At 39.6% G+C, this 288,358-nt stretch overlaps 5 protein-coding genes across 7 annotated transcripts; all 5 read right to left on the bottom strand.

Annotated features, from left to right (window-relative positions):
* Nucleotides 1-92,779: 92,779 nt before the first annotated feature.
* On the bottom strand, nt 92,780-153,655 carry uacab (uveal autoantigen with coiled-coil domains and ankyrin repeats b). Its single transcript, XM_037791702.1, has 19 exons — nt 153,439-153,655; nt 123,378-123,508; nt 116,605-116,693; nt 114,084-114,148; nt 110,153-110,210; nt 109,196-109,266; nt 108,718-108,824; nt 107,218-107,399; nt 106,631-106,668; nt 106,142-106,198; nt 105,805-105,912; nt 105,327-105,359; nt 104,277-104,369; nt 103,494-103,524; nt 103,339-103,388; nt 99,848-102,544; nt 98,502-98,654; nt 97,900-97,965; nt 92,780-96,115 (listed from the first exon to the last, which is right to left on the bottom strand). The coding sequence occupies exons 1-19, from the start codon at nt 153,484-153,486 to the stop codon at nt 96,044-96,046; spliced, it is 4,149 nt and encodes a 1,382-aa protein (XP_037647630.1). The 5' UTR covers nt 153,487-153,655; the 3' UTR covers nt 92,780-96,043.
* Nucleotides 153,656-158,922: 5,267 nt separating this feature from the next.
* Nucleotides 158,923-173,100, bottom strand: LOC119501574 (mortality factor 4-like protein 1). The gene is made up of 12 exons (XM_037792028.1): nt 172,908-173,100; nt 171,481-171,527; nt 171,290-171,357; nt 171,061-171,147; nt 170,324-170,404; nt 170,155-170,180; nt 169,361-169,449; nt 166,384-166,485; nt 165,327-165,415; nt 162,997-163,169; nt 160,955-161,039; nt 158,923-159,477 (listed from the first exon to the last, which is right to left on the bottom strand). Exons 1-12 carry the CDS (start codon nt 172,945-172,947, stop codon nt 159,393-159,395), a joined length of 972 nt encoding a protein of 323 aa, XP_037647956.1. The 5' UTR covers nt 172,948-173,100; the 3' UTR covers nt 158,923-159,392.
* A 6,434-nt stretch (nt 173,101-179,534) lies between these two features.
* LOC119501570 (relaxin-3 receptor 1) lies at nt 179,535-181,184 on the bottom strand. Its single transcript, XM_037792014.1, has one exon. It carries the CDS (start codon nt 181,017-181,019, stop codon nt 180,000-180,002), a length of 1,020 nt encoding a protein of 339 aa, XP_037647942.1. The 5' UTR covers nt 181,020-181,184; the 3' UTR covers nt 179,535-179,999.
* Nucleotides 181,185-188,811: 7,627 nt separating this feature from the next.
* Nucleotides 188,812-252,339, bottom strand: LOC119501497 (E3 SUMO-protein ligase PIAS1-like). The gene is made up of 13 exons (XM_037791905.1): nt 252,217-252,339; nt 218,056-218,551; nt 199,861-199,945; nt 199,615-199,753; nt 199,262-199,396; nt 198,397-198,502; nt 196,816-196,889; nt 196,326-196,486; nt 194,782-194,909; nt 194,159-194,390; nt 192,782-192,921; nt 191,514-191,554; nt 188,812-189,913 (listed from the first exon to the last, which is right to left on the bottom strand). The coding sequence occupies exons 1-13, from the start codon at nt 252,238-252,240 to the stop codon at nt 189,545-189,547; spliced, it is 2,130 nt and encodes a 709-aa protein (XP_037647833.1). The 5' UTR covers nt 252,241-252,339; the 3' UTR covers nt 188,812-189,544.
* Nucleotides 252,340-263,006: 10,667 nt separating this feature from the next.
* Nucleotides 263,007-275,280, bottom strand: skor1a (SKI family transcriptional corepressor 1a). Of its 3 annotated transcripts, none has more exons than XM_037791876.1 (8): nt 275,064-275,280; nt 271,977-273,756; nt 270,918-271,002; nt 270,733-270,804; nt 270,499-270,561; nt 269,457-269,531; nt 268,756-268,830; nt 263,007-264,126 (listed from the first exon to the last, which is right to left on the bottom strand). In XM_037791876.1, exons 2-8 carry the CDS (start codon nt 273,744-273,746, stop codon nt 264,029-264,031), a joined length of 2,238 nt encoding a protein of 745 aa, XP_037647804.1. In that variant the 5' UTR covers nt 273,747-273,756; nt 275,064-275,280; the 3' UTR covers nt 263,007-264,028. The 3 variants fall into 3 exon arrangements, with proteins under 3 accessions (XP_037647804.1, XP_037647823.1, XP_037647814.1); XM_037791895.1 differs by having other exon boundaries at nt 263,007-264,123; XM_037791886.1 differs by lacking the exon at nt 275,064-275,280 and having other exon boundaries at nt 271,977-273,791.
* Between the last annotated feature and the right edge of the window lie 13,078 nt (nt 275,281-288,358).

Here is a 288,358-nt window from a genome sequence, read left to right as displayed (position 1 = left end):
AGCACCGTTTGCAAAAAGACGGAAACCAATACATCTAAATCTTGCAGGTGTGTGTGCTTTATGTGTTGCATGCTCGCACATTCACACACACCTCCACTGCTCTATTTTACACATTTTAAAATACAGTGTGTCATCTTGCACGTCGATGCACATTTACACACCCACAGACATGTGTGTGTGCACACATTCACACACACACTCAAACAGTTTCCATCCCACTTTTGTTCTTCGTCTTGGTTGCGGTGTATTATAGGTCACAGTTATGCAATTGTGTAGGGGTAGCCTATTTTCTCCAAACCTCTCTCACTTCTCTTTCTTTCTCACTATCTAGCTGTTTCCCTTTGACTTTGCTAAAATGTTTGAATTTGTGAAGAAAAAAAAGGAAGCTCAGGAACTGACTCTAGAGCAGCAACTATTAGTTGATTAATTAATTGAAAGAAAATGTATTGGGAACTATATTGACCATTTAGATATTTTTTTAAGCAAAAGTTTGAAAAATTCACAGCTTCTCACGTGAACATGTGATAGTTTTCTTAGTCTTCTGAAAATTTAACAACATTTCTTGGGGATTTGGTCTAATGGTTAAACAAAGCAACTCTGAATATGTCAACTTGGGCTTTTGGAAGTTGTTTTTACTATTATCTTACAATTTTTGGACTTAAACTATTAATGGTAAGTGGGTCAGAAATCTTCTTGCCCAAAATAAATTTTTACTTTCCCCTATACAAATAGTTTTATGTATTAGCGGTTATAAAATAACAACAAAGACCGAAGTTAATTGTCATGTTTAATGTATATTTAAGTAAATTAATCCGAACTAAACTCTTGTTTCCAGGATAATTGAAATGCTCGCTTGCGTTTCAGCTCATAAAATTTGTCATTACCCTTCGCCGTTTTGTAACGAGTGTCCGATCAGTACTGCGCATATGCAACTCTCAACAGAGATGAGAAGGAAGCAAGATGGCTCCTTCCATCATAAGTTCCAGAAAAAAACTGTGTTTAATGGGTCAAGTGAGTTGCTAGATTTACTAGCCCTACCTGGCATTTTACTTGCCCCAGGCAAGCAGGTAATCCTATTATTGAGTCCTAAATGGAATGTAAAATAGTTGATAATGAAAATAAACATCCATTGCAGCCCTAACTGACTCTGTTTTGTTTTATAATTCATTGTAAAAATATTCATTCCTTGACCCATTAGATTATTTACATTGTTTTGGTGGATCTCTTGACTTGTCAGCCCAAGTCACAACAATCAAAAAAGATGCATCGGTTGCTATAAATCACATCATCATAACATACGGTTGATGGCTGCCCTTTATATTGCGATTAATGCACGATGTTTTGCAGCTTTTACTTGCAGCTCTGCCGTGTGGTCGATAGCGGCTTCCCACCACGTCAGCCAGAGAAGAAGAGCACGTCTGCTGTATGCACACACACCGGTGACCACGTGCAGACATACTTCCACAAACACATACATATATGATGACATTTCAGATATGAAAGATGCAAGTAGTGTGCAAACCAATTTGTATGTTTGGCTAAGAATGTGTGTAAGTGTGAAAGTGTTCCGACATTTTGAACTGCAGCACTGAGCAGTGGGAAGATAAGACGAAACTCATCTGTATCCATTCTGACTTATCGGTTAGATTACCTTCACAACTCCAACAGCGCTGCACATGAACAGATCAGTGATAACGGATGAGTTCAGTTTAGGTCAAAGGAGGGAGAAAAAACATGTACATGGTTCATGTAGAAAAGACAAATCATGATGAATGAGAACAAGAGAGAAGAAATGCGTTGCTGTTTCTGCTCAGTCTGGTTATTACTAATGAATTCATACAATGTAAATAAAGCAAGTTTGTTCTGGAAGATTAAATATTCATAAAGCTGTATACACTGTACAATTTTAGATATGTTGTTGTGTATTTCCTACTCCTACTGTACGAGTAGATCATTTGCGATGTAAAGCCAAAGGTCACGATATATGTGCCCACACTGTACGGTCCGATCATCAGCCACGACCTGAGTGCTCATTACATACATGCTGCAAATCAAACATTTTTACCGTATTAATTTAAATATTTTCCAAAGTAAAAGTCCCTAGAAGTCAACTTTTTCCCATGGTCTAGTGTTAAAAAAGTTAACAAAAATCACAATAAATCGTAATATCGAATCGCAATACTTAAAAATCACAATACATATCGAATCGGCACACAAATATCATGATAGTATCAAATCGGGAGATAGGTGAATCGTCCCAGCACTACAGCTTAAGGCCAGAGATATATCCAGATATAAATGGAACTGTATTGGCTTACTGTGAAGTAATTTGTGGTTGCTCAGAAGGTTTTTGTGCTTGGTTGTCAAGAGATCCCAACATAATAACAGCACACAAATTAACCGAAAATAGCGTGATGCTTCTGTGCAGGTTTTGCTCATTATGTTTGTGTGGGAGACCTCTGTTTGAGAGGACAAACAAGATACTTTTCTCCCCATTTGCAACTAGTTCCAGTTACGTTCTCCTGATTTACTTCGGCTGGTAGGGGGAGTCAATTTGCATCCCGCTTCTTCTTTCTTTATTGAGAAGAAAGAGGAAAAGAATCATAGTGAACAACCTCTCACCAGTTGCCATGACAACCCACCATACCCAATAACCCATGGAAAAAAAAAAAAATTGTGTGTAGCCGTCATACACACAGGAGCACTCTGTCGGCCATGGTTTGAGGGCAGAAGCAAATCTTGTTTACAGCGCGGAGACTCGTTCACACACACACATGCACAAACAAACTGCACGGAAACAATCTATCCACTTCACTACAAAAAAAAACCTCCGAGCAGCTCTGCCGGCACATCCTGTGTAGATGTGAGCCACCAGAGAATACAGTAACCCACAACTGCATGTGGTGATACAGTTCCTACGTCAGATATCCGGACTGAAATGAGCTCTTTCACAATGACAAACTAAAAGAAAGATTAAAAACGCTTCATTTAACATTTGTTTAAAAGCGGTTATAAACTGCTGAGAAGAGAGTGCAAAGTGCAGATTTCTCTTTAAAACTATTCGGGTAGGTCTGTGTTTGAAGCGTAAATGGTTTTAGTGCAGCAAGAGGAAGAGAGCTCTGGGTTTAGAGAGGCTGCTACTTGTGGCTTTTGGGTTTGCGGGCTTTTGTAGAAGATATAACGGTTCAGTTTCCCTGTCAGCATATTTAGGCTGTGTAAGCCACCACTGGGGTTGTGAGACAAAAGACGTGTTGAGAACAAAAAAAATGGGCCTTAAAAATAGTCATGATGGTGTCTAGCTTTGCGTTTGCATGAGTAAGATAAGATTTGAACTTATCAGTCAACACTGAGTGTGACGTGTAGGAACACAATGAAAAAAAGTTTTAGTATTATATTCAGCATATTCATAAAAAAGACAAAGAAAGAGGAAGACAAGGGTACAAAAGTACAATCAGTTAAAAGTAGGGCAGGGAAAGAAACGCAAATTTGTTTTAACACCCCTAATTTCTTTAACGCATTAACGCAACTTGCGATTTTTAGGTTGTAGCGGGCTTAGATTTAAAGCTAGAGTTAGGATGACTGACATCATAAAAAATAGAAAAAAATAAAAAACTTAAGGAATCCACTGGTACCAACCATGTCATACTAGCTTATCAGTAAGGAAGCTAAATAACGCTCCAAAGTTACACTAAAATTTGGCGAGGAAAAACTCTCATGGCCATTTTCAAATGGGTCCCTTGACCTCTGACCTCAAGATATGTGAATGAAAATGGGTTCTATGGGTACCCACGAGTCTCCCCTTTACAGACATCATGCCCACTTTATGATAATCACATGCAGTTTGGGGCAAGTCATAATCAAGTCAGCACACGGACACACTGACATCTGTTGTTGTCTGTTGGGCTGCAGTTTGCCATGTTATGATTTGAGCATATTTTCTATGCTAAATGCAGTACCTGTGAGGGTTTCTGGACAATATTTGTCATTGTTTTGTGTTAATAATTGATGTCTAATAATAAATATTTACACATATTTGCATAAAGCAAGCATATTTGTCCATGTCGATAACAGTATTAAATACTTGACAAAAACCCTTTAAGGTACATTTTGAACAGATAAAAAAGTGCAATTAATTTGTGATTAATCACGATTAACTACAGACAATCATGCGAATAGTCACGAATAAATATTTTAAACTATTGACAGCCCTAGTTAAAAGCAAAAAGTATTGAGATGTGATATTTAAAAAAAAAGAAAATCACGAATTCATCCAATTAAAGTTCAACAATTCACCCCTTATATAAATAAAAAGCCGTTGGTTTGAAGACACTCAACAATACTCAATTCTAAACTTTATTTGGAGCCAAATCAAAGATTTAAAAAGTTGCACAGTGTAATTTCAGTTTAGTCTTTTGCAACAAACAAACCTGCAGAGTTTTAAACTATTTTGTTTGAATTGGCCAAAGGGACAAATTAAGACAGAATTTTTCTCGTCTGGAAGTCATTGTTTTTTTTAGTTAGACACCTGAAATAAGGTATCTGGTTAACACAAGCTGAAGAGATTTTAAGGTTTTGTTCTACGATACTTGTGAATTTTTAAGCCTTTCTATGTCTTAAAAAAGGCGGTTGCTAACAAGTGGCTAAATGAGACGACTAAACGTCATCACGCCGACTCGTCCTCCTTTACACCCTCGTTGTGTATACTTCGCTCATGCGACTGTGTTGTAGATCGTTTATAGCCTAACATTAGCTTTTTACTTCTGGCAATTGCAGTCACACTTCAAAAATCATAGAAGTGGTGTTCGTTTGTGGAGATTATCTTGCTGAACAAAATGTGTCAGTATCATAAATGTTTGTTTGCCACAGAGCTTATTTCCTGCAATAATCCAAAACCCAATGGAAAAATCCCATTGGCATTTTGTCGAGGGAACCAGGGCGATGCTAACTTGCATTGGAGCACTCTATTGAACTCTTGATAGCATTTCTTGAGCTTTTTATAAACATAATCAAGTCATAAGCAGACTGAACCACAGTGTTGTCACTTGAAAAAAAAAATATATATATATATATATATTATTTAATTTATTTTCAAATTGCTGAACAAATCACAGATGTGGGCGGTGATTCAGATATCTAACAAGTGACCTCAGATTTGTTGTTGTGTTAATGATACTCTGAGGCAGATTTCAAGTGCTTCTACATATTGCTTTTCAGATAGATTGGTGTCATGATTATCCATTCAACGTGGCTCGCTGTAGAGTACAGATGAACTAAAAAAAAATAGAAATTTTAAGGTTTACACACAATAAACTCTATAACTGTTTTCCAAACTAACTATTTCCCAAAGTAAAAGTCCCCAGAAGGGTATGATTCAACTTTTTCCCATGGTCTAGTGTTAAAAAAGTTAAATAAAAATTGCTATAAATTGTAATATCGAATAGAGATAGGTGTATCGTCCCAGCCCTACTGCATCACCCTGCAGGAACTCAACAAGCAACAGTATAACTTAATTTCCTGGGGCTTCACATAACATGAACTTTTAAGACCCTTATGAGGGTTTGCTATGAGCTTATTATTTCTTGCGTTTCAACTTTATACTTTAAACTGGAATATTTTGTCAATAAAAAACCTACAGCGGGACCAAGTATGTCACTTTTATGTGCTGTTTAAGCGAATGAAGAAAGTCTATACTGGTGCTGTAATAAACCGGTGATTACTGTTGTGTTTGTAGTCGTTGAAGCTGAGATGTGATGACACCGGTTTTGATCAATCATGATAAACAGCACTGCTGGCAACCCCTCAAAGTACCTAGAAGTTGTATTTAGTATCACCTCATGAGCAATGATGAACTTTAGTTCCAGGAACTCGTACCCAAAGCAGGGGAGGGACCGTGGAAACGAAAGAACCTGTGACAACGCCTACATGTTATTTTTGGTTAAATTCCTACATTGGAAAAGGGCTAACAGTATGATAAATATCATATCAATGACGCAAATGTGTGTAGAGATGACTTAGAGTGTGTGGTACAATTTGCAACATGTGGTTTCACATGCACTTAATTGCTGCCCCTCTGATTGGTACCAAACTGCAGCTGGCACTCGTTCGTTCCGCTCAGTTCAGCTCAGCTCTTGTGACTGGCGGACCACATATCTTTAACAATGCAATGCTTTCACACTCAACCCACTCCAAATTGGCCAACTCAGAAAATTCCACCGCAGAACACAGCACAAGACAGACACACACCACCATAAGTCAAATATGACAACTCACTCCGCAGATGAAAACAGCTCTTCACAGTCTTCTGTGGTTGTTTCACAGAAACATCCTCCCCAGCGGGTGGATGTTAAAAGATCTGATTCACATCAGAGTTTCATGCTTTATATCATGGTTTATAAATACGTTATGTCCTTGAGACATTACTACATCTGATATGAAGTGAGAATTTAATGAATGTGGACATAAATCTGCGTCTCATGATTATTTTGGTTCACACTGTTTCTGTGCTGAATGCGCACAACATGCAGTTACAGGAGATTAAGTTGCTTTGTACATAAATTTCGCCAAACAATTACTATTTGCGAAACCGTAAACTACTAGAAAAGGCAATTTCTGAAGGAATTGTGTGGCTGCTAAACTGGATTGCTGGCTTTAAAATGAATGTCCACAATGTATGAAAGATGTGGAACATTGTAAGGTTTGAATGGAGTTTCTAGCTGAAAGTATGAATAAGTAGAGATCTCGTGTTGCTTGCTTTAATGTGATGAAGAAGCAGTTAAACGAGTATGGAGAATTGGAAAACGAATTTCCCTTTTTTTCGTGATGCTCAGCACGACTTTCAACAAAGTATTTTTTGTGCTTTTTCCTACAAATGTCCAGTAACAATTTCCGCTCCAATACCCCACTAACTTAGTTAGGTCTAGGAAAAGATGGACTTTGTTAGGTTTAGGCAACAAAACAAAAGCGCTGTAACTTAAGTACGGAAGTTACATGACAAATAAATCAACTTTGAATTCTGGTTTCACACGGGGCACAATCACCGATCTTCTTGGCAAAAGTCCTGTGTGTTTTGACCCACCCATCCTCCCTATGCGGCGTTCGTGGATTACATTCGAACTGATTTTGTGCTGACCATCACGAAAATTTTTTAAATTACACGAATAGTACACGAATCAATATGTTCATGACTATTATACGAACTGGGCTGAAATATCCCACACACAAATGTAAAAATCTGAGGTTATTTTTACTAAACTTCGAAGAAAGTTGAAGATTTTAAAAAGTTTTCATGGGATTTGAAAGTTGAATAAGACCCAGGATTTATGAAAGATTTGGAACATTTTAAAGTTTGAATGGAGTTTGAGGTTGAAAGTATGAAAGAGTTGAAAATGTGTGCAAATGTTTCAGTACTGAAAATTTCGTCCATTCATTTGAATGCAGGATTTTTCCCAGAAAATGTGGAACATTACTGAAAATATTAAAGTTATGAATAAGTAACAGCAATAACGTCCTAATTGAGCTGAACATTTTGATGTTAGAATGAAGTTTCTTCGTTTGCTCTACAAATTATTCCAGTATTCACACCCGATACGTTGACGGTAATACAAAGTGTGGCCCAGAATCCTATTCCTACTGATTAGAAATGCACAAACAGTAGATGTCGTACTGTATACAGCCCCCGGTATGGACTAAAACTGCCAACAAAATCCGCAAATTAAAATGTAAAGCTGGTCTAAGCACCACCTTGATGAAATCCCATATTAAGCCGAGCAGGGAGTCGATGTGCACTGGAGGGAATGAGAGTGAAGCCAAGCCAACAGGGAGTTCTGCCTCCTATCTCATCCCCCTTCCCTCTCTTTCTCCACTATCATTACCTTGTCTGTCACTCCCCACGCAATATCCTCCCATTTCTCCCCCTGATGTCCCCCACCCCCTTTTTACTGGCTATCTTTATAGCCTTTCCCTACTCACTTTCTGTCTCCGTCCTTTCCCCTCACTTAACCTCTCCTTTTCCCCCATTTTTTCTTTCCTCCCCCCAATTTCTCTCCTCCTCTCTCCTTCCCTCAGGTTGTTTCCTCCTCTCTCTCTCTCTCTCTCTCTATCTGTAGGTGCCACATCTGGCAGCTTTCAGCTCCAGACTAGGCCTGACTGGCTGGGAGAGAGAGAGTGAGATAATCGGGCTAATCCCTCCGTCATCCCAGAGGCTATCACGCTACTCTATAACCCCCTAATCCCTCTAATTCCCTCACACTCTGCAGTCATCCTCGCTGTCAGACACATTGGGATCCTTATCGCCAGGCAAGAGCTGCAGGCGCTCCGTGTGTGTGTGTGTGTGTGTGTGTGTGTGTGTGTCAGTTGCTTCCTTTTAATCAGTAAGGGATGTCTGTGGCCTTGCAGCCAGACTGACCTGACCCGGGTTTTGAGGAACTTTGGCAAACAGATAAACAAACCATCTCCATGCAAAATGAGAAATACATCCAGAAGATAAACACTTTCCCTCCCTCTTTGTGCTTTTGATGCTTCCAATTAAAGTGCTGTATGACGATGTTACCACCCCTCCTCCTCCTCCTCCTCCTCCTCCTCCTCTACATCTATCTCTTTTCTTTGAGGGCGGGTGCAGATGCGAAGGAGTGCAGTAACAAAGAGCTGAATATCTGCACGCCGTGATCAATAAACACATTTTACATGCAGATCTGCTGGAGATGGAAGGAGGGATTTGGAAGGCAATAACAGCTCCAGAACTGGATCTCAGATTGCCAACAGTTGATCACATCATCACAGGTGTATTGATCGATGTATCAAAGGAGCCAGGGCAGCAGGGGAGGCAGCACTTCATCTGAGCAGAGCCGGGATAATTCAGCTCTTGTTATCTGGTGTAAGGGAGAAGCTAAACAGGCAGGACAACCACGGATGCTCCGGTTGTGTTTATCAGCCGCATCACTGGCTGTGGCCTTTCAACTCTGTGAAAAGTAGTCCCACAAGGAAGGGCTGCAGGGCGGGCGAGGGGGTTAGTAGGTTATTTTCTCCTGGATGCTCTCACTAGGGGAGTGTGTGTGTGTGTGTGTGTGTGTGTGTGTTATTGATTGGTGCTCCTATTTAACAGCATGTTGTTTATCATGCTCGCTGCTCTGTGGGCGCCAGCAGATTGCATTATTGGAATTTGGCCATGTGCCTATGAATATCAATCTGTCTGTCTATCTATCCATCCATCCATCCATCCATTAGGGCTGGGCCATATGGCCATATAAGACAATGAAACCGAGCCAATTCTCTCAATTTAGAGACCAGAACAGGGGAATGTTTGCATTATTACTTTAAAAAATGACTTAGACGATTGATAATCAAAATAGCTGGATTACTTTTCTCCTGATCAACTAATGATTAATTCACTAATTGTTTCAACTATAAGGGCGCTTTCACAAGCTATAGTCTGTTTGGTTAGTCCGGATCAGAGTGAAATTGATACTTGTTTTTTGTTTTCTATTTAGTCTGGTTCGGTTTCACAGTGCACAAATTAAAGCAGATCAAATAAAAAAATAATATGCTGAGTGGTTTGTACAAAGGAGCGAATTTATCTTTTTATTCTCGAGAGCTGCCACTTCTATGCAGGGAATCACAGACTTTAATAATTTATATACGTTGATAAGTTGAAGTGTTTTCACTTTAACTCAGCACTGATCTATTTTGCGCACGAATCCCTTCTCCAGTTTATCTCAAATGACTTTATAAACGTCACTATTTTTGTGGACTTTATTTAGCATATTCTGTATGTTCTCTTAAGCCTAGATGTCAAGCAAATATTGGACTTCTCCAAGTCAGTCCTCTCCCACTCATGTTGACCTGTCGTTTACCTGTGTCCACCTCAACAAATGCCGACACAGGCAGCCTGTGCTTTGGTTCGCTTTGAGACCACCTCTCAGACCGGTTGTTTTAGTCCGCACCAGAGTACGATTACTGCGTTCACAACCGCCCAAACGAACCACAGCAGAGTTCAATTAAAACGGACTAAATGTTGGCTTTTGAAAGCGCCCTAAAAGTAGAGCCAAACCACCAATGTCTTGTTACCTCATTTATCCACAAAAGCTCTGTGCGTTTAAGGTTTGTTTTGACTGTTGAGTTGTTGCTTTCTGTTCAAATTTTGATGGCAAAACAATAGTACGTTGTAGGACTGTAAGGAAATATCGGATATTATGTTTTGTGATACCGTATCGATTCTCAAAAACACAGTCTTAATTTTTAATTAATAGTTTACATGCAAAGATGAACTCAGTCAATACTTTATTTCATTTGCAAAGAGATTCATCATCTCAGTGTATGTGTCTTCTCAAAATAGTACTATGACGTTGGATGTTACAGGGACTGTGATAAATACAAATGCAGATCTCACTGTTCTGATAGCATTTTAACTCCGATTGTATGCATATGGTGGTGTATTCTTTATACTATGACCATTTTCCTAAAATTAGATAAAAAATTGCAATATATCGCATTACTTTCAGTATCGTAATATGTTGCAATATATTGAATCGTAACCTCTATAATACCATAAAACCAATACGTATTGTATCGCCAGATTCTTGCCAATACACAGCCCTAGTATGTTGTGTGTTCAGCTCACTCAATCAACCCTGCTGTGCCCATTTTTGGCTTTCTGCTCCTAAAGGACTGACGTATAATTACTTAGAAATTGCATTGTTGTGATGTTGTCTGTGATGTGACTGGTTGTTAGTACGTTGTCAAGTAATGTAATGTTTTGACAGTCTACCGGAGGAAATCTTTCTATCGCAATCAGTGTTTATATCGTATATATCCCCATATAAAGCCCTTCCGTCTATGGATCTATTTATCAGTCTATGTATCTATCTATCCATCTGTCTATGCACCCATCTATCCACCCCCTAGTCGTAGAAAAGATGAGAAGACGCAGAGCTCACACGTTGTATCCCTTGCCTCTTACATCCTCCTTTTTATTCAGTGTCACCAGTGAAATGTGGCAACTGATGACACTTCCACCCACTCTCTGACGACTCTGTGGGGCTGTGGCAGTGATGTAAGCGCTGGCATTGTGGCTAATGCTAGAGATTGAGCAGGGCTCCTGCAAGAGAGACAGCTCATCAAGCTGGGGAGCCAGCCAAGTGGAGTGTGACAAATCTCCATTTACCATCGGCGCACGGGGGCAAGGGTAAAATTAGAAACTCCGCCGCTTCTAACTCCCCGCTGCTAATTCCATTTCGTGCAAATTAATAAGTGTTTTTGTCCTCCTCCCCTCGCTCCACCCCCGCCCCTCGTTCTCTCGCACCCTCCCTCATCTGCTCTCCTTGACGAATTGCATTATCTCAAGGAAAAAAAAAAGAAGCTCATACACTAGTAATGAGACATTGTTAGGCAAATCCCAAGTCAGTTCCAGCATTGTTTATGGAATAAATGCCTGATTATCAGCTTGAGAAGTGTGTCTGTGTGCATGAGAGAGAAAAAACACGGCACTGCTGTTGGCTGCAGGGCAAGATACAACTTGTTTTATGCTGTTGTTGTTCTTTTGTCATCATCATTACCGTTTCCTATTTGACAAGAAAACACTCCTGATAATTTGGCAATTCATTATAAGAAATGACCCACTGTGAACTGAAGCAGGCGTGGAATGCAGCAGTATGTTAATGGTCCTCTGGTGAAGTGTTCTCTTGTAAATGGATGCATTTTCCTGTGAAATTTATGCTAATTTAGGTATTTTGTTCACTGAGAATACATTGTTTTGATGGTGATATGTTCTCAAATATGGCAACCTGAAGATAAGCTTTAAAAGTAAAATGAACACTGTCTTTTTTTTCAAATTCTTGGTTAGCCAAGAAATTGACTTAATACTGCAGCTCCCTCCGCCATTTTCTGTACTCCCGATGAACAACAGAGAGCTAAAGTGAAACTGGAACCTCAAAGTTCTCTTCCAGAGGTAAGATTTAAAATCACACTATAGCGTCCTGGTGGCCATAGTGGTAGGGCTTTAACAGAGCACTGATTTCACTTCCATGTTGTGCTACATTCCCGCTAATGTACAAATACCAAATAAGACGGGTCCTTATACAGTACATAGTGCACCTCCTAGAAGCAAAATAAAATGTAACCTTTGCTTTCACTTTCACGTTGTGCTAAAGTACATTCCTGCTTATACACAAATCATTTAATTAACCTCTTAAAAATCCAACAAACAGATATTGAATCATAACCCCTGTATTATGATACGTATCGTATCGCCAGATTCTTACCGATACACAGCCCTAATAGCTGGTTAAACGTCACTGGATCATCAGAAAAGGTCCATGAGCGAGTCAAGTGGCCTCGGCTAATTCAGACGTGACTGTATTGCTGTTATTATAAGGATAGAGAGAGATGAACAGTGTAAAAAAAAGTGAACGAGAGGTTTTCCTGTTGATCCTATTTCACTGCAGGTGCAACAACGTTATTGGGAGCTGTAGTATTGTAGGTGTTTGTATAAGACTTGCCGAGGTATGCGTCGTTACCGCTGTTACCCGGGGTCGGGCATACACCGATTACATTATTTGCCCAACGCTCCCATGTCGTTTTGGTTGTTTTATAGAAATAAAACCCATTTAGTTAATTTTCTTGTACCAGCGGCGCGTTATCAATACTAGTCAGTCGACGGACGCAACAAACTGAAAGTGAAAGTGTCTCCTCCGTACAGAGTCTCAGTACAGAGTAGCAGAAGTCAGATTTCACACACACAGGACGAGAGAGTTGATAGACAAGACGATGGCGGAAGATTTGGTGTCAAAGCGAAAAGCAAAAGCGGCTATTTGGCAATATTTTAGATTTAAACCTAATGCTATAATGAGGCAATCGCCGTGTGGAGGACGGAGCGGTCACAGCCGGTGTGCGCGGAGAGGCCAGACACACAGCCATCCAACGTTAAAGATCAAAGTAAGCGGTCTACAGATATTGTGCGTCATCTTTTCTTTTAAAATGTCCGGTCTAATCGGTAACACCGGTGTTGTCACAAGTTTATTAACCGGTGGGAAAATGTCCTCACTGTCACATCCCTATTTCGTATGTAGAATATATATAGTATACCCCAGGAACATGTTTTCCTTTTTCAGAAAGACTAACTAAAGAAATGCTCAATGAAAGATTGCATTGAGTTACAGAAGCTAGCGCCATTAGCTTCTGTAACTCAACGTGATCTCTCGCTAGTACTTTGTCTCTCTAAATAAGCATTTCAGTGCAAATAACTGTTACAGCAGCACCCTAGAAGTGGACACTACAACAGTTTTTGTGACCGACTTTCTACCTCAGTTCAGTGTTCTGCTGCCCTTCCTTACATGCTAGCTTCCTCGTATTGTACGACAGCTAGGAATAACCAATAAAATCTTCAGAAATAGGTAATGATCAATCATCACGGCCTAAGCACCCACTCATATCTGGGGAGTGCCCAGAGATTTACAGCAGTGCTTGAACCCATCTCCCTAATAAGCCAGCGATTAGCAGGCTGCAGTGGAAAGAAAACACGGCGGATCGATGGAGCACCAGAGAGAATCAATGGGCTGCTCCATAGTGGGTCTCTATGGCTGCTGCCTCCCATCAGGCTCCTTTATAGCTTTGTTACTCTACCATTAAGTAGCATCATAAAACAAGCATTTCTGCGCTGTCACAGAAAGTGATGTGTTAATGCTAGGTTGCTAATGAATTTAAATGCAATGTGGTTCTGTCTCATTACACTGTTTTATACGTCAAGTGAAGAGAAGGTTATTCCTGATGAAATGTAAATCGGCAGGCAGGAAGACTAAACTGGAACTCACTGCTGCCACCGGATAAGACAGGAATGGAGTTACAAATGGAAACAATATGCCGTTTGATTTAATGTTTTTCCACTAGCCTGCCACCGGTCTGTATAATAGGCTAATGTCATGGTGTGTGGCTCTAGAAATGTTGAAACAAGTACGCCATTTGTATTTGAGTGTTTCTATTTTGATTGTCAAACTATTAAATATGCCATGAAGTTTAGCTGCTGCTACCAACTAACTGATTTTTTTATTTCAACAACCACCACACTTTGACAGGAAGTGGAGGAGACAAGGCAAGCGTGAGAGGTCACTGCACTGTTACCATAAGACGAGCAGCCAGCGATGATTTCCATTGATAAAGCAGCACTTCCTGTGAAAAGATGAGCACGCTCTCTCGCATCTAGTATGTGAGATCCCCTTCATATTTCATGCACAGAGAGACTGTACATCCTTTCAATCAGCTCACAGTTTCACTATGAAGTTGCTCAGAGAGGTGTGACAAAAACAAACAACATAAGAAGATGGTAATTCTGAGCTGATCACCGGAATTAAAACAGACGCACGTACTGCATCAGTTTGTTCCTGTAGGAAGCACCACAGGAAATGACTGATTTCTTTATTTCAAGTCCTTCTGTCGAAAACAAAATGTTACCCGTTAAAACTTTACATATGTGCTCATGTTTCTGGGTAATGATCATTCTCGATAATGAATATGCTAAAGATGCAACATTGCATGAAATATGACGTAATCTTAATTTGACTCGTTGCACATCTGTTCTTGGTTGACAAGTAGTTAAATCAAAGTTAAACTAAAATAATGAATTAAAACAGAGCAGTCTTTGGCCAGTAACTGACAGAGGAACTCAAACACAAGCCCATGCAACAATTAATCAATTAATCGACTCGTTGTCAACTATCAATTTAATTGCCAATTATTTTCATAATAGATAAATCGACTTGAGTAATTTTTTAAGAAAAAAGAAAAGTCAAAATTCTCTGATTACAGTTTCTTAAATGTGAATATTTTCTGGTTTCTTTACTCCTCTATGACAATAAACTGAATATCTTTGAGTTGTGGACAAAACAAGACATTTGAGGACGTCATCTTGGGCTTTGGGAAACACTGATTGACAATTTTCACCATTTTCTGACATTTTATAGACCAAACAACTAATCGATTAATCAAGAAAATAATCGGCAGATTAATCAACATGAAAATAATTGTTAGCTGCAGCCCTACACATGTTTAATGAATACATACAATAATATGTTTAATTTGTTAGCAAACAACTGCCAACTTACACATCCAGCAGCCACAGAGCAACTTTATCACCCCACTGAGGCGGCAACATGTTTGTGGCACCCTGAAAAATCAAAGTCTAAGATTCACTCTCCTTTTGGCTCTGATTAGGTCTCCACCAACTCCTAAGAAAAATCTGGATTTTTATAACTGCTTTTAATTTTCTTTAACAACTAGTCGCTAACTTTATCAGCTGTTTCAACTGACGAATAATTTCATGAACAATTAATTTGTCTATTATTGTTTGAGCTGGGATGATATGTCTATCTCCCAATTCAATACTATCACGGTACTTGTGTGGCGATTCGATTTATTGTGATTTTTGTTAACTTTCTTAACACTAGACTATGGGGAAAAGTTGAATCATACACAAAATGAATCGATGGTTGAAAAAAAATATACTTGGGTCAATTTTTTTTCTGGTCTCTTGGCCATCTGGGAATTAGCAAAAAGGGGAGTCATGAAGGAGGATTTTGAACATTTCCTGCGGTCAAGAGAGGTTTCAAAAGAGGACATCATGCACATCCAGTACTGCAGCTGGTTGCTAATGAAAACCAGGACCGCCGGGTCAGAGTACACTTTGCAAGGAGAGTATCCCCTTGTATTTTCTTCAGTTGTCTCTCACTTTATGTGAAAACTATGCCTACTGCCAAGCACTGATTTAAAGGGACTGTATATACCTTTTTACAAGCATAAATATTTTTGAATCGTTTTTTATTACCAATGTGTGAACAGGTTGTAACCTAACCTAAAATAATGAGACCTTCCGCTACTTTCTGGGTTTCTTCTATCAGCCTGTAGACTGCTTTTAATATGAAGAAAGCGGGACATTTTTTCCAGTAAAATCCGACGAGTGCCTTTACTCTCTCAAGCTCCACTACAGGGCTAACAGTGTGCAACGATAGCTAACGTTTGGTTAGAAATGGAGTCCGCTAACGCCAACAAACGACCAGCCCCCACTAAAACTCAGACTCCAACACAAACTCCACTGAAGCACAAAAAAAACAAAGTTATATCTAGTGAAGCCAGTCTGGCAAAACAGGAATGTGACCGACCGACGTCGGGGTGAAAACTAGGATCAACATCGACTGGGCCTTTGATTCATGGAGGGACCTTCATTTGGTTTTGGAAATCAAAACGGACCCCGAGCTGGTCCTATTGAACAGGTAAGCTAATATTACTGCCAAACATGTGCAATATATATAGTGATATTGTGGTTTTAGCTGGCTAATGTTGCTAACGTTGCTAATCAACATGATGCCTGTCAATCACATTCAGTCTCGTGTGTGTCGCCTCACTGTTTTGACCGACGCTCGTTCACGTCTACATAATGCAAGCACAAGCGCGAACAATAAGACGCTGACTGTTGTTGACTTAATGGCCACAGGTGTCACTGTTAACAAGCAATTTATGATTCTTACATACAGTATAGGCCCTCTAATGTCTTTATATTTTAGGCCAATCTCAAAATAAGATTCTCCCACGTATCCTACGGGTGGGTGCGCTCCATTGTTGTTGTTGTTTTCATGGTGCAGAACTGACCCGGGAGTATATTGACCTAAATGAAAAAGTTATGCCAGATCTCGCTAAAGAACATTTTTCTTTTTTTTCAAATTTTGATTTATTTCCCTCCATGTCCCTTCCGTGGCTCTGTAAGAACCATACAATGTTTGACATTTTTACTTGAACAATGTCTTAAAGAAATAATCAAAATGTTGCATTTTCACCTCCATGTCCATTATTCAAATTTAACATACGAGTCAGTGTCATTCTTTTTTCTTGTAACTAAATTTGTTTTAGTTGAACCTTGTGGCTTTTCATTTCCCTGGGGGTGAAAAAAGACATTATGGGATTTAAATTTAACCCCAGGCTCCAGAACAGGTGTCAGTGAACAGCAGAGCTGATCAGCTGACTATAGAGATACCAGTCTGCAGGTGCCTTAATAATTCAATGGGAGTTCTATTTGCAATCACAATATCAGTGCTCGCTGAGCCGTTTGTAGACTATCCCTCAGGCCTCAATAGTTATTAAAGACAGAAATTATATATTCATAACACAGGATATTGCTGCTTGTTTATTTATAGCTTGCTTCCATTTTTCTGCGGTATTTTGTCAGTCGACTTCCAAGCTATCTACCTTGCTTTGCCTGAGGCCATATATACCTCTCCCTCCTCAACCCCCCCAAAAGGGGAAAAAAAAAACCTCAGGAATGGCTAAATTGAAAGTGCGCTTTTTCCATTATTTTCAGGTTCGACCACAGCCAAGCTATTTCCTTGTTTGCTTGTGCCCAGACTTTGCAATGAGGAGGTCTCTTTCTTTCTCTGCCTTACGGACGGCTTGTTTGGTTCAGCTGCTGTCAAGGGACTGCAGAGGATGCTAGAGAGAGCGCGGGACTAACAATGTTCGCTGTAGTCAGGGGCTCCCAAGGACAAGATGATATTATCACACTCAGACAGATGTGTGTCTCTGTGTGTGTGTGTGTGTGTGTGTGTGTGTGTGTGTGTGTGTGTGTGTGTGTGTGAGAGAGGTGTGAATCTTCACTTGCCTCAGGATTCGATGCATCTCAATGTATCACATCCTCAATTTTCTATATTAATGTACACGGCTACTTTATCAATTAATATAAGCAATCAGATAAAACTGAACTTCCCTTTTTATTTAGAAAGTGGTTTCAAAAATCAGACTACAACAGTCTATAATATGAAAAGCTGCATCTTTTCAATATCAGTATGTGTGTGACCCACCTCACTACATAAACATGACAAAAACAAAACATAAATCCTTCTGCTGTGCATTACAAGCTGCATGCTATAATGTACAAAAATAAGGTTTTCACATAGCAGCTCTAAGACAGGGCACTTCCTGAATGCCTATGGCATTTTACACTGCATGAATTAGCCTAGCGGCTAGTGGACTTTAGTTAGTTAGTTACTTTTCCTACTCATAGCTCTTCTACTCTTACTTGGTTTAACTTTAAGTCTCTGCATCTCCAGACAGAACATCACCACGGTTGAATTTCAGCCTACAAGCACGTTTTGTAAGCCCAACATTGTTGAAAAAGAGCAGCTAATACTGACAGCAAGAGCAACACTCCTTTATTAACGTTTACATATTGTTTTTTGTTAGGAAGTTAAACAGGTCATAATTCCATCTCTACTATCTATTTTATATTGCTGTGAAAACATCATCAAACATACGGATTTATTCAAGTTTCTCACCAAAAACTTATCTGAACACATTATGATAATGTTAGAATTTACCTTTGCCCAATTTTACTGAATAGAGCACGAATGTATCATCACACCTCCTGTGTTAAAATTGGCAGGACGAGAGCTAGTTAACGTTAGCTGTTAGCAGCCGGTAAGCAGCACAGTCCTGCACGTAGCTAACAGCTAAAGTAGTTAGCTCTCCTGCCAATTTCATCACAGATTTGTTGTTTGCAATGTAGCATTATCAGGGAAACAATAGTCTCTTGGACGCTTCCACAGTACGTTTACTGCATATACTGTATCGTCCTGCAGGACAACGGGACACCATTAGTTTCAAGCCCTGACGGTATCTACGGTACATGTGGTACTGTAGAAAAACAAGTACCGTCATGTTTTCAGAATTTTGGCATTGACTTGGTACCAGTTCTCATGACATCCCTAGTCACTGCATCGCGATTCATCTTAAAATCAAGAATTTTCCACACCTCTAGTGTATGTGTGTGTGTGTGTGTGTGTGTGTGTGTGTGTGTGTGTGTGTGTTTGTGTGTGTGTGTGTGTGTGTGTGTGTGTGTGTGTGTGTGTGTGTGTGTGTGTGTGTGTGTGTGTGCATACAAGTAACAGCAACTTTATGTTTGCTATTATGCCTTTTTGAATGAAAATATGTAAAATATTTGTTACTGAAGCGGCAAAGATTTGACATTCAATATATGAAAAATGAATACAAATAAAGGAACACAGTCATGTAGTTTCCAAAAACAAGTGCAATTTTCGCTTCATTTGGTGAACAAATTGACTTTGCATCTCTGTACTTTGTCCTTTGCTGTGCCTTTGTTTACCCCACTGCAACGCAGGCGTCCTGCTGGACACGCAGTCAGTCTATCATCCCAAAATGTCGGCGCCAATGAGCTGTGGCAATAAGCTTCATGCAAGCCAACAACCAGAATCCCCAATGAGCCAAAAAGCAACTTTCACACATTTAACAGAAACCCCCCACATCACAGATATTCTAGCCCCTCTCCCTTTCCAAAAAGCTGTTGTCACAGCACATTTGCTCCCACTTAGCACTCAACATTCACATAAAGACAGTGAAATCCTTGTTGTTCAGAGTGATTAACAGGAGGGGAAGAGGAAAAAAAAACCTTTCCTAAAAAAAAAAAACATGGCTGCCTTCCAAAAGACATTTGTCTTCATTTGTCAAAGGTGAGCCACTCTGTTCTGCTGTGCAGGATAGTTTGACTCCGAAAGCAGCAAGTTGGCTCACTATTGACGAGTCAATCAGCAAAGGTCAGCAGGTTTAGGGGAAGTGGGACACCTGAGCGGGACTTAATCTCCTTCGTCCTTTAAGGGAAGGATTTTGGATGAATAAGCAGGTGCTGGAGAGCTATTACCTATCCACCTCCCTGGTTTGTCATCAGCCAAGGGCAGAAGGGCCTGGAGAAAAGCCAACCGCATCTACGAACACACTCACTCAGGGGGAGCCAGAAGTTGGCACCTGCCATTTGGGCTCTCTGATAGGCATCTAATGTAACCTCCCTCTGCTCCTTTACCTCTCCTCTCCCATTCACTCCCTCTCTCCAGAGACATGAACAAATCAAAGTAATGGGTGTACAGCTGCAGCCTGTGTCCTCTGCTGGATAGCTGACATAATTGTCCCCCCCCCTCTGCTGCTTAATGGAGACAGTGTGCACATCTGACATCTGGGTAAGTGCTCCAATTCCCTAAGTGACATGACAGTGTTTACGACTCCACGGGCTTCAAGAGTGTTGGAAGTTTCCAAATTTGTAGTCAATTGAACAGCAGTTTACAGATGATTGCACCGTGTCCAGTGACATCTATGAGATGTTTGAATTTATGAGGTAAGGCAAAGGGTTTGAACGTCTGAAAGAGGGTTACAAGTAAGGCGGAGTCCACATTGTCGAAAGTTGTGATAAATTGGTCAATTACAGAGAATGTGAAATAACATGATTGTCCAAGATCGGGAACATGGAGGAACAGAAAAGGATGACGTGTGTTTGCTTAAAACAAGACGTTCCAAGTGAAATGTGACAGCAGGAGGGATCTCATTAAGTGTCTCCGTCATGGCTGCCAGTGTCAGGAAGTTAATAAAAACATGGGTTCAACTCTGCTCACTTGAACTGCTAGACAAAAAGGTTCCACACACACATTTTCTTGGCTGTCGCAGATGTGGAAGGTCAGGCAAGCCAGGGTCACAATGAGTCTGCAGAGAGGATTTGTTTTCCACTTGTCAGTCTAACCTTGGTGATGTCAGCTCATCCCCAGTGGATACTTAACTATCAAAAGTCCCAAGAATAATAGTAACAGATCGCACCATGGAAGACAAAACATCAGGACAATGAAGCATTTCATAATCCTGGCAATCAACCTATAAAAATCTAGTTTTCTGATTTTGTTGAAGTGTCCAATAAAACCCCAGATCCTCAAAATTTCCAGCAGCTGTTGATGTTTTGAGTTGAATTTAGAAACTTTCTTATGGTACGTTTGCTCTTCAGCACAACAGAAAATCATCCACCTTCCACCGTACACCTCAACTACTAGCACAGTGGTGCTTAAAGCTAAAAAGCTCACAATAATAATGCTAACATTCTGATTAAGACTGCCAATCGATTAAAATATTTAATCGCCATTAATCGCATGATTGTCCACAGTTAATCATGATTAATCACAAATTAATCTCACATTTTTTTATCTGTTCAAAATGTACCTTAAAGGGAGATTTGTCAAGTGTGTAGTACTCTTAACAACATGGGAGTGGGCAAATATGCTGCTTAATGCAAATGTATGTATATATTTAATATTGGAAATCAATTAACAACACAAAACAATGACAAATATTGTCTAGAAACCCTCACAGATACTGCATTCAGCATAAAAACGTAAAAATAAAAAAATGTATAACATAACATGGCAAACTGCAGCCCAACAGGCAACAACAGCTGTCAGTGTGTCAGTGTGCTGACTTGACTATGACTTGCCCTGAACTGCATGTGATTATCATAAAGTGGCTCGGATACGATATCGGGCCGATACTGAGTCAAATAGCTGGAAATTGTCAGCGATCTGATATCGCTGACAATGGGGCCGATCAATTCAATACAATTCTATGTTTAGATACCATATACATTATATATTGACATTTGAATTCCTGTTTAAGTTTTGACCAATTTGATGCCGCAATAAAAAGGGTAACACTTGAATTGTAATTCCTGTTAATTTTGAAGATTTTTTACCAAGTTGCTGGTGTACGATTTATTATTTTAATGATAATAAACAATTCAGTGAATGTACATTTATGTGTCACATTTAGTTTGACAAAGTTAGGAAAGCAATGTTTAAGTCAAGCCTGATGTTGTTTTACACATAAAAGAATAATTCCAGTCACTTCCACACAGTGAGGCATACAGCTTATTAATTAAACACTGGTATCAGATCGGTCCTCGGTGTCGGCCGATACCCAAAACCAAGGTATCGCTATCGCTATCGGAACTGAAAAAGTTGGATCGGTGCATCCATACTTCTAACACTTAATGCCTGAGAGCACACATAACTCTCTCGTTAACTTCCTATGGAACAAGCGCTCATTGGATAAGAGAAAGAAAATGCTGAATGCATTAGCAATGTTGCCAAAGCAATATCTATAATTAGGAAGAGGTGCCAGTGGAGAATGAACCCTGAGCTTGGCTCCTTCTGGCAAGCAATTAAGATTGAGGCAGACAAATTACTGTGTCAGAGGTTTGACTGAAGACGGGGCCAAACGCACAGCTGACGATGTTATGGCTTTCAAGCCGAGCGCGTTTTACTGCGCTGACAAAATAGTTTTGTCAGCCACTTTTGTTTGTTTTACAGATTTAGCCGTTTAGTAGCACTTAGCGTACTCCAATGGCAGATGTTTGCGATTAGAAGGCAAATTTATGTGGAATGTTGTGTTCGGCAAACATCAGCAGTTATGAACCAGGAAATTAGGACGTTAAAAAGAGATGTTCTCTACAAGTTGTAGTTTTCTTTCTGTAAACTGTCCTTCTGGTCACTTCAACAGCCTTTTCTTTGCAACAAAGCAACATCAGCGCAAATAATGAAAGAATGACCAGTGTGATCAAAAGTGCTGCTCTCTCACCATAAAGAATGACAAACAGCACGAATACAAATGCTAAGCATCTTTCACTGCAAGCAGGTAGCTCCTTTCTTTCTTCTTTTTTTTTTTTTTTTTACAACAAATAAACGTATTGGAGGTTTGTTTGGGATGTCTCTGGAAAGGGGATTTAGCTTACCATCTCTGGTGGTCTTCCTTTCTGCTGTTTAATTGACCTTGTCAAAGACTAAAGCAGAAAATACCACAGGTGGTTCTCAGGTCTGGATACACATGAAGGCCAAGAAGACTAATCAGTGCACAAGCCACCTCCTCTGGGTAAAATAAAATGGCCAATACTAACATGCAATAACCACGAGCAGGTTAGTGTCTTTTTTCTTTAAGATGTATTTACAGAAATTAGTAATGTCACGAGAACCAATACTTCGGTAACACGTTGATGCCAAAAATCTAAAAACGTGTCGGCACTTTTTTTTTTTACAATACTGCAGGTACGGCATCCCATCATCCCGGGGACGACAAAAATGTCCCTGATAATGCTACATTACGAACAACAAATCCGTGTTGAAATCGGCAGGAGGAGAGTTAGTAATGTCAGCCTCTAGCAGCTGGTGGGCAGCACAGTCTTGCTTGGCTAAAAAACGGAGCTAACCGTTAACGTACGGAGGTTGCATTGAGTTACATGATGCGTTCAACCTCTATTCAGTAAACATAATTGGGCGAAGTTCAATTATAACGTTATCATGATGCGTTCAAATATAATCTTGAGAAAAAAATTTCACCAAAAACAGTATGCAAACAGTAATAAAGGAGTTTATGTTGAAGAAAATGGGATTCATTGTTTTTAGAGCTGTCAATCGATTAAAACATTTCACTGTGATTAATCACATGATTGTCCATGTTTAATCACGATTAATCGCAAATTAATAACACATTTTTTATCTGTTCAAAATGTACCTTAAAGGGAGATTTGTCAAGTATTTAATACTCTTATCATCATGGGAGTGGACAAATATGTTTGCTTTATGCAAATGTATGTATATATTTATTACTGGAAATCAATTAACAACACAAAACAATGACAAATATTGTCCCGAAACCCTCACAGGTACTGCATTTAGCATAAAAAAAATGCATAACATAACATGGCAAACTGCAGCCCAACAGGTAACAACAGCTGTCAGTGTGTCAGTGTGCTGACTTGACTATGACTTGCCCCAAACTGCATGTGATTATCATAAAGTGGGCGTGTCTATAAAGGGGAGACTCCTGGGTACCCATAGAACCTATTTTCACCCCTTTGAAAATGGCCATGACAGTTTATCCTCGCCAAAATTTAGCGCAAGTTCGGGGTGCTATTTAACCTCCTTTGCAAAAAGCTAGCATGACTTGGATTTCTCAGGTTTTGCAGTTTCATATGATACCAGTATCTTCACTCTAGCTTTAAAACTGAGCCCACTACAATCTCCGAAAGACTGATGCGTTAAAGAAATTAGTGGCAATTAAAACTAATTTGCGTTAACGTGTTATTATTGCGTTAACTTTGATATGACAGCCCTAATTGTTTTGTTTTTGTTTTTTTACCGTGGTATCGAATTGAGTGTCAACAATCGTGGAATTTCGCTAGTATTGATATCAACTTCTAAATTTCTGGTATTATGACATGCCTAACAGAAACCTTACTTTATGCCTTACTTAAACTAGAATAATATGTTGAATCACAGAGTCACCTTATTTTAAACCCTCTCTTCACACACAGCTGCACTTGAATCGCCGTCCTTGAAAACAAACACCAGATAAGATCAAACAGGACCAAATATATCACTAGCATAAGCTATTCATAGTGCACAACACTTACTGTAATCAAGCACCGCTTCCTTTGAAACATGCTTTTAAGAATAGCATTACAAACTTCCTAAATTACATTTAGATATGCTCAGTGAAACTGTAGGCCTACTTGAGTGTTTTTCAAATAACTGCTCACTTCCCTTTAATGGAGAAAAGGAGTGCAGATGAATAAGTAGTTGCTTGAATAAATAGATGAATAATGCACGAGTTAAAAAGCACACAAAGACAAATGCAGTGCGTGCTCATACAGGCGAGGATACACGTCTTAAGATCAGTTCAGTGTGTATGTGTGCGTGTTATTATATGCGTAGCTATTGATATTAAATTTAATAAAGAATTTACATTTCAGATAGAGAGCACGTCCTCAGTAAAATGGGTTGATCCATAAACCACAATTTCCTCTGCAAGTGTTGAACATGTAAGAAAATGTAAACCTGGGTGCAGGCCGTAAAAATTCTTCAGGCACGCTGCCTAATTGGTCCCTCTACAATATTTTCTTACATATCCCTTAAAGATTTGTTGATATTAATATATTATGAGCGAGATTTTTTGCAGACTCTGGCCAACTTTTTGGAAATAAATGAGCTGAGATGAGGTTCCTCAAGATCCCCTGCCAGCATTCGTGGCTAATGTGCTGCGGTATGTATCACTAGTATGACCTATATATTGTGTGAGCATAGTTTGGGTGGATGAGCATGATCTCAGTATGCGTGCGTGTCTATTTTCATTATTTTTCATGTTTTTTTCGAAGCAGTCCTTGAATAAACTCAGATGTACTCTGAACTGCACTTTGCACAGGAAAGGAGGAAAAGATTTAAAGTCAGATAGTTTTACAAGATCAATGAGAGGCAAGTTCATGCTCCCCTGGTGACAGAAATAGGGGATTAATATTATGTATGCACAGCCTGTCCTCTCTCAAAACTCCTGTGGTGGAAAAGACCAGCTTCACTGGCTTGAAGTGGGAAATAGGCAGCTGACAAGAGACTAGAAACCAGTTTAATCTTCACAGAGTAGATCAGTCAAACCATTAAAACAGATTAAGAGAACAATTTTGTCTCCTATTAGTATTTTTCATTGAGGTAGATTATGTCTGTGTATCCGCTAAAACATCAATATGACTTTGGAAGGAAGGTTTTGTCCCGAGTGAGCATGCCAGGATTTTCCGTGATATAAAATTCCAGCCAAAAAAGACAAGTGTCTTCTATTATTACTATTATATTCAGGCTCCGTGGTGATTTATTTTACCACAGTCCTGGGCACCATTCTAGTAGTTTTCACCACTTTACAGTGATCAATAGCAGTTTAGAATTTATTATATATTTCTTCAAAGATGTTCTGCAGACGCACAATGTGAGGCAACCCATTGTTCCAGGTTATTCACCGTCTGCACCGCTGCAATCTGCCATTTCAGCTTTCTTTGGTCAATAATCTTAGAGGATCAAAAGGTGAAGGTGCCTGTCAGCGTACGTAGCTGTCGTCAGACATGTGGTAAACTCAACTCCAGGCACCTCTGGTAACAATAAAGCCATTCAGAGTTGCTTCTAAAATTACCAACATCATGAGCCAATTATCAATTTCCTGACGACCTCAGATGAAACATGCGTCATCCGGAGAGGGTTTATGACTGGTGATAAAAAAAAAAACAGCATCTTAGGTTAGATTACATTCAGTGATTGTTTCTTGACAATCTAAGGGGGGTTCTTTTTCTCTGACACAGATTTGATTTGTCTATTTAATACAGACAAAGTTGAGAAACCAGCATTAAAAAAACCTTCAAGAACAACACTGATATGCAATCTAAATACTAGAGACCACCTTGTGATGGGATCACACCACCCGCGATGCCAAAGGTCCTACACCCCTCAGGGTTCGACATTAATCATGGCCACAAAAAGTTACTCTGTGGCCACCAAATATCCGCTGTAGGTGGCCCCCCTTAGCCCCCAAGTTCAATCAGGTCTCTCTTGAGAATGAGACTGCATGTCTCAATGAGATCATGGTGTCGGTGTCCTAACTGAATGTGACGTGAACGAGCATCAGCGACAGTTTGATTGCATTGTTTCCTATTAGATTGGTCTAACTGGCCGCAGAGCGACGCAGTGTTGCACAGCGCAACTGAACTTTTGTTGGATGCCCTGTTTCTATTTATTCTTGTCGCTCGATTTGAAAACGTCACACTGGACGAGGAACGGCTGATTCGTGAAAGTTGAAATGAGGAGTTACCTTTATGGATACGATCTGGAGATCGGCATTAATGCTTTCTAGTAATGTTAGCTGTTAGCAGCCAGTGGGCAGCGTATGGTGCCTTCAAATGGGGTTGTGTTTACCGTGTTCAGGGCAATAGTCCATATGAACGCCCCCCTCTTGTGGTATTCATGACCTCGTAAGTGGAAAGTTTCTGAAAGCTTTGAGTTTACGAGATGTGATGTGTTTGTTGACATTGTCAGAAAAGGCGGAGGCCATGGAAGTTAATTTTTCAGTGTTCGGTGGTTTAGTCCTATCTTGTTTTTCTTCGCAATTTTATAATATGTCCGAGGAAAATGTTGATATTCCCAACGGCGTCATCTTTTTCCTCATTATGCCTTTGCATTTACTGCATTATGTTACCCACTGGCTAGCTTGCGAAACTGTGTCGCTTGAGCGGAGCGTAGTTGTAGTTTAGTAGCATTTATTCTTCGCCAAATAAACTGTACACACACTGCTACACCTACGTTAACAGCTATAACGTCACCAACAACTTCACACTCACCGCCAACACACATACACACACTCACTATAGTTACGCAGACTACGTGTGCGGCGGTGAGCCTCCGGCAATGCTAGAGCTGCTAACGTAGCACAAATACACACACTGTTTGTTGATTTAAGAGGTGCTGGATTATTTACACAATATTATCATATGTGTATTATTAACATTATATCAATATTTCATTTTTAAATATCACAATTATCGTCAATACCGGTCTATCTACCCAATACCCAACGAACGAATATCGGAATAGTCTGTATTGATAAAGCTCTTCTCGTTTTATGACCTGTCTTATCCTGTTTACTGCTAAAATGTAATTTGATATCAAGATAATAAGATAATGCAGTCATTCTCCTGCAGTTACACCTGATATTTACATGCATTCTTATAGTCTGCAGTTTTCCCTCATCAGGTTTGGGTCTTGTTTTTCACAGGAAGAGTAGATAAGTCTATCTTTTATCAACAAATCAGCATGTACTTGACATTACGAGGTGACGTTCAAAGGTTACAAAGTTCAGAGGTTACTGCACAACATGTACTTTTCCTTTACTGCACAAGCTCTCCAGTGGGAGGTTTGAACTCGCAGAATAACATTTCTACCCCAAGGGCAGGCACCATCTCAAAAATGTAAATAGTGTATGGATTGCAGTTTCATATGGCTAACCTTATTTGAGTCAATCTGATCAATGTGAATTGTGTGGATTTACACCTTTCACTGGCATGTGTAGTGCTTTTTTAACTTTTCTACTTTTTTCCACTAACACTGACAAAAGTTTCTCTGTTTTTATATTATATGACCAACTCAAGAATGTTGTTGGCAAATCGCAAAACATATTTTGGAGAAATATATTCAAATGTTTCAGCAATGATTACGAGTGATCATCGAGGTAAAAAGGAAGACAAATGTGGGAGATGGAGGGGAGAAATCTGCATTAGAAATGGAAGAAAGCCAGGAGGGAAAAATAGCAACTCGGGGGGCAAAGAAAGCATAAACACAGGAAATTATTCATAGACTGAAAGTTGTGTTATTCGCCGGCTTGGCGCAAACGCTGAACGAACCCGACTGAACACTCACACATATACAATACACACTTGCTTGGCTTTGTGCACCGTGTTCGGGAGACACATCTCTAGAGTGCGGTGCAGTCTTCCACTCTGCTCAATATTGCATGAGCCTCCACTAAAGTTGAACCCTGCCTTTTGTTTTAGTTAAGCAGCAAAATAAATAGAGCATAGCCGCGGCATCATAGGGACAATTAAATAAACAGCAGCACGGGGTTTTAGAAGACATTGTCGTGCTAATCACTCGCTGCACTGAGAGCAGTGTGCTGTGGTACAATTAAATCACAGCCATTTATTAAACTGTAAACTAAAGCCTGGGAAAAACGAGATGGGGATTAGGGAAATATTTTCTTTCTAAATGTGTAACATAGGCACTGAGCATGCTTCACTGTGAAATAGCAAAGAGATTGTGTAGGTGTGTGCGTGTGTGTGTGTGTGTGTGTGTGTGTGTGTGTGTGTGTCTGTGTGATGGAGGCACTTTTCAAGACTTTAAAACAGCACAAGGGATATTTGAAATAATAACTGATGCAAAACAGCGGATTTGAAAAGGGATTTATTCGGTTCTGCATCACAACTGGTGTGTCAGCCTTTATTCCATAAACCAAAGCTTATCTGTCTGTTAGGATGGGTACGATAATACTGTACCAAAGAATAGACAGGATTGGAGGGAGGGGGAATTTACGCACACATTTAGCTGGGTGTCATGTTTTAATGTTTCTCTGGAGGCATACAGTATATTGCATGTAGCAAACTAGAAGCTAGCACGATAAAATGGAATACATCTTTTTTTTGTATTGTTTTGCATTTGTGGTATTATTACGGCTAGATTACCTCTTTTGAAAGGAGCATAATGTGCACAGTGCTCCCAAATGACATCAGACTGCAGAGAAAATGGGTGATTAGCTACTAACCGACTCATTTAGCAATCAGCTGTGTACTGTAATGTGACGGAATAACATGTGGTTGTAAAATGTTGAAATGGTTGTCAGTAGGGCTGGGACGATACACCTATCTCCTGATTCAATACTATCACGATACTTGGGTGCCGATTCGATATGTATTGCGATTTTTAAGTATTGCGATTCGATATTGTGATTTATTGCAATTTTTATTAACTTTTTTAACACTAGACCATAAGAAAAAGTTGAATCATACACTTCTAGGGACTTTTACTTAGGACAATATCAAAAGTAATACATTAAAATGTTTGATTTTCAGCATGTATGTAGTCCTGAAGTCAAATATATCAGTCATTGTCAGGCTTTATTTACTATTTTTTTTCCAGCAACGCAAAAATCAAAGTAAAAAGACACCTTATTTTGAAAACCGGACGTAGTCATATGTGTATACTTCCGCTAACTTCATCAAGTCTGTCGCTAACTCTTCCGTCTCGTTTCGGCCTGCTGCGGGCGGCAGTGGTTTGTTTTAGTTTTGGTTATACGGATATGACGTCAGGTTACTACAACGATAAAAGCAGTAACTTCCTTTTACCTCCGCATAGACTCAAATGAAGCAAATATATTGATTATGGCATTAAAAATCTATTTCAAAATCCCCCCAAAAAAATCGCGATACATAGGTGAATCGATTTTTTTTTCCCACCCCTACAAATTAGCATGTATTGTGAATGTGGCTCTCAAATGAATGCATATTGTAGTCCTTTCTGTTTACTTCTCTCTGATATTTCAGAGCAATTATTCCAGAAATCTACCATTATTTCCTTTGGAATATCGCTCACTGATAACGCCATATTGACATGCCGGGTGTGAAAGCTTGACAGGCCTAGCAACAGTAACCAAGGGGGGAGGGGCTTAGCGAAGGGTGAATACTGTCTTAATCTGCATTAATATTCCAGGTCTTCAGAAAGCGGCTTCAATTAAAGTGATGTCAGGGAGTGTGTCTTCGGTTTATTACTCAAACAATTGACAACACTCCACCGCAAATTAGCCATCCATTCACTCAGATATATATCGTTTCCATTATTTGATTGTATTTGCTTCAAAGCAGATGCAACAAGTACATAATTATGGCTGTAATTAAGCTGCAAAAAAACAGAAAAACACAAGCCCTGCCACATGAGCACCTTTGAAACAATGAGTGCTCGATTCATTAGCATCTGCTGTAAGCTTATTAATCATCTAACAGGCAATTAGCAAGCTGTTACCATTGGCGGCTGGTATGTAAATATATTCCTGGGTTAATTTCTTCCTCAGATAATAGAGGAAACATTATGAAAATGAGCTCTGCCACTATGTAAATGATCTATGCCGTTAATTGCACTGCACTGTTTCAACTTGGATCGGCAAATGGCAGTGTGATGGGCTGGCACTGAGGTTATATGCCAGGCTGCCGGGGGAATGAAACTGGTAGGCATCACACTGCAGCCTGCATGACAATTTATGGGGTGTTCAAATGCCTTCCGCCAGCCCTTCTGTCAAATAGATAATAAACCTTGGCTAGCAGAGGTGGGCCCAGAGGGACTGGCCATGTGTGAAAGAGTGGGGGAGTAAAAGCAATATATGGAGGGGGGGAAAAAGAGAGTGTGTGTGTGTGTGTGTGTGTGTGTGTGTGTGTTACTGGTCCTCATACGCACCGAATGAGTCCACTCCACATGCTCACAACACCTGCATATATTACACCCAAGATAGATATTGGGGAAATGACAAAAACAGCTAAAAAAAAATACCTAAAAGTGGTAACTCATACAAATACACCCTGTTTTCCATTAGAAAATTTGTCTTCACTGCACATGTGCCCATGTCCCATGCCATGGTTACACTAACAGGATATCAAGCCATGCTGAGAGGATTTTCTGGCAATCTACTGCTGAATTCACAGCACAACAGCACTAATGACACTCGGGCCCGACATCCATCATGGCAATGTTCATAAAGCCTGTGCCAACATGTAGCTTCCCTTCGGCCCTCGGTGCTAATCTATGCAGTGCAGGCGCGGAGAAGCCATTACAGCTCTGAATACGTGATGAGGCTCACAGCTAATACTCCTCTCCACACCAGGGGGAGGTTGGAGGACGAGAGGCAATATAATTGAGGCCAGGAGGCAGATTGTGATCTATTGACATTAAGCTAGGGCTCTTAATCTGACAGTTGTCCCCTCAGAGATGTTGACAGACAGCTGGGTGGGCTGCCGCAGCCTTTAACATGGATGCACGCCACGTAGCCCCGACTGTAATATTCACAACGCCACCCCCTACCCCCAGAGACAGTCGTCTTTCTGTTTACCTTGACTGCATCAGGAGACCGTTGACTGTTCGGCTATGAACAAAAGACAAACTGATGAGCAAAAACCTTCACATACGTATTAGCTTCCAGTGCTACACAGATGAGTAAAAATTAGGGCTGTCAAAGTTAACGTAATAATAACACGTTAAAGACAATTCGTTTTAACATCACTAATTTATTTAACGCATTAACGCAACTATATACTTGCGTATATAACAAAAGTTATATACGCAAGTATATAACTTGCGATTTTTAGGTTGTAGTGGGCTCAGTATTAAAGCTAGAGTGAAGATACTGGCATCATATGACACTAGAAAACCTAAGGAATCCATTGGTACCAACTATGTCATTCTAAATAATGACGCTCCAAACTTGTGCTAAATTTTGGAGAGGAAAAACTGTCATGGCCATTTTCAAAGGGGTCCCTTGACCTCTGACCTCCAGATATGTGAATGTAAATGGGTTCTCTGGGGACCCACGAGTCTCCCCTTTACAGACATGCCCACTTTATGATAATCACATACAGTTTTGGGGCAAGTCATAATCAAGTCAGCACACTGACACACTGACAGCTGTTGTTGCCTGTTGGACTTCAGTTTGCCATGTTATGATTTGAGTATATTTTTTATGCTAAATGCAGTACCTCTGAGGGTTTCTGGACAATATTTATCATTGTTTTGTGTTGTTAATTGATTTCCAGTAATAAATATATACATACATTTGCATAAAGCAGCATATTTGTCCACTCCCATGTTGAGTATTGACTACTTGACAAATCTCCCTTTAAGGTACATTTTGAGCAGATAAAAAATGTGTGATTAAACGTAATTAACTATTTTAATCGATTGACAGCTCTAGTAAAAATATGCTCTTCTTACTGCAAAATGCTGTCACTTTTTATTCAAAATTCATTCTAACGTGGGGAAAAGGCTGTAGTGACCTGTTCCGATTCAAAATTGACAGTCTCTGAGCGCAACAGACCCTTTAATTAGTTTGTCTTGTGGTCCAGCAGAGGGACCTCTATCAGCTTGACCTATTGACCCATCAGTCAACTAAGCTAATAAATAAAAATGGAGGAGCAACCTAAACTGTGCTGATCAGATAATCATGATCACAATGAGCCCAGAGGCCGCTGGTGTTTCAGTTAGAAAATATGAATAGAGCTTAAAAAATTAGACTATTAATGGATTAACTGAATAGTCTCTCAACAGAAAAATAATCACCAGCTATTTTCATAACTGATGAATTGTTTAAGTCATTTCCTAAATACAGTAAAAAAAAAAAAAAAAAAATTAATTGATTCTAGCTTCTCAAATGTGAATTTTGTTTTCTTAGTCTTCTATTATATTAAACTAAATATGTTTTGGTTTTGGACTGTTGGCTACACAAAAAAATTAATTGATCAACTAAAAAAAAACATCTGCATTAATTAATAACCATAATATGCATAAGATAATCAATTAAATGTTTTAATGACTTTTCAAGTAAATAGTGGCAAACAGTTTGTTTTTCCAGCTTCTGAAAAATTATTATATGCAGTTTTTCTTTGTCTTATATAATAGTAAAATAAAATATCTTTGGGTTTTTAGACTGTTGGTCGGACGAAAGACGACATCTAAATGCGTCACCTGTTCCTCTGGGAAGTTGTGACGGGCATTGTTTACTATTTTCTAACATTCTGAGAATGCAGTTTATCCTTCGGGTCTTTAAGCATTCATTTAAGGATTTTAAGCTACATTTATGACTGTTATTATACAGATTTTTGACTTTTCTCGCTCTGTGTATATTATATAGTTAATTGATGTTTGGTATTTAAGCCTTCCTATTGCATATGGGTTCCAAACAGCCACGCCCCAAACAGGCACTAGCATGAATAAAGGCCATCCTGGCATACATACATACACATACAGATACTATACTGGCATACAGTGGGAAATTCTTTCATTCCTACATTTCACACACACTGCTCTGTAAAAAAAAAAAAAACACACACATACTTTCACCCAAACCGCTGTCCTGTCTGTGCTTTGCAGCCAATTAGATTACGTCTGTGAGTCACACGCTAAATGGCTTCACCACTTAAGTGCTCCCAAAAGGCAGCCATTTTTTTCCACTGTCTTGGGTGTGCCGGGCAGTGATGTGTGGCCCAATCAGCAGCAACACGGAGCCCTTGTATATTTAAATATCCGTGACTACAGGGCATGTTATTCTCCCCACATGTTCCCCGGTCTGCCTGTAGAGCGAACTGATTTATTGACGCTCAGTGACATGGCGAGGAGATAGCAGATAGCGTAGCGGGAATCCAATGCACCACAACTGATGTGAAAAGCAGCCCAGCGTCTGAAATCATTTGCAGTTGCACTCCCAAGGCCCCAGTGATTTAAAGAGACGTACTTCAGAGGGCCTCGGTGCCTGGCAGGGGAATGTAGTCACATCACATTAGAACCAAAGACATGCAAATAAATGCTGGGCCAGTGGAATCAATCCAGGCACATCACTGTTTCAAGGTTTCATTTCGACTCCAAGATACTTCATAGTGGGCTATTGAGTTTCATTCTGCACAGCCCTCGCGTTTACATCACAGCGTGTTCGAACATCACTTAATGGCACGAGTACCTTGAACTGTCAGGCTGAACCGGTCCACAGGAAAAAATTCCCAATGTATCTAAAAACAGGCTCATTTGTGACAGCCACATTGACGGAAACTTCGACCTCTCCTTTTAAAATCCTCTACCGTGCAATCAATGTGGAGTTTGAGTAATGCCAGGCCCATTAGAGCCAACCAAATTGCTGCAGGAGGCAGGGAAAGAGTGTCATCTATTGTGGGAAACGATTGCTTAATATAGCAGCGGGGGCTTGAAGGAGTGCTTACCAGAGCACAATCCACTAAAATCAATAGCAACAGTCAGGCTATATTGTTTCAAACGAGGAAAAAGTGCGGCTACGATAAAAAGCACTCAATATTGGTGTCTGGGCTGGTGAGACGCTGAGTCAGGAGTCAGGAGTAAGTAATGCAGTGCTGGAGGGAACGATGGAGGGAGGGAGGAGGGACGGATGAAGGGATAAAGGAGGAGAAACACTGTGAGCGAGCTCCATCCATCCTGAAGGTCAGTAAACTTTTCAGATGTCATCCATACCACCCATCCATTTCCTATTAGACAATTAATGAGCTCATGTTTTGAATTATTTGGAGTTTGTTTCTATGTTTTCAGATTAAATGGGCAGGTTGACATGAAATACTGTAACGTTACACGTCTTTCTCTCAAAGACAGGAATAGATCATTACTTGTAGCACAGGCAGGCCAGTTTTTCTAATGTCTCGCACAGTGTACATGTCATAGTCTTAAAATAAACATTAGACACTCCACACGGTTTATTCTGTTAACAACTGCAATCCAGTCGTTCTCGACATGAAAATACATCACACGGGCGTGCCTGCAGTCACTCCCGTGTGATGTATTTTTTGGGGTATTTTAAAGAAGTACTTATCCTGTGCCTTAAGGTTGTCTGGGATTTTGGAAGTACAATGTGAGACAGGAGCAATTAGCCTCTACTCATCTCTACGGAAGGCTCAGAAAATATGATTAATTTTTTTTTCTCTCCAGCACTGGTTTAGTCCGTAAGAGCTTCTCTGTATAAACTGATTTCAGTTTCGGAGTCACAGGAAATCTGAACAGTTTTTATATGAAGTTTTGTATGAAGTATTTGAGGGTGCCACTAACAACTTATTTTCTATTGATTATTCTATCTATATAACTATTGTACTGGTTAATCTTAATGATTCATTTTCCTTCCAAAAAAAATTTACCTTTTAATTTAAGTTCATTTTACTTTGACAAACTGTATGTAAAAAAAACCCGATATTCCCTCATTCACGACTGAAAGAGGACAATTATTGCTAGTACGACCACAAGAGGTTGCTTGCTAGAAAAACGTAAACGTAGGTTGTTTACAATCAAACAACTACTACTATACTACTAATACTATATATATATATATACACAGTATATATACACACACACAAACACACACACACACACACACAATCCACACTCAGCCTGGCTTGTGAGTTTTGACTGAAGGAGATTGTCTCTTTGAGCTCCAGCCTGGAGTCCAGCTCACCTCATCAGTATGTATGTGCCGTCTTCATCCCCCCCACAACAACAGAAGCAGTAGGATGAGAGGGCGAACGGGATCCCTCAATAAAACAGAGCTGGATGGAGCCTTGTGAAGCCACATTCCCTTCATTCTGGACCTGATATTTGTTGAGCGCAGACAGCAGACTCTTCAAAGGCAGGGAACATTCCTGCAGGCCTCCTCAGATCTGAGACTAGGCTGCCCTCGCTGCACCCACCATACACATCTATACACACACACACACACACACACACCTTCCATCCCTTATTTCCTCTACGGGTTTGTCAGTTCATTAGGGAGCATCATGTATGTGTGTCTTTGTTTACCAATAGGTTAATCCCTGGATGACTCAGTATTAACATCTAAGAATTTCTGCAATTGTGTAACTGTGCATCTTCACACAACTGTTAATGTACTAGTCATCGACTCTGTTATTTCCTACCATGAAGAAACAAACACGTTGATGTTTTTAATGGCTGCAGTGTTACAGCAACCACAGGGCTATAATTACACATGTAATGTAGAACGATATTTGTTTCGCCACAGAGCATTTACAGCTCAAGACCTGAAAACAGTTCTTTCGTCATTGACACATAATTATACTGTATGTCCACAGTTTATTCAGGTTTGTACCGGATTAGAATCAAGATGAGGTTCAGTCTTTTGTAGCTGTCTGTTATTAAGTTAACGTATTGAACGTTATCAATGAGCATACTATTACGGCTGGGACGATACACCCACATCTCCCGATTCGATACTATCATGATACTTGGGTGCCGATTCGATATGTATTGCGATTTTTAAGTATTGTATATTCTACCAAGTATTGCGATTTTGGTTAACTTTTTTATCACTAGACCATGGGAAAAAGTTGAATCACACACTTCTAGGGACTTTTACTTTGAAAAATATCTAAATTGATTCGGTAAAAATGTTTGATTTTCAGCATGTATGTAGTCAGAGATTTCCTGAAGTCAAATACTGTATATCAATCATTGTCAGGCAGTATTTATAAAATTTTTTCCAGCAACCCAAAAATCAAAGAATAAAGACATTTCCCTCACAATTTAGTGATATTTTCTTCTTAATTTATAAGGGACATGTAATGTTTTATACTTCCAGTGAAGTATATAATCAATCAACCCTATGAAACCACGTAGTCACACGTGTATACTAACTTCGCCAAATCTGTCTCTAGCTCTCCCATCAGCTCCGTTCTCTTTATCCATCCATGGTCAGCTCCATCGGAGCCGTTTGAATGCATTTAACATAAATGTCAGTATACGGTTGCTCTACAGTTGTAGCATCGGCCGATTTGACCACGGAGATGAGAGGGACAGCTGTCTTGACAGCACATTACCACAATACCATAATGTTTCCTGTCCATGACAGAATTAGCATGCAGCTTTAGCCACGATGTCTAGCTCTGCTTTTCCTGTGTGAAACCCAAAGTGTTTCCATACTTGGATTTAAAATGTGAGGGTGCAGGTCGTATCCACGCCGACCCGCCAACGTTTTCTACTTTCTCGTATACAGATATGACGTTACTCAGACTAAAACAGTAAAAGCAGTAACTTCCTTCTGCCTCCACATAGACTCAAATGAAGCAAATATATCAATTCTGGCATTAAAAAAATCTATTTAAAAATCATAATAAATCACAATACATAGGTGAATGGATTTTTTCCCCACCCCTGATAACTTGATAAGGATGAATTTCCATCAGTAGAACAAAGTGATCTGTAAGACAATACTATTTTTTAACCCGGATACCCTTTTTAAGGGTTGATTTCCTTACAGGAGCTGCTGGCAGCCTGCGTCTCCCACAGGTGTTAAACGACATCAGCTTCACAACGAATAAATTCATCCTGCTTGAGTAAGACAACATTCTTGAATGTCATTGGAGTAATTTTCCACTTTTCATCCACTTCAATCATCACAGAGTAATTAATATTTAACCAGATACTGTAGCTGTACAGCAATAGTGACAGATGAACATTCATTTTCTGAGAAAAGAAAATCTGTGCATAGCCTGAAGGTGCGTGACTACGTGCTGCTCACTGGAAGCAGAGTAGCAGTAGTTCTGCCGGCGCACGGACACAGCGCTAACAACATATAAGCCCTGCTGTTTACCTCAGGGCTCAGCTTTCCTGGAGGCTACTAAATTAGCATCAGCCAGTGCAGCAATATGCAATTAAGCCCAGTCTGCACCATGTCACAGGCAGATCAACACCATGCAAAGACATGCTAATTGGCTTAGCACTAAGCCTGTTTGAAGTGTGCTAGGTAGTGGCGCTGGCTTGTGACTGATACACAAATCTGGCCACATCAAAGGGATGCCCGGGCAGACTAACCTTCGCTTTAGTCGTACATCAGTGATTGATTCATTCAGGAGCTACTCTACAGTTGATTACTGAGGTTTCTCAATGAGGCAGCGAGATTGTGGCGGAGGACTGCTGGTTCAAAATCACAGCTGAGGAAATCTGCGTGAGAGAAGTGAATGAGAAAAACTGAACAACAACTGCTAAAGTATCTTTAAGCAGGGCATAAAACCTCTGATAACTGCGGTGGAGCAGTGACAGAAAACAGGTTACACTGAGGTGTGTACTGCACCAATATGAAGCAGTAATTTTATTTTGTTGGCATACATTCCAGCAAACCTCAGGATATAATGCAGCATGAAATAAATGCACCACATTGTTCAAATTCAGGCAGCTTGTGGGGCATTTCTCACTTTCTCCCCCTCATCCTGTTACAATATTTCAGGAATACTTTCAAGGACATGAATTTGGATCTGCTTCTGTATGACTGCCTCTTCACCTGCCAAATTTGGGTATTACATTCAGCCTTTTTTCAGGGACGGCAATAAATCTGAATTTAGTTGAAAGGGATGATGTGTACAGGTGTGAATATGGAGGGAAGAAACTCTTGCTTGATCTCCTCATGTCTGCCAACAGGCTGACAGCGTCTCCCTTTCTAGGAACATATTAGCATTCCTGCAGCGCACACCAATCCCAATACTCCTTGTTGGGTCAGAGAAATCAAAGCAGGGCACATCTGAGGAATATCAGAGAGGGGGCGCATAGATTAGTGCCCACGGGTTGTATCGCTAATTAAAGTATAAGAGGGAAAATGGTGCTTGGCTGCTCTCTAAGGATATGCTGCTGTCAAGTGATTGGCTTCAGGTAATCAATAGGCTCCCTGGGTGGGAGAGGCTGCAGGGTGAGACCTTCACTTTTGAATTTTGAATAAAAAATAAATTTGCTTCACAGTGAAGGAAATGAATGACTGATCTGAGTTTTTTTGGGGGGGCGAAATGGAAATATATAAGAAAAATCAGAGCCACATGTTTCCTAAGCAACTTTTTATCTTGGATCACAAAAAAAAGTAATTTAACACTGAACACTGATGAGCAGCAGCCTTCTCAGTCAGATATTTTTACAGACCATTATTATCATGTGTAACACGTAACAGTTTTCATTTATCCAATGTGCAATAAGCACTCAGCAATTCAAAAACTGCCTCTTGGTTCCTCACACGGCTGAGCACTTTATCTTATCCCTATTCTTACTTTTCTTGTTTTTATCACATTTACTATATTCTGTATTGCTGCAAAACGATGTTCCTCTTTGGGGACATAAAGATCCGAACTGAACTGTGATGCTTTATCCAAGCTGTACATCCTCCATTCATTTCTTATCAATTTGAGTATCATTCAGTCACAAAAGCTTTATCACAACTTGCCTATTAGTCTTCATTCCCAATTTACTGAACATGAAGTCAACAAGATAAGTTAATACAAACCATCTATGAGTTTATATTTCATGCCAACAACTAATATGTACCAATATACTTAAAGTTGCACTTATCATTATTTTTGTATTAACAATGTATAAAATGACTATGTGTATTGTGAAAGTTGTTGCTTGTAGTGGAGAAACAACAGATAATCATCGGCCGACTCTATTGAGCCTTTTTGTTTCTTTCAGCTCCTTCTTTTGGTTTGCCGGACTGCAGCTTAACTGTTACCTTAACTGTTAACTCTCACTGCTCTCATCAGCTTTGTTTCCAGATGTAGCAGGCAGTAGGGCTGAAACGATCCCACGAGTAAATTGATTACTAAAAATGATCAATCAAAATCAGCTTTGTTTAATTTTTAAAGTAATTTGACATGTTTATTTATTTATTTATTTGTTTGCATTTCAGATTTTTTAAATTTAAAACCCCAAATGTGATATGGCACTTAAATGCATTAAAGGGACTGTTTGTAACTTTCTTAGCGTATAAATGTAGTGGTTCGGCACACATGCGCGCTCGCATATGCGCGTTCGCGTGTGGCCGCTGCCTCTCCTCCTCTGCCTGCTCGCCTTCACTCAGACAGCGCGCATTCTCGCGTACTCGCTCCACCTCTAGACGTGAACGCGCGCTCACTCCACACTGCAGAAGAGTTAGTTTAGCTCTGAGAATATCTAGTGAATGTTCAGTGGACATTTGTGCAGAAATAAATGCTGCAGCTCCTCCAGACCAACAGAGGTTTCCCGTTTCTTGGGAAGTAACGGGGCTCCGCAGAGAGAAACGTTATCGTCTCGTTACCGACCGGTTGCCGGTGTCTTCCTGCTCTCTCCGGCTGCGGGTGGAGGGAGACGAGTTTCTCGCTGGGGAGCCCCGCTGCTGAAGCGTGCGTTGAGGCAGGAGAAGCAAACACAGTATCAGCATTGATTCATGGAGAGACCTTCGTCTGGTTAGCTAACATTAATGCCAAGCAGCTGAAATATAGAGTGATATTGTGCTTTTAGCTGACGTGTGTCGCCTCACTGTTTTGAGCGATGCTCGTTCATGTCCATTTAGAGCGAGCACGAGCCCGACGCTGACTTTCGTTGATTTCACGGCCACAGGTGTCGCTGTTAAGAAGCATTTCTGAAAGTTACAAATAGTCCCTTTAAATGGGTTTAATTGTGGCAGATAATATTATTGTATGCAATTTAAGCAATACAAATGTTGATTTGTTTAAAAAGGAAACCAATTAGTTGTTCATTTTAAGAGACCTATCTTATTTTCTCTATTATATATTTACTATTGGTCTTTAATAATAAAGCAAAGTTATTTGTTATGCGATTACTTGATTAATCGATGGAATAATTGGTAGAACACTTGATCTAAAATAATAGATAGCTGCTGCCCGAGCAGGAAGCTGTTATCAGCTAAAAAGCGTAGATAAGCCCACTATACACTACCTGCTCAGCACCAAACGAGCAGGATATTTCTCTCAGGAGTTGGTGGAGACCAAAAACAGAGCTAAAAGGAGAGCCTGCTGCTACACATCTGCTGGATGTGTAAATAGGCAACTGTTTGCCATTAACTTTATAATGAGATAAAATGTCAATGTGTTTTCTACCACTGCCCCCAAGTGGCCATACAAATAACTTAATACTGTTTTAAGTTTTGTACTGTAGAAAATATTCAGTCTGAAAGGTAAGTCAATGGTTGCCTTTTACTTTGAGTATCTGACTGACGTCTCCAGCAGGCTGTGTAGTTCACCACAACAAGCTAATCACAGTGGTTATGCTCTTCAAAACAATTCTTCTATTATTTGATGTATTTCCCACAACTATTCATAAACCTAAAAATCCAACATGCAGACAGACTAATAGCTGTGAGATGGAAGTAGACAGTTGTGGCAGCCAAACAGGAATGTTTTGTTTACAGACCACCTACTGCAACCTTCCCATGTCAGAAATGTCTGAATCCTGTCTGCAGGCATAACAAAGCCCCTCAGACACACAAGCCAGTGCCGAGGTAATACGATGGGAGCGGAAAAAAGGACTCCTCATAACCTCTACCCTCTTCTATTTATCCCACAAACCCCTTGCTGTGATCAGGGAACGTGTCCTCGGGGACGCCAGCAACAACAGAGCAGGTAATTCTCCCTCACCCCCTTCCGAGTACACCATGTCCACAGTGCAAAACAAGCCAGCGTCCCAACAGAATTGACCCTGATTTAAACCCAACACTTCAACCTTTTCTATCCTCGGTAGAAAGGCTCTGTTTATTACCTAACATGCACTGATGGGTCTGCATGAAGGAGGAAATGCTATGCAAGGGTAGACAGGAGTCGAAGGGAAAGGATTAGAGCGTGGGCAAGGATCGGATACAGCCTTATTTACAACTGACAATGTTTTTCTGTGGAGAAGCCAGCCTTAATTTGCTGCTTAATAACTGACTTCCACCACCATGTTCAAATCCCCCTGAGAGGCTTTTGTGGTTTGTTCGCAAGATGTCTCTGCTGCCTGCACTGCAAATTAGCCTTTCAGAAAGGCACCTCACCTTCCGGCCACAGCTTGCAACACACAAGGTTGTTTTTTTTTTGTGTGTGTTGTTTGTTTTTTTCATCTCACCCTGTGCCTTTTTATTTCTATCTGCCAGTAATAACCTTCAACTAACCTTTAAACCACTGTGAATAATTTAAATCCTATTTTCATATCAATGGAGGAGTCAAGCCAGGCAATTATCTTTTATATGTGTACTTTGCTGTTGGAACAAAGCATAATAAAGTCTTCCCAAGAGAGAAAGGGAAAGAGAGAGAGAGAAGGAGAAAAAGACAAGGCAGAGATAGTGTAGAAAAGCCATAGGCCATAAGGGCTTACTGGGAGAAAGATGGGGGAGAAGGTTGATGAGAAAGAATAAGAGAATAACATAAAGAATAGAAACAGTGTGTGGACGCTTGTGATGCTATCTGGAAGACACTAATGGAAGAATGAATAATTCACTAATGAGCAACAGATCTGTCATGGAAAGAAACACTGCTTACATCTGCACTGGTTTCCGGGAAGAGGATGTGGCGGGTGCCACATGTGTGGTTTTGGTGGCTGCTGGAAGACAGTAAAGATAAACATGACAAACTGGCAGTTCAATTAGGACTCTCGGGTCGTCGTTTTCTCGGTGTGTAGCCGACGGCTCCATTCTGTGACACGCTGCTGTTCAGGCCAAAGACAGACTGTGTTAAAGCTAGGGATTTTTTTTTTTTTATCTCTAGTTCATTGGCTAATCATTGACCCCCTACAGGGTCTAAGGTCCACCAGCCACAGTCTCACAAAATCCTGTGGGAAACACTGAAGAGTCATGCCTTCATTTCACAAAGAAAGATGCTACTTGTATTGTCTGTAAATTGATTGCAATTTATTTGAACATTTTCAAATGTTATTAGGCAGACATTCTACACTGTTCAGAGATAATAAAACAGCTACGTTGTCCATAGACTGTATATAAGAAGTGGACGTAGTCACTGTGACATCACCCATTCGTTTGTGGACTGCCTTTTTGAAGCATTCTGAAGAGTTCAGAATTATGGCCGTGAACTTATGTCATGAACTGAAAACTCACTGTGAAAGGGTTAAAGTTGTAAGACAAAAAACACGCCGTGGTAGCGACCTGTCAATCACAAGGTAGCCACGCCTTAAAGCATACCCTGCTTTATGGTCTATTTGACTCTAAATGGGACCATAATTTACTAAATGAACATCATGCTGTATTGAAGAAGACTTGAAACTAGCGATTGAGACCATAAACTCATGTTTACAATGTTTACTGAGGTAATAAATCAAGTGAGAAGTAGGGATGGGTCATGATTTAAAAAATGTTGAATAGTCATTAAATTATTAAAAAAAAAATCGACTAATTTATGCGACTATCGTCCTGTCTTAAAAAATATATATTTTCCGGTACGCAGCGATTTTAAAAAAATAAATCGAGTAATTCCTTGTGATTGTCGAATAGTATTTTTGCTTGGAATGCACATCCCTAGTGAGAAGTAGGGTCATTTTCTCATAGACTTCTATACAATCAGACATCTTTTGCAAACAGAGGAGTCACCCCCTGCTGGCTGTTAGAAAGAATGCAAGTTTAGGGCACTTCAGCATTAGCTTCACTTTTCAGACCCTGGGGTTGCCCACTGGTGTCGACGCTGAAAACCTATGTAGGCCTATTTTTTTCAATAAGGGAACCGATAAAGAATCGGACTGATAAGTGGAATCAAGAATGGCATTGGTCTAAATAAAATCTTATTAATTCCCTTTCCTAAAAGCTCATTTGTGTGACAGTGATTTAAAGCCATGTAGAAGATGGGTGCATCCCAGGAAAAAAAATGGAAAGGGAGCATGAAAAAAAAAAAAATGAAGAAGAAATTCCCCCTGGTACTCATTAAAATTCAGCAGTACAGCAACACCCCCCTCGCTTTGCTCTTCTTTCCCCCCCCCCCTCTCTCTTTTTTTTATTCTGTCCTCCGTCTGTTCCAACAGCCATCGTCTCGCCTTGTTGCCTCCCTGCACGCCTCGCTGGACTGTCCATGATCATTCTGATGAATTCATAAAACTTGCTGCATTCTTGATTGAGATGGAGCAGTGGAGAAAACAAGAGTGATGGAGAGAAGAAAAGCAATATCCACAACTGGCGAGGAAGGCAGTGGGGGAGGTGAAGGAGTGAATGTGTTTGGGAGAGATGGGATGCAGAGATAACAAGAGAAAGAGGAGAGAGGATGAGGGTAGCAGCTATAGGCTTTGCAATATTAATCTATGGTGCAGAGATAAAACAGACAGGTGAGCCCTGCAAGTGAAGGCAGGATTTCCTTTAGTTGAGTGAATGCAGGGCACGTTATTGAAAGAGCTGCCATTTTTTTGAACCAAGACCAAACTTTCTTTGACTTGCATCTACCTGCTTCACCAAAATCCCTCAAGAGCAGACCAGAGACAGAGCTCACAACACCCAGGATCAGATCACATCATGATACAAGGGTATTCAGCTCTTCACTGAAGCCACATGGTGGAGAGATCCAATAACAGACTAGTGTCATTTCAACTTATTCTGTGTGTTTACATGCATGCTAACAATTCAGTTATAACCAGATTAAGGCAATAATCCCACTATAAAACAACTTGGTTGGGTTACCTTGGTCAATCCAATATGGACATACTTTAAAGCATAGCACAATTAATCAAACTAAATTTCCTTTAGGGAGACAATGAAACAGAGCTGGCATTAAGCTGCTCTCTGATGTCAACCAATGATTATGAGCGACTAATCAATTAATCACCTAATCGTTGCAGCCAGGGTCTGAAATTAACCTTTTTCAAGTATATTTTTTGTCTACCACTTTTGAAATCAATGCACTAAATGAAGGAATAACATTTTAGATTTGATGTCATTCAATGTTCGATATATTCTACACAAAAAACCTTATCTGCATGATAAATTACAGAATTACATCGTAGCTTCTGGGGAGCCTTATTTTTCAGGGCAGGGAGGGTGCTGTACACAGTACTGTACTGTACTTTGTTATTGTCATCTGTAGTGGTTATTTGCATAAAAACACAATTCAAATGATTAGGAAATAAATGATTACATTTTTATTTAAATATTTGCTTTACTTAAAAAAAATCCTGGTATCTTGGTAGTTTTAATGATGTATTATAAGCTGCTTAGAGCTAATGTTAGTTAGGAAGTTAAACAGGTCATAATTCTCTCTATTATCTATATTATATTGCTGTGAAAACATCTCTTGATGTTGAACGAAACAAAATTGTATGAGATTACATTTGAACATATCATGATAAAGTTAGAATTTACCTTCGCCCAATATTCATTTTTACTGAACAGATCTTAGACACACCATAATGTAAATCAGTGCAACCTCCGTTAACGTTAGTAGCTCCATTATTTAACCAAGCTGTGCTGCCCACCGGCTTCTAACAGGTAACGTTACTAACGCTCCTCCTGTTGATTTCAACATGGATTTGTTGTTCACAGTGTATCATTATCAGGGAAAAATGTGCGTCCCCTCAGGTTTAGTAGTAGTAGCGCCATGCTTTTGAGCGCTTTTTTTTCTCTCCGCCATGGCTTCGGTCCCAAACAAACTGAAACATGATACAGCTTGCGTGTGTCATGGTGCATGCGTAACTGTCAGAAAGCATCAATAAGAGAAATCGATAGTCACAGAGGCATGAGATGTCAAGGAATCGACAACTGGGAACCGGTGGTGGATGACATGACGATTTTACACGCCACTGCCAACAATTAACCCGCATTTGGTGGGTGCTAATTTCAGATCCTGGTTGCAGCTACAGGAAATAAACTGTGATCTGGAAGGGTTGCAAAATGTCTCTGCTAATATCAGAAGAAATTATTACCCTTTCATTAAATTCAAATATAAAGCCTCAGAAGAAATTAGCAGACTGCCACACATCTAATGAGCTGGTGATTGATGAAACTGTCATCTAGTAATTACATTGATAATAGAGACGAGATGTGTCATGGGGCTTATCTATTCAATTCAGTTCTATGTTTATAAACTATGTACATTATATACTGGAATTTTAATTCCTGTTTAAGATTTGACCAATTTGTTGCTGCATTAAAAAGGGTTGTTAAGGTTCTAATTCAGTAAATGTATATCTATCTATTTATTTGTTACATTTAGTTTTACAAAGTTAAGAAAGCAATGTTTAAGTCAAGCCTGATGTTTCCTTACGCATAAAAGAACGATTCCAGTGACTTCCACACAACGAGGCATACAGCTTATTAATTAAACAATGGTATCGGATTGTTTCTCGGTATCGGCCGATACCCAAAGCCCAGGTATCGCTATCAGGACTGAAAAAGTCGGATCGGTGAATCCCTACTTGTGTTTTTGCGTCAATAATTGTGATTAGACATAGAGTTAATTTACAGAGGATCTCTTCCTGTAGCTGAAATCCACTATTTTATACACACACATATACACATATTTTTCAGCTATACATTTGGATTGACAGCTTGATGGATCCACCTACAGGCAGCCAAGTGTCCTGGCAGCTTTGCCGTGTTCTGTGTGTTTATACCCTCATTTTGTGGCACTTATAAGATGCTTCTTGAAACCACACATCCCTCTAGATGTTAAACCACTTATCAAACATATACATTCTACTTACTGTGAAAATCAGGTTCTTACGAACCATGTAAACGCTTTAATCATACTATTACCTCAATCTTGTTATTTACAATAATCTATAGTATTCATATAAACATAGTGAGTGACAGAAGAGCTCAGAGCTCATCTGATCAGTCCAGCCCATTTCCTCTCTGCTACATCAATCAGCTGCTATGAGCCCAGAGCAATGGCAAGCAGTTGCTGTCAAGCTTATTTTGTCAGTGTGTGTGTGTGTGTGTGCATTATATATACAATATTGTGTGTGTGTGTGTGTGTGTGTGTTTGTGCTCAATCCCATCCATCTGTTTGCATGTTCTCTGAGTGTAGGTGCATGTATCAGTTCATGTGTGTTGCATGCTGTGCTGAGTGATATAACTGCATATGTATAATCATGTTCAGAGGTTCTCACATCCATGAATCTTTCTCACATCCATGAGAAGACACAGGAAGTGTAGGGGTAATCATACAACAAGTCAAGGTCAGGTAAGGTCAGGTATGTGAGGTCTGTTCTCTATCCAGCTGTATTTCCAATGTAGAGATCCCATAGGAGATTTATGTCTGACAGCAGTTAGGCCTGCAAAGGTTTACTGTACACCCTTGTTGAATAGAGGTGAGAGAAAAAATCGATTCAACTATGTATGGCAATTTTTTTTTTTTTTTTACAATTTCGAAATAGATTTTTTAATACTAGAATCATTTTTCATTTGAAAATATGAGAGATAGAAGGAAGTTACCGCTTTTATTGTTGTAGTCCGAGTAAAGTGACGTCATATGCGTTCTGTATCCGTGACTCAAAACAAACAGTAGCGAGCCGAAACGACAAAGCACAAAACGGCTGAGGGTTTGCGTGGATATGACCTGCACCCTCACATTTTAAATCCAAAGTGGTAAACACTACACATCCAGTAAAGTATGGAAACACTTTGGGTTTCACACATTGCAGGAAAAGCAGAGCTAGACATCATGGCTAAAGCTGCATGCTAACTCTGTCATGGCAGGAAACGTTATCGTATGTGCGGTCAAGCCAGCCGTCACTCGCATCTCCGTGGTCAAATCGGCCGAAGCTACAACTGTAGAGCACCAATATACTGACATTTATGTTAAATGCATTCAAAAGGCCCCGATGGAACTGACCATGGATGTATAAAGAGAACGGAGCTGACAGGGAGAGCTAGCGATGGACTTGTCGAAGTTAGCAGAAGTATACATGTGTGGCTACGTCCGGTTTTCAAAATAAGATGTTAACAAACAGTACTGAAAATACAAAATACATATATTCTTTGATTTTTGGGTTGCTGGAAAATAATTTATAAATACTGCCTGACAATGACTGATATATTTGACTTCAGGACATCTCTGACTACATACATGCTGAAAATCAAACATTTTTACTGCATCAATTTAGATATTTTCCAAAGTAAAAGTCCCTAGAAGTGTATGATTCAACTTTTTCTCATGGTCTAGTGTTTAAAAAGTTAACAAAAATCACAATAAATTGTAATATAGAATCGCACTAATTAAAAATCGTCCAAGCCCTAGAGGACATGTGAGCTCTGTGTTTACATAGCAAACAGTTAAACATGAAATTCCCTTGAAGCAAAGTTAGTAGTCAAAACTACAAACCCAAAGTCAATGTGATGCTACAAATGGCCACCAACAAGGAATTTGCACTTTTCAATCATACACATTGAATACTTCACCACTTAAAAGTGTGCTTATTTTTTTAAGGTGTGTAAATAATAAATAATACTACTAACTACTAATAAACAGTAGTCGAGAAGCGTTTACTTGTACATGTGTATATGGCGGGAGTCCATCCATCATCAGTGTTTTACCCACGTATAAATTAATTTTCTTCATCATACAAATGTACAGAATGTTCGCTAACCAATACATAGTGGATGGTATTGGTCATGTTCATATTGATATATGACAGATTTTGCATATTTCCAGATGAAAAAGGCCAGATGTATTGCGTCAAGGCCAAGCATCCATAAATCCCAATCTTTTGTTGTTTCTATGTGCTGCCCCTTCACCACCACAACCGCCCTCACTCATACAAACACATACACAGAGCAGAAAACACAAAGTCTCCATTTCCCTCTGGTCGTTTCTCAGCCTTTGAATTACACACACTGACTAATTGACCAACAGCTTGGTGCAGAATCTATCCCCAGAGAGAGAGCAGCGAGAAGGAGAGAGGAGGCTGGTTAGGCACAATCACAATGGGAGCGGACTTAATGATGTGCTGAACATCACAAAAAATCCTTAATAAGCTGAAAAATTCTCTCCCTTGAAAACAACTTGTCTTCTAAAACATACTGTATACGTTTCTTTAGAAAAGCGCAATTAGACAATTACACTAAAAAGTATAAATATCATTAAGACATATTCCGCGCTAATTAATTTAGAGGATGTAGCCTTCTCATGTGGGGAAAGAGATGGAAAATACAGAAACAATAGCGGCAGCAAATGTTGCATTCCATTTTCTTTTTGTTAATTTGCAGACTTCCCGCTGGGAGAGGTAAAATAACCCCCAGCCAGACTTTTGTCTTTTGCTGTTAATAATAATAGAGTTGCTTTTTCAAGCTAGGCAAATAGCGAGCCTGATTTGCATAGCTCAGGATGTGCATCGCTGCAGAAAAAAGGGCCCAAATGTCCTTAAAAGCTGCAGCAGCTTCGGTGTGTTTTTGTTTTGTTGCCCCTTTTTTCACTTTAATGTGCTAATACGTTGTCAGAGGCAGTTCTCTGGATTTTGGCACAGGCACATACACACGCTTTCTCATTATTCCTTTATCAGCACTCCCTTTTCACTACTCCTCTCTCTCCCTCTCACCTGTCTCTAAACCACAGCCCCCTCTCGTCTCCCAGGGGAAAGATGCCCAGGCGTCTCTCATGACAGATCTGCTCCCTGCAGATTTGAACTGCACATCCTGCCTCTCTTCAAGGTGACAGACTGTTGTATACCCAATTCGCCCCTAAAGCACTCCCCGATGTCTTTCTCACACTCTCTTCAGCACAAAGCACACACGATTCCCACAGATCAAACACCATCTTATCCCTATAAACGTTATCAAAGAATAGCTCGGAACAAGTACAAGAGAGAGATAAGTTGACGAGCCGCCACAGGGCGCTGCATAAATTATCATGTAAATATGCAGATGCACCTGTGTACTCTATTTGTATTTGTCAGAAATGAAGAGATTATTTTTTAGAGTTTAGTTAAATGGGAGGATGTGTTAAGGTTAACCATAGATTGACTTCAAAAGTAGGTGGGGTTAAATATTTAGTAGGGCCGTCAAAGTTAATGCAATAATAACGCATTAACACATTCATTTTAACACCACAAATTTTTTTAATGCATTAATGCAACCTGCAATTTTTAGGTTGTACTGGGCTCAGTTTTAAAGCTAGAGTGAAGATACTGGTAACATATGAAACTACAAAACCAGGAATACAACGGTGCCAACCATGTCATACAAGTTTGTCGCAAAACAAGGTTAAATAATGCTCCAAACTTGTGCTAAATTTTGGTGAGGAAAAACTGGCATGGTCATTTTCAAAGGGGTCCCTTGACCTCTGACCTCAAGATCTGTGAATGAAAATGGGTTCTATGGGTACCCACGAGTCTCTCCTTTACAGACATGCCCACTTTATGATAATCAGATGCAGTTTGGGGCAAGTCATAGTCAAGTCAGCACACTGACACACTGACAGCTGTTGTTGCCTGTTGGGCTGCAGTTTGCCATGTTATGATTTGAGCATATTTTTTATGCTAAATGCAGTACTTGTGAGGGTTTCTGGACAATATTTGGCATTGTTTTGAGTTGTTAATTGATTTCCAGTAATAAATATATACATACATTTGCATAAAGCAAGCATTTTTGCCCACTTCCATGTTGATAAGAGTATTAATTACTTGATAAATCTCCCTTTAAGACACATTTTGAACAGATAAAAAGGAATTTAAAAACTATGGATAATCATGCGATTAATCATTATTAAATATTTTAATTAACTGGCAGCCCTAGTATTTAAGGATGGAAGAGACTAGAATAAACACCCACAGTAGCAACTCTGTGAAGCTGTACTTAGGCACAGAAGTGCTTTGAGCTAAATGCTAACATCAACCTGCTCACAGTGACAATGCTAACATTCTGATCATCATCTTATAACTAAACACAAAGTACTAGCTTAGGCTGATAGCATTGACACTGCGATGTGCGCATGCGCAATAGTCACATTGCAGGATGTGCGATGTCGGCATAATAACTCAAACATGTCATGCTACAACTGATAAAAAGAAACCTCGCCCAGTTTTCATTTTCCATGATTAATCCAGTGTTTCACCTCAGTTATCTACAGTCTAGGTAGGCCCGCAACAGTTTCATAATGATCCGTATATATTTTTACACTTCTCAACAGGTGGGGTCTGCGTCAGACAGCCGCTCGGTGTGGGATGATCCTCTCCCCGGTGCTGGCTGGCCCTCACTGGCGTCCCTCCATGTGCGCTGTGACCGGTTATATTAGGTCGGATTGGAAAGGCCCAAGGTGAAGGTGGCTCATGGCTCCGACTGTGAATTTTACAGCACCCCTCGCTTTCGCGGGGAAGGCGGCTCCGACTGTGCAACTGTCAATCAAGGCGGACTGTCCTCTGTGTGTCAGGGATCTGCAGCAACGTCGGCTACCCACCCGACCTGTCTTGAAACACGGGGCCCGTCTCGTTTATATGCTTCGTGGGTGTGATTTTTTGCCTTGCCATCACCATTCAAATCTATACAACAAATGTATTTAGGATTAAATTGTTTACTAGAGCACAAAAGGATTTACAACGATACATTTAACTTTAAATGTAACCTACAAAGTTTAGGATGAATATACCTGTATTTCTTCATATCGCAATATGTATCGCAGAAAATAACAATATTGCAGTTTTTTCCAATATGGTGCAGCCCTACAAGGCACTAATCTGGTCGGTTAACGGTTAATGATCGGTTAAGAAGGGTCGACTATCGGTCAGAAAAAAAATTCTAAATTAGCATCCCTAACAGAATGTATTTGTATTTTGTAAAGTGTATTTTGAAAAGTTGCGTCTAATGTTGTATATTGTGTATTCACGGTCATTTACATTTGTCTTGTACATCCGTAGATTTCTTTACTCCATTAAGAGTAAATATTGACAACGGAATTTCTGGTATGGTGACATCCCTATTAGTATCTGTGGTGATTTATAAGTCACATGAGCTGTACTGTATGACAGAAAATACCTCAGACAAGAAAGACAAAAAAAAAAAGTTTTAAGAATTATGCTCTGAGTCATTAACTTTGAAGATTTTTGTTAGAGTAGGGGTTTATAATTAATGATGACAAAGCAGTACAAGACTCCAAAATAAATAAATCATCTTAGAATAATAGTAATGGCGGAAGAGGAAGGGCCACAGAGAGAGAAGAGAGAGATTCCTGATGTTCATCATTTGCACTTGCGTGCATGGACAAGTACACACTTCCAGCAGAATGTCAGAGGAGAAAAAGTCCAATTCACCTGCAAATCAGACATATTTATGTGCTAAATGAGGCACACTGACAGCAGCACAATTCTCAGGCTGCGCTACCACCCTTCAGGTTTCAGAGGGTTTTAACAAGACATATGAAAGTAGCCAAGAAGTCCACTCTTCCTCTCATCCATCGCATCCAATAAAAGGTGAAGCAGCAGAAGCTCAGAATGAGACTTACTTTCTGCCTTTTTCTCTCTTTTCACCTCAAGCTAGTCAGAGTGAGTTAGCGTCTCACCCGATGTGTTCATAATTCAAATGGCAATGCGTCTGTCTGTCGCACTGACGTGTCATGCATTATTCAGCACAATGCTTTTCTCCCGCAAATAGACAAACAGAGCACTATCATGGCGGCACTAAGGCAAAAAGCAAACAATCAAAATGGCAGACATTAATTGCTTAATTAGGAGACAAAACAAACAGAGGTTGACAATGAGGAAGCAGTCGCTTTATACTGGCAGCTGTGCATAATTTGAAACTGGCTCAGGTTATCTTACAGGTACTACGGGTAAGGTGCATGTCAAGGTTAAACAAATACTGGCATGTTTCTGCTGTATATGGATGTGTATGATGATCATTCTGGTCAAATTAGAGAAAAATCCAGTGCAAGACTTGGTTCTTTAGTGTAAACTCAATTCATTGATTAAATCTGACTTATGCCTTAGAGGTCAGCAAAGATCAAATAATGTAATGGCCTGGGTGTGTGCAGAGACCTTTTGTTTGATAATCTGAGTCAATACTGCCGATACAATCACGGGTCGAGGTCTGAGGAGAGGCAGCAGGACGTGGCCTCTGCTCCAGGTTGATTAAAGGCTGACTATAATCCCAGACAGACTCTGAGAGTCTCAACGGACAAACACAAGAGAATCATCACTTCTTTTATCAGGTGGCCACTTTACTCCACAAAGATCAGTCACATAACGATCAAAGAGAGAGGTAGGGGGCATTATTCTGCTCACAGAAAACAGGAAGCTCCCATGATTCTCAGTGTAATTACCAAACTATTGATCAGCCACATCCTATTAAAGTTAGGGTACTATGATTCCACGATGCAGAAATCACGGACCGAATCGTGGAATCTGATGATAAAAATGGAATCAGCTGTAAAACGCGGAACAGCGTGGAATTTGCCAAAATAAGGATGCAATTTATGAAAATCTGCGGTTTTCTCTGCCGTTATAAGCCTTTCTTCACAGCTCCTAAGCCGACTGAAAATAAAAATCTATGCCCCTATGTTTTGGTTTCATTTACAGGCACACTGCTTCTCTGCTGTGTCTGTGTTTCACCGACTATGTTTCAGATGACAGATGAGAGCGCAAGACACGGGTTGAGGGGAAACCTGTGGGAGGGGCCACCTAATAGTCATCCAAAAAGGAAGGAATTCGACACTAACAGCTTTATTCAGAGCACTTTATTTTACAAAAGGATGGAAAGTTTTGTTTTATAGAGTAGCTGTATTGAAGCACTTTCATTGATAAAAGAAATAGTGCAATGTTGATTCATTTCAATTCATTGATATTCATTAAATTTTTAATATTTTCTCATGAATTGTTGAAATTTTATTAATCCACTACATTATAAGACACTTTTTCTGATGACAAAACATGCTTAAATCCTAAAACAGAATTCAGAAAAATTAAAACGGAAATCAGAGATTTCGGGAAAAAATCAAATGGAATCTGAGCCAATGAAATTACGACACGTTTCTTTTAAATCTCACACTGCACAAATCAAAGCAGATTGAGTGAGAGCTTCCTGTCTGATAAACTGGTGAGCATGTCAGTTCGTACCCAGTGGTGTGTGTGTGTGTGTGTGAAAGCCAGTAGAAGAGAGGGGATGTTGTTACACCTGACACCGCTCCTCCGCCCACCTGACAAACCGCTAATTTGGGGAGTGGTTGTTCCTTTGTTTCTCAGACAAACAGAGCCACCAGGTGGCTGCTGAATCTTTCTGCTCATGCCTCGCCACACAAAACACAACACAGCACCGACGCATTAGAGCATCAGCACAAACATACACACCCACCAATGCACTTAATGCTTTCCCCATCACAGATACGTTGTTGAACATGCATGCACGCCACACATGGAGTGAAAACAGCCCAAAAATAGAGGAGACACTTGTTCTAAATAGACACTGATTTATATTCCAAAGTGCTCGTGTCAGATCCCGCCATGTAAAAAGGGCTCTATTACTAATAAATGAACATACGATAAAAAAGAAAAGATTCCCTTCAAATCTGCCTGTGTAACGTGAATCTTTCATGCAAATGGAATTTCAAATGAGGTGGAGCTATCTTCAGAGACCTTGACTGTTTTTCCACAGCCCTCTATTAAAATTTATGCCACCGCTGATTTATAAATTTTATTAATAGCTCGCTGCTGAGGAAAGAGAAGCAAAAGTGATGAAACAGCTTCAGTTCTGTCTTTCTTCTACGCGGTCCCTCTCTCCCATCGCTGGTCCGGCAGGTCCCTCGTCACTCTCTCACTCTTTTATGCTCCCTCTGTTTCTCACTCCCTCTCTCTCTCTTACTCCTCTGTGGTGTCTCATAGTGATTTTATAATTGGGCTGTGCTCATTGTTATTCAAAACCCTGTAGAACCAATTAGTGGCAGACCTCCCGACCTTCAGTTGCTATGTAATGGTGGTAACTAAAGACTCTAAGTGAGGCAGCTGAGAGCAAAGGTCTGAATTTTCTTTAGTTCCTGATTAATAATTCTGTCAACCCTATCACATGCAGACATTAAACAGAATCGCTACTTTAAGGCCCCCTTCTTTTTTTAGGGCTTTCTTTTCTCTTTTTTACTGCCTTTTATTAATCTTTAAAGATGCCCTGGATGCTCCCTCCCTGCTCTCTTGTCAGATAAATGTTGAGATAAAAGGATAATGAGACTTTGCAGGGAACCTGGTGCAGCCGGGGAGGGGTTGGCGAGTGACCTCTGCCAACAAGTGTGGACCGTCAGAAAGTTGATTTCTAGTGAGAAATTATTATTGCTAGTACTGTTAAAAAGCCTGCACTGGGCGCCTGGGTTAGCTCAGTTGGTAGAGCAGGCGTCCATGTATCAAGGCTTGGTCCTGACCGCGGCGGCCCGGGTTCGAATCCGGCCTGTGGCCCTTTCCGCATCCACTCGCTCTCTCCCCCCTTTCAAGACTCTATCCACTGTCCTCAATAAAAATGGAAAAATGCCCCCAAAAAAATAACTTTAAAAAAAAAAAAAAAAAGCCTGCACTTTCCATCGCATCTCAGACTGACTTTTGTTAAAACCTATAACACACAACTATTGGCAGTGACAGAGCTTTCTGCTGTCAGACAGCTGCATAACTATGAAGATGTGACTGGATTCAGGGTCACAGATTGCTGCCAGACCGGGAATTATGATGCAATGTTGTGACAAAAAGGATATGTGAAGCTGTGACATTTTGTGTTATTACAACATATTCTGGAAAAAAAAATGCCAATTGCTGTGTACTACGGAGACCACTGGAGATCAAGTTAGTAATGTGTACCCTAAAATTTCTGTAGGATTTACAAGCACAAAATTGCCTGGAATTCTGTCAAATTAGGCTTATGAATTATTATAGGAACTGAACTACAGTAGGTAGTGATGGCTGGTTAGTCTGGCTAATTATGGAGGAGAGTCTTAGCAACGGCTAGCAGGTATGTCTGAGGTTTTAGTGTAAAGGTGCCATCAAAATACTGAATTCATTCAGCCAAGTCCATAATGATATCACATTTATTCCATTTGTCTTTGATGAGCTTTGATGCATTATTGGAAGTTTTTAAAGTGTTGTTTGATCACTATGTTGTCCAGATTTAGCTGCTAGGTGTGCACTTGCCGATGTGTAATAAAGTACAAAATAAAAGGTGGATATACTTCAGGTTTGGGCTGTTAAGACTGTGCCCATCCACAGCTGTTTTCAGAAAAACACTCCAATAAACCCACTTTACACAACTGTTTGCTAACATTTTCACCACAACAACTTAATAAGATAATAAGATAGACTGTATATAAGAGGTGGACATAGTCACCTTGACGTCACCTGTTGGTTTGTGGACCACTGTTTTGAAGCCTCCAGTACGGCATTTTGGCTGTCGCCATCTTAGTTTTTTCCAACCAGAAGTGACAGGAGAGGGTGGAGCTAAGTGCAACCGAATGCTGAATAAGACATTTTTAGGCGACCAAAATGTTACAATTAACTTTGATGAACTGAAAACGCTCTGTGAAAGGGTTAAAGTTGTAAGACGAGAACACGGACAACCCCCAGACCGGACGACGCCGTGGTAGCAACCTGTCAATCACAAGTTAACCACGCCATAAAGCATCCCCTGCTTTATGGTCTATTTGACTCTAAATGGGACCATAATTTACTAAATGAACATCAAGCTGTATGGAAGAAGACTTGAATCTAGCGATTGAGACCATAAACTCATGTTTACAATGTTTACTGAGGTAATAAATCAAGTGAGAAGTAGGCTCATTTTCTCATAGACTTCTACAATCAGACTTCTTTTTGCAACCAGAGGAGTCGCCCCCTGCTGGCTATCAGAAAGAATGCAAGATTAAGGTACTTCTGCATTGGTTTCACTTCTCAGACCCGGAGGTAGTCCACTGGATAATAATATGTCAGTGTTGTCTTTGCAGCTTGTTGTACTGCGCCCAAGTGTCAGAAAAAAATCAATGAATCCAGGTTTAACATATTTGAAGTAATCTGTACCCTCAGCATAGTTTCCACGATGAGAAAGACACAACAGAAATGTCCTGAATGGAGTCTGTCATTACTTAGATACACTCTTTGTATGTGTTGACGCAACAAGCTGTGTTAAGGCTGACCTGTGATGAATCTGAGCCGTATTACAGAAACTTCATATATTAAGCTTAACTTGAAATCTCCTGGGCCAACAGAAACTTTTAAATTCTTCTTCTTTCACATTATATAACTTGCTAAATCAGACCACAACTTGAACTTCCACAGTAACTTAACAGATAAGAAAGCAGTGTTAGAGGTATTGGTTCCCTGATTCTTATCTCTGTAAGGAACTTCAAGTCAAATCCACTAAGCTGTTATTAAATGTTAGATAGTGTAGCAGCAAAGGAAAGCAGGGATATGAAAGAGGAGGAAATGAGAAAGACAAGGGAGGGAGAACATAACAATTTAACTTCACCTGAACACGTCTGGCAAGTTGTCCTATGACATCCACAGGGAAATGTCTGTATGAGCCCAGCCTAAACAAAGACAACCTGCCACAGTCTATAAATGTCTGGCTGGCCGTGGTCATGCTCCCAACAAACACAAGATGAACTTTCCGCAACCTTGTCAACACTGAGTCACAGTCGTGAAGAGAAGAGAAGTCTTTGTTCACCTACAACTGTAAATACTGACAAATGTCATCCGACAGTCCACAGTCACAACAGATAACTCAGATGTAACATAATGCTCAGCCAGATGTCAACCAGTAACACTTAGGCTGCACCTGACAGTAAGGAAACATCCAACATGCAGAAAGAAAGCCTCAGGAAATCCCTATAAATATATCAGCAGAGAGACAGACTAACAGATGTAATGTTGATTTATTGATGGACATGCAGAGAGATAGAGGCCGACAGACTGGGAGGTATTACACAGACAGAAGGTGTACACATAGGCCGTCTTTTTCTGTTTTTACAAATTTAAAAGACTTGTCATTATTTTTCATTGGATAAATAAGGACTGATATTTAACATATGGACTTGTGTATTCTTTAAAGACATATATGCGGCTTTTCAATATGGAAAAGAGTCCATAATTGTAGCGCAGAACCGAGTTTTAGCCAAGCAGCGACCTTCAGTCCTGACCAGTGAGGCCAATGCGGAAGTGCCAAAAACTGCAGTTCTTCAAATCGCCACTTGAGGCCGGCTCCAAAAGCGAGTCAATCCCCACAGACCCCCATGTTAAAATGCCCAACTTTACAGCAGAAAAAAACATGTTTACAGCCTGGTACAAAAACAGCTAAACTAATTGCCTCTCATGACAACTGTACAGGGGGTGAATTTTTATACAACTCCCCCATTTAATATATATTAAGGTTTAAAGTTATGCATAATTAAGGGCGTGGTCGTTTTGCGTGACAGGTGGGTGCCATCACAGCCGCTGGCTGTCTGCTAGGTGTCACCTCAGCTAAATCGAGCCACTGAACTTACCCTCTTGGCCGTGTTTGTGATGTTGGTGCATTTTTGAGACATTTTCATGCACATATTGGACAACTAATATGGCTTGCTGTGCGGTTAATTGTACAACGGGCATCCTGCTGGCCAATGTGCAGGCGTTGGATGATTTGCGCCCAGCTTGAGGACCTACATTTCCAATGGGATATCGGGAACTGTAATGTCCGCGAAACTTGGCTAAATCCTGGAATACCCGACAGCGGCATTGAACATTTTTCTATCTACCGATCTGACAGAAGAGAGGACAAAAAAAGAAAAGAAAAAAGGAGGACGCGAGTGCTTTATGGTGAATAACATTATAACGTTAATATGGTAATAACATCGCCGGAAGCGACCCACTTTGAGCCTCATTTTTGCTCTTCAGAAACCTATGGGTGATGGTGACTACATACATATTTTATACAGTCTATGGTTTTAGCCTATTTACTGTGAAGTAACTGTGTCTATCAGTACTTTTGGAACATTTTCGGCACATTTTAACAATACCATGATAACACTGATAACCGTGATAATTTTGGTCACTGTAATCGTGATATGAAATTTTCATAAAGTTTCATCTCTACCAGCAGTGATATCCATGCCAGGAGCTACAGCATCAATATAGGCCTACATTAGCAGCCTGTTCACCGTCAGACACATTTTCAGTGCTGTTCCTCACTTTTCAACATGTCTACCTGCAAATAAACGCCACAATATCAACAAAATTACAAAACAGAAAATAATCAACTCAAATTTTTAGAAACCCGAAAAATATGTTTTTGACATTTTCTGGGGGTCCTAGGTGTTAATTAGGGTATTCCAGGTGGACATACAAATATAGACAGGAAAAAGTGAGTGCATCTTTGGAGAATGTATATCCTGTCAGGAGCACAGGGTATCCGAAAGTAGCAGCCTTATCAGTCTGAGATACCTGTCAAACTCAAGCAAGTCCCAATTAACACCTCATATTAAATCCTAATAGACAGGATGCTATCAACATGTTGTTGACCAGATTGGTCTGAGAACCTGAATTTCACCACCATGTGCGCAGTAAACTGCAGGAGTAGGACCTTGAGCCAGATGGAAAATAAATGCTTTTATCGTCACTGGCATAATGTGCGATGATTGACATCGGAAAGCAAGCCCTGCCATTTCAACAATCTCACTTTAATAAGAATTCATGAGGGTGTTTTGCCTGATTTTCCCCTCTATGGTTGTGTATGTGTGCCTGTGTGAGAAAGAGTGTGTGGGTGCACATTTGTATACGTGCATGATTGAGATACCGCAGAGTGTGAAAAAAGTGACGGAGGAGTGGGTGCAGAAAAGACAGACAGCAAAACAACATCAAATATCTTATTTTCACTCGTGGGCTGCCAGACGAAAAAAATAGAAAAACTAATGAAAAGCAGAAAAGGCCTACTTTCAGTACTCCTGCGTACAGACACCAAGGGCTGGTGTAAGAGGAACTAATGACACAGATGAGTAAACAGCCCTCTAGTTAGTCCCATTAGCTTTACTAATAATGAACTTTGAGACCTTTCACACAGCAGTCTAAAATCTCTTTAGCTCAGGGTGCTAAGGGCCATTTTGCTGTGCATACTGCTAACCCATTACGAGTCTACAGTTACCCTTAATCAGTACTGGTTCCCTCTCTTGTGTAATAAATACTGGATTTGCTAAAAACCGGTGCTCCCTTTAACCAATCAAACCACACACTCAAGTGGATTAATTGATTCAACGCATGAATGCATGCTTGCACAGGCACAAACACTAACAAACATGCTCCCACACAAAAACACTTCCCCAGCATAATATCAAGACTGGAACTAATGAGTGCCAGATGAACTTGTCTTAAGAGCTTCAACAGGAAAGGATGTAATGATAATTGGTGGAGGATCATATTGAAATGGTCATCTCCATCTCCCTCCATATAGACCCCTTTTCTGTTCGTAAACATGACGACGTATTTTGTGGACGGAGCGTTAAGTGGAGGCAGAAAAATTCTCTGAACACATTAGTTAACGCTGGCTAGCAAGTATTGTTGGCTTGGTTCTTTAACAACGGCTCAAGAAAATATGTAGCCTGCTGTCACTCACTCTCCAGGATCACGAGTGTTAGTTGAGAAAGTTAACATTAACCAATGGGACCAGATTAGCCGACCCCTACGCAGCTGGCAGACTACTTCTGGAGGAGTAAAACGGCTGGCTAACGTTAGTTAGCTAACTAGATTGTCTGTCTCCGGAACTGGCTAGTTAGCTAGCTAGTTTGTCCGGAGACTGACAACCTAGCTAGCTAACGCCTGCTCTCCTCCCAGCAAAGTAGTCTCCTTGAGGCGAGGAGTGAGACAGAGGGACTGTGACCCAGCGCTGTCCTCTGTCGGGCTCATTTTCTGTAGCATGGTGGAATTAGCATGGTAGCTAACTAACTAGCCAGTCGCTAAATGAGTCAAACTTAATGCTTCATTCACACACTCTTGTCACAACGTAGGAAAGCACAGTGCTATAGTCAGATGAGAGACAACTTTGTTTGGCTCATTTTCTCTGTTGCATGACAGCAGGGCGGAATTAGCAAGCTAAGCTAGCTAAGTAGCCAGCCGTCCGACCAGCGGGCTGGTGTCCAACGGCAGCGCTGTAAAGATAAATTAAGGGCGTAAAATCTTTGGATGCCTATAGTTATCTATGGTTCAGTAAAGTCAGTCAAAAAGAGAGTCGTACAATATCAGCAAAGCGTTTCAGAGATGGAGAGAAAATGTTGCTAATAGTTTAGCCTTCAGCTAACTGCAGCCAATGGCTCACGGCTGCGGTTAGCAGAAGGCTAAACAGTAGCAACATTTTTTCTCCATCTCTGAAACGTTTCACCGATATTGTAGCTCGCTAGAGCCTCGAATCACGGTTTGTCATCTAAAATGTATGTGATTAATTACTATTCGAAAAATCGAAAATCATGACCGATCCCTTCACAAAAAGGGTCCATATGTCGAGGCATCCACACTTAAAATGCCAATAATTTTCTTTCTACGAGCAATGTCTGAAGCAGCTCATGCCTGTCGCATTCTCAAATAGTTTACTCATATCTTCGCTGATATCAAACCACCCCATCTACTTTGGCCTTGCTTTTATTGTAACCCCATCTGTCACAGAGATAGACATCAACAATTCCCCTTTTATATATTGCAAAAATGCAGCTGGATTCTTCACATGGCAGCCTTGTTTACTCTCTTGTAACACTCTCGGCCTTGTTTCAGTGTCTTCTTTTATCTAAATCTGAGTGCTTGTGTAGATAGGGGAGGACGGATGAGCAATTTGTTGGCAGGAGAGGAAATGAAGCTTCCTGCTTTTTACTGGGATGCTGGTGGGATCACATGACACTGCGAGGGATGTGTGGTTTGTGGGAAGAAGTAGTAAACCCTGCTCTCTCGCAGACATGCATGTTTACCGTATGTGCACATGTAGGGCTGTCACTTCTTCTGAAGTCTGAACAAATAAGAACAAACATGTAATTCATTCAAATTAATTGGAACGCAACCTGTGCAGCCTTTCCTAAAATACTTTGCAGAATCAACATGGTTTTGTTCATTTGCGATGCCTCCTCTGGCTCAGTGACATGCTAATGTTACTGTAAGGCAGTTGCATTTCACAAAGTCAGCAAACAAAAATATGCCTTTGCATTGCCCGGTTGTCTGCGTTTCTACCACGGTCTAATTAGTTTAATCTTTAGTCTAATTACTCCGGTGACGACAGGGGGCGAGGGATGCTGGTGGTCACAGGGGTAAACAAACTGCAGCCCGCAGTTCAGTGTGCCCGCCCGTTTCATCTAAAAAAACATGTTGGAAAAAAACTGTTTTGTTTCACTGCAACGACATTTACTGCTGCATTTATTTACTGATGCACGCTGGATGTAATGAATGAAATGCAGTGGAGGGAAATAAAACTAAGAGCATCCGTCTCCACAGTAAACCATCTGTTGAGTGTTTGATGGTTATTTATTTATCCTTTAGAAAGTAACCGCTCTGAAACAATCAGAAAATAACTTTTATTTCTCTGATTCACAGCACTACTGTGCTGTTTCCTTCTTCTAACGTTACTGCACACCTTCACGATCTCTCTCTCTCTCTCTCTCTCTCTCTCTCTCTCTCTCTTTTTGTCTCAGTATTTTTTTAACGAGTCGGGACAAAGCCTAGCAAAGCTTAACTTTACTTTTAATGTTATCAAACACAGAAACATTTCCTAAAATTGTCCTAAATCAATTCTAGAGTACTTGTTTATGAGTGAGGCAGTACACGAGTTGAAGCCCTTGAAGCAGCAGCGCTATGTGTGTGTTTTACCAATAAGCGACAGTCATCCCTGCAAACTCCACCCCGAAAGTTCCTATACCATGAGCGAGTACTAACCTCCAACCAGGGCCTTTTTGGGGGGTAAAAAGGCCCCGGAAAATGTCCCCAGGAACTTAATTTAGAGCCTGGTCCCTGTGGTCGAAACAAAAAGGTTCTTAGTTTCGGAGGAAAGTTCCTGCGGTGGAAACAGGGGCTTGGTTTACCTATAGGACAACAGGGTACGTGTGAAGGGTTGGACGGAGAGTGCATTTTACTAACACGCCATGCTGGATTATAAATCACAGCCTGTTGTGCTTATACACTGTGAATTTTCAATTTGAAAGTTTATCGTTATAGTCATTTTTAAAGCAAAAATGCAGAACATTTACTTGCTCTAGCTCATTGAAGGTGTAGATTTGCTCCTTTCTTTGTCTTATAAGATATTAAACTGAATATCTTTAGGTTTTGGACAAAACAAGCGATTAAAAGAGACCACCTTGGGCTCTTGGAAATTGTGATGGCCATTTCTCATTTTTTTACAAAGCCAGTGATGAGTTAATCGATTTTGCACATGCATACATATAATTAGCAACACATCTATACACACACAAACAGAATATGGTACATACTTGCAGTCATTACAGCCTCAGGGAAGTGGCCCAGATCAGGCTGATCTTTTCAGCCTAGAGGCAGGCTGACAAGCCAGGTCATTAAAAGCTACCTTCAGGGTCTTGAGAGTTAATTTTCTAAATTGCCTGCCATTCACTGAGATGGTATCACCACTCATATTGCACATTGTGACACCAGAATTGCCAGGCAGCACTCTGCATTCAGACGCTGTGAAAGGGTTTCCTGAAAGCCTTCAGACCTATGAGAATAGAGAAAATGTTTTTGGAGGGTACAGCGTCACAGTGACCTTTACTTTGAAATTGCTATTATCTTGGTGTGGTGTGGAGACACCAATGACACATGGTTTTTCAAGGGAAATGGTGCTGTCGCAACAAAGCTTGGTTATGTGGCCCAGAGTTGTACTAAAATGATACAGCAGCAGGCCAGTGGGGAAAAACAAAAAAAGAGGGAAGCTGAGGTTGCACAGAGACCTCGAGAAACAACTGAAAGTTTAGCGTGAATAAAAGAGAAATGATACAGAGTAGGGGGTGGGGGATGAACTAAATGAAGAGGGAAAAGTTCAAGGATGCTAAAACAGAAACAAGAAAGGGGAAGTAGAAAGAGGATAAAAAAGTAGGTGTGAAATGCAACATGAAGTAGTCATTATGTTGGGTATTGGTTTAAGCATCATGTGGTTGTGGTGAGCACAGACGGGCATCCGTCCAGCTGTATGGAAAGCAGGTTGTGAAAGACAAATATGCTGACCCAAACCCATGATGTTCCGCAAAAGTTAAGAGCGGTTTCATGTTCACACAAAAAAACATACAAAAGCAAGAGCTGAAATTCAAGTTGGCTAACTCATGTTCCTTTTTTTAACATCATGAAATGTGCCATGTTTCTTGAAGCGTCTATATTCCTCTTAAATTTAACTTAGCTAAAGAGCACTAACTCAAGTCAATGAATATAATAATAATACTAATACATCAGACCGGCAAAACGTTATCCAGAGTGGGCTCGCATGACCACGCACCCTTTTGAGGGTAAAAAATCCTGTGTCCCTCATTGATGTTAACAGAGTAAACAGAAGAAGTTGAAACATGAGTTGCTGTGTAGTTGGTTGAGAGGAAGTGAGGAAAAGCTGTTGTGTAGCGGGTTAACCGAGGCTTTCACACTGAGATCTGAGGCACATGTGATACGTGAATATTCACTGTCAGTGTGGTAAATGGCTAAATGATGCTGGTGACAGTGACTAGCATGGCTAGCTAACGTTAGCTTGAGTGTCAAGCTGCTGCAGTAATACAGTCATACATTAACGTTATAGCAGCATCAGACTGTCGTCTCCAACTAAATCTCGGCCTATAGATCAAACAGTTGGCAGTTTACAGAAAACATTTAGACTAACATGATTCAATCACATATGTATAGATGTCTGGATAAACAATATCCGGCCACTGTGTTGGACGGGGGAAGATAAAGAGACATGGCGGCAATCAACCTAAATTTATTATGGAAACACGAATGCTCAGGTTCAGACAAGATCGCAAAATAATTATTAGACACGTGTATAAAACAAAAGTTTGCATAAAAAGAGATGAATGCATACGAATTTGCATTGAAGTCTGTGGGATCTTTGGTTTTCTATTACCCCAAAAGGGGGCGCGGCCTTGACATTTTGCGAAGTACCCGTATGTGCCGGTCTGATGTATGTTTGTGGTGTTGCATAATTTAAAGTGAGCATATGTTAAATCCTGAAACCCAAATGCATCAATATAATGATGACTGGATAGACATGACAGCCCATTGTCCTGGGGTTTTCTTCCAAACCCCTTAAACCACTAAACAGATGGCAATCCACAAAATTGTTTTGCTCACAAGAGAGAAGGCAATGTAGCACAGTGAAATTGGCCAACACCATGATGCAACAACTCAACAGGAATATTAAACCCTCCAAACACCAAACTTAATTACTTTCACACTGGTGGGGTGTGATGTTTGCATCAGTGAATCTTAACACTTATTTCCGTTTCTCAACACCAGCGCTGGCCCTCTGAGGAGTCTAGAGTGTCTGACACACGGTTCATAAGCCTCCCCCCCCCCCCTCCCCTCCCTCTATGACCACTTCTGCAGCCCACCATAAATCCTTAACGACAAACTCTATAAACTTCTCTGGGCCTGAATATTTATGGATGCCTGTGGTTCCCCAGAGTGCCGTTTTCTGTCTGGGGCTCAACACACGACAGAAACTTCTCTGGCCTGCTACAGCTCTCATGGTGAAAAGAGCTTGCAAATACAGACGTGGTGGTCTGCTCGGCTTGGGTCATAAACAAAACGGCCCCCTGCGGTAAAAGAGGAGTAACATATCAGAGTTTATACAAATCCATAACACGAGCATAAACCAACCTCTCCAGCTGCCTGCGGCTCAGTCTCCCATGGCTCCTGCTGCTCAGGCTTCCTGACTTAATCAAGCTTAAGTCTTTTAATCAAACAAAGAGTCGACAGGTAGTAAAAATCACTTGAGGCTGTATCAACTCATCATCACATCTTATTCGGAAGTCCAACTTCCCACATGGTTCAGTGCCAAAACAGCCATTTAAGTCAAATTACTAAGATGAAAACCTGCCAGTATCTGTCTACGTAGACACGATTAAAATGTAGACACTGCTCAGCATTACCTTTAATATGCTTTTAATCTTTTAAACGCTGTTCAGTTTGAGCCTCTCAGCACTGCATGACCTTAAAGTTTAAAGGGCTGAATGGTGAAATGTAAAGTTGCACATACCGTTGCCAATGCTAAATGCGAATTTTCGTAATTATTGCTGTAACATTAGCCATGATGAAAGAAATAACCCTGCAAACATCCGCCTCTTTTTGTTAATGTTATTTCTTGAGAAACTAAACATTTCGCACACTGGGAATTCATGACTTCTGACTTCAAATGTCATGCAAGGAGTATGCATAAAAATATATTTTCTTTGGTAACATCTAGCTGGATTTTTGTTTAATTAGGGAAAATGTTTAACACAAAGATCAAGCCAAAACTACAGGTAAATAGTCGAGTTGATTAGAAAATGCTTACTTACTGAGCATTATTGTTCCTTGATGATATGTTTACAGGCAATAAATCACTTACTACAGTACTTTCCCTCATAACTGAGAGGATGTGTCGAGAGAGTCACTATTCCACGTCCTGTTTTTTCCAGTTTCTTTTGCCAGAAATAGTTTTGCATCTGTAATTTACTCATGGGTCACAACAGGGGTCAGGTCAAGTTTAGTCAGGGGCTTCCCCTGGCTATACTTGGCATGCAAATTCACTACAGACACAAACAGAGAGACAGGGAGCGAGATTAAGTAGCACAGTAAAAAATATGTCATATACTGTAGACAGTTGCAGACAAGTAAGAGAGGATGTTATATAGCATACTGTTTTTCAGGACCTTGCTGTAGAGCCTGAATGAACACCAAGAATGCACAACATCAGCTGTGTGCAAACATCAGACGACCGCCTGTTATCACTTGTCCGAAATCCTAAACCTAATGGTGCCTTCAAATGAAACTCGTGAGCTCATCTTTACAACATGACACGATATGCTTGGCGTTCAAGTGGTTAAGTTGTGAGAACACTGCTGCTAAGCAACGGCAATATTAACGTTACTGTTGGCATCTAGAAGTCACAGAGGCTAACAATTTAGCAAGCTAGCAAGCGTGTAACATAACACAAGGACACGAGGACAAGGATTAGGCAGTTGGGAATATCAACATTTTCCTCAGAGATATCATACAATATAGGACTAAAATTACAAAATATTCACTTATTACATACTGAAAAACGAACTTCCATGGCCTTAGCCATTTCTGACATCAACAAACACGTTACAACTCGTGAACTCTGAGCTTTCAGAAACTTTCCACTTACGAGGTTGTGTATACCACAAGAGGGGGGCGTTCATATGGACTCTTCTTGTGAACATGGTAAGCACGACAAGTCACGACATAAGTCACGTGATAACAACTATACCATCTTAAGAAAGAAAAAGTAAGTTGGACCATATGTTGAGAATTTTTTGTAAATCAATTGAGAAATTGCTAAAGGATAAAGTAACCTGACATGAATGTCTTTTTGGCTAACCCGGTAAATGAAATACCTGCGAAATCAAAGTACTTTATCACATCAATACAAAAATCATGTAAAAATCCAATGTTGCCATGAAACAGCCTTAAGTGATTTCCAACATTTTTACAAGTATAACAGCATAAACAGTCTACAAAAATTTCTGAAAGTAGACAAATGTATTATAGAGTGCTCCTGGGATGACGTATTTTTGTAGGCCAACCAGGAAGTTAGCATCGCCCTGGTTCCCCCGACATAAAGCCAATGGGATTTTTCCATTGGCTTTTGCATTATTACAGAAAATAAGCTCTGTGGCAAACACACTTTTATGATACTTACACGATTTGTTCCATAACATAATCTCCACAAATTAACACAACTTTTATGATTTTTGAAGTGTGAATGCAATCCCCAGAAGTAGAAAGCTAATGTTAGGCTATAAATGAACTACACAACGGTCGCATGAGCGCGAGTTTACACAACGAGGCTGTAAAGGAGGACGAGTCGGCGTGATGACGTTTAGTAGTCTCATTTAGCCACTTGTTAGCAACTGCCTCTTTTAAGACACATAAAGGCTTTAAAATTCACGTGTTTGATATTTATTGATGTATTTTATATCGTAGAACAAAATGTTAAAAATCTCTACAGCTTGTGTTAACCACAGACCTTATTTCAGGTTTCTAACCAAAAACCAATTAAAAAAACCCATTGACTTTGAAACGAGGGAACCGGAAGTGCTAAAATGCTAACTCATTTCCTTGTTTTAGGACTCATTCCTGCATCACCCTCTTGTCTCAAAATATATATTGTCCCACCCGTAGTTAACCATACCCTGGGGAGGTACATTTTGTAGCTTTAATTGTTACATTTTAATTTATGTAACGTGGTTTATATATGGAAGGAAAAATAAGTGATGACAATCATGAGAAAAGTTCATAAATATAATTCAGGGGTATTTTCTTATACCATTGTTCATCTATTTCTCAGGAAGTATTGCTACTAGCCTACTACTTTACCACTACCTGTAATAATGTTCTCGGGCGCCTCAGAGGCCTTCAGTGCCTTTGGATCATTTTCAGCGCAGGAAGCAGAAAGCGTTGCCACACCTAATGAAACTCTGACACAACACAGAACCTACACAGAAATGGCATTGTGTTAGGTCATGTGTTTGCAGAGGTGTTAACATGTAGTATAGCGGAGGTGGCACAGCCTGCGCTACTGTCCATATTCTGCTGTTAAAAACCTCTGACCTTGGTGGGAAAGCTCAATAGTTTTTATAAGTCTCTTAGCGCCCCTTCACAGTGGTAATGTTTCACTTTTACTTTTTCTAATAACTTTTACTCTTTCTAATAACAGTAATTCCCCCCTTTTCTCCCTCTGATTCATAAGTAATAAGTCTTTAAGGGGAAAACACTATTCATGGAGGTCTGCCAATACCCCGCTGAAGAAAAATAACTCGCAAGTAATTTCCCCTCGGAGTTGGTGGATGTATTAAGCCAATCTGACTGGGCTGGGAGTGAATGTTTGCTAGATTTTGAGAGGAGGGTGGAGGATGCAGGTGGTGGGAGTGTAGGCGGGTGTTAATGTGTTGACATGATTACAATAACAATCAACTAGATGCTGACAATACTTAGCATTCCCTCCCTATATAATGCTGTTTTTTTTTTCTCCTAATACGTGATTGAGTGTTGAGTGACTGAGCTAAACTCTGTTCATTTCCATTTCATTTCTATTTCCCATTTAAAATCTTGTGGTAAGCGCAAAGAGTTCATCAACAGGCAGTGTGTCAGTGTCAGTGGGCAATTATAAAGACCTGCTTCACTAAGCAGGTGGTTTCCACTGACGAATATATCCACAGCCCGCCTGCAGCAACCTGCTATTTATGAATACTGGCCCACAGTGACATTAACCTTAACATTAAAGTGTGAAAGGTTTGATTGTCCTATTACAAGCTCTGGACGTCTAGGCTCTGACCTCAACACTCACCGCTACCTAATGCTCAGCACAACAGGGATTGAGTGGCAATAACTATAAAACTTTCCCCCAGAAAACTTATTAGATACATTCACTACAATGTAAGACAAGGAAAGGGAGCAAATTCTGACATTTGGGAAACTGTAAACATCAAATTAGGGCTGGGCAATGTGATGATAGATATAGTCAAAACAATATAAAAATGTCTATTGTATATATTTTTCTATATCGTTTCTATCATGATATAGGGTAGGCCTATATTTATTATTTTTTCTCTATAATTTAACTTAAAACTGTTATGTTCATTTTGCACTCAAGTTCTAAAAATGAGAGAATACTCGGTACTTTTCATTTGTCAAATATTTCATTCACACAGGAGTATACAAAAATAGGCTTTACCATGTGGTTATTTCATATTGACTCATTATTTATTGAATTACCAGAAAACATGCTATATCATGACATATATTGTTATCAAAATATATGAAACTACCTATATCGTGAGAGAAGATTTTGGCCATATCGCCCAGCCCTACATAAAACGTTTTGCTGTTTTGCGTGAAAAATAGCATTAATGACTAATAGATGATCAAAATAATTGCCAATTATTTTTCTGTTTGTCGACTTCTTGTTGCAGCTCTAACATTTATTCACTTACACATAATGAAAATCTCAAACTCATGAAATGTTATGGTGCGGTACATCAGCAGTACATGCCTACAAGTTTAAGGTTGAGTGTGCCGCAACATAAAGCGTGGAACAAGAGCTCATTGATTAAATGTGAAAAAAGTAACCGCATGCTGACACAAAACCCAATACCGCTTATCCAAATATGCAGCAAGTTGTGAAAATGTGAATTTGACTACCTATCCAATGAATTATGTGCAAGATAACGTTTACATTCCTAATGCTAAAATATTCTATACAAATCCCAACACTACAGCAACAACTGAGGGTGAATACTTAAACATGAGTATTCATATTTCACCAATATATAAATCAACAGCATGAAAGCATCATAATGCACACACCAAATAACAACCACAGAGGTGTCGCTAGTCTACCCTCAAGATATAAGTGTGGTAGACAAAATATCAGAAACACCTCTATAAAAATGTTTCAACAATAAACAAAAATCATAACCTTCATGTTGTTTTACTAGAAGGCACTAGTTTTAGCTGGGTGAACCAAAGTACTGTAAGTACATGTTTGGATACTAAGTTCAGAATAAAACAAACAACCTGTTCATATCACAACATACCATTGCATAGCAGTGGAGTCAGGCATTCAGAATTGTGCTTAAGTAAAAGTATAACGGTATACTACAGTATTAAAAGTAAAAGTATGCATTTTGCAGAATGGCCCATTTCAGAATAATGTATGTTATTGTTGAATTAGATAGATAGATAGTAACTTTATTGATCCCGAGGGAAATTCAAGTTTCCAGCATCACAGTTCCATAGTGCAAAACATGTTAGTAAAAAGGCAGTAAAAAAAGTACAAACAAATATACCAGTTATAAAAATACAAGGAGATGAAGAAAAACTGTTAAAACTGAATATAGCGCAGGGTAACAGCTGAGATACAGGACTATTAAAAAAGTGAATGTAGTGCAGAAGAGACTGTTATAAATGAGTATAGTGCAGGGTAACTCCAGTAGCTTAGTCTATGAAAGTGCACTGTGTGCATTATTATCTGTCCTGCAGACCGTTATTGTTATTGATGCAGTCATGTGTACATCACTTTAATGTTGCAGCTGGTAACTAGTAACTAAAGTTATCAAATAAATGTAATGGAGTTAAAAGTAGACGATTTGCCTCTGAAGTGTAGGGGAAAATACTCAAGTAAAGTGCAAAGTACCTCCACATTGTACTTTAGTGCAGTACTTGAGTAAATCCCATTATCAAATACATGACTTACACATGTCTCTTTAGCTATTGCATACAACATGTCCTGTATTCAACACCACCAGACAAGGCTGACTAGCTAATACTCATTATGCACAGCAGCTTAACAGCAAGACAAGAATGAAAACATCCAACAAGTACCACAGAGCCATACAGTAAATACAGATAGAAACAGAGCCATACAGTAAATACAGATAGAAACAGAGCCATACAGTAAATACAGATAGAAACAGAGCCATACAGTAAATACAGATAGAAACAGAGCCATACAGTAAATACAGATAGAAACAGAGCCATACAGTAAATACAGATAGAAACAGAGCCATACAGTAAATACAGATAGAAACAGAGCCATACAGTAAATACAGATAGAAACAGAGCAAGCAGAGAGAGAGAAGAGAGGAGCATTATAGACAACACCTACCGACATGTGAAGGTCATGTCTGTCTGTCGTCCTCCTGGTAGAGTGGACTGTAATGTCCCGCTGGACTTCATGTCCTCCACCGGCCAGCTAGCTTCGTTAGCTTCACATCTTGGCTAGCTAGCTAACTTCAACGTTTCGCGGTTGCTTCATTTAATGGCGTACTTTCTGTGAAGCCTCGGTGCAGCTGTCTTCTCAGTCTGTCTACAGTTTTTTAAATAAAGGAAGACAACTTACTCGCCTTCCACTCAGTAGACTAAACCGAAACGTTATCTTCCTCTACCGTTAGTAGTGCAGTGCTCTCTTTCACCACACAAACTGACCTGGAGCGACCGTTACTATCCAGGGCCGCTGTCAAAGAGTCTGGAAGCAGAGAGACGAAACAACAGCCGCTGCCGCCATTGTGGACTGAAAACGCTTTTTTAATTTATTTATTTATTTATTTATTTGCACATATATAAAACTGCACAAAATCCAGTCAATAAAAAAAAGAAAAAAGAAATGTGTCAGGAGAGGTAAAGAAGCCACAGGCTTATACAAAGGACCTCCCCCCAAACCCCAGGAGAAAAAAAAAACAATAACAAAAAAGGAAGAAAGATCTAAACTAACATAATTAGTTTAAGCTTAAGCAGTTTAATAGGGGTAGCCTGGTTTCTGAGAGAAAATGCCACTGCAGATGAACTCACATGTGACAGACCAAGATGGCGAGCGATTGAGTTTGATTATGATTTATTTCATTTCTAATAATTAAAAAAGAAAACTTAAAATATTAAGATGCAAAAAGGATTAGAGCATGCATAGGACAACATGCATGCACAAAGATGCAATAAAAGAAGAGGGGATTAAACAATCATGCATTTTTGTTTTGTTGTTATTGGACAAATGATAAATACACAACTACATATATGATATAGATACAACTAAGTTACGCTCACCAGCTTCGACTGATAAATGTGTGTACACAAGGCCAACTTTAATGACTTTCCTGATATAAACTCTTAATGGGATTTTACATTGAAGAAGTACTTGTCTATATTACTTTCTAGTAGTGCAATAAAGTTATTTTATATTCTGGTTCCTCTGCTGTCATCCTGATAGAACTGGTAGTCTACAGTAAGTAGGAGGATCTAATGCATACATGGCATTGTCAATAATGTAATACACACCAGATATTTATGCAGCATTAAGATAATGCTTCTGTGACAGTACTAACAGTTTAAACCCCATTCCCCTCTTTAAAAACATCAATAAACATTCCCAGACATGAGCAACATTATGTGAGAATAAAATAGCATCTGCAGGAGCAAACAACATGCAGCTCAGAACACATTTCAATGAATAACATCGCCTCTCTCCCTCTTTTTATCCATGATTGGTTTGATAATGAGTAAATCTGTTAACTACTACATAGAAATCAGTATTCACAAACACACACATCAAGCCCATGAACCTATAATATCACAAAGCTTTACTCATTCATCACATATATCTGAAGGTTTTATTAACTTTCCAACAGACCAAACATGCACTAGTTGCCGACACATCAATAGACAGACAGAAAATAAAGGAGCTCTTTGAAATGCAGCGGCAGTACAGTACAGTCACAATCAACTATTTTCAGCACGAAGGTACTGAGGCGATCAAACATCGCAGGAGTTTATTAGCATCCAGAGTATCTCTGCTAACAACCAATGGATAAATAATTTATAGCTTTTACCCAACTGCTGCCAAGAGCAAGAATGCAAAACAACTTGGCGAGTCTCTGCGAGGCTCTGGAACGGAGAGCTGTTTACAGACTACAAGAGCGAGAAAACAAATTTGTACTGAGACCATTTTAACCATCTAATAATCTGCCACAGTAAGGGAAAGACTGCATCATTATCACATTTTTTTTTTAATCTTGAGCTGGAAGGACTTCCCGATGGCCATCTCAGGAAGGGCAGCATCATTTCACAAACAGTGTTTACTTCCACATATGGATGCTCTAATCCACGAGGCACCATGCTGAGTATTCCTCACAATCATTTGAGCAGATGTTGTGGGACAGGAAGCTGTGGTCTGATTTTATGAACATGATTCCCTCCTTTCTTCGCCAGGACTGATGCAACACTGTGCTGGTGAATCATCAGCCACCTAAAATCCCAAACAATGATTAGTATGTGGCACTAAATTGTGCAAATATTTGAAACAGCCACATGGAGATAAGCAGTAGGCAGTTGGAGAAACAGAGCTGATTAAATGTTCTAGAAACAACGCGTGGATGTTTGACAAAAGAAAAAAGAACTCTTGTGATAACAGGTGGTCGTATATATAAATTATCTGTTGTCCATTCAAAGATAGTCTCTGGTCTTCTGGTGACTCCAGGTTGATGACCTTTGACCCCTTCTCTGTCCTGTAACCTGTTTTGGATCGGTGTTTCAAGTGTTGATTCCGTCTCTTGTCCAGGGTCCCTGCTTATTCACAGATGTTCAAACTATGGTTTCCGAGGTCAAGAACAAACTTTCGTACTCAACTCTTTCATGAGTTCACTTTTAAAGATAATCAATTAAAGGCCCTGACATATCAAGCCGACGGTCGGCCGTCAGACAGTTTGGGATCGTCGGTGAGCGTCTGTCAGCCTAGTTTTTGCGGTGTGTGCCGCACAGTCGGCTCTTGTCTAAGAAACGGACGTGAGGAAAGCAAGCCAACAAGTAGAGGAAAAACACAGAAGGCTCTGCTCATTTTTCATCTTCATCTCATCTGATCGTTCCAACACATGGATATTTTCACCACAACATGGCCATCTGGAATGAAGCTAAGTGGTGAGTGAGAGTAGAGTGAAAATGGTCGGCAAACGCTGCTTTATTTCATGTACGTATCATAACAACGGCTTTTATATCCGCCGTCCTCGATCTTACGGTTTCCCTTTTTGAATGATGAATACAGACTATCCCGACCTGCTAGTGTGGAGAGTTATTTCCTCTCACCCAGGCACAGAACGTACGTGCTAACTGACCGTCGGCTGTAGTCTTTGCAGCGTGAACAAATGCAACTTGTCGGCCAAGACACAGGCGATGTGAGGCAACACAACAGTCGGCCTTCATCGCCGCTAGTTCTTTGATGTCGGCTCGGTGTGTCTGGGCCTTTAGGGAAAGGTAGCGGACATCAATTCCAAGATAGCAAATTCATCAGGATTTTATGCATTATCTTAAATTTTCATCACAATATAACATTTTACTGTCACAGATGGAGATTGTCACTTTCTAATTGAAAATCATTGTGTTCTTATGTACATATCATTCCATTACTGCAAGTGTCTCAATAAATTAAGGAGTATAATTTCCTTTTTAATCACTGGTACTTTACATGACGCAAAATATATAAGTAACTTACTTAGTTCTTACTGTATTTAAACTTGCAAATAACAGATTTTTTTGCCACCTGGGGGCAGTGCAAACACAACACTGATATGTATATCACCCTTTAAAGGTACAGTACAGTGTGTAGGATTTGGCAGCATCTAGTGGTGTGGTTGCAGATTGCAACCAACTGAGTTCCCCTCTGCTCACACCTTCCTTTGCAAGACTACAGTAACGTGAGCCACCGATTGCAAAACCGTGGTAATGCCGTTCGCCTCGCTCAGAGGCCATCCATACCATAATAACTCTACTTTAGGAGCAACGGAAGTCAGATGGCGGCTGGCGGTACCACGGAGTGCACTCTGTGGCTCACGTTACCGTGGTTTCACCAGTGTGTCGGAGAACTACAGTGGCCTTCAGGTAATGTAAAAACGTGAAAGTCTCTCTCTAGAGCCAGTGTTTGGTTTGTCCGTTCAGGGCTACTGTAGAAACATGGTGGAGCAACATGGCAGACTCAGTGAAGAGGACCCGCTTCCTATAGATATGAAGGGCTCATTCTAAGGTAACAAAAACACAACAATTCTTAGTTTTAGGTGAATATACACTAATGAATACATAGTTATGAATATTATATTCCATTTCTGCCAATAGATCTCCTAAAATATTACACACGGTTCCTTTACGTTGATATGGCAAGCATCATTAGCATACATTGGAAGTCTCCACAAACTCCTGAGACAAATATCTAAACGCCCTGCTTGTTGTCCCCCAGGTAATCGCTAGTTATGTCTGCTTGTCATTTTCTGCTGGGCGGATACCAGACAGTGAGTTTATCAGCATGTGAGAAAGGGTTAAGAGCAGTGAAACTGATCTAAGACAGTGAAGTCGCATGCCAGAAAACCGAAACAATGAGGTGAAAGATGGTGAGGTGCCCCATAGAGCTGAGAGGAACTGAGAGTCTGGAGATAATTCTCTGTAGGTTTGTCACCACCAGTTACCCCTTTCACACACAGTCATGTGATCCCATTGTTAATGTAAAAATATTGATTGTAGCTGCTTTAATAAGAATTCAAAAAGCATGTTGGGTGGCTCTACAGGTACATTTTACAAGACATGGCAGCCATTTCTGACACATATGAAAACCCTAACACTGTGTACTCTTTTGTAACTGATTCTCATTCGAGCCAAATTGCAATATAGATTAGCTATAGACAACTGTTACTGATACAGTATGTACCTCTACTTGTCTGTGTGACTATGTGTATTTATGTTTACATTATAATCTTTTTTGCTGACTATGTAGGTTTGAAAATATATGTATATATTTATTATTATTTGTATATATTTTGGTTTTATATGATAATTCTGCTCTTTATTTGACTTTTTATTTATTATTTTTATTTATTTATGTTTTAATTTAATTCTTTATGTCTTTTGAAAAAAGGTCTTTGTTTTTCTGGGGGTTGTAATTTGGTATTTCACACTGAATGGATTGCAAAGTTATGTTGTGGATGAAAAAGGAAAACAAAGTTTAAAAAATAATTCAAAAAGCAAAATATGCAAAGTGCAGAGGGTAAAAGTACAGAGTAACATTTAAAGATACAAGAAAAAGCATCGCTTGTCTCAAAACTTAGTCCAGTAACTGCAGTGGTTTTCTCAGTAATTAGCTGCTTTCCGGCTCTGCACAGAAGCCTTTAAACACAGAGGTATAACTTCAACAGTTAAGAGTTAAAATACAAATGAGGGATTAAAGAGGCTGCGAGACAATGGAGGTGGAAAAAGAGAGCCAATCTAATTAAGATCTCAATCACTCAATTAGACTTGAGCAGGAGAAACAAATGGCAAATAGATTCTTTCATCATAACAACCGGTTTAATTGCTCCAAGACGAAGCACTGACATCTGGCATGCCCCCTCCAGACTGCTGAGTGTGTGTGTTTGAATGAAACACGCACACACACACACACACACACACACGCACACACACACAGAGCAAGAGAGAAAATTTGGTACAACAACATGAAGGGATTGGAAGGGCGGGAGTTCAACGATGAGTGTGCTTTCACTGAGCCCTGACTGCGTTTATGAGCGTGAAACTGCCCGAGTGCAATGGAGCAGCGGCCTGGTTTATCCATCCGCACTTCACCCACATGGTCAGCTGAGAGCGGTTGAATTAATGGGATTGAGGGCCGTTTTGTCTCGTGAGAGCACGTTTTTCAGACACGGAATGAGGCCACTCGCTCTTTGAGAAAGACGAGACGCGGTTTAGGTTGACACAAAAACATGATACGACAATCTGAGAGAGTTTGTGAGACACAAGGGCTGCGGTGGTGGCGGCCGGAGGTGCCGTGCAAAAAAAAAACAAACTCAAAAGGGAACATGCACTTCTCTCTCCCCTCAGCCCTCGGCTTCTCAGTACTCAGCTGCACCACGTCTTGTTATGAGTCTGTCTAACCACTTCCTCATGCTGCTGGCAGAGAGGTCAGGGTTCAGTCAGGCCCTCTGACAGGCTGCAATAACAAGAGCGCTGCAAACGAGAGCTCTCTTTTCATTTTCTCTTCTCGGCTACTACCTCTTTACTTCTATCCACAACCCCTCTCCTTTCCTTTCCCGTATCCAGAAATCATATTTTTTTAGTGAGTTTTGTCACAGAGGTGGCCTTGTTATGTATACCCTCCATTCATGTCAGTGTCATCCTGACGCTGACTGAAGCGAATAAAGGTCAAAAACAACTGTCATCGGAAAGAAATTAACTAAACAGTCACTCATGTAAGAAGCAGGGTATATTGCACAAAAATGAAACTATAATAAATAAATGAAAGGAGTTACAGCAGCACTGATAGGTGGTGGTTCCCCTGATCGTGACTCAACTCACATTAAAACAGGATCTCCTCTGAGGGGAGCGGCCCTGTTACTGAAGTCAGTCCACTCATTGTGTTGCTTTAAAAAGAGGATCTCACCCACATCAAGCTCTGAACAGGTGGGGATCTGCTGCCCTCTGCTGGTTAAATCTGATGCTGCAGCTGTAATGCAATATCCACTGAAAACTCCAATATGCATGTGTACATAAACTGATCAAAACATAACAATAAACACACATATGTAGAGTAAAACCACTTAAATGTGCTAACGTTTAGCTTTAAAGGCATTCAGGAGTGCTTGGATCTACTTTGGGTGTCGTGAATTGTAGCCCTTTTTACCCTATAATCATCAAAACATATAATATTACAACCATCTTTTCAGAATATTCTTCAGTAAGGATATGGTGTTTACATGCTCAAACTCATAAACGCTATACTTCAAAAACCTGATTATAGACGGGATACTCAAGCTAACTGGCGGCTGGCCATAGTTTCATATTTATCCAGCAAACATAAGAGTGGAAACAATCTTTGCATCCAACTCTCTGCAAGAAAGCGAATGAGCGTATTTCCCAAAATTGTTGAAGTACTCATGAAGCACCTAGCTCTGTGTGACATGCCACTAGTAACTGTGCTCTTTTTGCTAATTATAAAGTAATTGAGAAATATGCTCGTATGCTTTCTTCCCATACACTGTATATAAGAAGTGGACGTAGTCACCGTGGCGTCACCCATTGGTCTGAGGTCGATTTAAAGCCTTGAGTTCGGCATTTTGGCTGTCGCCATCTTGTTTTTTTGCAACCAGAAATGACACAAGAGGGTGGAGCTAAGTACAACCGAATGCTACATAAGACATTTTTAGGCGACCAAAAATGTTACAATTAACTTTCATGAACTGAAAACGCACTGTGAAAGGGTTAAAGTTGTTAATACGAAAACACAGCAAACAAACCACTCCCAGACTGGACAACTCCGTGGTAGCGACCTGTCAATCACAAGGTATCCATGCCCTAAAACATCCCCTGCTTTATGGTCTATTTGACTCTAAATGGGACCATAATTTACTAAATGAACATCATGCTGTATTGAAGAAGACTTGAAACTAGCGATTGAGACCATAAACTCATGTTTACAATGTTTACTGAGGTAATAATTCAAATGAGAAGTAAGCTCATTTTCTCATAGACTTCTATATAATCAGACTTCTTGTTGCAACCAGAGGAGTCGCCCCCTGCTGGCTGTTAGAAAGAATGACAGTTTAAGGCACTTCAGCATTGGCTTCATGTTTCAGACCCATATGTTGCCCACTGGCCATAACATAACATATTTAGGGGGATATACAGAGTAATTACTGGCACGTTAGTGTTAAATTTAACTTACGTGAAGCGTACAGTGACAATCAAATCAAATGGGTCAGAAAGCAACAACAAAGAAGCAGATGCAGCATGGTGAACGAAGACCGCTGGAAGTAGTTGTATCGCTCAAGTACCAGATGTTTACATTTGATCTTCCGGCAAGCAGCAGTTCACAGTCCCAGAGGGAGCGTGTTGATATTAATAGGTCCGAATGGTGTGTGTGTGATATATAAGTGGGTCAGAGATGTGGTTCCAGGGACGCTCTGGTGGATCAGCGGCTGACTTGGAGGTGTGTTTGCACATTTCTGGCGAGGGTGTCCACCTGAATGGCTTTGACCTCTCAGGTCGAGCTCAATATTTGTTGTGCGGATGATTTATAAATATTTCCCTTTGGTCTCGCCAGGGGCAAGATATCTTGCCAAGGGAAAGCTCTCTCTGAAGTGAAGCCATAAAAGTCAGGTCTGTGAGATGCCTGCATGCTTACACACACCTCACATGAATGTATTCACACACACACACACATCCCTGCCTCACACACACACACCTCTCTGCAGCTCGTCAAAGCCAAACAACCCCGATCAGGTGAACAGGAGCGCCTCCCACGAGATTAAAAACTGGAATGCCGGAAACCTCCAATCATTGTGAATTTGCATCAAAGACACAAAGAGGCAGTCATCGCCCAGCGAGGCCGAGATCACAGAGAGGCAAACGCTTTGACACACCGACAGTCTGAAGACAACACTCTGTATTTAAACCTGTGTTTAATGAGGAGAAGGAAAAAAAAGGGCAGCAATTAAATTAAGTTACTGCACAACGGGGGAGGACATTATGAGGGGGGAAGAGACGAGGCTCGTCTTTTTCTGCCTGGATATCAAAAGGTTAGAGTCGGTGATTAAAAGAGGATGCCATTCACTGTGTAGAGAACATCACAACAACCAATTAGGAGTTCATCATTTATTTATTTTTGCATTTTCTTTTTTTCAGGTAGAAAAGTAGAAGAGCTAATTCTCCTCTACTATATTTGGTGCATAATCACCAAGAAAAACATTTTGTTTTTCACTTATTATATGTAAACAAAGACGATGATGGGGATGCATATTACAGAAAATATATTTCACTGTTTCAGACTGATCTAGCCATTTTGATCATTATACCAACATCGTATTGACGTCCAGCTGCATTAGGAACAATTCAAATGTAAAGACATGTTGTGAAGTGACTTTTGTTTTCAGTGTCTGTCAACAGGATTTTAAAGAAGTAGACACTTGAATCAACTATATGATTCAAAATATTAAGGGGGGAATAGGCACACAGATCTTTTACTAAATTACAAGTAGAAATACCACAGTGTAAAAACACTTACTTACAAGTAAAATGTTGTTAAAGTAAAAGTACGCAAGTACTAACTGCAAAATGTCCTTAAAGGTGCTAAAGGTGCATATTGTGCTTATTCAATCTTGTGAAGGGCTCATTGCATCATATTCCACCCATAATCATATTCATATTCATTATATTCTACCCATGCAATGAGCCCTTCACAATATTGAATAAGCACAATACACCTGAAGGGTCCAAAGAGCACCTGTATGTGATTACCACAAAGACCCAGCAGCGCTTCTACTCAGTTGTCTTCATGCTAAATACCGGATTGGGAGCATTTCTATTGTCTCTCAACGGCTCTCAACATGGCAACGGTGAGCCGGTGGCTCGCAGCTAATGGTGCTAACAACGCTAAACAGTGCACACAACGGTGAAAGTGCTGACAGAGATAACAGCAGCGAACCAAAGGGTGTGTGCACGCTTCCGAGATGCACTGTCGATCGGGACAGCGTTATCAGCAGTAACCTCCGTATGACAGCAGTGCAGAGCGGCGGCCGTGAGCTATCTAGTGGGGCACGGTCACATGCACTAACATGCACTAAAAGGCACGCACAGCCTATGTCAACAAAGCACAGAGGAGCTCTGATTACAACACACACAGAGGGAGAGTGACTTCATTCTCTGCTCAGGTTGACATTACTCCTCTATATCTTTACATAGCAAATGTAATGTTGTTTGCTGCTATATTAATACTCTGGATATTGAATTTAGCACCTTTTAAGTATCAAAAGTACTCATTGATTCAACCTGACAACCGTAACTAATAATGGCATAAATCATGAATGAATCATTTAATTTAATGGATATGTATAAAGCAGGAGTCTCCAACCTTCTTCCCTCTGAGAGCTAATTTGACAAAATGAAAGTGCCTGAGAGCTACTCAAAGCACCAAGTTGTACATCGCCAATAGGAAACATAATTTCTGTCTTACTTTTATGGCCCTTTAATAACGTTTCAGCTACCACAGTCATCACCTCTATTACAATTCTTCCATAGGCGAAGGGCTTTTTGTGTTTCGTTAGGATGTGTGCCACTAAACGAAGGCTCTTTGCTTCATTGGTCTTCTTCGTCAGTTTGGTAAACAGAGACTGTCGTCTTTTAAGCGTTGTTTTTGGCTTCTTTACCTTCTTTGTTCGTAGACTGCTACCAGCCGGAAAGTCCCATGAAAAGTTGCTGTGGACTTGGCGCTCGATGTTAAATCTTTTACTGACTGACACGCTCACACCGCAAATGTGACACATACCGATTCCTCATGAAAATAGTATATTTTTTTGCCTTTTTTCGGCCTGGCTATTTTCTGCAGCCATCGTCAAATCTGGTGCGCACTTGCTAGTCTGCTAACATCATTGTATGTTATGGTGTTACAAACCTGACAGCAGCCTAACTAGATTCATTGACAGCCGATAGGCATATAATCGTTTGGTCTCAGAAGGGGGCGGGATGTCTGAGAATTTGATTTGGGTAGTAATTTAAACAGTTTTACAAAGTGACTTTGTGTTATCAAATTTATGTACATATTCTTTGAACCATTAGCGAGCCACTTAGAAACGGGTGGCGAGCTATCAGTAGCTCGCCACCCGTTTGCGAGCTACTTGTTGGAGACCCCTGGTATAAAGCAATCAGTTACAGCTTTTAAACTTGTACTTATAAAGCATGTAGTAAGTGCCCTTGTTAGAAAGTGGCACACAGAATGTTGATGTGGTAAGTGGAGTTAACTTGAACTACTTTATATACTGATGGACAGTTTATTCTATAACACTGCATCATATTTTATGAGATTGTTACAAGGTTTGTTTGTAAAATCTTAATCTGCAAAGTACTACAGCTGTCCAATAAATGCAGTGAAGTAAAAATGTAGTGGAGAACAAGTATGAAGTAACCTATCATGGAAATATTAAGGTGAAGGACAAGTACCTGAAGTAAATGTATTTAATTGTATACTTTCCACTAGGGCTGTCACAATATCGGATTTTTACTACACGATTATCGTGGCCAAAAGAATTCACAATATTATCGTGATAGAAATAGAATTTTTTTAAATGAAAGTAATACTAATAATGCTATCAGTCAAATTCATCTATAACTTTGTTTATTGTGCACTTGTCTCTATTTTGGCAAATAAATTACACTCAAAATACGAGTGTAGGGAGGTGGATAGAGAGTAATCTGTAACCACAACTGTACAAAGTGTGATTTAAGAGGGTCTGGACGGTGACCCACAGTTTGCAAAACTCTCGCAAGATGGTTCAGGTCAGGCATTAACCTCAAATGGTTAAGGTTAGGAAAGGTTGTCTAGCAGCGAGTATTGTAAAAGTTTTTGCAAGTTTTTGCAACTTCTGGGTTACCATCTAGATACGTCCATTTAAAAAGCACTGGATTATTTACACAATATTATGATGTGTATTATTAACATGATATCAGTATTTTATTTTTAAATATTACCATTATCGCCATTACCAGTATATCGGGACACCCTACTTTCCACCACGGAAAATGTCAAAGCACTTTGACACAGGACATATACTAATGTAGCACAAATGTAGGCTCATCATTTTTAAGCACATGCTTCCAACTTGATCAAATCCAATCAAAACTTGGCATCATTTGAACCTTTACAGCAGAAGATTTAAATATTTACCCTGAGGAGTTCTTGACTCTGAGCCATGTTGACTAAAGATTACCAAATGTGGAAGAAAGGAGAAACCGAATACAGATGTCTTCGTTTTAACAGCCTGTTTACATCTTGTGAACTCCTGCCCAAAGAAAAGAGTTTCCTTTTATGTGTCTAATGAGCTGGTGTGACAATATGGCCTCGTGTAACTGGTACAGCTCTTAACCACCACCTCCGTCCTATGAAGTCAGACTGAGTTAATATCTACGATCCGCGATAACTCAGCAACTGAACCCATGGCTGAGACGGCAGAGAGGCTTTGAGCGTTTGACCTTTTGACCTCCTCGCTACTGAAATCCCAGCTCTGTTGAGGAAATGAACCCCCTGAACCACTTTATCATCATCAAGGCACTACAAAGCAAAGCTAAAAGCTAATTCATGTTGAGCAAGAGGCTGCAAATTAGGCAAAGAGTTGGACGCTCTAACTCAGTTCAAGAACACTGAACTTCTATACTGTTGGTGCCTTCTTCAAACACAAATCATCTATCTAATAATCCAGTGATACATGACTGTGAATTACAAAGTCATAAATTAACACTGAGAAATATGCTCTCATGCTTTCTTCCCATAGACTGTATATAAGAAATTGACGTAGTCACCGTGACGTCACCTTTTGGTTTGTGGACTGCCGTTTTGAAGCCTCGAGTTCGGCATTTTAGCCGTCGCCATCTTGTTTTTTTTGCAACCAGAAGTGACACGAGAGGGTGGAGCTAAGTACAACCAAATGCTGAATAAGACATTTTTAGGCGACCAAAATCATCTCCTGCTTTATGGTCTATTTGACTGTAAATGGGACCATAATTTACTAAATGAACATCATGCTGTATTGAAGAAGACTTGAAACTATCGATTGAGACCATAAACTCATGTTTACAATGTTTACTGAGGTAATAAATCAAGTGAGAAGTAGGCTCATTTTCTCATAGACTTCTACACAATCAGACTTCTTTTTGCAACCAGAGGAGTCGCCCCCTGCTGGCTGTTAGAACGAATGACAGTTTAAGGCACTTCAGCATTGGCTTCACTTTTAAGACCCCGGTGGCTACCAGCTGTTTCTTTATGAGAGTTAGATAAGAAAATTGATACCACTCTCGTGTCTGTGCGTTTAGTACGAAGCTGGAGCCAGGAGGTGATTAGCTTAGCTTAGCATCACTGCTCCCAGCTGCTGGTTGCCAAGAAACAGTCCATCACATAACCCCCCATAACACCACAACATGATATCTTTACCTTTCTGTTTAACTAGTGTGACGTAGAGGTGCTGGTTAGTGGATTTTGCTACCTTTGGACGGAGCCAGTTTCTTCCTGTTTCCAGTCTTTATGCTAAGCTAAGCTAAACGGCTGCTGGCGATAGCTTCATATTTATCCTTCAGTTTGTGCGTTTAATACAGAGCTGGAGGCCAGAGGTGATTAGCTTAGCTTAGCATACAGACTAGAAACAGGGGGAGACTGCTAGCCTACATACACCTACTAGCAAGTTTTCTGGTAATTCAATAAATTAATAGTCTATATGAAATAACCACCTGGTAAAGCCTATTTTTGTATACTATTGTGTGAATTAAATACTTGACAAATGAACAGTACAGAGTATTTTTTCATGTAATTAAGAACTCTAGAGCAAAAAGATTAGTATGTACTTGTTATTATCAATTTAGATGAAGTTATTGTGTATCACGATATCTCGATGTATGATTTCATCACGATACGATTCCATTGAAAGGCGATAAATTGTGGTATTTTATTATTGCACAGCCCTAGATTTACAGGGAGTTACATTTCCAAATATTCAGCTGCCACAAATGGGTCCTATCGGTTAAACTGCCAAATGGTTTATTGAAGTGATACATTCAAATACTGCGGGAGCTCTTTCCAAATAAAGCACAGCAGCAGAAAGTCTAATATCCAGCCCACTCAGTTCTCCATCTCTGTCTTTAAGCCTGAGTAATATGTAACAGTTAGTCTTCACTGTATCACTGAGCCACCCTCCGTGTCAGCGGTCTGCTTCGGCTGAACTGGCTACCCAGCCAGCATGCCATCCCCAAGATACCACAACTGAAAATGGAGCGGCTCCCAAACGCCAACTTCAAATCAGCGTCAGTCCTCCAGACTCACAGCTTTTCATCCAGTCCTCATCATGGAATCAAACACAGCCTTTTCCAACCGCACTAACAAGCTCAAGCTAACACCCTCAGGCCTAACCCAATGTCTTTAAGATGATTGAAGCAGCCAGAGGTGGCCTCAGCCATGTTTCCAAGCACCGAGCAACCCCAAAAGCCTTATCCTATTAAACCACATACAACGTCTCATGTGTTGCGCCACGAGCAGACATGCAAAACTGGGGCGATTTTCCGTTTGAGAGCGAGAGATTATTGTGAAAGAAGTGGTGGGAAGGATGGCAGTCAGAGGGGAGAGGGAGATGTGGCGGTTTGGGGCCCCATCTGGTTCTTGCTAAGTCAATGAAGGGAAGAAGAAAAGCTGAGCAGATACACTAAGCATTAGTGGTTAACCAACTACTAATGAGGGGAAAAAGAAAAACATTGAACTCAGATGAAACCATTTAGCACACAGTGGTGTACAATGTCCTTACTGGGTTTCAGGGAAAGATGGCCAACACTCACGTAAGCCTCACGTGCGATAACCAAAGGGAAGTAAAGAAGGGCCTGTTTCTAATCTATCTGTGCATCCTCCGCGTATAGGGATCTGTTAACGCATGTATCCCATAAATGTACCTCCACACCTTTGATACAGCTTTTGTCCGGGGCACTCGGCTCTGCTGTAGTCTTGGCATGTAAAGCTTGATCCTCCTGCCAGGGTTTGAGGCTTGAGGGTTTTCATTCCTCTGATCGCCTCTCTTCCCTCATCTACCCCCACTGCCTTCCCCCCTCCGAGCTCTGGAATAAATCCTGGGAAATGAGAGGGCCTCCTGCCCCCTCGCTGCTACTCATTCCCAGGTGTGCAAATCCCAGGTCAACCCAGGATCAGACAGTTACACTGCCAAAATGTTAGAAAGAGGAATAATAAATGACGGCGGATAAAGAGCACAGGGGGGATGTGAGGTGAGGAGCGAGCGAGAGGTGAGAAGTGGAGAAAGAAAAAGAAACAAGATGAAATAAAAGACAGAGATGGAAGAGACAGTGCTCGCTTTTGGGAATGTGAGCCATGCTGAAACCATTCAACTCAAATCAGCACCATGTGTCCTCCAGAGCCTTATTATCCCATAAATGAACTTTATTGAGGCAACAAAGTGCTTTGGAGCTCTGCAAAAACATTAAAGGGGCCTCGCCTGTCTCGGCCCGGAGCCAAGAGTAGTCCGATTCCTCGGGGGACTAATGAAAAAAAGACGGGCCCCTGGCCTCGTGTTCGCTGCCCCCAGTGTAGCCTCACGAGCTGGCTGGCCAGCACTGCCTGAGTAATGGCCTATTAGTGACAGAGAAATAGTTAGCAATTACACCAGGGAGACAAATATGGCACAGACCTCTTGACTGACCTGACCTGTGGAATTAACCAGGAAGGAAGGATGACAGACGAAAGGTAAAACAGCAGGAAGGAAGGAAGCAGCGGGGAGAAGGAGGAAAAGATGACAGGACAGCGAGGACGGATAACTGGGCGAAGCTGCCTCTGTTTACTTTTTGGTTATTTGATTACTTGCATATTTTGGGGGGAACAATATGAACTTTCAGTTTATATTGTGTTCACATGGGGAATTTTCCTAAATAAAGTTGTGCAAATAACCGCAAACTAACCGACATACAGAAACTCTGAGTCAGGTAGTACTCCAGTATAAGAGCACTGGTTGGTTTCTGGGTACAAAATATAACAAAACTGCCACCTGCAGTATGCTGGGTGCGATGTACTTAAAGGGGAACTCCGCTGATTTTACACATCAGAGTCAAGAGTTTGGGAGTACTACTGCATTTGTGAAAAAAGTTGTATGAAGTCTTTTGTGGGTCCAGAGAATACACTGTATATACAGTAAGAAGTGGACATAGTCACTGTGACGTCACCCATTAGCTTATGGACTGCCATTTTCTCGTGTTTTCTCGAGTTCGGCATTTTGGTTGTCGGCATGTTGCTTTTTTGCAACCAGAAGTGACACGAGAGGGTGGAGCTAAGTACAACCGAAAGCTGAATAAAATTCACTGAACTACTAAATGAACATCATGCTGTATTGAAGAAGACTTGAAACTAGAGATTGAGACCATAAACTCATGTTTACAATGTTTACTGAGGTAATAAATCAAGTGAGAAGTAGGGTCATTTTCTCATAGACTTCTATACAATCAGACTTCTTTTTGCAACCAGAGGAGTCGCCCCCTGCTGGCTGTTAGAACGAATACAAGTTTAAGGCACTTCAGCATTGGATTCACCTCTCAGACCTGAAGGTAGCCCGCTCGTACAAAGGGAGCTGCAAAGTCAAATAAATAGTTTCAAGAGATGACACTTGTGGCAACGTCAGCTGACAGAAGACTACAAGTTTAAAAATGAAAAAAGTTGTGGAGTTAAAGACAGGCAATGTATCCTCATACAATGGTTCATTTGATATCTTACGAAAAGTTTTTCCTCATTTTTCGTGCATTTTCCTACGAATGTCCAGCAACATGTGTCAATTTCCGCTCCAGTCTAAACTTCCGTCTTCACAGGAAACAACTTGGTTACGTTCAGGCAACAAAACTACTTAGGTTTAGGAAAAGATCGTGGTTTGGCTTAAAATAACTCCGGAAGCGGTGTAACTTCAGTAGTAGGAAGTTACGTGACAAATAAATCAATGTTGACTTCTGAGTACGAACAGCGGTCTCCTGGGTGAAAGTCTGGTATTTTTTGACCCACCCTTCCACTCTGACCTCCTCCCTACGCAGCGTTTATTGCTCTTCCTGGTTCACAATTATGTGGATTACATACTAATTGATTTTGTGGGATACATACGAATTACAGTGCATTACAGAGGAGAAAAAGAGTTTGAGAACGCTATCTCATGTGTCAGGTAGTCAAAACAAAAAGTTGTCACAATTCCTGTAAAACACAAGAAGGCCTCTCAGTTTCAGTATGGAAAAATCAATGCGGGGGAACTCCTCCAGGGGATGAGTGATACAGAGGTGGCAGACTGCTGTGTGAGATAACAAACGTTCGTGACAGCTCAGAGGACTGGAAGCTAAGATGTGGGCGTGTATCTGATGTGTATATAACCACCCGCTTGCCTCCTCAGCCAGTTCACCACTCATGAGGCATGCGGTGGACGGCCGGGGCTTATTCCAACATAAATAAAGTCTCTGATCCTTCTCGGGATGACGAATTTTTATAAAGATGGGATTCTTTGCGGCCGGGAACGGGGTTGCGATGGTAAACCAAATGGCCGCAAGTGGATGTATGGGACTGATTAGGAGCCTGGAAATGAGATTAAAGAGAGATCTACCAACAGATTGAATTGTATTTGCCATAATTGCTGAGAACAGCTTATTCAGTGCAGACCGCAAAAAAGAGAATCATAAAACCAAGGAAGGAGGCGGAGTGGGGAGGAGGGAGGGCTGCCACTTGAAACCAGCAAGCTTTCCTCAAAGAAATCAAACCCAGGAAAAGTCTTGTATCAATTAGAGGGTGTGCGCATGTTGTGTGTTTGTGTGAACAGAGGATGGGATGAGGGATAGATTAGCTCTTACTCATAGAGGTCAGCTTGAAGCTTGTATGAATGATTTTTTGGGGGGACGTATTAGTAATCTTGCTTATTTTCAGGCCAATTCAAGCACACTGTACTTATTTAAATGGAAAATTCCCCTGTGCTCAGTGACTGTGCATGTCTTGAATTTATCTGAAATGAGATAACTGAAATAGCCCTGACCTCTGTTCTCAGCATCCCGACGAAAAGAGCTTTAATGAAAAATAAATCTTGTGAAGAGGAAAAAAGACCAACGGACAAATCAATAGAGGCACGGGCTCAAAGATAAAAGAGAGCGCCGTGTGCCAGAGAGCTACTCGCTCTCATTCCTGGGTTGATTGTACTTAAAGTGAAACCACATGAACGGAGCTGTTTCCACAAGGGAAGCTAAAAGCACACATTTACTGTACGCCGCAAAGCCCCTGAACACTTGGTGTTTCTCTGTAACATTAAATATTCATGACTAAATGAGCATCAATCAACATCAAAGTTCAGGAAAACAAACTCAGCTAATTTGCTTCATCAGACTGAGTGGGTGTCGTTTGATCAGATCTGACTGACAGTCGTCTGGCAACATAAGAAATTAAACCGCACAACTGGTGAACAGGAGTTCCTGTTATCACATTTTTCCAATGGAGCCACAATCATACAACAAATCCAACAAAAACAAAACACAAAATACAGAAATATCTCATGTAAAATAAACAAAACTGTTCTGACTTTGGCAGAAAATTCTGTGTTTGTGTAGGACCCCATTCTACGAGGCAGTATTAGGTATGATAGAGTATTAGGGCCACATTGAGGGGAAGAAAATCTGAGATTTAGAGAATTGCAGGTTCACATCTCACACGATGTTTATTTTTTAAATAGTCTTTATTTCAAACTGTCAGCATACAAAGTAACAGAAGGAAACATTGGAGTCACTGACAAACAGATAATGCATTACAAAAACATAAACAAAAAGCAGCGCCAAACATAAAGACAACAGAAATGAAACAAATCCAACATAAAATGAATAAAGTAGAAATAAACACGCGAGAGAATGACAATAAAACTTAAAAACGTTGAAGATATTGCATACAGTCATTGTTTTTATAGCTTTTTTGTTTTGTGAGGAAGAAATCGTTGACAGTGAAACCATTTCCTTCATAAATAAAAATAATTGAGGCTTTTTTGGGGGTAAATTTACATTTGTGAACATCTCAAAATCCATTTTATCAGGCTTCACTTGGGATTACCTTAAAGACACGACCCAGGACCTGGAGGCAAATGTTTGTTTTATGGCGGCTCCTGAAGAGGTTAGCATCGGTTAGCAATAGCATAGATAGCAACAGCAAGTCGGCCATTTTTGGGGTAGTAACGGGTAGGAGTGTCATCCGCTGGCTGTTTAAAGTGACAAAAGCTAACACAAAACACTACACAGTGAATGAGATTCAAAAGCCGAATTGTAGTATATATAGTATACAGTCAGACACAAAAGTAGGCTAACGTTATGGGTTTCATTTTGCAAGCTAGTGTTAGATTAAATATGCAGAATTAGCCCTCGTTTTTTAGTTTTCAGTTAGTATAACAGTAGCTAGCTTATCCATGTCCGGATGGTTGTGTAGTTGGTATTTGGCTTGTAGATCTTAATGTCATATACGTACCTGTTTGTAAACTGGACATCGGCCTCCAAAGATTTATATATTTTGAACTGCTGACAGGTGTTCACTAACGCCAAAACACATCTGTGACGTATTGGATGCAAACTGTCATGATGCTCCTAATTTGTAAGGATCAATATCATAAACTAACTTCTGTTTTGTAAAATATCGCTCCTTTGCCTCTGGCAGCTTCTCTTTTTATGGTCATTTGTCTTTCACACATACTTTATACATTTCTGATGATGACGATTGACAGATGACAGATGAATAGACTGGTGACAGATAATGACAGTCTACCGTAGATAACGCCAGTCTTCTCTCAATGGAAAAGATGTTTTTCGCTCTTCTCCCGTCTGGCTTCGGCATCAGTTTGATTGACAGGTGGTTCATCCAATCACATGCCAAGTATTGTTTGAAAGTGCCTTCCCTTTTCCAATGACGGCTTCTTAGATGGTTCTGTGTAACAAACAATCTGGTGGGTCAAGGTAGGTGCTACATGAAAAGTCATTGGATCACCAAAGTCACTAAACTACATCGTCTGGGGATCGCAAAACGTTGTCCTGCTGGTGGCGCTAGATGAAAGTCAGGAGCTCACCAAATTCAGTGGGATTCATCCTCTGGGGACCATGAAGGTCTGTACAAAATGTCATAGCAATCCATCCAAAAGTTGTTGAGGTATTTCAGTCTGAACTAAAAATCACAGAAGTAATGACAAAACACAATGAACAAAAACTTAGTTTTCTATGTTAGGCACTTTTATTGATTTTGTATTACTGATTCACAAACACAAATATTACTGTCAATGACATCAACCAATTTAAACAGATTGGTATACAGTATAGTTATTTAGAGATTTACTGAAACAATTTAGAGTCTATGTTAACGGTAGAGGGAAGACTGTTAATTCCTAACATCTGCATAACAAAATGCAAGAGGTGTTTTCTAAACTATCTGTTGGAGTAAACAGAGTTTTTTGGCCAAAATATAAAAACAGAGAGCGAGAAATTTCACTTGGTAAAGTGTGTTAGCTGAAAGGTAAAGACAGGAGTGCTTCAAATAACTAATCGTTATGGGGGGTTTGTTTGTCTATCCACATAAATAAAGGGATCTGTTCTATTCGTATCACATGGCGTCCTACAGTAAATGTTACCCTGAACATGTTTTGTGCCGTTCTACTTCCAGACCTGCTGAATATCAGAATTGTCACACTGTAGTACAGTAATTAAAGTAGTACAAAGCTATGAAAAATATATCAGTGTAAAGGCATAAGAGACTCGCTCAACAATCACAACACCACTACACGACACCATCAAGAGTCACAAAGAGCTGGCTCAGGGGTACACAGCCGTCGCTCTAGGAGAGGTCACTGCTGCAGGTTTTATATCAACTCAAGCTTCAGCTGGGATGTTTCACGTCTTTAACAAATGGGTTTGGTTCAACTTTAGGTAACACTTTATAATAACCATCAACAATAAATGGTATTTAATTAAAATGTAGTTAATAATTATTTTACTGTTAAACAATGAAATGATAGATAATCATGTTTACTAATTATTAGTAATGCTATAATTTGTTATTTTATCATTAGTTTGTATAATATGCGATAATAAGTTTAGAAATTATATATTGCATTTTTACATTCTATCTAAATAATGTTTATAGATGCTTTAAAAAGTATTTATTACCCATTAACAAAGCGTTACAAATATCTATTTATGTAATGTATATAGATGGTTTACAATCCGTTTCTTTAAGGTTTACAAATAATTTGGTAATCATGGACAAATACTTAATATGGTATATAAAATGTTTTAATATGTGCAACAATAAACTGTTAAAATATGAAATTATAGCATTACTAATTATTAGGAAACATTCAAATAAAATAAAATAAATTAACAGTAAAATAACTATTAACTATTAATTGACCATTTATTAAGATAGTAGATAAAGCTTTGTCAATTTAGTGTTATATCCACATTTCATATTCTTTCAGCTATATGTGAGATTTAAGTGTTGCAGATAATACAGCTTCCTAGAACAGCAGCTGCCTACCCCTGGGCCACACTGATTATTACAATTTCTATCAACTTGGCCTGCCAAGTCTCTCCACTAGAGGACACTCTGGTTTCAACAAAAGGACGACGTGCCACCGCAAACTGTAGGACACAGCAAGAGATCTCCACTCCCCTCCCTCCATGACTCAAATCCAGCACAAACCATGTCCAGACTTGTGTAACCAGACAAATCTGTCACATTACTATCTACCATGTACCGAAATGGCGATTAGTTTTGGATTATTTTTACCCTCTTCATCAGGTCTTTGGATTCCTCTGAAAACACGTGTGCTAGTTTGGACCTCCAGGAGACGATAACTGCGCCACAAAATGAGTAAAGAGATTCAAAAAAGTAACTGACATGAACAAAGTTGAAGGATAAGTTCACATTCTTTCAAGCCTGTCTTAAAACAACATTGCCCACATGTGCATTAAGAGAGTTATGGGATGCTCTAATCATTCTTTCTGTGTATACCGGACATAAAGGGATCCCCTAATAATGATGTTCCAATGTAAGATATGGAGGACCACACAGTCCTCTTTCTGTGAGACTGAGTTAGTGAATCACTTCCAAAATTACAGAGATTTTAGTGAAAAACACTGTCCCTGTGGCTCAGCAAGGAAACACAAAGAGGGAATTTCATACTAAAAAGACGGTAACCAGCTTGCTATGACTAATTCATACTGCTGAAGCCTCAGATGGTTAAACTTTTAAAAGTGTTTTTGCACAGAGCCACCATGTCTTACATTATAATCATGTTAGGAAGAGATCTCACATTACAGCAAACAAGAACTCCTTCAATATACATATGTGCATGTGAGTATTGAATTAAAGGATAGGTTCACAATTTTTTAAAAGGATCTTTTAGTGTCCAATATGAACAGCAAGCAAAACCTATTTTAGAGTTCAGACTTGTAACATTGTGAACTGATCCTTTAAAGGCACAATGAGTAGAGGTTGTCGGTTGCTGTTTGTAAACACAAAATTCAAAGTTGGATGGTTAGGCTGCATTCACACCAGATCTCGCAGTGTGGCGAAAAACGCAAGTCCTCCTATTCATTTTGAATGGGGGGTAGCGCATTTGGGCTGCAGTGGCCGCAGGGGGTGCCGGAAAAAAAGTAGAAAGTAGTTGAAGCAAAATCAACTTTTTGAGGAACGCACCCCGACGTAACGCTGAGGTAACCGGCGATCCAGAGCTCTACAACCCAGCCATGAACAATATACGTTAATCATTGCGGTTAATGGTCCATTAAAGTGACTTTCCCACATCACCACACAACCCCGCGGCAAATCGCCGCAACGCCTGATCTGGTGTGAATGCAGCCTTAGGGTGCTCACCAGCAAGTGAAAGCCAACCCCAGATCCGGTCTTGTTTTCAAACAAGCTTTGTCTGCTCGGCGTTTCGCCTCGCTTTTTTTTGGCGTTGTGTCCACCATTTTCTTAGCTCCCTCTTGGCTGTCTGCTTACAATCCGGCACCTGGTCGATACGTTTTTAATAGTGGTTGATGACCAGACACATCCTGAGCACAGCAAAATGAAAAGAAAAGAAAAGAGAAGGCAGAGGGCAGCGTCTCAAATCCTACTCATTGTGCCTTTAAGATCCACTTGAAAAAACGTGATCCCTCAAATTCTATTCTGTTAAACATTAAACACATACTGCATGAGAGCTGACTATCAGGTGGGAATGTGAAAAGTGGTCTTTGAGTTTATGTCCATTTTACATTTCAGCTGAGCGTTTCAAGAGTGAGTAAGCTATGAAAGAAGGGATCTACAGGTCAAATAGCTCACTATAGCACTGAATATACTGAGTTAAAGCTGCATAACAATGCACAGATTTGAATCATGTGTAATAGATTTGACAGAAATGTATACATTAAGTCACATCTTCACATACCGTACTGTAAGATAAAGTGAAAAATGTTCCTGCATATATGTAGTTCATTAAGGCAAAAGGATTTCACAGTAGGGGTGTCATGATCTCCACTTGTGAGCTTTTGAAATCAAAAGCAGGATCGGCGATTCTCACAGTATTTCTTTCTTTTTCAAAAACACTTCAAAGACGACACAGCTGCACTTTGAGACGCCGAGGCCTCTGCCGAAGTCGGAGATGACGGAGAAACGACAGAACTGGAAAATCCTGGTTCCCTGAAGTCACCGGTGTGGCGACATTTTGTCTTACCCGTGATTTATGTAGATAACGAACGCATCGTTGACAGAAAAACTACGTCGTCTCAGGTAACACGACAAATACGGCAGGATATGTTCGGCAGGAATAGGTGGCTTTTAGCAAGTGAGGAGACTCGACCTGTTTTAGAGTTCCCTTCTGACATCTAGTGGCTCTTCTTTTTGTGTTTTATCAGTTTGTTCCCAAAAGACTGGTGAAATAATTCATTGCTATGACATTTCAGATAAATTATTTAAATTTGACCATGTGGTCTTCGTGTGGTGCATTCCAAAAAAAACACGGTGGTTACTGTATATTACGCTTGATACCATGTAGCCTATCTTTTAAAGAAGAATTTGAAAAGGTAAATATCAGTGCATAAAACCAATGATCTGTTGATCTTTATAAATCAGTACTTGATAGTTTAACAATGGCATAGCTGTCAGTGCTGAAAGAAAAGAAGTTTAAATCAAAAATTGAATGTTGGATTTGGAGAATCGTGACACCCCTATAGAGTGCTGCAGGAATGAGTCCTAAAACCCAGAAATGAGTTAGCATCTTAGCACTTCCTGTTCCCTCATCTAGAAGTCAATGGGTATTTGAATTGGTTTTTAGTTTGATGTCTGAAATAAGGTCTGTGGTTAACACAAGCTGAAGAGACTTTAATGTTTTGTTGTAAGTCATAAAATACATCAATAAATACCCCAATTTTGAAGCTTTTATGTGTGTTTGAAAAGGCGGTTGCTAACAAGTGGCTGAATGAGACTACTAAACGTCATCACGCCGCCTTTACGGCCTCGTTGTGTATACTCGCGTTCATGCAACCGTGGTGTAGTTCGTTCATAGCCTAACGTTAGCGTTCTACTTCTACCGACTGTATTCACACTGCAAAAATAATAAAAGTGGGGTTCATATGTGGAGATTATCTTGCTGAACAAAACGTGTCAGTATCATAAACGTTTGTTTGCCACAGAGATTATTTTCTGCAATGATCCAAAACCCAATAGAAAAATCCCATTGGCTTTCCGTCGAGGGAACCCAGTGCGATGCTACAGTAACTTCAAGGTTGGCCTACAAAGATACGTCATCCCTGCACCACTCTATTTCACAGGTCAGTTTGATACAGAAATGGATACAACAGCCTTTTTAAGAGTTTTCATTCGCTGAGTTTCTACTGAAGTTGAAATAACACATTTGTATCTAAAATCTACAGTTATTCACTTTCACCCACAACATTGATATTTGGGAACCAAAGTTCAGCCATACTACAAAAAAATAGCTTGTTGTTAAAATTTTGCCGAATGACAAACAAACAAACACGCACACGCACACACACACACACACACACACAAACACACAAACACACCGGGCACCCACAGGGGCCACAGCAGGGGAACTCAGCAGTGGGAGATGTGAGAATGGTGAATTTGAGTCATCAGGTAGCATTTTGTTTCGTTGGAGGAACCTTTAACACACAAACTCCTGTCTCATGCGGATGATCTGTAGTAAGGCGGCCTGGACGTCCTCATCCATGTGGCCCTACGACAGAAACACAGTCACATATGAGCTTCAGTTAATCCATTATATCCTATTTCTCACTGTAAACTCTGTTGTACCCACATAACAGATAATTCTGTGCTTCAGCTCCTGACGGCTACGGTGCGTGTCGTATTTTCAAATAATTTGGGCTGAGTCGTATTTTCTTGCACCATTTTCCCTGCCTGCAGCCTGCTCCCACAGGATATCCAACCATTAAGAGTAACCAATCCATCTGCTATGGCTGCCTAAAATAATCAGCAGGCTTTCACACATTTTACCGCAGAGTAAACATACAGTATGAAGTAGCTCTTTTGCTTTAGGAGGGTGACAAAGTGCTGACAGTTGGTTGATCTTGGTTTGACAGAAGCACAACCATGATTCAATAAAACAGACGCGTTTTTATAAAACATCTTTTCCATGCTTTCCACATATGCAATGTTTGCAGCGATCGTTTATTGTTTTAATGTGCACTGCCAGTGTGTCATATGGCCTTTCAGTGATCCGTTCCGCCTCTCAATACTGTCGACTGCATGCTAACTAGAGCCACGCTGCAGCTGTTGTGACAGCTCCCAATTTCTCTCAGTTACTTTCTGTTGCCATATGGATGGGGGGAAGTTTAGAGTACCCAGTAACATCTGTGACGGGAGGTTTTTTAGAACAAGTTCAGTTGTTAAAATCAGAAAAGTGTTACAAGGAATGGCCAGGAGTCGAAACAGAGCATGTTAAAAGCTCAATGCAGGGTCTGCCTTTTATGCAATCAAGTGTTTTAATTAAAATCCTTCATCTCTTCTGCAAAACAAGTTACAGTTATCAGTTCAATTATTCTTTCATGAACTGCCTCCATAGTGGTGTTGTTCTTAAAGATTAACTTTGGTATTTTTCAACCTGAACCCTGTTTTCCCATGTTTTTGTGTCTAAGTGAGTAATGGGAACACCACTTTTTGAAATTGGTCCAGTACTGGGGGAGAACGCTGCAGCCGCGAGCCACTAAACGAGCTGTAATGTAATAATTTGGGGCAACCTGGTCAGTTAACGTACACTGAAAGTGCTTATTTTTGCCACTAACAGGCTCAGATTGTTATTATAAGTGTCTGTCTGCATTATGGAAAGGGCTCCACAGAGAAATAAAACATTTTTCTTACCTTTCGCTTTCTATTTGTCATTGTGTCATGTGACTAGTTTCCCGAAGAGACAACGTTGGAAACATGAGTGACAGTTGGAGAGATGAGTGCCGGTTTTGTCAGAGTTTGTTGTGTTGGAGTACAGAAAGCGTAGCATAGTGTTATCTAAAAGATTTTCAATGTCAAGGCTGAATATTTAGATGATTTCGACAATGTGGATGCGACGCGAGGTTTCAGAGCGAGACACACAATAACAAACAGACCGGATCAAGCAAAAGGTAAGAAAAATGTTTTATTTCTCTGTAGCGTCCTTTCCATAATGTTGCCAGACGCTTATGATAACAATCAGAGCCTGTCGGTGGCAAAAACAAGTAGAAACTGACGGTACCAGTTTGACCAAAATTATTACATTACAGCTTGTCTAGCGGCTGCAGCGCTCTCCCTCAATACTGGACCAATTTCAAAAAGTGTTGTCTCCATTAGTCACTTAGACAGAAAAACATGGGAAAATAGGGTCCAAGTTGAAAAATACCAAAGTTATTCTTTAACATACTACTCAGATGTCTGAACACAGAACCTCAACTATTTTAATTAAAGGACCATTCATGGGAATACAAATCAGACAACTCTCACCTTCAGTAGAGATTAATGAGAGGAACTTACCTGTGCTGCACTGAGAAGATGAGTTCGATAAATGGAAACCACCTCCCTGTGTTGCCTCTCAGCATCCTTATGGAGCAGAAGAGAAAGACACAAAGTGGTTATTGTACACCTAAATGTTGGATGACAACAGCATCCATTTTTTTTCTACAGTTAGTTTGTTTTTTTGTCACAGTTTGAATTCTTATTTTCAACTCTATTAATCAAGTAAAGGAGGTATGTATACGTGGTGTGATTACAACCAACTGAGTGCCCCTCCGCTCACTCCTCCCTTTCCAAGACTGTGGTAATGTGAGCCGCTGAGTGCAAAACCGTGGTAACGCCGTTCGTCTTGCTCAGAGGCCATCTATACCATAATAGCACTACTTTAGGGGCAACGGTAGTCAGACGGCGGCTGGCGGTACCACGGTTCAACACTCATGATATCGCAAGCGTGTCGGAGAACTACGGTGGCCTTCAGGTAACGTAAAAATGTGAAAGTCTCTCTCTAGATCCAGTGTTGCGTTTGTCTGTCAGTCTCTAACAAAAGGACAGTTATTGTGCAGTAAATGAAACATAAAGCAGAATATGCACATGTTTACACAATGTTGTGTACGTCCACTCACAGCCAGCTGTTGCTGTAGGTTCTTGATCTGGGCATGGAGTGTGTCGATGTGCTGCGTCTGTCTCTTATTGGGCGCATTGCTCGTGTATGCCAGCTGGGACAGACCATTCAGAGCCTGCTTCAATCGCTCAACATCTGTCAGCAACTCCGTGATCTGAAACACACACACACACACACACACAAACACACAAAGGTTAATGATCATCATCATGATAATTTTTCATAACTTTATCAACCGCGTGACAAAACTGAAAGAATAATTTTATCCCCAGAAATAGAAACAAATCTGATTGTCTTTAAAAATCTACATGTACATAATGCAGATGTTCTTTCCTTAAAGTCAAAACAGACACATCAATACTTTTCAATGGAGGATTATCACATTTTTAATCTATAGTAGTTACACTTATCTATATCATATCAAACACACGTACCGCCTGTACAAAAAGTAGTTAAAGAGACCCACTCAGACCTGTTTTTGTCTTTTTTAGGGGGGTACAGGAGGTCTTTAGGGGGATGTACAGTAGCAGATCAACAGTAGATGTCACATAGAAGTGGTGTACATCATCTGAAAGCTGGGAACCTGAAGATTAATCTGAGATGCAGCTCAACACTGTTTGTCAAGTTGTTCTAGTCATAAATCTGAAGTAAACATGAATGAATGAATGAATTAAAATAAATTATAAAAGTGTATAAGGTCTTAGAACATTATGATAGAAGTATATGATGGCCATTCCCATGCTCTATTATGTCTCATAAGCTGTTGCATCAGTTTTTGGGTTGATATCATTTGTTACACAGATTTGGTGTTAAATGTAACCATTTTTTACCACTCGAGAATTTATAAAATGATCAATAATCCCTCCAAAACACCACAATAAGACACCAAAACCTTGAGGAACACCATAGAAAAAGCCATGCTGTGATTTGGCATCAAAAACTTTTGACATTTGGAGATTTCTGCAAGAATTGCATTTTTCTACAATTGGATGGCGAGCACTTCTGTTCTGGACACTGCTCAGAAAGGAAGCCTAGGAAAACCAGCCATCCTCTGAATGCTCTAGGTCTTTAGTTTGTGACTGTAAAGTTTCATGAGGCTGTGATTGTCCTAGAGATCACTACAGGTCATTTTATACAGTGAGGTCAAGTTTCCCAAAATTGTCTCACTATGTGAAATGGCTACTATGGGGGACTAACACAAAAAATGTTGCCCAACTTTGGAGCGTTAATTAGCCTCCTCCCAGACAAGCTAACATGACTTGGTTTTCTAATTTAACATGATACCAGTACTTTTACTAAAACTGAGGCCGCTACAGCCTCTGAAAGACAATGAAGTTGTTTTACTACCTTCTTGTCTTTGGTTTCAGTCTGCTGAGCTGATGTCTGAATCTTCCTCTGAAGATCACCGATGGTGCTGAGCGACTCATCGTATCTCTCCTTCAGCTCCCTAACTTCTCTCTCGATGGTGCGCCCCTTCTCCTGGACGGCCTCCATCTCCATCCGCGCCCTGCTCTCGCCCTCCCTCGCTTGCGTCTTCTCCCGACGGGCCTCCTCCCTCTCCTCTGCTAAGCTCAGCAGCTTGTTGCTCAGGTTGGCTTCCTCCTCCTCCAAATGCTGCTTCTCCTTCTTCAGCTCGTTCATTTGGTCTTCCTTGTAGCGGATTTCCTCGAGAGCGTGCGTGGCCTGGAGGAGCTCAGATTGCAGTGCGGATACGTCTTCGGCCCTCTGGGCGCCGTTCTCCTCCTCTTCGCGGAGAGCCAATCGGAGTTTAGCGACCTCGGCCTCCAGGGCGTCCTGGGCTTTGGTCTGCTGTTGCAGCAGAGATGCCTGATCCCCGCGGCGTTCCTGAACCTCTTTCTGCAAGGCACAAACCCTCTGGGCCTCCTGCTGCTTAGCCTCTTTCGCTTTCTTGCAGTCGACCTGGGCTTGCTGCATGGCGTCATTGAGGGCTTTAAGCTCCGTGTCGTACGTTGCTATCCGAGTCAACTCTGATTTCAGACGATCCTGCAGATTCTGGATCTGAGCGCTGCTGAGGGCGTTCTGGTCTTGTAGATCCGCTTTCTGAAGCGTGACCTCCTTGTGCTGCTGCTCTAACTTCACCAACTTCTGAGTTAACTCCTCAAATTTACCTTTGAACTCTTCCTCCACATTCTTGTGCTTCTCACTGGTAACTACAGCAGAGTCAAGTCTCTGTTGAACCGATTCAATCTCAACTTTTAGTTTCTGTTTCTCCTGTTTGTTGCTCTCTCCGGCAGACCTTTCTCTGTTATACTTCTCTTCCATTTCCAGCAGCTTGACTGTCAACTCCTTCACCTGGGCGCTGTGAGAGTGCTCTTTCTCCTCAGCTGCTGTCAGCGGGATAAACTTGGACTGAATAGCTTCTCGTATGGTGTCAAGTTCTCTGTTCTGCGCCTCCAGTTCTTCGGTAAGCTTGATGGCTTCCTCCTGAGCCGACGCATACATCCCCGACGCTTCGTTTGCTCTATTCTCCGCCTCGACCACAGCGGCGTTCAACTTGTCTGCGACAGCTTTGTGCTCTTTTACGCTCATATAGTCCGTTTTCATCTCCAACAGGACTTTTTCCATCTTTTCTTTCAACTTGTCATTACTTTCTTTCACGTTCTTCAATTCTTCCCCACTTTCTTTCCCCTTGGTCTCCAGCTTCAACCTCTCAGCTTTAACGTTCTCTAACGTGGAGCTTAACTCCATCTTCACTTGCTCGTGCTGCTGCCTGGGAATGTACTCTCCCTCCAGGCTCTGCTTCAGAGTCTGGCTCTGTGTGGTCAGCTGCACACACTCTTTATCCCGGTCGTTACATCTCCTCTGCAGAAACTCAAGTTTCTTCGTCAGGTCGGCGTTCTGCGATCTCAGAGCATCCATTTCACTCCGGTGTCTCTCGCTGGCGCTTTGGAGGCTGCTGATGTTCTCCTGTAGCGCGGGCCTCTCTGTTTGAAGCTGCTGGACTTGTGCCTCTGCTTTTCCATAGCGTTCGCTGGCTTCCACCAGTTTGTCCTCCAGCTCCTCCAAAGCCGTCACCATGTTCCTCCGGGCTTCATCGTGCGCCGTCATTGGTATGAAGTCGTTCTCGATCCTGCTGTTGAGCTCCTCCAGCTGCTCCCGTAGTATATCTCTCTCCTCCTCGCTCTCCTCGACCTCCTGAATTAGAGCCTGGCTTCTGGTAGTCACATCCACCAGTTTCCTTTTCAACGAAGCGTTGTGCTCTTCGAGATCTTCCCGTATCCTCTGCTGCTCCTCAGCAGCCCCCGATCCTGACTGGGATGACGGACTGTCCAGCTTTCGATGGAGCTCCGCCACATCCTCCAGCACACGATCGTAGTCCTCCCTCAGCTCAGCGATCTGCCGCTCCTTCTCGTCAACCGCGTTGGACAGCAGGTTTTTCATGTTGTCAAACTTCTCCGCTGGTACTGTGTTGCCATGTTTCGTCTGGGTCTCCTTCAGCTGGGTTTCCATTTCTAAAAGGGTCTCTGCTAGTTCGTCTCTCTCTGCGGTCAGCGCTCCCACCTCTTGGTTCAACTTTTCTGCCTCTGTCGCCAGCTGGTTCTCGCAGCTCTTGTACTCCTCCAAGGCCTTCTCGCTCTGCTTGAGGCGGTTACGAACACGACACACTTCGGCTGAAGCGCCTTCGTACTTGGCCTTGATGTCCTGGAGCTGGGCGCGCTGTTCTTCCGTCGCCTGGCCTCCTAAGTGTTCCTTAACAGCGACTACGTGGGCCTGCAGTTGCTTGACCTTACACTCAGAGTCCAGCATCCTCTTCTGGACGTCGCCCAAGGCGTCCTCCAGTTCTTGAACCTGCTGGTCGGCCTGTTTCTGGATGGTGTCTCGGCTAACAGCCAGCTCTTGGCACTCTCGGTTTTTACGGTTCAGGGCAGATTGAAGCCGTGCTGTCTCTTCATCAGCCGCCTGTTGTCTTCTCTTGACTGCCTCAAGTTCACGTCGGTGTGCATCCAGTTCAGTGACTACCGCGGGCGGACTCCTCTCTGGAGGTCTGGACAACGAACGCGACACGGCAGCATTCTGGTGCATCTGCAGAGAAAGAGGAACATATTAAATTATCATTATTAGTCATATTTATGGAAAGCCAGCTACTTTATCTGAGAGTACAGAATCAACACATTCTCACTCCAAACTCTTTAAATACCGCCTCTTAGTCAGTGCCCCTCGGCATCGGAGACTGATAAACAGGGTACCCCTCTTGCGTTACTTTTGGACATGTCAGGGACGGCAGGTCAATTAAGCATTGTGTTTGTTTGACCCATCCACCACACCTCACGCCCGCCCTTAGCGGACTCTCACGCTATTCATACTGCGTCACTTGCTCCGTTCGTCAAATAACACCGCGGGTGGGTTTACATGGGAGTTAGTTGAAAGCCTGGTTCGCCACATGCTATCGCTAAAGGGTGCCTCTTTGTGCTGCTTTGCGATACCGAGGGGCGCTGCCCAATCGGCGCTGCCCAATAGACGCTGCCCAATAGACGCTGCCCTCGGCGGTATTTGACGAGTTGGGAGTGAGACCAGGTTGACAGAATAGTTGTCGATTGCTTTGTAATACATTTACAAAAATGTTCCTCAGCTTTCTTTCCTTTGACTTGTAATCTTTCAGTACAGACTGATTAGTTCTTAGTTATAATTCTCTTTTACGGAGGACAAGAAGGAAAAACAATCAGCATCTGAATACTGTGCAGTATAAGCAGTTTAATTTGTATCCTGCTGTAAACCCTCCATTGTTGACACAGACTGCTTTGATGCAAACTACTAACACTGTATTTTTTTTAAACATCTGCAAGTCATGTGAAACTCTTCCACAGATAAAAACTTACATGATCAGAATCCACACTGTGAGCTTGTTTGACCAAGATGTTTTCTTTACCTGCGAGACAAACAAACAACATTCAAACCTCCTCATGCTCTGCAGGTGAAGGTTGAAATTAAGGTATCAAAGGTTTCTTTGTGATTCAAGAAATGTAAAGCTTACCTTTGATAACAGACTGTCCAGAGTAATCCCCCTGTGAATACATATGGACACACATACTCATTACGATAGGTTGACTTTTTAGACTATTAAAAAAATCTATTTTTAACACTATCTAGATTGTTTTAGCAGCACTGATTTATTTAAAAACATACTATAATGCCACTACCTTTAATATGTAGAAAATCTCTAAGCAGATACACAGTTGACAGTTTATTAGGTACACTTAGCTAAAACTAATGCAGTCTATAATACGACAGACCTGCAATAAATCCTACCAGTTTTGGTCAAAACTGTTTTAGTCAAAACTGTTTTAGAGAGGTGTTGATTCAACTGTGTGATCATTTTGAGAGAGAGGTGCTTCTGTTATTTAGTCTACCCTCATTGATATAAACGGGGTGGACAAAATAATACAAAAACATGTCAGTATAACGGTATACAGTTCAACAGCAACACAAACTACAGCCTCCAAATGAACCATTAAGTTGAATCAACACCTCTCTAAACAAAAACTGAACATTATAACCTTCATCTTCTTTTTGTTTATGCAGGACTGTTTTATTAGATTGCATTGATTTGGCTGGGTGTACCTAATAAACTGGCAACTGAGTGTTCGTTTACTAAGAACTTCACTTCAAGACTTTTAGATATGAAACCTGAATTCTCAGGACAACAAAATGTGAATCACAGCTTAATACCAAATACACATGTATTAAGTCTGATTACAAATAAAAAAGAAATATTCACTGCATTAAGTAGGATTCAGATGTGCATAAAATCACTGACCAAAGTACTCCGGAGCTGAACTTTAACCGTCTCCAGGCCTCGAGCTCCTTCCTCTCTGTCTTTGGCGCTGAGTAACACCTTCAACTGCTCCTTCTGATTGATGAAAAACAAAGATCAATAAATGATTGAATGATGGCAAATACAATTTATTTATATAATTTATCAAAAAGATATGCGTACGACGGTACATACACTTTAATTGAACTGATACTTGCTATTCAAAAATATATTTAGATCAATATTTTTACATGTTTGAGAAACACGCAGTAACTATCTGCCACACAGCATTTGTGAAGGGCTTCCAAAACTCTTATCACAACCTATATTTCACTCATAAATTACACATAGTATGAACTGTTTTGGTCTTTTAAAACAACAGTTACCTACTAAATGTGTTTCAGTGCTCTCAGTGGTTCTCAAGTGTTTTTCAATAATGTACCCCCTTTGAAATCTTTTTTTGTTGTTGTGGCAGTTAACGATTGCATTGAAAATAGGAATATTTAATATAAAATGAGGTTCATCAAACTTCCATTTACATTTTTTATTGAACTTGTTAAGAGTATAATTATTTTAGGAATTGACAATATTTTTTAAATTAACATTTTCACTCACCCCCTGCACTACTCCAAAGTAACCATAGGGGTACTAGTACTAGTGTATTTGAGAAAAACTACTCTACAGTATGTGTTTTTGTCACTACTGCGAGTTAAAAATCAGTATCAAGGGGGCTTAGTGAAGACTTCTCGAGCAAAATTGTCCTCCAATGTGCTGCAAATGTAGCAAGCAGCAATTTTTACTTTACATTTTTTTACTTGATACACCAACATCCTCCACCTCTTTCATTTGCTCTTACTTTTAGGTTTCAGAGGTCATACAGTAACTAAAGTCCATCTCAACACTGCACTCATGACTGCTACTGCTGTATACTGTAATAATGGCATTTTGATTGTAATGTGCATCCAGTGGAAGATTCTTTTTCAAACCAGCGTAACTAAGAAAACAACTGTGAATGAGACCCACAATGCCCAATAAATACATTTTGTTTCCTACCTCTTTTTGAGTGTCTTCCACAGTGATCTTTTCCTGCAGATGAATAAAAAAGATCATACATTTACAGTCAGTTGAGGGATTAATAACCATATCACTATACGCCACTAAAATTCCTTTGATTGAATTTCCTTTATTAGATATTATTCTGGCAGCTAATATTTAAGAATCTATTACGCTCCTTGAATGTAGCATTTCAAAGTAAGTCTTAATGATTACAATATTCAACATCACCAAACAGAATTAAAAGCTTGCTCTGCCTCCCTGATATTAAGATGATGCCATTAAGCCAAGAGAGCTCGACTCAACTCAGCTTGTATTATTATATTTGCTTATATTCGTCATCCAAACCTCTAGTTTAGGACCCTCAGATTTACACACCCACAGAAAAGACCAGCCGGTAGTAAAGGACAAGCATGCTTGGAGGGTTTTACTGTACTTTCTTGCTAAGTAGCTCTTACTGTGTTGTTGTATTGTTTACCTGTGTGAGCTGTTGCTGCAGCATGTTGACCTTATCCAACAGGGCTCTCTGATCCTGGTGGTACTTCCTGAGATTTTCCTGGAGGCTCTCGTTCTGCCTCTCCAAGTCCTGAAACAAACACCCACACGTAAAACCACAAAGCTTACACAAACTTAAACCAATCAAAATACAATTACTGAATGCTAAAAAACTTATAATTAATCAGTGTTTATGAATACAAATGCCTAATGACTTATTGATTTTGACTTTGGATGCAGTGAATTCAACTCTTTAAATGTGATGAAAGTTGCTTGTGTGTTTGTGTGGAATAGGGAGGCTGAAGTTATCCAGCACTTACGTGTATGATCTGATCCCTTCTGTTAACCTCAGCTGCCTCTGATCTCTCCACTGAATGCTGAGGACGAGACAGGATCGTTTTTACAACCATGTTTTGAAGATATAACATTACCGTAGTAGGCTATGAAAGCGTACGGAACAACTCTCTCTTATAATCACTAGATGGCAGTCATGCACGTCTGAGCAAGTAAAAAAAAATTATACAACTGGAAGAAATGCAGAATAGTGAGGCTTCAAAGTGTCTTAACATTTGAACGACCCTGATTCATTAATGTATTTATGTAAGCAACCTCGACCATTGTCATCTTTTAACAAAAGGGACTGTGGAAACAAAATGTCAGTTCATTGCTATTCCCATCATGCTACATGAACACATGAAGGTCCTCTGAAATATGTAAAGCAGTGTGGAGAATAACAGCTGCTCCTCACTATACAGTAGGTGGGGTTTAATGGATGGTGTGAGCCAGTAAACTGAATGCTGCAGGATTACCTGTCGCTTCCACTGTTCTATCTTTGCAGCCTCTTTATCTGGAACAAAATGAGAAACGAAACAAGTTCAGACTCCCTCCCATATATTATCAAGATTAGACAAAAACAGGTACGTGTACAGAACAGTCTTTCTTGAAAACATGTTCAAGGAAAGAAATGCACACAAAAAGAACAACAAGTATATCAGAGAAAGATGGAATCAGGAAATAATGGTGAAAGTCAAGACTAATGCTAAAGATATTGTAAGATATTAAAACACTTGGTGACATAAGGTTAGAAAATAAAAAAATCATACTGAATATTTACATTCTGCAGTCACAATAGATTCTACAGAAAACCTAATACTGGAAATTAAAAGTAAACCATCAGGGTATCGGATATATTTGCCTGCATGTATTATGGTTTTGAATTTTTTTTCCAAGTGTATCCGTAAAACAGCAGTTTACATTTCAGAAGTAATCCTTCCTTCTTTATGGATCTGATCATTGTTGCTTTCAATGATCATGATAATAATTATGCTCTTCTCATATTTGTTCCAAACAAACTGTGCTAGGATTCTTTTATGTTCACTCTTTTTTGTCCTCTGACCTCTGGTGGCTTTGTCCAGGTAACTTTTGACCATCGAAACGAGCTCCAGGTTCTTGCTGAGGCGAGCGTAGTGAAATGCATCGTGACCCAGGCTGTCTACTGCCTTGACGTCAGCGCCACTCTTCAGCAACACCTCCACTGCATCCTTACAGCCGTACTCGCAGCCCAGAATCATCGCCGTCCTGAGGGAGTCAACAGAAACCGGTTACGAGCAAGAACATGCAAAAACTAGCTATGAAACTTTTGTGTCACTGAATATGAGGCTGTCAAATCAAACCATGCGGCAAAAACAACAATTTATTCTGCATTTTGTTCAACTGCTGCTGAATAATTCAGAACTGTGGCAGCTGTGCCGAGTTGATTTGTCCTGTTCTTGTCAGCCACCATCAGGCTCCACAACCAAGGCTGACCCCCACATGAAAACTACGAGGACCTTAAACTTAAAAGACGTACTATCTGGACTATCTACATCTATCTGCACTACCTGCAACCACTTCTTCTAACCACTGGTGCACTTTAAACTCTAAACTTACTTTACACTACATCCCATATACCATTTTATAGACTATTTATTGTACACTACATTTTTTTTTTTATTATTGACGGACAGTACACACTATGTTCATTCACTATATATATTCTGTATCTCTATTTATTGTTTTTATAATTTTTTGTACACCTGTACCTTTCCTGCGCTTTGCTGCTTTGACACCTGAATTTCCCACCCTGGGAATTAATAAAGGTTCATCTTATTTTATCTTACATCTAGTTGTTTTTTATGAAATTTTTAAGGACTGTTTTTGCTTTGTGATAGAATTTCTGCAACCACAACAAATGAGTCCGGCAAAACTTGTATCAGAACCTTAAAAGTTATATTAAACTGAAAATAGAAATGTAAGACACTCTCAGGCAATCCTTTATTTTTGCTGTATTTAAAATGTATGAAATTGTATCACTACAGCAATCTATAGAATTAAGCCATGAATTTTATCGTTATACCCCCAACAATCGTATACAGAAAAAAACGGTTTCCATGACTCTCGTATGCCTTGATAGTCAGGCAAATGTACTGTAAAAAAATACAGTGGCAATCCTGTTACTGTAGTGATTTTCAATATCTCCCTTTACAAAAATGATTCTGTTTTCTTTCAAGTTTTACTTTTATTGGTATTCATCACTTGTCTGACCCAGCTTTTGTTGAAAGGTTTCTATAGTCCTCTTTGCAAAGTAAGTAAGGTAAAGGCCCTTTCAGAAATACTTCTTTTTAATTTTCTGATAAATGTTCATAGCTAGCATACAATTTACTGTATTTTCTGGAACTTGATGTTAATGTCAGAAAGACTGTCTGACAGAAATGCAAATTGTGTGATTATTTTAAGTTATTAACCTACGCCATCTCTCAAAAGCTGCCTTTTGTAAGCACCACAGACTTCCAGTTATTAAATTTGACATTTGCCAACCCTACCGAAGAAAAACACAACGAGGGGTGATGTCTCTTACTTATTTTGTTTGTCTCGGGTGGTGATGTCAGCCCCTCGCTCCAGCAGCAGCTGACAGATGCGAGGATGACACATTTGGGTTGCCAGCACCAGAGGTGTCCTGCCATCCTGGAGAAAATCACAAAAATACACACATGTACATCCATCCACAAAAATCACACGGTTATAACACAATACATTTCAATCCAAAGAATCAATTTGTGCGTCACCTCAAAGCAAAAAGAGTAATCCAGAATATAGAGAGCGCTCATTCAAGTGGACTGAATTTAGATTGTGTGAGCCTTTTTATGCTGCTCCAACTGACCGTACATGAAGATAATGACTGTCATTGACAAGGTAACTGCCTTTAAGGAGCAAGCAGATCAATATGCTTTTCTACAATAATAACTGAACACATGGAAAACGAAAAGAAAAAAACTATTTTAGAAGAAAACCATTACAACACACTGTGAAATGAAGTGAAACAAAATTATTCTCACGAAATCAGTGGCATTCACAGACGCCCCGCTGTCAGAGAGAAGTTTCACGCTGGAGGAGCAGCCGGCCATGACTGTGAAGAAAAAGAGTAGAAACGACTGCAATCATTTCATCCCATTCATCACTGGAATACACATGTACATCAATCAGCTCAAGCAGCAGGGTGAACCTGGTTTATACGTTGAAAAGGTAAAAAGCTAAACAAGCACTCTCTTTAATATCATGATGCATCAGAGATGCTATGGAAAATATAGCTAAAGAGCTGTCAGGGATTTCATCCATTTTAAACACAGTAAAGTTGTTACTAAGGTAAAGTAGAATTAAGTAGAGTACAGTCGTTATTTGTTTTTAAAAGTCTGAAAACCTAATAAAACATTTGAATAATACTAAGGTAAAGTAGAATAAAGTAGAGTCAGTTTTAAAATAGACTAAGCACTATACTACAGGACTAGAGTAGAATCAGTACTAGAGTAGAGTATAGTCGGTTCTAGAGTAAAGTAGAGTAGAGTCAGTATTAGAGTAGACCAACCCCTATACTACAGGACTAGAGTAGAGAAGAGTCAGTATCAGAATAGACTAACCCCTATACTACAGTACTAGAGTAGAGTACAATAGAATAGAGTACAGTCAGTTCTAGAGTAAAGTAGAGTAGAGTCAGTATTAGAGTAGACTAAGCCCTATACTACAGGACTAGAGTAGACTAGAGTCAGTTTTAGAATAGACTAAGCCCTATACAACAGGACTAGAGTAGAGTCAGTTTTAGAATAGACTAAGCCCTATACAACAGGACTAGAGTAGAGTCAGGACTAGAGTAGAATAGACTCAGTTTTAGAATAGACTAAGCCCTATACAACAGGACTAGAGTAGAGTCAGGACTAGAGTAGAATAGACTCAGTTTTAGAATAGACTAAGCCCTATACTACAGGACTAGAGTTGAGTAGAGTCGAGTCGAGTCTTACCAGCATCATGTAGAGCTGTTCTTCCTTGTAGGTCCACATTTCCAACTGGACTGTTGTGCTGTAAAATAACAAACATAAGTTTGAACAACAAAATCAAGTGAAGCACAATATTTTACGAGTGCTGAAAAAGTCCAACATTTATAATAAATTATATATATATACGTATATATATATATATATATATATATATATATATACGTATATATATATACGTATATATATAAGAGCCCCACACGAGAAAGTTCACTCTAACACACTCAAACACAGATGTTTCAAAATGATCAACAAGATATAATTCGTGACATCAATTTAATGAAATCGTTCACACATTTTGTTTGTGGCCAGAAATTAAATAATTAAATACATTTTGGCAGTGCACAGGGCCAAGTCATTCATGCCGCCTGCTTACGGCACTGGTCCTTTGTTGTAGATAGCTGTGGTTAGAGACTCTTTAATTCAGCTTTACTTTAGCTTGGGGAAGACATGTTGCTTTGCGAGGGATTATGGTTAGTAAATAACAAGGATATTGAGATGTTGTGGGTTATATCGCCAGCAATATGCTGACATGGCAACAATATAATTAAATTGAGGCCACAAATTACATCTCGTGTGCACAAATTTATTTTCCTCTCTATGGCCACTCCCGGGCTGCGTAAATAATGAAGTTACTGGATATGATGCTGCTGAGTCACGTATAACTAGTGGTTGGCTCTCTTCATTATAGCTTATGTAGCCAACTCAACAAGTCATATGATAAGTTTTATCATAGTGGAAAATGAAGTTAGCTTGATTTGATTGTTGAGTACCCGAGTCTGGATTTTCAGTTATTCAATGCTAGAAGAACTAAAAAGAATCTGAATTAAAAACTCTATCAAGTTGGTGATGGTATATTTCATAAAGACGTTATATTTTGACAATTACTCAAACTGAGGAGAGTAGGGCTGTCAAAGTTAACGCGATAATAATGGGTTAACACAAATTCATTTTAACGCCACTAATTTCTTTAACGCATTAATGCAATCGATATTCCAGAGGTTGTATTTTTTTAAAGCTAGAGTGAAGATACTGGCGTCATATGAAACTAGAAAAACCTAAAGAATCCATTGGTACCAACCATGTCATACTAACTGGTCGCGAAGGAGGTTAAATAACGCTCCAAACTTACACTAAGTTTTGGTGAGGAAAAACTAGTATGGCCATTTTCAAAGGGGTCCCTTGACCTCTGACCTCACGATGTGTGAATTAAAATGGGTTCTATGGGTACCCACAAGTCTCCCCTTTACCGACATGCCCACTTTATGATAATCACAGGCAGTTTGGGGCAAGTCATAGTCAAGTCAGCACACTGACACACTGACAACTGTTGTTGCCTGTTGGGCTGCAGTTTGCCATGTTATGATTTGAGCATATTTTTTATGCTAAATGCAGTACCTGTGAGGGTTTCTGGAAAATATTTGTCATTGTTTTGTGTTGTTACTTGATTTCTAGTAATAAATATATACATACATTTGCATAAATTAAGCATATTTGCCCTCTTCCATGTTGATAAGAGTATTAAATACTCTATTAAATAAATTTCCCTTTAAGGTACATTTTGATCAGATAAAAAAAATGTGATTAATTTGCGATTAATCCCAATTAACTATGGACATTCATGTGATTAATCGTGATTAAATATTTTAGTCGATTGACAGCCCTAGAGGAAAGACCACTAGTTGTTATATCACAAATCTACCTTTGGGTGTTACTACTTATTTTAAATAATGGTTTAAATATGTTTCAATAGAATACAATCATTTATATCCACTGGTTGGCGGTGGAACCTGAGAGGCAACAGCAGGCAGGTCATATTAGGCTAAGTGGCGCTGTGCTGATATGCTTGTGACATCTCTACCCAGTCAGTCAGCTGGTTGGAGTGTACCACTGTGGTGATGAGGGGCTGCTATGAAAGCCTTGAGGACTCAATGCTAACAGGGACCTGATGTTGCTGGGTAAGCTTGCCAGCGAGCCCTGGCCCCCACTAAAAAAACCCAACTCTCTCTAGCAACAAGGGCCAAAAATTAGCAGCATGCTCAAATGACAAAGCGAAGAGGAGGGGGGGAGTAGAGCAGCAATGTGGGGCTGACGGTGGAGCATGGAGGGGGATATCCTATACCTTGAGGGTTTGGGCTGACGGAGGGAGAGAGTGGAGGTGGTGGGGGGTGGTGGGTGTTGGCGTCCAGCTGCTATGTCTGGCGTGATGACGGCACCAAGAATGGACGGCAGGTTTGCAGGAGGGTAGGCTTGTCAACACCGCTGACAACCCCCCTTCCAACAGCCGTGACCTCCGTTAGATCAGCGCCATGAGAGAGGTGGGGGCGGAGGGAAGGGCTACGACGCTGTGAGAGCACAATATTGCAGAGATAGCCCCCTGATTGTAAACACATAAATCCCCCAGTGGGGCACGGTGACTCAACAGGGCCTACTGTTGACCGATACGGAGTGGCCTCAGCTGCCAGAGCTGTTTGGCAATAATTATTTAAAGAGGGGAACTGCTCTGACTGGCCAGTGACTGGGAAGCTGCTCAGTGGGGCATACACACAGTGGAGCAGTGATTCCCAAACTTTTTTTCTGGGGACTCACTTTTTAAAAATGACAAACCATCGCGATCCAATTCACAAGAGGCCTCATCTATAAATCGTGAGAAGAGGATATTTGTGCATGAATGAAAGTTTCTGACCATTTTTACTGCCATTTCCACATCACCTTATATTATCTTGTATCGGTAAACTAGTCATTTTGAAGAGACAGATGTTTGATAAATCCCAATTTTTTTTTTAATGCACATGTTATTGAAAACATACACACATTAAATACTTTATAAATTAGACCAAATAAATGCATCTAGGCCGAGTTAACAGGCTCACATTTCAGTATATCAAACAGAATGTACGCTAGCTTTTCATATTAGATTCAATGTTGTAAGTGGGCTACAATTATCAGAACAATACGAACATTCAGGCTCCCTCATGTGGCTCAAAGGTGTACTGCAGATATAAATGTTAAATAAAAGACAATAGAGTGCTCCAGGGATGACATATTTTTGTAGACCAACCAGGAAGTTAGCATCGCCCTGGTTCCCTCGACAAAAAGCCAATGGGATTTCTCCATTGGGTTTTGTATTATTGCAGAAAATAAACTCTATGGCAAACAAACGTTTATGATACTTACACGTTTTGTTCCATAAGATAATCTTCACAAATGAACACCTCTTTTATGATTTTTTTGAAGGGTGAATGCAATCGCCAGAAGTAAAAAGCTAACGTTAGGCTATAAACGAACTACGCCATGGTCACACAAACGTGGGTACAACAACGAGGCTGTAACGGCGGACGAGTCGGCGTGATGACGTTTAGTAGTCTCTTTTAGCCACTTGTTAGCAACCGCTTTGTTTAAGACACATAACGGCTTCAAAATCCACAAGTGAGGTATTTATCAATGTATTTTATGTTGTAGAATAAAACGGTAAAATCTCTTCAGCTTGTATTAACCACAGATCTTATTTGAGGCATCTAACTGAAAACCCATTCAAAAAACCCATTGACTTCCAGACGAGGGAACCGGGAGTGCTAAAATGCTAACTCATTTCCGGGGTGTTAGGACTCATTCTTGGAGCACTCTATAGAAGAAATTCTGCAAATTTATTTGGCGACCCCAATTAAATCTCCTGTGACCCACCTGTGGGTCCCGACCCAGACTTTGGGAATGACTGCAGTAGAGTGTGTAAATACACAACATGCTAACATGAGGAGCAAAAATCTGAACAAAATAAAACCTAAACGAACTATAAAACATAAATAGATTTGATCTTGTAGTTTGGCACATTTTCTCAAAAGGAGTAAATATCAGACAGATACAAATAGTTAGAGGAACACTAGGAACTGCACATTACCTGCAAGAGTTTCTGCACACACTGTGAATGTCCATTTCTTGAGGCCAGATGAAGAGCATTTTTACCTGAAAGTGATAAACGCAGCAATCAGAAAAAATGCATTCACATCCAGGGTTTGCACTGTATGTATTGCATGTATGTTTAGAGCCAAACACAAAGTGCAATTTTCACTGAACAAGCCTGTAAGATGTTGTAGGTCCATAATCGCACTGTGGGAAACTGCACAAGCGTAAATAAATACACTGTACTCTGCAGTGCCAAACTAAAATATTATTCTGTGACAAGCAGCCAGAATACGTCACTCTGTTGATCGTTCTGCTGATGCTACAAACCTAAAGTACCATGAGATTAATCAGTGCATCATTTTGAGCTTGACTCAGCTGGCAAAGCAGACACCATGAGTTTTAATCCTAATGAGTCAATGAGGAGGCAATTAGTGAGTCACAGCTTCACATAAATTATGTACAATACATTACACAATTCAGAATGTGTTCCTGATTTTACATCAAGCGGATTTCTCTTTATGTGTCAGAGCACTTATTCACCCAATTTTGAATGACAAAATCCCCTCACAGTCCACGTCACTGCAGTGTGACGATAATATTTCTCAGTAGTTCCCCGACCAACCAGTAGGATTTGATAGTTCAGCGACAAGGATTTGCACCCTCACCAGATCCCCATTGGGAAATCCAATTGAGTTTTCTGGGGAGCTGTTACATTTCCAATATCTTATCTTAAAGGGTGGAATCAGTGTCAAATTATTCTACTTTGGTATTGATCCTTTTAATTTGTTGCTGGTATAAAAAATGACTTCTTAAACTACTTCTTTTCTTTGCTGGCTGACTGTTGATTTTGAATAACTTCATTTTTATTGACATATTTTTTACCCAATATATCATCAGTCAGTTAGTCATGCAATTCTTGAAGAGAACCTACAACATTTGCACCCTGAAATGGATGAGATTTAAAATGTGGCAAAGTGCAGAACTTTACTGAAAACATGTTCATGCAAGAATTCTTTTTTTAGGTCAAATTATACTAGAAAGCTGCTTCATCATTGCCACAAGAGCAGCCTAACTGTAATTTGTTGCTTCCATCTTTGCCTCGCTGCCTGAACCTTTTGTCTAAATTGCTTCTGAGAGCAGGGATGAGATTAGTTCATGTCTCTCGGTCATTATTCAGACTAATTTCACATCCCAATTTATAATTTTAATGCTGAGCAGCACTCTGCTTCTATTAAGCTATTACAGACCACTAATAAGAGCAATTTTCTGCCTAACACATCCTCATCTCCTTCCTAAAAGTAGGGAAACGTGGTCTGGCACAAGTGCCTTAATGTATAATGTGCTAATGTGATAATAACGTGGTTTATTTTTTTAAATCATGGCAAAAGCAATATACAAACTCTTGCCAAAGACTTAGTATGTGGTCCATGTTTAAATTAAACACTGACAAAGAAAAAGTGCTTCTCTGGTTGTTTACTAAGTAAAGTGTCAAATGTCTGTGGTGTTGTTGAATTGTATTGTGTTATACTACAAGGTGTTTTTAGTATTAAAGGGATAGTTCGGGTGTTTTAAAGTGGGGTTGTATGGCGTACTTATCCATAGTCAGTGTATTACTTACAGTAGATGGCGGTCTGCTCGCCCCTAGTTTGGAGAAGCAGACAGGAGTTACTGCACGGAACCAAAGCAATATACTGCTGTGGACGGGGACGGCAACAAAACGTATTTTAGCCACCTAAAAGAAAGGCTCACCCAAAAAAATCAATATCAATTAAAGTGTACGCTATATTTAGAATATTTTCACCGGTTTACCTTGCCGTCAGACAGTTCTATGTTTCCGACAGGGAACTGAAGCTGTCATCTATGCTCTCGCCAAAGCAACCAGACTCCCATTGAAGAAAACAGTAATTTTTCGTCACAGAACATGTGAGTTGCTGGTCTACCGCTGTCTCGATTGGTTAGTTTTCTTGTTTTATTGGATAGTTCGGATTCACCAAAGTCACACAATAACACAAAGCAACAAACCGATCGAGGCAGCGGTAGACCAGCAACCCGCATGTTCTGCAAGGTAAAATTACTGTTTTTTTCAAATGAGTCTGGTTGCTTTGGCGAGAGCATAGATAGATACAATGGCTTCAGTTCCTCTTTGGAAAGGGCTGTCTAACGGCAAGGTAAAGAGGAGAAAATATTTTAAATATAACATACAAAAAAATGACATTGATTTTTTTTAGGTGGCTAAAATATGTTTTGCCGTCGGCCCCGTCCACAGCAGTACATTGCTTTGGTTCTGTGCAGTAACTCCTGTCTGCTTGTCCAACCTGGGGGCGTGCTGACCGTCATCTACTGTAGGTAATACACTGACTATGGATAAGTATCTCATACAACCCCACTTCAAAACACCTGAACTATCCCTTTAAGTCTACCCTTATTAATATAATGACAATGGACGCAATATTAGAAACACATAAAAGTATATAACTACAGCTCCAGGGTACTGCTTTCATCCAACCTGAACTCACCAGTGGCGTCAGTCGCAGTGACATCAACACTGTGTCCCAGGATGAGATTGAGACACTCTAGATGTCCTCGTGTTGCAGCCAGATGAAACCTGGAAAACAAGAAGAGAGATGGAGGAAAAATCAAGAGAGGAAAACAGACGGAGGGAGATTTCAGAGAGTAGACAGCACAGAGTAGAGAAGGGCAAGTGAAAAAGTGATAGGGTGTAAAGAGAAGGGGGGTGAGGGTGAAACTTAAGGACAAGAGAGGGACTGCAAACGGACGCCTGGCTCCTTGCTATCAGCAAGATCAGCATTCTTGAAGCAAATAACAAGAAACCTCAGGGTCTGCATGACTCCAAGGCAACCAGGAGCTACACAAACAATGTTTTCCTTCTGTATCAGCTTCACTGCTGTATACGTGAGCACTATCAAAAGAAGATTACCTGCAAAAACAGGTTGCACAAAACTACAGCCTCTCTTTTTGCTTTCTGTGGCACCACCTCTGGCACTATTCAAATTGAAGGAATGTTGATAAAATTTTACAATTGCAGAATGACAATATTCATGAGAGTTTAGCCTCTGTGTTGACTATCTAGCTTGCATAATGTGATAAAACTAAACAGCCTGCATGGTAACAGACAATACGAGTTATCAGTCAGGTGACGCTGCCCTAAATGTTTTTATTCATGTGTTTTTAGAGTTCATTTTTGAACTTGGAAACAGCAGCTGAGACCTTGAAACTCAACTTTTAAGCCAACATGGTTAAAAGTCAGGTTAGGGCTTTTCGTTGTAACAGGGTAACAGATTTATAGTGAAATTTGAAATGATATTGTTATTTAAGTTGTCCTTGTTTTTTGTTTTGGGAGTTATTTTTTTGTTGACATGTTTTTGGATTTCAGGATTGATTTTGTCTAGTTTTCATGTTGACTATCTTGTGCTTCTGTGTGTTTTCTTTGTTTTCTAACATCTTGGGACCATGTTGGAATTAAGTGTTTTCACTTTAACATGATAATCCATAAATAAAATCAATCAATCAATCAATCAATCATGGACGAGAAGTCCATAAAACGATCAAAAAAAAAGGGGAAATTTGAATATCCACACTCCCATGACAAATGGTCAAACTCCATCTGCTAATGAGGATCATGTGAATCAATTGAAAGCCCCAGACCAGCTACTAAATGAACCTTGAAATGCAATTTGTCTCGTCAAATTTGTATTCATATTTAATTGCCACAAAGTTTGCATATTCCCTTGTTAATTGCCTTCTCAATAAGCAGTTTACCAGTGCATGTGTTTGCCAACATGTCTGTAATTGTCACTTTTGCCTGGAAACATTCCTGCTCCTCTTCTCTGCTTTAACCCTCAGCAGCGCTGTCGTCAGCAGCCATGAAGGCCTGGAGAGCACTTGTGTGTAAACCAATCTCAGTCCGTCACCCATCAAGCTGCATGGACCTGTTTATACACTAACCCCGAGGTATCTGCCAAGGAGACAGCTAGGCTGTCACCTCAACACTGCCACGGGTATTAAAAGCCGTGTTGATGGCCAGGAGACGCTGGTTCTCTGGGGAGCAGTGGAGGGTCCTGACCTCTCGGGGCAAACAGACCGGAGCTATCCAAGTTAGGGGGGTATAAGTGATGGGACTCGCCAAGTTCATGAGCCACCGCATTTTTTAGAAGGTAACTGGAGGAATGCTTCTGAACTGAGTCAAAAATACATAATTGACCCTTCCTAAGTCCCACCCCTTTTTGCTCTGTGCTCCAATAACAGTTGAGCGAGCTTAAATAACATTACTATGTAAGTCACATTACATTGTTGTCACAATGTTCACAGACACATTACATTGTATATAGTCACAGTTACTACGAGGAACTTTCATTTTGTATTGATTATGGCGGTCCCTGTGGACAAAAGCGGTAGTGTTTCCGGGCACCAGAGTAGGGATGCACCGATCCGACATTTTCAGTCTCGATACCGATAGCGATACCTGGTCTTTGGGGATTGTCCAATACCGAGTACCGATCTGATACCGATCATTCTTTTATGTGTAAGGCAACATCAGGCTTGACTTAAACATTGCCTTCCTATCTTTGTAAAACAAAATGTAACAAATAAATACATAGATGAAATAACATAAATTTAGTGATTTGTTATTTATTATTATTAATAAATCGTACACCAACAACATGGTAAAAAAAATCTTCAAAATGAACAGGAATTACAATTCAGGTGTAAACCATTTAATGAAGCAACAAATAGGTGCAAATTTAATTCCAGTATATAATGTATATGTTATAAAAACATAGAATTGAATTTTAATAGATTGGCCCCATTGTCACCAATATCCGATCCAGCTATTTGAGTCTGTATCGGCCCGATATCGGTGCATCCATACACCAGATTCCCTTTAGAAAACCTCTGGATTGTGGTGCCAGTGTTGGCTCCCAGCGGGGACCGGTGGAGCAGCGAGGCGAAACTCTGCACCTGGCTGGAGGAGGAGCCGCTGCTGCCGGGCGCAGAGCTCTACACCTACTGCCGGAGCTCCGACTGCAGGTAGCTGCTGGAGATCTGAGCTGAAGGAGTTTTTGGGGAACCTGCATGATTCTGTCTGATTTTGTTATTATGATCTCTGCTTGGTGCTGCTCTGAAGTATGTTTCTTTTTGTCAAGCTTGTCCGACCTAGTAACAGTAACTAAAGGGGGCAGGACTAAGGATCATGAATTGCAAACTTGAACTGGGGGTGATGGATTTCCTCTCAACTTTGTGATGAATAAAGAACGATGAGTCGTGTGACATTGAGTGCCACTAACAGCTACTAAGATGTTTTACACTGAAAATCATTATTTGCAACAACATTATGACTATATGCAAGAAAATCTAACACAGATAGATTTGACTTAAGGAGACTTAAATCCACTAAAATAGTTCTCCATAAAAAGTTAATAACTGTGGTCGGCACAGCTCAGACTGTGAATAAAAACAACAAAACAGCTAAATGTGGGACGAACACAAAGAATTGACTGCATTTAATTGTGGAGATATATACTGCTGACCCAGCTGGAGACCTCAGTAAAATGAATTTTAGAGACTAATGGGTCTGGCTTTAAGAGAGCACATGTTATTTCATCGCCACACCTGCTCCTTGGGCGGTTTTCAGGTTGACACAGTCGACAGGATATGGTTGCTATTTTTAGAGAGTGGAAAGGGAATAGTAAACCAGAGAGTATATGCTGGTAGCTGAACCATATACAGTGTACGATAATGTGTGTCTCTAAAGGCACAGCAGTCAAAACACTGTGGCTGCTGCAGCTTCAAATACTACTGAATTATTTTTGTCAGGCTTGCTCAGTCATTGCTGCACATTGTTTTAAGAAGTCTGCAACTCTTCCGATGCATTTACATGCCAGTGAGAAGAAGCCACAACATTCATAATATCAAAGCTAGACTTCCCTGTTTGGTCGCCAGATTAACTTTTAAAGCTGCATTATTCATTTTTCATGTGTATTATGAAAGTGGTCACTCACGATGAACCCAAACCGACTCATCACCAAATTCTGCTGTACTGTTTTCAGAAAATAAGCTTTGATTGACCCACTGTATGCTACCTCAGCACCAAACAACAAAAGGTCAGCAACTAGGCGGTGAAGAAAACTAAACATTTAGCAAGCTAAAGACCCATATATTTTACTTAGGGGTTAGTGGAAAACACACAAGCACAACTAATAGGACTTAATTCTGTCAGGTGGCCAAAAACAGGATTGTAGGCATGCTGCTTTAAAGTTACAGTGTGTAGGATTTGGCAACATCTGGTGGTGTGGTTGCAGAGTGCAACAAACTGAGTACCCCTCCGCTCACTCCTCCCTTTCCATGACTGCGGTAACGTGAGCTGCCAAGTGAAACACCGTGGTAATGCGTTCACCTCGCTCAGAGGTCATCCTTACCATAATAACACTACTTTTGGAGCAACGGAAGTCAGATGACGGCTGTTGATACCACAGTTTTGCACTCTGCAGCTCACGTTACCACAGTTTCACAATTGTGTCGGAAAACTACGGTGGCCTTCAGGTTACGTAGAAACGTGAAAGGCTCTCTCTAGAGCCAGTGTTTGGTTAGGCCGTTCTGGGCAGCATGGCAACATGGCAGACTCTGTGAAGAGGACCCGACCCCTATGTAGATATGAAGGGCTCATTCTAAGCTAACGGAAACGCAACGATTCTTAGTTTTAGGTGATTATACACTAATGAAAACAAAGTTATGAATATTATATTTCATTTCTGCTAATAGATAGACCCTGAAGTGTTAGACACTGTTCCTTTAAGGAAAAAATAACAGTTTGTAATTAGTTTCCCCACAGAGGTCCATGATTACAAGACATCGCTATTCAACATTCCTTTGCTGGCTTTTGCAGAGGCCAGAGAGCCATGGACACGTGTTGGTCTGTGTGTGGCCCACTGAACTATAAGCAGACTTGCTGAGTTGCGACTGTGGTTCACTTCTGTTGGGTAGATTTAGTTGGGTAGACTTAGCAAACGCGTGACCTCTTTCCATAAATGTTCAATGTGTTGATTTTATAGTTAACTAGCTGTGGTCTGTCCTCCCTGCAGGGGAACACTAAATGATGAGCGTGACTGTGTTTGTGTACAACAATGTCTGCAGTCACTGAATTTAGTTCTGACAAATTCTAGCACCTTATTATGAGACCAGGCATTTATCAGGTTGTGTGTATTATAATTATGTTTATTTACAAGCATTCATGTATACAATCATTGTCTGTGCAATGGTGCCATGGGAGAATTTCACACACTGCTGAAAATACTCAGCACCTTTGCTTCTGGGATCTGTGGCTCCATAGTTTTATGCTTTAACAAAGCCTTTATCAAAATAAACCTGAAGCACGGGCCAGAGACCAGAGACTTCTTCATATATCTAGGATTAAACTGACGGCGCCGGCCGGGCCTCCCAAAATGCTGGTGTTGGAATCTGGTTACATTTAGCAATAAAACAAAGTACTTGCCTTTTTTAAACAGCTCAATGCATTGTTTTCCATTATGCTATTAGGATCATTAATAGGACCAAAACAAAGGTCTGTATGAGATACCTGGAACGTCTGTGGTCTTGGATGATCATGCAGCGTTAGAGAATCCATTGTACATATTTCAGTTGGGTTGACCGTAGGGGTATAAGAAAATATCGATACAAATGAGTATCGCGATATTATGTTTTGCGATACTGTATAGATTCTCTAAAATGCTGTATCGATTTTCAATTAAACTCTTAAAAATAAGACGGCCCGCCGGTGGACCCGGCTGTTATTCTGTCTTTCGGAGGTTGTACTGGGCTCAGTTTTAAAGCTAGAGAGAAGATACTGGTATTAAAAACCTAAGGAATCCATTGGTACCAACTATGTTATACTTGCATGTCATGGAGGAGGTTAAATAACGCTCCAAAGTTATGTTCAATTTTGGAGAGGAAAAACTAGCATGGCCATTTTCAATCGGGTTCCTTGACCTCTGACCTCAATATGTGAATGAAAATGGATTCAATATTGGTACCCACGAGTCTCCCCTTTACAGACATGCCCACTTTATTATAATCACATGCAGTTTCGGGCAAAAAACAAGTAATTTTTGCATGCACTACAAATGTGTTATTTTTATTTATTTTAAAATGGTGTATTATAATATTTCTGCATACTGGGATCCCTAAACAGTCTTGGAATTACATAAATTGGCTATGACTTGTGGATCCAATGAGCCCAATTGTATTCATGTGTAATGATGTTAGTCCCCATAGGAGCCATTTCACATATTATACATATGGAGGTATGTCTTTATACTATGACAGTTTTCCTAAAATTAGATTTGAAAAAAGAAAATCAAAATATATCGCCTTGCTTACAATATCACAATATATCTGAATATACCCCTGTATCATGAAAAGTATCGTATCGCCAGATTCTTGCAAATTCACAGCCCTAGTTGACCTACTTTTCTCCTTACACCTTCCATTTCTTTCTGTCCCATCTTTCTCTTCTTCTAATGAAACTTTGTGAAGGGTGTAAATCCAGCTCAAAACCTGAGGTTCCCACGGAAAAAACCCTACCATACAAAACATGGTCCTTCAAGATGTCAACTGATCCTGATAATAGCCTGCAGCTGGGCCAAAACATATTACTCGGTGTTGCAAGCACCACAGTCGATCGGATCTGTATGTACAGGGAGTCATTTCCTGTGGGGACTACATAAACAGCCCTCCAGCCAATGTGGTCAAGCCTTCAGCGGCCACAAGCATTCTTTATACCAGCTCCCACACTGACCTCCAGTCAGATGGACACCAAGAGAGAAAGTACTGGATATAAAAATGGACACATAATAATATGCAACTGCAAATGCAGGGCAGCTGGGTGAGGTGTTAAGGTTGAAATGTGCACCAGGGTCTCCGTAGCCACGGGATATTTGTGAGGGGACGGGATTGTTTTTAGTTTTTTTTCCTAGGGTCATGCAGGGAGACTTGGAGGCAAGAGGTAGAACTATTTTTGAGTAAGAGTGACCTAATTCTGATGAAATCCCCATCTATGGACGCTTTATCTGGGAAACAGGGCTGGGAATGTGGAGGGGAGACCACAACAATGTTTGGAATTTGTGATGCTCAGCATTTTTAGATTGGGAAATATTTAAAAAGGGCATAGTAGATAGTAACAATCAAGAGAAAACTATGTGTGTCAACATACTGACCATGGATGTGTGTGTGTGTGTGTATGTGTGTGTGTGTTTGTGTGTTCATGTTTACTCACGCTGAGCGTCCTTCCACGTCGAGCTTGGTGGGGATGATGCCCTTCTTGCTGAGAACAGCAGCCACCTTGTCCACCTCGCTCCGTTCCACGGCCTTCATCAGCCGATCATCATACTTGTTCCAGTCTGTGTTCTGACAATAAAGACAGTGAACTATCAGATATACAGTAGGTTTGACAGTATTTCCCAAACCAAATAGCTCAACGAATACCTACTTTAGTTTAAAAGTAGAGTGTACTACCTGTAATTTGACTGATGAATGCAACAGTGACACATGCATATGAAGCAACAAAGAACATTTCGGACACAGAAACAACAACAGACATACTGGTAATGTAATGCGTCCATTTGTAGTACAATAATAGACATGATGCAGAATGTGCCAAGAATGTGCTGTGCTGCAGTTTCACTAACCCGCCCCCCCATGAGTGATAGCTACAAAGCATGGGAATAGAGTACTTTAAGGCTTCCGGGAAGCACACTTTAAGTATACTGGAGGTCAAAAATGAACAGAGAACACAGGCACAAATGAAACCTTAACTGAGTTTCAAACACATGCCATTTGTATGCACACAGCAGCAACGCACTGAAACTAAATAATAAGAGAATAATTAAACCAAACATACAACACTTTGACAACATGTACAATAGTTGTGAAGCAATGAATGAGTCACCAAATTAATCCACCGATGATAATTGTCTCAATTTGCCTCAAGAAGAATTCCTTCACTGCATTAACCTTTGTTAACTTTTAGGTAATTCAATTTGTAAACAAAAGCATGAGAACATAACAACAATCATATGAATAGATTATGGTGACAAACTGTACCCAATGAATACCTACAAAGTGCATGGAGGTGCATTTCAGCCAGCGACTCATCTTGGGTGAGTGGAGCTGGTCCTTGACCCGTGCTACTGAAAAAGATGCCACGGTTCCGGTTTACAAAAGCAAAAACTGAGAAAAAAAAGTGTATAAAAAAATCCCCTCTGTCTCTCAGTGCACTCAACCAGTGAGTGCAACAAAAAAAGGATGAGAAGACAGAAGGGTGACAGTCTCTAACCGCAGCGGAGGTCCTCTAATGGAAGGCTCAACCTCTGGAGTTTCCCTCACTTGAGGCAGAGAAGTTTATTTGGCAGGATTTTCTAAGCATTCCTGCGTTGCTCACGGGCTCTGCCTGTAAGTTCATCACTGCACAGCAGTTTGGTTGATGGTTAAAGGGAGGAGAAGGAGGAGTAAAGAGGAGGAAGGAATGGAGGTGGAGAAGCAGTAGGGCCAGCCCTGCCAGCCCTGGGACCTGCCCTGGCCGGCAACTGCAACTCCTCCTCTGGGGGGAAAGTCAGCTCAGCCTGGCTCCCTCTCGCCTCCCCCAAGTGCCTCCTCCTCTGTTCTCGCCTTTATCCTCAAACCTTCTGTTCAACTCTTCTTCTGTTTTGATATTCTTCCTCTTGTTCTCTGGATTGTTTTCTATCTATAAAAGCTGAAAGCTACTACAAGTAAAGAGCTTCTCTCTTTGCCTCTCGTCTATGAGTGATCTCCAGCGTCTTCACCCCACCAAATGGCAAGTCAGTCAGGCTCAGTGGGGTAAATATGTGAGCTCTCCCAGGTTTAAAATATCACCCCCTCCCTGGTAAACAGCGGTGGTGCAGACAGCCCTGTAGACTGGTTACCTCTTTATTTTTTGACCCTCCAACCTTTCTGTAGTGACTGATAGGAAGACAGGGGCTAAGAATACATTCTGGACATGCCTGCACCGTGAGTAATGGCTTTAGTGTCTATCACCACTGCCAGCATGAAACAAGGCCAGCCAAAAAGACCTTGCTTACATTGCCACCCCCCCACCACCATGCTCCCTGCTTGCCTCCATCTGAAAATATTAATGTCAGAGGGGGATTATGCTTTGCACATTTGAAGTGGTCTTGGCACTGACCCTCACAGGACATTACAGGGCCAAGAGCTGCTGTTAACCCATCCATCTAAAGAGGGTGGTGTGGCTCCAAAGCCCCCTGATCCCGAGCTGCACGGTAGCGAGGTTAGATGTCAGACTTTTTACAACCATCAGTCTGAGACTGCAGCTGCACCAAAAACTACTCTGCCTCTTCACTTACACTAATACCCACAAACACTGCAAAAGCACAACCTTCACTTTTATTAGGTAAAACATCACAAGAAAAAAAAAAAAAAAAAAAAAAAAAAGGTACAGAGACAGCAACCCAAGGACCCGTTTAATTTACACACTGCATCAGCTCCTTGCGGCCTCAAGTTACCGTCCGCTGCCAGACTGGCGTTAACAGAGCGGCACCATATCCACAAACATGCAAAAAGACCTCCTCCGCATGACATGTCATATGAAGAAGTAGGTGTCAACTTACGAAAGCTGCTCAGCCTAGCATAGAGACAAAGGCGCCAAAATGGCACCTAGCCACGCAGCATGCTGGACATCGGTCACGTAAATATCTCACATGGGTGTGCTGGTGCGTGTGTGTGTATTTGTTCGGGAATCTGTTAATGTATTAGTTAATGATAGGGCTACTGGCAAGTAAGTTTCCACTGAAGCACTCACTCACTTACTGACACAATCAAATATCACGATAGGTTTTATTAAAGTATAACTTGATGTTTTAAAGTGATATTGATTATCGATGCCTTCATAAAATGATCATCAAATTATCCAAACTTGAATCACTTGACTGCAGCCTTTAAGACCAGGAAAGACGATGACGAGAACACATGACGATATCCAGTTTCATGTCATGACGTCAATATGATGTCAATGTAATCTCCCTGCTTTACTTTACACGCTGGAATAATGACAGTAAATTCAAGCAGATGAATGTGCGTCGAGTTTATTTTAAATTACTGAGCTCAACGATATTTAATCTGAGGTGTGTGTGTAGGGATAAAAGATATTGTAAAACTAAAATTACTGCCTCTTGGCTGTATGCCTCCGCCAATCAGTCAAGTTGCAGTTTACGTCCATGTCTGTCCAAAATGTCATTACTACATCATTTTATCCTATTAGACATTTTTATGAAATTGTAATAATTGTATTAGTAATTAGCAAAGGAATTCTTGAGTTATGGACAAAAATGTGTTTTGCTGAGGTCACAGTGACCTTGACATTTCACCACCAAAATCTAATCAGTTCAAACTTGAGTACAAGTGGACGTTTGTGCCAAATTTGAAGAAATACCTCCCAGGGAAAATTATGCGTTCACGAGAATGGGTGTGTGTACGTATGTACGTAAGGATGGACGGACAACCCGAAAATATAATGCAGATATTTTCTTTTCTTTTGCAATATATGTACGTTATGATTTTTGTAAGCTTAAAATTTCACCAAATATTTACAGCTTTTAATTTTTGTAGCTTTAAAAAGGTAGCTCTAAAAGATTTACCAATTTTTGCTCCATGTCATGTTTATTTTTATGTTTATGTTTATTAAAACCAAAATATTGCATCATATGTAGCATTTTTATTCAACATTTCTTTGTTTTTGACTGCTACTTTGGTCTTTTTACGCATTTCAAAGTTAGATACAAATATCTACATAAGATGTTTCTTTTAGCATGTTTTTATTTCATTGTGCACTGAACAAATAACGCTGCACAGATAATGATCGCAATTTGTAATTTGACCCTTAAAAGGTCACAGCATCGTTGGCATAGTTATGTTGTTAAATAGCACTGGGAACTGACTAATATCTTTTAGTCAACATAAGAGTCTACAGCCACGCTAGCTGCACTGTGAAGCTGTGCTTTGAGCTAAATGCTAACATCTGCATGCTAACATGGTCACAATGACAATGCTTACGTGTTAAGATGTTTAGCAGGAACAGTACAATGTTTACAATGATCAACACCATAGTTTTGTGTGTTTGCATGAGGGCTGTGTATTGGCAAGAATCTGGCGATATGATACCTATCATGATACAGAGGTTATGATTCAATATATGGGCGATATATTGCGATTTTCTAAATGTAGTTTTAGGAAAACTGTCATAATATAAAGAACACACCACCATATGCATAAAATCTGAGTCAAAAAAAGTTCAGAGCTGAGGCTGATGGGAATGTTATTGATTTTGCAAGTATTTTTATCCATAAACCAATGTATTGATGATGGTGCTGGATGAAAACTTAAGGAATTACCAAAGTATTATAATTCATCCTGAGAGGGACATGAATGTGTGAACAAAATTTCATGGCAATCCATCCAATAGTTGTGCAGATATTTCACTCAACCCCCCCAAAAAAGTCAACCTCATTATGGTCAGGATTCATCCTCTGGGGACCATGACTATCTGGACCAAATTTTGAAATTGTTGAGATATTTCAGTCTCTACCAAAGTCGTTGACTGACCGACCAGCTAACGTTACCATCCCAAGGACCACACCGCTAGAGTGGCTACAAAAAGGAGAGGAGCCGTTCAATGCACAGAAGTAAAATAATATTTGTAATATGCTCAATTTGTGCACAAACGCTGGCGCTATGGAGGAAAAAAGGACACAAACTGACTTGGACTTTTAGAGTCCCCTGATTACATTGCATCGTATACTGTACTGTTGGTGCTGAAACAATGTTCACCCTGGTTGCGTGCAACTGAAACAAACACATTACCTAAAGTTTCTATTTTAACACAGTGACCTTGAGGACAAAACATCACCTGACACTGGATGAGCCAGTTCAGGCTTCTACCTGTCCACACAGATTATTCTGGGTGTCAGTTAGAGGCTGCTGTCATCTTCAGTTCAGGTTTTCCATCACTGTCTCCAGACTGTAATTCTTTCCAACACCTCAGTTTCCTGCCCCTCTCAGCCCCTGGCCAGACTAATGAGTCTCTGATGTCCTCACAGATGAAATCACCAGCAGGAAATATCTAACTGGTCATCTGATAACAGACCGAAGCCAAGACCAAAACATAAAGCTCTATGCCAATGTGTCAAGTGATAGTGGTGTCCAATGCCAAACGGCAGTTACTGAAGTGTTTTATAAGAATGTGATCATGGGGATGCTCATGATTGCAGGAGACATCTGTGGAGAGACATTATGTCATGAAATGTAAAACTTTGACCTTTGAGGGGCAAGGTGGATAGGTATCTGGAAGTACAGACCATTTGCAGTAATTCATCTCTTTCCTATAAGTACTTTAAATTAGGGATGAAACCCAAGTTGACTGAAGTACAAGTTCAGTTGTTGGTTACTGGACTCACTCCTGTTCATACTGGCCGTTAAGGAAGGATCTAAGCGTGGTTGCAATGTAAGAGAGGAAGAAAAAAAGTCCTGGTCCTGTGCAAAAAATGCATTCAAAAATGAATCTGAAGCCAATATGAGGCTTCAGTCAATCGGTCATTATCTTCCAAATTTACTGTGTTTTTAACACAAAATTACCTCCACAGCAGCTCAGCAAGGAAACGCTGTCCGATGAAAAGCAAAGATGGAGTTTCATACTAAAAAGTTTAACTAAAGACTAAAAAAAGTCCTCGACCAAAAAAATTCTTAGTCGACTAACACTCATGTACGATTTAATTTAATTGTCAAATCTGTAAAACTGAGTTCCTCCTCCACAAAGAATCATACAAAAGCACCACTTTAAATCTTGTTTACCAGAGATGTGCTCATAAGTTTAGAAATAAATCATCCACTATGAAAAAGGCATGAAAAATTACTAATCGACTAAAGAAATCTTTAAACCATACAAGCATATGACTGTTGTATTAAGACGGACTTGAAAAATCGCAGGCGAGAAATAGGCATTACAGTAACAGAATATTGATTCATATCTGATCAGAGCTGCCTAGTGTAACTGTTTGATCGGAGTTTGTGAGTGATTGACAGCTGCTCAGAGACGGCAGGCTCCAGCTCAGCTCTGATTGGTTGTTTTCCTCCGGTCTGTGAAATCTTGCAGATGCCATTAGGAGCACACAGAGGCACATGATTTTTTTCAGATTACCTGTCTCATGCACTACTGTCAGGATATAGTGACCAAAACTTTTTTTAAATTATATTTGCTTCAATTCTAACCACTGCAGTTTTAAATGCCTATTTTGGTGAGATGATGCATTGCACACCAAACTACTTAATTTGGATTCTCAGAAATACAAATGACAGAGCATGCTATTATGATCTAAATTAAGTCAAATCTTGTCATTTTTATCCTCCTACTGTAAAACATCAGAGCATTTGTCTGTATGTGTATATCTGTTAGCCTCTGTTAGCACAGCATTATCATCTGTGTTCACAGTGTGAAATAGTGATAGAAGCAATAAATATAATAAGAGTTTTAAGAGGTTAATAAAAAATTGCAAGTTGTGTTAATGCGTTAAAGAAATTAGTGGCGTTAAAACAAATTTGCGTTAATGCGTTATTTGGCGTTAACGTTGACAGCCCTACTAATTAGCATTAAACTCAAAGTACAGCTGAGGATGATGGGAAGGACAGTTTTGTAGGCATTTGGTCATAAACCAAAGTATTGGACAAATAAGAGTTTTAACCTGATGGTGGCGCTAGTTTTATCCTAAGTGGGGCATGAATGTCTGCACCAAATTTTCCCTAATTAGCAGTTTATCTGAATAACTACAACTTATGATGTGCGTTCTGGCTTATTTGATCATTTAAGAGGTAGACATACCAATACCACACAAAAACCAATTAACTGAAACCAGTTCAAACTAACTACAAGTGAGAAAATGAGACGTTCTGACGACCCATATCACTTTTCAATACTAAGCATACAATCTTTACTTGTAGTTCATGAACAGGCCCAAACATGACACCAATCATCTGTTAGTATTTTTATCATGTATCCCCAGAGATACCTGTTTGTGATATTAAAATAGCTGCGTGCTGTCTGAGTATCTCAGTGACAAGCTGATTTATTGGTGCAATATACCCTGGCAGTGAAAAGCCAAAACTCTATCTGCACCAGTGTTAATGAGAAGAGAACTCAAATACCAGAAACTGTGCCACAGAAATCTGTAGAAATTTACATGAGTCTCAGCTGTTACCCAAGAAGAGGATTTAAATAAACAACGCAGGAACAAAATGCTTGCCAGAGCAGCTATCAATTAAAAAACAAGTGTATCCTGTTTGATTGTCTATAAAAACATATTTAATTTTCAGTCAGTCATTCCTAAAATAACCGATGAATAGTAGAGCAGCTATTATTAATTCAGTGGGATGAAGAAGATTTTTAAGGACAATGTTCTCTCTCCACCCAGTCCTACTGTCACCCTCTCACAACAATCAGCAGGGTTTTTCTGGGACTGCTGTTAGCAGTAGCAGTTTTACACCTCCACACACCCTAATACACCCCCCCGTCTAATCTGTGACGATAGACCTGTGCATGAAGTGGTGAGCTGTGCAACTGTCTGGGCATGTAGAGTGTAAGTGAAACCCCTCAGGGGCTGAGACAGAAAGGGTGGAGGAGGAGAGAAAGAGAGAGAGATTAACAAATGTGTAAAAGAACAAGTGGAGAGGTGAGAAAGTGACAAGATATGGCATGCTTGCAGCCAATCTGTCGTTACGGGACAGGTAAATTGATGCTTCAGAGTGAAAGCCCCTCTTGGATTGGGGTCAAACCCCCACTGATGGTTCAGGCCAGGTGTCAAGGGTAAAGAGACGCTCTGTTTTTGGTATGTAAACGAGGCACTCGCTGCATATCTGGGTAGCTGCTAAACACAGGACCACTCTTGCTGGGCAGAGTGTGGGCTGGATGCAAGAGGACACACAGACAGACACGCCCTCTGGTGGTGTACAGAAAAATGACAGGTCCAATTTACTAAAGTCTATTTGTATCACTGAGAGAAAAGGGTGACCACTGGTCGTCTTCACTGTTGATTTGTCTATACAAGATAGTCTCTCATCTCTTTGCATTGTCAATACCTGAATGTCAAAACCACTATATGCCGTCAAGAGGGTTAGAAGCAAATTCATCCGGTCCGGTCCGGTGTTCGAGCTTAAACCAGTTTGATTTTATGAGATACAGTATCACAAAACACAATATATATATATATATATTTTTTCATATATTTTCAATATTTTCTTACACCCCTATCAGCAACCTTTGCTGATGGCGTCACGGTGCTAAATCCGACTGGTATTGCTTTAGAAAGCAATAAAACAATGTGATTAACATAATAATATGTTTGTTTATAAAGGGACTAACGCAGCCACTAGTGTCTGACAGGCCGAGGCAATTTACTGCAGAGCTGAGGCAAGATTAAGGGGCAAAGGTGGGAGGAAGATTGTGTTGTGTTTGTTTACTAAAAAGCTCATGTCTTTTTGGGGTGACGAGACAGAGAGACGGAGTTAGTCTCAAAGAAAACAAAAAACTGCGGCAATATGGCAAAATGTTGGATTTGAAGCCAACGAAAGAGATGAGCCGAAAAACCAAGTGGACTGGAGTCGCTACACTCCCATTCATGGCCTCTCTGTCTCAATATGTTCTACTCGGGAGCGGCTGCCAAGACAACTCGTGACCTTGATACTGACAGGAAAAATAATAACGTTGTTCAATAATGTGACAACATGCTGGGTGACTAAGGGTACTTTGATACAATATTTAATCTAAATATTGGATACTAAGGTACAGTATCTGTGGATTAAAAAAAATATATGTATTACTAATTCACTTTGTGAGAAGAGTCAAATTGTGTTGACAGCAATGCTTTGAGACCAGGGACACACAAATTACAAACTAGTACCCATCGTGTTTGCCTATAAAAGCATTAAAGCCTGCGACCTTTTCAGTAAATGTGCATAAATTGGGCTTCCATTACACAGAATAACGGAAAACTCATCTCAAAATAAAAACAAATCTCTACAAATTGACCTAAATTAAGTGCAAATATAGAACACACATTTACTGATTGAACCAGAAGGCACCCTCTGTACTAGGACACATCTAAATCATCACCAGTGTGGCCAATTGTTTTATGCCGTTGCATAATAAGAATCATACAAGTTTGCTAAAAAGCACCAAGAATACAAGAAGATTTCTAAGGCACTAAATAGCCCTCACCGTACAGTGAGGTCATTTCTAAGAAAAAGAGCTGGCTGCCCTCAAAAGCTGATAAAAACTGATAACATGGTCTGTTTTGTGATACTTGAGTCAAGCCAGAGCCTGTCGAAAACACAATACAACCCATGTGATGAAGTGGATTACTGGGAGCCTCCCGCTGACCCTCTAATGCTATCCTCACTTGTGTTGCCCAGAGACACAAAATGGAGACTAGCTGGTCCAGCTGCTGGGTCACACCATTTTAGATGACTTATGACCCAGAGGGCAAAGCCTTTCCTTGCTATTTTCTTCTACTTCCGACACCCGCTGCCAGGGCAGGAGATCAGCTTTCCAGTTGCCCAAACCCAGTGAACTTTGCCCCTGCCAGCTCCCCAGTAGAGACAGTCTCCACAGGATGATGAAAAACAAAAAGGCCATAATATAGTTTCTGAAAGACAATGGTGGCATTCATGAGAGATATGTCAAACTACTCCATTATCAGTTGTTGATAACTGAACAGTCTATCTGGTCAAAAAAGAACTCTGAAGGTAAAGCTTTCTTATCTCTGCTGCCTTTATCCCAAATGGATTTGGAGGATTATACTTTACCACTAATGTGTTTTTCAGTCCTGACAAGTTCCTAAAAATAATCAGATCAGATATATTTATTTCGAACATGTAACAAGAAAACAAAACAAGTATAGTAGTAGTAGTTTTAGTCCTATTTTTCCAACGTGTGTGTGTGTGTGTATGTTTTTCAAATGTGTTTTCATTTTACACTGTTTGATGTTGAGCCCTGTCAAAGGAACATTTCTGTTACTTTGTGATAGACAAAGTTTGTCTATCTATAAACAATAAAATGAACAGTAAACATATACAGCAAAATAAACTACACAAATAAATAAATATTGGATTTTCGAAAAGGAGTAAGCAGAAGTAAACAATTAAAAGGTCCTACCCCTAGTGAACTTCATTTTTATCACATATACACATATATAATCATCTTTATATATATATATATATATATTCTATTATCAAGGGGGAACACTTAGCTATTATTCTAAAACTATGGTTAGAAAGTGCAGTGCTTCTTTCTAAAGTTAGAATCTTAGAATCATTAGATACAAATGATATTCACTGAGACGACATGAAATTACAATATGTAGAAGAAAGTCATGTGTATTTCATGGCAGGAAGATGTTTGATTCCAATTTCAGAACAGTAACAATTGTCTATTTGAATGAAGCAAGCCTGTAATTTATTGCTCTATGTAAATGTAAGTTACATGACACTGATATAAAGTAAAAGCCAATAAGATGCCACTTAAATTAAATAAACAACATTTCTGCCTAAAATGTAATTCATCCTTCCATATTTAACCATGCTTGCGATATGTCTCTATTTCAGACTGAAATACCTCAACATCTACTTGATTGATCTGCACAAAATTTTATATAGACATTCATAATTGCCAGAGGATGGATCATAATGACTTTGGTGATCCCCTGGCTTTTCCTCCAACACCACAATAAGGTTGACATTTTTGTTTTTTAGTAAAATGTCTTGACAACTAATGGATGGTTTGCCATGAAATTGGGTGCAGATACCTATAGGCCCTGTTCCGACCTGGTATTAACATGTGTCCTGAGTGATCGGATCACAAGTGGATAGTTCTAAGTACAGGTGTGAACACCTCAAGACACATTGAGGACGCATTGAGATCCGATCAATCAGACCACATTCAGAGGTGGTCTGGGCCACATATGGCCACATTCTTTTAGCAGTGTGTATGCAAATGCATCCTGGGCCACATTGAAGGCTCGCCTACTCAACTGACGTCCCGCTTGGATCAGTGGGGTCTCTGTGCTCCTCATGTGAATAGACAGGCAGACACGAGCGCTTGTCTGCCTCGCAACATGGAAATGGCCTCTGTGCTCTACTGTATTCTGTCGGTACAACTGCATTTTATTGAAATATCTCTTATCTATAGGCTACAGACTACAGACTAGGCACGCAAAGTGTATTATTATCATACTGTCGGAGATGTGTCGGTGTTTTTGTTCCATAGTGCCCAGAGGATGAATTCTAACAACTTTGGTGGGCCAATGACTTTTCATCTAACGCCTCCATCAGGTCAAATTTTTAAGGTGTCCAATACTTTCATTTATGACCAAATACATTCAAAACTAATGACATTCCCATCAGCCTCAGTTGTACTTTGTGTTAGCAAATGTTAGCATGCTCGAAGCATTTTAAAAGAAATAAATTAATTCCAAAACAATTTAGAGCAAAAAACATTATGAGGGCACCAGTTCTGTACAAGGTTAAAATACAAATTTCCTGTAAAATGCCAAGAGCTTAGCTGACACATTTTAATAGCCATCACTGAAGCAACAATGTCCGCAGCAGGAGAATTAAAAACAAGCAGGGTTGTGGGCTTTGGCTGTAGATGGGATCGCTGATATTATTGCAGCTGGTCTGACAACATGGAGATAAAAGAAGAAAACAAGGCAGACAGAGAGCCGTGGGGCTGTGAAATTATTTCCAATCAGCTAGTAATGAACTATTTACAGTGGGTCACTAATGCAGAAACATTACAGTAAATTACCAAGGTGGTGAGTGACTATATAAAAAAAAAACACCATTAAAATTAGCATTTTAAGTGCCATGAGAGACAATAAAGGAATGCAAACTATGGAGACACACAGACAGAAAAATCTGGGTGTCTACAATCCGTGTTTATACATGTGACTGTGTGGTACTTTAATGTTAATGTGGCTGAGGGTAGTAATGTGAAGAATGAAAGCTGTTTTTTTTATCTCACCTCAAGAAAAATGATGAGGCAACATCAAGGAAAACACTACAGGAGTGTTTTGTCTTACATGGCCATATTTGGTTAAACGAGGAGCTCTTTGGGCATGCTGGTACTTGGGCACAAATACTAGTGATGATGCTTGTTTGGCCAGAACTTGCAAGTCATCACACACAGGCAGGGCGAGGAATGTGACTGGAGGGTTGGTCAAATGGATTAGGCTTCATAAAAACATGCATACACTAAAAAATATTTCTCCATAGTCTTATGCAGGCTGTTCTCATATATCGTTCATAGCTACTGTATACCTACAAAAAGTAATGCCTTGTAATTTGTATATATCCCATGAAATCAGCCCAGATGTAATCCAGGTAATGGTGAAGCAGGAAGTATAAAGAGTGAAAAACACCCCGTAGGGTGGAGGTCAGGTAGGATGGGAGGGTCAAAAAACACTGGACTTTCGCCCAGAAGACCGGTGTTTGTACCCTATGTGAAACTAGAAGTCAATATTTATTTATTTGTCACGTAATTTCCGCACTTAAGTAACACCACTTCTGGAGTTATTTGAACCCAAACCACAATCACAAGTTTTGTTGCCTTAATCTAACTAAGTTGTTTCCTGAAAAGACTGTATACATGTAACGAGCGGAAATTGAGACATGCGTCACGTGTTGCTTGACACCGTTGTATGAGGATTCCTTGTCTTATGGAATGTATTAAAACAATGGTTGCTCAATGCCATAATGTAACTTTTATTTGCTATGAGGTAAGAATTCACTTTAGTCAGAGGTTATAAAATTTCCACAGCCACTATACATTATGCCTACAGTTGTGCAACAGACTACATCAGTAAACATTTTCCATACAATCACATCTGCCAAATCTCAGACATAAAGACATCTGATGAGAAAACTATGTAAAGAAATACATTTAAGTAATACAAATAATAATTTTTAAAAAATCAATTAAAGTGCCGAAAATGACATTTGAGCTGCTGTATTAAATTCCTGAAAACAACACTCGACTCCCATGGTGTAAGATAACAATCAGGTACAGAGCAGGTATGGACTTGCCCCTTCGACAAGTGAAATGCTCCACCTATTCTGTCCTATGACTAAGCTCTGAGTAAACAGGTCTTCCTGGAAAAGTCTCCTTCCACATCTCAAAATAGAGTGCTGCAGGAATGAGTCCTAAAACCCAATGAGTCAGTATTTTAGCATTTACGGTTCCATGGTCTGGAAGTCAATGGGTTTTTTTAATTGATTTTTAGTTAGAAGCCTGAAATAAGGTCTATGGTTAACACAAGACCTTAATTTTTAACGTTTGGTTCTATGATATAAAATACATCAGTAAATATCCCACTCATGAATTTTGAAGCTTTTATGTGTCTTAAAAGAGGCGGTTGCTAACAAGTGGCTAAATGAGACTACTAAAAGTCATCACACCGACTTGTCCACCTTTACAGCCTCATTGTGTATACTCACGCTCATGCAACCATGGTCTAGTTCATTTATAGCCTAATGGTAGCTTTTTACTTTTGGTGATTGCATTCACACTTCAAAAACATGGCTCACATACCCCCGCTCAATGCTTGACCCCTACTAAAGTAGGGCCAAAGGTTTTGCCCTTTAGGAACTAATGGAATAAGTCTATAAAGCACAATGTAGCTTGTTATTAGCTCACTTTCCTCAAGTCCAGGGTGCCCTGGACGTCTAACCCCTAACTAGACCACACTGTCAACCATCATTCCAAATTTCAAGTTAAATAGTTTCCGGAGTTTTGCTCCAGAAACGAAAGTGTGACACGCGAACGGACAGAAGGACGGATGGAAAGACAGACAATGTATTCATTACAATGGAAGAGGGAACCCATGCGATTTCTGGGTTGGCCTACAAAAATACGTCATCCCTGCAGCACTCTATACTTTCAATATACAGTGTATGGACCTTTAGAAGTCACATCACCCTCTTTCTAATCAGCAACATCACAGTCAAATCTGCTGCACTTTGTGTTTCTCAGCAAAACTCTCTCAACAGTAGAAGCAGGATTGTCAGTCAATGAGAATCGAGATTCGGTTCCCGTGAGAACCAGTTCCCGGTTGTCCGATTCCTTGGAATCACATGCCCCCGTGACTGTGGATTCCTCTTATCGATGCTTTCCGACATTTACACATGTACGGAGTATAACAAAGCTAATAATGTTATCAGAGGTTTCATTGAGTTACATTATGATGTGCTCAAGCTTAGTAAGAATGAGTATTGGGCGAAGGTAAATTATGATGTCATCATGATGTGTTCAAATGTAATGTTGTAAAATTTAGCTTATTGCAAGAAACTTGAATAAATACAGTTGTTTGAAGGCGATAGATTTCAAAAGTGGCAGATAACATTTCTGAGTGGCAGACAAAAAAAAATTAAACAATTTCAGACTCTGAGTAAAAGCCAAGCCAGCAGTGGTAGGTGTGGAAGTGGAAGGCATTAATTAGCTTGCACTAATTAATCACGCTGTCTATTTTACAGAGGACACTGACTTTTGCAAAAAGTTTGAAAAAGTTTTACAAGTTTCTGATAAAGCAGAGACACTTGTCTAATCTGCAGAGAGACAGGAACATAGAAACACACACAGAGCACAGCTTGACGAGGCTTAGTCTGAGCCATGTCACAGCAGTTTGTCCCTCATCAGCACAATCTTTGTGCTCCTGTTGCTCAGCATGCTGGACTACATATGTGTGTGTGTGTGTGTGTGTGTGTGTGTGTGTGTGTGTGTGTGTGTGTGTGTGTGTGTGTGTCTGTGTGTCTGTGTGTGTGTGTGTGTGTCGGCTGATGTCAACTGTAGCCCACCCAAAGTCAGTCAATAAGCTCAGCCCCCTCTCACATGACAACCTCCCCCAACATTGGTAATCTCTCCATCACTAACCCAACACTTTTCATATTACACACACACAGTCCACCAATTGCATGGTGACCTGTAATTTACACATGACAAACAAATAAGATGGAAACAAACACACACATGCACATTGCCACCACACACACAGTTATGGTCTTCCACAGGGTGAGCTCTCTGTGTGGGAACACAGTCGGGTAACGCTGCAGAGATGACCTCATGGCTGCCTGCCCCCATGGAGCCAGACATTAATCCTAAAAACACAGACCGTCACGCTACCACCTACTCTACAGCCAACATAACGTCCAGCCTAAAACAAACATCTGCTGATCCTGTCTGGGAGTTTGCCCCCTACAGAGAATATAAGTAAAATGTCTATGTGAACAAATACAGTGCTATAATCCAGGAAAACCTGCAGTACTAAGAAAGAAAAATACAAACAGAAAGGTTGGAGATTTCAGTTGGTCCTTTGTTCCTAACAAGATATCAATTACTACTACAGACTGCAATGAAATCTGATATAGGTATTCATGAACCCCTAATGGCTTTGCTGACCCCCAGAGTTATCCAAAGAGCCACCATCTGGCCAAAATCTCTACTTGCATCAAAAAAACGATCAAAATTCACTTTAACAGGCAGATTGCCAGGAAATTAAAGCTCTATTTATACTAAGGCGTAGGCTCTCTCTTAACGGTCAGCATGTTTCTGATGCCGGTAGAAAATGTTGAAAGTGAATATAACAAGGGCTGTCAAAGTCTGGTATCTGTTGCTGTCGCAGGACGGTAATAAACCCGTCCAATCATTTCATTGGCCCGAATGAAATAATTGGACGGGCTACCTGCCTGCATGCGTGCGCTCTGCCCGTGCACGCATGCTTTCTCGCTAGATTTAGGGACTGTTGGAGGTAGTGCTGCTAGCTAGTCTCATTGGAAAAGAGTTGGCAACACTGTGTTCCTTTATCGGTTAGATCATTTTTTTAAATCTAGCGTACTCTTACTAGTTTCTCAAGATTACCGACCCTAGCTTTAACACTGCAGTCTCTGTGAGCTACCAGCGGAGCTTTAAACTATTAGTCTTATTCATACTGAGACAACATCATTTACCATCTCAGCCTATTTGTAAGTCAGTAGTTTCTCTTTACTTCAAGTGTTTGGTTCACTAGTTTTGATGAAATGCCTGCTGCTATTTCAGTCAATGCAATTCATAAACTTGTATGAAAGCACAGATTAATCTTCTCTTTATTTAAGTTAAAATGAGTTGGTATACATCTCATAAAATGGTATAAAAAGGACAACTCGACTGGATAAATTATTATAAATAATTCTGAGTAATGTCATTTCTGAAATGAAATCTACTGTGCCATGAAGTAGGAGACAAAGAACAATGTTACAACAGTACAGTTCACTGTTGTGGATGAATAGGAAAATACTTTTGAATGACAAAATTGGGTAAAGTGTGATTGCTTGTATTCATGTACGACAGCCGTCTTTGCTCCATTGTACAGCTTGAACATCTTCCTGACAGGGCAGCAAGCAGACCAGCAATTTAGTCTGACAGGCGCTTGTCAGAGGAAGATCTGAAAGCCTTGTAGTCTGGCCAAGGATTAACTTGAATGAAACATTCAGTCCATACCAACTCAAGCCCAAAAAGCAAACAAAACACATACTTTGAAAATGAGGGAGGAAAAGAGGATTTTTCAAATCCCAAACCTTCTCACCCCAACCAGCAGAGGAGTAAGAACGCCTGCTGGGTGTTCTCACCAAGTTGGAGCCTAAACTGGCTGAGGGAGGCTTCTACTTGATAAAGCTAAGTAGGTACTCAGGGCTTTAAACGCTGCTCAACGGCTTGTGAAGGATTCCTCAGGGGTTAAGGAGGCTGCAAGTTCCCACACCAGGGTAAATGTTTATTATTACAAATCAACAAACTTCTCATCTTTCTATAACATTGCAATTTTGAATTTTGAGAATACAGATTGTGCTTCAGTAGACGTTACATCAGTCAGTACTCACTGCTACGGTTGTCATTGGCTAAGTGACAGACATGTTACGATATCCATGTTTAAAATTAAAGGTGCAGTGTGTAGGATTTAACTCCATCTAATGGTAAGGTTGCAGACTGCAGCCAACTGAAACTTCTCCTGTGTGCCAAGCATGTAGAAAAACTACGGTGGCCGACGCAAAAACGCGAATGGCCCCATCGAGAGCCAGTGTTTGGTTTGTCTTTTCTGGGCTACTGTAGAAACGTGGCAGCCAGCTCCGTGAAGGGGACCCGCTCCGTATGTAGATATAAATGGCTCATTCTAACGTAAACACAACGATCCTTAGTTTCAGGTGATTATACGAGAAAGAAAACATACTTATTAATTAGGGCTGTCAATTGATTAAAATTTTTAATCACGATAAATAGCATGATTGTCCATGATTAATTGTGATTAATCCCAAATTAATCACACATTTTTTATCTGTTCAAAATGTACCTTAAAGGGAGATTTGTCAAGTATTTAATACTCTTTTCAACGTGGGAGTGGGAAAATATGCTTGCTTTATGCAAATGTATGTATATATTTATTATTGGAAATCAATCAACAACACAAAACAATGACAAATATTGTCCAGAAACCCTCACCCTCGCCGAGCTGGAGCCTGCCATCTGCGAGCAGCTGTCAATCACTTGCAAACTCCGACCAAACGGTCAAACTAGGCAGCGCTGATCAAATATGAATCAATATTCTGTTACTGTGATGCCTATTTCTCACCTCAAATGTTTTCAGAAACATGTTGTAGTGTACTGTTTAGCTGTAAAATGAGAAAGTTTGTGGCCCGGAAACCATGTTGAAATTAGTTGAGGAAATACCAAGCACCACCCACCAGCCGGTTATTAGCAGCACTTTGGTCAACTTTTGTTGTTTTTAAATGTGCTTTATAAATAAATTTGGATTGGGATTGGATATTATGGAATTTTTGCCCAATGATGTCAAAAACGTTCTGCCTACTGCAGCTTTAAACATCGCTTTCCTAACTTTGCAAAACAAAATGTAACAAATAAATACATAAATACAATTTTGCTGAATTGTATTAAAATAATAAATCGTATTCCTGCAGCTTGGTAAAAAAAAAAAAAATAATTAACAAGAATTACAATTCAAATGTTTTTTAATGCTGCAACAAAAAGGTTAAAAACTTAAAAATTCCAGTATATAATGTATATTGTATACAAACATAAAATTGAATAGATCGGCTCCATTGTCAGCGATGCCTCATCCAGCTATATGAGTTAGTATCGGCCCGATATCCGATCCAGAATCGGCATCGGTGCATTCCTACTAAAAAAATTTTTAAAATCCACTTTTCACCACGTGATGTTAATGTCATTATTCTACTGCACTTGAGCATTCAAAAACTGAGAGATTGTAAGAACAATCTGTGTTGAGCTCATCTGAGGAATATTTCAGCAACTTCATAATCTCATCACTAAGACACAACTCAAACAGCAGATAGTGATCACTGCCAAAGGCTTGGAGCTGTCATTCTCCCGTCTCCCAGCCCCATCCCCTCCCTCCTTTTGTTACGGCTTCCCAACAATACAGTCCAACTCCATCTGACTCCTCTATACCACTATGCTATCATCAACACCTCCCATAACACTACTTCAAGGGAGAGGGAGGCTCTCACATTTCATCTTTAATGATGACTGCTCGGGGAGGAGACAGAATAAAGACACGGTGTGATCAGGAACACAAAGAAGCAGGAAAATATGCAGACATAGAGAATACTCCCCTTACAAATGAAAAGGGTGTTATAAGCCCAAAATCTTGAGTCCTTAGAAGAGATGATGATACACCTCCTTGAGGCAGAAAAAATGACAAGTCTGACATACATTAAAGGGACTGTTTGTAACTTTTTAAGCGTATAAATGTAGTTGTTTTTTAAGCGTATAAATGCTTGCATATGCACGCTCGCATATGCGCGCTCGCGTGTGGCCTGAGCCTCTCCTCCTCTGCCTGCTTGCCTTCACTGACACAGCGCACGTTCTCGCTCCACCTCTAGACGTGAACGCGCGCTCACTCCACACTGCAGAAGAGTTAGTTTAGCTCTGAGAATATCTAGTGAATGTACAGTGGACGATTGTGCAGAAATAAATGCTGCAGCTCCTCCAGACCAACAGAGGTTTCCCGTGTCTTGTGAAGTGATGGGGCTCCGCAGAGAGAAACTTTATCGCCTCCCTCCTGCGCCCGCAGGGAGACACCAGGTGCCGGTGTCACGGTTCACGTTTCGTAGCTCTGTCAGAGCTACGAACTCTTCTGCAGTGTGGAGTGAGCGCGCGTTCGCGTCTACATGTGGAGCGAGAACGCGTGCGCTGTGTCAGTTAAGGCAAGCAGGCAGCGGAGGAGAGGCTCCAGTTGCCGGTGTCTCCCTGCGGGCGCAGGAGGCTGAGGCAGGAAAAGCCAACACTAGGATCAGATCTAAATCATGTTCATGGAGAGACCTTCGTCTGGTCAGCTAACATTACTGCCAAGCAGAAGAAATATAGGGTGATATTGTGGTTTTAGCTGACGTGTGTCGCCTCACTGTTTTGAGCAATGCTCGTTCAGGTATATTTAGAGCGAGCAAGCGCGAGCCCGACGCTGACTTTCGTTGACTTCACGGCCACAGGTGTCGCTGTTAAGCAGCAATTCTGAAAGTTACAAATAGTCCCTTTAACTGATATTAGTGTGAGCAGCAACAAAATCAATGTTCATTTATGATACAGATTTAATAAATAGCCCTGCTGCCATTAAGACTATAGTCACATATGCTATAACATAGCTTATTGCAATGTATCCTCATACAGCAGTTCGTATAATATCGTACGAAAAGTTTTTCCTCATTTTCGTGCATTTTCCTACAAATGTCCAGCAACACGTGACGCATGTGTCAATTTCCGCTCCAGTCTTTTCAAAATAAACTTCTGTCTTCACAGGAAACAAATTGGTTTGGTTTAGGCAACAAAACTACTTGGTTAGGTTTAGGAAAAGATCATGGTTTGAGTTAAAATAACACCAGAAGTGGTGTAACTTACGAACAGAAGTTATGTGACAAATAAATCAATCTGGTTTCACATGGGGTACGAACACCGGTCTCCTGGGAGAAAGTCTTTTTTTTTTTTACCCCCCCCACATCCACTCGACCTCCTCCCTATGCTGCCTTTATCGATCTTTATATTTCCTGGTTCATAATTACGTGGATTATATACGAATTGATTTCATTGGATATACACGAATTACAGTGCAATACTTTTCGTAGGTATAGCTACGAACGGTGTAAGAGAACAGTCTGCCTAATAACAAAGGTTGAGCACAAAGCTGTCTATACTGGAGAGGCTGCAAATACTTTAATGGATGCTTTATCCTTGATCGAGCCCTTTCATTATACTGTGCTGTGTCTGCCTGAACGAAGCTTCTCATTAGGTGAGTGTTTAAACCCACACTAATGAAGGCTTTTGACTGGCTTTGATGATCAGCCTTGGTCTGCTGTTGAAACGGTGTTCAAACTACAGAGGTTCTGCAGAAGAATACTGACAAGCTCTTTGTCCCTCCATAAATATCTGAAGATATTGTGGGAACACAACACAATGGTTCAAAAAACATAGGTTGGCAGAACAAAACAACAGCAGCAGTAAACAAACACAGAGTTACAGCAACAATACCATAAAGTATAGCAAAAAATTACAACCTTATTACTAATTTACCAAAGGTAGCATGGACGCGGACGCTTTACTGTTACAGGCAGGAGAGGTCAACCCTGCGCTGGCTGTGCCATTGTTGTCCGACTAGGTGGAAGAGCGTCCCTTGGCCTGGCACCCCGCTCGGAAGCGCCACCTAGCGCTGTGCTCAAAGTTAAAAGTATTTCAACTTTGACCTTGGTTGCCGCTGACCTTTCAAAGCACAACCAATAAGATAACAGCTGCAACCATTGTTTTTTCCCTCGAAAAAAGAATGGCATTCCTTGTAGAGCTGCAACGATTAATCGATTAAGTTGTTGACTATTAAATCAATCTCCAACTATTTTGATAAATCGATTAATCTGAGTATTTTTTGAAGGAAAAAAAGTCAAAGCCAGACTAGCATTTCCCTCAGGAATTTGTAGAGCCAGAAAACAGAGCTAAAAGAGGGTGAATATCGGACATTCATTCATCAGGTGACCAGAAACACGACTCCAAATGAATAATAATGTTGCTCTGTAACTGCTAGATCTGTTAATAAGCAGCTGTTTGCTAACATGTTCAACATATAAACTTAAAGGATAATGATATATCAATGTATGAAATTCTACAATTGATTTTATGAGACAAAAAGCAGAATGTTACAATACACAGACGAAATGTAAGAGAGAAGCAGAGGAGAAGGCAATTTATCTCCTTTAACTTATCGCAACACCAAACTGTTCTTCACCTGGAGGATTCAGGTTCAAATAACCACCCTTTTGCAGCACCCCGAGCAAGAAATTAGATCCTTATTTACTTCAGAGGTAGTGTTTTCAATGTTCAGCAGTGCTATAACGCTAATCCTTTACTCTAAACACCATGGAGGTATGCAACAAAAGAAATGGAACAATAAAAACTCAAGTTACGGAAATAATAATTATTTTCCCACAATATCAATGTTATATGCACACTAATGATACAATCATAATGCAGTCAAGGCAGAAATATGAGTAAGCTGGAACCATGGAAACACCATTCTTTTGTTATAAAGTTAACATGATTATGCTAAGAGACTAAGCTAATCACTACCATATATGTGGAATATTAGCTGCCTTATTTGTTTCTTTTTGTAGTTTCCATTTTTGTGCCACAAAGAAATGTAAGCAAGGCAGTACTCTCTATCTCTAACCAACCCTGTCTCCAACAAAATTACATTCCCATACAATTAAAATGCATTCTCCATTACGTTTCGACGGAAACATATTTTGTTGCGGATTGTGGCCACAGATTTAAACAGTTTTAAACAGTTTTAAACAGTTTTAAACAGTTTTAAACATGTGGTTAACGTTGTAAATTGAAACAAAACAAAACAAAAAACGCACCAACCCTTCTTAGTTAGGCTTAGGCAACAAAACTACTGGGTTAGGTTTAGTAAAAAAAGACATCACGTCAAATACAAATGTAATCTGTGACAAAATATGTTTCCGTCCAAACGTGATTGAGAATGCATTTTAGTTGTATGGGAATGTAATTTTTAGCTCTAACATAACAATGCAACATAATATAGTAATAAATCCAGCTGTAGATAATATAATGCCCCACAAACAGAATGGCTCAAACTCAAGTAAAAGTGTAAAACAGTCATAGTTCAACTTGTACATGGCACAATAAAGAATATATTTTTCTTTATTTTGCCACAAAACCACAAAGTATCTTTTCATTTATGTTAAATTACTGTTCATAACAGCCCAAACAGGCTTTGGTTTCTTGGAAGAATTGGAACTAAGGTTTGCTACAAAACAAACTCTCAATAAAAATACGCAAGTGGCATGGTAATTCAACTGCTGTACAAGCCAAAGATATTCTGCTGATCCAGTAAGACTCTTTACTAACTCTTCCATTGTTCTGCCAGGTACAAACATGACCATTAATCAAACTAAACACGGGAATATTAATGGAGCAGTCTATCAAGAAACTGATGAAATCATCTTAATGAGAATAATGTGTTTCTCTGATTGTTGTGAGTATGTGTATGTATGTGTATGTGTATGAAAATGTAGTCAGTGATCAGAGATCTTTATCGTCAAAACGTCAACTGGCATAAATTTGTGTTTTTGCACCACAGGGAGTGCTGCACACACTCCAACATGTCTTAGATGATTAACCCAAATGCCAGCGGTCTATATGAGGCGTGGCATTGAATGACTTTCATTTCAGCTCACTTCAACCGCTTATAATCCCCATGACACACAAACATTACTACTTTCATCACTCCGAGCCCCAACCATAACCGTTCCCATCACATTCCCAACATTTATCCAAACACTAAGCCGTACTGGAGGCCCAATATTGTTGGATGATCACGGATATATCAATATTTCAAACAGTCTGTCTCACTGATTTGCAACATTACCCATAATAATCTTACACAACAAGCTTCCATACACATCATTGTAACTTATATGAAATGGTTCAATGGACTTCACTGTGTTTAAGGAGAAAAACCCATATGTTATTTTTTATTACAAAAACTTTACTGGGTAAATTACCGCAGTGTCCAGTATACTGATATATTACTCTAGTAGCTATAACACTGGATCATCAGAGAAATTCCTCCTGATGTTCCCGATCACCAGAACAGACTGGGTAAATCTGTTTTTTCATTCACGCTCCGCAAACTTAGAATGAGCTGCAAGGCAGACTTAACTTCTTACCCTCTCTTGACATGTTTAAAAATACTTAAAAACAGTTTACAGAACAATGCTGCTGCTTTTAACAAGTGTCATTATTTGCCTTAATTCTTAACCTCTGATTCCTGTATGTTTTGTGTCTGTTGTTGTGTTTTGGGATGATTTTTGGGATGTTATCAGTCCCCGTTTGTACTTGTATATGAAACTTTTTATTTTGCTGCCCATCTTGACCAGGACTCCCTGGCAGAAGAGATATTGTATCTCAATGGGACCTATCTAGTTAAATAAAGGATAAATATATAAATACATTTAAAAAACTGAAATATTTAAAGCGGCAGGAGGCAGAATCTTTTTGGCATCATTGGGCAAAACATCCATAATAACCTTTCAGCATATTGTAATTCAAATGCTCTGTGAGAAAACTAGACTTCTGCTGCTCCTCATGGCTCTGTTTTCAGGCTTTAAATAATCTAGCCCGTGACGGGAGACTTTGGCCAATCACAGATTATTTCAGAGACAGAGCGTTCCTACTGAGCTTTCCTGTAAAATGAGAAAGTGTGCTCTGGCTGGTGGGCGGTGATTGGCATTTCCTCAACTGATCTCAACATGGCTGCCGGGTCACAAACTTTCTCATTTTACAGTTAAACAGTACACTACAAGATGTTTCTGAAAGGAGGTTGAGGAGAGAAATAGGCATTACAGTAACAGAATATTGATTCATATTTGATCAGCGCTGCCTAGTTTGACCGTTTGATCGGAGTTAGTGAGTGATTGACAGCTGCTCAGAATCGGAAAGGCTCCAGCTCGGCTCTGATTGGTTGTTTTCTTCCGGTCTGTGAAATTTGGCAGATTCCATTAGGAGCACCGGAGGACACAGAGCCACATGATTTTTTTCAGATTACCTGTCTCATGCACTACTGTCAGGATAAAGTGACCATTTTATAAAAATAACTTTTTTTCATCATCTTTGCTCCAATTCTATCCACTGCTGCTTTAAAGTATTTTTTTAATCAATAACCAAGTTATAAATGGTATGCAAATTCATATTTTCTCACAGTATATATCATCATATCGCCCACCCCTATTAGTCAAATTGGTCAACACTTTCACTACGTTGGAGGAAAAAGTACTTAAAATGTATCCTGTGTAGTTCTTGTTAACAAAGTTATGTTTACATTTAGTGTTACGCACCAAAATGCATTGCGGGTAGAGTTGCAATGATTAATCGATTAGTTGCCAACAATTAAATTAATCGCTAACTGTTTTGATAAATGATACTCAGTTTGAGTAATTCTTTAAGAAAACCAAAAGTAAAAATTCTCTGATTCAAGCTTCTTAAATGCCAATATTTTCTGGTTTCTTTACTCCTCTATGACAGTAAACTGAATATCTTTGAGTTGCGGACAAAACAAGACATTTGAGGACGTCATCTTGGGCTTTGGGAAACACCGATCGACATTTTTTCACCATTTTCTGACATTTTATAGATCAAACAACTAATCGATTAGTAGGGAAAATAATCAACAGATTAATCGATAATGAAAATAATCATTAGTTGCAGCCCTAATTGCGTGCATCCTTGAGGTCTAACAAACATGTTCAGTGCCTTTCCTTTCTAACAAAACATTTCCAAAAAGCGTGTATTGTATATATTCATGTTTGTCGATCTGCAGACTTCATGACTGCCTTTGCGGGCACATTGCTACACTTCTTTGCACAATACTACTGCCAGCACAGTGGAAAAGTGCGAGAGCAATGGCAAATGTGTCTGGTATGGCCCGTGTGCTTGAGTGCGTCCTTGCGCATCATGTGCAAAATATAAAACATAACCCTTTCATGGTAACTGTTCACTTGCAGCTCTTTATATACATACAGCAAGACTATTTTTTTCTTAATCCTATTAAAAGGAGGACATAAACACAGCAAATCAATACTGCACAGGGAATCGATGCTGAACATTTCATGAAAGAACGGTCTGTTTATGTTCCAGCGAGCAGAATGCAAATAAATCTCGTGAGAGCTGGATGTTGAGAATGAGAAAAATATACTGCAATGCCATTGTACAAGCCTGCTTCTCATTGTGGTCTGGCAAGGCTACGGATGAATCTGCCTCAGAAAGACATCATTTCATGGCAGCTGCAGAATAAATGACAAGTATCTCCTTCGCTGCATGAAGCAGCTCATTTGTCTGATTTTAGTGTCTTTTGGGACACAAAACACAGTCAAAACGAAAGTTCCCCACCTGACAGAACAGATGTTTGCTGTGACAACAAACTGTGTGACAGCTCAGACTAAGCTCAAAACTAACCAGGAAATCCAGTTTCTCTTATTTTCCTCCAGAAACTCTCCTGTCTCTGTAGATACAACTCTGAATAACTGCCAAGTTTTGCTGAAACTGAAACATTTTCATTCAACATATTTGCTTTGGAAAATCTGGGTTTTTGTAGCCAGCTAAGGTGTTTAGAGAATGTTAGTTCAACCACATTCAAACATTTGATCTTAATCTTGCAGAGGACATTCTTATCTTAACATTTTCTTCAGCTTTTTTTCCTGTTTGTTTTTATGTTGATAAGGATATGCTTGTCAATAGAATGATTATATTACTTATATAATTTATTGTCAAAATCTATGACAAAATGTATCAAACACTAATAATGGTTAAACATGAAAGCATTGTTTTAGTCCATTTTATGGCCAAGTGAAGAATAAATAAGGAATCTTCTGCTTAGAGCTGCAGCGGTTAATCAGTTGATCGTCAATAAATTCAATCATTTTTTAAAAGGTACAGTCTGTAGGATTTGGCGTCATGGAGCAACGGAAGTCAGACGGCGGCTGGCTGTACCACATTTTTGCACTCTGTGGCTCACGTTACCACAGTTTCACAAGCGTGCCGGAAAACTACGGTGACCTTCAGGCAATGTAAAAACATTAAAGTCTCTCTCTAGAGCCAGTGTTTGGTTTGTCCGTTCTGGGCTACTGTAGAAACATGGTGGAGCAACATGGTGGACTCTGTGAAGAGGACCCGCTCCCTATGTAGATATGAAGGGCTCATTCTAAGCTAATGAAAATACGATTATTAAATTTCTGGTGACTATAAACAAATGAAAATATAGAAGTGTCACTCACTGCTCCTTTAAGGAATAAAATGCAAAAAATATCTGGTTCAATAATGTGAGGATTTGCTGCTTTTCTCCGTTTGATATAATTGTTATCTTAAACTGAATATCTTTGGGTTTTGAACTGTTGGTCAAACAAACCAAGAGATTTTAAGTAGTCACCTTGGACTATGGGAAACTGGGATTGCCATTTTTAACTATTATATGACGATTAACTGATTGCTCGCAAAAATAAACAGATTTAATAACAGATTAATCGATAAAAAATGTGTCAAACTTAAAAACATCATGAATCCTTGTTCGTTTTACATTTGGAGTGTATGGCAATTATACATGACAATTGTTTGTCATGAGAAGCCTTGTAATTAATCACTCTCTTAACAGAAAACAGTCTCCTACACAAGAGAATAACAGAAACCGGAGCCCTGCCTGCAAACCTGAGCCAAAACTACAGACCTCACCCTGCCTTTAATCTACAGCTGGTATTGAGGGAATGTCTTGGCATTTACTATCCTGGTTACTGAGTTTGTTTTCCAGCTACCTTATCTGGTTTAGTTTGCATTCCTTGGCTGAAATAAATCTTGCCAATATTTGATAGGCAAACCTGATTGATAGAATACATTAAAAAGACAATGTCAAGTCTGAAAAGGCAGTTTATGGCTTCTTCTATGTTTAAGAAAATCAAAGTAAATCCATAAATCCTTACTTGAGGAGATAGAAAATACAATACAAGGAGTGGAAGAGGAAAGAATTCAGTCACAGTTTGTTCAAATACTAAAAGCCTTCCTTTGAATTCCCCCCTCTCCTCTCCCACTCGGAAAACAGAGATTTTTTTTTTTAATTATTAGTCACCCCACCAGGAAGGAGTGAGTGAGTTCGACTCCCGGTCATTGTGTACCAAATAATGAGGGAAGCATCTAAAACATTTACAATAAGGTGTGCTGCTGCCAATCTAATACCTTGTTGACCGATATGATTTATCTGTTTTATGAACACCATAGGTTTCAGGATGGAGCTGTAACAGGTGGTGATGATACAATATGCAATGAATGATAACTATGATGCCTTAACCTTTAGCAGCATGTCTTTAAATACATTTAAAATGAAATTAAATATACGGTATAGTGATGTCTGTAAGGGTACTGCCATCTGTTAAGTTTTTCCTTTGGTATATCTTCCTGCACAGAGGAATGCAATGGAAATGTTATGAAATCATCACTCTCAGACAGACCTTTGTAAATGTCACGTCTGTTTCCTCAACACAGCTTACCTTGTGCTGTCCTAGTTTTAAAACAAATGGTACAGAAAATACTAGGGCTGTCCTCGACCAAAGAAATTCTTAGTCGACTAACACTCATACGATTTTGTCAACTAATCGATCAGTAGGGCTTGGACGTTACACCTTTCTCCCAATACGATACTATCACAATACTTGGGTACCAATTCAATATGTATTGTGATATTTAAGTATTGTATATTCTACCAAGTATTGCAATTCGATATTACAATTTATTGCGATTTTTGTTAACGTTTTTAACACCAGAACATGGGAAAAAGTTGAATCATACACTTCGGGGGACTTTTACTTTGGAAAATATCTAAATTGATATAGTAAAAATGTTTGATTTTTAGCATGTATGTAGTTTGAGATGTCCTGAAGTCAAATATATGAGTCATTGTCAAGCATTATTTATTACATTTTTTCCAGCAACCCAAAAATCAAAGACTAAAAACATTTCCCTCACAAATTGTAATGTTTTGACAGAGTTAGCATGCAGCTTTAGCCATGATGTCTAGCTCTGCTTTTCCTGGTAATGTGTGAAACCCAAAGTGTTTCTATACTTTACTGTATGTGTAGTGTTTACCACTTTGGATTCAAAACGTGAGAGTACAGGTCGTATCCATGTGAACCCTCCGCCGTTTTCTACTTTCTCGTTTCGGCTAGCTGCAGCTTTGTTTTGTTTTTTGACAGATACAGTACGGATATGACGTCAATTACTCAGCCTACAACAATAAAAGCGTTAACTTTCTTTTACCTTCGCAAAGACTCAAATGAAGCAATTATATTGATTCTAGAATAAAATTAATAAATAAATAACGTGAGAGGTGAATTGATTTTTAAAGCATTTTAAAAAATGACTAATTGACTAAAGAAATCTTAGTGGACTAGGACCAAAACGACCGATTAGTCGACTGATCGACTAAGAGGAGGCAAACCTAGAAAATGCTGCAGGGCAAAAAACAGGCTTGAATGTTAAATGGCTGCCCCTGACAGAAGGAGTGAGACAACCAACAATACTATTTCATTGCTGAAGGGCTTTTTTTTCCTCCCTTTTAAAAAGGGCCAGATAGTTTACCACACACAGCTCCTCTGGCTTTGTGCCTTTCTCATGGTAATTGCTGGGAGCTGAAAACAGAGTGCAGTGCCAAACACCCACTGCATGTTGAACTGTGCTGAATTGTAATGACTGTCTATTAAGTTCATAGGCTGTTGCTGGATTATGAAGAATGAATATGACATTATGGCCTATGATGGGGTTACTAGCAGAAAAGCATGGACCTGATGGATATTCTAGCAGTGTTATCCATTCAATACTTTTGTCTGTAACACAAGCAGACTTAACCTGCCAACAAAATCACTGCAACATTCCTGTAGGGACTTATGGTGTATCCACGGTGCCATGGAGCCTCGATGGCTACCCACAACTAATTCTATAGAAATGTGAGGTTTTGATGTAATATTTTATATAAGCCTTCTATATTTTGTGGCAGGATTACTGCATTTCTTTTAGGGAAGTATAGACACTCAGTTGCCAGTTTATTACGCTACCACCCACAATTACTTTCTCGAATAATCGATTAGTTGTTTGTTCTATATAAGATGTCAGATGTCAGATGAGTACTTTTATTTTTGGTACTTTAAGTATATTTTGATGCTAACACTTTTGTACTTTTTGAATGCCTGACTTTACTCATTTTTAACAGTCTCTTCTGCACTATATTCACTTTTTTTTTTAATAGTCCTGTATCACAGCTGTTACCCTGCACTATATACACTTTTAACAGTTTTCTTCATCTCCTTGTATTTTTATATCTGGTATATTTTTTTGTACTTTGCACTACTAACTTCTTTACTGCCTTTTTACTAACATGTTTTTGCACTATGGAACTGTGATGCTGGAAACTTGAATTTCCCTCGCGATCAATAAAGTTACTATCTATCTATCTACTTCTATGGCGTTGATATTTTTTACTAAAGTAAATGATCTGAGTACTTCTTCCACCACTGTTGTATAATTAGACTGTATTAGTTTTAGCTAGGTGTACCTAATAAACAGGCAACTGAATGTATTTGGACTGAGGAGCCTTCATCCAACATCAGACCTCACATCTCACATCTGTTGTTGAGCTGCTGCAGTCAAGATAATCAAAAGTGAGCCCAGCTTCTGTCAGGGGTGGTGACTGGGGTTGTTCCCAGTGTGATAACAACCAGGATAGAAGAGGTGCACTGATTTGAGGAGCTTTGCTGCGCTTTGTGAATAACAACAACTCAGTCAGCTGCTCTAGATTTAGTCCAGATCATAAAGAAGTTGGACCTGGATGCAGCAGTGTAATAAAACAGTGTTAAGGCCACATCCACCACTCTGGCGGAGGTGCAGGTGCCTGTGCTGCTGGTGGTGTATTATCCGACCACACCACCACAGCAGTCCTATAGGGAACAGGACCGCGGTTAACGTGGTGGTTGAAGACGGGAGGTTACACACAATAAACAATAAACTCAGCGCCTAGCATTAGCCTCGTTACTACCCGTATCTAAGAGACCACTGGGGGTGTTAGCAGAACTTAGTCAGTTACAGAAAAACAACAGTTTCAACTCACTGTGATGGTAACTTCGTGCTTTTTCAACCGATACTTGAGGCTCTTCATCTTGTAACTGTGTTGGTTTCCGGTATTAAAAGTTTCCTTTGGTGAAAAAGTTCATAAATAGTATAAAAACTTCCCAGAAAGTTCAGGTGAAGTGAGTTTAATGTGTCCCTCTTTTCCCCCTCACACAACCAGTTTCACCTGACGCCTAACCGCAACGTCTACTCACACTGTGATTGACATCCAGTGGGAGCCAATCACATTGAAGCGTGGTGAGTTTGATCCAATCGGTGACGTCGGAGGGCGGGACTTCCTGGTAAAGAGTCGTTGGGAGAAGTTGGAGACATCCTGGGACAGAGCAGGAAAAACCTGGCATGACGTCATGACGTACCTGAAGACAGAAAACACCTGGAAAAAAAGTACCTATGATCTATTAACATCCTGGGTATCATTATCTATTATTTACAGTCAATACCTCAAGGGAAACTATTTAACTAATAGTTTCCCTTGAGGTGTTAATTTCACCTGTGATGAAAATGATCTCAATAATAATGTCTGTTACCTAGTTACCTGTCTGCTGTGTCACGGATGACCCAGCTTACTGTACTGTGGTATCCTTGTAGATAGATATACTGTATATATATATATAGATAGATAGATAGATAGATAGATAGTAACTTTATTGATCCCGAGTGAAATTCAAGTTTCCAGCATCACAGTTCCATAGTACAAAACATGTTAGTAAAAAAGCAGTAAAAAAGTTAGTAGTACAAAGTACAAAGAAATATACCAGATATAAAAATACAATTTGATGAAGAAAACTGTTAAAACTGAATATAGTGCAGGGTAACAGCTGTGATACAGGACTATTAAAAGGTGAATATAGTGCAGAAGAGACTGTTTAAAATTAATATAGTGCAGGGTAACTAACACTTTCTATGAAAGTGCATTGTATGCATTATTATTATGTAGTTATTAACTTCACACAATACACAATAAGGAAATATTCTGTGGTGGAAGAAGTATTCAGATCTTTTACTTAAGTAAATGTAGTAATACCACAGTGTAGAAATACTCCTGCATTCAAATTTATTTAAAAGTACAAAAATATTAGCATCAAAATATACTTAAAGTACCAAAAGTAAAATGCAGAATGGCCCATTTCAGAATAATATATTACTGGATTATAATAGGCTAATCGATGCATTAATTTGTTTATTTAACGTTGCAGCTGGTAAAGGTGGAGGTTATTTTTAATTACTTTATATACTGTTGCTGGATGGCTTAACTTTTAATAATATATCACATTTTATTGGTTGATTTACATTTTGTATTAATAATCTGAATTTGCAAAGTAATTAAAGCTGTCAAATAAATGTAGTCGAGTAAAGAGTACAATAATTCCCTCTGAATTGTAATGGAGTAGAAGTATAAAGTAACATAAAATGGAAATCAAGTAAAGAACCTAAAAATTGTAGTTAAGTACAGTACTTGAGTAAATGTACTGAAATTGTATTGAACAATATTTCAATAATTGGATTAGAGACAGACCACTTCTTTTAATATTTCTATACTTTTAGTATAACTGAAAATGTTAAATTTAGGATATTTAGTGATGAGTTTTTACACTGACTTCAGTGAAGCAGATAAAATGTTTTATTATTATTTATTCACTCTACTTGTATTAGATAAATTGAATGGGATCTGTCGACAACCTCCAAGAAACCCCAAGAAAAAAAGAATTGTCATTCCTGTCTGCATTTATTACACAATATAAATAGTTATATCTATCTAGCATCTAAATATAAACACCAGTGATTAAACCTATTTACTTAACTATACAAACAGTATTGTAAATTATCTATTATTTGGAATAATATGCCTCATTTGTCTACATTTTCTGCTTTAAGTAAACATCTGAAATATCTTAGCTATCTACTTCCTAGAACAAACATTGTACTATCTATTATCTTCAATAAACATCTAAAAAATCTCTATCTGTGAGAAAATGTCTTCAAGCGTAGGAAGTGTATTTGCTCAAGAACACATGGATAGGACAAATAACAGTCATCTGTCCTTGAAACATCTCATCCTGCCATTTATCATCAGTATAATAATACAGAATAGGATAGGAAGATAATCTGATATTATACATGATAATATAAAACAGCAATTACAACAGAAAATGTAATGTGTAATGTAATGTAACTACATACATTTACTCAATGTGCTGTACTTAAGTACAAATTAAATGTACTTGTACTTACTTACTATTTCCATTGTATACAACTTTGTACTTCTACTTCAATACATCTCAGAGGGAAATAGTGTACTTTTTACTCCACTACATTTATCTGACAACTTTAGTTACTTTTCAGATTACAGTTTTTCATCCCCTTCCTGTCCAGTGAAAACCAGGTATATCCTGATTTGTTGATTTTTAATGTTTGAGATAAATTGAAGGATGAAGTGTTCCTTTATGTGTTGAGAATATTCTCCTACTTCTTAAACTAAATAAACTATTCAAAAAGGCTCTTGGATCAGCTGGAAAATGCATCGTCACAAAGCTGAAAACAGGGCTGTTTTTCCTGACACCATGAAAAGTTGACTTTTTAGAGATATGTGGTTCTCACAGGACAGCGACACTACAAACTAATGGTGATCTTATAGACCATGATGCATTGCTGGAGATTAAACTATCCAACAGCATATGAAGGAGTTAAAATTAGCACAACTGTAAACACCTACAGCAGTAAAATGCAACATACTCATTAGTGCAGCAGTAATATTAATCCAGAAACAACATATATAGGCTACTATAAAACACTGACAGGGGACATTTTACTGCTCAATAAGTAGTCTAGATACTTCTACTTTTGATAAATGTAGCTGATAATATAACCTACTTTTACTTTAGTAAAGTTTTGACTTTTACTTGTAGGAGAAGTGGAGTATGTTCACAGTGTGGTATTAGTAGGCTACAAGGAGTAGGCCTACTGCCTCCAGCAGGTTAAAACATCAGGTGGATATCATAAATCAATAGGAGGAAACGCTGCCCCCTTGTGCTCTCTAATCACACAACACTAAAACAATGAGTCAATCAATCAATAGATAAATAAGTAGCCTACAAGTACAATAGCCTATAAGTGCACTGCAAACTTGCTGGTGAGTGACTGTTTATTAACATTATGCTTAAATCACCATCAAAGGTCTGAATTCATCAATAAAATGCAGCGGATGGTTATTGTCTTTTATTATTATTATTATGTGGAATTCTTCACTTTGAGGAAATACTTAACTAACTAGCTTAAATGTTACCTGCCGTTAAATGAATGGATGTATCCATGCGTTAAATGTGTCTCTCTCTTTGTCAATGTCTCCATGGCAACAGCGGTACCATGGAGACTTCTACTTTATAGGCCTGCTTCTCCTCCACTAGCCAACAGTTCAGAGAGAAATAGCCTACTGTAGCCTACTTTTTACTCCACTGTATTTATTTCCTGTTACTAGACACTTTTCAGATTCAGATTAGGCTGAAACGATAATAACAACACAAAATTTAATCAAATAAATGATGAGGTAATATTATAGATTAAGATACAACTTTATTGAAACTCACAAGCTACCCAGCAGATAAAGTATATGTAGTAGTAGTAGGCCTAAAGATAACAACTAGTCAATATGATTAAGTTAAATATGTAAGTAATTAATTGGTATTGTGATTAAGTTATATTATAAGTAATGAATTGGTAGTCTGGATTGATAACAAATTTATATTTTGATAAGGATAATTATATCAGTAATTCATTTATATTTCTGTATGACACAGATTAAAGGTAATCATTATAGTTAGAATAATTATAAATTATAATAATTATAGTTAGACAAATTTAGGAACATTTAATTAGAGTATATGTATGGCTCAATAAGGAAGCTGGTTAATAATTAATAATTGATTTATGGAGAAGGGGTGGGATTAAATAAGTTTATACTTCTTCTCACTCCTTTTCAAATATGTAAATCAAGGCATCAAGTGTTTGACAATTTCTTTTTCTTATGCTTTTCATTGTATGTAAATACTACTTGTTTCTGACTGTCCACCTGTTCGTATGATCATTCTTTTTTCTTTCTTTTTTTTGTATTCTACATGTTCAAAATAAATTTTGAAATGAAATGAAAAGTAATGAACTCCACCTTTACCAGATGCAGCATTAAAGTGATGGTCACATAATTATAATCCAATAATATAATATGCATTATTAGACCTGTGCACAAAAATATCTGCTAGTTTTAGATAGATAGAAGAAGACACTTTATTCATCCCTTTGGGGAAATTCAGGGTACTCATATAAAATATAAATATAGATTAGATTACTTAAAAGCAAAATCATATTAATAAATAAATACTTTTACTTAAGTACAAGATCGGTGTACTTCCTCCCCTTCCACTAATACCACACTGTAAAAGAATAAAAAAACACAGGACGTGGTGTTAAAATCTGTCCCTTGTGCCAATAGGTGGTGAGCACTTCCACGAAATTTACCTTGTTGTTTGGAGTGGTTGACAATTGACAGGTGGGGGTTCTCAGAGTCTGTGGGAGGGTTGCCTAGGTTGTGACATTTCAGGACAATTGGGCACAGGATGCATCATCAGTAGTGTACCCTTGTATCATCAGATGTTTCAGCCTTTTAACACTATACACCCTCCACAAAGGCGGCCAGCTGCAGGGTGATCAATCAAAGAACTTTGTTTCAAGTAAAATCCTGCACTGAAAATGTAATGTATGTAAGTATAATCAGGAAAATGTGCTTCAAGTATTAAAAGTAAAAGTACTCAACGCAGAAAAAAGCCCTCTGTGACTGTTACTATAATCTAATACTATTATCTCATTAGATTATTATTACTCATACATTAATGTAAAAGCAGGATTTTACTGGTGTAGTCTGTTGAGGTGGACATAATTAACTATTTTATATAGGAGTGCAATAATGAATATTTTCATTATGGGTTATATAGCTTCCTCTACTTGGGAGTCTTCTGCAGAATATTTATTCATAGTGATCTTGGGATATGTGTATGTATTTTGTAGTCGGTCATGTGTTATTAAATCTGTAACTCACTGCCAGTAATTCCTGTCTTGGGCAAGTCTTAAAAAGAACATTTTAAAATCACAATGATTATTTTTTCACCTTGATTAATAAAGGGTCAAACATGTATCGTTGTAGGCATTTTGGATTTTTTTTTTACAATTCCAACATCAGTATTGAAAATTGTCCTGATTACTGCTGCGTCATGTGGCACTTGCACTATTGTATAGTTTTTATGAACTGAACATGTGCATGAGTATGAAGTCTTTGATGCCTGATGCTACTGTGAGACTTTCCTCCATTATTTTTGATACTTTTGTAAAATGCATCTTGAAAGAACAGTGATGTTCTTAATAATACATCAAATAAATTACAAGATATTATCTAAGAAAAAAAACACAGTAAACCATGTAGAGATTGTGTAGAAACATTTTTTTTTTTTTACAAATTGATACAAATGCACAAGTTACAGATACAAAAACATCAACTGCTGAGTGCTGGCCATGTGCATTTAATTGCACCTCGTGTGGCAAAGGGGACACTAATAAATACGTACATGCAACAGCAACAAATATCTATCAGGTGGACTGCACAAAAACACCAAAGAGCTGCTTGTGGAAACAGTAACTTGTCGACAGAAAATACTTTTTTTTTTTCTCGTGTCTTTTCAAAGAAGTGAGAGAAAAGAGGAGATTCAGTTAAAATTATTTTTTTTTTCACTTCTTAAGTGTGACAAGCTCCTGAGAGGAGCTGTGGAGGAAGCGTATCAGTTCAAGGGGAAAATCTCATCCGAGTCTGCACTCTAAAGAGAAGTGATGGTTATTTTACATGTGGTGTGGGAGAGGTGCCTCAATAGGAGGAGCGCTGTGTGCTGAGTGCTCTCACACAGCCTTACGGTGGTACTCTGGGGGCGCGACCTCGTAATCAGTGGCACTCAAGAGGGTGGACGAATTCTTCACCAGGTACCTGAAGGAAATGTCAAATTGATTGTCATTGTGGAGTGGGACAGAAATGGTTATGGCTGAAACAACATTTGTCCCTCAGCGGTCGTCATGCCCAGCTCGCTATTCAATTACCAAGAGATATCTAAAATACACAAAACGATTTTTAGATAGCGAGGCCGTCTGCCTCCAGAGGGGATTTGCACAACAGGCATTAAAAAGAACGGAAAATTATCACTCGACCCTCTGTCCTGTTAAATTAGAGTCCCAACAGGAGTCTTGTCCAGTTGTGCATTAAATACGGTTTGTCTGGATAAACATAAGATGTGAAGAGATAAGCTCTTCACAGGACATTCAGAATCAGTTTGCAGGACTCACACAAAGTAATCCACTTCAGAGTGGACAGATAGAGAGCAGACAGATAATAAGATACACAGCCTGCTTCAAAAGAATATCATTTAATATTTCTTTTAGTTTTATATGGAATAACAAACCTGTAGAAAGGCTAAACTTTGAGTGTTAACTTAATAAATGTACAATTTCTATAGGAACTCAGAAAACGCCAGACAGCTCAATAGAATACATAAAAACCCCCCACAACAATTACCATTTTTTTCCAATGTATTTAGTCACCAGTTTGTCCCTAGACGTTTTAACCAGACAACCTTCACCAGTGTTTTATAAACATGAATAAAGCTAATAGAGTGCTGCAGGAATGAGACTATAACCCACAAATGAGTCAGTATTTTAGCACTTCGGGTTCCTTCGTCTGGAAATCAATGTTTTTTTTTTTAATGGGATTTTTGTTAGATACCTGAAATAAGGTCTGTGTCTAACACAAGCTGAAGAGTTTTTACGTTTTTTTTCTACAATATAAAATACGTCAATAAATATCCCACTCGTAAATTTTGAAGCTTTTACGTGTCTTAATAAAGGTGTTTGCTAACAAGTGGCTAAACGAGACTAAATGTTATCATGCGGATTCGTCCTCTTTTACAGCCTTATGTATTCTCACGTGACCGTGGTGTTTACAGCCTAACGTTAGCTTTTACTTCTGCCGATTTCATTCACACTTCAAAAATCATAAAAGTTGTGTTCATTTGTGGAGATTATCTTGCTGAACAAAACGTGTAAGTATCATAAACGTGTGTTTGCAACAGAGCTTATTTTCTGCAATAATCCAAACGGAATAATCTCATTGGCTATTTGTTGAGGGAACCAGGGCGATGCTAACTTCCTGGTTGGTCTATAAAAATACATCATCCCTGCAGCGCTATATGTCTGTGACATGATAAGTCTAGGGCTGTCCTCAACCAAAGAAATTCTTAGTCGACTAACACTGCTAAATGCTGCTGAGTGTCCTTCAGTCTTCAGCAAAATATTTTCCAGAGCAGAAAATTGATTTCATGTTTTGAGGGTTTGCAACAAGCCTGGCTGCACTAATGTGACATTTCCAAACATGACATGGAGTCTGTGGTTGTGTGGTGGGAGTTAAATCTTACTTGAGGAAATCTTGGAGGTAAGTGAGCAGCAAAGCCAGACTCTTCTCGTCCAGTGGAGTGTAGGCCAGCATGGCTCCGATACGAACTGTCAGGAGACGACAACAACTTATGTGAGGAACAACGCAGGAAGAGACTGCAGGCTGAAGGAGATTCAGAACTGATTTTTTTTTTTTTTTAATACTGTGTGAATGTAAAAATGTTTTATAAAAATGATAGTGAATAACACGTCATACTCGTATGTATAGCTGATATATCCAGAATTGCAGTTTTCCAGATGACACAGCTGATATTACTGCCATCCTAACACTGTAAATCTGCTGTTTTGTGGATAAAAGTGTTTTTGCTTTTGCATCATTATATCATAGATTTTCAACTACATATAGATCTTGGCTAATCCAGTAAATAAAATACCTGACAAATCAAGCTTCTTATTCACACTGGTGCACAAATCTTGTTTATATTACCACAGAGCAGTCCTCAATGATTTAAAACATTGCTGTACGTGCAAAATGCAACCATAGAGTAAAATCTCTACCAGATGAGAAATCACTATTTTCACAGTATAAACTGTAAAATTGCTCAACCCTAGTTAGTGCAATTTGACGTCAGCCACTATGATAGCATTTGTCACTCCATGCACAGAAGTCATAAAGAGCAGTCATTGTAATCAAGCCTATTTGGAAGTTTTGTATATGCAAGTCGAAATTGTTAAATCTAATCAAGTGTCAAAGAACATTAAACACTGAATGAGGAGGATACTCTGTTCCTCATAAGTGTTTCCAAAGTTCAGTCTAATGTCAATATGAGAAATACATTTTTAAATCCAGAGTGCAGGTGGTGATCAGCTCAACTGACCGACACACAAGCATTGTTAGAACGACTCATTTGCTTAATCGTTAGCGTAATCTGGAGAATTCACTGATTGGTCATGTTTTTAATATACTTCATGCTGTATTTGGTGAGAACCCCAGATCAGCTTTATTCTCACATAACTGCTCCACTATTAGGACATAATTGTTAACATTTTTTTTTTAATTTAAGCTCAAATGACCTTTGGCTGGCTGTTATATTATGCTTGACTGTTGTGCATTTGTGAAGTCAGAAGTGTTCATTAACATCAGTAATCAAATGAGATGAGTCACCTAACGAACCCGGCAGAGTCTTATCTTAGTGTGCGATGTTCAATTTCACCTCAGTAAAATGCAATTATCAATAATTTCATCTAAATGTTAATATCAGAAAGAAATGTCACAGACACACTAACTAGCTGACCTGATTATCATTGTGGGGTACTTGTTTCTACACAGAAAATAGCACAAATAACTGTCATTTACGCTGCTTACTGTACAGTGCAGCCATACAACTAAGTTGTTGTAGTGCATAGAGTGCTACAGGAACGAGTCCAAAATCTCAGAAATGAGTTAGCCTTTTAGCACTTTCGGTTCCCTCGTCTGGAAGTCAATGGTTTTTTATTTAGATGCCTAAAATAAGGTCTGTGTTTAACAAATTTAAGAGATTTTAAAGTTTTGTTATGTCCCACTCGTGAATTTTGAAGCATTTATGTGAGAAGAAAGGCAGTTGCTAACAAGTGGGTTTTTTGTAAAGGGAACCAGGATTAATTAGCTACTTAGACAGTGGGACTTATCTTTGACAAAACCCATATTTAGCCTTGGACAAAATATTAGAAAATATGAAGTCAGTTTCCCATAATTTCATAAGCCTTTCTTACTTGCAAAGAAAGCAAGGTGAGTCTTTTAACAAGTGGCTCACGGTGTTCAAGCTTCCGTGGAAAACAATTCACATACAAGAACATTTAATTCACTCCCACGGCCACTTTACCTGTATGAAACTAATGTTCTAAGAAACCAATTAAATCATTTGAAAGCACTTACAATAGCACAGATAGGCACTAAAAAAACCAATCCATTAAGTCACTCAGTTCACAGCGGTGATTCACTGTTCACCTGTGTGTGTGAGCTGCATGTAGCGGTGTCTAATGTACTGTACATATGTGTGTGTTACGGTGTGTCCAGGGTCCCTACCAAATAGGCGCAGCAAGTGCGGAGCTCCGTACACCTGAGACATGGGCATGTCTGGGTGCTCAGCCAGGATCTCGGCATACTGCGGCCTCTCAAACTTGTAAAGCAGCTGAGTGCCCAGCATGACGTTGAAGTACTCCCGAATCCCCGCTACCACTTCGTTTACAGCATACTCCCTAAGAGGAGGGAAGAAAAAAGAAGTCATATATTTTTCTGGAGAGAGTTTCCATGGAGACGACAGAGATTGCAGCTCTAAGGAGCCATAACTTGCACAGTTTTCCAAAACTTTCTTGAAATAGGAAATCAATCAAAGCTAGCATCATGCTTGGGTTTATTTGTGTCAACGTTGGGTTTTAGTTGTGCTGTGATGCAGGTTGAACAGTTGAAAGTCGGCCAGTCACCTGCTACGAAGGAAATTTAGAAATGTGGAACTTGAGTCTCTGTCACAAACTATGATGAACAAGAAAACCAATAAGTAATCAAGGATGCTGTGAAGAAAGAAACAATGTGAATTTCATTGCTTTTACCCCCTTAAAAAGTCTATGAAAATGAGTCAAGACAAGAATGGAAATCATTTTTCTGGTTTGTAAGAGAGCATATGAACGCACAGCCTGTTCTCCTTCCCAGGGCGTCAAATACTGGTGCTTTGTCACAGCTGTCGGCGTTCGATACCGCCGCATAAGGCACCCTTTAGCGTTGATATGAGACGTACAGGCTTATCATGAACTACAATGTAAACCCATCCGCGGCAACAGTTAATGCCCAGAGAAAGTGCGCCGGGAGCAACTGTGGGGACACAGTTTAAAGAGTGAAAGAGACACACAGGGCGAGTGGGTCCAACTGTGGGGCCGCTGTTTGTGTCCCTTGCGTTAAGTTTCATTTTCACTTTACAACCAGCTGTTCGTTCGTGTACTGTGTTTACAACGTCAAGTCACATTTTCACTGTACATACGTAGTAATTTTAAGCTCAACCCTGTTTTTTCCTAAACCTAAGCAAGTATTTTTTTTAATCAAGCATGTGTTTACAAGCGACTGAAAAGTGACACCGAGGGGTTTGACAAAGCGTCAGTATGTGACGAGTTGGGAGGAGAACGGTTGGAACGCACCAGTCTAGCTAACATCTTCAAATCTGTCTCTTTCCGACTGCATTACATTGCATTGCATGCATGCATGCTTACAGTGCATGCTTTTGTATTTAAAGCAAGTTTTCATAACCTACTGAAAAGAATAAAATCAAATGGTGGTCTAGAACACAAGAAAAATACATCTACAAAAATGTCACATATTTAGGAAAATGCCAGCAGCATGTATAATTTGCTGTAAATGGGCTAAAACATGGAAAAGAACTTCCAAATTCAACAAGATGTCCATTCATGGCTGAGGCAGCAGTACATAATGTGCAGAAGTGGCACCATGCTGGGTAAATTGCACAAGATTGTGTCAAAAATGTCATTCCATTAAAGGACGTTAAAGCTGCAGTTGGTAACTTTTATAAAAATAACTTTTTTTTGTCATATTTGCTCAAACTGTCACTTTATCCTGACAGTAGTACATGAGACAGATAATCTGTGAAAAAAAATCAGGTGTCTATGCCTCTCTTTAGTGGAAGTTTGTAACACGACCGCCATGATGAAAACAGTCGAGCCCCCAGCCAGAATTCTCTGCTCTGATTGGTAGTTTTCCTTCGGGCGTGATGGAATCTTGCAAATGCCATTAGGAGCACTAAAATGAGGAAGAGGACCCTGATTTTTTCACAGATTATCTGTCTCATGTACTACTGTCAGGATATTGTGAAATTTTGAGCAAATATGATTAAAGTTATTTCTATACAAGTTACCAACTGCAGCTTTAAAGGGAAACTTCGGTCTTTACAACCTGGACCCATGTTTTTGTGCCTAAGTGACTAATGGGGACAACACTTTTTGACCCTATCGGGCAATTCTGCACCGTCTATGTACATCTGTGTTTGTTTTTGCCACTGACAGGCTCAGTTTGTTATAATATGTGTCTGACAACATTATGAAAAGGACCCTACAGAGAAATTTCCTCTACCTTTAGTTTGATCCGGTCTGTTTGTTATTGTGTCTAACTAAATCTCGCTCAAGGAGAAGTCTCGTTCTGCCGGTTACAGCGCTCTCGCACAATACTGGACCAATTTCAAATGGGAAAACAGGGTCCAGGTTGAAAAATACCAAAGTTTCCCATGCATGAACATTGTGTGACAGGTGGCATGATGAGGTGGACACCTGCAGTGATGATAACAGATTATCACAGGATACTGACATTTCTCTATTCTCACATGATTTGAAGAAAGTCAGGGAGTTTATTCTTACTTATTATCCGAGTTTCCTTTTGATTTCTTATAGTTTGCATAGTCCTCCAACACCGTCTCTACATTCTTCTTAGCAGGCAGATGAAATAACTGTAAGCAACAGAAAACCTTCATTTAGTCAGAAACATTGACACAATATCACTGTCTTCCTCTCTTTGAAGGTTATTTCAAGCATAATTGCCTCCGCATATTATCCTCAAATGAATTGTGACATTTCCTGTCAGTGTTACATTGTACAGATCAGCTTTCATGTACAGCTTGACACTCTACCACCTATTAACGAGTCAATGTCATCTCAACAACAGATCTGAGGAAGGAATAAGGAATCAATCTGCATTTTGAGAAGATTTAAATGTAACACAAATGATTAAACATTGAAATGTGACTCACTATCTTGTTTTGAAAAGGGTTATGATCGTTTGGTTTGATAGATTGTTGATGGATATTTTGCTGAAATATGATTACACTCTTTAATGCATTCATTCCTACCGGCTGTTCCACAATGGTACAATGTTGTCTGAGGGTAACGTTCAGACAAACAGACTTATGAAAAGAGTCAATTTTTTATGTTTTTCAATTTCAAATGGCATGCATTTTAAACTTGTGAGATGATTGAATACTTTCCATGGAGTACTGTAAATGTAAATTTATTAAAGTTGTAAACAATAACTCTTTTTTCCTAACCATTATGGTACTGTGTTGCTTTATGGAAACGCACCCTAAAATGCACCCCAAAAATTATTTCTTGAAAATGTCTTTAAATGATGTTTACTTGGTCTATATTATGACAAAAAACATTACAAAAATGTATTAGTTTTGACACAGTGATTCACTCCCTGGTTCATTCCAAGATCATTAACTATAAAAATTGTTGTTAATTAGGAATTTCCATCATTCAATATATCACAGGTGGAGTTTAAAAGCAGGATGTCTATTTGAATTTATAGACATTTTCTTTACAGTGGAGCAAACCTTCTAACCTCCGCAGCTCATCATAGCTGAAGTAAATCTACAACAAACACATTAACTTTTTTATGGTTTGAGTGTTTTTTCTCCACCTGTTTCTGTCGAGTGATGAGGTCCCAGTCGTCCACCAGCCAGGGTTTCAGCTCTTCGGGGATCTTCACCTTCACCTCCACGCGGTTGGTGAACATCTCCTCCTGGACACACATGGTTGATTATTTCAATGGGTGTTTGGGAGCAGCAACGTTTCTCTTTCTCCTCAACAGTGTTCAAGGTTCAGTACAGAACATTTCTCTCACAAAGACATAAATACAAACATAGAAAACGGAAAAGCTTTAAAACCACAACTATTGTACCTGTTTTCTGTGGGTGAAATTAAAGAGAGGTGAAAGTGCTGGTAATAGTACAGATTGACACTTCACAGTACAATACGGAAAACTGCAGTTCTTATTGCTATTTCTTTTTTTTTTTTTTTAAATGGAGGTATATGTTTAAATTTGTTTCATATTGACATCTCAATATATTTTCTTTATATTTACATTTCGGTAATACTTTATAATAACCATCATTTCTACATTTTTAAAATTATTATTTTACTGTTAACAAACAATGAAATGATAATTAATTTTGTTTACTAATATTTAGTAATATTGTTTTATCATTAGTTTGTGTCATATGAAATAATTAGTGTATACATTATATATTGTATCATAGCTGATAATAACAATTACATTCTGATTACATTAGTAAACAATTTATTAACATTTTATTGTTGCACACAACATTTTTTATACGATATTAAGTATTTGTTAATAATTACCAAATGATTTGTAAACCTTTAAGAAATAATTGTGTTACATAGATGGACAAGAAATATAATATAATACAAAGTATTGACTATCTATCTAAATAATGTTTATAGATGATTTACAACATATTTGTTAACCATTTAACAACGTATTATAATCATCAGGTACAACTTTATAATAGCCATCCAAATAATGTTTATAGCTGGTTTACAAACAATTTCTTAAAGGTTTTTAAATAAAATCTTAATCATTAACAAATGCTTATATATATATAGTATATAAAATGTCATAATGTGTGCAACAATAAACTGCTGAATAACAGAAATTACAGCATTACTAATAATGAATAAACGTTATTATCATTTTATTGTTTGCCAACAGGAAAATAACTATTAACTAAGTTTAATTAACTATCAATTAAAAAAAATTATAAATGATGGTTATAAAGTTTCATTTCAGTTTCAGTTTTCACATTTCTTTTAAAATAATTGAATTATATCAAGACCTTGGATTTTGAAGTAATACAGGTGCATATTAGTGAATGCAAATTAAATCTGTATAAATAAGTTGTTGTGTTTTATTCTCAACGATAATATCCAGGTATGCCGACACTTTTTTCCTGTTGCTGGAAACTGCCAGCGTGTCTAATAGAAGAGGATAAGGCAGTTCTGTGGCCGGAATCAGCCTTGACCCTCAAAAGTTCAGGTCTTTAATGAATGAAAAGTACTGTGTCGTAATCTTTTGTTGACACCCTGGTTGGTATTCAGGCCACGATTACTTCTACTGCTGTCTGCATGGTACCAACGCTTTCTGATATTTATTGCTGTCTGAGGCAAACTTAACCATTTATCTCACCTGTGGGTAAACAATAAAGAAATAAGAGTCCCAGCAATCACCTACTGCGACTCCTCAAGCAACTTTGTGAGCCAGATGAAATGAGAAAGAACGTGGATATCGTTTTAGAGCTCTACACTTCATATTTCAATTTTAAATGGCATTTTTACCTTAACATCTCAATAATTCCCCACTCTACTCACACCTCAAGGGAGCTCAGCCTGCAGTTTCATAAAAGCATCTCGTGGGTCAAATAATCAGTTGTGGTTTCAATCTATGACTGTACAGATAATCTCACACCTCATGTCTATGTTGCAGCATCACGTTTAAAAGACAATCAAGTGCTCTGCAAAGAAGTGTGCTTTGTTTTATGTATCTTTGTCCTTGTTTTAAAGTATTTCATGTGTTTTTATGAAATGTGTACAGTATTGCTGTTCCTGATTTAATGTATTTCATGTGTCTTTTGTAGGGCTGTCAAAGTTAACACGCTAATAACGTCTTAACGCAAATTTGTTTTAACGCCATTAATTTCATGAATGCAATTGATCTTTCGGAGGTTGTAGTGGGCTCAGTTTTAACGCTAGAGTGAAGATACTGGCATCATATGAAACTAGAAAACCTAATGAATCCAGGAGGCTAAATAATGCTCCAAACTTGAGCTAAATTTTGTCAAGGAAAAACTGGCATGGCCATTTTCAAAGGGGTCCCTTGACCTCTGACCTCAAGATATGTGAATGTAAATGAGTTCTATGGGTTCTCCCCTTTACAGACATGCCCACTTTATGATAATCACATGCAGTTTGGGGCAAGTCATAGTCAAGTCAGCACACTGACACACTTACAGCTGTTGTTGCCTGTTGGGGTTGAGTTTTCCATGTTATGATTTTAGCATATCTTTTATGCTAAGTGCAGTACCTGTGAGGGTTTCTGGACAATATTTGTCATTGTTTTGTGTTGTTAATTGATTTCAAATAATAAATATATATATACATTTGCATAAAGCAAGCATATTTGTCCTCTCCCATGTTGATAAGAGTATTAAATACTTGACAAATCTCCCTTTAAGATACATTTTGAACAGATAAAAATGTGTGATTAATTTACGATTAATCACGATTAAATATATTAATCGATTGACAGCCCTAGTCTTTTGCCATGATACCTACTCAGGGACTGAAGTTGAAAATTAGCCAAGAGGCTAAAACTGGCACATTCACAGAAATGTTTATCAATGTGCACGGTCCCTGTAACTTTAAACTGTATAAATAAATACGGAAGCCTCATGATCAAAATGGCTCCCTAAAAGAAAGCTAGTACATTTTCCCAGCTTTGCACATAAACAAAATGCTATGAACTGTTCAAGCTATATAATCAGACAGGTATGTTTTCATGAGTGTCAACAGGGTTCCTAATAACTGATGATACATACACTCTCCACAGTGGGATCAACCCGAGCCCTCTTCTTCCGCGGTCCCTGCGGCGTTTCTCCGCTGCTGGTGCCTTCACCCGGCCCCGGGGCTAAAAACAAGAAGACACCCATTACAGCTTAGAAATGATGTGAAGGTTTTGATAAAAAAAAAAAAAAGCCTGGCAGGTTGTCAAAGTCAAATCCTCTTCTTGTACTGAACAGATCCATAACTAGTTACAAAAAATAGGACAGTGCTTTTAGGCATAATGGATGGGTAAACAACAACTTGTTATGTAGTCTGTAGGACATGTACTGTAATAATGCAGCACTTCAGCCCATTTTATCTACTACGAGGAACTCCTAAGTGTCCTTTTTTCCTGGGGATTTCCACAGATTTCGTGTACCTCCGCACTACGTTACAGTATGTAGCACATGTTAAATAAAACCCTAGATAGGAAAAGTGGTTTCTCTGAAAATACCCTTAACACACTTCAAAGTGATGAATTTATAAATGTAATACCTGATATCACCACATACAAAAAAGCCAATAATTACATGTCTCTCTGATATGGGTAATACCATTATCAGAGAGAAGTTCATAGTCTGCACTGCCAGAAAAAACAAAGTACAAACATCATCTAAATATAAACTGATGGGACATCTTAAAAATGGCGCATGAACATTTCAATGTAATATTTTAATGTTACTGACCCAAACTGTCCTTTGAGGTAATTTTGTGATTTTAGATTAATATAAACAAAATTGACTTGAGTTAAAGCTGCCACTAACATGTGATGCAGAAACATTTTACTTACTCTTCTGCTTTGCCTTTTTCACTTTCCTAGAAAGTAAAAAAAAAAGGTATAAGTGACAATATGATACACATCTACCTGTACGTTACTCCATTCAATATATATTGTCAGGCTGTAAAGTGTTTACAATATTTTGAATTATTAGAGGTGGGAAAACAAGGTGGATACTTACAGATCAACATTTTTCTGCTGCACAGCAGCAATCTTCTTGCTTGGTGCTAAACCCCTCATCTTTCCCTCAACATAATGGTCCCTGGGGAAGAAGACATTAGTGAGGATCACAAAATAGATCCACTTAAAATGTTTTTTTTTACTGATTTAATTGACAAAGCGCAACTTATGTTACACTTTTGTTAATGTTGAAGCTATTTGGCAAAAAATGACAAAGGATTCAATATCAGGAAGTTATTTCTTTTTTACACAGAAACAGATGTCTCACAAAAAATGAGGGGTGCCCCCTCTTAGTCGACTAATCAGCCATTTTGGTCTCAGTCGAATAAGATTTCTTTAGTCGATTAGTCATTTTTTTATGTTTTTTACATGCTGAATGACTTCCAAGAAACCTATGAGCACATCTCTGGTAAAATAAGACATTGTAAGACACGCACATCCAGTGTCCGATAGGATGGGAGAAACCTTACAGCATAATAAGCTATTTGGTGTGCGGATCTGTTTTATTCTGCACATCTCTGGTAAACACAAGATTTCAAGTGGTGCTTTTGTGCGATTCTTTGTGGAGGTTCTCAGTTTTACAGTCGATTAAATCAACGAATCGATTAGTCGACAGAACAACGCGTTCTGAACAAAAAATCATATGAGCATTAGTCAACTAAGAATTTCGAGGACAGCCCTACAAAAAATACTTCTCTATCATCTTTACCTTCTGTGTGCACAGAAAGGGGAACTTACTGATTGGCCTTTTGAAGCTCTTTTTGTTTCGCAAGGTTGCTGTCCACATATTTGAGAACTCTGCTTTCAGGAACCCATTCATCCCAGCTGCAAAAGAAAAAAAACACATACCTCAAACCTTCACCTTCAACACCATCACAGTGAAAATACAAACTGATTTCACTCACAGCATGGGGATCTGAGGTATGCAAGCAAATCAAATTATACATATCCAAACCAAGATGCTCACTTTTTGTTCCATCCGCTGTAATGAATGAAGTATTTAATCAGTTTATCCTTTATGTTGATCTTTACACACTGTTAAAAAACAAGGAAACACACACACACAGGTCTGCGTTAATCGTTGGCTCACATTTGTTTTTGTAGTTAATAATCAACTAATGAAACACATATAGCCTCACAGTTAGTGTTGAAACAAACCTTTGCCTCATAGAGCAATGGCCCATGAAAGCACAGGACTCTTTCACCTGCGAGAAGAGGAGAACACATGAGAGGACAGAGGAGGGAAAAAACATATTACTACAATATATTCAAGTGAAATGACTCATTAGACTACTGTAACGTGAGGGTTCGTTGTGTGGTGGTGGATCACTCTTTAGGAGAATAAACATGCAGGATGGAGACGAATAACTTTTTAAGCAGCCACTTTACTGTTCTTCCAATTTAGTCAGTTTCAAAACAACAACAGCAACTCCTTGTTCCTAACTCACCTGTCATAGAACTAACCAATCTGAGGCCAGAAGCACCTGGACTATAAGGTAAATGTCAGGAAGATACTCACAGGCAGATTCAAGATATTATTATTATAACTATTTCAAAGATGCTGCCTTAAATAGTTGAACATGCCCATATGTAAATAATAATATTGTAAACATAAATATGTAAATAATTAAACTGTGTAAACATTGTAAATATATTTTTAGTAACTTAAAGGTCCCATATTATGCTCATTTTCAGGTTCATACTTGTATTTTGTGTTTCTACTAGAACATGTTTACATGCTGTAATGTTAAAAAAAACCTTTTATTTTCCTCATACTGTCAGCCTGAATATGCCTGTATTTACCCTCTGTCTGAAACGCTCCGTTTTAGCGAATTTTGACGGAATTGCGACGGAATTGCGTTTCTAGGCAACAGCTTGGGTCCATGTGTACCTCCTGTCAGCTGATGACATTCACATACACTGCAACAGGAAATAAACTGGGACACATTTAGAATGTTTGTGTTTAAAACTGAGTAAAGGGGGTTTAAATATTGTATATTTGTGACATCACGAAGGGACAGAAATCCTGACAGCTTGTTTCAAATGCAGAGTTTCTGAATACGGGCTGTGTGTATTTCCCTGTGGATTGAGTGTTTTGATACTTTCACAGTATTTATAGGACTTAAGCCGGCTTTATAATAAAGAAACATGAAAATCTAACTTTTTATAATATTGAACCTTTAACTCAAATATATGAATTAACTTGTAAACCTTACACTACCATGAAGCTCCTCAGATAGATGTTGGGCTGATATAATGTGGACTGACATGGTTTCATTGTGTGTCAGTGGAGGTTTAGCTAGCTCACACATAGCATCAATAACAAGCTAGCTAGCTGTTAGCATGGCGTTAAGCTCTGTTTCACACATTTAGCTTCAGTTTAAGGTGATAAGCTTTAATATGTGTCATTGAGGGTGTTTATTAAATGCTTTCCCCTCATGTATAGACAGTAATAAAGCCTGTGTGTGTCTCCCTGCCTCCCTGGAGAGCAGTATTGTGGAGCTAGAGCAGCAGCAGCATCAACAACAACAAACCCGCCCCCTTCATCATCATCCGTGTTTATGTCTCCATAAAACGGTACAAACCTTCTTGAAATTTAGGTTTAGGGTCCTGTTTTGGCGCCATTCACAGACTCAACTGATCGGATCTCTGAATGATCAAATTCGTGCATCGCCAGAGTCCATTTCTTCCAGGCACAAACACAAACACCTCCGACATTGGTGCTGAAAGCAGAAGGAGAAGCTGAGAATGACCCGCCTGCTGCCGCTGCCGCGTCACATGACCACCATGGAGACCGTGCTGCGTTCAGGCGCTCCTCAGGAAAACTAGGAAAAAACAAATCAAACCAAAGAGCTTACACACTTAGCTTTTTTTTTATCTCCAATATAATTTGAATTTCAAACATAAAATTATAGTTCATTGTTATTTTTATTTTATTTCCATTTACTCAAATTGTATTTCAGAGCAACGATTAATCGCTTAGCTAGTTGGTAACTATTCAATTAATTGCTAACTAGTTTGAAAACATTTTTTTAAAGAAAAAAGTCAGAATTTCAGCTTTTTAAAGGGACTGTTTGTAAGAATCAGAAATGCTTGTTAACAGCGACACCTGTGGCCGTTAAGTCAACGAAAGTCAGCGTCCTGTTACTGGCGCTTGCTCGCTCTACATAGACATGAACGGGCATCACTCAAAACAGTGAGGTGACACACGTCAGCTTAAACCACAATATCACTCTATATTTCACCTGCTTGGCAGTAATGTTAGCTGACCAAACGAAGGTCTCTCCATGAATCAGTGCTGATCCTAGTGTTGGCTTTTCCTGCTTCAGCCTCCCGACCGCGGCCGGAGTGAACAGGGGAGACACCGGCACCCGGTCGGAGACGATAACGTTTCTCGCTGCGGAGCTCCCGTCACTTCACAAGACAAGGAAAACCTCTGTTGGTCTGAAGGAGCTGCAGCATTTATTTCTGCACAAAGTATGCCCAGTATTCATGTTAAATCATTAGAGAGAGAGAGAGAGAGAGAGAGAGAGAGAGAGAGAGAGAAAGAGAGAGTATCAGAGAGTATCAGGATGTTCTGTCATACTGGTCTAAATAATAGCCACTAATTAGAGACCCCTCTGGTAAAATAAACTCTTTCATGCATGAATTATGACCCTTGATTTGTCCTTGCAAAGAAAAACGTGTTTACAGAATGAAATTGTGTGTGAGTGTAAAATCACCTACTTTTCACAATCACGACAGAGTGGGCAACAGACTGAAATGAACATTTTTGTGGAGTCACTACACCAGCGTTTCTCAGCCTTTTCTGGCCCGTGACCATGTTTTTTAGGTCACAAATTTCCCATGAACTCTGAACTTAGTGAGTTCTCTCATTGTCATGTGAATTTGATATTTAGCATACTTTTGTGTCATATTTTTAATAGCACTGACAGATCACCAAATGACTCAAATGATTATGTATTAGAGTAGTAAGTAGACACCATATGTAGTCCTAAACCAGTGTTTGAGAGTCTCTGCACTATTAAAATGGAAAATATTAGAGTTTATGAAATTATCCTGAAGGGATAACTGATGAGGGGCTGCATGAGAAAAACCAGAGTCATTATACAATGTCAAAAAGACTTGAGGGAGGCAGAACAAATGATCTCCAAGGCATTTCAGGAATTGGCACAACTGTCAAATAAAGTTTATGAGAAACTCATGACCCTTTCATTAATTAATGCTCCGAAAGTGTCTTACTGCATCTCCATTAGTGACTCTTTTTCTGCCTCTTTGACAATACTATAAAAAATCCAGATGCATTGCAGAGTGGAAAAAAAGAGAACAATATCAACCAACATTTTAACATTTTTCAGCAGTTAGATACACAGGGAAGAATAGCACAAATAAACATCATATAATCTTTAAGTAATAATAAAAGTAATAAGAATAAACAGACATAAATATAAAGTAATATCTAAAGGTTCAGTGTGTAGGATTTGGTGGCATCTAGTGGTGTGGTTGCAGATTGCAACCAACTGAGTGCCCCTCCGCTCACTCCTCCCTTTACAAGACTGCGGTAACGTGAGTCGCAGAGTGCAAAACCATGGTAACGCCGTTCGACTCGCTCAGAGGTCTTCCCTACCATAATAACACTACTTTAGGAGCAACGGAAGTCAGACGGCAGCTGGCGGTACAACGGTGTTGCACTCTGCGGCTGTTTCACAAGGCAAAGTCGGAGAACTACGGTGGCCTTCGGGTAACATGAAAACGTGAAAGGCTCTCTATAGAGCCAGTGTTTGGTTTGTCCGTTCTGGGCTACTGTAGAAACATGTCGGACTCCGTGAAGAGGACCCGCTCCCTTTGTAGATATGAAGGGATCATTCTAAGCTAACGAAAACACAATGATTCTTAATATAAGGTGATTAAACACTAATGAAAACATAGTTATGAATATTATATTCCATTTCTGCTAATAGATCCCCCGAAATGTCACACACTGGTCCTTTAAGAATTCCTAGTTTTATTGAAAATAAATTCCTCCATATCTGTCCAGAACTTACTTGATGATGAACAATCATAAAACAAGTGGAGAACTGATTCTGGCTCGGTGTTACAGAGTGTACATTTATCATCATTATCTGTATCTGCAATGTTGTACATAGAAAGACGGACTGATCCTTGAGCAGCTTGATGAGCCACACTGACAGGATACACAACGACTGACTCATTCACGGTGACAGAAATGACATAATTTCTACTAAACAGAACAGATGGAAATGTTACAGTTACAGCCAAACAGCATCAAATAGCTAACATAAACACAACAAAAGCATATATAAACTATATTACAGAATGCATTTTGAAAGGGATTGCATTTCTGAGTCTCTGTTGGATGAGTGAAGTGTTGTTAAAAGCAGATGTTTTGTCACTGAGAGCAGGACGCAACCCAGAGATAAAGACAGTCAAACAAAGTGTCACCTGGAAGAAAGTGAAGACAGAACTGAAGCAGCCTGAGAACATCTGCAGTTCATGCAGTCTGCTTTAGTGCAGATAGATTCTGCTCCATAATTCACTCTTTTCTCCCAGCTGCTGTTGATTCAGTCAATGTACAAATACTTTGAGTTTGTAAACAGATAAATAATATAATGTGGTAGTCTGAAATCTATGTAGGACACTTTATAGTAAACACTGAGTCAGGGGTACCAGACAGCAGAAATATGGAATATATCATGTAACCTTAACCCCTGACTATTTTTAACATAGGAATTGCTTTTTAAAAATAATGTTTCTAGGAAAACCTGTCTGCCATGATGACAAGTGACATGACCTGCCACAGCCAACATTTACCCTGTATTTTGCAGGACAGATGCTAATTTCATTCCCTGCTTATAATGTAGTATTTTTAGATTGTTATACAATCTAAAAATAGATTTCAAGGGCTTTGAAATTGTTGTTAATTATCTGCCATTTAGCTACTTTAAATACCAGTGCTTTCCTATCTCAAAAATAAAATGACAGGACAAAGTTGTCATATTTACTGTCATAAAGGAATAAAGGAACAAACAGAAAGTGTTAATTAATCTGCTGGCATGACTAGGAGGCTGTTTCTTGCTTTTTCCTTTGGTCACATTCCTTCTCTTTCTTTTTTTCCTGTTTCAGGTTTGTTGTAGCAATAACAAGCAGCAATTCAATAGGAAGGCATAATGGCAAGGAACATTCACACTGTGCCACGCATGAGCAGTTCTCTTTATGTGTCCATAACTGGTGGGAATGATTGGTGTTGATTAGAACGCTGCTTTTACATTATAGTCTCAGTCCATGGAAGTTTTTTTTTATCTCATTGTGAATTCAGTGTGCTGAGAGGAGGTCTGATTAGTGCATTCACCAACTGTGTTTTCTCCAGCATGTCATCATGGTGATCTATCCTCCAAGTGCCAGGAGGTGACCTTTACAACGCCTGCAGTGTTTCCTCATGATTGAAGCAACAGGAGAGCCCGGAAGCACTGAGGTGACACTACACTACAATACCAAATGTCAAGGCTTGGTGGAAAATTGAAGTATAAGACTACAGACGCAGCTTCTGGTCAGTTCATAGAATCCTATTGAGGTCTTCTGAGAGGTACACAACATTTCTCTGGCGCTTCTCCTGCTTTTTAATCCTGCCGAGACTGAGACTTCCCTACAATATACGCTGTCCAGCGACCAGTGGTGGTTGGAAGAAGTACTAAGATCATTTACTTAAAGGAACAGTGTGTAGGATCTGGTGATTTCTAGAGCCAGGCTGCAGATTACAACTTATCACGTGTGCCAAGCGTGTAGGAAAACTACGGTGACCAATGCGAATGACCCTCTCTAGAGCCAGTTGTTGTTAGAGTAGAGCGCGCAGAGTGTGTGTGTACATGGGAAATGAGTGGCGAAGCAAGAGAGAGAAAGAGCGGTCGCGAAGGAAGTGAGTAACGTTAGCGACTCCGGCAGGAAAAGTTAACAGAGTTTGGTTTGTCCATTCTGGGCTACTGTAGAAACATGGCGGTGCAACATGGCGGACTCCGTGAAGAGGACCCGATCCCTATGTAGATATGAACGGCTCATTTTAAGGTAACAAAAACACAACGATTCAAACTAACTGTTATGCAAATGTGTTACTTGATGACATCACCACGTTACGGAAAAAAAGGCAGGACTTCAATCAAGACAGGCAGTTCAGGAGCAGAGTTTGTGTGGGGCAGAGTAACTCCCTTTGGGGTGGACTTTGGGCTTTGTAACTTTGCAGACCTTTGACATGCACAAAAAAACCTATATAACACACTAAAGGAAAGAGAAAAAGCACAAAAGCATCAAAGGTCCTCTTTAAAAATATAAATTACATCAGTGCAAACTCATAGTTATAACTATCAGTACCTAAACGCAACATGATGCAAATGATTGTTCCTTTTAAAGCTTCTGTAAATAAACTTTAAGTTGATCACCTTCCAATCAATTCAATCCAACGCTTTACATTCAGTTCAATTCAGCGCAATCTACAGCTGCAGCCAGTGCCCATCCTGTGAAATGAACAAAGAGCTTTCTGATATGAATGTGTTCACACGACACCCAGCTGTGTGTGCACGTGCATGCGCTGCAGCTCGCCAACACGTGGCTCATACAGTGCTCCTCATCCATTTTTCTCTTATGAATGATACTAGAGAGCTCTCAGTGTTGAGCATAAAAGTCCATTATGAGGTCTATTCAATCAACGTGTTTTGTATGTTAATGATGGTGAAGTGGGCGTCATAGTGGAGAGAAAAGTGGGACTGACTACTCACGGCTCAGATGGAGTTCGCAACTTTTTATTTCTAAGTAATTAGTGTCATAAGTAAATTGAAATTGGATGAATAAATCAGTTGAGAGACTGAACTTTGTATTAAAAAAAATTTCCCCAAAAGAGAGGGTGGGGGGGCTGCTTATGAATAGGACCCAGAAATTAGTGCTGCACCCCTGCGAGCCCATTAGTTTCAATGTGCAGGTTAGTGAGACACTTTTGCTCTGTGTTATAACCTTCACATTTCAGATCATTCATAACTGCTTATCACCTTCTGATCAAATAAGAAACCCATGTGGCAACTTGAGTATATTTTTATTATCACACATCGTGGATTGAGAATCATATTTCACACATTTTGTTGTCTTTTGTGCCCAAACTATTGATTTTGTCAGGTTGGAGTCAATAACTTAAAAAAACATAACCTGTAACTTTCTCTCCTTTGCTTCCAGGAGGTGATATTCGCATCAATGATTGTCTTATAAACACAACTATCGTACACTGGTTACATTATCTGCAAAGACATTCACATTATGAATGTAAGAAGCGTTTCGCCTGTTCAGTTATAACGCCAGCACACTATAATGCGTTTTTATCATGCGTCATTACGCACGCAGTCACTTAGACTGTAGACCAAAGACACGTCACACTTAATGGTTATCTAACAAGCAATGCCACAGTGGACATAATGTAACACTTCTACACACAACATTTGCCATTCCTATCTGTGCGTAAAGCTCCAAGCGTTCCACAGCGGTTCCTTTAGAGGCATTAGCCACACTGTAAAACAATTGCTGTTAATTTCCAGCAGGATTTCAACAGTATTAACCTGTTATTGCTAAAAACAGTGCTTTACTGTTAATACAAAAGAAAACCTGTTAAATTACGCTCATAGGCTGTTTTTCAACTGAACTATAATGCATTCTTAAAAAACATCACTTTACTGCTGATCAACTGTCTAAAGTATCATCAGTAACAGTTTCATGCAGTATTTCTTTAATTCTGGGACCTGATCTGCTCATGTGAGGCTTGTACATTGTACATGATTGTAAAATCAGTGAATTAGCTTTATTGTTCTTCACTCACATGTTGTTCTGGTTTGCATTCTGTGCTTGTAGCCAGCTATAGACAGACATTTTGGGAAAAAGTGTCAACAAGTCTATTATAGCCTTTTTCCTAACAAGTGCCTTTAATTGTATTTAGTGTGACTATTCCTATATGTCTGTAATCTGCTAAGTCTATTCATGTAGGCAAAAAAATAATGTTTATTTAAATGTATGTAAAAAATAAATAGTTCATTAAAACAAATCAGTACGATAATGTAAAAGAAAGGTGGAAAACAGCTATATAATGTATCTTTAAACAGTAAATTAACTGTAAAATAATGTGAAATTAATAAAGTTCAAACAGTATTTTTCATTAACAGTACAAAGCTGTAAATTTCAGCGACAGTATAATAATGTTAATTTTACAGTAACATAAAGGCAACCCTGCTGCCAGCTCTTTACTGTTATTTTACTGGGAAACTCTTAACAGTGCAGAGACACTTCACACTTAATGGTTATTTAACAAGCAATGCCACAGTGGACATAATGTAACACTTTTACACACAAAATTGGCAATTCCTATCTATGCGTAAAGCTCCAAGCGTTCCACAGCGGTTTCTTTAGAGATGTTAGCCACATTACGCACGCCTTTAAAGACAAGAAGCGCTGAGGAAAGTTACATTTTCAACAAAGCACAATGGAATACATAGTGTTGACATGATGGTGCGTGTTTTCATTGTGCTCTGACACTCTGACAGGTCTCCTCTCTCACCTCCGTGCCTTTTTCTCTCCGTGCGCACTTCTCGGTGCGTCTCCTTTGTCAACATGTTAAATCATTCATAAAAACCTCATCCTCTGTGTATGAGACTGCTCAGTTTGTCCCTGAACTCCTTCCTCATGAGGCAGTAGATGACCGGGTTGAGGCAGCTGTTGGTGTGAGCCAGACACACGGTCAGAGGAAACACATATGTTTGGACTATGTAATAGGCTCTGTCCCAGTTGGCCACGTTCAGTTTGACCAGGACACTCCACAAGGTGATGGCTTGGTTGGGCATCCAGCACAGGAAGAAGGACAACACCACGATGGTGATGGATTTAGTCACTTGTGATCTGCGTTTTGGGTTGCTTGTCTTCATAGTCCGACTGCGGATGAAGCGCAGCAGCATCAGGTAGCTGATGGACACGATGAACATGGGGAAGACAAAACCTACCAGTATTTTGTGTATGTGGTAAACTGCTAACCAGTACTGTCCACCGGGGAACCTGAGCAGACAGAGCTTTTCTCCGGTCACGTTGCTGACGGTGGAGTAGATGGAGGTCGGAGCTGTCGCCAGAGTCGCCAGAGTCCAGATCAGCGCGCAGGTCCATCTGGAGGAGCAGGACTTCCTCCGCGCGGTTCTGTGCTGCTTCAGAGCCGAGGCGACGGACCAGTAGCGGGTGACGCTCATGGCGGTGAGGAAGAACACGCTGGCGTACATGTTCATCACGGTGACCGACAGGATGATCTTACACATGGCGTCTCCAAACGGCCAGCTGAAGTCCAGCGCGGTGTCCACGGCCCAGAAGGGCAGCGTGAGCACGAACTGGAAGTCCGTCACGGCCAGGTTGAGGACGAAGAAGTTCACCGTGGACTTCTTCCTCTCTTGTTTGACCCTGATGAAGAAGAGGACCAGCAGGTTGCCCATCAGACCCGCAGCGCACACGACGGAGTAGACGAGGCAGATGAAGAACCGCAGGATGGGACTCCCGTCGGCTGTCACGTCGATGTCCTCCAGGTTGCTGAAGCAGTCCTCCTCCAGCAAAGAGCTGTTCACACACACAACACTCTCATTGTCTTCATTCATAATGTCAGCAGCTCTCAGGATCATCTAGTCAGTGAGGAGGCGATATTTAAGATAACATTCATGTCCAAAGAGCTGGATCTTGGAGTGGCACATTACATGATGCCATCTCAACTCCTCATCCTGTATCCACCACACCCACCCTCCTCTCCTGTCACGTCCTGTCCTCTCTCCTCCTCTCCTCTCCTCTCCTCTCCTCTCCTCCTCTCCTCTCCTCTCTCCTCCTCTCCTCTCCTCTCCTCTCCTCTCTCAACCTCTCTTCTCCTCTCCTCTCCTCTCCACTCCTCTCCTCCCCTGTCCTCTCCTGTCCTCTCCTCTCCTCTCCTCTCCTCTCCTCTCCTCCACTAACCTCCTCTCCTCTCCTCTCCTCTCCTATCCCCTCCCATCCTCTCCTCTCCTCTCCTCCCCAAGACGCACAATCATCCAACACCAGTGTGCTCTCAGATCTGACAACAAGACAGGAACAGCGGGACTGAGGTGTTTGTTGTTGAACATTAGGTTTGATGCGTCCATCAGTCTCGTGCGTAAAGCAGTCTCCTCGGAGCGCGAGGCTTCCCCATCAATTTTATTAAAATAAATAAAACATCTAATTAATGATATCTGATGTTCATGTTAAAAATAGCTCGTGTCACAGCCAGGAAGGCATTGGCTGGAGCTGACAAAGCGTGCGTAATTTGGTTTTGTAGCATCACAGAGAGGGACATGTGAATGAAAACGACTCTCTGCTGCCACCCAGTGTTCACTTCTAAGTATAACAGGGTGTTAGAAATGGCATGACACAGTTGGAGATGAACCCCATCGCAGGGCCGGCTCCAGCCCTTTCGGTGCCTGAGGCCAAATTAGGATTTGGAGCCCAGCCCTATCCCCCAGGCGCCGCTCCAGGGTTAGGATTAAGGAAGTAATTAGGTAAAATGTATTTATATAGTGCTTTTCACAGTCATACACCACAAAGTGCTTTACAAGATCATTATGCAAATCACACAATAAATAACTCAAATGAAAATGTGGTGACCACACGAGCCACATGGTTAATAAATTAATAAATAAAACACATTACATATAGAATACAATAAATACATAAAGTGCAAGCCTGGTACATACAGGTTACGCCTCTCTAAACAGGTGAGTCTTTAACTGACCTTTAAAAGAATCCACTGAGTCAGCGGACCGTAAAGGTGCGGGTAGAACATTCCAGAGTTTAGGTGCTACGGCCTCGAAAGCACGACCACCACGGGTCTTCAGGAGAGTGCGTGGGACAGACAAGTTTGACCTAAGAGAGCGAGCTGATGAGTAAAGGCGAAAGTAGTTCAGCCACATACGCAGGAGTCTGACCGTGCAGTGCTCTGTAGGTGAGAGTAAGAATTTTAAAGTGGATCCTAAAGGCTACCGGGAGCCAACGCAGAGATCTGAGTATCGGGGTGATGTGAGACTGTTTATTTGACCTGGTGAGTCGTCTAGCAGCAGCATTCTGAATTGACCGCAGACAATCAAGATCAGACACACTGAGTGATGAGAAGAGTGCGTCACAGTCGTCAATGCGAGAGGATTGATCAATTATTATCCTCAAATTACGCAGGTTGGAGTGGGCAGCAGAGGAAAGTGGCTCAATACTTTGCATAATCATGGGGGCAACCTTTTCTGGAGCAACAACCACAACCGCAACACTCATCAGACATCACAATGGTTTTAAGACAAAAGTTTTTATTTTCATAAATAACTGTATTTATTATAGTATAAATATACAACTGGTCCCTGATATTAATTGGCTTAAAAGTGTTTAGTTAGTTTTGCTACAATTTACACTTCTATTAACAAATAAGTGCGGCCGGGCAGATGAAAAAGTGTGAGAAAGTTACAGAGGTGAAGTGTCTTTCTTTCTTTTTGTTACGTCAATGCAGAAAAAATGAAGAAGGGCACCTACCGGCATTTTTTTTAAAAATTATTATTTTCTATTTTTAAATTTCTTTTAGTGGACGACCTGCGCCCCCCCCCCCCAGAAGGTGTTGCCCTAGGCAACCGCCTATATGGCCTATGCCTTAAACCTGCAGTAGGCAGAATGTTTTTGGCATCATTGGGCAAAAATTCCATAATAACCTTTCAGCATATTGTAATTCAAGTGTTCTGAGAGAAAACTAGACTTCTGCACCTCATCATGGCTCTGTTTTCAGGCTTTAGAAAATCTACTAGTAACAGAATATTATTCATATTTGATCAGTGCTGCCTTCGATTTGTGAAATCTTGCAGATGCCATTAGGAGCACCGGAGGACACAGAGGCACATGATTGTTTTTCAGATTACCTGTGTCATGCACTACTGTATACTACTATAGGGACCGTTTTATAAAAATAACTTCTTTTAATCATATTTGCTCCAATTCTACCCACTGATGCTTTAAGCTGCCCCTGCTGCCCCATTGTTTAAAATAAGAGAAAACACACAAAGAAATAACAGAATGCATTTTATTACATCTAAACTTTTCTACATAAACAGGTAACATTCAATAAGTAAACAATTTCTTCCAATGCAGGTAATAAATATTTTTTTTTCACTTGGTATATTTGTACAAACTGACAAGGGTCTACTGTACACTGTCTTCTCCTCGCCCTCCTCGAAAAGCCTTTTTATGATTTTTCTCGGGTTGGAGCCGTGAAACAGAACCTGTGAATGTTTTAAGGCAGTGAGTGCAGACGTCGACTTGAGTCAGATTATTTCTGCTGTGTAAGACTCTTTATTGGCCACAGTCCTCTTTTTTTAATAATAGTACAGCTTTCATTTTCTAAAAAATATATAAATTAATTTATTCTCTCGCTCTGAACTGACACACAAAAAGCATACAAACGGACATCAAACACCCACGTTTGGATCTGAACGTTTCCATACAGACATAATATACACATTGTTGACTTTTCCCTTTAATCTAAGGTGAGACATCATGACAAAGCTGCTCGTCACGGCTGCCTGTGGAGATTCTGATAACACCTTTAATAAGAGTAACTACTGATAATAGTGGCCTTATTCCCAGTGTCCTCACACCAGCAAACTAACAAGCTGCTGCTGCAAAATGCTCTATATATACTGCGCACATGTTCACACCTGTGTGAGAATCCAGTCTGAGAGGGATTGAGATGGCTACAGCCCTGTGCTTATCCATCCCTGCATGCAATCTGAAATTTTATCAACAAAAACAACTCCCCCAGCTCAGTAATGACACGGCTTCTCCCTCAGAAAACTAACAACTGTGCACCACAGGATGGAGCTGTGGACACTTGACATTATGAAACAACTCGGTAATCCCACACAGACCACAGTGTGTGTGGAGCACTTCAACAGAAACACATTCAACACGGTCTGATCTCTCACTTCATCTGCTGCACCGTCTCACGACAAGAAGAAGTTTCAATAAATTAAATTGTGATCGAGGAAAGCTGTGACCACCTTGTCAAGCATCCAAATACTGGTGATTCATATTCAACATGATGGAAACTAAAGGATCAACGTCTTCATCAGTGTAGAAAGTCAGAGTAACACGTTATGATAAAGCTAAAGATAAACACACAGGCGTAACTAATGCGTGAGTCATGATGATTTGATGCTTGAATGAACGCAGGATGAGTCATGAACTCCTTTCTGCTCAATATGATCAAGTCACTGCAAGTTTATGTGATGAGTTAATGAACTTTAACTTTAGTTAATGAGCTCAAAGTAGTTAATAGAGCTGGGCGATAATTCAATATGATGATTTATCGCCTTTAATCAGAATCGTATCGCGATGAAATCACGTATCGTGATATCAGGATACACAATTACATCGTCTAAATTGATAATAAGCACATGCTAACTAAAATTTGTCAGAAAATGCACTTAAGTTGTTAATTATATGAGAAAACACTGTGTACTACTCATTTGTCAAGTATTTAATTCACACAGGAGTATGTGATTACTTTATATAGACTATTTATATATTGAATTAGCAGAAAAGATGCTATATCGTGATATATATTGTAATCGAGATATGAAATGACCTATATCGTGATACAAGGTTTTGGTCATATCGCCCAGCTCTAGTAAATACATTAATCCATATTCCACATTCCACCGAATTGCGTGCATCTCCAAAACGTCTGCTTTTAGAAAAACATGTTTCCCGCTCTGTGAACATGCATTTTTCATGAGGTAAATAGATTTTTTAAGTGGTTTATTTAGCATAATAAAGAGGAAATTTCTCTCAAACCAGAAGGGTATCAGGGAAATTAAAAATCTCCAAATTTGGATACATGGTTTTCTTTGGACGGGGATAGTAGAAAAGGACATTTCAGACCTGTGTATTTGATCAGCCTCTCTGAAAGCAGATCAGTAGCTGTTCTAATAGAAATATGAAGTCAATTTGATCAAACTCAAAAATCTGCATGTTGCCGCATGACCCCGTGGTCTTTGTTTATGTAAAAGCTTAAGTGAATCTTTTTAAATTTTGTTCACATATTTTTGTTGTTGTTGAAAGAACATGCTGATGTTTATCAGGTATAATGTTGACCATGTTAACATGTGCTAATCAGCACTAAACACTAAGTACAGCTGAGGCTGATGGGAATGTGATTAGTTTTGCAGTCGGGCTGCGTGGTTTTGAAAAAATATCTAATTGCAATTATTTTGACTGATATTGCGATATGATTTGTGATATTAGAGGGAATGATAATTTTAAATAATTATTCTCATTTTCATTGAAAACATATTGAAATGATTATAGTGGGATTTTTGCAGGGATCTGTACCAAACAAATATGTTTTCTTAAGTCTGTAGAATATGATTTGTAGGCCAGGACATCTCTGCAGCACAACAATATTGAATTAAAAATGGTATTTTGACACACATTTCACCTTAAAATATATTGCACCACGTGCGATTTGAAAATTACAGGAGGCCATATTGTGATTTCGATAAAATTGGGATTAATTGTATATATTAGAATATTTATATAATAATTAATACTGCCTTTTTTCTATGTAACTGGATTCCAGCTAATTTGCTGGCATATAAATGCATGTATGAATTAACTGTGAGTTAATCATTAATTGATAATCCATTAACTATTCACATAAACTCAGTGACACGGTGAGCAACAGGAATTAATAATGAAATAATCATGAGTCATGCACGCATTAATTAAGCATGTGCTTTGTGTCCTTATCATAAAGTGTTACTCGTGTCAACTCCCAAGAAAATACGCAGAGGCATTTCCATGATGAACAACCAAACGGTACCTTTTTGAGAAATCGCTCTGCTGTCAAAGAATAATAATAATAATAAAATGCATATTAAATAAAATCGTATCACAACAGCTCCCGAGTGACTCACACGCTCACCCCTGGAAATCAAACAATTTGTAAAAATTATAATATATAGAAATAAGAATACAAAATAAATAAAATACTGCACAACACAGGAAATACACAAGAGACTTGTTCCGGTTCAGTGTGAGAGCCGGGGGGGGTTGGTTTCCACGAGAAGAATAAAGTTAAAGATGTCGAGAGAGAGAGAGAGAGAGAGAGAGAGAGAGAGAGAGAGAGAGAGAGAGAGAGAGAGAGAGAGAGAGAGAGAGAAAGACAGAGAGAGAGAGAGAGAGAGGGCAGGAGGGGTTAGTTGCTGAAGGATGGGACAGGATGTCAGGTGATGGGGGTTGCTGTCAGAAGTGATTATCTCATGGTGGTGGGGATAATTAGGCTTTGAAGTGAGCTGCCTGTCTCGGACGTCTGGAAGTGGAACACCGAGGAGAGGCTGAGAAGAGGGGAACGTTTCAAGGACACGCAGGCTGGAGGAGGGGAGGGCCGACTGGGCAGGAGGGGAACCAGGTCTACTGGTGCACCCGATTCCACTGTTATCAGGTCATTAAATGGTCGTTATCAGTCCATAGATGTGGGTCAGTAGGGGCCTACTACGTTGTAAAAGTGAAAGTGAAACTTATGGTGCCTTCAAATGCCTCCTCTTGTGGTATTCACAACCTCATTATTGGAAAGTTTCCGAAAGCTCAGAGTTTACGAGTTGTGACGTGTTTGTTGACAGAAATGGTGGAGGCCATGGAAGTTAATTTTTCGGTACATAATAAGTTATTATATTGTAATTCTTCATAATTCAATAATATCTCCGAGGAAAATGTTGATATTCCCAACGGCCTCATCTTTTTCCTCTGTCATTATGCCTTTGCATTTCCTGCATTATGTTACCCGCTTGCTAGCTTGCTAAACTGTTAGCCTCTGTGGCTTCTAGACGCCGACAGTAACGTTAATATTGTCGTTGCTTAGCAGCGGTGTTCTCACGACTTAACCACTTGAATGGCAATCATATCGTGTACACGACTCCCCAAGTTGTAAACACAAGCTCACGAGTTTCATTTGAAGGCACCATTAAAAGCAACACGTTGATAAAATGAAAGAAATGTTACGTCTTGAAGACAAACAAAATTGCTTCTTTAGGTTTAGGCAACAAAACCTCTTAGTTAAGTTCCGGGGAAAACATTGTGTTTTGGCGTAAAATAACTATGTTTCAAAAGTGAAAGTTAAACTTAAGGTTGTGAACACAAAGACAACTTCACGTTGTTGGTTTCACACGGGATGTGAACACAGGCCTCCTGGGTGAAAATCCTGTGTTTTGTGTCCCATCTCCCCCGACCTCCACCCCTTAAGGAGTTTCTTGCTGTCTATACTACAGCGCCTGACTACCACGTCTGCTCCTGTCATAAATACTGCGGTCGCTTAAGGTCACCGTCATGTTCTTTTATACCTTCTTTCGGTGATCTAGATGATAAAACCTACTAGTGGGTGTAGTAGGCCCCTATTGACCCACATCTATGGTGCTGATGGCGACTGATATCGCCTATTTAATGGCCTTATCCATGACACTGGTAATGTGACCTCAACAACCGCTCAATAACTGAAATGGAAGCAAAAACCAAAAAGTGTGTCCACTCTTAAAATTGTACAATACATTCATGAGCAGACTCTGCGTTTTCAGCTGAATCGAGGTGCTCCACCTCGCTTTGACACTTCCACATCGTACACCGATGACCTCGTAGGGTTTTTAAATTACAGACAGGTCATGTATTTTTAAACCGGCCGGCTTTGTGCCCAGTCTAAAGTTGGCATGCTGAGATCTCCCTCTTTCACTGTGGCACTCTTCACAAGCAGCTTCCCAAAGATAACTCTCTAGATAACGCCTACGCCGCCAAAGATAGCAGTCACAAGTCAAAAAGCTTCGACAGATGGGACAGAGGTTGCTGGGTGACCATTTAAGACATTCTTCTGAGTTTCAAACATCCCAAACACGCTGTGAAGCATGCACACAAACAGGCACTAGTTTAAACTTGGTCACATGCCACGGACGCCCGGCGTTGCTACAACAGCCTGACCTTCATCGAGATTCCTTTTTAACAGTCAAGCAAAAAAAAAACAAACAATGAAACTGAAAGACAAAAAGACAAAAAGACACAGTTTACATGTCTGAAGAAGTCTGAAGAAGTGGACTGAAAACACTGTGGCACACAGATTCAACTGCACTCTGATTATTGTGATAATTTTCATAGGTACCGTATCTTATTTTTGGCATTGTGCAAAAAAGAAAAGAAAAAAGAAACTCTTCCCGCTCAAAACTCTAAATTGGCAAATATAAATAGTTTAAAAGTCTCCGTCTCTAAAAGCTGTAGAGTCTTTGTGAGGAGTTGGAAATCAAGGAGTGAAAATGAAAAACCAGAAATGGCTAATTTCCACCTACACCCCCCCCCCCACAGCATTAACCTGAAGGTCAACGGGAATGCATATATATTTATATATATATAATTGTTTAAATATACATAACTTAAAAGCATAATAAAATTATTAGTACATGAATAAATTCAGTGTTCTTGTCAATGGACAGAGAAATAATACACCATGAATTTAAAAATAGGCTCGCGCAAAGAGAGAAAGAGAAAGTTTATATTGTAGAAATGCAAATAAAACAAAATGTAAGCAGGAGAAAAGAGGAGAAAAAGATAACCACATGGCGACAGGCATATGTATAAGCGTTTGTGAGAGAAAAATGAACCTCAGTCCTCCACTTAGAAACAGCGATCGAAGCAGCTCACTAGACTGAAAATGTCCCGATTCAACATACAAAAGTAAAAGAGGAAAATATATTTTGTTCTCTGTACACGGTGCCGCTCCTCGTTTTTTTGTAAAAAAGCGCCGTCCTCCTTTGTGTTTTTGCTCAGGTAGCGTCTTTGCTGTTTGTGCCGGGTTGGTACCAACGTGGGTTCACATGCTGGACAGGTTTCTGATCTGGAGTCAGTCTACAAACAGCTGACCCCTCTAAGTGATGACTGTTCTCAGGTCAGTCTGGTGAAGGGAACCCCGCTCATTATATTAGTGCTCTTCTTGAGGCAGTCTCGTTTTCATCACGACTCCATAAACGCTCTGATGACTTGGGGCCCAGTCTAGTTTCTGGATCAAAACTTTACCCTGCAGTCAAAAAGTTTGTGACTGGATCGCAGCTGGACCCAGAGTGTAGTCTTGACCCTTCTCGAGTCAGTCCAACGATATAACGTCAGGTATCCCGCCGTAAATAGCCGCCACCGCTGCCTCGGCGCTGCTCCGGCTGGCCACCACCCCGGGGTGTGTGTGTGAGGAGTGCGAGCCCGAGTGCGAGGACGAGTGCGTGGAGTGGGTGTCTCGGAGGCTGCTGGACGACACCAGGCTGCTGCTGCTGCCCGAGTTGCTCGCCCCGTTGGTCGGCGCGGTCAGCGAAGGGGCAGAGGAGGCTCCCGATTGGTCGAGGAACAGCTGGGAGGAAGAGGAGGACGAGGAGGTGCTGTAGGGCAGGAAGCGGTTGAGAAGCAGCTCGTGGTCGTCCGAGGCCGACGCGGCGGCCGCTGCTGCCATCACCATGTTGTAATGCTGAACCGCGGCGGACACACAAGAGAGGAGGAAGTGTTGAGTTCACATTTAGAGGCTGCTGAAGTTACCGGGGGCGTATTCACAAAACACCCTAACACTAACAGTAGCTCCTCACCAGCTGAGTGTGAAGAAACTCCTGAAATCAAGTGCATGTTTTCAGTCTAAGAGGAGTTCAGGAAGCATTTCAGCACTAAAAGTCTGGGAGTTTTGAAAAAATATAACATTCAACGAGCCGCTGCAGCGGGGCGAAATACAGACAGCGGGGGAAAATGGCCTGTAGAGCCGCCATATTTTCACACCTCACTCTGTGAATTAAGGATTTATTTCGACGAAACAGTGGAAAGGCTAACGGACTAATGATTTTTGGTGAATTTTTTTTTGTTTCTGTCCAGTTTGAATGACGTGTGTTTTACGATGAGTTAACAAGGCAATTAAACCTGTGTAAGAGAGAAACTTGAATTTTTTTAACGAGAAGTGACACGAGAGGGTGGAGCTAAGTACAACCGAAGGCTGAATAAGACATTTTTAAGCGACCAAAAAGGTTATAATTTATTTTCATGAACTCCCAGACCGGACGATGGGTGGTAGCGACCTGTCAATCACTAGGTAGCCACGCCCAAAAGCATACCCTGCTTTATGGTCTATTTGACTCTAAATGGGACCATAATTTACTAAATGAACATCATGCTGTATTGAAGAAGACTTGAAACTAGCGATTAAGACCATAAACTCATGTTTACAATGTTTACTGAGGTAATAAATCAAGTGAGAAGTAGGCTCATTTTCTCATAGACTTCTATATAATCAGACTTCTTTTTGCAACCAGAGGAGTCGCCCCCTGCTGGCTGTTAGAAAGAATGCAAGTTTAAGGCACTTCAGCATTGGCTTCACTTTTCAGAAGAGGAGGTTGCCGCCTGGTTTATCTACAACGCTGCCGACAGTCTTCAGGAGAAGGTAGAGCCAATGAAAACTGTTCACAGTGAGGTCTGTGGAACAACATATGAAATTCAGTTCACCCTCACTGATGAGGTAGATATTGCGCCCCTCAAGGTATTTTTTTGTAATTTGGGAGAACCAACCCTTTAAATTGTTAATTTCAAATATCAGAAGTCAAACCGAGCAGAATGAAAGATGAGGATATCAGAAATCAAGAGACGTTTCTATTTATGTTCGACTGCCTCAGAGAATTGAACCCAGCAGTAACTGTGGGCTGACGACCATCATTTGTCAAATGTCTCGCTCTCACGCCTCCTTAAATAGCCCGTAGAGACAGGAACAGATAAACTGTGTACCAGCAGGCTGTGTGACATTTTATGTACAATTCCACCAAATAACGCGTTTTCAAATATGCTTTTTTTTATTCTCAAGTGTTTGACTCTGCATGAGGGATCTGTGCTTACTGCAGAGAGGAAGTTCGTCATCAAAGAACACTAAGTGCAGCTTTTGCTTTGTTTTTTTGGTGAGCATAAGTAGTATAATAGTACTAGTAGAATATTTGGTTACACGTAGAGTAGAGCCCTTTTATTATTTTAAAATAAGGACTTCACTGAAAACCAAAGTGTTTCAGCTGGTGAACTCAGTTATGAGCTGTTTGACGTACCTGATGATTGTCGCCTTGAAGAAAAGAGAAGAAGTTCAACTCTGGAAATCAAATACAGGCAGAGTCAATGGTGAGTATCAACAAAAATCAATATCACAGATGCAAATACATAATGTGTTTCAACATTAATAAAAGTCAGAGGCATATTTTACAGCTAGATGGGTCTAATGGTATTCTCTACCAGTTGCATTATTATAAAAAATAGCATCAGACCTTTTACAGATATAAACTAAATAAGAACAAAAGTCAGTTGTCATTCTTAGGGCGCTTTCACAAGCCATAGTCCGTTTGGTTAGTCCGAATCAGAGTGAAATTTATACTTTTGGTTCGTTTTCTATTTTAATCTGGTTCGGTTTCACAGTGCACAAATTAAAGTGGACCAAATAAATAAATGAAGTTGCTGAGGGGCGTGTACAAAGGAGCACATTTATCTTTTTCATCTCAAGAGCTGCCACTTCTATGCAGGGACTCACGGACTTTGATATATTGCTGTCGAAGAGTTTCACTTTGACTCTGCACTGATCTAGTTCACATGAATCCCTTCTCCTCCAGTTTATCTCGAATGACTCTATAAACGTCACTATTTTTGTGGTCTTTTTTTAACATATTCTGTATGTTCTCTTCTAGCCCAGGTGTTAAGCAAACATCGGACTTCTGCAGAAGTCTAGGTCAGTCCTCTCCCCTCTCCCACTTGGTTCACTTGGAAATGGTCCGAGACCACCTCTGACAAGCGGTCTCGGACTGGTTGTTTTGGTCACACCAGAATACGATTACTGCGTTCACAACCTCCCAAACAAACCGCACCAGAGTTTGATTAAAACGGACTAAATGTTGGCTTGTGTAAAGGCCTTTAAGTCTAGCTTTGACCTCTTAAGCTTTTTGTTTTCCCGTTAAATTTCCCCTGGAGTTCATTAATACAGCAATCAGAAAATACTTTTTCCACACTGTATGACTTTATCACCTTTTGTTTATCTACTTGTTCCAACTCTTTATGAAGTCACTCATTTGAAATAAAGTTAGGAGAGTTTTAACAGCACTTGGTTGCATACCATGAGTGTAAAGATGTAAATATGGACCTGCTTAGTAAGGATGAATTTAAAAGTAAATAGAGTTAAATACGTATATTATGTGTGTTGTCATTGTTTTGAGCAGTGAACTTGCTCCCATTAAATCATCTCCAGTCAGTGTGTGTTGTCATGTTGTTGTTTTGAGCAGTGAACTTGCTCCCATTAAATCATCTCCAGTCGCTGTGTGTGCTGTGTGATTACCTGACAGGTCGTTGGGGGTGTGGTAGTAGGGTCTGTAGTCCTGGATGAGTGGGGGGACCGGAGGGATGTAGCTGGTGTCCACGGCTGGCATGCTGGGAGTGCGGCTCACAGGAGAGGCCTGGTGGTGCAGGTTCAACACACTGAAGGGAAGATACAGAAGAAGAGGTTTAGAGATGAAGAGGTAAAGATGACACTTCATCTATAATTAGGCTTTTATTTCATGTTGTATTTATTTAAGTCAGAGAGCGTGACGTCTCCTCCTCTGACCTGGAAACACAAAACTCAGGAACAATAACAGCCACAGCATTCATTAAAGTCAAATGAAGCAGCAGAAGTTTCTACACAGAAGCACATAAAGAATTTAAAGTTGTCAGAAAACACAGCTGATAGAGTTTCAGAGAGCGCTTCTTCCAACAATATCCTCATGGTTGTTTAAAGACAGAATGAGTAGGAGTAGTAGTAGTAGTAGTAGGTCGTGAGCCTGGTAGATGGCTCAGGGCGTTTGCCCTTTTCTATCCATAAGTCATCAATGGACGGAGGAGAGAGGAGATGGAGGAGGAGCCCACTTGGTAGGGAGGCAGCATGGTCCATGCCTGGCCAGTAAAATAAAATAAATAAGAAAAAAAAAAAAAAAAAAAAAAAAAATATATATATATATATATAAAAAAAAAAAAAAAAAAAAAGCCAACAGAACTGGAGCATGTTTCTAGCTGAAATGCACTTTGGGAGTCGTAGTCAACTTCTCCCACTCCCATTTTTTATGTACACGAGCTTGCAGCACCTTCTATTTAAATGAACCATTTCCTAACACAGTTGTTAATATTTAGGAGTGATGATTTAACCGGGAGAGCTTCATGCTGATCCAAACCGTACAACTGTGAGTCACATAACACTGTCTATGGGAAAAATAAATGGGACTTTTACTTCCTGGAACCAGGGGCGCCCAAAATAGCTGCCCCCACTCCAACTCTATAAGGTCGGTTTGTTAGCTGAAAGTTACCAATCCTTCCTGATCCGGAGAGGTTTGTCAAGCATTTCATTCGATCTTGACATTTTAATTCTCTGCTCACGATGCTTATGTGCATTTGTGTTTTTCTTTTGGAAAGTCACCCATTTCTAGATTTATACTAGATCTAGATCTAGATCCAATTTAAAAAAGGAGTCAAGACGTAAAGCTTTCTCAGTCAGCACTCTCGGCTTTCTACCGTGAGTGCTGTTGATATAAAATGGTAAAAGAAGCCTCTGTGTTTGAGAGCAAAACTCATGAATCATTAAACATCTAGATACATTACTACCCATCTGAGCGGCTAAAACGAGCCTCATTCCCACATTTAATTAAATACAAAACTGCGTGTGGAGATGAAATCACAGTCTGACCCTTTGTTGATGATGGGCGGCGAGGTCGGGGACATAGAGGGACATGCTCTTTTGGGCGGAGGAGGCAGTGGCGGCGGCTGCGGAGGCGGCGAATCCTGCCCTTCGTCTTCCGAGGAGCTGTCCAGTGTCAAGTCGATCACCTCCACTTTCTTGCAGTTGCCGCTGTCGCTGCCACCGTGGCTGGACGACGAGGAGCTCCGCTGATCTGAGCCTGCAGACGTCCGACATGAACCTGCAGAGCAGCAGCGACATATTAGTTTGTGTTTGTGTGCTCAGGTTTATGATTATCTGAGGCTGTAAAGTAAAAAACAAAGCACTGCTGAATAATGTGAGCGTGCTAAAATCCCCCCTATTCTCATATGAGATACAGTATGTTTGTTACTATGGAGACAAGCAGTTTACTCAGTGGCATCATGATTGATTCCTCGCCAAATTAAAACTGACAACGCATAAACAAAGAGGGGATGTAAATGTACGTTCCCTCTCTTCTCTTCTTCTCTTCACCACATCTCTGTAATCCTAATTTAATTACTTCCAGGCTTCTCTCACTGCCTTCATATAGAAGCAGCCTTTCTGTTTCTTACACAACCTGTCCCCCATTCATCCCTCATAAAATGTCTCACCGTCCAGCCCGTTGTTATAGGAGACCTCCTGCACCTCCTTCTTAGACCTCATGGGGGCCCAGCTGCCGTCCTCCTTGAACTGGATCTCATCACAGTCCATGCAGCTGTTGAGGATCTCCACGAAAAGCCTGAGAACAAACAAACACGTCATACACAAACCCATCCCACGAAAATGTACACAAACACAAACCACTGCTGAGCGTAGTGGAAAAAACCCTCCACTTCTAAAGACAAGAAATCTACTCTAAACATCAACACTGTGCTTCAGTGAGTTAAAGGAAAACCTCTATCTCTTTATATCATATACTGTATATACTCAGTGCCTGCAGGTTTTAAATGTGGCTGAGTGAATGAGTGTTTGGGACATACTGAACAGGAGCATCTACATCAATGGCGCAAAAGTGCTGCAAGAGTGGTTTGAAAAGCTTTTATGAACACATGTTTTAAGTGACCCACTGCTGTGAATCCAAGCTGACTACAGCAGCTTTCCAAAAGGAGCAAGCTACAAACTTTTCAGAGATGCCTTCGAGCTAATCTCTATAAACAGATTCTGCATTCACATGTAGAATCTGTACAGGGAGGTGACAGGACAAGATTTTGGTAACGGAAGAGTTCTGGTTTCTGTTTGTAGTCCAAGTTGTATTGAAGTAATCACGTTCGAGCAGACTTTGGTTGAATGCAGGTAAACAGTGTGTGGAGAGCAAAAGAGGCGGAACACATCGGCCGAAATGCAATCTGGGAACCCATCGGCTATCGTCTGATGATGATTTAGCTTTTTATTGGATTAAATTAGCTTGTACATGGTCTACTTGTGAAACAGTAGTGAGATTTAAACAAGTTTTGTAAGGGTTTCTGTGAAGCTATAGATTTTGAGATGGTGTATATAAATCACAATGTATCAATGTTGCAGTATTTCCTTTCAAAAAACACAAAATTTGAACTCTGTGGAGACTCTAGCCATGAGTATATACTGTATAGTAGTAAAAGTAGTAGTCATTATGGGTAAAAGTTTTTAAAAGATTTTATTCTAAATCCGCGTTAAAAGTGAAAGACAGGCCTCATCAGGGAGTTTAAAGAGGACATATCATGCTCATTTTCAGGTTTAAACTTGTATTTGGGGTTTCTACTAGAACGTGTTTACATGCTTTAATGTTCAAAAAACACATTATTTTTCTAATACTGTCTGTCTGAATATAACTGTATTGACTGTCTGTCTGAAACGCTCCGTTTTAGCGCCTGTGTCTTTAAGACTCCCTCCTGGTTAGCTTAGCCTAAAGACTGGCTCCACCTACCAGCACCTTTAAAGCTCACAAATTAACACACACATATATATTTATATATGTGTTAATTTGTGAGCTTTAAAGGTGTTGGTATTGCTGGTGCTGGTGCTGTGAATTAGTGATATGTGTGTGTGTTTAATACGTACAAACACCAACGTGAAAACCTGACAATGTGTGTTTTTAGGTTTAAGCTTTGAACATCCTTTGCACTGTTTCCTAACAGGTCATCTGCAGGACGAGAAGATGGGGTGTTGGGTGACTTACCCGTCGATGATGCAGTGCTCATAGGGGGCCTTCTTGTCACAGACAGGACACACCCAGGTGGGCTTCTTCTCGTTCATCTGGATGTACAGTGTGGCGTCAAAGCACTGCAGGTGGGAGCATGTCAGCGCCCGGCATGGGATCATCAGCCGCATCTTCCCCAGCTGCACAGCGAACACACACACACACACACACACACACACACACACACACACACACACACACATGTAGTCAGGGCATGAAGAGGACACTCACAAACACACACAGCAGGGATGGATGGTAGACGGGATCATAAATATCACAAACATGCCAAACCCACATGGAAAAGGTGCATGACAGGGGTTGAGAAGACAATTTGACAAGCGGATCGTGTACACAACCCGCAGTAACGAGCATGTTGAGACACATACAAAGAAAAGAATGGACAGACACGTCTTGGCATGACTGAATCTCTAAACACTGCCTTGAATTCATGACGAGTGAGCGTGTTTACCGGGCAGAGCAGCGACACTCGAAGGCTGGTCGTGGCTATTTCACTGTCTGGGTCTGCTGTCAGCTTCTCTTTGACTGCAGAAGAGAAAAAAAAGAGACACACACACACACATGAGTGAGTGAGAACCAAACAGCAGACGTGCTCCGTTTCTCATTTCAGACTGCAACTCCTTTACTACGTGATTCAAACCCAGGTCACGAATAATGTTGTATTCAAGAGCTCCTCAGGCTGTGTGGGGCCGACCGAGTCCCCTCTGCACCTGAATCTTCTTATATCACTTCCTATACAGCAGACCTGTTCAACTACTTTTTTAGAAGGGCCAGATTTGAAAAAAACAGATCTACAAAGCTAGGAATTTAAATTTGAAAACAATACACCTTTATAATCTTTTTAGATTATTGTTTTAATAAACACAATGTTGCATTTAACATAATTGTTTTCAGTTTGAGTCTCCTAAATTCCCTCTGCTTTAAAAGGTATAATATGCAACAATTTCCGAAAAACAATGTATAGACTGATACTAAAATAATCCCTCTCAATCATCACTTGTGCCCCACTAGAAATGTGTGGTGGTGTGTGTTTCTGCAGAAACCCTGCAGCCCTCTGCCTGTATTTTCTCTTTTCTTCTTATTTTGATTTATTCGGGACGCTGCTGGGCCAGCCAACAGCCTTTGAGCCCCACGTGGGGGCGTAACCGCCAGCCAATAACAGCGCGCAGGGTGTGCAGCCTGTTTAGGTGGTCAGATAGCGTGTGGAGTTAGTTGTGTGTTGATTTGTGCTTTAGAAAGTAACTGCCGTGAAACAATAAAAAAATAAAGTTTTATTGCTTTGTTCTCACTGACAGCGCTCTCTCTCTCTCTTCATTCATTCTATAGCTCGCTCGACCATCGCTGTTCTCTCTCTCACTAGTTGAGCTGAGGAGGAGGGGCCAACTTTGAATGCGGTGTGCTTACAAACACCAACCACCAGCTGTTGCATATTATACCTTTAATAAGACTAACTAAAGAATGGCCTAATTAGCTTACTAATAAAATGATGATCTTCTAATAACATTTCACCACCAGCTCCTTCAATTGTGCTCATGAAACAGACAAAACATCACATTAAATATACACTTACTAATAAAAAAAGTAAAATCATGAAACTTGCCCGCATATTGCACCACACTATTATGTGAGTTGGATGTATAAGGCCATAAACACACAGAGAAGTTATATTCATCGTTAAAAGGAGTTGGGATGCGACAATACAGCTTTCTTTCTCCCCATACCTCAACTCATCTACTGATATCAATTCCTGATCCGACACCAGTGCTCTCTTTTTCCCAAATTCAAAACGATCATTGAGTGAAACTCATTGGGGTATTTTTTTTATGTAGGATAACATGAAGCCAGAGATCGTTGTGCTAAAAATTAAGTTATAGTAGAAACACAGAATTTTGTAATGAAATTGTATCTAATGTGGATCAGTCATGTCTGGTCAAAGCCTTATCAGCTTCTCCTGTCTCCGGTCCTGATATCGATTCGGCATATTGGATCAGTGCATCTTTAAAAAAAACAAAAACAGGTTGACCGTCCTTACTGAGTGCTCTGGAGTGGTCCGGGTTTCTGATGCCTTTTGCCCGTAGTCTCTGTAACAACACTGTGGATGACTGCTGCTTCACCAAGTACACTGCCATGGAGTAACTCTGTGAACACACATGAATGCATACAATAATGCTGTAGGCAAGATGTTGAAAGCTGCTGTATATAATTGAAGTCTGCTTTAAGTCTACATGAATTTCAAACTAGACTGTTTTCTGTTCTGTCACGTTTGTGGAACATGTTTTTTGGCATTGTGGCGTCTGTGTGTCTGTCTCATCCGTGTGAACGCAATAACTCAAGAACAACATGTGATAGACAGATTCAATCCAGTCAGATTTTGCAGCAACTTGTATAATTTGGCATATTCATGAATCAAAATGAACAAGGATTTTCATCAACAACTTCTTTAAGATAAAGAGTTCATATTAATATATTGCGTTATGTAAAGACAAGTATGTGCAGACAGAAATGTGCATATAGATTAAGTCAAACATTAATTATTGTTTCATTAGCAGATAGATTAGATTAAAGATGATAATCTGGGCTGCAAATAATTACCTGGATGATCAATTATTCTTTAAACATAAAGTCTATAAAATGACAGAAAGAAAGCCCATCATAAGACACCAAAGACCCGAAGTGATATCTCCAAATTTATCAATTCTGCCTCCACAACGATCACAAAACACAAACATAATCAGTTTAGAAAGACAAGAAACAGCAAATCTTTATATTTAAGCATCTTTTATTAGTAAATGTTTCGTAATTTTACTTGATAAATGACTTTATTACTTATCAAAACTGTCATTGATTATCAAAAGTTCAAGAGTCCATTGTTAGAAAACTGATACTTTGGCTCTTACCCTTCCAATCTCAGCGGTCCACGACACCACAATGGTGTTGGGGACTGTGGTGGACAATCTGACCAGTGAGGTAATGTTGATGGGCCGGCTGGGCCGCTTGGGCTCGACGCCGTTTTTGGTTGGAGGAAGATAACCCTAGATGTCAGACATGAATATTAGAAAGACAAAAGATGAAAATAAGTCTTTTTGTTGTGAATATTATAAAATTAAATTCAAATGAAAATGGGTTCGACACAAACACGAGGGGACAAGGCAGAAAAGGTGGAACACGTGAAATGAACCAGTTACACAGTGGCAGAACAAAGAAGCCACGTTTAGCTGGTTATTTGTGTGATTAATGCGGAGCTCCTCACCGGCAGGTTACACGGCTTCCCGTTGACTTTCACACACAGATTGGGTGGAAAATGGTCTTCCTGAGGACAGCTTGTCTCCGACAGGCAGAACCGCAACTGGACTTGAACTGAGAAATCACATTTGGTCCCCGAGATGTCCCTTTGAGCACAGAAACAAATTCATCACCACATATCTGTGGCAATCATGTACATATATGAATTATTCATCGACAGCATCCTGCACTGACAGAGCGGCGCTCATCTTACATCGAGCTGCTGATCTGCTGGACTTGTTGTGGCGTTAATGCAAAGGCGAAACACGTCTCCTGAAATCGCTGGCTGTTGTCTGATGCTGCAGAGACGGGGAGACAGAGGAAGGAGAGACATTTTTAATAACCAGGGGAATTACATACATGAACCAAGTTTTTAACAGCGTTAAAAGGTCAGTGAGATAAAGAAGACCAAGCCTCTGCAAATAAGTCCAAAGTACAGTAAACCACCGTTTTAATCTACAGACAATAATAAAACAAATAAAAAAAGTGTGTGCACAGCAATGTATCAGTGGGTGTCTCTTGTATTAACAGCATTATTAGATGCACAGACCTTGTAGGCATAAAATTAGCAAAAGCTAAAGAACACCTGGACGTCAAAACCAGACCACCTCACACAGAGGTGAAGAAGAAGAAGAAGATGTGTGCGTGTGTATGTGTGTGCTCTATTTATAGGCCCACCGAGAGGTGCTGGAAATAACTGGTGCTACTAACCCAGCCTCCATTAAAGAGACAGCAAGTTCACAAAGGCAAGACAAGTTCGTGTGTACATGTTAGAAGGAGGTTAGCATGAAACAAGGAGCTAGGAGGGTTTCAAACCTAAGTGTGAGTTTTGCATTTGTACTTAAAGAAAATAGTTCAGCATTTTGGGAAATATGTTTATTCAGTTTCTTTCTGAGAGTTGGATGAAAACATAGATACCACTCTTGTGTCTGTGCTCAGGATGAAGATAGAGGTGGGAGGCGATAAGCTTAGCTTAGCATAAAGACTGGAATCAAGGAGAAACAGCTAGCTTGGCTCTGTCCAAAAGTGATAAAATACATTTAAGCTAAGTTCGCACTACACAACTTTCAAAGTCGTCAGATCGCTGAACTGCTCACACTACACAACTTGCTGTCTTGTAATCAGGAGTCTTTAAGTCGTTGTGGTTTTCACACTATGACTGACTGGAGACAGGAGGTCGCACACTACAAGGTCTTTCATCTATATAAGGTCTCCAAAACACAAAAACACATGCGAGAAATACACGATAAATGGTGTGATACCATCTGTGAGACACATTGCTGATGTTGTTGTTGGCACGTGTTCTCAAAATAGCCGGTTTCCTCACTCTTTTTTTTACTATTTATTCCACTATGTGCAACAACAACTTTGCTCCGTGTTGCAAATGCAACACATACAGTAAGTTCCTATTGTTACAGGCGACCCCTCCTCACCCAGGTTTCCCCTCAACCCGTGTCTAATGCTCCGATTGGCTGTAGGTCGTAGCCGGAGTGCCCGACAGGTCCAGATATTTAGCCTGCTAGATATCTGGAATGTGTCTGCGAGGCATCAGCGAGCGTTGGTGAGCCTCTCGGTTTGCGTGATTGAGCATTTCACACATGACGCTCGATCGCCGATGTGCGAGCAGCGAGCCAACGCCGATTCGCCTCTAATCAGGGGCTTTTGTCGGGGAGCTCCGAAAACTATCTGGGAGCTGAAAATCAGGGCTAAAGTCGTGTAGTGTGAACTAGGCATTACGAGCAATGCTAAAACTCTAACACTAAACGTTTTATTTAGTCATTTATCTAACCAGGAAGTCCCTTGAGACTAAAATCTCTTTTTCGAGGGAGACCTGGCCGAAATAGCACGCATGAAAAACTGTTTCTTCATTTGACGCCACAAATCTTGATGAACCTCCAAACTTAACAGATCTTTATCAGTCCATACAGAACTGTGTTTCTCCTTAGAGTAGGTGAGATTGATTCATCAACAGCTTCATCCAACAGTATTGGTGCATCAGCAGTGACAGCTGTAGGTCTGTACTCTGAATCTGGGATAGCATCGTTCAGATTGACTGTGTTCAAACTTTAGAGCTCCTTTGAGTTTTCCCCAATTTTAGCAAGCTACATTATGTATGAGTATAATTAGTATGGAAATAAAGTTGCATACTACAACAATCTGTCTTATAATGTTGTTTTAAAAAGAATTAAAAAAATATTTCCAACATCAAAAATTGTGTGTCAAATTAGTCAAACAGCAGGAAAAAGCAAAGCATGTCGACAGTTTGGACCCAAAGACAATCCAGAAGGAAAAACTGTTTTACATATATTGTACATAAAACACATTTGCACACTGTATTCATTCATGTTGCGTCACTTTATTGCCAAATTTGCAACTATCTATAGACTTAGCTTTCACTAACGATGATCAATGAAATCATGTTTTTGTTAATTCCAGCTCTGAGGGACTGATGACTAAACTCAGTCTCTGTAGGAAAACAGTTTTGATGTGTGCAAAAGTGAAGCCAACTAAAATCTTCTCCACTGAGGAAAAGCTTTTAGCATTCACCACAAGAGTGCTCTGAACACTGGTGAGTTACCTTTAAGACCAGTGTAAACCACTGTTAAAATAGAACTCCTTTTGTGCGCGCATGTCATATTTTGCGAAACATAATTGCTGAATCTCAGTGGGAACCTTTTGGCCCGAAGGCTGCGTGAGTGAGGGGGAAGATAAGTTACAGAACTGAATCTTGATTGTTGCTTTAATTACTTAAAATAATGTTGAACTGTCGGTGAGTGATAGCTGAAAACACACACATGCACGCACGCACGCACGCACGCACGCACGCACGCACGCACGCACGCACGCACGCACACACACACACACACACACACACACACACACACACACACAAAGCAGGATAAAGTACATAGAGGTGATTTCTGTCCATGTAGGGAACAACAAAGTGGATGATTACTGGACCAATCATGTTCCTCCTTTCATCAGCCTTTCAAACAGCCATTCATTCTCCCAGTAATTATGACCCCATCTTACCACCCACATGATATATCATTTCTACGGTATATATTTATTGCATCTTTCTGTTCCTGCGTCTTTAGAGCCTGTATACTGCAGAACAAAATCATAAGTGTGCTTTCGAACAACAGTCTTCCTCCTCTCCGGGCACACGGGCTATAAATAGAAAGTGCTCTCTCACTCTCTCTCACTCTGTCCTCTCTTGCTCTCTCTCTCTCCCCCCCATCATCTCTCCATCGCTCTATAACTCACTCTCTCTCTGGCAGAGGATGATTTTTTTTCTGGTGTTTCAGTGTGTGTGGTTAGGAGAGATATGAGAAGGGTTGAAATGAGCTTTGATTGATGTCTTCCTCTCTCTCTCTCACACAAACACAAACTTACTTTTACCCCAACACACACACAAACTCCCCTCGTGGCTTTTCTTTAACTCCAGTGCTTTAAGATGCATACACAGTGTGTGTTGACACATTGTGATATTAAAACTAAGGCTAGATATCAAACTGTAATACATTTCCGGTACTGACCGATCGAAAACTGTCAGGTACTGAAACCCGGCATCAAATGCTCAGATTCATACTTAACCTATTGGTGATGAGACGCTGATTTAAATCATCATTTTGCCAAAATGATCCTGTATTTTATAGGGGTTTCAACACAATACAATATTATATCAAAACTTTGCACAAGCATGTGATATTTGCTGATATCACAATATGATATGATACTGTATCAGTGTGTATGCCTATTTAACACAATTGGTTACATTTATATATATATATATACTTATGTATATATATATACATATGTATATATATACATATATATATAACCGATTGTGTTACCGATTGTGTTATATATATATGTATATATATACATATATATATATAACCGATTGTGTTACCGATTGTGTTATATATATATATATATGTATATATCTATATATATACATATAACCGATTGTGTTACCGATTGTGTTATATATATACATATATATATATATATATATATATATATATATATATATATATATATATATATATATATATGTATATATATATATATATATATATACATATATATATAGGTTTTCTGGTTTCTATCTTTAAAACGGACCGCCGCAACGTAGATGAGAAGGTCGATAACACTATCAGTTAAATATGAAGCTACAGCTGGTTAGCAAAGCATTGGACTGGAAACAGGAAGAAACCAGCTTGCCTGGCTCTGTCCAAAGGTTACACAATCTGCTTACCAGCTCTTCTAAAGCTAATTGATTAACAAATTAGATTTAGTTTGTTTAATCCAAACAAACACCAAAGTGATGACAAGTTGTGAATTAAAAGGGGGATTATGTGTCAGACTGTTTCTTAGGGAGTAGTTTCATTATGCTAAGCTAAGCTAACCGGCTCCAGCTTCATATTTAGCATAGAGTCATGAGAGTGGTATTCATTTTATTATTATTATCAAACTCGCAGCAAGAAGGCAAACAAGAATATTTCCCAAAATGTCAAACTAAGAGTTTAACATTTGAGATGTTTGGCTTCTTAGGGTATTTTTTTTTACATTCCTCAGTGTAAATGATCTTATCATTATGGTATTGGAACAGTATCTTAGTAGTCGTAGTAAGCATCTAAAAATGTAAAACCATACCCGGCCTTAGTCAAAACTAAAAATACTGTCATACGGAGAAAAACATTTGGCATCTTATGTCTGTGTGAGGGAGATTAACTGAGAAATGATGTACAACTCTAGAACTAATATTAAAAAAACACTAGTAACAGAAATATTTTATCATAATTTACATCATAGTATTATGTTTTAACAAATCTATCTTCTGCTAAAACTTATTTTGGTAGAGAAAACCAAAGGTTAGGTGGATAAAAACAGGCTTCAAATATCAAATATCTTATTCCGATGCACCTTGCTTAGGTCATTTTCCCCTCAAGTGTTGCACAAAGGAAAAATATTTCTTGCTTTTCACTTAACTATTTCTATTTAAACGGTGATAATTTAATATTTTATGGATGATCAAGAACAACAAAGTAAAATACAGATTGAATTCCCGAATATTTAAAATCACGGCTTACACAGCATTTATAATGATAATATTGCATTTTTTTATGTTCTACAACCTGATAGAAGCTGCGGTCATATCAAATATGAAACATGTTTATCGGTGAATATATAAACCAAGTATATGTGTGAACTGCATGTATGACTTTGGATAATTTAACATATGAATATAAGAGGACGCTAGTTGAGGAATTAAGTCATAAAGAATTGAGTTGCCTACATCACACACAGAATGTAATCTGAATGAATGAAGTCTCACTTCACTTCACTGAAAGACGACACAAAATGAATGACGCTATGAGCAGAGTTGTAATTACTGTTATTAAGCACATTTCTGCCACTGCATGTAATCTTAGCTCTGCTTAGTGGTGCTTATTAGAATATGAACATTAATTAATCATAGGGACATTAATTTTGAGACACAAGTTTAATTATAATAAACAAATCAGAGCTTCTATCGGTGCAAATCTCACAACCGTGCGTCATGGAGTACCAAGAGTTTACTCTGAATAAACATCACAGATATTAAAGAGCTTCTAAACGTCTTTCCAAGTTGTCTTGAAGAGAACAGACTTGAAGGACATGTTTTTTTGTGTTTGAGATGGATCGTGTGCTTGAAAAAAATCAATCCAGCGTTTTGAAAACAATGCTTTAACAGTCAGGAATTATGTTAAATGTGTCATCATGGACTTAAGAGAGCATACTGTACAGTGTGGCCTGAAAACCTGCAGACTCTCCGTCCTTCATGGTACACAGTTTAAGCCCCCTGTTGTTTGCTGTACCGGCCATTATGCTGCATTTTACATTGTTTAATAATATACAATGTATGTGATGGAAACACAGATGGTGGTGGGAAGAGGGACAGATGGGAAAATGACCTCCAATGGGTTGATGTTTACAGTGAAGAGGAAATAAACCAAGGAGAACACAAAACAGTCAGTTGACATTGTATTAGGAGAAACTATTGTCTGGGAGGTTTCTAACATTTTGTCCACCCAAATTACAGAAAATAATCGTCAGGTTAATCGATGATAAAAAATAATCACTATAGTTGCAACCCTAGTTTGCGGTGCTGGTGAAAGCACCGCAAACTAAAGCATCTAAAAGTATTGTGAAGTTGAATTAACACCTCTCTAAATTTGTTTTGACAAAGACTGAACTGAGTGTACATATGACAAAGTGAAACTGAAGCACATTTGTACATCTTTAGTTAAGGAGATTAAGAAAAGGCTTTATCACTGCAAACATACTGATTTGAAGCACAAGAGACACTGTGGGAACAAATACAAATAATGACACGTGTGTGATGAATGAAGTGAATGTACAGTACCTAAGTACATTTACTCAAGTACTATACTTAAGTACAAATTTGAGCTACTTTACTTGAGTATTTCCATTTTATGCAACTTATACTTTAGAAAATTATCCTACTTTTAAAGATAAATAAACTATTTGAAAACCTTCTTGGATAAGCTGGAAAATGCATCGTCACAAAGCTGAAAGCAGGACTGTTTTAGAGATACGTGGTTCTCACAGGACAGCGACGCTACAAACATATGATAATCTTATAGACCATGATGCATTGCTGTAGATTAAACTACCCAACATTATATAAAGGACTTAAAATTTGCACAACCTTAAACATCTACAGCAGTAAAAATGCAACATACACATTAATGCAGCAGTAACATTAATCCAGAAACACCATGTATGCTTCTATTAAACACTAACGGGGACCATTTTACTGCACAATGAGTACTTTTACCTGCTTGCTTCGCCATGTTTCTACAGTAGCCCAGAATGGACAAACCAAACACTGGATCTAGAGAGAGCCTTTCATGTTTTTACGTTACCTGAAGGCCACCATAGTTTTACGCTTGTGAAACTGCGGGAAAGTGATCTGCAGAGTGTTAAACCGTGGTTCCGCCAGCCGCCGTCTGACTTCCGTTGCCCCTAAAGTAGTGTTATTATGGTATGGATGGCCTCTGAGCGAGGTGAACGGCGTTACCACGGTTTTGCACTTAGCAGCTCACGTTAACGCAGTCTTGGAAAGGGAGGAGTGAGCGGAGGGGTACTCAGTTGGTTGCAATCTGCAACCACACCACTAGATGCTTCCAAATCCTATACCTTTAAGTAAATATTGCTAATACTTAAGTAAGGTTTTGAATGCATGACGTTTACTTGTAGTGGAGTATTTTCACAGTGTGGTATTGCTACTTTTACTGCAGTAAAGGATCTGAGTACTTCCTCCACTGATGCTGAAGACTACCATATTGGGAGGAAGGGAACTATATGCTTGTCATTTACATTTTCAGGTTTCAGGTTACATTTATGTTCCAGCTCGGTCACATCTGGTCTGAAAGCACTTGTTACACTACAGCAAAATGTTTCTACATTTTTACACTGAAACCTGGCTGTACAAATTGTTTATAGTATTTCATAGTGAAAATATGGGGGCGAGGTACCAATGCCTACTAGTATGGAAAGTCTGAATATTCTGTAATGCTGATTGTGACCTCCAGCCAGTGAAAACCTAGAAAACCCTCGGTGCTGCTGGGTTTTGTTCTGGTTTGAAGAGAAGATGTGTGAGCTAAGCGACAGAGAATGTGCTCAGCTCTATGGCCCGTCTTCAGCACAACAAAGCCCAGCTGGAGTTTGTTAACTTGTTAGTGGCTTTGCTACTTTTTCTCTGTTCGGCACACCGCAGGCGCACATGCACACTCGCACATGCACAAACACAACATACAGCAACAGTAACAGGCAGAACAAAGACACAAAGGCTTTCAGCGTCACTCAAACTCAAAACTACAATAGGAGAAGGATCCGCAACAAAAGGTCAGATCTGGATGTTACACCCACTTTCACACTGTCAAATGAAAACTTTCCAGACGTGTGACTTTCTCTCCCCTCTAACAGTAGTGATTATCCTTTATTATATGCATAAGGGTGTTGTATAGTTATATACTGACAGGGCTCATTACTGCATTCCAGTGTGCTCACAGGACTGTCAAGGCTGGCATTACATTTCCTCAGCCTGGCAGCTGAACTCTGCTGTCCCTATCAATGTATATATACTGAAGCAGGCATTTCACAGTGTCTTTAGAGCTTGGCTTCATGTGATATACACCATGCCCAAGTCATTATATCATGAAACACACTAACAGGAACGTCAAATGTCTCACAACGGTGGAAAGAAACAGTGTTGCTTATGTTTGAGATCAGCTAAAAGAGAGAGAAATGTTTAGAGTTACAATCAGGGTTCTGGTCTCGGGGATGATGACGGCCGACCTATGCCGGGTACACACTACACGAGAATCAATCCGATTTTGGGCCCGATGAACCCCTCTCGACAATTGTCAGCAAAACCTTGACTCTGATGGTTCTAAAGATTATTTCAGATATTCCTTCGGTGTGAGGCATACAGCAGACCGACAATACGTCATCCAGAGCAGGCTTGCATGACCACGCCCCCTTTTGGGGGAAAACAATCCTGCGTCTCTCATAGACGGTAACAGCATAAAGAGAAGAAGGTGAAACATGTCTCCAAACTTCTACTTTAAATACACCAGCAATAGTAATAATAGCGCTATGCCGAAGAGTTGTTGTATATTTGGTTGCACCAACAATAAATCCACAAATGCTGATCTCCACTTTGTTCCCCTGCCTATGTCCTAACAAAGATATAATAGAGCGGCTTTATGGCTCCAAGCTATAGACCAGACCAGCATGGCGTCATTGCAGAGACTGCGCTCCCTTTTGGGGGAAAGAAACTCGCTGTCACAGGAGAGTAAGAAGTAAAAGTAAAAGTAAGATGGACTCTGAAATGGAGGACCAAGTTGTTGATTTGTGGCAACAACACAAGTGTTTATTTAACGTGTCTCTATGACTTCATCCATATTTTTTCCTTGGTGAATTTTCAGAACAAAGTAGTACAAAAACTAACATTGCTGCCGTCGTCCACCATGTTTGTTTACACTAAAGTCACGTTTGATCGCAAGAGATTTTGCAAGATTTTGAGTTTGGGATTCTGTTGTTCATGAATGGAATCGGTTAGTGTGGGGTGTTGCTGTGTTGGCCAAATCGTTGCTCACCACACACTACAGGAACAAAACTGTTCAATTTAACACAAAATGTCGTTATGTGTGGGGTCTCTCACATTTTCAACATCTGTTCAGATTTGAAATATCTTTTAGTGCCTTTAGAAGTAAATACTGCTGCTAGTTTTATAGGCTCTGAGAGAGGGAAGCCATTTTGTAAAGCGTGTTTATAGTTCGGAGCAGCCAGAGCTCCTCTGTTGATGTTCATTTGTTGTGAGAAGGCCGAGTTGTTTACGGGGAGATAAAGATTTTGCTCAGGATCACGCCGCGGTCAGAGCCTGAGCTGGTGAATCTCAGTGGAGTGAAGAGGTTTATTGGTTTCTGTACTGTAGATGTTTGGGAACATTACCACCGTGACATGTTGCATGTAGCTGATAATGTACGTGATATAATATCTTTACTGATTCCCGGAGGAGACGTACTTGAATATACTTCATGTATGACGTGTATTTTCTTGCCGATCCAAGATAAAACAAGACGTACGGAGCGACTTGATTAAGTGTGCTTGCTCAAGGACACTCCAGCAGGGAGGATAACTGTTGTCATGAAGACTTGAACCCAGAACTTCTGGATTAAAAAAAAATCTGCTTTGTATCCCACAATGAAATTAAATAATCAAAGTGTATATTTGCCAATGATTGGCCTGTTGCCTAGCTACTCTTGGATGGGGTTGATTAGATCTATTAATCAAGCTTACAGTAAAATCTCACACAATGAGCCGGATCTCAAACACTGCTTTCACTCCTGATTCATTCATTTAAGATTGATTGTATTTTACGTCGCTTTCTTGATATGAGGGCTGCAGGTAATTCATCTCAGCACTTCCTACAGATGTTTCACAATAAAATCCTTCAAGTGAAGGATTCATTGCGTCTGAACCACTGAAAGTGTTTCAATGTGAAACAGCACAACGAGAAAAGTAACGCAGCGAAGGATCAGAAAACAGGTCCTTAGTAAAATATGATCAAATATGTTTATTACAAATACAGGCTTATCTCTACTGACAGCCTATCTCGAATAAAGACCTGGTTCTCTTCACTTTGTTTTCTTTTTGGTTTGGTTTATTGATAACTTTAGAATACATTTATAAAATACAACATATCATACTTTGTCTAGGATAGAATGATAAAGTCCTGGACTTATTTTCAAGATTGTCCCTGGTGTTTACACAATCCAGCACCCTTTATCAAGACAGAGACAGGCATTCAATGTCTGACATTAAGAAATGTTAGAAGATAGGAACTAAAACAACTAGAAAAGGACGAGGTACACAAAAACAGCCAGTGGCGCCCAACCTGTATGTTCAAAAGGTAGCTTGCAGCTGGATGAACAAACCGGTTGAACTTTATGTCATGTTGCGGCTGGTTATGCGAACAAATAATGAAGGACAACTTCTAAATAACAAGGAGGAGCTCAGATTTGGGAATTTAAGAGTTGTTAAAAACACTGAATATGAAATGTATTCGTAAATCAATTAATTCATCATTTCGTGGCAGCTCAAGAGGCACTTGAGCTATAATCAACATGATATATGGAACATAACTAGTTATGCAAACATCATTAATTTTGCTAATGAATATGATCATTAGAAATGTTTTAAAGCAAACATGCAGTATTTTACATAGCTGGTCTCAATGTGAACTTTATATCTGATAATTGTGGAATTCAAGAAAGTTTCAAGAAACTTCCACTTCTATAAAGATTCTGTGAGTGAGGGATTTTAAAATAGAGCTGCAACACTTTACAGACAGAAAATTAATCTGCAACAATTTTGATGATCCATTAATGGCTTCAGTACGACAGTGTATTAGGGCCATTGCAGGTAAAAAAATAAATAAAAAATTACAGAGCCGGGGGAGGGGGCTAATATTCCGAGAAAAACATTCTGATATTAAATTCGTAAATTTAAGAGAAAAAAAGTTGGATATTCTCAGAGATTAAAGTGGAAATTTGGAGATTATAAAGTCATAAATTTACAAGGAAAAAACTGAAACTAAAAAACTGAAAATAGTGGAGTGCAAAACTGTGGTAATGCCAGCCACCATCTGACTTTTGTGGTTCCTAAAGTAGTGTTCTTATGGTAAGGATGGCCTCTGAGCGAGGTGAAGATCCTGAAAGATACATATACGCGTTTTCTTTCTGTTCTTTTATGAACATAAGTAAATACTAATATTGTAGAAGTTACAGAAATGTAGAGACGAACAACTTCTATCTTTGACTACACAAAAGCGTGTCTTTTATTTCAGCAATGGCCCTAATACGCCATCGTACTTCAGTATTTCAGTATTCATATTTCAAATAAAAATGCCATTCTCTAAATCCTGCCTCTCAAACTATGAGGATTTGCTGCTTTTTTGTCATATATGGTAGCAAATTGAATATCTATCTTGCAAGCAATGTGAAAGCAAAATAATGAATGAATCAATCAAGAACATAATTGGCAGATTAATCGATATCAGAAAATACTAGTTAGTTGCTTCCATACTCCAAAATGTAATCAAATCCTCCGCTGTAGAGAGGCAATCTGTTTTGTATGTATAAAGTTTGTATCATGAGTTAATACGTTATTGTGTTCACAGTGTAACTGGCAGGCTGATGGCTCCATGCTTCATGTCCTGCCACCAAAGTAAACCGTATGTAGAGCTGAAGATAGATTCCCTTGCTTCCCTGCATGGGCCTTTAAAAATGTACTGAAGGCAAATATGAATGTGACCTAGTGGCCTAAATGGGCAGAAATAAACATTCTTAACAATGAAACCCTGACATCTAGTTTTTAAAGATGCTTTCAAAAATAAAATGGACTGACTCATCTTTGTTCCAAACACTTGATTAGACGTTTTTTTCACCACATGCCAAATGATTTCCCTCCATTGTACTAATATCACAGCAATCCTACCATCATGTAACAAGCCATTATGCACCAAACGCTCATCAAACGCGAAATGGGCTCGCATCCTTTTCCTGAAGATATGGTGATTAAATCATGTATAATGCATGCACACCACAATGATATCCATAATGAGCACAGAGGCTCTCTGTGGAGGACGGATAATGATGGAGAGTTCAACCAGTGAGGTCGCCATGGTAATAAAGGAGTAGCTGGTGCAGCCCCAGACTGTTGACCAGTTTAGACTGGCAGGGCTAAACTGTGGGCTGACCAACCTTTATCCCACAGACTGATAAGACTCAGCAGAGAGCACAAGACTGCACGGAAGGGAGGGGAGGGAGGGGAGGGAAGGGAGGGATGATGACAGGGAGGGAAGGAGGGGGAGGATGGTGTGAGAGAGATAATAACTACGATTACATGCACACAAGAAACCAGGTTACTGTGAGAAATCAGGTTAAGGCAAGAAATCTGAAAACACGTTGACATGCACCACAATTCGTCAGTTACCGTGAAACTGAATATATATTTTTTCCCACCAACCCCTCTACCAAGGACAACATATTTTTTTACTTTATTAATGATATATGCTGCTGCAGCTTGAGGAGTGGTGTTGCAGTGAGAGAACTGACTCTGTAGTAAGAGAGCACACAGTTTCCTTCTTACTGTGCATATGTGCAATAAGGCTTTCTTAAATCAAGCTACATTATACAACTTACATTGTTTTCTTGCAGTATACGTCCATACACTACTTACTAGGACTGCCCCATTTTATGGCCAAAATGATATCAATATTGAGTTCTTGATTATTTATCAAGATTATTCATTGATTTTAGGGACAATTGCAATTTCACATTTAAATAAACAGAGCGCTGCTTTCACTTCAATCTTGTGCTAACTTCCAACCGTCAAAAACTCTAACTGTTTTCCTTTTACTTTGTTATAATCATCTACAGCGGTTATTTGCATAAAAACACACAATTCAAATGATTAAGAAATAGATGATTGTATTTTTATTCAAATATTTGCTTTAATTAAAACAAATCTTGGTATTAGTAGTTCTAATTATAAGAGATTAAGCTGCTTAGAGCTAGTGTTAGGAAGTTAAACAGGTCATAATTCCCTCTCTAATATCTATTTTATAGTGCTGTGAAAACGTCTCCTTCAAACATTCAGATTTATTCAAGTTTCACACCAAAAACTAAATTTTATAAGATTACATTTGAACACATCATGATAGCGTTATAATTTACCATTGCCCAATCCTCCTCAATTTGTACTGAACAGAGCTAGCATAATAGAGCTCAATGGAACCTCCGCTGACGGAGACGAGCAGACGAGCCGGTCACTGTGATTACACTGAGCAGCATCATGGGAATGAATTATTATATTAAGTGTCTGATTAAGTTAGTTGTTCCAAATGTTTTCAGGTTGTTCCTCCACGATTCATTTTGGACTTACAGTTGTGACAAATTGCAGCTTCATGTCTTCGTCACTCACACTGAAAAACATCCACACCAACAACATGTTGTGTGTGTGTGACGTTACTTAGTGTGCCGCTGTGTGCCGACGTGAAAACCATCATGTGGCGGCTGCACATGTGTGTGTATATACGTGGATATATTAGACTGCTGAGACTGGCCGGCTTTGATCGGGCCGCTGATTGACGGTTCATCTCTAACTGTTAGTTTAGGAAGCGCTTCATTATTTTATGTAGCAAGTTTTCTATGAGTGGAGCATTTTAATCGTCAATATTGCAGTCGATCGTGTTCATTTAATTGTGGGAAGCCAAAATTGTGAAAAGATATTTGATTAATTGTGCAGCCCTACAACTTACTGTGTGAAATGTTGGGAATGCACATAATATAAATCAACCAAGAGCCAAAACTGTAGACAAAGCTACTACTTATCAAGAACCAACAAACCCACAGCTTATTAAATGAGAGGACTGTAACATTTAGGGACTTGGTACATCTTAAAATAGTACAGATTATGCATAAAGTCAAAAATAAATTACTGCCTGAGAGCCAACATGAGAGGAATATGCATGTTGAAGAAACAAAAGGTCAGAACTAGTGTGCAAAAAATCACTGTACTTCAGTTGAATTTATGGAGCTTTTAGTTGTTTTAGTTGTTTTAATTTTAGTGAGGAACTGAACATGTGCAGCAGCATACTGTGTAAGTTAAAAACGTCTTCCTTAAGGCGCTCTCTTATTTCGTTCTTTACACAATTATTTCTGTCACTTTTGATGTGAACAGACGAGTGCAACTCTGTGCATGTCTTCCAGGAGATATGGTCTGAAACTGTGCGCCGCCATATTTAAACCATTAAATATGGGGATAATATGCGTCTGGCATAAACCGACCCTTATGTTGTACTGCTTTCATTCATTTCCTCTTTAAATACTTCCTTTTGACTTTTATGCCAAACTGTTTGTGTACAGACATAAAACTATTTTCTGAATTCCACAAACAACCTGCAGTTCATCTGAGGAAACCAGACGTTCTCAGACTTATTTATTCCAATTTTAGATGCAAGGACGCACCAAACAAGTCATAATCTTTCCTTTCACTGCGCCGTCTTAAGTCTGTCATGCACATGCGCTCTTGTAAAACAACCTTGTCAGAATCCTGGTTAAGCACATACATGGCCAACAAATCAGCTTTCTCCAGCAAAAAAAAAGAAGAAATCTTGCAAACCAAGGGAGCAAGCAAGCAAGTGGGGGAAGGGAGTCCAAAAAAAATGAGAGAGAAACTGGAGGCGAGGCAACAACAATGGGGGAGAGAGAGAGAGAAAGAGAGAGAGAGGGTAAAGAGGGATTGAGCAGTAATCAGAAGATCAGAGAGAAGTAAACAAGCAGAGAAGAGGCAGAGTATGTGAAAGAGTGTGATCAGGGAGACGACAGCAGTCTTAAAGCAAGAGAAGAGAATCTCCCAGTCTGCCCATGAGGGGGGAATTACAATTAATCAAGTGGTTTCATTACTGCCCTCCATTATTATAAGGATAAAGAGGGTCATTTTTGAAGCAAATTAAAATTTCCAGCTTTGAGAAACGATGTGCACCAACTTCCTCTGAGTTTTTTCCTCCTCTCAGCCGCTCTCTCTGCTTCTCTGAGAACAATATGATCGGCATGCATTATTTATTGGAAAGTACATTTGAAAGTACTGTATGTGCAGACGTGTGTGTGTGTGTGTGTGTGTGTGAGAGAATGATGTGAATGTGCGATTCAGATTCAAATGAGGTGAGGGTGTGTTCCGCGGGCACAGGTGTACGCCTGTATGATTTCATCACTTTGCATGCAAATTTTAACTGAGGATGGCCGCGGAGACAGAAGACGGGGGGTTCGGGGGGGGGGGGGGGGGGGGGGGAGCGGGGGCCGAGAGGGATGGAGCATGTGCAGAAAATGGATAGAGTGAGAAAGGGCGAGGGAGGAGGAGAAAGATGGTGTGATGACAGAGCTGCAGGCGCTGTGTTTGTACATGCATCTGCAGGCAAATTAATCATGAGATGGTCTCTTACTCCATTAAAATGCTAATGTAGGAAAATCTAGACATTTCCATATATTTGCAATATATCCCAGAGCCCAAAGAGTGTTATTATGCTAAATGCATGCTGGGTGCTGGATGCACACCTAATATAAGGACAAGATCAAGATTAAAAGTCTCTTAAGTAGCGAATTAAAGGGCAGATTGGATATAAGAAATAAGAGACGATTCTGGATATTTGTACTCATTAAAGTAATGGGGTCTTACTTGAACATGCTATTTTCTGCTAAAGTTGGAACAGTTTTAGTTATTTTACGTGAAAGATTTGTTTCTGTCTGCAAGTTTTCTGCCTTAAGTATTTCTGACAGCTGCTATCTGACAATATTATTAACTCGTTTACCTGTTACACCATGTTTCTGATTATAAATCTACAGAATCAAGTGCCGTGCAAAATGAGAGACAAAATTCAATTTAAAAGATATAATATGAAACCCATTCTCTTATTTTGGACTCACTACAGGTGTGTGTCGCTACATGGGAACAAAGTTAAGTTTTGTTCAGGAAGTTGAGATGTGATGGTGTTATGCATGGCCGGTGCAGAACTGTTTTCTCAGCAGTGCTACAGAGTGACGGGGAGGAAAGGTTTCCTTATCCTCATCATTAGGGCTTTCACAATAACCGCCCTATTGACAAGCCAACCGCAGGGGATGCAAGCAACCCCCACAACCGCTATGTTCACATTTTGTCTTTTTAAATTCTTTGCAGTGGGTGTGTCGCATATTTCGCATTTATCCAGAGCAACTACTCTACCTTGTGTTGACATTTTTACTTGTGCGGATATTCTGTATCATAGCAACCAGACGCAACCAAAGTGTCCTGCATTTAACAATAAAAAATATGAATTAGTTTTAAAACTCTCATCTTTGTCATTTAAAATAAATAAATAGGATAAATTAAGTAAAAAAAAGGCATATAAATACCATAATAATAATAATAATAATAACAACAACACAATAATATTGCATATCGCGCTGTTGAGCCAATCCTTATCCCTGCAGGGGAAATTCCTTCATCGTGACAGCCCTATTCATCATAAACGTCTTGGCTCTCATTGCTCACTTAATTTAGTATCCTAGGAGACATGTGACTTTGTGTAGATATATGCAATAATGTAGACACATGTAGTGATTCATTTATAGTCAGTGGCTCCACACTGATGTGAAATTGGTTTCACAGCTAGAAATATATACGTACAATGAAAGTATAATAACAGTTCATCGTGTGACAGTGTTGCTCAGCCCACCCAAAACAAATTCCAGCATAGTGTGTAATAAATATAAATTTCCAAATAAAAGCCATTATTCACCTAAAATGTACGTACCCAGTGGCTGAATGTCACTCTCAAAATTACCTTCGGATCCAGAAAAAAAGAAAACTATACACAGTATATGATTAATCGTTAAATGTTGGTTTCAAGCTTGAGACTAAATCATAGACTGTAGACTGCTGTTTTGAAGCCTCGAGTTCTGCATTTTGGCCGTCGCCATCTTGGTTTTTGGAACCAGAAGTGACACGAGAGGGTGAAGGTAAGTACAACCAAACTCTGAATAAAACATTTTTATCAAAATGTTGAAATTAACTTTCATGAACTGAAAACACACTGTGAAAGGGTTAAAGTTGTAAGATAAAAACGCAGACACCTCCCAGACTAGACCACGCCGTGGTAGCGAAACTGTCAATCACAAGGTATCCACGCCCTAAAGCATCCCCTGCTTTACGGTCTATTTGACTCTAAACGGGACCATAATTTACTAAATGAACATCATGCTGTATTGAAGAAGACTTGAAAACTAGTGATTGAGACCATAAACTCATGTTTACAATGTTTACTGAGCTAATAAATCAAGTGAGAAGTAGGGTCATTTTCTCATAGACTTCTATACAATCTGACTTATTTTTGCAACCAAAGGAGTCGCCCCCTGCTGGCTATTAGAGAGAATGCAAGTTTAAGACAAGGTCTCTTGCTCATTAATGGAAATAAACACCTGAGAAAATACAACCACTATTAGGTAAGAAGGAGTGCAAGAGAATCTGAGAAGGCAAATTCGTCATCTTTTATTTATAAATATTTTCACTTCCACCTCTTATGAACCGACTGTCTACTCTGAACTCTTATGGGGAATCTACAAATTATATTTTTGCAGTAACATTTTGGTGCCCTGTGAATGCATTAGCAAGCAGCACGACACCAGCACTGGCAGGGAGCCTCTCCACCACAGCAGAAACACAAATGTCAATGTTTTCTGTGACTGCTACCATGATTATTATGGGAATGAAACACTGACATAAATAACCACAACCTTGCAGACTATTTCTTCTGCATTTTCACATTCCATTTGACAGTGAAGATATAGACAGGAAACATATGGAGAGAGGGAGAGACGGATGACATGCAATAATGTTCCTTGCTCAGCTGTGGTTACTCTATATGGTCTTAACCACTAAGCCAACAGGATGCTCCACAACCTTCCTTTTTATAGTGTTTTAACATAGTAAGCAGCCATGTAAATTGTGGTTTTGTGAAGTTACAAAAAACAAACATATCTTAGTCACACGCTTTGTTTTTTTAATACCAAACCGTAAATAAAACATGGTGCTATAATGCCGAAAACTAAAAGCAGGTTTAACTGAATTATTACTCACCAGGAAACCATTAACGCTTAAACACATGTATTATACCCTGCAGTGTGATGATAGATAGTGCAAATATAGCGCATACATAGTGATTAAATGTACCCATCTACATTGTTCCCCTTAAATCTGCCTCTCACACAGACACACTCACACGTGTCCTCACCTAGACTGGTTGGCTTGATGAGCTCGTCCAGCATGTCGTAGAAGGGCAGCCTCTGGAGCTTGACATCTGGGTGGACCGGATGCAGCGTGGCCGAGCCGGACAGGTGGTGCGTCAGCCCGGTCAACTCGTGCTTCCCGGGGCCGAGCAGCGAAAGGGGAAGTAAGGCGGCGGGCGACGGGGCTCCACCGTGACCGGCGTGACCCTCGTACGCCAGCTGTGTCAGTCCAGCGGGCAGTGCGGCGCCCCCTCCTCCGACCCCTCCGGCCGAGGCCGGGTGGTGTGGCCCGGGCATGGCCAGCTCTGAGTGGGACACCATTTTGGCAGGGAAGCGTCGTCGGTAGAGCTCTTTGACCTTCATGTGCACGGCGGGGCTGCAGCCGGCCTTCAGCAGATGCAGCGCCTTGGTCAGCAGCTCATGCTTGCGTCCGTGCTTGTTGCGTCCAGCGTAGCCCAGCAGCACCTGCAGCTCCGACACCCGCAGGCTCATCACCATTTGCTGTGAGGAGGAAGAGGATGAGAAATCAACTTTTGAGATGCCATTCATACACGGACACAAAACTGATCAAAGTACCAATCCAAATGGCAATCAACAGTCATTGAAGTAGTCAGTCATTGATGTGTAGAGACCGCAGGGCCGAGCCAGGACACAAAGAAAGACGGGTTCACTTTACGGGCCGTTCATACATATAGACCTTAAAGCTGGGACAGGCTGCTATTCATTGTGAATGGGACCTGGCGTTGCAGCCTGGCTATAGGGGTGGGCGATATGGCCAAAATCATGTTATATGTAATTTCATATCAGGAAACGTTATATATCACAAATACAGTAGTTGCTCTGTAAATTCAATTAAAAAATGGTTTAAAATAACCATAACGTACTTCATCACATTTGATTATTTTCTTCTTTTATTTGGAACTTCCATATGAGACTAAGTAAGCTAATTTTGAAAAAAATGCTTAACCGATAACTGACCCTTGTTAACCGATTATTAACCGTTAACCGACAAGATTAGTGCCTCACATGCAGCGGTGCGCCAGCCGCAGTGTATTAGCACAACAGACAACTGAGTCCCCAGTTCACCCGTACGGGAGCGTATGTTGCGTTCACTGTCTCCAGTTCAACGTCCGGGAGCGTCAACTTGTGGTGTCACGGACATGCATCCACGTTCCCAGTAAAAGTCTCCAACGCACATTTAATTTAGTTTAGCAGATTGTCCGCTGTGTGTCTGCCCGGTGTAACGATACTCTCTCTGCCCAGATTAACAATAGCGATTGTGGCGGGGAGTGTGGGGTTGTTAGTGGCGTTATAGCTGTGAACGTAAGTGCAGCAGACAGTGTGTGTACAGTTTATTTGTTGGTGGATAAATGCTACGAGGCTACAACTCGCTACGCTCAAGCGAGCCATAGACCGGAGCCAACATCCTGTATTTTGCAACTCCGGCTCTGCTTCTTAAGGTTGGGGGGTTAAGGATGACCAGCTTTTCTCATTAAAGTGACGAGCCGCTCCTCTGAGCCGCTCAGTTTTTGAATTAATTATTAACATTTCTTTTAATGGATAGCGTTAATTGGTTAAAATGCTTAATGTCGGTTAACGGTTAAACGGTTAATTATTAATATCCCTATATGAGACATGAGACAACACTTGAGTTAACAACAAAAGACTCTCAAACAAAAGACTAAGACTTTCAAAATGAAAGCTTTAAGGTTCCTGAGAACAATAATTTCAGTGTTACAGGTTTTAATTAACAGGTGCAAATAAATACCAGCCTGACTTCAGACAGTGCAATATAAAAATCACACTAATTTGTATTTAAGGGTATACTAAAAGAAAAAAAGACTTGACTTTTCCTAAAAGATTTGCTCATCTTTTGTTTTAAAAAGCTGACAAAACACTGTCAAAATAAAGTACAATGTGCAAATGTCTGGTAGTTCTTCCTCATCTTGGGTTGGTTGGGATGCCTCCTCCTGCTCTACTTCACTCTCCTTTTTGGAATGAAAATGCTTATTATATTTATAATATTTTAATGTTCAACACAGGCCATTTTGGTAGAATATGACATAGAATGGAAATGTTTTTGTTTTACTTTTGTACGGTACTTTTTAGGCGGACGTTGTACTGGCCAAAATGGCAGAAGCATTGCTGTGCTGCTGGATGCTGATGTTGCAATGGAATGAGCAATTGACCTTCACTTCTTAGCAATAGACGTTCTTTGACGGTATTGCCAAATCTCTACTGGTGAACACATTTCTACTGTTGCATGGTATATACTATCATATCGCCCAACCCTACAAGGCTACAACACAACCACAGAGATTTAAAAAAGGTACCCAGCTGCACTACAAGTTGAGAAAGGCTCAACTTTATGCAAATGCACTCTGACACAAAGCAAGTGACAACCAGGCAAGAGCAAATCACGATACCGATCGGTCTTGCCTGTTCGGGCATCATTGTTGTATTAAAACTATTTCAACAACTCATAATGCTTAAAAAAAAAAAGACAGAAAACAAAGCCATTCTGCACTCTGGAAACAGACTGTGCAACAGGAAATTAACAACGTCCTTGAGCGTAGTACGTTGGCTACGTCAGAAAACAACTGTCCAGCCGGAGCAGAGTATGTAAATGATGTGCTCAACCCAACACACCCACAGAGCTGCAGATTTATGGGAGGCCAGAGACTGACTACTACTTAGTGTGAGTGCAGCGTTGCTCTCAGTTAGTCTTGGAGCAGTCCCAGAGAAAAGCTTAAGAAGTTACTACATTTGGCTGCTCTGCAAGCCCTCCTGCCACTGTCAGCCTGACCAGGTATGAAAATAAATGGACGAATTGAATTTTAAATGCATAATTGGATGATTTGCATCAATATTCTGTATCTTTATCTGGTTAGATGCTGATGTGTTGCCTCTAAGCAATGCCAAAGTCTGCGCTGAGTCTCTACCTATAAATTGAGATACATTAGCTCGGCACAGCTGGCCATTTGCCTCACAGATGTTTAAAAAAAAAACTACACACACACACACACACTGTAGAGTTTCCCTTCTGGCAGAAAAGCATCTCATTGCACTACAATGCATACCATAAAAGTGAGAACCTGTCAGCTGGATCAGCACCTGTCCAAATACTACACACACCACTGACACTCGATGCAGCAAGTTTTTGCCTGTGTTGGAGTGAGAAAAAAAACTACAAAGGCTTCTCCCCGGCTCAACGTGAGGCTGAGGCGGTACCTCCCAGGGGGTCGTGGGATGGAGTAGCTGCAGCGAGAGCATAGGAAAAAGTGTTGCCTGCACTGACTTCAGGTTAAGCTTCAGGTTGGCCCAAACTAGAGAGCGTTAGCAGCTCTTCAGCTAACCACTGTCCAGATGTATATGTGGACGGACTTCAGGTAAAACTTCACAAAGATAGCAAAGTAAGTTGTACCCCCAGTGACTGTAACTCAGCACTTCCTGCAGCTGTTTAGATGTAAAGGACATGATCAATTATCATCTGAAGCTGCCGCACCAAATGCTGAAATTCCATTACTCAACTCAGAAACAAAACAAAGACACAAAAGTATTTAATTCTCTTATCAACATGAGAGTGCACAAATATGCTTTCTTTATGCAAATGTATGCATATATTTATTACTGGAAATCAATGAAGATGAAACAATGACAAGTATTGTCCAGAAACCCTCACAGGTACTGCATTTAGCATAAAAAATATGCTCAAATCATAACATGGCAAACTCAAGCCCAACAGACAACAACAGCTCTCAGTGTGCTGACTTGACTATGACTTGCCCCAAACTGCATGTGATTATCACAAAGTGGGAATGTCTGTAAAGGGGAGACTCGTGGGTACCCATAGAACCCATTTTCATTCACATATCTTGAGTTCAGAGGTCAACAGACCCCTTTGAAAATGCCCATGACAGTTTTCCCTTGCTAAAATTTGGCAGAAGTTTGGAGCGTTATTTAGCCTCCTTCCCGACAAGCTAGTATTCCTTCGATTTTTGGTACCAATGGATTCCTTAGGTCTTCTAGTTTCATATGATACCAGTTTCTTCACTCGAGCTTTAAAACTGAGCCAGCTACAACCTAAAATTCGCAAAGATGGAGGTGGGTGGAATAGCAAGAGTTTAAATGAAAGCTCACCTCATTAACTAGCAGCCATCAGTAGCATACCATGAACCATGAAGACCGTACTATGGCAAATTATAGTGATAATAGAGACAGACCTAAAGAATCATATCTGCATTACACATATAGAAAAAACATAGCGACATACTGTATATGCATGTTGGAATCAGCGCTGTCTTTCTTGTAGTACGCACGCACGCACGCACGCACGCACGCACGCACGCACGCACGCACGCACGCACAGGGTAGCCTGTAAGAATGTCTTAGACAAACATCCTCCCTTCATGTCCTTTAATGACAGAGCAGGGATAAGAAAGCACAGACGCACACAAACACACGCCCCTTAAATGACAAAGCACACAGGCTGTTAGTGCCCACTGTGTCAGTTTCCGGCTAATCAATTATATACACAGCACACAGTTATAATTGTTATGTACAGAATATGTGTGCTGCGGTGTCCATACAAAGGATTAAACCTTTAAGCCTTCAAGATTTTCTTGTTGTTTCTTATAATGAGGGCCATTCCTCTTGGGTTACACTAGAGTCTTGCATTTAATTGACATTTAAAATGACATATAGGGGTGCTGTAGGCTATTTTCTGCGGCCTAAACATAGCAGCTACTTTTTAGACTTGAGAAACAAAAACGCAAAGATGAACCACTAACACTTTTTCAATGCTGGAACAGATTTCATGCAAAATTAATAACTATCCTTATATCTAACACTGATCACACACCGTCTAATTTGTCTCCTGCATATCAAATTTAGCAGGAATAAAGCCAAGTCGTTATGTTATTTACAATGTTGCTGAGGACAAAACTGAAGCTTATTCTACTGCTGTGCTAGTTCGCTATATAGAGTATCATCTAAATGAAACTACTAATCTCACTTTCAGCATGAGTGTCCAAAGTGTGAATACAACCTCTCACTCTGGTCCAACCACAGAATTGTACTGTATCACTAAGACTGACGCATGAACGGTGCTTTTGAAAGGAACTGAAACCCCCGAAGCGTTGCAGGTTACTGTAAACTTTGTTCCACTTTTGCACATCTAGCTTTCAGTGCAAGTGCAGCAAACCAATAAGTGCTTCAAGTAACATCTACAACACTTGAAACATATGAAGCCATCCAAAACATTTTCTGGTAAAATGTTGGGCAATATTTATTCTTTTTCATTAATTAAATAGTGACATTAGAGACCTATAAATACTTTTCCTGCAGATATGAGAGGTGAATTTCCAACAGGTATGATTAGATTAGACTTCTAGTGACAAAATGTGCAGCAACTCTCATTATTTGTCACTGACTCTTAATCAGCCAAACGTCCTAAGTTTCAGATAATTATATAAGCAGATTTCAGCCAGAGGATGCTGCTCTGTCAAAGATTAAAAATAGGTCTTTTAGCCCACCGCAGGAACTTAACAAAACATAGCGTATCATGTAGCTATTGTCACAGATTCTGCTTTTATGTCCCACATTGGGTTTATGAGTTCCTGGAACTAAATTCTGGCACTGCTCAGGAGGAGGTACTAAATGTAAGTTTCAGCTACTTTTAGACGGATTATAGAAAAATGAAGGATCACAGTGCACCCAGTGGAGCAAACCGAACAACTATGATGCACTGGACGCCTTTGGGGCCACAAACTGTCCAGCTTGTGTCGTCCCCAGCAGTGCAGTTTATATTTATAAGGGGCGGGGGAAAAAATCAATACAGCATAGTATCGCAATATTTTGCGTGGTAATATTGTATCATATTGTACATTTTGAGGAAGAACTGGCATGGTCCTTTTCAAAGGAGTCCCTTGACCTCTGATCTCAAGATATGTGAATGGAAACTCTGAGATGAACTGAGTGAAAACTGTATCCTATTAGATAAAACAGATGTTGACAAACTGCATCATTTGCAGTTAAATAAGGTAATAAATCGCAATATATCTTATTGCAATACTCAGCATATCACAAAATATTTAAAATCGCAATTAGATCATATCATACTTAAGTATTGTGATAATATCAGATTGTTGGGCCTCTGGTGATTCCCACCCCTAACATATATATAATATTTTCACATTAACATAAGTATCATTAACAAATATCAGCACCACTTCTTCCATTGTTGTCTGTTCTACAACAACTTATTTTAGGTCAGTCTCACTGTAGCCCTTTTTATACAAACATACCCCTCAGTGAAATACAGTTTAAATGCAACACAGAACCCAGATTATATTCATTATTTTCTTGATCAATCTATTAATAGCTTGGTCTATAATATGTCAGAGAATAAAAAAAGAAATGTCCATCACAAGTTCCCAGAGCCCATGGTGATGCCTTCAAATGTCGTATTTTATCCAACTAACCAACTAACTTTGGCCAAAACACAAAGATATTCAGTTTACTCATAGAAGAATAAGAAAGACACCAAATATACAGTTTTTTGGACAGTTTTGCTTAAAAAATGACAAACAATTAATTGATTATCAGCATTGTTGCAGAAAAATTTTCTGTCAGTCGACTGATCATTAAATATTGTTCGGTTCCTGCATGGAGAAGAGATTTCAGACAACCAAACATACTCCACACTGCTCACAGTGAAGAGCAGAGCTGCTGTTTACAGACCAAACACTGCATCTTGTGTACAGCTGTCACATATGCATACACACACACACACACACACACACACACACACACACACTTATACTAACAAAGTGGCCGATGTATACAACATCCAGACACAATTACCAGGACACACTGCAGACCTGTCCTTGCCCTTTGCCACTATACAAACTAACATTAAAGGCACATTCATGGAGGGGAAAGAAACAGTGAATGTAATTCTGAAGCCTTCAGGCTGAACCTCACTGCAGTTATAAAAACACATCAGTCAAACACAGACGGCTCGTACAGCAGGAAGCTCCATCACAGGTGCAGCATGCAGGCTGCAGCTGTCGGCCGGAAAATCTGTGGATTTTCAACATTTAGAGATACTTTTTAAATGAACAATAATTTTGCTAATTCAATATCATTCTGTTTAGTATCCCTAGACTTGGACAGCACACACACAGTGAATTGGTCCGGCCAAGAAGCTGGCGGTCCTGCTGGCGACATAAATGACCAGTTCCATGAAATATGCATGTTGTAGAGAAGAGGGGGTGTGAAAAAATGATGACACTGGCTGCCCACCATTTCACACACACCACACACACACACACACACACACACACACGCAAAGCCCCCCCACCTCCACCTACTCTCTCTACAAAGCAAACACACACTAAAGGGAGACAAATACACACAAACACTGGCTCAAATAAACACACAAATACTCTTCCACCACACTGCGGATGTGTAACATTCCTCTGGCTTCAAAAAATAAAAAAAACGAAGAAAAAAAAAACAGGGGAGCCGGTGGAGGAGAGATAGATGAAGAGCTCTCACTATCTCCTCTTTTCTGCCCTCCTCTCTATCAGCCAATCATTCTCCTCCCCAGGACAGGTGGCCCCTAAACACCTCCATCTTCCCGGTCAACAGGAGGGGAGGAGGAGGAGGACGATGAGGAGGAGGAGGGGGAAGAGGAGGTTTATACGGTCATATAAGACAAAGAAAAGCTGCAAATCCTCATATTTAAGAAGGTGGAATCAGCAGACGTTTGGCACGTTTGCTTGAAAATGACTCAAATGATTAACCCCTTAAAACGCTGTTGGCCCGCCGGTGGGCACGGCCACTATTCTGTCTTTCGGAGGTTGCAGCGGGCTGCTAGCTTGTCGGGAAGATCGCTAAATAACGCTATGAAGTTACAAGTCAAAGTTACGAAGTTAAATTAAATTTGGGCGGGGAAAAACTAGCATGCTGATTTTCAAAGGGGTTCCTTGACCTCTGACCTCAAGATATGTGAATGAAAAAGGGTTCTATGGGTACCCACGAGTCTCCCCTTTACAGACATGCCCACTTTATGATAATCACATGCAGTTTCTTGCATGCAGTAAATGATGGTGACCTCTAGGATAATCACAGCCTCATGAAACTTTAGAGCCACAAACTAGAGATCTAGGGCATTCAGAGGATGTATGGCTTTTCTAGCTAGATTGACAATAAGGGGGTTTCTGAGCAGTCTCCAGAACCAAAGTGCTCGCCATCCAATCGCCCAAAAATGCAATTCTTGCTGAAATCTCCAAATGTCAAAAGTTTTTGATGCCAAATCACAGAACGAATTTTTCTATGGTGGTATTTTTGGAGGGATTATTGATCATTTTGATAAATTCTCTAGTGGTGAAATCTGGTTAAATTTAGCACCACATCTGTGTAACAAATGGTATCAGCCCAAAAAGTGCTGCAGAAATGAGACATGAGACATACTAGAGCATGGGGATGGCCATCATATACTTCAATCATAATGTTCTAAGCCCTTATACACTTTCACAATTTATTTAATTTAATTAATTAATTACTTAATTAATTACTTAATTAATTTCTACTTCTTATTAATGACTAGAACAACTTGACACACAGTGCTGAGTTGCAACTCAAATTAATCTTCATTTTCCCAGCTTTCAGATGATGCACACCACTTCTATGTGACATCTACTGTTGACTATTTATCTACCCCTGAACATCACCTGTCCCCCACCCCTACCCCTCTAAAAAATAAAAGAGGGCGGAATGGTAAGGGGTTAATCAGTTATTAAAACAGTTACAGAGTAGTAAGGCATTATTTGCTTATTAATAGGGCTGTACTGAATAGTTCGAAGCTGTGTCTGCCCTGGTTTAGTCGTGTCACTGATCAAAGACATTGGAAAACAACGATGAAATGCTTTAAAGTCATATCAAAGACATTACAGTGTCACAATATTCAGCCAGCGCGGCAGATGTTGCTGACTGATCTCCCGACGACATAACAGTGAAAATCATCTTAATTTAATTACTTAAAATGTACCCGTCTGCTTAATTCACACAAGAATCACGCCATCACCGATTTGACTGCAGTGAACAGCCGGGTTTGAACACAAAGCCTGTTTGTGTGAGAATGTGCTCCATTGTGTTGTTTTACTGAAACAACTTGACATGTAGGTGCAAAGGGAAGCTGCAACAAAGGAAGGAGGGTGAAAGAGGGAGAGAGAGGATACAACACAAAGAGAATAGCTGGTGGTAACAGGGGAGTTTCTACACATACACATACACACACACACGCACGCACAGCATGCAGACCAGTGTGGGGTTTTAAAGCTGAAGAGGAAGTTTCTGTCTTAAATTTACCAGCCTGTGACATTTTACAGCAATAAACAATGTATCTAAATTACACAATTTTGGTTGCCAAAGAAAAGAAGAGGATTCAAACTGTGTGCACCACAATGATAGTCTCGTCAGACTGGAAATGCCCATAAAACAACATTCTGACCGACACATGACGCTAAAACTGAAACCCGCAAACACCCAGAATGATGAAATTTCCACAGGCAAGTAAACCACTGCACCAAAATTCGTTCAGAAAAAGAAACAATACCAGAACTGTGCAAAGAAAGGTCATTTCACTGCAGAGTTACAACTGTAGTGAAGAAGAAAAGTCCAGAATATCAGGGGTAGACGACACTAACTGGACAATATGTTAAAACAATATCACTTCTCATATATTGCATTGGAAATATTGGATTGGATTTGATTGAAAATAAAACATGCACATTTATCATCACTACACATCACACAAATAGTTTTCAAAATGATGACTTTGATAAGATAAAGCGATATGATATCCTAATAAGTATGGAATAATAGATGACAGAACAGGGAACTTTTTTTTTTATTAATTAAAAAAATATATATATAAAAATTAAATGGTAAGCAATAATCAGATATTCCCTATACTTGAGTTTGTGATTTCTTCGATAGTTAACTTTATATTTTTGTTTGATTTTTTGCATTTTGTTTAATAGTGCACACACATTTACATTTCATCTCTATTATTATTTCTACTTTTCTTATAACTTCTCTATGTTTCTATATATATTTATGTTTTATTTTAAAATGGAACAACTGTAATTTCCTCCTGGGGATCAATAAAGTATTTCTGATTGTGATACACTTAATAAACAGCATTGAATAAGGCTTTTGTTTTTTGGTAAAACAGCGCCCCCGCTGGTAGATCAGTAACAGTTAAGGCAGAGAGTGGTACTGCAGCACTATAAACGGCAAGAAGCTTCCAAAACAAAAACCCACAAAATTACAATAAATTCAGATGAAGTTGTGTGAGGTGTTGATGAGAGAAAAGCCACTAAAATCACAGCCTTTCTCCCCTTTTATTCTACGTCACTAGCTCTGAGCATAGCAAATTCACGCAGATGCGTTCATATTGCAGTCAGTACAGACTACATGGCGTGAAAATGACACGCGTAAAGCGAGAACAGTGTTCTTATTACACGTTTTTGCCTTGCGCATTAACATGTCATTAACATGTCATTAACATGTCATTCACACGCCTTTTCATGCGACTGGGCTGCTGTGTGTTAATGTTGGATCAGGGATATAATTCTTTACATAATGAAAATTCTTACTACTCTACTACTACTACTACTACTACTACTACTACTACTACTACTACTACTACTACTACTCTTAACTCCTCTAAAATGTACTGTTTACACCTAATTATACTTTAACTTTACTTTAACATAAAGCACATTGTGCTTCAGCAGCATTGTTTCTAATTAACAGTCCCAAAACTGAGAAAGAAACAGAAACAGAGAAACAATTATAACTCATGCCGCCTCTTTTCCAGTAACCTTTTGAGGAACTCAGGAATTTTCAGTTTTGGTTCCTGGGCGTTGTTACTTCTTCCCTCCCGAGGTTGTTTTTTCTGATGGCTCAGCCTCCATACAGGTGGAGTTTGCGGTGCTTGACCAGTTGCTGACTGGTTGAATATGAGCTTCATGAGTCATTTAGACTACAAGCAAGCACTTGTCATCACTAGTATGAATATTAGGACCGGGGAATTTCTTGTAACGTAATTGAACTTTTTTTGTAGAGCAATGACAGGAAATGAGGGAGAGAACATGCAACAAATGTCCCTGGCTTAGTTTGCGGCTCATGGTCGTCATCTTAACCCCGTAATTGAACTTTCAACAGAGTTTATTAATTGTCACTTGCAATACAAAATACATAGATTTGATAAGGATTGAAAAGGATTCAGATTTGATAAAATACTAACAAACCCCAAACCTTGCTCTATACCAGGGCTGCTGATATTAATCGTCCAGGCTGATATGTTGGCCGATATAGTAAGCTTATTGCAGATATCTGTAACGTTGTATATGTCAAATATAAGGGATATGTATGAAAATTGCTGTTTATGTTATCTGTCAATGTATTGTTATCTGATTTTTTTTAAACTCCCAAAAATTGATATCAGTATTGGCCTCACAAATCCAGTATCAGTCACACTATAGAACTTAGGCCCTGTCCACTTTTTTGACATTGTCTAGAATTACTTTATTCCTCAATTTTAGTCTTTGTAAAATGTGTTTTTCTATCTCTCATTGAATTCATTAAAATATCTAGGTGTGTGTATGAATGACAAAAGAGTCTTCAATTTTGGTAACCATGCTACCTGCAGATGAAATGTCATGACACTCAGTGGAGCAGGTGTCTCCACCAACGCCATGCAGCTGTGAAGGTATGACAGCTCCAAATGTTGGATTTTTAACCAAAAGTCTACACAACTAACCTTTCTGAAAAGTTTTAAGCAAATACACTGATCAGAAAGAGGAATGAACAGATGGAATAGGATGAAAATAAAACCCCGGTTCGACTCCACTGGCAGAGCAGTAAACATTAAAAAAAGCAGCGGTCCTTGCAAAGCATCATTTATCACAAAGTCAAAAGACAAACTTTAAAAACTCAGCATAAACTTTACGTCTTTGTGTGTATGGTTCATAAAAGGCCCATATCCGCTCTGACTTTTGGACTAAGTTTAGTCCTCCAAAGCGTTTTAGATGCAGTGTTGTTTCTGCCTCATGCTGTTTTTCTATGCTTGCTGAGACATGTTGTTTCCTTTTTCCAAAACATCTGTAGCTGACTCTGCGTCCAAACTGGCCCAAAACTTTGAGAAAACATGGCACCTATTACAAACTAACAAACCCCAGATATCAAGGAGCTCCAACAGATAGATTTCCATCTCTGTTGATCCTTCACAGAAAAGTCTACAACAGTTTATAATAAGAAACAGCTAGTAATAATGCAGGCCTACTTTGGGATTGACCAGGATAGATTTTTTTCTGATAATATTATGTTTTTTTTAAATAAAGTATCCATATTCCAAGACCACATCCATCCAAAGACAGCTAAATCTACAAAAGCATATTTTTCCTCACCGCTGTGGCCGTCTGTTCCATACATTCTTGACACCTAACAAGTAAACCTTTTCGAACACATTCTCCAGAGTGGATAAAACCGAACAGGCTTTTTTAATGCGAGCAAGGAAACAGAGTTTTTCAAGAAAGAGTGACCGACTTGTATGCCTGCTCAGATGTGGTCTGGTCTGCATGGCAGTAAAGCCATTTTAACTCATTCTATATAGCTGATCGCAGGTTGTACCTACAGTAAGAGCTGTGATCAATAGAGGTGGGAATCACCAGAGGCGAAATGATAAAATATTATCCCAATACTTATTCGATCTTATTGCGATTTTTAAACATTTTGCGATATGCCAAGTATTGAGATAAGATATATTGCGATGTATTATCTTTTTTCAACTGCAAATTATGCAGTTCGTCAACATGTGTTTTATCTAATAAGATACAGTTTTCACTCTGTTCATCTCAGAGTTTTCATTCACATATCTTGAGGTCAGAGGTCAAGGGAGCCCTTTGAAAATGGCCATGCCAGTTTTTCCTCACCCAAATTTAGCGTAACTTTGGAGCGTTATTTAGCATTCCTCCCAACAAGCTAACATGACATGACTGGTACCAATCAATTCCTTAGGTTTTCCAGTTTCATATCTTCATACATACCTTCACTCCAGCTTTAAGACTGAGCCCGCCACAACCTCTGAAATACAGAATAGTGTCCGGGCCCACCGTCGGATTGTTAAGAGGTTAATAGTTTATATAATAAAAGATTGATACTTGATGTCTGTGTGTCAAAACAATATTGCAAAATATTGCGATACTATGTTGCATCGATTTTTTCCCTCACCCCTAGTGATCAAATCACTATTTTATACTGGTGCAAAAAGAAACAGGAGGAAGATATTTAACCATATCTTGTTATTTTGGTGCTTCAGTGCAGGACAAGCATCTTCACAAAAGTGACCCAAAGACTGTAGGGTTTAGGCTCTACTAAATGCTTTCTTTTTATAATTAGCCCGTTTACTGTGTTCACTTTGAGCTCGACTTAAATGATGGCAACCACAGTCTCGTCATCTCTCTCAGTATGTTTGGTAGATTCCTGTCAGACTGGAGGGAGGTGGTGTGTGGGGTGATAATTTGCTGTGTCCAGAGCTGGTGAGAATGACTGATGGAGGGATAAAGGGAAGGGGGATGGGGAGAGAGAGAGAGAGAGAGAGAGAGCAGCTGAGCCTCTAAACCAAATGAAATTCTGCACAGCTCCAGTTTTTGCCATCAGTTTGGTATGGCTGGTGACATTACTGTAAATAAGACACCCATGAGCCTCATCCACCGTTGCTATGGAGAAGAAACCAGTCAGAGGCACAAATCAGAGCTGTACCAAATTCAAAAGGCTTCATTTTTGCAATTGGGACCAAAATACCTCACAGTAGTTGCCAAAATCATCCAGAATCATCCAGAATCAGAAATTAAACTGACTGCCCATTAGGGCTGGGCAATATGGCCAAAATTTTTTATCATAAAATAGATAATTTCATATCTCCATACCAATATATATCACAATATAGCATGTTTTCTGGTAGTTCAATAAATAGTCTATATTAAATAACCACATGGTAAAGCCTGTTAGTGTATACTCCCGTGTGAATTAAATACTACAAATTGCTATACTGAATATTTTCTCATTTTAAGAACTTGAGTGGAAAACAAACACAACAGTTTTAAGTGAAATTATAAAGAAAAAATAAATAAATATATCCCTAGCCTATCACGATAAAAATGACATAGGAAATATATATATAATAGACATTTTTATATCGTTTAGACGATATAAACTATCATATTGCCCAGCCCTAACTGACCATTATTCTCTTGATTAATCGTTTGACATATAAAATGTTCGAACGTCATGAAAAATGCTCTTCACTGTATCCCAGAGCCCAAGGTGAGATCTTCAAAGACCTTGTTCTGTCTGACCAACATCCCACCAATCAAAGATATTCGGTTTACAATTATATAAAACAGAAAAATCCTCATTTGAGAAGCTGGAACCAGAGAATGTTTTTTATTTTTCGGTCGATCCTGATCGACTAATTGTTGCTAATTGATTTATTATTTACTTTACTATTAAATTAATCACCAACTATTTAGATAATCAATTAATCGGTTTGAGTAATTTTTTAAAGGAAATAAGTCAAAATTCTCTGATTCCAGCTTCTTAAATGTGAATATTTTCTGATTTCTTTACTCCTCTATGACAGTAAACTGAATATCTTTGCGTTGAGGACAAAACAAGACATTTGAGGACGATATCTTGAGCTTTTGGAAACACTGATTTCACCATTTTCTGACATTTAATAGACTAAAACAACTAATCCATTAATCAAGAATGGACTTGCATTAGATAGCACCTTTCTAGTCTTCCGACCACTCAAAGCGCTTTACACTACATGTCAGCATTCACCCATTCACACACACACATTCATACACTGATGGCAGAGGCTGTCATGCAAGGTGCCAACCTGCCAATCAGGATCTAATCTAAACACTCATTCACACACCGATGGCGCAGCCTTCCGGAGCAATTTGGGTTTCAGTATCTTTCTCAAGGACACTTCGACATGTGGACTGGAGGGGCCAGGGATCAAACTGCCGATTGGTGGACAACTCGCTCTACCTCTAAGCCACAGCCGCAATATAATCGACAGATTAATCAACAATAAAAATAATCATTAGTTGCAGCCCTAATCTTTAGCTTCCACTTGCTGCTAACAGGCAACATTTTTCAGCTAGGTAACTTAATGTTCTTACCAAAATGCACCTTGGGAGCCGTATTTAACTTCTGTCTTTAACTTTTTATGTACACAGACTTGGAACTTTTATTTTGTACATAAAAAAAAAAAGAAGTATTCCAACACGGCTGCTCATATTTTGTACTGTGTCAAATTGCATGCCGTTCCAAGCCTTGAATGTGCTCCAAATGTCTGTCTTCTGACATTATCTATGCAGAAAATTACCATGACTTTTACTTCCAAGATGCCTGAAATAACGCCTCCCACTTCTCAACTCTATTACAGTAATATTTTAAAAACAGCACTAAACTGAAGATAGCTTGTTTCCATGCCTAATGTGTGTGTGAGAGAGATTCAGAGTGACACTACTGCATCTGTCAGAGGCTTAGATGTTATTAAAACACCCGTATAACACACACAGCTGAGCTTACTGCGACACGTAAACCAACTCGTGCATGCCGATTGACGATCAGATCGACTCTGCTTTTTCCTCGCTGGTATTAAGGAAGTAAAACTTTGGAGAAAATAAAATCTAGAATCAGCAAACGACTGCGAGTTTACGCCTCCTACTGTGAAATGTCAAAATGTCTCCAGTGAAAAAGGTCAATTATTAAATGTTTTATTGGTGTGTTTATCTTAACTCATTTAATCACACGCTACAAACAAGTGCAAACTGGAAATTCACAAATGTACAACGCACACACGCACACACACACACACACACACAAGGAATATACAAAATATTTCACGGTTATCATGCTTCAGTTCAACCGAGCACACACACAGAGGACAGTCACAAAGACATGCATGCCACAAAGAGATGGCATGCGTGGCGGAAACATGTTCACACACACACGAAGCATCAGGACCCACGCAGAGATCATTAACCTCACAGTGATCGCATGTGCCGGCCAAATGGCTGGTGTGTGTGCAAAAACCTCAAATGCACCGTTCAGTCATATGATTATCACATGACATGCACACAACAACGCTGTCTGCCTGTGTATGTGGATAAAACTGCTCAACTAGCTCGAAACCTTTTCAACAGGGCTGACAGAGAAATATGTGTGATGATTAACTTCACCTATGCTTAGAAAAAATCCTGTTACACATTTAGGAAGACAAATTTAGGCTAGGCTTTTTTTTTTCCATTGCCTGAGGCGACACAGTACACCATAAATATTTTCCTCCCCTCATGACGACACTGAGAAGTAATGCAGTGAAACAGGAGTCTCAAAACCACACCTTGCCTAGACCTTAAACCATTCTAACTCTAACTTGCCGCCTTTAGCAATATCATGATTTTACACTTAAAGGCTTCACAAATGAGTCTGGAAACATTGGCAGTCATCTTAAGGTGCACTGAAACCTCCATCTCTGTGTTGCCTGTATTCACTGATTGAGGATGCTGATGGTTTTCAGGGCTCAAAATTGCAGTATCCCCACTAACAACCAACTATAACTCCATGAGACATTCTCCGGGGAAGAACTACCAGCTGGTATAATTATCAGTCAGACAACGAGCTACTCCTTGGCGATACTGGTGACACAGGTTCCTATTGTACGAAAATGCAGGTGAAACTCGATGGAGGCACAATCAACATTATCAGAGAAATGATGACTGGATGACAGTAGGTTCACAGGTAGGAATGGGTATCGATTGAAATTTTTCTGAGACTAGTACAGATACAATACCTGTATTAAGGAACCAATGCCAAAACAATTTGTGGTACTTTAAAGCAGGGTCGGTAGTGTTAATAAACACTACATCTTTAAAATGATCCAACCTAAAAACCCAGGCGAGTGTTGCCAACTCTTTTCCAGTGAAGGTAGCTATCAGCACTAGCTCCCCAAAAGTCACTAAATCTAGCAAGAAAGTTGCCGAGTCGGCACCACTGACAGTCCGTCTCTTCAGGCCTCCCCTCTGAAGCCACTCCCCAAAAATTATCATTACGAACATGAACATATCATAATGAACGTAAACGGGGAATATAGATATTGTTGGTACTCAAAGCTGTCAAGCTAGCAGCTTGTGGAAGACTCCGGTGAGGCACAATGAGTGCACACAGGTAGGTAGACAGGTCGTTCCATCATTTCATTCCGACTGAATGAAATGATGGAACGGCTTATTACAGTCCTGCAACGGTCACAGATACTACATTTTTTTCTTTTTTTTGTCAGAGCATTTGATTTATTGATAGCTGTTGGGATGTAAAGAGAATGCAAGAAGCCAAAATCCACGTGCATATAGCTGTACAGGAGCTTATAAAATAACAATAAAATTGTCTAAAATCTGCAAAATTACTATTTAAATAAGAAACTGATCGTCTGACTTGATGCCACAGTAAGAGTCTGTCGCCTGCAGCCCTTTTCAGCTCACTGTGGCAGTTTCTGTTTGTACTATTCCTGGCAATAATATCTGGTTTATTAGACCTGTTTTCATTGAAGAATAGCACTGCTAATGAAGTTCTGCTAACTTGGTTATAATCACATTGCATTTCCTATGCCTTCTTCACAATAAAAGCATCCCACCGGTTCGCCTCGGACAGCTTTTAATGTAAAGCAGCAACAGCAGGAAATGTTTGGTTTACACAAGCAGTAACTTCACAGCTGTGATACAGCTGAAAGCGTTCAGAAAGCAGTAAAATAAGGCTGATATGTTAAAGTACAGACCTCCGCCATGGGTTGGCCGTGATCAGCTATGCTGCTACCTTGCAGGACCATAGCAGAGCGGCACGGCAATTGGTTTGGCACAGTGACACTAAAGCAGACCGACCCGATCTCATGGAAAAACCCTATTAGAAACAGGTAACTTGGCCATGGATGCATACCAGAAAATCAGTGAACAATGGAGTGAACAGAAGCGCTCATGTGTTTTTCTTTCTCTCCTTGGCATGCATTTGGTTAAATGACGCTTACATGCCAATATGATTAAATCAAATTTCCATCCCCCAACAGAGACACTCTGTTCACCGAAGGCTGCCAGTGTCTGACCCGAGTTCAACCCAGGATGGAGAGTCACAAACAAAGGTCAGCTGACGAGTGCTGACCCATTCAGATCAACTGCCAATGTGGGTTTAACCCGAGTTCCAGCGTCAGACCATAGACTGTATATAAGAAGTGGACGTAGTCACCGTGATGTCACCCATTGGTTTGTGGACTGCTGTTTTGAAGTCTCGAGTTCGGCATTTTGGCCGTCGCCATCTTCGTTTTTTTAGGGGACCAAAGTGTTACCATTAATATTTTCAAGAGCTGAAAAAACACTTTGAAAGGGTTAAAGTTGTAAGACGAAAACAAGGAAAACTCCCAGACAGGACAATGATTAAAACCTCCACTAATATCCCCTAGAGACAGTGCTGGTTGTTACACCTAACCAGACCAAAGTAGCAGCTTTAAGCAACAGACATCCTCTCCCTTTGAGCTCCACATGTTTGCTAGCAGAGCTAAAAAATATCTGCTGCACTTTACATGGTTTTGAGGAGGTGAACAGTAATGCAGTTCTTTTGGGTCCCAGGAGACTGGGAGATGGTGAGGCTAATAATGTTGTGCCAAGCAGTTTCTGCAAAGGTTCTGCAGAATGTGTGTGTTTGTGTGTGGGTGTGCGGAGGTTGTGTAGGCAGATGGGGGGGGGGTTGCACACTACCTGGCCATTATATAAAGCTCCCACTCTCGGCTAGAGGGCTCTGTACTGAGTGCCAACTCCCTCCCCATCCTCCTCCCCTCTCTGTCCTCCCATCCCCCCACCTCTTAGCCTTCCAGCTACTCTGACTCAGGCTTAACTCTGAAATACCTCCGCCTGTTGTTTTCCCTCCGTCCTGCCTCTGTGGTATCACAATCACGGTGCGCATTGTGGATCAAACAAAAGACGGAGTTTGGGACTCAAATATGGATCGGGCCATTCCTTCCCCAAAGCGGGATCAGTTCACGCAACCCAGCTGGACTGAGTTCAGAATGATTTCTCTCTTAATCATTAGCGCGTTGAATGTGGTGCCATCATCACACCTGAGGCTACAGAGGTCTAGTACCAGCTTGCCACAGGCAGATGGTGAATCTGAAAGTCGTCCCCTTCGATGCTGAACGGCACAAAGATGTGATGACAAGGGAGTTTTGTAATCTGGTGCCAAAACAGCGCAGGTACATGCTGCTGGTAGCAACCAAAAAACACAGATTTGCTGCCATGTATGTGGACAAAGACAGTTGGCAGGAAAAACTCTGACTAAGAAGTGTGATGGCAAGTGGTAACTATTGAGCGAGAGCAAAACACCTGTTTGATTATCACTGACCTCACCCCTGTGCTGAAGAAAGAAGAAAGCTAAAAGGCTGAGAACAAAGACATTAGACACCAAAATCCCACTGCACTGGTCTGGTGAGAAAATGAAGAAGAGTAGGAAGACACCCACTGAGTTGCACTTGCCCTCTGCACCCTTTTAATCCTGCAAAGTTGGCGGAGGTCAGCAGACACCGAGATGAAGGGGAATGGTAGAGACAGTAGCCTGGAAGAGACAGTAGCCCGAGACTGCAGGCTTTGCAGCAAACATGTTGCGGGTAGAGTAAAGAGCACAGATGCCGTTTTATCATTAGAGTGGCCTCTCTGATGTTGGGCTACATCTCAGCACCGCCTGGGAGCTGCCACTGCTTTACTGCGGTCGAGTCCTGAGATTCATTCAGAGAGAGAAGGCATCCTAGTTGGGTGCACCAGGCTGCTCTGTGCTGAATGAAGCCTCCCGATTCAATTTCTACTCTGCCTCACATCTCGCTACCGCTGCATGATGGGAAGAAAACCTGCTGTAATTAGTTTTTGCTGAAATCACAACTATGATGCAGAGAAAGCTTTTTCAATATTATATATTTTTTTCTAAATTTAAACATAACAAATGGAAACAAAAGATGCTCATGATTAGTGACGTCACGAGAACAGATACTTATGTACCAAGTTGATGACAACATTTTGAAAACATGACGATATTTGATTTACAGTATCGCAGATACCGTAGATACCGTAGATACCGTAGGGTCATGGCTCAAGACTAACGTTGTCCTGTCGTCCCGGGGAGAATAGAAAATTTCCCTGATAATTCTACACGGTAAACAACAAAAATCGGTCTTGAAACTGGCAGGAGGAGAGCTAGTATCGTAGGCTGTTCACTAGAGCTGCACAATTAATCAACATTTTACTGAAAACTCAATAACTGCAATTTTCAAATTGCAGGAGGCTCAATATTTGTTAAAGATGAAATATGTGTCAAAATACCATTTTAAATTAAATATTGTGGTGCTGCAGAGATGACCTGGCCCACACATCATATTCTACAGACTTAAGAAAACATCTTTGTTAGGTACAGATCCCTGCAAACATTGAACAATAATCATTTCAATATGTTCTTCAGTGAAAATGAGAGTGATGGTGTAAAAATTATCATTCCCTCTAATATCGCAAATCATATCGCAATTGCAATATCAGTGAAAATAATCACAATCAGATATTTTCTCAAAATCATGCAGCCCTGCTGTTATCAGCCGGTGGGCAGCAGTCCTGCTTATCGAAATAACGGAGCAAACAGCTAACGTACGGAGGTTGCATTGAGTTACATTATGATGTTCAAGCTCTATTCAGTAAAAACAAAATTGTATTGGGCGAAGGTGAATTCTATAACGTTATCGTAATGTGTTTAAATGTAATGTTGTAAAACGTTGTTTTTGGTGAAAAACTTGAGGCGGATCATCAGGGATTAATAATAAATTAGCAAAAACCAGTATGCAAACGGTAATAAAGGAGTTTATGTTCAAGTAGATGGGATTTATTGTGTTGTTTTTACCATGGTATCGAATTGGGTATTGAAAATCGTGGAATTTCACTGGTATTGGTATCGACTACTACATTTCTTGTATCGTGGAATCCCTACTCATGATACATCACACCTCAGTACTTAGAAGCTTTCTCCATGATGTTAAATTAATGTTGTTTTTTTCATATGACCCATATTGTCAGTTTACTGAAGATGGCTGAAAACACATTAAATCTGATATTTGGGTAAGGTCTACTTCTGAGCTAAATTTAACACATTTTAATCCCTTATAACCTGCAAATGATCAACAAAACATTTTCATTTATTTGTAGGTATTGTTAATTAGCAGCATAGGTGTAGGAGGTATACAATAGGAATTTGCTTTGGTTGTGTTGGTGCAAATAAGCAGTAAAATAACAAAAGAATAGATAAAAACGTTAGAATACAAATTAAAAAATTGAAATTCTACCAATATACAATACACAATATAAGCTATATCAAAACATAAACAGATGTGTGCAAATATTGCTGGTGTGCAACAATCAGGTACCAGAGAGAGAGAGAGAGAGAGAGAGAGAGAGAGAGAGAGAGAGAGAGAGAGAGAGAGAGAGAGAGAGAGAGAGAGAGAGAGAGAGAGAGAGAGAGAGAGAGAGAGAGAGAGAGAGACAGTGGGTGGTATTGTATTAATAATAATAATAATAATACATTTTATTTATAGAGCGCTTTTCATAGTGCTCAAAGACACTTTATAAAAGCTAAAACCATCATACTTTTGTTGTCATAGTGATCGTACTGTGTATTGATGTCATTACTGTCAGCTTAACAGGAATGTTTTAAATGAATATGAACTTAATATTCAATTGAATCCATCTATTGACACTTGCATGTTACAAAACCCCAATATAAGTAACTTTTTTTTTTTACATTATGGCACAAGTCCTATGAGTAACAAAGTGTATGGAAGCTGCTGCAGAGCTTGCAATAGTTTCACCAGCTCAACTGAAAACTGCAAAAGTCATTTCAGGAAATACGTTGCCTCTGAGGCCACATTATTGACTGACAGTAATAGTCTTTTACAACGATGGTAATCTTGGATAATGACTTAGAACTGCAAAGAAATATATAAATATAAATATCTGACTAGGGATGGGGTCTGATGGCATTTTATGGAATCTGAGCATTGTGGAATTTCACTGATAATGGTGTCATGTATCACGGCACGACAAGTAAACGCTGCTCATAACACAGTCAGTTAGGGCTGCTGGGTATTGCATTGCACACCAGTACTGAGTTATATGCATGTTTTTCTACAAGGCTTTTCCTTTATAATTTAGCAAACTAGACCAAACTACTAACATCTATCAGTGTTAAATATCATCTTCACCTAAATGTCACTTGTTAACTGTGCAGCCCTCCTTCACTCCACTTTCACGGCACATAATCACTGAACTAATCGATTAGTCAAAGATAAGAAAATGAAACTACAATCTTAGGAATTATTAATACAGGCAATATTGTTTGGTTTCCTACAGTCATCTGCTGGCATCACACAGAGCTGATAACTTCCCAGAAATGTGTTTATTTCATAAAAAACACTCCAAAGTACTGAATGCAGAATCAACCAGCATTATAACACAGGTAAGAGGTGACCCACTGGATCGCCACAACATTTTCATTTCATTTTATCCTTCAAGTAAAACATACAAAGCTGTTTCCTTAAAGATGCAGAGGGATTTTCTGCTCACAGCAGGCTACTACTTCCTAAAGAATAAAGAGTGTTATCAGTGTGAATCAGCGTCTTAAGCTGTGGTCCTTGGGGTCACAGGTCACTGGAGAGGCCACTGCATGCGCACACTTCTAATATTAGCCATTAACTCTTTAAGCTGTCTGGTCAGGACTCAACAGAAACATCTTTACCAGTCGGCTTAATTCTCCCAGAAATTCATGATCACTTCTTCAGCTGAGAGAAAAGGCTGTGGGGCTGCATGTGTCAAGATATGATGTTAAACAGACATAACAGAGGAAACTATTTGCTAAGAAAGACAAACACCTTATAGAGAGTACAAGTGTCTTTCTTTTCATTTGATGACATAGCCTGATATTCAGGGCTGCACAGTGCGATACACGATTACTGGTATGTCGCTTAAACAAACAAGCGACATACCAGTAATTCAAAAAACAACTATAGATCTTTAGATCCTGACCTGTCTCCCCGGTCGCCGGTAGGGACGCAGTAAACCCACTAGCAATAATGCTACATTGTGAACAACAAATCTGTGTTAAAATCGACAGGACGAGAGCTGGTTAACGGGAGGTGCCATTGATCTGCACTATGATTACTCAATATTATCAGGCTCTATTCAATAACAATGAGTATTGGGTGAAGGTAAATTCAAACGTTATCATGATGTGATCAAATGTAATCTTGTAAAATGTAGAAACTGAGAAACTTGAATAAATCCAGCTGTTTGAAGATGTTTTCACAGCAATATAAAATAGATCATAGAGAGGGAATTATGACCTGTTTAACTTCCTCACAAAAAACAGTATGCAAACGGTAATAATGGAGTAGATGTTGAAGTACATGGGATTTATTGTTTTACTTTTGTTTTTTACTTACTCACTTTGCATTGATGATATTGGATTGTTGATCATTGAATTGATAATCGATAGATCGTTACAACCCTAGCACATACTGCACATAAAACTAGATTTAATGGAAAACGGCAGCTAATCTTGATGCATGCCATACAACGAAAAAAAAACGTATGCCACATTGCAGTGAATTATGAGTCAAGAATTACAAAAGTGACAATATAACTAAACTCTGAGATTAATGAACTTCAAGGTGAGGCTCTGACAAACGCACCAGACTCCTAAAACCTGCAGCAGGATAAAGAAATATTCGATGACGATGACAGGCTTCTCACAAGACATTTTTTTTATGATTCACACCAAAATCTCTCTTGCTATTCCAACATTTAAAAACCAAACCAAAAGATCTGGCAGAAGGGTGGCCAGTGAAATGCCTGTCTTTCTTCCTCCAGTTGGAGACACACAATCGAGCTCCAAACTGCTACCTACCCGTGTCTGTCTCCAATGTGACATGTTACCACGGCAACGGGACTGTGTAACAAAATCGCCACAGGAGTTAAGAAAAAGCTCCATCTCGACGGAGGCCTGGGAGAAGTCGATGGCTGCAGACAAGATGTGCTCTCACGGGGCAAAAACATCTGACAATAATAAGACTGGGCTGAAAAATATAGGATATATGTAACACAGCCTGAAGAGTTAACGCATGTTTGATATCTTTATCTGGCAGCCGCTCTGATAAACTTACTGAGAACAAGGAAAAAGGAAATACAACAGTTGGTTCAACGCTTCACAATTCATTGCTATACATCTGAAATTAGGGATGTGTCTTGGCAAGAATCTGGCAATACGATGCGTATCCTGATACAGGGGTAACGATTCAATATATTGTGATACTGTAAGCAAGGCGATATATTGCAATTGTTTTCAAATCAAATTTTAGGAAAACTGTCATAGTATAAAGACACACCACCATAAAATCGGTGTAAAAAAAAGTCACTATGTGAAATGGCTGCTATGGGGACTAACATCCTCAAACATACAATTGGGTTCATTGGATCCACAAGAGTCTCAGCTTTACAGTGAGACCCAATTTATGTAATTCTAAGACTGTTTAGGGACCCCAGTATGCAGAAATATTCAAACACACCATTTTAGAATAGGCAAAAATAACACATTTATACTGTTTTTTGCCCCAAACTGCATGTGATTATCACAAAGTGGGCATGTCTGTAAAGGGGAGACTCGTGGGTACCCATAGAACCCATTTTCATTCACATATCTTGAGGTCAGAGGTCAAGGAACCCCTTTGAAAATCAGCATGCTAGTTTTTCCCCGCCCAAATTTAACTTAACTTTGGAACTTTGACTTGTAACTTCGCAGCGTTATTTAGTGATCTTCCCGACAAGCTAGCAGCCCGCTACAACCTCCGAAAGACAGAATAGTGGCCGGGCCCGCGTTTTAAGGGGTTAATCATTTAAGTCATTTTCGAGCAAACGTGCCAAACGTCTGCTGATTCCACCTTCTTAAATGTGAGGATTTGCAGCTTTTCTTTGTCTTATATGACCGTAAACTGAATATCTCTTGGTTTTTGAACTGTTACACTGCGAGTACACTGTCAGTACTGCTTGTTGGATGGTTGAATAGCTTCAGAAACCTCCTCCTCCTCCTCGTCGTCCTCCTCCTCCTCCCCTCCTGTTGACCAGGAAGATGGAGGTGTTTAGGGGCCACCTGTCCTGGGGAAGAGAATGATTGGCTGATGGAGAGGAGGGCAGAAAAGAGGAGATAGTGCGAGCTCTTCATCTATCTCTCCTCCACAAAATTTAGCGTATGCTTGGAGTGTTTTTTAGCCTCTTTCCCGACAAGCTAGTATGACATGAAAGGCACCAATGGATTCCTTAGGTTTTCTAGTTTCATATGATAATATGATGATTCACTCTAGCTTTAAAACGGAGCCTGCGACAACCTCCGAAAGACAGAACAGAGACTGGGTCCGCCAGCAGGTCGTCGGATTTTTAAGAGGTTAATCAAAAATCTATACAGCGCTTTGGAGAATCGATACAGTATCGCAAAACCTAACATCGCGATACTTACACCATTATCTCACATCCACCAATCAGATTTTTATATTTCTAGTATTTTTGTGTCTGAGATGACAACGTGAAATGCCACGAATTCTAACTCTTAATCACCGAGTATGAGCTTGAAACAAACACAAACCTCTGCGCACGCATGTGAGCTTTAAATACACCAACAGCAGAGAACAGTTATCATTCACTCTGGCGACTTTAAACTGTAAATTAACTGCAGCGATAATGACAATGACAACAACAGCAATAGGCAGGTGTTGAAAGGATGTCGGGGAGCAGAGAAGAGGGCCTGTATCATTAGGGATTAACCTAGCCACAGGCTCTACAAATAGACTGTCTCCACCTATAAGCCGCCAGCGCACAGACAGTTATTTGTATTGCCAGGTTGCTGCTGCAGCAGCAGCTCCACAGAAGAGAGAGAAGACAGTTCAAAGAAGCTGAGGCGGATCGAGACTCCTGTGAAACAAAATGCGATGCAACAGGACACATTTGGGGGGCCTGGCAACATCAGAGGCTTTCACAAGCACAGGTTTTGTCTAAGACGACTGTATCACAGATTCATGCACCAATTTTCTGTGTATTAGCTATAATAATATACAGCCTGAGGCAACCATAAACAAAAAGTGCAGCAGTGCAAACCAGTATATATTAAGATTGGAAACGATTTTAAATCAATCATTTTTCAAAAATACCAAACATTCCCTTGTTAATAGCCTCTCAGTTGAGAATATTTTCTGCTCCTCCTCTTTAGTAAACTCAATATATTTGGATTGTCAGACAAAACAAGCAATTTGAGGACGTCACCTTGGGCTTTAGGAAACTGTGATGGGTATTTTTAAAATGTTTTTATAGACCGAACGATTGATGGTGTTTTTGGAATATGTGCTCAAATCATCAAATCATTTTGTCCGTAACTACCATTCTGAAGGACAAACATCTTATTTTTAACTGAAATCAAACAATAGAGCTGCAACAATTAATCGATTAATTTTCAACTATTGAATGAATCACCAACTATTTTCATAATCGATTAATCGGTTTCAGTCATTTTTTAAGAAAGAAAAAGTCTACATTCTCTGATTGCAGCTTCTTAAATGTGAATATTTTTTGGTTTCTTTACTCCTCTATGACAGTAAACTGAATATCTTTGAGTTGTGGACAAAACAAGACATTTGAGGACGTCATCTTGGGCTTTGGGAAGCACTGATCAACATTTTTAGAGATTTTCTGATACCATTTTTTTCCTTCCCGATACCGATTCCAATACCAGCGTGATAAATATCTTCATCATCGCTTCTGGGCTGTCTTTGTGGAATTTATCTTGTAGACCGATGCGGTTTCCAACGTCTGCTGCTGCAGTTCGTCCTTTTTTCTCCCCTTTGCCTTGGTGAAGTTGCTGTGCTCTTTCGAGAGAAAGATTGCTGGTGTTGAAATTGGCAACACCAGTGCCACCCCTCAAAACGGAAGCCTTACATACTGTATATATCGCAGTTTTACTTGTTGGATTTTACACTGTGGAATGTTGCCAAATGGCTAACATTTTCCTCGCTCAGACTACCGTTACTGTTACACTCTCCACTAGTAACGAACTGTTGTTGTTTGCTGTCGTCACGTGACAAACTACCTGCAATCAGTTCTTCTTTGCTGCTCTAAAACAGTAGTTTTCAGTGGCAGCATGATACATCCAGGGCGACAGCACAGTGAAGGCTGCTGCTTTTGAGCGGCAAAGAAGAAATCATTTCGGTTAAACAAGTTGATTTTTTTCGAAAACGGTGCATAGACTGGTGTACTCGCCAATACCCGATACCGAATTTTGGAGAGTATCGGAGGCATTTCTGATACTGGTATCGGAACAACTCTAAACATTTTTCATCTTTCTGACATTTTATAGACCAAACAACTCAATTAATCATGAAAATATCAACAGATTAATCGACAATGAAACTATTTGTTAGTTGCAGCCCTAAATAACAATAAAGCAGGTAAGGCCAAACTATCATATTACTAGAGCAGAATCAATTAGTTCATAACTGAAGCTTAATCGGCAACTATTTTTACAATTAATTAATAATTTCAATAATTTTTCCACACAAAAATGCCAATTATTTTCTTGTTTCAGCTTCCAATATGTGAGAATTTGCATTTTCTATTTGAAGGCATCACTTTAGGATCTGGACACATGTGATGCAATTTCTGTTTCATGGTTTATAGAAAAAGTGATTAATCAGTTTAGGGATAAAATAAACAGCCGATTAGTCAATAATAATTTGTTGCAGCCCTATATGTTACAGAGCAAATAGGGTTACAAGCTTCCCTTTCCATGAATACTCTCTGCATCCACAGCTTCTGAACTCTCTCTTTCTCTATCTGGTGCTTTGATGATGACTGCTGCTTCCCACTGTCACTGCTGTATGTTTGCAGAAGTAAGAGTAAGACCAGCCCAGTGCACAACATCACAGCCAGTTTACGGCTCTCTACACCACATGGTGCACATGGACAGAAGAGACTCATTAAAGTCACACACATTTTTATCTCAGGTGTGAAACAGCAGTAAAATGTCCTGATGTACCAGAGCTACTGGGGCTCATTTTGAATAGGGATGCATGACATATATTGAGCCCGATATATTATCGGCCGATAATGGGACAATTTTATTATTATATATTATTCTGAGAAAAATGATAGCTGATAAATTATTGGCTGAAATTACGAAGCCAAATTGCTTTCATTGACTTAACAAGCACAGCATCTACACACTCTGATACAGTAGGTGGACAAGAGAGATAAACATGTCATCGTCGAAGTGGATGTTTTTCACAGTTTCAGAGGAAGACAACACGATTGCAATTGCATGTACTTTACTAGAAAAAAATAAATTAATATTTAAAGAGTCAGAACTGTTCTTTGTTTTTGTTGTGTTAACAATAATGAGTTAGATTTGGTTAGGTCAGAGCTAGTTAAATCATCTTTGCTTTGTTCTTACCCTCAGGTGTGCATAAACTACAGGTTATGAACTTAAATACAAAAATGTGACATCATCGGTTTATCGTATCGGTATCAGCCAACGGGTAATTATCGGTTATCGTATCGGCTGAAAAAAATCCATATCGTGCATCCCTAATTTTTTTATTATTTAATATTATTTAATCTTTTCACGTCCAAATGTGGAAATTCACATTACAAAGGACACAGAATTGGGAATGTATTATGAGAACTGTAACATTACAACATGAACATGTCTGTAATCCCTTGTTGACTCATCAGTATTACTGGTGTAACCACGTGTCATAGCTCAATGTATCGCAGAGCAAAAATCTGACAGTGTGAATCGTGGAGCTGGAAAATGGATATCAACTAAATCTGATCAGTTATGACTCCACCTAACTCCATCTATCACACTGTGAGAAGACTCAACTGCTGCCTGAAAAAGTTAACAAGCTTATGGTCTTAAAAAAATGTCCTTGTCCTACTCTAGAAATCTAAAAATAGATTGTGTGAAGGTTTAAATTGGGGTTTGTGGCAAACTGAACTCAAACAAGTTCAGACATTTGCGGTTCAAATGTAGTTTTTTATAAATAAGAACTATGTCTTTGAATTTTTGGCCTGCATTTTGGTTGAACTGTTTGGTTGTGTGAAAACATTTCAACAGACAAGGTTTAGCAACTTCACTTATTTAGCAGATAACGTTCACTCATGTTGACTCATAAATTCCTATGAGTAGAAATCTCCCTCTATGTAAATCTCACATTTGAGCAGAGGTTTAAAAGTGCTAAATGCGAGATTGCAAAATATGCAAAATATATTTTGTTCTCAGGAATTTGTAACCCACCAACCAGTGTAATATCATTTAAAGCAGGTTAGCAAGAGCCAAGTCAATCCCCAGTAAATCACAACTAAACCAAACCTCACTTGTTTCTAAACAAAGTCCTCAGGACAGTTTGATGCTGTCCTCTGTACCTTCTACAGTGGTTATATAAAGCTGTGAATATAATATTGAAATAAGCTATCTATGCATCTTTACAAGCTTCCTCAGTGGTTCATCATTACTGAAGAGTCAACAGCAGGACGTGAGGTTAACATTCATGCACAAAAGAAGCAGAGCAGCCTAATGATCTCCTTCATGTTTGTTCAGACACAACATCTCCACAAGAGCAGCATCCCACAAAAAACACCTCTATCCTCAATCAAATTAGGGCTGCACCTGTTGATTAAGATATTGATTATTATCTTTTATTATTCAATTAATCTATTAACCTATAAAAAAAAAAACATAATGATAAATGCGCATCATTTCTTGCCAGAGCTCAAATTAACATCTTTTTTGTTTGACCTACAGTCCAAAAATCACATGTTGAAACCATCAGAAAATGAATTGTCAACTATTATTATTAATTAATTGTTTAAAATTACTCGACTTCCATTGTTCCAAAACAAGCAATTTGTAGTGCTTTAGTGAAATTGTGACATTTCTCACTATTTTCTGACATTTTATAGATACATAAATAATTTACTGATTGATTGGCAATAAAAATAATTGTGAGTTGCAGCCCTATACCCCCCAAGTATCCAACTTATATTATTAAAATGAGAAGCGAGCAGGCAATAATGAAGCTTACGAACCATCTCTCCATAAAGAACTGGACTTTCATTAATCAGGGGAAGCCTATAATAAACTATAGTATGAGAGCACATCTGGCTTTTCAAAGGAGGCAGAGGGTGCAGCTTCATTACAGTCTGTACAGCCCAACAGCAGCTGGCACAAAGGAGCATGTATAGATCCACAGATCGCAGGCAGCCAGTGGAAACACACAGTGGGGAAAACGTCTAAAAATAGCCAAAGACTCTGATCAATAACTGCTAGATATGTTCCGACTCTGCTTTATCAAGTTAAATTAAAACAGGGTTTCTGTGCTGCTAACGAGCAAACACAGTGTTTAAAAGACATCAGTGATGAATAACCAGTGGCAGAATGTAACTAAGTACATTTTCAAACACTGAGGTACTTGTACTTTAATTGAGTATTTCCATTTTATGCAGCTTTGTACTTTTACTCCACTACATCTCAGAGGGAAATATTGTACTTTTTACTCCACTACATTTATCTGACAGCTTTAGTTACTTTTCAAATAACACATTTTCATCCCCTTCCTGTCCAGTGAAATCCACGTGTCTCCAGATGTGTTGATTTTGAATGGTTCTGCTGAACTAAAGGATGAAGTGTTCCTTCCTTTATGTGTTGAGGAAAATCCTCCTCCTTCTTAAGCTAAATAAACTATTTAAAACCGTCTTAGATCAGCTGGAAAACACATCATGACAAAGCTGAAAACAGGGCAGCTTTTCTGAGCTCGTGAAAAGTTGAACAATGAAGCAACAAACATATGATGATCTTATTGAATATGATGCATTGCTGTAGATCAAACCAGTGATTCTCAAAGAGGGGTCCGTTGCACTCTGTCAGATGGTACGCAAAATCATTTACTATAAATGATAAAATTGTGCTGTATCATTAAAAAGTGCATATCTGCAGATGGGGACCATTTGCACCAATAAAACAAGCATATTGTGTCCATTACAGCAATAAGTTCATTATTTGTATTTATTTTTAAGCTGAAGCACTAACTGACAGTCTGCTTTAGACTGGTAAGTTTCAATATCTGGGTTTATTAGGTCTATGCCAGCCTGGCTAATGTTCACTTTCTGAAAGTTTTAAGATCAATTACTTGAAATGTAAGCTATAAATGTTGTCAAGTTGAATAAAATCCCCCTCTGTTTAAAGGTATATTATATATATTATATATATAAGTGGTATTAACATTCAATAACATTGCAAATTTCCCCACTGTGGGACTAATAAAAGATTATCTAATTTTTATCTTAACATGATTCAAATTGAAATGTGTTTCTGTGCATCACTATGAAACAGATCTGAAGTACTTTAGGGTGAAAAGTTTTAGAATACAAATAGTTTAGCATCTAAGAGTACAAATGTTAGTAAGATTAATCGGTTTTAAGATTATGAGGGGATCCTTAGAAATTGTTCTCCCCTGTAAGGGATCCATGACCGCAAAAAGTTTGAGAACCCCTGGATTAAACTACCCAACGGTATATAAAAGTGTTCAAATTAGTACAACCTTATACATGTACAGCAATAAACATTAATGCAGCAGTAATATGAATCCAAAAACATCATATATAATAGTGAAACACTGACAGGGACCATTTCACTGCATAATGATTACTTTTACTTTTCATATCAAGTATATTCTGTTGATAATACTTACATGCATTTAAAACATCTAAACTCTGTTTCTTCTTTTAAATCACGCCTCAAATCCTACCTTTACTGGAAGGCCATTTTTATAGTAATCCCTTGTTTTAAAATTTCATTATTGTTGACTTTTTGTACAAAAGTCTTATGTTCAACATTTTATTTTGGCCTATGTTTTTATGTTTTTATTCTGTATTGTTTCTATCTTGATGTTTGCACTATTTTAACTTATGTAAAGCACTTTGTAACTATGTTTGGAAAGGTGTTATACAAATAAAGTTTATTTATTTTATTTATTTAAGGTTTTGAATGCATGACTTTTACTTGTAGTGGAGTATTTTCACAGTGTGGTATTATTTCATTTCATTTCAAAATGTATTTCAAACATGTAGAATACAAAAAAAATAAAAATAAAGAAATAAAGAAAAAGAATAATCATACCAACAAGTGGACAGTCAGAAACAAGTAATAATTACATTAAATGAGAAGCGTAAGAAAAAGAAATTGTCAACACTTGATGCCTTGATTTACATATTCGAAAAGGAGTGAGAAGAAGTATAAACTTATTTAATCCCACCCCTTCTCCAGTCAATTATTAATTATTAACCAGCTTCCTTACTGAGCCATATATATACTCTAATTACATTTTCCTAAATTTGTCTACCTATAATTATTATTATTTATAATTATTCTAACTATATTATTACCTTTTATCTCTGTCATACAGAAATATAAATTAATTACTGATATAATTATCCTTATCAAAATATATGTTTTTTTTTTAAATGAAAGGTTTTGAATGCATGACTTTTACTTGTAGTGGAGTATTTTCACAGTGTGGTATTATTAGTATTAGCACTTTAACTTGAGTAGAGGATCTGACTACTTGTTCCACCAGTGTTCAAATTAGTACAACCTTATACATGTACAGCAATAAAATGCACCATAAACATTAATGCAGCAGTAATATGAATCCAAAAACATCATATATAGAATAGTGAAACACTGACAGGGACCATTTTACTGCATAATGAGTACTTTTACTTTTCATATTAGGTATATTCTGTTGATAATACTTACATACATTTAAGGTTTTGAATGCATGACTTTTACTTGTAGTGGAGTATTTCCACAGTGTGGTATATTAGTATTAGCACTTTGACTACTTGTTCCAGCAGTGAGAGTCTCTGAGAGTGAGTGAGAAGAGATAGCAATCTCTTGTTTTAAAAAGTCATTACTAACTTGACTTTTTGTACAAAAGTCTTATGTTAAACATTTTATTTTGGCCTATGTTTTTATGTTTTTATCTTGATGTTTGCACTATTTTAACTTATGTAAAGCACTTTGTAACTGTGTTTGGAAAGGTGCTAAACAAATAAAGTTTATTTATTTTATTTATTTAAGGTTTTGAATGCATGACTTTTACTTGTAGTGGAGTATTTTCACAGTGTGGTATTATTAGTATTAGTACTTCTACTACTTGCTCACCAGCAGTGAGAGTCTGTGAGAGCAGCCCACCTGGACACTGTGCTGATATAACGGTTAACCCGCTGCCAGCGCACCGTTACCCGTTTATCAGGCAGGTATCAACAGGTAAAGTGAGTCACACAGGCACTAATGAAGAGGCCAGGTAACGTTACTTCAGCTGCAGACACACTCAGCCTCTGTCAGGTTGCTAATCAACTTTATAATCCTTCATACATATGAGAGAGAGGATAACGGTCCGTCCATGTGAGCGGTGTTCTCACACATGAAGCCGCCGCTGTCACTCTCTCAGCCGGGCTGCAGGCTGGAGACTAACCGCTCTCTATCTGACGTTATGATACCTCTAAATGTGAGACAAACACACCGGACAGAGACAGGTGAGCTGCCCTGAAGTGAGCCGCTGCCTGCCGTGTTAAAGTCCCCTCACAGAGGCTGTGTGGAGGAGAGCAGAGCCGCTGTAGAGACGGTCGGTCCTCTCAGCCTCGAGCAGCGCGTCCGTCTCCATATCAACATAAACATGCTCCTCAGCTCTGACGCTCACATTCAACAAAGTTCCTCCGTGTTTCATCCATAAACCTTAATATGTGACAACATGTCAGCCCGTCGAGGCTTAAAGTCCCCGTCGCTGCTGTTAGACTTGATGATTACAGGTTCGGTAAGAGAGATAAATGATATAATGATTTCAGGCTGCGCCTTACCTTCAGTTCCGCACTCTCCGCCATCTTGTATTTATTTTCTGCGCAGGCGCAGTGAGGCGCTGTCACATGACTGGCACGAGCGGGGCTGCCGCGGGAACGCGCACACACAGAGACGGGGCTGCGTTCAGGAACTCAAGTGATGGGAGGAAAACACAGACGTGGAGATTTGCAGAATGTTACAGAAAGAAAGAATATAATAATAACAATAAAAACAACATATTACCCCTACTACTACTACTACTAATATTATTATTAATATTATTATTATTATTAATAATAATAATAATAATAATAACAGGAAAACACAGACGTAGAAATTTGAGGAATGTTACAGAAAGAAAGAATATAATATAATAATAACAACAACAACAACAACAACAACAACATACTACTAATAATACTACTACTATTATTAATATTATGAATAATAATAATAATAATAAAAATAATAATAATAACAATAATAATAGGAAAACACAGATGTAGAAATTTGTAGAATGTTAAAGAAAGAAAGAATATAATAATAATAACAACAATAACAACAATAACAACAACAACAACATACCACTACTACTAATACTAATAATATTATTATTAATAATAATAATAATAATAATAATAATAATAATAATAATAATAATAATAATAATAATAGGAAAAAACAGATGTACAAATTTTAGAATGTTACAGAAAGAAAGAATATAATAATAATAACAACAACAACATACTACTACTACTACTAATACTAATACTACTAATATAGTTTGATATATTTACTGTGTTGTTATTGTTGTTATTATATATGTCTTGTTTTAATTGTTTGTTATTACTATTATGTAGTCATATTATTTCTTTATATTAACCCAGTGGGTTTTTTAACTCTTCCTGCACTGTATGTTATTAATTTTTTAATTTTTGTTATGTTGTGTAGTCTTAAATTGTGCAAAAATAAATAAACAATAAACAAATAATAATAATAATATTATAATTTGTATTATGATTCAAAATAATAATAATAATAATAATAATAATAATAATTCATTTAAATTAAATACAATTATTCTATACTCAACTATAACTATTCTGTTATATTGCTGTTTTATACTATATACTATGTTATACTATATTATTAGTACATTTCAACTTATACTACATATTATTTCTTTAACAACATTATACTTCATTATTTTAATATGTTCTACTGTTTTATTACATTATATATTATATTTCTATATCACTACGGACAAACACTAAGTATCACTACTTACTCATATATTATTCTTGTGTACATTGCTGTCATATACTTTGCTGCTACTAATCACATCACACACTGTCACTTTTGCCTTGTAATTTTGTCTTTAATTGCTCCTGCATAGTTTTTATTTGTTACTTCTATTCTTATTTTATTTTTGAACACTCTTATTATTGTTGTTTTTTTTATTTCTGTATTTATCTGGACTTAATTCTGTCAATGTGCTGCTGCAACAACCGAATTTCCTATCTGGGGATCAATAAAGGTTTATCTTATCTTATCTCAATAGAATAAAATGGACATCTGTATACAAACAGCTAACATATAATGTACTCACATTTGGTTTCTTCAGTCTTAACTTGTTCAAAAGTAGCCTATAAATTGTTGACTATAATAATATGTAAATGTTTTCTACACACAATTTAGCTCTATGTCTAAAACACACTCTCCCTCTAATTTTCCTTTTACCTGTTTCTCTGTTTGCAGCCATTATAAAAGTGTCTATGCAAATGCTCATGAATTTGCCCGAATTGAAGGTTTTCAAACATTAACAGCTGAAATGATTTTCAAACTCTCCCATGAGTATTGAAGTGATTCTATTCCACTGGGTTTTGTTTTTATGTAAAAACAAACAAACCCAGTATAGGTAAAAAAAAATCTGATAATATCTAGTTATATAAACAGTGTGGATCAAACAGTCTCTGTCTCAAATATCAACAATAGACCTATATCTTGTTTGCCATCTCGTGCCATCAGTTCCATACCTCAACATGCTCGGCTCATATTCTCTACCAGCGTTGAATAAAGGCCAGCAGTCCCAAGTTGAAGACACATTTGGCCCATATCCGTCTACGTGAGTTAAATCATTTTTCACCAACAATGATCTAAATCTTTTCTTGCATCCTAACTACTTCTAATCTAAAACCATTACCGTCTGGAAGATTAGAATAAGTCTGACAACTTGTAATGGATCCACTCTTCTTTGCTTTATTCTAATGAAAAAAAACAACAACAACTATATAAATAATGCACATAAATAATGCAATTGTCTTAAGCTTGTATTAAAAATATACTCAATTATACACCTTGCTTATATTGAATGTAAACACTGACCTGCAACCTTGACCCAAGCCAGAAATCTTGGTGTAGTCATGGACTCTGACCTGAGTTTTAACAGCCATATTAAGACAATTACAAAGACAGCCTTCTATCACCTGAAGAATACAGCAAGAATTAGAGGACTGATGACTCAGCAGGATTTGGAAAAACTAGTCCATGCATTTATCTTCAGCCTCCCTTGACTACTGTAACGACGTCTTTACTGGTCTTCCTAAAATATTTATCAGACAGCTGCAGCTGATTCAGAACGCTGCTGCTAGAGTCCTCACTAAGACCAAGACTGTGGATCACATCAGTCCAGTTCTGAAGTCTCTACACTGGCTCCCTGTCTCTCAGAGAATTGATTTCAAAATACTGCTGCTGGTTTACAAAGCACTAAATGGTTTAGGGCCAAAATACATTTCTGATCTTCTGCTATGTTCTGAACCATCCAGACCTCTCAGGTCATCTGGATCAGGTCTGCTTAGTGTCCCCAGAGTCGGAACTAAACATGCAGAAGCAGAGTTCAGTTTTTATGCACCTAATATCTGGAACAAGCTCCCAGAAACCTGCAGGACCAACTCCAACTCTGAGTTCTTTTAAATCAAACTGTCCTGTTTGCTGCTGCCTTTTATTAAACCAGATAATGATCTTATACTGCACTATAACTTTTACTCTTGTGTGTTATACTCTATTTTAGATTCTATCCTAGCTTTTATTTTTAGCTTGTTTTTATTTTCTAATCTTTAATGTTTTTATAACTGTTTTAATTATGTCTTAATGTTCTTTTGCACTTTTTAGCAATGTTCTTGAATGTTTATGTAAAGCACTTTGAATTGCCCTGTTGCTGAAATGTGCTATACAAATAAAGCTGCCTTGCCTTGCCTTGCCTTGCCTTGACCCAGACTGTATCAGTACTGGTACTAAATTTGTTTTTTGCTGCTCAAAGCAATGAAAACGTACATTTAAAACATTTAACGGCAACATCTCTTTCCAGAAACAGTGTCCAGGTTACTCTGGATAACCCAGAGATCTACAATTTCCAGTAGAACTAGTGAAAAAATACTGAAGAAATAGTCTGTATGAAAACTACTGACACTGTCTTCTCTGTTTTATCCAAAGTAGCACTATGCCCAGCAGGTAGATACAACAGGGATATTGTTCCTGGAAAGAAAAGTTGCTGTTAAATTGTATTTTTCAGTTCACCTCCATTATATTGGATGGTGAGTAATATCTGAAAACCTGGACGAATAAAACCAAAACTATCTGCATGGCTAAATCCCATAGAATACTTTTTTTGTATTTGGGTAAACTGACCCTTTAATAGACCGGTTGCACCACATTCCTGTTATGTCTTTCTTTTGTATTAAGAACGAGAACAACCCTGTCTCAAGGGAACGGTTTTACTGAAACTCCCATCTCTCAGTAACTAGAGAGCTGATCCTGTTACACAAGAACCAAGAGATGTGATTCATTCACATGTGGTAAGTTGTGCAAATTTGTATTGAGTTACATTCTCTCACAAAGCCACAAAAGCAAACATTGAAGCCAGATATACATACATTTGTGCATCTCTATCATTCATTTGAGGTGGATCACTGGTTAAATCCCTCCTACTGTGTTCCCTCTTAATAAAGTCTAGAAGTCATAGTATTCAAAGTGGTCTAAATCCTAAATATGTATTCATAGATTCTGAGCAGGATAAGGAGGAATATGAGAATTACATTTTCATGGTTTTCAAGATACGATTATCAATCCATCTATCCATTATCTGTAACCGCTTATCCTATTCAGGGCCGCGGGAAGATACAATTATCACATCATTAATCTCTAGTATTTATCATATGTGTCCCTTTGAACCTGAAAACATTTTTGGAAACACAATATTTCAAAGGAGAAATGCATATTGAGGTTATTCTGATTTTGAGCAAATTCATTTGACAAACTGAAATATATTGTTCTAAGATTTATTGGTGTCGCATCAAATACTGTATGTTAGATCCATGTGAATCTCCACAAAGCATAGTCATGTATACTGTTCATCTGGTCTTGCCAGGGTATAAAATTAATGCTGTGCCTGTCATCTAATTCATCTAACTCCAGAGCCAGGTGTTATTAGATCAAGTGACCCTGACCTTTGACCCTCCTAGAGATTTAATGAAAATTTCCCTGAAACGGCAACTAGAGTATCTCACACACAAGCATGTTTTATTTTTTTTGAGTGGATCATATTTTAATGTAATTTAATACCTGCTGACTCAATTGAACCCTTAAAGGACCAGTGTGCAACATTTCAGGGGATCTATTAGCAGAAAAGGAATATAATATTCATAACTATGTTTTCATTAGTGTATAATTACCTGAAACTAAGAATCGTTGTGTTTCTGTTAGCTTAGAATAAGTCCTTCATATCTACATAGGGAGCAGGTCTTCTTCACGGAGTCCGCCATGTTGCTCCGCCATGTTTCTACAGTAGCCCAGAACAGACAAACCAAACACTGGCTCTAGAGAGTCTTTTACGTTTTTATGTAGTTCTCCGACACGCTTGTGAAACTGCGGTAGTGAACTGCAGAGTGCAAAACCTTGGTACCGCCATCCGCCGTCTGACTTCCGTTGCTCCTAAAGTAGTGTTATTATGAGTGAGGTGAACGGCGTTAACAAGGTTTTGTACTTTGCGGCTCATGTTACCGCAGTCTCGGAAAGGGAGGAGTGAGTGTAGGGGTACTCAGTTGGTTGCAATCTGCAACCACACCACTAAATGTCACCAAATCCTACACACTGTCCCTTTAACTTGAATTGTTTGTATTAGTTTAATCCTTAAAATCTAACAAATACAAAAACTGTGTTCAACCTGGGGGAGTAGATCAGCTTATCATACTTATTAATGATCACTCAGATTTCGAATCATAACTTACAAATACTGTACAAGCTCGCCTTTAATTTTCCTTTTTATATACAATGTTCTCCTAAATAAGTTGGCAGAAAAGCAGAGACAGCTGAACATGAAAGGAATGATTTCCTAAATATTTGTGGTGAACTGAACTGTCTGCTGTGCTCCTCATAAAAAAAGACTTTTCTTAAAGCTGCATGTCCACGATGAAAACCTGAGTTCACGACTCAAAAAGTTAGTGCTTTTCTTATAAAAGTTTGGAGAGCAAAATGATCAAAAGCATCATGTCAGCATTCATGCAATGGTCCTGTACATCAAGGTCAGTTTAGGTATGATGGGGATCGCTACTCAGCCTTTAAAACAGTTGTAAAGTCATTTGTAGCTCTGGAGGGCGAACGTCTGAAGAAATAACCCTCAATTTGAGACTACACTTTTTAACAGAGAGCATGTGTTACAAACTGAGGCTTGAAGTGCCTGGTACAGCAGAACAAAAAGATGTTGCATCATGGGAAGTATAAGAACCAGCGTTTCTGGAGTGCCACCCATATCAGGGACTAAAAAATGAGGATATCTCGGCCTCTGCTGGATGATTTTAACTACTCCTTTTTTTTCTTTTTCTTTTTAAACTGTATTTTAGGATTTTCAGTAGTGCAACTATTGAAATAGAGCAACTCAGCCACGATTATCTTCACAAATACAGAGAAAAAATAAAACAAATCACAGGACTTCAACATTACTAGTAAAATAAAATACATATACACAGTGATGTGGGTACCCATTCACCCCGTCAGTCCGTCAGTCCACTACAGTCCACGATCCCTGAGGTATTCAGCGCTCCAAAGTCTGATAAATATGTGAGTCTTGTTAGAGAACCTCAACCATTGTAAATGCATTGACATTCATTGACTCTCTTATCCACATATCATATGTTGGTGCCTTCTGACATCCACATAAGTAGAATAAATGTTCTTGCTACAACCAAACCAAATGGCCTGAGTTTCATATGTGTTTGCCATATACAGTAGGCACTCATGGCCCAGTTCTTCTCAAAGGCTGCAGAGAAACATTCAAATACACTCTTCCAATAAGTCAACAATTTCCGACGTGTCCAGGGAGACTGCAGTGTCAATGTCCAGTCTGCCTCTTTACACCTGCTACAGAGGGGGGACACATCAGGGGGAATCTGTCTTTGGAGTAGCTGATTGTTTTGAACTGTATCAGATTGTGTCTGGAGTTAATTGAACATACAGTATATGACCACTTTCAAGGCTTTCCTCCCTGTAGTCTCATTATCAATCTCTTCACCCAACTCGGTCTCCCAATTCTGCTTAAGTGCTCTTGTGTTAACTAATCCTTTTTAATCCGTCTCTCACAAGTCTGCCAGCTTTTGGAAGGGCAACACTAAACCGCTGGAGTGCACCTTAAACTGAAAATCTAAATACAACCCTTATTAAAGCAGTGGAGATTTCTGGCTCAGAGAAAAACCTCATTTTGAGAAAACGGCCTTTAAAGATATAGATTGTACAATTCCAGTCATTTTGAAGACACGACAGGTGAATCGGATAAAAACGTGAACTCACCATGAAACTTCCCCAGTTGATTACTTACATTAAGACAATTATTTATTGTATTACAAGTTTTTTTAAATTTGATGTTTAAATATGTAAATGAGGCATTATCTAATGCTAACTTTTGATTCATTTAGGAGAAATCTACAGACACAAATAGACAAAGTAGTAAAATAAATGCCTAAATGTGTGTTTTTGGATGTTTTCTTGCCGCTAGTCTGAAAGAAAACAAAATAGCAAAATAGCTTAAAATCTCAAAATTTGACCAGTGCATAAAAAACGTTTTTTATGTCTGGGGTGTCTCGCCTTAACTGAATACATAACATTTGAAATTATTAAGACATTTTAAAGGATTTGTTGTTGTTGCTGGAGGGTTGAGTAGTGGTGAGATAGGGACTTGGATTTGTATTTCTAACATTTTGACTATAAAACCCTGAAAAAAACTGAAGACATTTGTCACTTTGGCATTTAATTTGATGCCACTGCCTTTTTTATACAATCAAATTTAAGTACAGTCAGAAAAATGTCTAAATCAGACACAAGAAGCTGTCCAAAGTACAAGACTGTGATAACTCAGAGCCAAGGAAAGGATTTAGCACTAGTAAAGCCAGTAGGTGGCGCCCTATCATTTCAAATGAAGATATATCCACAATAACATGAAGTGAACTCTCAGGTCCTCCTCACTGTTTTGTCCTGAATTACAGCCTATTTATTCTGAAGCAATGACATCTTTGCTCAGTATAATGCTTTTATACTTCCATACTGAACTGAAATTCACTCTCACACCAAACACATTCGGCTTTATGTCCAAATCCATTATCAGAAAATGCTCCTTCCTCCCTCGAGCTTCATACAAAGAATCTATTGACAAACTAGTTGTGCTGCTTGTTTCATACACAGAGGTTTTATGATATCATTATGTATCGCTGCCATCTGCTGTATTGTTGATGGGACAGGTGTCCGCTGACCACACGTGTTTATACAAGCAAATGATTGATGAGATATACACACTGCAAATACTGTGAGACAATATGTCCAACGGGAGGATAAAACATTATTCTTCTGAAATGTATGATATTGGAGTGTATGGATTTAATGTTAGCTTGTGTGAATGTGTGGAGCAGCAGGGAAACTAAGAGCTGATTACTTTAAGAACATGTAAAACAACACCAGGAGAGAGTGATATGGATAAAATCCTCTATTACAGTGCTGTATATGTTATTCTATAATGTGATATCAATATGTCAACATACAGGTTATATCAATATAAATATGTCATGATATAGAAAATCAACTGATAATATATTATATGGATAAAAAGTGGCTACTTAGAGTACTGTTCTTAAGTACACATTTGAGGTACTTGTACATTACTTGCGTTTTTCCATTTTCTTCTATTTATACGTCAACACAGCTACATTTCATGTAGAAATATCGCACTTTTTACTCCAGTACATTTATTTCACAGCTAATATTACTAGTTAGTTTTCAGATTATGGTTGTACATTGATAACATATGATCAGTTTATTAAATAGATTGTTATAGATTAAATTACAGAAACAATATTTAATAGTTTTTAAAAAGCTAAAACATTAAAATGCAGCTTACATGGTTAATGCATCAATAATAATGGTCCAAAAAATTATAATTAAATATCACACACAGGATACTTTAAGTACACTTTGTTGTCAATACCTAAATACTTGACTTTTACTTTTACTTACGAGTACTACTTCAGCAAATTAAATGTATGACAAATAAAGGTACTCTATCACATTGATGCACAAGTCATATAAATTTCCAATATTGCCTTAAAGCAGTCGTGCATATCGACTTGCAATATTTTCCACAATATAAATTGTTGTGAGAAAGACAGAAGTATGATAAACTCTATAAATTTATATTTTCCCCCCAGTATTTATTGTCATATTGCCCGACCTTAAACAGCACACACTGCAGTTTGTTTTGAGATGTTGTGTGTGGAGGTATTGTATAGGTCATAAGAAATTACTTACAAGACAAGAAAGTATATATTTGTCATATGAACAAAATATTTCATTGATATATTGTGTTCATTGTTTTGCTTGTTGCTTATTTAGAATATAATTTTCCTCAGCACCTTCTCTTTAATTCACATCTTTTTAAGTTTGTTCATTTTCAGTTACTTATTTATTTTGTCAATTATCTTTGTTTTCCTTATATGTATGAAATAAACTCTCATATTTACCAAGTAAAACAACAATAATACGTCATTAAGTTGTTATAATAATGTGTAAACTGTGTATTTTACTTTCATATAAGTATGTAGTTTATTGCCAATGCCTGATATACGGACATGCACCATGGAGCGATGTGGGAACACAGGGCACACTTTGAATGAGCGCCTTAAGTCCTACTTCAAATTTTAAAGTTGCATAATTATGAATATATCATGAAATAATTTATCATGTCAGTAGTCAGCTTTCAGGCCTTCTGTCCTCAGTTTAGAAAACTTTAGAAAAGCCTGAAATCACCTTGTTAAACAGATCATTTAATACTGAACGGGCCTACCGGGCTCAGGCCCAGGGACCCAAGGGGTCAGGGGCTCCTAGGCCTACTAACAACTAAAAGAGGTGCAAAACGACTATAAAGAGGCACAAAATTACTCAAAAGAGGTGCAAAACAATCACAGACGCAAAACAGTCACAAAGAGATACAAAATGACCATGGAGAGATTCAAAATTACTCACAAGACGCACAAAATGACCACAAAGACACTCAAAATGAGCAAAAGTAACGCAAAACGACAACAAAGAAATGCAAAACAATTCAAAAGAGACGCAAAATGACCACAGAGATTCAAAATTACCACAAAGAGATATGAAATGACCACACAGGGATGCAAAACGACAACAAAGAGGTGCAAAACAACTCAAAAGAGGCACAAAATGTCCACAAAGGGCAACAAAAGATGACCACAAAGAGGCTCAAAACGACCATGACCATGCAGTCACAAAACAGCAACAAAGAGACGTAAAGCGATTAAAAGGAGGAGCAAAATGACTCAAAAGAGTCGCAAAACGACCACAAAGAGACACAAAACAACTACAGAGACACAAAACAGCCACAAAGAGATGTAAAGCGATTAAAAAGAGGTGCAAAATGACCACAAAGACACAAAACGACCACAAAAAGACACAAAGCGATTAAAAAGAGGCACAAAATGATTCAAAGAGGTGCAAAACAACCACAAAGATCACACAAAACGACCTCAAAGACACACAAACTGACTCAAGAGATGCAAAACCACCACAAAGAGACGCAAAACCACCACAAAGAGACGCAAAACCATCACTAAGAGGCACAAAACCACACAAACGACTGCGTCGTTTGCAGTCACTTTGTGTCTTTTTGAATCTGTGTCTTTCTGTTATGTATGAGGAGTCGGGGGTCTTTTACATGTCTGCGCCCAGGGTCCCATTGTCACATAATCCATCCATGCTTGTCACCACATATCAGCCTTAATCAGGTTTTTCTTAATGTTAAACAGCTAAATAAAAACACATTAAAGCAGCCGATCATTCCCGCAGTGGTTCAGTTCAGCTCATCTTCGCAGGCCTTGTTAGTATTCAAAGGGAACGGGCTTCACCACGGAGGGCAATTACGCTCACAGAAAATTAACATTCATTGTGTGTCAGTGACATTATGCGAGTATCTGTCTCAGTATGAAGCATCCAGGGACCGAGAGCCGTGTAATCAATATCTATTAGTCCTCCCATCAGAAGAATTAGATTTCACTATTAGATCAGCTTGCTCCCCTGACTCCACGTCAAACATTATAAGTTGACTGGACATGTCATGCACCGATGTATCTGCCTAATGAAAGAGATCATGTTGAACTCAAATACAATAAGAGGAAATATGATCTAGTTCTTCTGTGTGGAGGCCAGTAGGTGTCAGGCTCACACCAGCGGATAAAGAATAAGGATATACAGCAGAAAGTGGCTTTCACATTTTTATTAATATTGACATGGGTACATACAGAAATGGGAAAATTCTGGGTAGATTGTGTCAGAAACAACAAATGAGAGAAAAAGAAATGCAGCTGTGTGAATGGCAGATTACACAAACTTCATACAGTGTCTTCTTCTTATAAAAACACCATCAGATGATAGGAAAAGGTTTTGGTTTTTGTCTGTTGTGACTCACAGATGCATGTAATGATAGACCCTGAAACAGAGAGAATTATGGGATCAAATTTATGTTAAAATAGTCTAAACTGTACATGATATCTATAAATGGCTCGACTGTTTTCTTTTTTTTTTTTTTTTTATTATTATCACTTCAAAATCTTTTATTGTTCGATGTCAAACCTGAACGTCCGTTGAAGTAAGTGCTCATAATAATGTACTCTATTTTAAACATTTTGATAAAAGAATTTGGTATAGGACGGCATGGTCAAATTCAGAAATGTTGCCCATTTAAAGTGCTTAACAACGTATACAGTGTTACAAATAATCTAAAGAATAAATTAAACCAAAGATAAATAACAAATATATGTAAAAACTCAAAGCAACAAAAACTAAATAATGAGATACATTTTCAACTTAATATCACAATTATACGAGCCATTGCACATCGTCACGTGATACTGTATATATATATATATGTATATGTATATATAGTGTTGCTTTTTCTTTTCAGAGTAGCTAAAGAGCAGACGACTTTGATTCAGAGAGACTTCTTGGTTTGAGCTTTGCAATCCTTTGACTCACAACATAAAATGAACTTCTCTTTTAGTCAAGAGTTCAGTTTTTTTGGGTGGAGAGGTCGCTGCCAAAACCTCCTCCGAGTCTTCACTCAAGTGCTAAAATCAGTGGTGTATCTATACAGCAGGTTGGTAATCCTTGGGTTACAGGTGGAGGTGAACACATGAGAGCTTTTTCAAGCAGACCTGTGTGTGCTGTGTTGTTTTTTTTTTTTTGGCTGTGCTGGGGTCAGGTGCAGGGTGGTGGCGCCGGGCGCTAGGGAGGCAGCAGCGGCGGTTTGAAGGTGCAGGCTCCGGTACACTGACGAGGGGTGAGCATCTTGCAGGAGAAATGGTGAAGGGCGTCATGAGCTTCTGGGGAGGAACGAGTCCACCAGTGAGAACATGAACACGAACACAGACAATACTCTCACTAATTATCCTTCAAGTTTTTTTTTGTTTTTTTTTACCTAATGTTAAAGGATAGATGCACATTTTTTCAAGTTTGTGTTGAAACAACACACAAATATGCTCATATATACATTGAAAGTTTGTTGTTGTCATAGTTCCTCCTGTTCATACGGCTCATAAAGAGATCTGTTCTTTACGTGATTTTAATGTAAGTGATGGGAGACAAAAGCCACAGTACTTGTTCTGTGTAAAAATGTCTGAATCACACAGTTTTTTTAGGGCTGTCAATCGATTACATTTTTTAATTGTGATTAATCGCATGATTGTCCATAGTTAATCACGATTAATCACAAATAAATCTCACATTTTTTATCTGTACAAAATTGACCTCAAAGGGAAATTTGTCAAATATTAAATACTCTTATCAACATGGGAGTGGACAAATATCCTGCTTTATGCATATGTATGTATATATTTATTATTGGAAATCAATTAACAACACAAATCAATGACAAATATTGTCCAGAAACCCTCAAAGGTACTGCATTTAGCATAAAAAATATGCTCAAATCATAACATGGCAAACTGAAGCCCAACAGGCAACAACAGCTGTCAGTGTGTCAGTGTGCTGACTTGATTATGACTTGCCCCAAACTGCATGTGATTATCATAAAGTGGGCATGTCTGTAAAGGGGAGACTCGTGGGTACCCATAGAACCCATTTTCATTCACATATCTAGAGGTCAGAGGTCAAAAGACCCCTTTGAAAATGGCCATGACAGTTTTTCCTCGCCAAAATTTAGCGTACTTTTGAAGCGTTATTTATCCTCCTTCACGACAAGCTAGTATGACATGGTATTTACTCTACCTTTAAAATGAAGCCTGTTACGACCTAAAAATCGCAAGTTGCGTTAAAGAAATTAGTGGCGTTAAAACAAATTTGCGTTAACGCGTTAGCTTTCACAGTTAGTTTTTTTAAGAACATGATTTCCTCTCTGATTTCATAAGCCAGGTTTTCATCCAAACGTAGTTTAAATTTTAACCATATTTTCACAAAATTGGAAAACTAGAAAATGAGAATTAATGTGAATATTAGGAGCCTTTTCATCGAGATAAACAGCTGGTGACGTTAATTCTCCAGTTGGGTGCCATTAAAGGTAGGGTTGGTAATGTATTTTAGAAATGTTTTTGTTATATGTTGAAATTCTCTTTACATCCTGAAAGCAATCAATAAATCAAATGCTCTTAAGAAGCTCTGTAAGAGTATGAACGTTTTATTTATCTTGCTAGAGTATTTTTGATATGTGTATGCTGATGTATTTTTGTATTGTATTGTTGATATATATTTGTTGTATTGTTTTTTTTCTACCCATGCACACACCAAGACAAATTTCAATCAATATTTCCTTGACATGGTAATAAATTATTGAATCTTGAATCTTGACAAAAAGTCTGCTATCTGTGGTTGTCGCAGGACTGTAATAAGTGCGTTCTGCCCGTGCACTCATCGGTGTCACCGTAGTTTTCTACCAGCTGCTAACTTCACAGCTGTGAGTACCAACAATAGCCATATTCGTTGTTTACGTTCATAATGATAATTTTGGGGGACAGTCTTTGGAGGGAGGCCTGAAGGGACGGACTGTCAATGTTGCCGATTTGGCGACTTTCTCGCTAGATTTAGGGACTTTTGCAGCTAGTGCAGCCCCTAAGGTTGACGCTGTCGTATACGACAGAGAAGTACTCTAGTTACTATTTTTAGAATTTCTCCTGAACGCTGCGATGTAGAGACTTACTTTAAAATCTAGTGTACTCTTGCTGTTTTCTCCAAAGGTGCAGGCCGACCGCAGCTTTAAAACATTGCAGAGGAGGAGGGCACAATAAGATGATGTCATTAAAAGAGTGACAATCAAACCTCAAACTGTTGAAAACATGATGGAATTTACGTTTTTTTTGTTTCATGAACTAATTAAAGAGGAAGTTTACAGTCTCCTAATGGCTCCACACAGACCTGATGTTTCCGACAGCAGCTATTTTTAGTCTCCTCAGTGGAATTTTAAGTTACATGCTTCATATACATCAGGATTCATTCACTAAGTCTGTTTCCATCGCACTTTGTCGCATCTTGCTTTTATCAATACATCATCTTTTCCACCTCAGCCAAGTTTAAAAATGTTTGAGCAATATTTCTAGCCTTTTTTTTTAAATGTTCAGTGTTTCTACTCAGGATTTTTCTTTATGCAAACACAAACAGTTTCCTTGCTGAGCCCTTTGGAAGATAGACATTTCATTTGGCTAATTCAGACTGCTGAAGCCTCAAATTAGCTTTTTTTCTGTATAATGTTTTGCACAGGATTGTGGATTTGGTTGGCTCTTATATAGAAATCCCCCTTGGACTGGCTCCTTCTTATCTGTGTACATACATGTGTAAAAAACTAAATCAATATGGCCTGCGCTCTCACAATATTCTACAGATGTTGGTCCCCAAGGTTAGCTTTTAAGGTTTTAAATATGCTGCTCCTTCTTCCTGGAATAATGTACAGAAGGACCTGAAATAGTCAGAGCTGATTACTACGGGGGAATTTAAGTCCATATTTAAGGATTGAGAAAATGGCACTCTTGGTTGATATGATTGCTCTTAAATGTATCATTGAAATCATTTAGAAATTACCTGTTTTATGCATTATAACTGTTTTTGTGTTGCATACTAACTGGATATTATACTCATTCACTTGTAGTGTGTGACAATTGTATTTGTCAGCTTGTATTGTTTGTGTTTATTGTTGTAACAGAGTTTGCGCTGCCCTCTTGGCCAGGTCACTTCTTGAAAAAGAGATTTTAATCTTAATGAGGCTTTTACCTGGTTAAAGCTTCAGTAGGCAATATGTTTTTGGCATCATTGGGCAAAACTTCCATAATAACCTTTCAGCATATTGTAATTCAAGTGTTTTGAGAGAAAACTAGACTTCTGCTCCTCCTCATGGCTCTGTTTTCAGGCTTTAAAAAATCTAGCCTGTGACGAGAGACTTTGGCCAATCACAGGTCATTTCAGGGAGAGAGAGTTCCTATTGGCTGTTCATTCAACAGAGGCAGCTGTCAATCACTCGCGAATGCCGACAAACGGTCAAACTATGGAGCGCTGATCAAATATGAATCAATATTCTGTTACTGTCATGCCTATTTCTCTACTCAAATGTTTTCCGAAACATCTTGTAGTGTATGGTTTAGCTGTAAAATGAGAAAGTGTGCTCCGGCTGGTGGGCGGTGCTTGGTTTTTCCTCAACTGATCTCAACATGGCTGCCGGGTCACAAACCTTCCCATTTTACAGCTGAACAGTACACTGCAAGATGATTCTGACAACATTTGAGGAGAGAATTAGGCATGACAGTAACAGAATATTGATTCATATTTGATCAGCGCTGCCTAGTTTGACCGTTTGGTCGGAGTTTGCGAGGCTCCAGCTCGGCTCTGATTGGTTGTTTTCTTCCAGTCTGTGAAATCTTGCAGATGTCATTAGGAGCACCGGAGGACACAGAGCCACATGATTTTTTTTTCAATTACCTGTCACATGCACTACTGTCAGGATATAGCGACCGTTTTATAAAAAATACTTTTTTAATCATATTTGCTCCATTTCTCCCCGCTGCTGCTTTAAATAAAAGATAAATATTTTCCTGTCACTTCATGAAAATGCTTAAAGAAGGGATTTCTTTACAGTCAGCATGGACAGGAAGAACAACTAAAGTGACTAAGCGTACTTTAAATATGGGCGTGTGAGTGTTGTTTTAAGACAGCCTTGGAAAATTGCGAACCCATCCTTTAATGGTCTTACTGCAAATATCCATCACACTGATCACAGGAGATGTTTAATAAAAAAAAGTAGCACTTGCATATTTATGTTAAAAATACATGTATTCATGTTCCTCTTTTGGACCAGATAAAATTACCTTTCAGCTTCTGCTGTATTGCATAACGAGCTTTTCTCTCTTGGTCCAACTCGCTGCACAAAGTGTCTATTCCAAAAATAAAAAATTGGTCAAAAAAGGAATAAAAAAAGAAAAAAAATAGAAGATGTGAGCTGCTATGTTGCATCTGAGGAGTGTAATGTATGCCGCTTGCCCCTATGGTATTTAGAGTGACCCCTCTGTGTACTTGAACCCTGTATTTAAACTACTGTAACATTACACCAATCCTTTAACGGGTGGCATTAGTTGCTGTCTACTGCATGTAACCGATACAGCACTACATAATGGGTCTGTCTATTCAATTTTCCAGAGCATGATTTAGGAGAAAATAACCTTTGCAAACAAAACAATGTGGTTTCAGTTTCACCTTCTCATATCTAATAATTTACTCAACTGCAGGAGAAAAAAATAAGGAGTTTACAGGAAAAAGGCTGGACACAGATCGCCAATATTTCAATATGCAAGTGTCACTTTTCCTTTCTGTTTTAGTTCAGAGGCTAGTTGGTTCAGATTGATTGATATGTTACTATTTTTGTGGCTCGGATATTTTTCCCATAAACTTAAAGAGCATTGATCTACATCCACTTTACAGTCATAATCTATAGAGGCACAAAATAGAGAGAGACCAACCTCGAACAATCTGCAGCTGCTGGACCATTTCCTCTCTGTAGGACAGCTCACGCTTCATTTGATCCTGAAAATTATCTGAAGAGTACCGAAGGCCACATCAGATGGAAACTCTCTGACATTGTGGGGATACATTTAAAGACACATTCCTGCATTCAAAGGATAAAACACAACTTCTCCTAACATCTAGGCTGCAAACGTAGATCCAAAAAAAGATGCAAAACACATCTCACATTAGGGCTGTGTATTGGCAAGAATCTGGCGATACGATACGTATCACGATACCGAGGTTACGATCCAATATATGGCGATATATTGCGATACTGTAATTACGGCAATGTATTGGGATTTTTTAAATCTAATTTTAGGAAAACTATCATAGTATAAAGAACACACCTCCAAATGCATAACATCTGAGTCAAAAAGGTGACTTTTTTATGCATTCAGAACAGTAAGATCTGCATTTGCATTTATCACAGTCCATATAACACCCAACATCATAGCTCTATTTGAGAGGGCACATACACTGTTTCTCTTTGTGAATTAAATCAAGTATTGACTGAGTTCATCTTTGCATGTAAACTATTAATCCAAAATATATAGAGTGTTTGAGAATCGATACAGTATCGATGATACTCGATTTTTTTCAATATTTTCTTACACACCTATCTCTCAGTGGCTTCAACTCACTTTTGTCCTCCTACCTTTTAAATGCTGAAATTCTCTCTCCAACTTTTTCCTCAACTCCACTTGCTCCACAAGCTGCTTCTGCAACTCCTCTGCAAAGCCAAAAGCCAGAAAAAAATGTGTCAACACCAACTTCTTTTCATCTGCTGCAAGGAAATGTCATTATTCACCCTAAAAACACTGGAACATCTGAACACCAAGCAGGGGAAAAGTGGTGCAGTAAGAAACCAAGCACCAGAACCACCAATATACCAACACAAATATCTGCAAAAAACACATTTTCCTCTCCGTCCTAATCCACCTCACATCAATTTGATTCCACTTACTCTGATATATTTTGAATTTGTGCACATAAAGATTGATGTGAGCCCAGTAAAGCGACTTCAGGTGCGTTTACATCCTCCATAACAACCACTCCGCCGCTTCTCCTCTCGCTCGCTGCCACAGTAATTGCCATGCGTTGCCTGCAGCCTGAGACGATAATAATGGAGTCCCAGGGTTTCACCAAGCGTTGTAAAATAATTAGCTGCCGTGCCTCGGGGTTATGGCTCTGTTCGTTAAAATATTAATAGCCTCTAAACGATTTCCTCTTACAATAATAAGTCAAAACTCCCACATCTCGTGATTAAGTGGTTAACAACTATGGAAACACTTTAGGCCCACTAAATGTAAATTCACATTTGGGTTTTTGGCACGTCATCTTTAGCAGGCCGTGGGCCTCCAGATGCATTTAAAATGAGCTGGAATCTAATGTTTAATATTAAATGTAATTTTATTATTTTTTTTTATAATTAAACAACTGTGGACGAGGTATAATTTGGGTTCATACGTTCAGAAATGAAACATAAAGAGCAATTAATTGCAATATCTCATTACATTTCATTTTCTCACATTTAAATAAATGTCTTAATGAAATGTGGTGACCGTTTAGCTGCTGTATGAATATATATTTATTGGCTGGCAAATTACAAATATAAACAGGACTAATTGCTGGTGATAATTAATATCACCTGCTCTCTTTCTTTTATTTCCTTTTGATGGTGAAAAACAGCCTCTCACCTTTCGCCATGCTCTCCAGATCTCTCTCGTGCACGCTGATGTCGATGCGTAAAGCTCCATCCGCTGCGCAAAAACAATAAAACACGTTAATTAACCTACAAATAAGTCACCTATAGAACAAAGAGATTATAAAAATGCGTCTGGGGAAATACAGTAAAGCAGATAAAATAGATAAGTATGGGTAGATTTTTGAATTTAATAATAATAAAAATATAAAAGAGAATAATTAACAACCTTGTCTGTCCTTCTGCTCGTGGTAGGATGACGCGTTGCGTTGGTTCTGTATTTCAGACACGTGATGGACACCTATAAACACAAACATTTTAAATTAAATGAGACATTTTAAAATTAAATGAGACAAAAAACGCCCCAATTTGCATTAATAACCCCAAAAGCATGAATGGGCTGAATAATTATACCGTTGGATCTGCTCGAGTGTTTGGAGCCAAACGACGACGGCTCGCTCAGCAGCACGTGGCTCGAGTCCTTTTCATGCGCGTACACCTGTAACATGAAGATGAATCGCGTTTAATAACGCACAGCAATTATACCTCATTTACTGAAGTTCTTCACATAATTGAGGCCCTTTTTTTTCTTCTTGCAGCCCTGCAATTTGTGGTGAAGATGTTGAAGGTTTTTGCATTCAAAAACACTGACCTGGTGGTTAAATTATGTCTTATAATTAACACACACTGATTATTTTTAATGGGAATAAATAGAAATATATCAGGATGAATTAGGGTTTTATTCTCTGATTACCCTGATTGAAAAAGACGATATATGATTACAAATTAATATTGTTAATTAAATGTATTAGTATGTTTGTAGTACAGTTTATCAACTGTACTATTTATAGATTTTAAGGGCTGAGAGAGAGCCAGGGTAAAATGCATTTCATTGCATTTCACTGTACACTGTACTTTTAAATGCATATGACAAATAAACTTGAACTTGTATTTATTTTTGTGTAAATTCTCTTTCACTAAAATAGAGGTGAACCTTGCTGCCTTGCAAAATGGCACTTCAGCAAGGCAGTTAATGTCATTTTCCCACCATATTAACCTTTATTCTTGTTAATATTTATGATCAAATATCTACATATTTTTTTTAAAATTCAGGCCAATTGATCCTGATTACATTTTTATGGCACATCTGGCTGTAGATGTTTTATGAATGTTGATGAATGTTTTTTTTGATACCTTATGATTTTTAAATGTGCTCTTTGTCTTCGTTTTCAATTATTATGTTTTGTTTTATGTCTGCAACTGCATGTAACTGTGCTGCTGCACTATCTTCGCCAGGAGGACACTCTTGGAAAATAGATGTTTATAATCTCAATGAGCTTTTACTCCTGGTTAAATAAATAAATAAATAAAAATGATTGGCCTCCTCTCTTCTATAAAGTCTTCATCATATTCTCTTCAAACTGAGACCATTCCGCTTCGGATCATTAAAGTTTTAATTTAATCTGATCTTACCTGGTGAAGAGGAAGAGGAAGAGGAAGAGGGGAGACAGTACGGATCCGTCTGTCCTCATCTGAAGACCCGGTGTGGACGGAGGAGTCCTCCGGTGATGCTGCTGCTGCTGGAGGAGAGCTGGAGGCAGCAGGATGCTCCTGACTCTCCTCAGCACCAGAGGAGACCCGGTCCGGCACCGGGGAGGACTCACTGTGGTCCCCTCCCGGTGATGAGATCTGGATCGGTTCCTCCTCCTCATCCTGTCCCCGGTTGGACTCCACATCCACGTCCAGGTCATCATCATCATCCTCATCGTCCACCACGCTGTCCCTGTCCGGTGATACGGACCTATAGCTCGAGCTCTCGCTGATAAAATCCGGTGACAGGTATCCACCGGGACGCGCACTGGAGTAGTCCCGGTTCCCGTAGAGCTTCTGGATGGTCTCCACGTCCTTCACGACGGGTCTGAAGGCCGAGATGTAGCTGATCTTCCTCTGCGGAGCCTCGTCTCCGGACTTGTCCTCGTCGTTCCTGGTGGAGGAGGACTGGGAGCTGGAGGAGTCCTGGAGGTGAGGATGGAGAGGGTGCTGGTTCGAGTCTTTGGGGGTGTCGCTTTGATCCGGTAAGTCCAAGTCCACCTGCCGGACTCCTGGCAGCTCCGGTAGAGGTTTTGGTGGAGAGGTCGGGTAGAGTCCTCCAGCTGTAGGCCAGAACATGGGGAAGGCCGGGTACAGGTCTTTGGCTCCACCGGGCCAGAACACACCGGACACCGTGGTGGTGGTCTTGTTCTGATCCGGCACCGAGTCGCTCTTCTTGTGACACAGCCCGTATGGGGGGAACCCGTAGGGGTGATGGGGGAACAGAGGAGGGGGGATCTTCTGGAGCAGGCTGAAGCTCTTACTGGGCACCGGGATCACCGGGTAGGACCGGGCTCCGGTGGCCAAACTGACCTGATCCTCATCGCACCGGGATGCTTTGTGAGGGATTTCAGCCGAGCTGGTCTGCTGGGCCAGGCTGGACGAGGAGGACTTCATGGAGGACATTGACGACCCCCCCATGGGCAGAGTCCTCTTCCTGCTGCCCCCGTTGAACATGGCCTTCACGTCCTCCCACGCGTGGTGCACGTCGTCCGCCTGCTTCTTGTCCGTCAGCTTCAGGTGGCGCCTCCACGAGTTGAAGTTGGCCGCGTCCGGCTGCAGGTACTTGGACTCGGTGGTGCGGTGCGAGTGGAAGATGAACTTGTTCGGAGAGAAGTACATGTTGCAGAAGGTGCACTTGATGCACTTGGCTCTGGAGCTGTTGTACCGGGCCGGGATGAAGCTGCCTCTGGAGCCCCAGGCGCAGTCGTGCGTCACGTCAAAGGCGAAGTTCTCCGGTAGTTTGGGCGGACTGTGAGCTCCGAGGAAGGACTTGCAGAGCCGCTCGGCCTCCCGCTTGGTGATCATGCCGCAGCGCCGTGAGGAGATGGGCATGGCTCCGGCTCTCCGCAGCAGCTCCAGCTGCACCGGGGTGCACTGCACGCAGGTGATGCCCAGAGCCACCCGCCGGTTGTGGATCTCGTTGTAGCTGTAGTTCTTCAGCAGGGTGTTGGATATCTGCGCCAGGCAGAGTCTCTCCTTACCGTCGATGACCAGACATACGATGGGCACCCCGTACAGGGCCGTCTCACTCACTTGGTTGGGTTTGAGAGAGTAGCTCGGTGCGTCCTGCTTGGTGTTGGGGGGTGAGGAGGAGGAGGAGCTGGCGTCTCGTCCCGGGTCTCGATGCTGCTGTCCAGGCATCGACTCCATCCCTGGAAGCCTGGAAGGCAATATAGAGAGACACAGCTTGTTTGTTTGTTTAAATCCCCATTAGCTTTTGCATAGCAGCAGCCTATTCAAAAACACAAAGGAAATAGAATAAAGGCTCCGACTGAATCTATCATGATCTAACAGATAAATATCATCATTTAACATGGAATGCCCTTAATACCCTTACACACACACCCAAGAATACTTATTAATTACTAAAGTTTCTTCTTTATGTAATGCTCTTTTAAAACCATATGAGGAGTGAGCCTGGGGGGCTCTGGGACAGGATGCAAAAGCACAGTATCTTCTAAAAAAAATAATAAATAATTGAAATTGTTTAGATGTGAGAAAAAAAAAATGGCCCAAAATATAAACCAACAAAAAAAACTAAATATGTTAAAGAAATAGAAAAATAATGTTTCCAAATTCCAAAATGTAAAATATATATCATGTTTTAATCAACAAACTGATAGTATAAAAATAAAAATAATAATAATAATAATAATAATAATAATAATCATCATCATTATTCAGTAACTATAGTGGTTGTAGGCCTGTTAATGTTGATATTTGTGGGACATAATAATTATTATTATAGGCCCTAATAATAATAATCATAATAAAGCATTTTTAGAAAAGATGACCGACTAACATTTTGCAGGTTATATTATTATTATTATTAAAAAGACGCCTGGCTGGTATGGGTTCATGTCTCCGTGTATTATTCGGCCTCCTCTCCTCCTCTCCTCCTCCTCTCTCAGGTTGTCCGGGTTCCTGTGCGGAGGTGGATCTTTCTGCTCCTCTTATCTCCAAATCGGCTCATTCACTTATGGCCAACTACTTAAGGCTCACATAAGATCCTTCTAGTCGGATCAGGACAGAAGGAAGAAGCAGCCTGAGCTGCGCCAATACGCTTAACAGAGGAAAAGAACAACTATAAGCTGCTTTGCTGGTAATTACACAGATCCACGAGCGCGTCTTCGCATTGTTAATAAAAGACTAGCCCCATATATAATTAAGGCTTGTGCAAAGATTAGCCTCGGCCAGGAATTAGGTTGGAGAAGCTGGCCTGGCTCACATTCACTTACTGTTTGCATCTCAGAGGCCGCTAAGACATGCAAACATCCAGCAGCTGCTTTAGTGGGTTTTTATTAAACAACTGACATGAATAAAAGTATTTAACAGTGATTGATTAACCAGCATTTGACGAATTATAATACAAGTTGGCATGCAATTTAGCTCAAATATCTGCAAAAATCATAAGGATTTTCTGTCTAAATAATTATTATTAATTAAAATAAAAAGAAAAAAACATACCTTTTTCTCCTAAAAGACGACACACTCCAACAAGGTTTGAGATTAAAAAAAAATAGAGATGATTAATATAAATCAATGGATGTAAATGCAGGTCCAGGTGAGCCCAGAGAGAGAGACGGTGCTGCAGACAAGAAGGTCCGACAGAAACTCTGAGCTGGAGTCTTTATTTGGGTTTATTTAGTGCAGCAGACCAGACAGACCAGACAGGACCTCCATCCTGCTGCATCCCGGGGACGTGAATGGCGTGTAGACAGGAAGCACATGGCACCTCTCTCTCTCTCTCTCTCTCTCTCTCTCTCTCTCTCTCTCTCTCTATATATCTCTCTCTCTATCTCTCCCTCTCTCTCCTGTCATGCTGATGCGTAGTAGCTCTCTTTCTCTCTCTCTCTCTCTCTGTTTCTCTTTCTCTCTTTCTCTCCTGTCATGCTGATGCGTAATAGCTCTCTTTCTCTCTCTCTCTCTCTCTGTTTCTCTTTCTCTCTCTAAGACGCGCCGAGCGGCCACACACCAGTTTTGATAATTCACAAATTTGCATCTCTAACCCACAAACATGATCAGAAACAGAAAAAAAGATCACGCCCCATTAAGCCCCCTGCTGACCCCAAATTAGACAAACATTTTGGCCCATGTGTGAATATATTTGTTATTAGATAATAATTAAGAAAAGCGCAACATAACATATTGGAAATATCTGCGTAAAGACACCAAAATAGAAATTATAACAGTAATATCTGTGGCCCCTCTTGGTCCCAGTGAAGGACCCTCTAGGGGGCCCCCGGACCCCACGTTGGACCGCACTGATCAGTGTGTGTTTAAGCATCAGTTCAGCTGTAATCATGTAACTTGCTGTATTGTTTCCACCACACTGGGAGCAGAGCTGACAAACAAGAAGAAGGCAGCAGCAGCGAGTGGCACTTTGGAGGCAGCAAGAATGACAAAAGGCCCGCGCTCATTTATCAAGTTACACGACCATCTGGTAGGCTTCCACACCGGCCACGGAAATCAATCTGAGGCCTCAGCGACCATCAAAGACAAGGAAGCGAAGAGAGGAAGAAATGAAGGACAGAAAATATTTAAAAATATTTAAAAATATGTTTTTTGTTCGTGCGTGAAATCATTTGGAGACGTTTTAAGATGCTTTATGTTTGAGAGTGAATCTGGGATGAACTGATGATGATGATGATGATGATGATGCCTCAGGCCAGTCACCATTTACATCATTTAGCATTTAGGCTTACATCACTGACATGTGATGTAAATGGTGACAGTCAAGCCGATTGGCTGCCCTTGAAGACCTTCATTTATTATTAATAACCGGATCGATGGCTGATCGCTTAACCAAGCAGAATGTGCATAGAGAGGAGTGTCAATACCTGCAGCAGGTGGACAGACAGACAGGCAGAAAGAGTTGGAGGAGGAAATCTGTAAAGTAATAAGTGGAGGGAGGAAAAGGTAAAAGAGCCTTCAGAAGAACAGGACTCCACCCTTTCCTCTGGGGGAGGAGGGGTTTCTAAGTCTTTTCTCATCACTTGGATGTATAATCTGGAGGTTGCATTAAAATTGAAAATGGTAATAAATGTAAATGTGAGTTTTTTATCAGTAAATATTCTCCATGTCTAGAACTAGACTGATGAATCAGCCGGGACGATATTATCTTATTGCAGGTATATCGGTGTATCGTATCGTCAGCCAAAAAGAAGCAAAAGAGATGAGAGAGTGCTGACAGGTTTATTTTTTTTAACTGTTAAATGTACTAAATAAGCTACATATATTGGTCACAATTCTAATTAAAATATATTTAATGGATCCTAATCAACACAGTTTGTTTATATCATGAGCTTATGGTGTTATGTTACAAAAAGCCCATATATCATTATCTGATATTATTAGTTAATTATCTGTTAACTCTGAAATATCAGTATGGTATCATCCAGTATTGGCTGGGTTATAGTGCTGTCCATGTTTCACGTGTATTGCCCTTTATGAGCTGTTTAGTATGTGAAAGTAAAATAATATTGAATTTTATTTTTGTAATTTTTTATTCAGCGTATCAAAAAAAAGACATCAGCACCAAGTTTAAAGCAATGTTTCATATTATTGACTGAAAGTTTAATGTTTCAGTCCTAGACAATATGAAATATGAAATAACATCTTCATACTGGAGCTGCATCAAACAATCAAAGGAGGAGTTAATATCACCATCAGTAATGTCTCCTGAACTCCTGCTGAAGGTTTATGACAGAACGTTGCTTTTTCAATAATGTCAGTGCTGAAAGTTTACTGAGTTGTCAACCTTCTTCTGTGTGACTTCATTCTCTAACACACCTGTGTTCAAGGTTGTGCTCTGATAGGACAATATTCATACACACGATCTGACAATGAGAGGATAAGGCTTGTGATATTCTGTCAACAAATCTCATGAAAAGACTGCTGAAAACGGTCCCCAACAAATGCACTTTTTCTTCCTGTGAAAGTAACGTCTGCTTAAACACTATAGTGCCCAGCTGTTTCAGGAAATTATATATCCTTTTTAATATATTAAACTATAAATTTGTGACCTGTTTCTTAAGATCTTCATAGGAACCAATGGACTGGTTTCTGAGTGGCACACAAATGAAAGAGACGGACTAAAGTGATGTTGGTTGTCCTTTCATGCGGTATTTGTTGACAACAACAAAAATATAGAATAATGCCAAAAAATAAAATATACATTAAGTGTATTTGATGTGGGGCGGGGGGTTTAGGGGGCCCAGTAAGCCAAATTTCACCTTGGACCCCAGACCGTCTCAGACTGGCCCTGCTTACAAAGTGATATGGAGCTGCCATGCACATAATCTGTAGAAATATAGAGTTATGCTGCTAATAGCAAGTCAAATACTGTAAATAAATAAATAAATAAATATTTTGGGGAGTGTCGATGAACATGATGACACAACAGCAGATGTGAGTGTGTGAGTACAAAGTGAGTGTGTGTTATGAAGTTAGTATGAAGCATCATGAGCCTGCATGCATGTGTGTGTGTGTGTATAAAGTGTGTGTGTGTTATGAACTCAGTATGAAGCATGATGAGTGTGCATGTAGATGTGTGTGTGTGTGTGTGTATAAAGTGAGTGTATAAAGTGAGTGTGTGTTATGAAGTTAGTATGAAGCATGATGAGCGTGCATGTGTGTGTGTGTGTGTGTATAAAGTGAGTGTGTATTATGAAGTCAGTATGAAGCATGATGAGCGTACATGTGGATGTGTGTGTGTGTGTGTATAAAGTGAGTGTATAAAGTGTGTGTGTGTTATGAAGTTAGTATGAAGCATGATGAGCGTGCATGTGTGTGTGTGTGTGTGTGTATAAAGTGAGTGTGTATTATGAAGTCAGTATGAAGCATGATGAGCGTGCATGTGGATGTGTGTGTGTATAAAGTGAGTGTGTATTATGAAGTCAGTATGAAGCATGATGAGCGTGCATGTGGATGTGTGTGTATAAAGTGAGTGTGTGTTATGAAGTTGGTATGAAGCATGATGAGCGTGCATGTGTGTGTGAGTGTGTGTTATGAAGCTGGTATGAAGCATGATGAGCGTGCGTGTGTGAGTGTGTATAAAGTGAGTGTGTGTGTGTTTGTGTATAAAGTGAGCGTGCATGTGTGTGTGTGTGTGTGTGTGTGTGTGTGTGTGAATAAAGTGAGTGTGTGTTATGAAGTTATAGTATGAAGCATGATGAGCGTGCATGTGTGTGTGTGTGTGTTATGAAGTTAGCATGAAGCATGATGAGCGTGCATGTGTGCATGTGTTTGGGTTTAAAGTGAGTGTGTGTTATGAAGTTGCATGGTATGAAGCATGATGAGCGTGCATGTGTGTGTGTGTGTGTGTTATGAAGTGAGTATGAAGCATGATGAGCGTGCATGTGTGTGTGTGTGTGTGTTATGAAGTGAGTATGAAGCATGATGAGCGTGCATGTGTGCAGCCTGAGCTCGCTGTATTATTGATGCTGAACCTGATCCTAAGCGCATCCTCTCCTCTTTCACCGTGGAGAGAGAGGCTTCCCCTGCAGCCCCCGCCAATAATTACAATTTTATACTGTAATTATTCCTCTCTTTTTAATTATTTAGACCGCCGACTTGAATGCAGCCATTGTCGCTGCTTATTCCGGAGGAAACGTGAGCTGACGTGTCTGGATCAGCAGCGAGGAGGTTTTAATTAGACATTTCAGCGGTAATTTTAGGCGAGCAGCTCTTTATTATTACTGTTGGATACAAACGAGCCGGGCCTCATTGATATGCGCTCAATTGTTTAAACAAACCTTTAACCTGAAACATTAATGCGCTTCAGGTTGGAGTCATTAGGAGTCCAGACTCACCAGGTGAACCACACCTGATGGATTATTTAACACGGAGCTGGATGCGACCGCTTTAGTTTATTGTTATTGGAAATAACGTTTAATAAGAGTTTGATTTGCAGATGAAAAAGTGAAGCTTTACCCATTTTTGCCACAAAGACTGGAGACTGTCTGCATAAATGTCCAGAAACAGTTTTTATTCTACAAAAGTTACTGAAAAATATGATAAACAGAGTTCTCCACTGTTATTTTAACACATTTTATTTCACTTTTTTATTGTTTTATGTATTGTTTTTATAGCCTTATGCAAAGCCTCTAAAAAGGGTTTTATACAAATATACTTTTCTTGCTTTACCTGTTCCTCCAATAATTTGCTGAATCATAATTATTAAAGTCAACAAACATGACAGTGATGTAGTTAATATGCGGATAGAACTGCTTTCCCTTCACATGTTGATTTATTTATTGATTAATTGTCTTCTCAGCAGCTGAGATCAAGTTTAAACGTCTTAATTAAACCACTGTCACATCACTTTCTGTTAGGGGGGTCGCGATATATGCAGTATTGACAATAACCGCGATATTTAAAAATGAAATATTGATATTAAATAATGTGTATGATAATATTGTGTAAATAATCCAACGCCTCTTTAATCACACTTTTGTACAGTTATAGTTACAGATTGTCTCCTCCGCACTTCACTCATATTTTATGTATTATTTTATTTGGCCAAGTCCTAATGAAATATAAATCTCCTATTATGAGTGTAATTAATTTGCAATAGACACAGTTAAAGATGAATTTGACTGATAGCATTATTATTATTTTTACTCAAATTTTCCATGGATATCGCGATAATATCGTTATCGTGAATTATTTTGGCCACGATAATTGTGTAGTTAAAATCGGATATCATGACAGCCCTGTCCAATGCAAACATGTAGCCTATAAATAATATATATATAAAAATTATGTCTATTGTCAAAATATAAAAGACAACTGCAAGAAACAAAAATATGTCTCCATGTAAAAAGAAGTCCTCTGTGTAAACTGGTGCTGCAGCTGAAGCATGATCACATTTTTTCTGCAGGACATGTTTTTATTTATTTCCCACACACTTGCATTTTTTTGTTTCATATATGATGTAAAAAGATAAATCAAGTCGGCCTCAATCAGGACAGGTTTAATAACAGCAGCAATTGAGGCCAAATGTTTTATAATTAACAGTTGTATCAGCACCCTATAAAACCATGACCCCTATAAATCCCATTTTAGAGAGCAATCAATCCTCCTCTCTGGACCAAAGGGCCTATTGATCCCTCGCTGCTAAACGCTTTCTCCACATCCCTTTTTGTTTCCACTGAAAAGAGCATTTCGATTGCACTTTTTATTGGAGGAAGGATTCCGCCGAGAGGAAAGCGATGGCTCGAAAATTAAACGGTGACATTTTAATTACAGGACATTGATAAAGGGATGCGCGTGATGGCTGCGTGCAGGGCGCCCGCGCATTGTCCCGCATCACGTGCTAATCAAGTCCGACTGCGATGGAGAAAAAAAAAAAAAAAAAGGTCATCTGCGGATAGAGAGCAGGAGACGCAGCTCGGTGGGACTTTGGGAATATGAAGGTCCCGGACTGGCACAAATGAAGACGCATCTCCAAACAAAGCGCGCTCAATATCCCGCCAGATGAGATCATGGAGCAGCCTCCTTCTCATCCCAGACATATTATCACTATAGGTCACACTGGAGCACAGCCATAGATCATCTGATGCACACATTTACATGCTACAGAAATCATTGGAGCTGTCACAACACGGACTCATCATCATCACCATCATCACCATCACTGCTCCCAGCAGGCTGCAGGTTAGTCCACTCAGTCTGATCCGTCCAGTTATCATGTCAGCTTTATAAAGTAACACAAGAGCTGACTGAGAGTTTTACTCAGTCAAAGCCTTAGCAAGGATTTTACTGCATGTCCCACCCAAACCTGCACCCACACAAACTGATTCATTGTGTGTGGTAAGAGTGGTCTAACTGAGCCTTTTGCCCTCTGTCAGGTATACACATCTTTACTTTTTGATACAGTACAAAGAGAAACAAAACAAACAAAATCTAATATATTCTTGTTTTTGTTGCTTAAAAAAGATACTGAATGTAAAAAGGAATAGTTATCAACCTTTGCTAGAAGCCATATAAACTTCAAAAGCAATACTCACATGTGCACAAGTAGGCTTGGTGGTGTAGAAAATCCTCCTTCCTGCTCAGTCTTAGGGAGGCGGGACTCAAGCTGAGGACACACCTGAACTGATGAGAGGCCTTAAAGGGATAGTTTGGGTGTTTTGAAGGGGGGTTGTATGAGGTACTTATCCATAGTCAGTGTATTACCTGCAGTAGATGACAGTTGGCGTCAAAAGAGACCACAAAAGTAGGGAGGATTTCAAAACCAAAGTCGGGGGTCAGGGGGTTCTCCTCCAGGAAAATATGAGTTTCAGAGACTTTGTTTCCTGCATTCTGGTGACTATTAAAGAATGAAAATATCAAAAATAATAAATACACTGCAACAGCATTATTATGTTAAATAGGCCTTTTAATTCTCAGGAACGTAAACTTGCTAATCTCGCCCCTCTGGTATGAATTTGTGTGAATCTCTCTCTATTCATCAGTTTCTAATTCATTAAATTTTTGCCCCTGCTTTATTATTTTTCTTGCTCTTAGTACTCCCCATTTCTCTCTTCGTCTCTCACTCTAATTCAGGCACAACGTGACAACGGCACCGCTGCGCTCTGAAAAACACATTGTTGCTTGCGCCGCGCCACGACTGCTTTTCGAAGACCAACTTTCGGTGATGCAAGCGATGAAGTGCAGCGAGTGCGTTGTGTCGTGAGCATCTCTTTCCCCGGGAAGCAACATTTGGTGTAGCTATATTGTTGTTCAGGTGGAAACAGTAGGGTTTATACACGCTGTACAGTGCCAGAAACAGGATGAGATAAAGAAAAGGAAAAAAAGGTGTGAACATTTTTCATAAATCAGGAGAAATACGGGAGAATCGTGACCCCGGGAGGAAACCGGGAGAGGGAAAAGAAAAACAGGAGTCTCCTGGGAAAATCGGGATTGTTTGCACGTATGGTCGGCGTGCCCCCAGTTTGGAGAAACAAACAGGAGCACCGACGCCGGAGCAAAGCAATGCAGTGCTGTGGACGGCAAAAAAACGTGTTTTAGCCACCTAAAAGAAAGGCTTACCTAAAAAAATGTATATCCGTTTAAGTGTACGCTATATTTAGAATACTTTCACCGCTCTATCTCGCCGTCAGACAGCCCTTTCCTTTTCCTTTCCGACTGACCTGAAAGGAAAACTTATCAACGCTCTCTCCAAAGCCAGCAGGCTCAGATGACAAAAACAGATACGTTTCACTGTCAGTTCAGTTTGCCGGTGGAAAATATTCAGAATATAGCGTACACTTAAACTGATATTGATTTCTTAGGTGAGCTTTTCTTTTAGGTGGCTAAAATCCATTTTTCTGCCGTCCACAGCACTGTATTGCTTTTCTCCGTTGCCGGTACTCCTGTCTGTTTCTTGATGACCGTCATCTACTGTAAGTAAGTAACCTCATACAACCCCACTTCCAAACACCCAAACTGTCCCTTTAATCAGGCCCTGCTCAGTCTCCTCCAGTTCATACCGCAGGTAAAGAAACCCCCACCTAATGCTGCTCCAGTGTAAGAGATGGGGGTCAACAGCTACAGTCCGTAAGATAATGTAAGATAATATGAGGATTCAGCAGTCTGGGTTAGTATCTTCCAAAGTCTGTTTGGTACAAAGTTTCCTCTTTGTGTCAGACAGCGTTTCTTTGCTGAGTGGCAGAGGAAGGACAGTAGTCAGGGGATCAGCTGAGTTTACAAAGATCATAAATGTCTGCATTGAAATTCATGGCAACATTTCACTCTGAACCACAAATACATTCTGTACATCCTGTACATACTCAACAATAGAAGCAATATAACAAACACAACAGCATAAAAGGAACAGTGTGTAACATTTTGGCTTATGATCTATTTGCAGAAATGGAATATAATATTCATAATTGTTTTCATTAGTGTATAATCACCTGAAACTAAGAATCGTTGTGTTTTCATTAGCTTAGAATGAGCCCTTCATATCTACATAGGGAGCGGGTCCTCTTCACGGAGTCCGCCATGTTGCTCCGCCATGTTTCTACAGTAGCCCAGAACAAACAAACCAAACACTGGCTCTAGAGAGAGACTTTTGTGTTTTTACGTTACCCGAAGGCCACCGTAGTTCTCTAACATCTTGTGAAACTGCGGTAATGTGAGCCGCAGAGTGTTAAACCTTGGTACCGCCAGCCGCCGTCTGACTTCCGTTGCTCCTAAAGTAGTGTTATTATGGTAAGGATGGCCTCTGAGCGAGGCAAACAGCGTTACCACAGTTTTGGAAAAGAAGGTGTGAGCAGAGGGGTACTCAGTTGGTTGCAATCTGTAACCACACCATTAGATGCCGCCAAATCTTACAAACTGTACCTTTAAAAGACAAATAAAATCAAAACCAAAGAATTTGCAAGCAACAAACTTATAAAAACGGCAGCCTATATGATCGGGTTTTTACAGACTCAGCTGACCTGACAGTGAGGAGAAGGCAATTTGGAGCTAAAATGGAAAAAGCATGGTCATCCTTTGTTTAGAGTCTGGACCATGGGATTTAAGAGCAATTGGTCAGAAGATATGAGGAAACCTTGGGGCAGAGCATTGGGTTATAAGTTCAGAACTATAAGAGGGTGTCATGCCACGGAGGACTTGTTAATGTGATCAGGAGGGAATGGGAACCTGCTGATGGTGCTGGATGAAAAGTGTGGGAACCTCCAAAGTCATTAGGATTCATCCACTGAGGACCATGAATGTCTGAACAAAATGTCATGGCCATCAATCCAACAGCTGTTGAGATATTTCAATTTGGACCAAACTGGTGGACCAACTAAAAGACTGTTATTGCGCAGAGTGTACTGGAGCTGATGGTGGGATAATCACTATTTTGTGATCGGCTCTACATGGCTGTGCTTTGGCCGAGCTGTGATGAAGTCCACTCCTTGATTCTAAATGATCTGCTGACCACAACAAAAGGGCCACAACATGTAAATTAAAACAAACTTCTGGTTGATTTGCAAGTACGTTTTTAGCCACGCTAGCTGCGTGTGAAGCCACTCTGATCCAGACTGAAATATCTCAACTATTGGATGGATTGGCAAAAATCTTTGTGTAGACATTAATGCTGCCCAGATGATGTAACCTAATGACTTTGGATGTCCACCGACTTTTCTTCTAGAACAACAATTAGGTTCACATTTGAGGCTTTGGGTGAAATGTCTCAACAACTATTGGATGGATTGCCATGAAATTAAGTTCAGACATTCATGTCCTGCTCAACATGAAACTTTTCATAATCAGTCAGGTTTATGACCAAATACCTGTACTTAAATGCTATTTAGCAACTGTTAGCATGCTAACATGCTAAAGTAAACATTATGCCTGCTACCCTTCTGAATGTTAAACATACTAAATTTGATCTTCAGAGCATTAATATAGCAGCAAACCACTATTTATTATGTAAAGATATAGAGGAGTAATGTCTACCTGAGCAGAGAGTGAAGTCACTCAGCGCTGTCCCGACCAACGGCATCGTTGCGCAAGTGTACCAAGTTAACACTGTTATCTCTGTCAACACTTTTGCCGTTGTTTGCAGTGTTAGTGCTGTAAGCGGCGAGCCGGTTGCCATGTTGAGAGGCAATAGAAATGCTCTCAATCCCATATTTAGCACCTTTAATTTAGTCACTGCGAGCATGATAACATGCTGACGTTAGCATTTTGTTAGATTCCCCGAAGTGTTTTGTTTTATTTGGATAAATATTATTACCTCCTCGGTAATACGATAAAGCTTTTTTAAAAGGTTTTTGTGGCAAAGAACTAGTTGAACCCATTTACAAAGTGTGCCAATTATTTGCGGCAAAGGTGAGCTGTGATCTTGCTCATGAAAGAGTTGTAAGAAAACTCAGATCGCTGCTTTACAGAATGTTATAATAAACAAATACAGAAAACATTCAGTTTGTTTTTTTAAGCTATTCAAGGTAATAGCAGTTCAACAGAGATGAATTAACCAAAAACACTATTGCTCATTTTCAAAGAAGCACACCTGGCCAGCTGTGGAAAGTGAGACTTTAGGATTATCTGTTTCCTCTTCAACAGACCATCATAAGGAGCGTTGCGGTGCTATCAGAATTCTAAAGAGCCTCTCATTGATGGCATGCAGCAGCCTTTTGGTCGATACTTTAGGACAACTCTCTTATTGATCCGGCAGCAGGTGTCCAAGGTTTTTTTTTTTTAAAGAATACAACAGTAAATGTGACAAAAGCAAAATGATTTCCTGCCTGGCTGAGGCCTCAGCGCAGGGCTTCGACAGATGCTGTACTGTAGAGTCGACCCTGCACTCACCAACCTTTAATAAACTTTCTCAAACATGAAACACTTTTCTGGGACGTTGGTGGCACTAAGTTCACACAGTATAGCGGCAGTTCTCTTTCCCACTGGAGAATCTTGTCATAAAATAACACAAAAAAAGAAAGAGACATACAAGGACGAGCAGCATTCTGGCTCATAGCGGTTATTTGTTGTATTGCCGCCTTTGGTGTCCCTCAGAGGAATAATTGGGGCTTACATTGCAGTGTGAAAGGGGTCAAATGGCAGGTAAAGTATCTGTCGCAGCAGGAGGATCAGTGAAGGTAACCTCAATCACAAAAGCATTTTTTGTTAACCCGGCTTTCATTTAAAGATCAAATAAAGCAGGGAATTAATTTCTGCATAATCATATAGTAAGAAAGTATAGGCGAGCTTTGAAACACCGCTTGTCCTTCTGCTTTCTGAGGCCCCTTTTTAAAAAGTTGATAATACATACAATACAGCACAGCACTGATTGGCTACATGCTGCTTACGTGTGTGTCGGGGTCCTGAGGGTTACACATAGCTGCATAATTATTAAATCAGGCTGCCTGTTAATACATGTGTAGCTGCATTCACACAGAAACTTGTATAAATAACACCGTACAAGGTCTCTGATTGAGGAACAGTGTATGACTAACAGTAAGTAACACAATAAAGCGTTGAAGGCCTCCAGTCTGTATGGAAGCTCGGAGAGGACATGCGTAAATATGAGATTTGAGCCAAGGAAATTATTTTGCGATCTTGAGATTAGCTTGTTTTCTTGAGATCACAACTATTTAAAGCTCAAGACAAAATAGATTACTTTGACAAAAATGCAATAATTAAACACAAGATCTCTCTGGCCCTCTGTAAACTAATCATTGGTTGTGTTTCATACTTAAAAGGTGAAGATGCTAAACCAGGAAGTCAAAAATGTATTCAACTATGGTTTTGCACCTGAATACATGGACTGTTAACCAAACTTTGTAATGTCTGACACACTAGCAGCTGTTTTAAAGGGATAGTTCGGGTGTTTTGAAGTGGGGTTGTATGAGGTACTTATCCATAATCAGTGCAATACCCAGTGGGCAACTGAAGCCAATGCTGAAGTGCCTTAAACTTGCATTCTTTCTAAAGGCCAGCAGGGGGCGACTCCTCTGGTTCCAAAAAGAAGTCTGATTGTATAGAAGTCTGTGAGAAAATGAGCCTACTTCTCACTTGATTTATTACCTCAGTAAACGTTGTAAACATGAGTTTATGGTCTCAATCGCTAGTTTCAAGACTTCTTCAATACAGCATGATGTTCTTTTAGTAAATTATGGTTCCATTTAGAGTCAAATAGACCATAAAGCAGGGGATGCTTTAGGGTGTGGCTACCTTGTGATTGACAGGTCGCTACCACGGCGTTGTCCGGGTGACGTCCACTTCTTATATACAGTCTATTATATAAGGTTTCACCTACAGTAGATGGCGGTCGGCATTCTGTAAGGTAAAATTAATTTTTTTTCCAATGGAGTCTGGTTGCTTTGGCGAGAGCATCAATGGATACAACGGCTTTAGTCCCCAGTCGGAAACATACACTGTATAGCTGTATAACTGAAAATATTATAAATATAGCGTACACTTAAACTGGTATTTTTCTTTGAGGCGGCTAAAATATGTTTTGCTGCCGGCCCCGTCCACAGCAGTACATTGCTTTGCTCCTGTGTCTGCTTCTCCAAGCTGGGGGGCGTGCCCACCATTTACTGTAGGTAATACACTGACTATGGATAAGTACATCATACAACCCCACTTCAAAACATCCTAACTATCCCTTTAAAAACCCATAAAGTAAAAAAGAAAATCCAGCTGCACACATTAATAACCAAGAACGAGGCGGATGTTAATTAAAGGTTGACTAAGATTAATTATGAAATGCAAATTGTAATTGAACTTAGGACAGCCAGGTGCTCACAGGTTTGGGTCATTCTACACTAAGACATGCAAATGTCAAACTATTAATTAAGCGACCATCATTTAAGTCATGTGAAGAGTTGGGGCCATGTCCTAAAGGTGTCCCAAGTCTTGTTGTAATTTCAATGAAGGCATCACCAAGCTGGCTGTATGTACTTTACACTCAGTTGCCAGTTTATTAGGCACATTGCATTTCTAATTTGCAGTCAGACTTAAAAAGATTTTAAGATGGCTGCACTCAAAAGCAAAAACAAAACATCAAGTTGAAAATGGAGCGCTAGAATAAAAGTCAGGCAGGTGAACAGTAATATCTTATTTCTTTGAAATGTACAAGTGTGACTTATTCAAAGTACAGAGGAACATCATCTACAGAGGAATCTTTGAAACATCTGGGATGGTAAAGAGAAGAAGCCTGAAGGCTATTAAAGGTACACTGTGTAGGATTTGGTGACATCTAGTGGTGTGGTTGCAGATTGCAACCCACTGAGTACCCCTCTGCTCACTCCTCCCTTTCCAAGACTGCGGTAACG

This window comes from Sebastes umbrosus, chromosome 2 (genome assembly GCF_015220745.1).
Source record: "Sebastes umbrosus isolate fSebUmb1 chromosome 2, fSebUmb1.pri, whole genome shotgun sequence".
Lineage (NCBI taxonomy): Eukaryota > Metazoa > Chordata > Actinopteri > Perciformes > Sebastidae > Sebastes > Sebastes umbrosus.
The sequence above is the reverse complement of the archived record's forward strand: the minus strand, read 5'-3'. Positions and strand labels throughout refer to the sequence as shown.

Excerpts from the sequence above, each read along its gene's own strand:
- LOC119501497 (XM_037791905.1), bottom strand. The coding sequence starts at position 252,240 with ATGGCGGAGAGTGCGGAACTGAAG. Across the intron at positions 199,946-218,055 it reads CATCAAGCCAACCAGTCTAG|CATCAGACAACAGCCAGCGA; the intron begins GTGAGGACACGT and ends CCGTCTCTGCAG. Across the intron at positions 199,397-199,614 it reads GGAAGCCGTGTAACCTGCCG|GGTTATCTTCCTCCAACCAA; the intron begins GTGAGGAGCTCC and ends TCTGACATCTAG.
- skor1a (XM_037791876.1), bottom strand. The coding sequence starts at position 273,746 with ATGGAGTCGATGCCTGGACAGCAGCATCGAGACCCGGGACGAGACGCC. Across the intron at positions 271,003-271,976 it reads TTCCTCTTCCTCTTCACCAG|GTGTACGCGCATGAAAAGGA; the intron begins GTAAGATCAGAT and ends TTCATGTTACAG. Across the intron at positions 270,562-270,732 it reads CGAGCAGAAGGACAGACAAG|CGGATGGAGCTTTACGCATC; the intron begins GTTGTTAATTAT and ends GTTTTTGCGCAG.
- LOC119501574 (XM_037792028.1), bottom strand. The coding sequence starts at position 172,947 with ATGGCGCCAAAACAGGACCCTAAACCTAAATTTCAAGAAG. Across the intron at positions 170,181-170,323 it reads CAGCAGAAAAATGTTGATCT|GAAAGTGAAAAAGGCAAAGC; the intron begins GTAAGTATCCAC and ends TTTACTTTCTAG. Across the intron at positions 163,170-165,326 it reads AAAGGAAACTCGGATAATAA|GGAGTATGCTGTAAACGAAG; the intron begins GTAAGAATAAAC and ends CCCTCCTCTTAG.
- uacab (XM_037791702.1), bottom strand. The coding sequence starts at position 153,486 with ATGAAGAGCCTCAAGTATCGGTTGAAAAAGCACGAAGTTACCATCACA. Across the intron at positions 103,525-104,276 it reads TTCAGCTCCGGAGTACTTTG|GGGGATTACTCTGGACAGTC; the intron begins GTCAGTGATTTT and ends ATGTATTCACAG. Across the intron at positions 96,116-97,899 it reads ATCTTCTCAGTGCAGCACAG|GGCCACATGGATGAGGACGT; the intron begins GTAAGTTCCTCT and ends TTTCTGTCGTAG.
- LOC119501570 (XM_037792014.1), bottom strand. The coding sequence starts at position 181,019 with ATGATCCTGAGAGCTGCTGACATTATGAATGAAGACAATGAGAGTGTT.